This window comes from Camelus ferus, chromosome 14 (genome assembly GCF_009834535.1).
Source record: "Camelus ferus isolate YT-003-E chromosome 14, BCGSAC_Cfer_1.0, whole genome shotgun sequence".
NCBI classification, from domain to species: domain Eukaryota; kingdom Metazoa; phylum Chordata; class Mammalia; order Artiodactyla; family Camelidae; genus Camelus; species Camelus ferus.
Window position 1 is genome coordinate 53,305,236 of NC_045709.1, and position 288,358 is coordinate 53,593,593.

The 288,358-nt window shown below is 35.8% G+C and overlaps 4 protein-coding genes, 1 long non-coding RNA gene and 1 pseudogene across 11 annotated transcripts; 3 read left to right on the top strand and 3 right to left on the bottom strand.

Moving 5' to 3' along the window:
- Positions 1-1,905: 1,905 nt before the first annotated feature.
- Positions 1,906-172,804, bottom strand: PIBF1 (progesterone immunomodulatory binding factor 1). 5 transcript variants are annotated; one of them, XM_014566953.2, is made up of 18 exons: positions 172,563-172,804; positions 171,162-171,462; positions 165,784-165,884; positions 163,074-163,272; positions 160,573-160,692; positions 140,751-140,884; positions 135,425-135,533; positions 134,960-135,102; positions 133,543-133,668; positions 117,592-117,690; positions 80,307-80,472; positions 76,076-76,226; positions 68,536-68,626; positions 58,496-58,598; positions 38,914-39,044; positions 32,698-32,782; positions 14,836-15,009; positions 1,906-2,188 (listed from the first exon to the last, which is right to left on the bottom strand). In XM_014566953.2, exons 2-18 carry the CDS (start codon positions 171,411-171,413, stop codon positions 2,138-2,140), a joined length of 2,235 nt encoding a protein of 744 aa, XP_014422439.2. In that variant the 5' UTR covers positions 171,414-171,462; positions 172,563-172,804; the 3' UTR covers positions 1,906-2,137. The 5 variants fall into 5 exon arrangements, with proteins under 5 accessions (XP_014422439.2, XP_006193901.2, XP_032352772.1 ...); XM_006193839.3 differs by having other exon boundaries at positions 134,960-135,141; XM_032496881.1 differs by having other exon boundaries at positions 134,960-135,141; positions 171,162-171,469.
- On the top strand, positions 132,163-142,894 carry LOC116668722. Its single transcript, XR_004325963.1, has 3 exons — positions 132,163-132,172; positions 135,778-135,779; positions 142,805-142,894. It is a non-coding gene; the product is annotated as an uncharacterized LOC116668722 (long non-coding RNA).
- Positions 172,805-173,040: 236 nt separating the features above from the next.
- DIS3 (DIS3 homolog, exosome endoribonuclease and 3'-5' exoribonuclease) lies at positions 173,041-198,249 on the top strand. 2 transcript variants are annotated; one of them, XM_032496884.1, is made up of 22 exons: positions 173,155-173,324; positions 173,575-173,641; positions 173,898-174,055; positions 176,090-176,283; positions 176,692-176,765; positions 180,051-180,218; positions 180,950-181,114; positions 182,010-182,123; positions 182,251-182,388; positions 183,077-183,223; positions 183,582-183,698; positions 183,966-184,067; positions 185,283-185,347; positions 185,435-185,519; positions 186,950-187,077; positions 189,481-189,567; positions 191,479-191,635; positions 193,218-193,432; positions 193,547-193,715; positions 193,817-193,975; positions 194,681-194,803; positions 195,425-198,249. In XM_032496884.1, exons 4-22 carry the CDS (start codon positions 176,190-176,192, stop codon positions 195,506-195,508), a joined length of 2,391 nt encoding a protein of 796 aa, XP_032352775.1. In that variant the 5' UTR covers positions 173,155-173,324; positions 173,575-173,641; positions 173,898-174,055; positions 176,090-176,189; the 3' UTR covers positions 195,509-198,249. The 2 variants fall into 2 exon arrangements, with proteins under 2 accessions (XP_006193902.2, XP_032352775.1); XM_006193840.3 differs by lacking the exon at positions 173,575-173,641 and having other exon boundaries at positions 173,041-173,324.
- Positions 198,250-198,450: 201 nt separating this feature from the next.
- BORA (BORA aurora kinase A activator) lies at positions 198,451-220,165 on the bottom strand. 2 transcript variants are annotated; one of them, XM_032496885.1, is made up of 12 exons: positions 219,640-220,165; positions 218,030-218,197; positions 216,058-216,164; positions 213,116-213,161; positions 210,411-210,492; positions 207,714-207,779; positions 207,113-207,169; positions 206,458-206,684; positions 205,707-205,839; positions 202,991-203,592; positions 200,219-200,350; positions 198,451-198,807 (listed from the first exon to the last, which is right to left on the bottom strand). In XM_032496885.1, the coding sequence occupies exons 1-12, from the start codon at positions 219,775-219,777 to the stop codon at positions 198,742-198,744; spliced, it is 1,824 nt and encodes a 607-aa protein (XP_032352776.1). In that variant the 5' UTR covers positions 219,778-220,165; the 3' UTR covers positions 198,451-198,741. The 2 variants fall into 2 exon arrangements, with proteins under 2 accessions (XP_032352776.1, XP_006193905.2); XM_006193843.3 differs by lacking the exon at positions 219,640-220,165 and adding an exon at positions 219,123-219,252.
- On the top strand, positions 219,482-232,587 carry MZT1 (mitotic spindle organizing protein 1). Its single transcript, XM_032496886.1, has 3 exons — positions 219,482-219,613; positions 225,711-225,856; positions 230,743-232,587. The coding sequence occupies exons 1-3, from the start codon at positions 219,538-219,540 to the stop codon at positions 230,764-230,766; spliced, it is 246 nt and encodes an 81-aa protein (XP_032352777.1). The 5' UTR covers positions 219,482-219,537; the 3' UTR covers positions 230,767-232,587.
- Positions 232,588-233,034: 447 nt separating this feature from the next.
- LOC102513230 lies at positions 233,035-233,647 on the bottom strand (annotated as a pseudogene).
- Positions 233,648-288,358: the final 54,711 nt, after the last annotated feature.

The following is a 288,358-nucleotide window of genomic DNA, read 5'->3' on the forward strand; positions in this document are numbered from 1 at the left end:
GGAAACTTAGAGAAAAGGAAAGGTTTGAGATGATACTAATAAATGAGTTAGAACAGATTACATAATACTAAAAAGAAATTTCTAATTTTTAATACAATAAAAAAAGTGACATCATTGTATCTCATCTGTTCTCAAATTCATCAAAAAAAAATTATACCTTAAACTCAAGACACAGTGCTACATACTGAAGACCAAAAAAGGCATACAAAACAATTCTTGCCTTCAAGGAAATGGACAAGTAAACAGTTGTTATAAAATATGGTGAGCAGAATTAGAGATACAGAGTACAGAGTACATAATACAGATTATTATAGTAGATCAGATAGAACTTTCTGGAAGGTGTGGCATCTGAATTAGAAATTCACAAACGTCTTCTAAATAGCTTTCATGCCACAATCTAACCCTGAGCTTTATTAATGGTAGGAAATGATAGAGGAACTATTTTTTTTTAAAGTAATTCATATTCAGAAATGAAAGGGAGGGAAGAGGGGAAAAAAATTGGGATTTGGAGTCAGGAAGATTTCCTTCAGTTTTTTCATCACTGTATTTTCTACTTTTTTTTGTTGTTGGGGGAGGGTAATTAGGTTTATTAATTATTTTTTTAGAGGAGGTACCAAGGATTGTACCCAGGACCCTGTGCATTTTAGCATGCACTCTACCACTTGAGCTATACCCTCCCACCTCTATGTTTTCTATTCTTAAAATTAGCTCCAAATTTTCCTACTTCTGTGCCTTTGTCCACATCATTACTTTAACTTGGATAATCAATCAGTATTCCTTTATATTAAAATATGTACATGTAACAAACGGGGTTGACTCAACTAAATTATAAAATGCTTTTAGATGAATAATTAGAGTTGAAACTAAAACAGACGTTTTCTTCTAGTATTTTAGAAGGAAACAAATTATGTCTATAGGTTTACTTTTACTGAATTGTAATGGTCTCTCGATTTAAAATGCATGCCTGAGAAAGGCCATTTTCACAAACCTTTGTTGCAAAAAGTCATATATTCGATGTAGCTAAATGAAATAAAAAAGGGGGTAAGGTATAAGTTAGGGTTTTTAGGACAAAAGTAGATTTACAAGCATATATTATTATCAAGAGCTTTTTCTGTTCTCTCACACTCGACTAGCAGAAGCATTGATATATGCGTCAGTGGTTCTTCACTAGGTGGTTGCGGGGGGGTGTGCCACCCCACGGGACAAGTGACATTTCTGACTGTCACAACTGGGGAGGCACTGCTGTCATCTAGTGGCAGAGGTCAGAGATGCTAATGAACACCCTACAATGCAAAACACTGCCCCCTACTCCCACCCTGAACAAAGAATTATCCAGCCTCTAGGTCAACAGTGGTTGAGAAAACCTGCAATAGAAAAACGCATTTCTTTTCTTTTCTTTCTCTCCCATCCCTCTTCTTTCTTTTAAATTTTAACTCTTGAACAAGAAATGGAGCACATTTTATGACAAGAAAAAGAGAAAATGCTACCGAATCTTCCTCACTGACTAGAAATTTGGTCCATACCGCATCTGAATCAGCATTGCTTTGACCCATGTAACAGGACACTTTCCACCAAAATTTTACTTGACCTATGGAATAACAGACTTTCTACCAGACTTTATTGGTTTATGATAATATAAAATATATGAAAAAAGAGCCTAAAGAAAGAATTAGCAATTTATATCCTCTAACATGATATCTGACCACTATTATCTGGCATTTGAAGGGCCTTCTAGTAGATTTCCCAAATGGTTATTAATTTAAAAATTGTAAGGTGTCTTGGTATTTGTGTTAATGACATTTAAACTCAAAATTTATATAGTTAGAAAAATACTCACCAAAATAACTGAGCAAAATATTTATAAGCCACACATTAAACATGCCTTGAAGAATTATGAAAGCTCCAAAATTTAAATCATAAAGTATACAACATTTATTTTGGAACAAGATAGATAAAACCAAATATGTTCACTCTATATATTTTGATTATGATAAAATTTGTTAATTTAACACTCAGTTAAAAGAAACTTTAAATTAGCTAGTTAAAAAATGCCAAGTACATGATTAAGATAAACTTTTTGTCCATTGGAAAAAGAACTTCAGGAGTAAATGATGATGTAGCAAATCTGTCCAAAACACTAGGTCTTCATCTTTTGCTTCTTAGACCACTCAGGTGCTTCCTTTTTGGTCTGTAAAAAATTAAAAAAGAAAAGAAAATTAAGTAAGACATGTATAAGGAGGGTAAGAGAGACAATTCAGAGAACTAAGTTTCTCTACACATTGGGGCTTTCTTTGTAAAATTATAGTAAATAATTGCTTTTCTTAATTCAGAAGGCTACTACTTAAGGGCAAAGATTTTGTCTTTTGTCAGAAATAATCTCCCACCTGTATGTCTATTAAAAAAAGTTCACAGCTGTGTTTTCTGGCTTAAAGCCTGTATTTAATATATCCTACAGAGGTGAGTATTTTATGAATTGATTCTATTTTCAAAGAAAATTATAAAAAACCCAAGGACACAGCTTCTTTTTAGTTGTATTACCTATGTACATATAGATATACTCATTCACTCAATAGACATTTAGTGAAGAATTTCTAGATCCAAATCATGGTGCTTTGGGTATTCTGAATTGCTAAGTATTTACCAGATTACTTTTTGGGTTTACTGCTCAATCATTTCAGCCTCCAAAGAGCCTGGCTGTACAGAGTAGCAACAAAAAACAGCAGAGGAAGTGGGCTGTTACAGAATAAAGCCCGCAGAACTCCTTATATAAGGTACGGATTCCAATCAAAACATGTTACTTTATATAATATAATAAATCAAATATGCAGTTACTCCTTTCCCATCTATATTTTCTTAAGAACTATGAAGAACTACATTCCTAAATAAATATACATATATGTTTGTAGGCATATAAATAAGCATGATAACTTACACTTTTAAGCGTTTTTATATACTATAGCTGATACACAAAACGTTACAAGTGACAACAGTGATGAGCTCCTCCTGACCTCAGCCATGCCCTGGGCCAGCTTCAATTACACCACCAAACACACCAGTAGACCCTCCACTCCCCTCCTCCAACCCTAGCTGTATAACATAGCTCTAACTTGAGCTACAAATACTTTCATATGATGGTCCCCAAAGGCAACTAAAATTCCGTATGTCAAAATGAACTCCCCCAATCCGCCATATTCTCTGTCTCGGTGATTGGGGCCACAGGTTGCTCAGTCGTTTAAACCAGAAATGTTTTGGGGGAGGTATAGCTCAGTGGTAGAGCAAGTGCTTAGCGTGCACAAGGTCCTGGGGATTTAACCCCCTGTGCCTCCATTAAAGTAAGTAAGTAAATAAAACCCTAATTACCTTCCCACCCCCCAAAATAAATAACAACATAAACCAGAAATATTTGATCCCTCTTCATCTTAGATTTCTTCTTTTCACTTGCTACATCCATTCTAAGCAGTCCCTAACATTTGTTGAAATATCTTTTCAACTCCTTAGTCTGTTTCTATCTTGACCCCAATTGGATTGCCTCCGGCCCTCATCATCTCTGGCTTGATTCCTGCAAGAGTTTCCCACTTGCAATTTGGCTTTCTCTTCTGTTCTGTTCAATTCATCACCCACAGTCCTTCCAATCTTATCTTTCTGAAATGCAAATCTGCATTAAAACACTTCAGTGGTTTTTCTTTAAAAGAAAGTCCAAAGTCCTTAGTATGAAAAGTGAAAGAAACTTCCACATGAAAATAAGGAAATCATAGAGAACATCCAGGTGCTATCTTCCAAGACAATTCAAAGATGACAGAGGCTAACCAAATCCAAAAGACACCAAAGTACAGATGAGAATTCTAGTTTATCTGTCATAGAAGCGGTAAGTTCTGTTTTGAGAAACTGTGATTATCCCTAGGTCACAATGCAAAATGATTTTCTTAAGGGTGGCTCCTGGACAAAAAACTATGAGAGCAAGTTCTATGGACCAAGATCCTAAAGATCACAGAAGGAACAGAGCTTGTACCTCTGCATTTTCTTAATCAACTGATACTAAGTGTTGTTGTTATTGTTGTTGTTTTACTACCAAGTATGCATGGGGAGAAGGTAAAGAAAATTTTTTCAGTTAAAGAGTAATCTTAAGACTCAAAAAGGACAGAACAAGCATTTCAGGGCAGACTGTCCTTCCTGACTCCTGTCTGCTGCAGACCATCTGGTCTGGTCTGCTGCAGACCATCCCTTCTCCATTCCCTCCTCCCAATGCATCCTTTCTTCAGCTGTGTTAATGATGTAGCTTTGCCACAGTCAAGTGTACCTCTGTCTTGGGAATCAACTGCTTTTCCATTTTGTAAATGGACTTTCCAGTTCTTTGGTTACAACCATTTAAAATTAATTTCATAGCTTGCTCCCATAGGACTAATGTATGTTCCTTATTCCTAGGTAGTTTTGGCGGAACTTTCCTATCACTGTCATGTTCAAATTACCTTTAACTTAGAAAACAAGGCCCTTTAGCATGTGGCCCAGACTTACTTCTCTAATCCTCTCTCTTGAGACTGTACTACATGAACTAAATTATTTGTAGTTGAGACTAGTAATTTATTGAACACCTACTATATACCAGGTCCTTGTGTTAGGTTGTACAGATATAAAAATGAGTAAGATCCTAGGACAGAGTCTGCTGGTTGCCTAGACTGCAGCTACTTTCCTCTTCTTATTAAAAGAACTCTGATTTTACTATCAGAGTAATGGTCTTAACTACATTTATCAAAACTACATTTATCAGTTTCTCTTGCTGCTAGGTGTGGCCATGTGACTGAGTTCTGACCAATGGGATATAGAGGATGTTGGGTAGAACTTACAGAAAAATGCCTTTAGAAAAGGAGATGGTTATTTTCCTTCATTTCCTCTTGCTTCTTGCTTGGAATGCAGATGTGATGGCTTAGGCTACAGCGACCATTTTGTGATTCTGAGGACAGAAGCTACACACCAATGATGGTTGAAGAGAAAGGCAGAAGGAACCTAGGTCCCTGATGACTTCAAAGGGTCACAGACTAGGCCGGAAATGCTTATCTCCAGACTTTTATCTGAGAGACTTTTATCTGCTTAAGTCACTGAACTAGCAGTGGAACAAATTCCAAAAGGCTCTGACTCTTATCCTTAAGTAAGTTATAATGTTTATTTTGTTTCATGTTGTATTTTCCCCACACAGGAAAGTGTCTGGCACGCAGTAGGTACTCAATGCCATGCTTCCTTTGTTTTTTGTAGCTGGTGCACAGTATAGAACACTGGGTTAGAGCACAAGCTCTGGAATAAAAGGTCTCAGCCATTCATTTGTAAACTTGGGCACGAACTCTTAGTTACTACATACATAATATGCGGAGACTGAAAAATAACAGTGCTGGCTATCCCAGGTACCCTCAGATCTTCTCTCCATCCTTTCCCACCCTGCTCTGCACCCCAGGATGCTGTCAGTGGTGTCTTCTGGTTTCTGATTAGGTTCAGTTGCTGGGATGTACAGCAGGCTTCCAGGTGGGAGGACAAAAGGAGTTGGGATATTTATTCTCCAGCTCTGGCCATGGCTTGGTAGTGACTAAACTCCTCTACAGAAGACCAAAGTTCCCATAAGAAGGCTCCAATCCCTCTCCTGGCCCCTTGAGCTCTAGGAGTGGTTATAGCTTCCCACACTTACTAATCCTAGATGTTCATTATCACCTGCTGGTTTCCACATGCTTGTAAACAGTCCCTTCAGTGTGCGACATCTGTTTCCTAAATGGACCTTGACTGACATACAGTAATCAACAGCAGAGGGCTGTTGAGAGGATAAAATGAGACAAAGCATGGAAAAGCACCCAGCCCGTGATAACTGCTAACTATGAACAGTATTTTCTACCTGGTGTTCTCTCCTCCTAGCTGTTTTTCAGGACTCAGCGCAAAAGTCACCTCCCCTAGGAAATCTGCTCTGTACCTCATGGCTTCTTTTGGTGTTCTTTTCAAGAACCAAAGCCTTTAATACTTAATTTATTGTGTAATTGTTATACTTGCTTATTGAATCGGTCACCCAATAAATTAATGCTCAATAAACATTAGTTAAATGAATACATTTCTTTCTGTTGTCATTTTTGAATCTAGTGCTTTGTATATCAGTGTGAGTATTTTGTGGTTGATTCTCATTTTACTTTCAACAGTGACTACAACTGACATTAGATTTTGAATATTCAATTAATACTTCTTAGTCTAAACTTCAGTTGGCAAATGTAAAACAGATGTCCTAGAACTTTTTCTGACTGTATGTTTCAAAGTAAACTTCAATGGGTACATTTAAAAATCATTTTCTGGAGTGGTATTAACATTTTATCATAACGAATATTTGGAAGCATGTAATTTTCAAATCTTGTTCTACATAATCTCATTTTTCTTCTTGTATAACTATGCATAGCAATGAAGAGGCGTGTTTATAAGTAAGGTATGACTGCTCTCCTGGCTCCGGGCTCCCTCCTATGCCTCCTTCACTCAGCTGTCAGTGAACCAAGTATCATTCTGCCTCCCCTCCTTGTTTCCCCTGCAGGGGTGTTTCTCAGTCCCTCCCGTTTAACCCTATAGCTGCCTCTTCTCTCTCCTCCATCACTACCTTCGCTACCTTCTTAAGTTCTGTCTGAATTGATATGAAAGTCTGCTGCCTCTATCTATCCATTCCTCTCATTCATCTTTCACTGTTGCTGTCCAGGTCTGAGAGTACAAACGAGACCCTCACAGCATCCTGTACTTCCTCCCTATTTAGTATTTATCACATGGTATTGTATGATACACGGTGGTCATGATTAAACTGTGCGGCACTCTAGGGCAGGGGCCCTGGGCCTGGAATAAGGCTTGAATAAATGAATGCTTTCAAAAGAATGTGCCAGAGACTCAAAAGACGATTCCATAAGAGGTATTTCAAAGTGCCTGGAGACACAACATGGAGGACCCTTGAGGAAAATATGTTAGGTGATTTCTCATCTACATCAGTACCTATGTCTAAGTACTACCAAAATTCAAACAAATTCCATGGAGATAACAGTGATCCTGGAAAGCTGATTTCTGATTCTCATGAGACATACATTCTTTTTATTTTATTAAAAAAATTTTTAAAATTGAAGTACAGTTGATTAACAATGTAGTTTTAGTTTCTGGCATACAGCAAAATGATTCAGTTATTTATATACATATATTCTTTTTCAGACTATCTGCCATTATAGGTTATTATAAGACTATAATTCCCTGGCTATACAGTAGGACCTTGTTGTTTATCTATTTTATATACAGTAGTTTGTATCCACTAATCCTGAACTCCCAATTTATTCACCCCCACCTTTCTCCTCTGGTAACCCTAAGTTTGTTTCCTATGTTTGTGAGTCTATTTATGGTTTGTAAATAAGTTCATTTGTATCATTTTTTAGATTCCACATGTAAGTGATATATTTATCTTTCTCTGATTTGCTTCACTGAATATGATAATCTCCAGGTCCATCCATGTTGCTGCAAATGGCATTATTTCTTTTTTATGGCTGAGTAGTATTCCAGTGTGTGTGTGTGTGTGTGTGTGTGTGTGTGTGTGTGTGTGTGTGTGTGTGTGTGTGTGTTTGTATACATATACACATCACATCTTCTTTATCCATTCATCTGCCAATGGACATTTAGGTTGCTTCCATGTCTTGGCTATTGTAAATAGTGCTACTATGCACCTTGGAGTGCATCATGAGACATACATTCCTCAATTCTAGACATTTTGTCAGTAAGGTACTATCCATTAGTGACAGCCCAGTTCCAGGTACTGTAAGTTTCTAAGCCTTTATCCTTTACCAACTCCTGATTAGTACTGAGCAACTAGCATAAGACAGATCACAGACTGGCGAACTATGGTCCACGCTCTCTATCATTGTACGGACTGCCTGCTAAGAATGGATTTAACATTTTTAAAGAAAGGTAAAACCAAAAAAACCAGAATGTACAATAGCGATAGTATGTGCCTCACAAGCCTAGAATACTTACTGTCTTGCCTTTTAAAGAAAAATTGGCCAACTCCTAATAGATGGCTGTTAAATAAAGTGGGCACAAAAATTCAGATACACAATTAACTGCTTTTTATTTCGGCAATTCCATTTTTATCCTATTTAAACAGTAGTGTTTCTTCTATGTTACTATCTTAAAGTTATTTACCCTTCCTACTCATAAGATGGGGCTTTAGGTAGCAAAGTATGTTATGCCTCTTCAGTCATTAACAGAGTTCATCTTTTAGCTGAGGAGGGCCCTTATTTTCTATTTCACATTTCTATTTTTTTCTTTTTAAATTTAAGACTTACAGATTCCATGATATGAAATCCTTCTTATAATATATTTTATATAAACATACATATACTGGACATGATATTAGACATACAAATTGCTTAAAAGTAAACTTATATATTGGGAGCACTGCTTTAATTTTTATGTGCTGGTTTAGGTTAATTATATTTATAATTTTATAAGGAAACAGTACAAATTAATGAAAATCTCAAATTATTAGTGGTGTTAACAGATCCTAAAGTCAACAGTATTCCAGATTTAGGAAAGTGCTCAGAGGGCTGTGGTGAAAACAGATGGTAGGATTAACTGGAAACCTTCCAGAAGTAATTTACTGTTACAATGTGATTTAGGAGACAGATAACTGATAAGATAGGTACTTCGGTATCATCCAGAAGCTGCCAACTAAAACATTAATATATAACTTGGGGATTATAACATAGTGAGAAAGAATGCTGACTGATATACGCAGACATAATAAGCCTGGTGGATTATTCCCGGAATCTAGAAAAAGAGCTAGAAATTAAGAATCTGTTAGTGTTCAACCAGTGCCTGTTTCTAAAGAAAAGAAATACTATGTCTAATAGATATAATTACTTTGTTCTCTAAAAAAAAGATAACAGAAAGTTGAAGAAGTAAGTATTTATATGTCTTCATAGGCAGGGCTCAACTCTTTTTTTCCCCTCAGAGGATAAGTATTTATTCAAGTTACCCAGAAAGTCAGTGTTAGTGCCAGTTTAATCCATGAGTGTATATTACAAGCACAAGAGACTGATGGAGAGAAAATATCTGTAACATAGTTAATAAATGTTTAAGATCAGAATATAAGAGAGAGTTCATAAATCAACAGCAAAAAGAAAACAGAGAAAAATGAGCAAAAGAAATGAGCAGGTCATTCACACACACACAAAAATACAAACAATCAATAGAAAACAAAAAGACACTCAACATCACTAGTAATCAAAAATGCAAAATAAGATACTTGTTTTTCATCCATCAGATTCAGGAAAACTGAAATGATTGCTAAAATAAGGATTGAATGTGGATACATATGGATCTTGCACATTGTTGGAGGGAGTACCAATTGGCATCGCCATTTTCCAGGGAAATTTGGTGTTTTTAAAAAATATTTTATTTTATTTATTTATTTTAAAATTTTAAGGCAGAGGGCAACTCACACGTGTCTAGGATAGCTGACCCGGCTTTCCTACCAACAAAGGGACAAAGTGAGAAGCAGCCCCAGATCACTCAGACTTCATGGCTCTATTTCCATGCTCACTAGAAACTTCCTTATTTCTAATTTAGCTTACAGCTAAATTACATCAGGAAGATGCTGCAATTAGTATTCCTGAGACTCAAAATTGAAAAATTATTTTTAAAAATGTAAATGCACTAGATACCTTGAGGTGTGAGTGTGTCCCGGTGAGATAAATCTGGATTCAACATTAAAAAGTGAGACCAGAGCTTCCAAACCAATGTGATAACAAAGTGCTAGAGATACGATGAGCAGTTGGTCCCTTCTGCCTCCAGAGATGGCTGGAGCCCCTTCAATCTACCAGCAAAGTTCATTTACCCTGGTGTACTATACAAATATCACACTTTTTTATGTGTGTTATAACATGAAAAACGCCGGGTGGTACAGGGTTAGGACATGATTGTGTTAATGTCACCTCAGGGCAGCATCCTGTGTCACCTGTCTTAATACATCCAGTGAATTGTATTCATTATATTAGAGTATTACAAATAACTGCTAAATTCCATCTGGATGAAATTATAAAATTTCCCTCATGAATAATGAAAAAAAAACCTGTTTCTATAACCTATCTACTGAAATGTTAAAAAATTTTGGTAAAATATACATAATATAAAATTTACCGTCTTAACCATTTTTAAGTATACAGTTGGTCACACCACTGTGCTCCCCTCACCACCATCCGTCCACAGAAATCTCTGCATCTTGTATAATTGAAACTCTGCGCACATTAAACAGTGACTCCCCACTCTCCTTAGTCCCAGGTAACCACCATTCTAATTCCTGCCTCTTTGAATCTGACTATTCTAGTTATACCCTATCTACTTTTATTTTCCTTTTGTCCTAAAGGAAAGTGTTAAGTGGTAAAATGACTAAAGCCAGGCATAAGAAAGCAGTAAGAGAGGAATAAAGTCTAGATTGTTAAACACCCTATTTTTTAATAATGAAAAGGGGCACAAATTAGAAAATATTTTGTGAATGTTACACTCTCTGCTCTTGGAACTTCTCACTCTTTATCTCTTGTTGTCACCTGTCAAATCCTAGACATTCAAGGCCAACCTCAAATACCTTCTTTTTCTTGGAGCCCATCAACAACACATCATCTCTCCTTTCTTTGAGTTTCTGTGGTAGCTTGTATTTCCTTTAAAGCAGTCCCCCCAATTTCACCTTATACTATTTTTAGTGGCTTTCTTATCCTTGATCCTAGAGGAGAAGCATCCTTAGGGCTAACTCTGCATCTTAATGATCAGATTATTCTACCATATTCAGCACAGGTCCTTGCAAATAGTACACATTTTTTAACTTAATTTACATGAACATTTTTTGCCTTCCAGATGACCACATGTAGCCTTCTAAATCACTTCCAGAGAATTGTGTGGTCTCTATAATCATTTTTGTATAAATTACATAAACGTAATTTACCCATCCAACATACGCTAGCGAATGAGATAACCAATATAAACCAAGACCTGAATCCTATCATAAATTCACTGTAATGACACTTCACACACTATGTGCTGGCGCTGCACATCCTACTATGCTCCCTACTTAGAGACTAACGCCCCTTCTCTTTTTAATGCTTACCGTCCACGTGGAGAAAAGATTAACTGCCGGGCTGCTAACATGCATTTTTAAGAAAGTACTGACAAAATAGTGACAATGAATTACATCCTGATTAGAAACGGTATTTTGGAAAAGAATGGCAACAGAAAACTAGCAAAAGACAGTCCCGTGCTGCTCTGCAATGAGAGAGGAGAGTTATTTACTCCCAGGAGGATTAGAATAGCTCCAGTTTTTCTCTAGTTAAGGAGACTGGTGAGGCTGGGAAAAGTGGTTAGCACAGCTAAAAGCTACCTTGGGAGAGAAAAGAGACGATTAGTAGTTGCTCGTTACAGAAGCCGCACTAACCATGGTCTTGGGAGTTGCTCCTTTCACACTCCGCGTAGTTTATTTATTTAGTTCAACACTAAAATTCTCTACACAGTTTAAACAGCTAAGAAGATAACTAAATTGGGGAGAAGAATAACTGTTTTTTTTTTTTAATGCTACATTACCAAATATTTAGATTATCTGCTTTGATCATGTGCTGTGGGAACACAGCTTCTATCTTTTTTTTTCTTTTTTCTTTTTTTTAAAGCAGACGTTTTTATTGTAGTGTTTGTATCCCGAAGGCCAGGTAATTGGGGTTTCTCTTTGATTTCTGCTTGGAGCAGGTTCCGTGAATTGAACCCGGGACCTCTTGCGTGCTGAGTATGCGCTCTATCCCCCTACAGCTTCTATCCTTGAAGCACTTACATTCTGTAGTTCAGTTTAGTCTTTTTGGTGTATTCAATGCCTGAAAAACAACTCTCTCACGTCTGTGATTTCAATGGTCAGAACTTTTCTATAAAATACACCTTTTGGGGGTTGTCTTCATATATGAATATAACATGAGCACAGCAAAATGTGCATATGATTATAAAAGTATTCAGGAAAAATGTATCAAGCTCTCATTCCTCCTCCTCTATAACACAGCTCTACCTCCGCCCCACTGCCCAGTTAACAGCAGTTCTGTGTGTTTTCCTCATATTTTCAGTGCGTATATAAACATGCACGCACTCATCCATCCATCACTGAATTTATCAGGGAAAAATACCAACAACAAATAATTTCAGCCAAAGGATCTGAAAGCAAATTAGAAATGTTTCCATTTTAGCTATAAAACCGTAAGATTATGTAACGATTAAATCTTATTTTCAAATATTTGCATCATAAAGTCCTTATTAACAAGATGAGGGAAAATATAAGAAAAACATTCTTATGGGAAATTGAAAATATTTAAAATAATAACTGTAAAAATTCTGATGCCTTAAGAGAATCATAGTATGTTTGTATAAAAGAAGTCCAGACCTCATTTCATATAATATCCCTCCTAATTTTAAAGATAAGAACCAGCTCAGGGCATTTAGATGACTTGCCCCAGGTGACCCAGTTAATTCATATTCCTAATTCTGTGTTATTAGCACATAGTATCGATTTGAGTGATTTCCAGTATTTTTTAAAAATCTCATTTATTTATTATAGTATTATTTAGTTATTTTATTTTGGTAGGAGGGGTAATTAGGTTTGTTTATTTTTAGAGGAAGTACTGGGGATTGAACCCAGGACCTCATGCATGCTAAGCATGTGCTCTACGATTTGAGCTATACCCTCCGCTCAAGTGATTTCCAGTATTATCTCTCAGTTTTCATTAGGACCTCACACCTCTTTTGAAAAATTTCCTCTTGTACATAAAAGAAAGTTTATTGTAGAAAAAAATAATAATATATAGATAAGCATAAAGAAGGAAATAAAAACTACCCAATTAATACTTCATATTTCAAATTTCCTTAATTTTGTTCTCACAGCAGAACCTTAGCTTGAGATACTGGAGAAATCTTACTCCTACTGATTTACTGATTACAGTCAGGATTTCAGGATATCAGAATCAGGTTACTGAGCTAAAGTCAGAAGTACAGGAGGTCAGGATCAGAAGGACTAGTTCATTGCTTGGAACAGAGAAGGGTCAGAAAAGCAGATCACAGAATGTGACAGGCTTCCAGTATTTGGTTGTACCTTGTGGTTTTCAACCGACCCTATGTTTTCCACTAGCGTCTATGTATTCAGTCTGCTCTCCTCTTGCAGATTACAATAATAGACACATCATAGTGTCTGTCATGATCTCAGCCCACTTTCTGAGGAAAACTAGCCGAGCCATGGTCCTTCTGAACAAACAGCCCTAGGCAGCTTTCTTTGGTACCATGTGACCCTTGCTGACTAGTAAGGGCAGCCATCCAGTAGGCTGGCTAATAACCTTAACAAGTCTTGCCACAAAGGGGTAGCCCCCAACGAGAATGACCTGTGCCAATTAGAATCCTGCTTTTGGAAAATACAGGAAGAACTAGGTTCTAAGAGGGGAGACTGGGAAAAGGATGCATAGATACATGTCTCAAGACAAGGGGCTGTGATGAGGAAGTTGATGAGGAAGTGGATACTATGAGTAAGCAGAAAGTAGGAGAGAAACACAGAGAAGCTGATGTACCACTGGAGGAAAAGGTCCACGGACTCAGCTGTGGAAACGCATTCAGCTGCCTTGCACCCAGGCTGGTTGATCCAGATTTCCAGTTTTCTCCATCCTGTTAGCTCAGTCTCTATTGCCACATGGACCCTTACATAATTATCCCTTATTTCATTTAGACTGTAACTCTGTCATTTTTTTTTTAAAGGAGGTTAAACTATGTAATCACCAAGCAATCTCTCACATCTCACTGATCTTGAGTAGCATGTTCTGAATGCATAATGAAATAGCTTAGATCAGAGGTTCCCATACTTGACCGATTATTATAATTATCTAGGGAGTTAAAAAAATTAAGTTTCTGGGGACTCACTGAATCAGCATATCGTACAGAAAATCTTTCTGGTTGTGAGTCTCCACTCAGATGGTAAAAATCATGTTTCTTCTGAGAAATTAAGGCATGGAGGGGAAACCATGTTGAAGGAAAGTGAAATATTTAATAAGGTGACTCCTATTTTGAGTCTCTTGCCTTTTTCTTCTTAATCTTATTATTTGTTAAAACATCATTTTCAATATTTCCTAATTTATTTTCATTATTTAATGGAAGTTATTCCAATTTCTTGTTCTGCAACTACTTTCTGTTCAAATACATTTTTACCTAATAATCCATTTCAGTCTGTTAATATGATTGGTTTTATACTTTATAAGAAAACTCCTAGAGTAAAATACATTATTTTACAAATAAGAGGGGGCAAGCGATATTTTGTATCCCTTTTATTCTTATGTAAATTTAAAAATTATACAAACTGTCTTTCTGATTCATTTATAATTAGTCTCTGGAGATTGGAGGAAGTAGGTGTTAGATTAATACTAACTCCCGGGCAAGTCCAATATATTAACTAGAAATACAAAACTCAACTATCAACTGTTAAGATAGGTAATATACACATTCAGAAAAAGGCTTAATACAGATCTTCATGGAAATGTTAGCAGTCTTGATTTGTGGTGGTGATTTCATAGCTGTATACATCTATCAAAATTCATCAAATTGTATATCTGAAATATTTTACTGTACAGGAATTATACCACAATAAAGGTGTTAAAAAAATACAGATCTTTCAAGGCTTTTTCATAAAACTATTAAAATTGGTTTGAAACCAATATAAATGGGAGGAAAGAAATTTAAGGAAAATCTAGTTAGTGAAAATCAGAGATATTAAAATTCTAAGTTCATTTTTATTATACTTACAAAGAGTGTTGGTTTGGGTGTAAATATATTGTCTTCATGTTCTCTAGGCACATTCAAAGTCTTTGATTTCTGATTTTCGGTCACATTTTTGGATTCCATTTTAGTAAAAAGTAACTTGTCCTCAGAACGCTTATTCCGCATATTAGTGAGAATCTGTTTCATTGCTGCCAATTCCTGTTGATGTGTGAAAATAGAAGAAAATGGCAAAATATGATTTTAACAAGCAGAGTAATAATGATGGATGTCAAAACATTTTTCTTCTTAGAGAAAACATTTGAAGCAATTTGAGGAAAGGTGTGAAAATAACAACATATTAACATACAATAATGATGTACCTGAATTTTATAGTCATTAATTTTTTTAGTATGATAAACGATAAATATACCATTGCAAAGGGGCGAGGGGGGAGGGATAAATTAGGAGTATGGGATGGACAGATACAAACTACTATACATAAAATAGATCAGCAGCAAAGATTCACACTATAGCACAGAGAACTATATTCAATAGCTTGTAATAACCGACAATGGAAAATAATCTAAAAAATATAAAACTGAATCACTTTGTTGTACACTTGATACCAACACAATATTGCAAATCAGCTGTACTTCAATTAAAAAATATCATTTTGTGGTCCAGTGGTTCCCCAATTTTTCTGCACACTGGAATCACCTGTGGAACTTCAAAAACAACTAATGCCTATGTCCCACCCCCAGGGATTGTGAAATAATTGGGCTGGAGTGTGGCCTCGTCTTGGAAACTTTTTAAAGATCTCCAGGCGATTCTAACAGACAAATCTGGGAACCACTGGTTTAGCTGCTTTCCCCTGTAGCTTCTCTACACATGCTTATTAAGTAGATTATTTAAGCACTTAACTTCTTCTCTCCATGTCTTAAACTATCCCATTTCCTTTTGAAGTCTTATATGAAGATAGAAGGGAAAAAGAGTCCAAAAATATTTGTTTTGCCTATTAATCAGCAGTTCAAACAGTAAGTTTAATACAGCGTCAGGATTTCTTTAACCGTATTATTCCCTATTCTTTTACAAATGAAAACCAGAGTTAGCTTTATCAGTTGTCCTTTGAACTAAGAACTCATTATGCTGAACTTCTTAAAGAATGCAGATCAAAACTGTCATTCATTCCCTCCTGCAAGTTTATTTTCTTTTATTTTGCCCATAGTTAAACCTTCAGCAGCACCTCACACTAACTAGTGGATATTTATGATTACGTACTAAACTGATCCAATCAAATACAAGTATATGGAGAGAGGACAGATCAAACTCTCCTTTACCTTATTATCTGTAGAACAGTGGTAGGCTGTGCTGGAGGTAATTTTCTCCTATTATTTTATTTCACCGTCATGCCAAGACACAAAAATTACGGTGATAAAAAGATGTTCTGCGCCCTTCTACTAATCTGTTTATAGACATCAGCTCTGTGTCAGAGCAAGTTCCTACAGGCCTTTTTTTTTTTTTTTCTGGCTGTCATTAGTTCTATTTAGAACCATTTAGCTAGAGTGGGTATTTTAAAACAGAGCTGTTGAGTTTAAGCCACAGAGCCTTAATAAATCTCCGGGCCAAGAGAGGAGCTGGAAGAAACGGAGCCAGAATCCTTTCTCTTCTCTGCAGGACTGGGGTTGGCTTGGCCAGCGCACATGAACGTGACTACCTTCAGACACTGCCAGTCTGACAGACCATTATTTGAGCCCTTTGAGGACGCTTTTTGCTTTCAAGATCATGTTATTTCATTTACATGCTCCCCTATAGTGGAGACATCACTGATTTCATGTTGAACACGTCTGGTGTTACGGCTGATTCTAGCCCCTGTTCTACTTCCCCAGGACAGGAGAAGGGAAAGGGGAGGTGACAGTCTCAGCCGATCAAAAGAGCACTTTTTATCTGAAAGAACCTTTTTCCTCACTGTAACTTTTGTACTTTGGCATGAAGACAAAATAAAACAATAGGAAAAAAATTACCTCCAGCACAGCCTACCCCTATTCTACAGATAAATAAATAAGGTCAAGGGGGTCATACTTTCCAGGGGAAGGGGTGAGGCGGGGTAGGGATAAGGAGGGAGAAAAGGAAGGAGTTGTGGGGGGCCCTCGGCAGAGGGCTTTGGCTCCTAGGTGCCCAGGAGGAAGCTGTAATTTTGTTTCTCTTTGGCTTCCCTCTTCTGCTGGTACAGGAGCAATTATAGGAAACAGATCACCCCTGATGCTGGTCAGCAGACAGAAGGGAAATTCACAGGTTTTTGCTTTATTTAGACTAGCTGGTGTTGTCACAGTACTATTTTTGTTCATCTGATAGTATTAAACAACGTTATTAGCATGGTTTCTGAAGTCTAAGTAAAGAACTTGAAATGGAATTCTGTCAAATTCCTGTTAGGATGTTACACAGCTACAATGGATACCAAAATAACATGCAGAACAACTTTGTTCAGTTTTATTATGTTCTGTCATATAGATGATCTCTTTTACATCAATGCTAAATCTGAACAAAGAAAATTCCACTTTAACATCAAATAATATCCACCATCCCACCATATACTGAGCACACAGAAAGCCACCCATGTGTAGTGGAAATAGTTTAGTATGAGGCTGGACGTCAGAGACTATTCCTGACTCTTATTAGTTGTGTAAACTTAAACTGTTATTAGTTGTGTAAACTTAACCAATCTACTCTGGTTCGATGAGCCTTCTTTTACTAATTGATAAAATCTGTATCTGCATTACCTTTTTGGATTTCTGCCAGTCTGGTAAGTGTTTGGGTATACTTATTTTGCACTTCTTCCACTGTGATGGTGAGCAGCTTTTCAGATATTTAAGGGTATTTTCTTTCCTCTTGACATCCTTGGCCTGTTTTTATACTGGGTGATTGGTCATTTTCTTTCACATTTCGAAGAGCTCTTCATATGTTAGAGAACTTAGTCCTTTGTCTGTAATGAGAGTGGCAGGTTTTCTTTCCTGTTTATCTTTTATTTGACTTTGTTTATGCTTTTAATTTTTAATTATTGGTTATGCAGAACTTTCTGATTCTGATTGATGTAGCTGAATCTGGCGCTTCTTAATTTTATGGCCTTATGATGCTGTCTTCTTCCATTTTCCTCAAGTTACTTCTGTGGTTTCTTTTCTTTTTCAAATATTTAGATCTCTGATCTATTTGAAGTTTATCCTGGCTTAGGGTGAAAAGTGTAGATTCAACATCTCCCCCCGCCCTCCCAGGCTATTCTGTAATAACAACATTATGTACTGAAGAGACAATTTTTTCCTCTCTAATCTGAGATGCTATCTTTACCATATACTAGATTTCCATAAGTCTGTGATTTATTTCTGGACTTTTAAACCCTATTCCAGTGGTCTATCTATTCAGGCACCCATGTTACACTGCTTTAATGTTTAATGATTGAGGGTTTTTTTTTTTTTTTTTTTGTGGGGGGGAGCTATGTTCTTAGGGATAGGGGTGGGATGATGTTCAATTAAAAAAGAAACCAACTTAGAACTGACTTTTACAATGTTGAGTCTTCCTAACCATGAAAATATTTTAATATCTCTTTTACCTACATTTTTGGCATAAATTGTCCTGCCCTAGTTGGTGTTACTATTACACTGAAGTGGGTGTGATTCACAAACTCCCAATTCACAAATGGACAAAAAAATAAATAAATAAAGCAACATAATATACAAGAATTAGAAAAATCTGTCACTATAAAATGGGATCCTTTGGTAAGATAAAATAATCTTGAAATCTGGTCTGGTCCTAACCTGGGTTAGTTTTTACCATGTTCTCTTATCTGGCTCCTGACTGTTGGCTCCATCTTCTATTTAAGATTCTGTTCTTATTATTTGGACTTGACTTTTCCATTCACTTCCCTAGCTTTTGATTCTGCTTCCCTCTGTTCTGTAAAAGTCCTTTTCCAATTGGTCAGTATGGTTATTTGTACTTCTGTTTAATGATTTATGAATACTGTTCATAGCAGAGCAGAACATGATTAGATCCACAGAAAAGGAACTTCTGATCAAAGGAAAATGTTTCGAGTATCAAGTTCAACTGGATTCTTTTTCTTACATTGCATCTACTGCTCAAAATCATGCCATTTACTCAGGTTCCTATTGGATCTTGACGTTCTGATAGAGATTTTTCCCCTTCTTTTTTTGGGTTCCTCCTTTTTTATAGAAGTAATATATGCCTTTCCCCATATTATCTAAGATTATCTAGCTTCTTAATCCTATTGTTTGTTGGGATCAATTTTGTAGAGTGATTTTGAGACTGATACACAGTTGTTATATCGAAATTTCTTTTTACTGCAATCTTGGCAAGTTCCACTATTTCTTGCATCTTTCTTTTTGTCATTTGATGGCAAACAATCTGGTAATTTTGTAAGAGAGGTATTGTGATGAAGTATTGTGCTTTCTTTCAGAACTTGGATATTACTTTTCCGTCTTCTGAAATCAAATTTCTGAGATCTGTGATGCCAAGCTGATCCTTATTTCTTCGTAGGTACTTGCTTTCTTTCTGGGATGGTCAATATTGGTTAGCTTTTCCTGGTTAATTTCTGTCTTTTTACCTTTTTCTAAATTATAGGCAAGTTCATTGACTTTTCTTCACATCCTTCTACTGGCATTTTTACTTACTTAAAATAAATGTCATGATTTTGATTTTCACAATTTTTGAAAATATCAGAAATTCTTTCTGTTTACTGCTTACTTTTTTGGTAAATACTACTTTCTCAATCTTCCTGAAGAAACTAATTACAGTACTTTGTAAGTTCTTTCCTGTTACAGAAATTTTTGTTTTCTCTGGAAAATGGAGTAAATTTCTCTGTTTGTTTATTGTGATTTTTCCTCTTTGTGCTATTAGTTTTTTCCCAGTTTCTGACAGTCTTTGGTTGTGTGTTCCAATTTATGAATGAAGGAACAGAGTAAATGTTTTCTTTCTGCTGCTCAGGCCATTCATCTGAATGAGACATTGAGTACGATCTCTGGCTGTGTGGATTTTGAAAATCTGTCACACAGGCTTCATTCTAGGATCCTCAGGCGCAAAGCAGGCTCTCTTGTCCAAAATGACAAAATGAGGAGAGTCCTAATTGGGAGCCCCTTCATTTTGGCAGTTCTGATTCTATTCCTGGCAAATGCTCCATTAATTTAGAAAGCCATTTGTCAAAATATTTTTTAAACTTCCTGCTTTTTAAAATGAAAGATGCATTACTTGTTCATTGTAAAATTCAAATACTGCAAACTTGCCATTGCTCAATCCTTTTTTCCTTTCCCCACTTATTTGAGATCTTTAAACACTATTTTTCAACAGTCTGATTTATAATAATATTCTTTAATTCTGAGATGCATTATATTGCTTTTATTTGATTTTTTAAATTTCATCTTTACTATGCCATTTTATTAAATGTTTCAAAACAACAACGAACTAAGAATCAGATGTAAATCCTAGTGCTGGCTCTGCCACCATTTATGACTTCTGGCAAGTCATTTCCTCTCTGTGCTTTATTTATTTACTTATATCAAATACATTACAGTAACTTCAAGAATAAAGGCACCATTCATTAAAATTAACAAATGTAGAACTGCATCTGAAAATACAGTAGAAACTTAAGATAAACCAAAAATAAAACAAAACAATAAAAACTATATTGTAGCACGATACTCTTCAAAATAGAAAAGTTAAGGACAAGGATATTCTTATGAAACTTCCAGATGATGATGATGAAGATGATGATTGTTACTGTACAAACAATCTCTATAAAAGAGATAAATTGGTCTCTTGAATCCAAAAGCACATATCTTGGCCTTTTAATACAAGCTATTTGCACAGAGTGGTGGTGGCATATTTAAACAGCTCAACTGCAGAGCAGCTGCTTAATAGTATTGCATAGTTGATGCCAATAAATTGCTGAAAGTTGTAAACTCTGCAAAGATGTTGGCAAGGGGACACATAGATGGCATTTCTTGATGAAAATAGCTCTGACAAGTATAATGCAAACTGTGTGCCCCATGGGAGGTTAAAGTAAGTGCTTTTACAGAGGAGTAACAATGTATCTGACTAACAAGTCAGATAATTCTGTGCATCTTTCCTACCTGAGGTAACACAAGGCAGAAACCAACCTTGTTTTAAATCAAGTACATGTTTTGGATGTTTACACTTCATCTAAAAGTATTTAAGGGGGAGGGGATAGCTCAGTGGTAGAGCACATGCTTAGCATGCACAAGGTCCTGGGTTCAATCCCTGAACCTCATTTAAATAAATAAATAAACCTAATTACTACCCCCCACCCTCCCAAAATAAATAACCTTAAAAAGTTTATTTAAAGACAGTGGGAAAAATAGGACATAAAAATTATTTTTTAAAAAAAGAGTATTTAAACAACATTTTATTATGGAAATCTTCAGATATCAAGGGAAGAGAACATGGCATGGTTTTCAGCTTCTACTGCCCAACTTTAACAATTATCAGCATTTTGTCAACATTGGGGTTTTTTTGGGGGTAATTTTATTTATGTATTTATTTATTTAATGGCAGCATTGGGGATTGAACCTAGGATCTCATGCATGTTAAGCACGCACTCTTAACACCGAGCTGTACTCTCCCCGTCATATTGTTTTTTTCAAACAGCTTTACTGAGATATAATTCATATGCCATATAGTCATCCACTCAAATTATGTAATTTTAAAGCTTTTTTGTCACCTCAGAAAGAAACCCCGATTCCCTTAGGAACATTCCTCTATCCCATCTTGTCTCCAACTTCTCAGCCCTAAGCAACTACTAAACTGCTTTGTTTCTGCAGATTTCTCTGTTCTAGACAACTCAAATGAATGAAAGCATATAATACGTGGTCCTTTCAGAGTAGTTTCTTTTACTTAGCACAGGGTATTTAAGATTCATCTATGTTGTAAATATATCAGAACTTCGTTTCTTTTTATGATCGAATAATATTCCACTGTATGGCTATAACACATTTTGTTTATCCATTCATCAGCTAGTGGACATTTGTGTTGTTTATACCTTTTGGCTGTTGTGAATAATGCTGCTAACATCCAACATTCTTGTACAAGTTTTTGTGTGGACATGTTTTCATTTCTCTTAAGTAGAAACTTAGTTGGGCCATATGGTAACACTATGTTTAATCATCTGAGAAACTATGATAATGTTTTGTCAACATTGTTTTATCTACTTCCTTTCCAGTTATTTTGAAATATTTTAAAGTAGACCTCAGATCATTTCACTTGTAAATACTTCAGTAGAGATTTTTAACAGATAAAGATTTAAAACCAAAGTATCATTATCATATCTAACACAATAGTTTAAAAGAAAATGTAAACCTATTTCAAAGTCATCTATTCAGTATTCTGAGAGCGCAATAGGAATTTCACATTGTTATCAAAGCAAACATTTAGCACAGTTTAACGTATTATTTTTAAAGAAGTTAAAATATACCTTGATAGTGGAGGGTATAGCTCAGTGGTAGAGTTGCATGCATGAGGTCCTAGGTTCAATCCCCAGTATTTCAAATAGATCGATCGATCAATCAATCAATCCCCCACCCCCAAAATTGAAAAAATATATATCTTGAGTGCCAATGCCACCACACGCTAAACAACAGACAAAACAGGTTTTGTATGGCAAATTAACATTCACTGAGTATCTACTGTGTGCCAGGCTTTGCACTGAGTATTTTACATAAAAATTTAAATCCTCTCCTAAATACCAAAAGGTAGATATAACTTCAATTTTTAAGATAAGGAAACCGAGGTTTAGAAGATTTTAAGAAATATAGCCAAGTTCCTAAGCTACTGAGTCGAATGGGTTCAAAGCTGTCATTATTTACAAAATAATGCAGATGCCTTCCATTCAAGACTTTTGACAGCCACAATTTCAGGTTTGGAAGGGGCTTTCAAGTTATTTAACCTAGCTTCTATACAAAACAAAGCAAAACATGTCTTCTTACATGTCTACCTTTAGGTTTTAATTCCAGCCTTTGGAGAGACGTATTACAAGTCTATTTCTGCCTCGTTCACACGTCTGTTTTGAATTTCTTCTATCTCTCTAAGTCTTTTCTTCTCTAAACACCTCCAGTCCTTTCATCTCTCTTACGGCTGAATTCTTTCATCATCTTGATTATTTTCCTCTGATTATCTCCTAGTAGCCAAAATGTTGGGTCTAGAGCAGAATAAAGAAAGAAGTCCTGGCCAGTACACAGGGTCATAAAGCTTATCTACTCCTTATTCTAATGCATTTAAGATGACAAACATTTCTGGAGTCATACCTTATCTAGCACTGAAGCTTCGTGGGAGCTCAGGTGTTTACTGAATCACAGACAGCTGTGCTGTTATAGCCTAGGGGACATAACTAATCACCTCAAACATTCTTTCCTGAACTTGGATACAATCTTAAGGTCATCCTCAGCAGTGATGCACGTAGAAGCAGCGAGTACGAACGCACTGAGGTAGGCAGGTCCCTGAGGACGGAAATCCGCTGCCACAGACTTAAATCAGAAGTGCGGGCACCGTGATTCTGTTCTCGTCTGTCCGTGCATTACTGAACAGCATTTGCCTCTGGTATTCACGTCCTCTTGGTGCCTGGCTTTCCCTCCTGTTCTAGTATTCACCTAGCTGCTGTACTTCCGGGACTTCACTACTTTGGTACAATCTGACAGGTTTTGAAGGATACTCTTGTTAATTTCCATCATCAACTTCAGACTCCAGACGCTTCTCCATTTTCAGTCCTGGTTTCCAGAGCGTGACCCCATCCAGTGCCGATACTTCCTCCATGCGGCACTCCCAGCCTTCCGTCAGTGTTCACTCCTCAATATGTGACAGATTTGTTACGTTTAAACGAAAATACTGCCAATCAGATCACAATCATCTCCTATCATTGCTAATAGTCTCTCCGGGACGACACATTATTTCCAGAGACTTATTTTAATAGTTTTGCCTTTTGTTCCGTGTGTTTCCTTATATCCTTTTAATTGTTTGGTTTGTTATAAACTGCTGCTATTCTAAGAGTCATAAAAACACAGGGTTAGAAATGATAGCAATAGGTCATTTACTTGTTCCTCACTGATAAAAAAAAAAAGGTCAGAGATGTGTACTTACTATTTAAAAGAAAACACACCAGACTTCTAAAATGTAGTGGGAAAAATACACATTTCATTCTTTAAACAAACAAAAAAACCCCCCAGAAGATGACAGGTCTGTATGATACATAATAGATGTGAAAATCTGATGCGCAAAAAGTTAAAAGAAAAAAAAGTTAGAAAAGCATACATACACAGATAAAATATTTTTATGATGAGATAGAATGCTTCACACAAGACAGAATTTTACTCGCAGGATATGACAGAGATATTTGTAATTTTAAAGTTGATGATGAAAAGATTAAAAGGGAAGCCAAAAAACCTATGAAAATCAAAACAATCTGACTTAGTTCTACAAAGTTTTATACAAGTTCACATAAATATAGAGATCCACAGAGTATAATCTAAAAGAGATTTTAGTGTCTTTTATGCAATTCAAAATTGAGGAGAGTGAACATTCCATAGAATGGACAGCTGAAATTCAGTTGCTGCTTCTGTGAAATGGGTATAAGACCATCACAGAACTCTTGTGACACAAATGAAATAATATAAAAAGAACTGTAAGGTAATATAGAAATATTAAGCATTCTTAATGACTGAAGAGTGCCTTTTTGGCACCTCTCAAATTCTAGAAGGCATAAACAAAAGGCTACCTCTCTCAGTATGGAGGGATAATTTAAAACTTTTCCTTTTTCTGATTCCTTATTTCCAAATACACTTGGTTGAAAGTAATCTCAAGTATAGCCGTACACCATAATTGATCTGAAGAACTTTAAAACATTTTGGTGGGAAGAAGTTATAAAAACTCCAGACTTTATAATTACTTTTATACAGTAGGTTTAGTTTTGTCATACTTAGAGTATATTTAAATTCAACATTTGCAATGAGTGCTTTTTGCAAGATTTTACTCCCTGAATTTCCTCAGGCTTAAAATCACATACCCTTATGTGAAAAAAATAAACATTCTAAAACTTTACAGGAAAAATACGACTTATACTGTATGTGTTTTAGGTTTCTACTTTTAATGACTGTCTTTAAAATACTCACTTACATCCAGGAAATCAGAAACAAATTTTAACTTGAAGAGCACCACTACGATGAGAAAATGTATGAGTCTGAGAAATAATTACATCTTCATTTAAAGAAAGATTAACTCAGCCACACAGTATTTTTTTTAGTCATGCTGACTGTACTGACTGTAAAATTTAACTACATAGGTGTATAAGAAAAACATGTAAAAAGGCATTCTTAAGAAAATTTCAAAATAGTTAAGTATGAACCAAAAAGAATGACACACATATAGAAATATGTAATTTGTTTGAACCCTTTATGAAGTGGATTGCCTAAGGGGCACTTGTGATGCTGAAATGTCCCTGAAACTTTCCGAGAAGTCACAAAGAACATACGAGTTAGAGTCCTGGAACATAAACATACCATAAAAGAATGATAATTATACTGTGACTTCACTTTTAAGAAACCTGGCTAACTGCAGGGTTTGTTTTCTTTTTGTTAGGTGACATACACTGCAGTCAGAGGCAAGTTATCTGGAATAATAGGATTTCATCCAACATTCAGGCAAGTGTGAAGCCTTGCACATTCTAGGCTCTTAGTAAGAAGTGGTTGGTTAATTCTGGTTAAATACTAACTGAACTGCTTGTGGACCTTGAGAGGTATTACTGGCAGAAGCACTGAGTGAAAGGCTAGGAGAATCACAGGTGTTAGAAACAGAGAGCTTATATTCCACAAATAAGTATCATTCCTTAGAGGCTTGATACCCATGGAGGTTGCTGTGACTACCATCACCATGTCCTAAAACAGAGAAGCTCTAATCTAGATGAACTTTTCAGAGATAACTTCCCACCGGCTACTTTCAGATAGTTCTCCGAAACCTAAACTGTCCTTGGGTGTAGAAGAACCTCGGTACTAATACAACATCGTAAATCAACTGTACTTCAATTAAAAAAAATGACATTGGTTAGAGTGTATCTGAGGGGAGAGAATGTGGATATATTAAAGGCTAGTTTCTAAAGCGTTTTATTTGACTCTTCGATTTGACAGTTTCTAATGCAATTTTTATTGAAGGCTGGAAAAGATCGCCATTCATTTAAGAGACATTTAATTGAGTACTTACTATGTGTTAAATACTGTGCTAAAGGCTAACAAACAAAGAAAAACTAGGCACTCTATTGGCAAGACATTATTCACAATTATGATACATAATCATAGGAATATTAATACAAATATTTTTAAAGTTATGGGAAAGAAGTAGAAAAAAAAGGTTAAGTTTTTCTTTATCGAGTTATGGAAGGCTTCAAAGAATAGATAACATTTTAACTGACTCTTGAACCAGAAGGAAGAGAGGGAAGGGACCTCCATTCACTGAGTTACTGTCACATGCCAAGAATGTACTACGTTGTTTAATACTCAAACAACTGGGCAGAGTAGATATCACCTTTATTTACATACAAGAAAATGGAGTTTAAAGGGGTTAAATTACTGTCTCAAGCATCCATAGCTGTCAAGTAGCAGAGCCATCTTGTCTGTCTGACTGCTGGCTTTTTCCACAGTATTTCAAAATACAGATGTCATAAGGACTATAAAGGTAATTCCGGCTTTACAACTTAATAAGAGAGCTTAACAGGTACATATGTATCTACAGGAGAAGGCAGAAGGCAATTCTGGACCAGTCCAGCTGCCTATCTTCTCCAAGTTCCCACCCAGCATGCTGAGTGTAAGCAGAGGGGGAAGAATGACACAGAATGGTACTACTAGAGGTACAAGGCATTTCAACTTGGCGGTTCTTTTTTGTTTTTGTGATGTCCATCACTCATTTGATACACAGCTATTTCAAAATTCTATTTTCCTCAAAACTCTGATCCTATCATGTCTCTTGGCATCTGAGAACAGTCATGAAGGGGGAGGGGACAGCTCAGTGGTAGAGTAAGTGCTTAGCATGCATGAGGTCCTGGGTTCAATGCCCAGTCCCTCCCTTAAAAAATAAAATTAATAAGTAAGTAAGTAAATAAACAAACAAACAAACCTAATAACCTCCTTCTACCTAAAAAAAAAAGTGACCAAAAAAAAAAATAGAATCTAAGGAAAAAAAAAGATTGAAAACAGTCATTAGATGGGAACTCCCTAAATTCTTACCACCAAACCTACAAACTTACTTTGCACGTAATTTTGATTTCTCCTCTTCAGAATGGAAAAGGCACCACCTTCTGTCTCAAGTGAAATCTCGTTACTTCACTCTGGGTCTCCTCCTTTCCCAACATTTTTGCTCAGTCGATTATCCTCTCTCTTTTGTACTTTCAGTGTCTCTCTCTGTTTGGCACCTTCCTATCACCATTTAAGCTGGAAACTCTCCAACTTTGACAGGTAAAAGCCCTTGATCTCATGCTCCCTCCCTGATCATCTTATATTCTCTGATTTGAAGCCTTGTCTATTTTTCCTATTACTATTTTTCAGCTTCTGCCCATTCATCGGTTCACTGCAATATGGCTTTTCGCTCCACTGAAGCTGCCTTAGCATCTTGTTGAATCTCAGTGACACTTTCTTTTCCATCTTTGACCTAGCCCCTTGAAAGCCTCCGCCACTGCTGACAACTTCCACCCTTCTGAATGGTCTGGCTTCCCTGATGGACTCTTTTCCTGAGGCACCTGCCATCTCTCTGGTCACTCCTTACTCTTCTTTGTGTAAGTACTTTTTCCCTTGCCCATCCCTTAAATATTAGGGATTCTGTCCTCTGTCTTCTTCTGTTCTCACTCTATATACCCTTACTAGTTCATTTAGTCTACTTCCATGTAAAGCACTATCTTTATGCTGTGACTCTCAAATCTCTATCTCCAGATAAGTTCTCTTTCTTGGGTTCCAGAACCTACATGTTCAACTCTCTACTGAATATATCCATTTAGATACTGAGCTTTTCTTTCCCCCATCTGTTCCTCCAATGTTCTTGGTAGCATCACCACAAGCCCAGGACACAAGCCAAAATCCTGGGCATCAATTCTCATTCTCCCTGTCATCATCATTCCGTAAATCCAGTCAATCACCAAGCCCCATGATTTTGCTTTCAAAATAGTTTTCAAATTGGTCCGTTTTTGTTAGACACCATCATCACTGGTTTAGTTCAAGACACCACCTATTGCTCAATGAAATACTGAAATAACTTCCTAAGTGGGGCTCTTACCAGTGCCCTTAATACAGCTGCAAAAGAAACCAGAAATGGGCTTTTATATCAGCTTCCTAAAATTATGCTCAGTTTTCTATTAGATATTTGGCTGATTAAAGATACTTTTCCTACTCCTGCAAGCTTATATTCTAGGCACACATGATGAAATATATACAAAGAAAAACAATTAGAATGTCCAAAAGTGATTAAATATTATTTCATTAATGCAAATATGAGTGGATAAAAATGGATGAAAAACGATGACCATTAAAGAAGACTCCAGAGGTACACTCAACAAGAAGCCATTCAGAGAATCACATTTCTTATATTCAAAACCAAATGTTTAACTTGAAGTCCTGATACTGTTAACTAAGAGTGAGATTCTATCAGTTGATCTTTTCCTTAACCTTTTGAAAAACCTAATTATTTAAGATTGCTATTTTTCATATTTTTACACCTAAAAGGCCTTAGTATAAGTGAAGACAAATTTAAGGTAAAAAACATTACAGCCCAATTGAAAGACAAAGAAAAAGTTATTCTGAGGTATTAAAAGTGAAAGAGAGAGAGAGAGGAAAAATAGATTACAACACCTGGATAAGATGTTCAGCTCTGAGTTCTCTGGCAACTAAGGCAAAAAGGAAACACATTAAATTACATAGCTTTCACTTTCTGAAAAAAAGAAAGAAGGATATAACTTCAGCTACAGAAGCAGAAATTTTCCTGGGACTAGTGCAAGCAATAATTCATCATGAGACTTTTGTCTAAATAGGACTAAGGAGAAATATCATAAGCTTTTGTTTCAGGGAAAAAAAAGTCTTGACAGGAAGTATGCAATCCTGGTTGAGTTACTTAACTCTTATCAATATCAGCTTCATCTGTACAAGTAGGGACCATGATATTTATCTCAGTGGACAGCAGACTAAATTATGTAATATAAATGGAAGTACGCAGGAGACTGCCTTAAACAATTTCTCGGAACAAAAAGAAATGACACCAGATTTTGTTCTGCTCTAGAAGGGCAGAAGTCACGACAGGAAGCTGTGCCTTAATGGAAGGAATTTTGTGAGGAGGGGTATTTTGCTTCCTCCTCCACATTCTACTTTATGAAGGTTTCACTAAATTCAGGGACAGAACTTGGAGAATTTAGACTGGAGAAGTGTAGACAGGTATGCGATCTCCATTCAACATATGATTACATCTTCAGATAGTAATTCTGGTGCAGATCCTTTAACCTAGTATATTCACCCATTCCAACGGAGCTATGTTGTTTGAAACAGCAACCTAAAAAATGCTATTTTTCTCCGTACTTACTATCTCCTCACATTTTTTAAATTATTAGATTAATACATCTTCTCTAAAGAAAAGTTGAGAATAAAAACCATCTAACACACATTCCAAATACACACAACCATTTGAATGTATAAATGCTAAAAATTTACAGCCTAAGAGGCCAATATTGATCTTATCATTTCTAGAAATCCTTCAGGCCACAGCTGAACTCCTAACATGAGAGGTGTTTTAAGCTAACAATTTTGAGCTAACACCAATATGGAAAATAAGAACCTTCTGTGGCCACACCTCAAATATCCTAGGATTGTCAAACTAGAATTATCCCATCGATTTCTTTTTTCATTTAACTCATATTGATAACTGTGTGAAGGAGGCGGGGATCACATTTCATATGATATGTCCATATAGAGTCTTATCAGAACTGACATCGCTTAAACAGTTCAAGCTAGAGTTGTCCAGTGCAAAAAAGAAAATGAGATTTTCATTTTCATTTAAATGTGCATTTGGTCTGTTTATGCATCACTATTTCTTTTTTTGTTCATTTGGTTTCTTTATGAATCACTAATTGTTTTTCTTTAAGATAAGAGTTGAAATTTTATTGATGAATCACTAATTTATACTGAGAACACTGGGCTGATTAAAACAATGAGTCAATCATCTCAGATGATTTTCACAGGGTCCTGACCAGGGTGAGGAAAGCTCTCAGGGGCCACTGAGATGGGGAACCTCCTAGACTTTGTGCCTTTGGTGCCTTGCTGCCCTCACCTTAGTCTCAGCCTTGATTTGCACTTTCAAAAATTTTTATTTATCAGAGTTATTCTTATTCAATTGTTATCTATTGGCTCTTCTGGGCACTTCACCCTCAGAGCCATAAAATGAATACATCAATCTTGCAGACTGCTTCACCAGGTCAATGTTCCAGTGAAGGGTCAAGGATCTTGCTGGGTCACCGGATGTCATCTTTCCTTCTCCATAGAAGCAGTCTGTACTTGCTTCTGCGTCTGCGCATATCATGCAAGTTGGTACTGAACTGTTTCCTAGAAAAGCTTAAAGACTAGTATCAGATTTGGGCCACTGAACTTTAATTTTTACTTTGAAAATTTAATTTTCTTGCAGCTTTTTGGAAAACAAAGAAGTAATTGGTATGACTGAATGGACACCTGTCATTAGATCTCTTACATATTCGATTTTAAAAACATTTGTGAAGATCCACACCATGAATGAACCAGGCTTCCACAGTGAAGAAATGATTACTCGAAGGCAGAATCCTAGGACACAGGTGATAGTAGATAAGGCCTGGAATGTTGAAAGTCAGAAAAAAGAACAAATATCTTCAGAGATCTACTTATCTATCTCATCTCTAAAATCTAGCTCAGGGCATCTTATCCCTTTCAATCATCAGATAAAACACACCTTTAAGAGAACTCACTCCAACGGCCATTTCTAAGATAGAGACACTCCCCAATTCCCCTGACACCATTTTTAGGATATGCACCTTTGAACTGCTTCCAGTAATACTCCCTAATTCATCTCTTTCAATAACATCCTTCCAATAATTTCTTCCCAAATACTTGGTATGTATCTTTCCCAGACTAAGAAACAGTGTCTTCAGGATACTCGTAAACCAGTGATCTGTTTTGAGCATTTCTTTCTTCCATTAGGACAGCAAAAATGTTAAAAACAAAACTAAGACAAGGCAGTGACTGTACAGTGGAAAAAATTCGCTGGATTTAAAAAATGAGGCTTCACGACACCAACTGCTGGCAAGGACGTGGAGCACTCTCATTTACTGCTAATGGGGATGCAAAAGGTACAGTCACTTTGGCAGTTTCTTACAAAGTTAAACATATACTTTCCATATGACCCAGCAGTCCTGCTCTTAAGTATTTACCAAGAGAAATGGAAACTTATACTTACACAAAAACAGATACACAATTGTTTACAGCAGCTTTATTTATAGGTGCTCCCAACTGGAAACAACTCAAATGTCCATCAACTGGTGAATGGATTAACAAATGCTGGTACACCCATACAATGGAATGTTACTCAGCAACAAAAGGAACAAATTATTATTTGCAACAACATGGATGAATCTTTTTAATGATAAGTATAAAAACCAAGGCTGAAAAGACTGATAATTTTATGTATATGATATTCTGTGAAAGGCTAATTCCTTTTGTTGGAAAAGGCATAACTATAGGGAGACAAGACAGATCAGTGGTTGCTCAGACTGGAGTTGGGGAAAAAGGTCACTACAAAGAGGTCAAGAGGGAATTTTCTGGGGTGATGGAACTATTTTATATATTGATTGTGGTGATGGTTACACAACTGTGTGCATTAGTCAAAAATCATAGACATGTATTCTAGGAAGGGTGAATTTTACTGTATGTGTATTGTATCTCAATAAGTCTGACTTAAGAAAATGAGAAAAAAAGGAGTGGGTATAGTTCCATGGTAGAGGATATGGTTAGCACGCATGAGGTCCTGGGTTCAATCCTGGGTTCAATCCTGGGTTCAACCTCCATTAAAAAAAAAAAATCACATACAAAAAAAGAAAGAAAATGAGAAAAAGCAAACCTGGGGTTGTCTCTTAGTTATGACTGTCTCTGGGCAAGCCACTTAAAATTCACTTCTCCATTTATAAAACAGGGATTATATTAACTCTAAAAGAGTTTTGGTGAGAAACAAACAAAAAACTTTGATGAACTTTAAAGTTCAAAATAAATATTTACACTAGGTGCTGGCCATACAAGTGATGAATAAGACAGAGGCACACTAAAGAAATTTACTGTCCAGTGGGAAAAAGAGATAAAACAGGTAATTATTAAATTAGGTGGAAATTCAATGACAGGATATGAATAAGGTAATAAGGGGCCAATACAAAGGGGCATGCCAGGAATAAGAATTAACTCATAAAGGGGGGAGCGTATAGCTCAGTGGTGGAGTGAGCTGCTTGGCATGCATGAGGTCCTGGGTTCAATCCTCAGTACCTCCATCAAAATAAATAAATAAACCTAATTACCTTCCCCCTAAAAGTAAAACAGAAAAAGAAAAGAAAAAACAAACAAACAAAAAAAACTTAAGGGAAAAATTAAAGAGCTAAAAAATGTCTGTACCATCATAAAGAATAAAGTATAAATTAATTCACAAAGAATAAAGTGTACCTTTTATATTGACTATTAAAGGACCCAATTACAGTGAGAAGCAAACAAGAGAAGTCATGAATGAACATGGATAATTTGGATCCAATAATCTTAACCTAACATGATTTTGAAAAAGCCTAAAGTGGTAAAAATTACGACAAAAAGGAAAAAGTACCTCACGATGATTTAGAAGTTGTTCCAAATCTAATGCCATTTGATTCTTCATCTGCTGTAAAGCTGACTTTTCTTTATTTAAATTGCTGGGGGGAAAAACACACCAAGTTTTAAAGAGCTGTCATATTAGAGTAAATTTAATTAACAAGTAATAAATAGCAAAAGACTATAAAGACAAATCTGATGGTTTGAATTACAGAGAAATTAAATTTACAGTTCATAAAGATATCCGATCAGTGACTGCAACGTTTGATTTAACCAATGGCCTAGCTATTTTATAAGACTATTTTTTTTTTTAAAATAACCATTTAACAATGCAACTGAGATGCTTTCTAAGAATATTTTTCTGCCTACTAGGGGCATAAAATTAGTGTTTTAAATATGACTGGTTACTCCTGAAATGTAAAAAGAGGAAATAGGACTTACATAAAAGGTAAAAAAAAAGTATGTATGGGCACAATATTAACATTTGAGACACTGAAAGTCAAATTAAAACATTTATCCTTAAACTGAAAGTCTGGAGGGGAGGGTACAGCTCAGTGGTAGAGTGTGTGCTTAGCATACACGGAGTCCTGGGTTCAATCTCCTGTGACTCTGCTGAAAAAATAATAATAAAATAAATTTAAAAAAACCCAATTACCCCCTCCAAAAATAAACAAAAAAAAAAAAAAAAAAAAAAAGAATTAACAAAACCTGAAAGTAGTATTTCATGATTTACCGTATACTAAATTACCAGGTATATAGCTGAGTTAGATAAATGAATTGGATATTTAATCTATGGTAAACTTGGGAAAACAATTTTTGTCCTTAAATTCTTAGGTCAATCTTCGATTTCTAAGTCTACACTGTGAATTTCTCTTTGATAGGATCTATTTCCTGATAGGAAAGGGTGTAAGGGTGTATTAATATTTTAAAAGATAAACATTTGAGGCCTGTCTTATACTGCTTGGAGTTTTATTATTCAACATATAAACATTAATTAAAACCATTAAATGAAATATTCTCTGAAAGCCAACGGAATGAGTCTACTCAGCCAGCACTACAGTAAGGATTAAGAAAAGCAGCAATGAATTGAAGCAACATAATTCCTTAAATGTCAAAATAAAATCTGTGAAGGTAAAATTAATGAGAATTGTTTTGCCAAATAGGCAACACATTTTAAGTTATACTTTAAGAAAATGGAACGCCACCAGTTTTTAAAATATTAGGGAGAAGATTTTTTTTAAACTCAAGGAATAGCAGTAGAAGTCCTGGAAGACCTGGGAATTCCAAGGACTTAAGCAGAAAACTCACATTCTCCTCCTTCCTAGTAACTGAGAATTTCCCCAAGGAAGTACCATAGTTTGTCCTCTGAGAAGAAAGACTAGATGCAATTCTGACGTCTGATTCCAACTGGGCCACTGACTCAACTGTGTGGTATAAAGCACAACACACACCACCCCACTGAACCTCAGTTTTCACATCTGTAAAAGTGGAAAATAATACTCATAAATGTCAAAGGGGTATGTGAATTATCTAATGAATGACTCTATAAAGCACTGAACACATAAAACCCTACATAAAGGCTGTATAGTGTTACTAATTTAGATGAAAAACACTCATCAGAGGAAAACAGTAATTAAATGTCAATAAAGGTAAGCTGCTCAGCAGAAAAACAAATTGACTTTTGGAGTTAGGCGTCAGAGATCCTACTGAGCTGAGGAGTTGAAAAGAACTAGATAATACAAAGGAAGCTGAGTGCCACGTTCTGCTTCAGTCCCCCAGAGCATGGTAGAGATCAGGTTTTTCTGTAACTTTAAAAGTCTATCTTTAGCGAGAATCACATTGAAGACAAAATATTTTTCAAAATGAAAACAGATGTCCAGTAAATAGGAATAGGACTTTTTCAAGGAACAGGTAGGTGTTAATGTTCATATACATGTACAGACATACACACAGAATGTAAACATGCACTCACACGCAGTACACGAGTGAGTGAGTACACGCACACACACACACACACACACACATACACACACACACACACACACACACACACACACACACACAGAAGCTCTCAAATACCAGCAGGCACATTAAGTAAAGTGTAGAGTAACAGGAATGGAATGTTGATGTAATTAAAGGATTTTGACTGAATAATTCATTAGAAATGCTTTATATGTAATGTTTAATTTTTTTCAGAATAAACATTCCATATTTAAATAACAAAAATAACTGTATAACATGGAATAAAAGGTGGCCAGATGAACCCGGTTTACAAAGCACTCTATTCTATTTGCAAGACGTAGGCTCCACAGACAATACCTGGTATATATTTTTAAAGTCTCAGCCTTCCCTATGATAGATTCTTAAATCACAAAGGAAACCGCCTTCAACAAGTGGTCTCTAAAACTGAGTATGATTATTATTTTATGCTGTATTCTTCCAGTATGTATGAGATTACTCAATAGAAGTTTAGTCTCTCTAAGACATTTCATAACAGTGGAAATTTACCTTTAAAAATACAAAGCTTCTATGCATGACTCATAAAGCAACTACAAAACAAATCTCCTTATAAGCACATCTATCGTGAATGGTATATTACACCCATAATTGTTCAATTCAATGTTAATTATTACTCAGAAATTCATGTTTATGGCTCTGTTTCACCTGCTATATGAAAACATATTCCTGATATATTGTTCCTTAACTTCCTGGGTGAATATACTCTGGCTTAAGCCTTACAAGCTTAAGTAGTATTTTTTTCCTAAACTACGAGTTAACAATAAACGGAGAACTGACAAAGGAGAAAGAAAATTTCTGCTAATTATTCTCTTTCCATGCTTCCTTTAGTTCTGAACTATAGATTAAACTATATAACCCAGACTGTTTCTTGTGGATTGGTGCAGGAGAGTTAAAAGAACTATTTTTAGAACAGAGTATTACTTTAATGATATGGGAATTTAAATTGTTAATAGTGATATCTCAAATGTTAGCTTTTTACATGTTCATAACGATTTCATTTTAGTGCATATTTCCTCTAACCTTTCTAGGCGTTGAATATGCTGTATAAATAGCTAAACTGGCAAGTTGTGGGTGTGATACAGTGGTATTGTTTTATTTTGTAAGAAAATGATAAAATTATTCATTTCTTTAAGGAGCTTTAATTGTATAAGTTAGAGAAACATTTACAAATTAATCAGTTAATGTAAATATTCTTTACTATAAAAATCAATACCCAGCAAAAAGAAATAGGAATTTTCAAGGAACATAATCACTTAGTAATCTTTTTGGATGAGTCATCCAATGTTTAAATTTCAAATTAATGAAGGAAAGAGGAAGGGAGGTAACATTTACTGAGTTTCTCCCGTGTGCCAGAAGCTTTTTATTATATATGTTACATCATTTAATTTTCACAACTCTCCCTTGATGTTCACATTAATATCTATATTTTACAGACACATTTACCTTGAGAAAAGAAACCAGGCTGATGTGTATTCAAAGCTCAGGATAATTCCACTCTATTTGAAATGCCATTGGCTTAGAGTCAGCATAATGGCAGAAAGAAATGTGATCCCTCCTGCTGTATCTGATTTGTTGATTGGACTTTTTTATGGCATCACATCCTTTCATTTACGTCATCAGGGACATCTACAGCATCTCAAAAGCCATAATTAAAATACTGAAAGCACCTTAACTTTTTACTTTGGAAGGCAGTTGCTTCAATTAAGAGTAAGACTTCATATCCCATGAAATCTTGGTTCAAATCTACTACAGCTTTAAAGGTCTCAGATGTTTAGCACAAAATGCATATATATATACATATATTTGCAGTTAATTCCATAATTGGCATAGTTCTTGTCATTACTGTCGCTGTTAAGGGAGTCTCAATTTTTGTCAAAATTCAGTATATTTTGAGAAATGTTATTTCTCATTTTAAAGATAATTTTCAATATAAGGGTGTTAAATGTAAGATAGCATACATATATAGAGTATTTATAATGTGTAGGAATAGTGCTATATATATTACAAACATTGTATCATTTAATCCTCAGAATGACCATATGAATTAAGCACTGTTGGTGCCACTCCCATTTCACAGATGAGAAAACAGGCTGTAGAGTCCAACATCATAGCCATTGGCTAGCCACAAGTGGTGATTAAAATTAAAATTAACTTAAATAAAATAAAAATTTTGGTTTGGTTTCTCAGTAACACTAACTGCGTTTCAAATGCTCAATAGCCATATGTAGCTAGTGGTTACCATATTGGACAATGCAGTATGGAATATTTCTATTATTACAGAAAGTTGTATTGGACAATGAAAGTTTAGAGTTTAACTGACTTGCTCCAATTCAAAACTAAGGACTAAGCTGGATTTGAAACCATGCGGCCAATCTATGGAGCCTGCATTCCCCTTTAAAATTTGTTTTTTTGAAAGTGACTTTATTATGAAATATTTCAAGAGAGAAAATATATCAAGCCCCTATGTACCTGTCACCCAGCATCAAAAATTATCAACTCCTTAAAGCCCCACTTTTAACCCACCATTCTACACTATTTTTTTTTTTTTGCCTCTCTTCTTTAATTATATTAGCTAATGAAAAATTATCTCTTACTCAGATTAGAACATAGGGAGGCAGTATAACATAATGGTTAAGAGTATAGAATTAGAAAGCAGACAGATCTGGATTCAAATTTTGGCCCTATCACAAAACTGGATGCTCTGAGATTACAAGTTGCTTAATTTCTCTAGGGCTGTATTTGTCGTTCATCATTACAATTTTCTCCTATAGACGGTTATTATTTTTTTTTATATTAAACATTTTCAGCTATCCTAATTCTTAGTAAAATAAAACTTCAAATAAATCTAATTGAAGGTAACTGTATAAGAGGTCATTTTTTTCTACAGCCCTTTTATATATCCCCATTCCAAGATTACAAAGGTAAAACAAGACTTTATATAAAATTTCAAATATGACAAATATATAATACAGAAAAAATTCTTTTGAAGAAAAATTTAGGGTTCTTTCTTCAATTTCCCTAAGATAACCAAGTGTCCAGTGAATGATATTACATGATTTCTGTTGCTCACAACAGCTATTTATAGAACAACCGTTTAATTAATTCATTGAATTTATTAATGCTTGTTATGAATATTCTAAACATAATTTTAACTTTAAAATTAATCTAGAAATAAACTGTTATATATGTTGACATTTAAAACATAGATGTTATTTTAAATTATTTTATCACATCAGAAAATGATGATCAGGAATACAGTTTTGGAGTAATTATTTTGGTGGGGTAGAAATGAAAGAGGATTGTTATTCTCATTCATCAAAAAGAACACTCACACTTTGAAGTTAATTACCAGTAGTTTTATATTTTTGGTTATGTATCTTAGGAAATCTGAATTTAATAGCTATCTTCTTCAATTGTATTTTCCAATAAACCACCTTTTCCAATTCCTTAATTTAACAATTTTCATTCCCATCTAATTCACTGCTTCTGCATTTACGAATTAGTTAATGATTTATCTAATAATTTATTCTAAATAATCTTAAAAACTAGTAACAACTAAACCAACTACTCAAGCATCCATGAGTTAAAATCTCTTTCATTATGCAGCATCATTCTTTTACTGTAATTTAAAAAGACTAAAACGATTGTATAGATGAACAGATAAGGAATTTGAATGATTATTAAGTGGAGCAAGTGTTCTGGATAAAGCGTCATGAAAAAAACAATTTCAACGTAAGAAAGTGAAAGGAATTTATTTACATTTAGGTAATTCATGGTTTACTTCACGTAAAGGGTCAGGCGAAGAAAAGCCTTAAAAATTCCTTGGCGAAGTCAACATGAATCTAAGTCAATGTGTACATTTTATCTGTTTAAAAAGCCATTCTGACTCCACAAGTGGCCCATCCCACCAAAGAATTCTAGGGGAACAAGGACAGGTTAGGATAGCTGTTGTGTGCCCTGGGGTGGGTGGAGTGCTTTGTCAATCAGTGTAGCATTGCTATTTCCAGGCTAAGACTTCTGATTTATCAGGCGGGATGTGAACATCTTAATCTGATGTGACTGTTTTTCTAAGAGAAATAAAATACTCATTACATTTAAGACCACCTTTGTTATTTCAGTTTTTTCTTCACAATTTACAGGCTGATTTCATCCACAGCAGTATTATGCTCACAATGCCTTTATTACTCAAATAAAAGATCTGTAGATGGTTTACCTGACATCCTTCTCAAGTTGTGTAATACACTCCTTCAGTGAATCAATCTTAGAATCTCTCTGACGCACTGATTCAATGAGATACCTGTAAGGTTGCTGAGTCTGGTTTAACAGAGAATTGGCCCTGTCAAGCTAAAGAAAAACAGATTTCATTAAAATCTGGACAATTTTACCAGGAACTAAAATTGTTCAAAATGCTCTAGCACAGATACAGTACATCGACTATCCCTTACATGAATTACTCTGAAAAGCTCCTTCTGTGTAAATTTGAAGGTTTCAAAAATTATTAATCAATGTATTCTTTTAATAATGATAATAATAATAAAGAATATGTAATCAGAAAAAAAAATAAATAAAATATTAATTGTTACTAATTTTGTGGTGGGTCATATACCCCCATTTATTGGTTTGTGACATAAAATTTATCTTCTTTTAATGAATACACATTAGCTAAACATGAAAATCCTTATTTGAGCTTTATTTCTACTCAAATAATATAATCACATTACAATTTAGTAATTTTCATGTTTTCATATTCACGCCCATCTTTATGTACCTCAATCACTATGTATAATTTAGGTACCTCAATAACTCTGCATAATTTATTTTAAAAATTTATGTTTAAAACATAAATAACATACAACTTACCATTTTAACCCCATTTTACAGTGTACAATTCAGTAGCACTAAGTATATTCATGATGTGTAATCATCATTAGTATCTATTTCCAGAACATTTCATCAACCCAAACAGAAACATATTAACTAAAAAAATACCCCATACTGCCCAGTTCCCAGAAACCTCTATTCTATCTGTCTCTATGAATTTACCCAGTCTAGATACCTTATGTAAGAGGAATCATAACGTATTTGTCATTGTGTGTCTGCTTAATTCACTTAATATGAAGTTTTCAAGGTCATCCATGTGGTACCATGTATCAGAAGTTCATTCTTTTTTCTGGCTAAATAATATTCCATTGTATGTTTATAGCATATTTTGTTTATTCATTCATCTGTTCTGTAGATGGATAGTTGGGTTGTTTCTACTTTTTGGCTATTGTGACTAATGCTGTGGTGTATAAATATCTGTTTGACTCCCTGTTTTCAATTCCTTTGGGTATTTGCCTAGGAGTGGAGTGGAATTGCTGGGTCATATGGTAATTCTATATTTAACTTTTTGAAGGGCTGCCAACTGTTTTTCACAGTGGCTGTATCATTTTACATTCCTACCAGCAATGCACTTGGTTCCAATTTCTCCACATTCTTGCCAACACAGTTATTCCATGTGCCTATCGGCCATTTGTATATCCTCTTTGGAGAAATGTCTATTCAGGTCTTTTGCCCATATTTTATTTAGGTTGTCCATTTTTTTTTGCTGTTGAATTGTAAGAGTTCTCTCTATATTCTGGATATTAAACCCTTATTAGATATACGATTTGCAAATCTTTTCTCCCATTCTGTAGTTTGTCTTTTCACTCTCTTGATACTGCCCTTTGATCACAAAAGTGTTTAATTTTGATGAAATCCAACTTACCTATTTTTCTTTTGTTGCCCATACTTTCAGTGTCATTTTTAAGAAACTACTGCCAAATCCAAGGTCATAAAGATTTTCTCCTATGTTTTCTTCTATGAGTTTTATATCTTTATTTCTGAAATTTAGGTCATTGATCCATTTTGAGTTAATTTTTGTTTTCAGTATAAGATATGGACCCAATTTCAATCTTTTACACATAGATATCCAGTTTTACCACCACCATTTGTTGATAAGACTGTCTTTTCTACACTGAATGGTCTTGGCAAACTTGTTCGAAAAACCATTAACTATATATGTGAGATTTATTTCCGGGCTGTCTATTCTATTCCATTAGTCTGATATGTCTATCCTTATGCCAATACAACACTGTTTTGATTACTGTAACTTTTAAAATAATTAAGTTTTAAAATCTAAAAGTACAAGTCTTCCAACTTTTATTTTTCCTTTTCAAGATTCTTTTTGGCCATTCAGAGTCTAAAAATAGAACTACCATATGATCCAACAATTCTACTCCTGGGTATATATCTAATATAAAAGACACTAATTTGAAAGGATACATGCACAGCAATGGTCATAGCAGCATTATTTACAATAGCCAAGATATGGAAGCAGCCTAAATGTCCATCAACAGATAAATGGATAAAGAAGATGTAGTATATATATATACACACACACACACACACACACACACACACACACACACATACACAATGGATTTACTATTCAGCCATAAAAAGCAATGAGACATTGCCATTTGCAACAACATGGATGGACCTGGAATGTATTCTGTTTGGTGAAATAAGTCAGACAGAGAAAGACAAATTCCATATGTTAACACTTATCTGTGGAATCTAAAAAATAAAACAAACTAGTGAATATAACAAGAAAGAAACAGACTCACAGATATAGAAAACAAACCAGTGGTTACCAGTGGGGAGAGGGAAGGGTGAGAGAGGCAGGATAGGGGTAGGGGATTATAAGAGGTACAAACTATTATGTATAAAATAAATAAGCTACAAGGATATATGTACAGTGTAGGGAATATAGTCAATATTTTATAATAACTATAAATGGAGTATAATCTTTAAAAGTTGTGAATCACTATGTTGTACACCTGAAACTTATATAATGTTGGTAAATAAACTTTACCTCAACTTAAAAAATCAAAAAAAAAAAAACAAAACAACCCAAACAACAAAAAGAAACAATATTAAATCTTCTAATCCATGAACATGGGACATCTTTCCATTTTTAGGTCTTCTTTAATTTCTTTCAGGAATGTTTTATAGTTTTCAGTGTATAAGTCTTTCTCCTCTTTCATAAAATTTATTCCTAAGTATTTTATAAATGAAATGGTTTTCTTAATTTCTTTTTGGATTGCTCAATGCTAGTATACTATGTACAATTTTATATTATTCTTTTTCACTTTACCTTACATCATAGTCATTCTTCCTGGTTGCTGAAGTACCTTAATTTACATTTTAATATTTTCAATGGTTACAAAACTGTCTAGTAAGCCAATGCACCACAATTTAATTACATTGCTTATAGTAATAAACATTTAAGATGCTATAAAATTTTGACTAGTATAAATAATGCTATATTGTTTATAGTAGTAAACATTTAGGATGTTATCAACTTTTGACTATTACAAATGATGTTCAAATGAACTTTTGTTGTATTGTAGTTTTTTTTCTTAAATTAATATTTTGTTTGTTAAATTTTTTGAGAACAGAAGATGAACTAAGGATAAAGGGGTGTAACTATGTAATTCTCTTGACACATAAGACCAAGGTTCTTTCTAAAGGATTTCATCAATTTATATACCCAATTAACCTTAGGGTTTTTTTTTTATTTTTTTTTTAATTTGTATTTACTCTTTTTTCCTAACAGTAAAATGTAGGCTAGAACAGGATGAAATACAGCACTGTCTATATCAGCAGGTCCCTACTTTGGTACTTAATAAGTTCTCAGAAAAGGTTCTCTAAATTGGATATGCAAAAACTGAACAATCACAACAAAAGTGGTGGATATCTACTATTATAAGGATGAGGGGGTGGGGGAGTATTTTATCATGCAGAACAAAAAAATTATAAAATTCCTACTTTATGACCTTAAACTGTTCTTTGATAATAAAAATTCTAGCTTTCTAAAAAATTTTATTTTTTATTGAAGTGTAGTTGATTTACAACATTAGTTTCAGGTGTACAGCAAAGCAATTCAGTTATACATATACATACATATATGTTTTCTTTTCAGAAAATTCTAGTTTTTTATATGAAAAATTTTTTCCTCTTTCCTTCATAATCCCTAACAAGTTTAATGGAGGCTAAAGATTTGCTGTTTTTTTAAAACAAGGAATGACTTACATTTCTTTCTTAAATAAACTACTATACTTTTTTTTTTTCAAATTAAGATCTAAATATAGCATTTATTTTAGCACTGCAGTTTTTTGGTTTTCTTCCATTGAAAAAAAAAATGAGTGACTAGCAGCCTCGAAGCTGCAGGTGTGGAGAACAGCAGGATGGGTATAGTGGAAGATGGACAGGAAGGTAGAAAGAGTCAAGGGCAGAAACATTCATTGTGAAAATGGTCGACCATGAGCTCAAGGTGGATGAGGAGGAAAGTGAAGCCAAGAGGTGGGTGACCAACTGTTGGAGGATACCCGTTTACAGTTTGAGGACTACTTTATAAAAGTTATTGAAACTATTCATCTAAATTATATGAGAAAACTTCCTTATGGTTATAGTAAGTATAGCCCAGGAAAAAAAGAATTCCTCAACAAAAGGAAAAGAATAGTGAAAGAAAAGATTTCTTTTTTTTTGGACACAAGTTATTACAGTGAAAGCAGAACCATAAAGAAAAAAAAATACCATGAATATTTTCTATAGTTTGGGTTTTAGTGTCCTTTTTCTTTGCTTTCGTAATCATTCTTTAAAATCTATTCCAATGTCACTGGAATCTTATTACTCTACCAAGTTACTTTATGAACATTCAAATATGCAGCTGGACAAAAATAAAACTGAGTCCTACTTACCTGTATAACCAGTTTCACTAGTCAATTAAATCAAACAATTGCCTTGACTTTGTTTTCACAGAACTGACCCTAACTGAATAAACTGAACTGACAAGTTGTTTTGTGTTTCGAACTGCAGAATAGTCCGGGGGTGGGGGTGGGGCAGGGTGGGGGAAGAACTAAGGGCATTTACAAATTGTAGTCAGTTGCAGTCTCGAATGAGCCATGTTTAAAACGTATCAAATCTAACTTCAGTTGCATAAAAAACGTAACAGTAGTCATTAGTCTTAACTGCTTTAGTTTGTTTTTTCCTCATTACTGCAATTGCATATATTAGGTTTCAGTATTAAAAACAAAATTAAGGGTCAAAAGCCTTACTTTTAAAATGTGTCTCTAATATACACCTACAAACTTCTCCCTCTCTGGATAATAAAACTACTATAATGCTGTCAACTTTAAGAATATACTTCTTTATAAACTTATGAGCTGCTAAATCCCCCAAATTTAATTTAATTCTTTAGGGGAAAGAATGTGTTTTTCAATGAAAAGTGATGCTAGTGTCTATTTCTGAAATCAATGTAATTTAGCAGAATTTATTTCCTCCAATATGGTTTTAAAAAGTCTTTTCTAGAACTATAATCATTAGTATTCAAAAAGTTGCACAATCACTCACTTTGCCTATTGTTGTTAGTAATCTTTTCCTAATAGGAAAGCCTTAGTAATTAGTGACTCAGGGATCATATACATAACGAATGACTCAAGACTAAACTCATGATACAATGTTTTATAGAATGGCTATTTCTCTTTTGTTTCAATAAACTGTGTATATGATTTAGAGAAAAGCAACAGCTGATTAAAACATAATTATATAGTTGCTCTTAAAATTTAAAAAACAGATGAAGGGGACTACAGTTTGTTATGTTTCTCCTAAATGTGGGATTTTTTTCTCGTGGAGTTTATTTTCAAAGTTCCATTTCCTAGAAATGGAACTCTTTCTTACCAGGGAGAAAATGCATTCTACTAAATAGAATTTAACGTAGAATTGCCTTCTGTGTGTAAAATATATACAAGTGATACTTTCTAGTCGTGCTAATCAGTTTGCTCTGAAAAATCCACATATCCTGTTCCCTGATCTTTCTTATTGCGCCATGGAATGTAAAAGGACTATTTGAGGTCTAATACTGAGCAATACTTTGGTACTACTTCTCTGTGTTCTCAATCTAAACCAGTAGTTCTCAAATCTAGCTAAATCATCAGCATTACTGGGGGAAATTAAAAAACTGGTTTCTGGGCCCTGCCCCAGCCCTAATGAATCAAAATTTCTCAGAGTTGGGCCATAGATTCTGCGGGTCAGTCAAATTTGGAAAGCACAGCCCTCATGATCTTAGACTTGCTATAGGCCACTCCATCCAACTATTTTAGTAGGTTTAACGGTACTGCACATAAACCATCTTATATACTGAATTTACCACCCCCCCCCCCTTTAACACTGACTTCTCCTGTGACATCGCCATCTTCGACAGGGGCAATAATTAATGGAGACCATTTAACCAATGAGGATGCCAGCCTTCATATTGGGGCAGGATCCTGGGGAAACTGTGTGGTTCCAGGTGTTAATTTTTTGTCGCTGGAGGGTGGGGAGACCTAGATCTCAGGATGACAGGATTGTAGTGGTGGAGTGACACTTGTGGGCTTAGGGCAATAGCTGTTGACAAGTGTGTCTGCAAATATTTTATTACTTTAATAACCAAAAGCAAGTGCCTTCCTGTTGATTTTCAGCCCTGCTCTGGTCCTGAGGTTCTCAAAATATAGTCCAGATACTATGGGGAAATTCATGAAAGTAGGATGTTAAAATATTTGAAAGTAATCAGCATGGAAGTGACGGCTGAGGTCGCCGGAGTAGACAGGACTGTAGAGCATTCTTTTTTCAAGGTGTGGCTCTGCATCACTTTTACAACAGTCACAAGGAGAGTCTGTTAAAAGTGTAGATTCCTGGGCATCATTCTAGACCTACTTAATCACAGTCTCTGAGGGCAGGATCTAGAAATCAACATTTTAAACAAACATCTTAGATTGCTCTTATACTAACATCTGAAAATCACTACTGAGGTGTAAGAATAGAGCAAAGGGCAGACACATGGGGGGCACCTATGCTTCAGGGCTTGAAGAAGATGATGACATCAGCTAAGAAGACTACAGAGCTACATGAGGGGGGAAAGCATCCCAAAACAAAGACCGATTTTCTAGAATATCTATAGTGTCATGCCACAGATAAAGCAGGGGACTGAGACGTGAATACTGACAACTAGGAAGTCACTGGTACTCACTGAAGATGGACAAAGGTGAAGGAAGGGGGAAGAGAACAGAAGGAATTAAGAATAGAGGGTTTGGGGGAGGGTACAGCTCAGTGGCAGAGTGCATGCCTAGCATGCACAAAGGCATGGGTTCGAACTCCAGTATGCCAGTTAAATAAAACATGACAATAATAAATAAATAAACCTAATTACCTCTCCTCCCCAAAACAAACCAAAACAAAACAAAAGAATAGAGGGGTTAAGTTTTACAAGTATGTGGGTCAACATACACATAGACACACAAATTGTGCACACATGCTCATTTTTTTTGAAGCAGGATCAAAAGGGGAAAAAATCTAAGTGAAGATACTAGAAAATCCTTGAATGAAAAAGACTCAAGATTAATACATTTAGATGATTTAATGGTAATAAGGAAAGTACACAGATGATGGAACTGATAGTTTGAGGGAGTGAGTGACCAGCAATAAAGATAATGGGAAACTGGATAGATACAGAAAAATGAAAACACTGGGCAACAGGAAGGAGGGCCTTAGTGATGTTCAACAACATGAATCTGTAATAATCCCAAGCAGCCAAAGTAACAGATTTCCACAAGAAATTTTCAGCACGTTAACACAAAATCAAAGAATCTCCCGTTGTCTCCTCTCTTTCGCTAATGTTGATAGTTACTACCCAAGTGTAAGCCACTAGCCTAAAGCTGGGCAATGTCAGGAGAAGCCTGATGGATGAATCTGGCAACAGAGCGCTTGAGAGAGCAGGCTAGTGCTCAGATGGTTGACACAGTCCAAGGCTGGGTTCGGAGGCAGAGTGGAGCCAGGAGGGGCTTGACAATTGGAAATACGAAGAGTTTATGAGTCTGAGACTCTTAAGAAGTCCAAATAAAGCACAGATTTAGTGGGAATGAAATGACTGGGAGAGCTGGAAGGACCGGAGATTAGTGTCAGAGAATGGAATTTTAGAGTTCAAGTGTTTTAAATTTCTTTCCCTCTCAAAGCTACCCCTGAGAAAGTCACTTTAATGTGGTTCACTTGTACAACAACGTGCTGGGGGAGGCGGTACTTACAGTGGGATTTATTTGTAATAGCTCTTAAAAGAAAACAAAAACTATAGTCATTTATGAATTATCAAGGCACAGCAGTAAGGGAAAATGCTGAAACAGTTACCTTATTTGTTTGATGTGTAAACAGGATGATAATTTACAAGCAAGTCATTGTTTCCTTCCTGCAGTGGTGGCTGGCATTTGGTGTGCACACACTTACACACACATACACACACATTCATATGACCTGGTGTGTGAACTTTTAAAAAGATGGCTTAAAGAATTAATTCTAGAATATTGCCCTGGATCCATGTAATTGAATTTTTCCCAGAATAAACCATAACAAAGACTTCTTGGTTTAAGCATTTTGCAAAGTTAGACACAAAGCTGTTGCTATGATTAAGGTTAATGTTTTGTTTATGTAACGAGTCAGCCATTCATAAAGTAGAAAAATATATGTTCAACATTATTAAAATAAATGTTAATTTTTATATAATTCTACATAAGAACTTCAAAACATAAGGGACAGATTGACAATACTTAAGAATAATTTATACACATTAAAGGCAATTTCTGGCATCATGTTTTGGTCAGGTCACATATTACCTATGAATACTGTGTTCCAACAGCCTCTTCACTTTAAGTATTAATGAAATTTTATCCACGTATCAACAATTTAATTATTCCTCACGTCCAGTTATATGTTGTGCAGCCACAAAATAGATCACACTACCTTTACAAGGGGTGAAGCATCACTTTAAATACACACAGACAAAAGAGAAAACAAAATCTCTCCCCAATTCTTCAGCATCACAAAAAAGTAAATTCTGTTACTTAAGTCAAGAAGTTAATTTTGGTGGGGGAGGGGATAGCTCAGTGGTAGAGTGCATTCGATCCCCAGCACCTCTGTTAAAATAAAAAGAAAAATAAATAAATCAACCTAATTATCTACCCCCTCCCCCCCAAAAGAGGTTACTTTTTCTTTAGACAAAGTTACTTTCCAGGGGGTACTTTCCTGCTACCAACAAAAACAGCTTCAAGGACTGCCAGATCTCACAAGTGACAAAAGGTGTCCACAGAAAGGGAGCCACTGACATCTTCCCAACTCTTTCCTTTTCTTCTATCTTTTCTCTGTGGTTCTCAGATTTCATTTTTTTCACTTTTTTTTTTTAAGATTTTGCTAGAGGAGTTTTAGGTTCACAGCAAAACTGGGCAAAAGTACAGAGTCCCATATATTCTCTGCCTCCCCCCACCCCTACAATCTTCCCCACCATCACTATTTGTTATGAACCTACATTGATACACATTATCACTCCAAGTCCATAGTTCACATTACGATTCACTTTTGGTGTTGTATATTCTATGGGTTTTGGCAAATGTACACTTGTCCCTCAGTATCCACAGGAGATTGGCTCCAGGAGCCACTATGAATACCAAAATCTGAGGATGCTCAAGTCCCTTGTATAAGATGGTGTAGTATTTGCATATAATCCACACATATCCTCCTGTAAACTTTAAATTATCTCTAGATTACTTATAATACTTAATACAATATAAATAGTTGCTGGTGTAAGGCAAATTTAAATCTTGCTTTTTGGAACTTTCTGGAATTTTCTTTCCTAATATTTTTGATCCACAGTTGGTTGAATCCGTGAATGCGGAACCTGTGGATATGGAGGGCCAACTGTGTAATCCCATGTATCCACTGTTAACAGCATCATAAAGAATAGTCTCACTGCCCTAAAAATCCTCTGTGCTCCATCTACTCATTCCTCCTAATCCCTGGCAACCACTGTTCATTTTACTGTCTCTACAAGTTTCGCCTTTTCCAGAAAGTCATACAGTTGGAATCATACAGTATATAGTCTTTTCAGACTGTCTCTGTCTGTTTCTAAAAGGTATTTTCCCCTTCTGCCTTGCTTTTCTGTTTTTTTTCACCCATATTAAATGTTACAAAACATAATCTATCTTAAAAACTAAAAGCAATTCACTCATTTGATGATTAGATATTTCAATAAAACATTTTATTTGGAACTTAACATTTCACAAATGAGGACACAGAGGCACAGATGGGTTATACAACATATCTAACTTTATATAGCTAGTAAAGCAGCAAAAACCCCCCAAAAAACAAAAAAAACCACGAATTTTTTTTAACCCAGTGAGTCTGCCTCCAGCATCAGGTGCTTTGGCAATACTCAGTTCTGCTAACAATAACAAAAGAGAGCAATATTATCTAAGACTAGGTAAGAACTCCTTTCCCTTAGTATGCAAAAAATAAGAATGTAGACTAAAGCATGCATGTATATACATACATACAAACAGTAAAGAAATGTGACTAATTTACCACAAAGAAATGTGTTTCACAGCCATTCTTCTATGCCAAAAATATCTGATTGCTTCACTGGGCACTCATGGGGGACTCTATACCACTTTATGCCACTCTCCTTGCTGCTCTGGTCACTTTCAGAAAGTATGTAAGGACCAGGGCACTCATTCTGTTCCTCTTGCGTGCCCATTTGGCTGAGAACTACAGGCAGTAAGAATTAGTCTGTATCCCCTTCCCTGCTGTACTTTCCTTCATACCATTTAAGATCTAACTGAATATTTATTTCACTTGGGAAAAATCTTTGTTTCTCCCTCCAATAGAATATAAGCTCCAAAGGGCAGGAATTTTTGTCTATCTTATCCAGTGATTATTCCCAGAGCTTAGAACAATGCCTGGCACATAGTAGGTGTTCAATGAATATTTGCTAGAAGACTGAATTTCCTATCAGTACTTGCAAAGGGTACTTACTGAAAGATTTTATTTCTTATGTTGAGTTAAATGACATGGAACAGACTAAACCATTTTACAATACCATTACCTTTATAAATTATCCTTATGTGGTCCTTCCTGTATTAAAGAGCCATAAGGAAACAAATTTATTGGGGGGGGAAGTAACATGGTTTCTCTAATGAGAAATCTTGTTATTTACTGGAGTTCCTCAATATGCCTGCAAGGGGGTGGTACATAGCTCAGTGGTAGAGCATGCACAAGGTCCTGGGTTCAATCCCCAGAACCTCCACTAAAAAATAAAATAAAATGAAACATTAATTAAAAATACATAAAGAAATTTGATTACCTCCTCCCAAAAAACAAAAACAAAAGAATATGCTTGCAACTTACTGATAAAAATGTTAAGACATGGATATGAATCCTTCAAAATAAAATCCAGTGAAGTTTAAAACAAGATTTATTTTAAGAAAGGAATCACGATGGAATTAGAGGGATACCTTTCTGTGAATATGAAGTCTAAACATTTACCTCGATAAAGAAGGAAAACAGTGGGGTTCTCTGAGTTGTTGTCATATACTATGTATTATAAATAATTTGAAGGATCAAAGTTACAGACTAAAATTATTCGTATCTGTAAATGGTACTAATTCCAACCAATGGGAGAAACCACAGGGCACTGAATAATGCATGTATGTAAAGAAACTTCTAGAAACTAAGACAGAACCACTGAAAAGAACAGAGGAACAATCTCTGAAGATCGCACAGAACAGGAATAGTACCTATTCCCACCAGCCAAAGTAAGAAACCGAATCATTCATAGGACATGGGGTAGAGCAATCAAAAGACTTTGGTCTCAGTGGTGGGGGAAAAATTAGCCTTAAGATGAACACTTCTTTTCTTATACAAGCTTAAAAGCAAGACTTGAAAGGGTCAAACATTTTCCAAGAAACTTAACCATGTTTGAGAAAAAAAGCTTACAAAAACTATAGAAATCGCAGAATATTTAGCTCTAAGGTAAAATTCACAATGTCCGGCATCCAGTAAAAGATTCGTAGGTATGCAAAGAAGCAGGACAATATGATAAACAATGGAATAAATCAATTTAACTGAAACCAATCAAGAAATGACACAAGAGCAGAATTAATAGATAAGGATATCACAACAGTTACTGCAACTGTATCTCATATGCTCAAGAAAATAAAATTTGAAAAAGTTAATTAGAAACCTGGAAGACACAAAAAAGATCCAAATTGAACTTAATGAAAACTATAATACCTAATATGAAAAACACAGTAGACTGGACTAATAGCAGATTATACACTGGAGAAGAAAAGAATAGTGGACTTGAAGATTGAGTAAGAGAAATTATGCAAAAGGAAAGGCAAAAAAAAAAAAAGACTGAAAAAAAGGAACAGAACATTTGTTCTGTTGTAGGACAACTTCAAGCAGCCTAATATATGTCTCATGGGTCTCCAAAGGAAAGAGAGACAGAAGGATAGAAAAAAATATTTGAAGAAATGATAAATGAAAAAATTTCAGATTTGATAGTCTTATACGTACAAGAAGTTTGACAAAACCCAAGCATGAGGAACATGAAGAAAACAATAGCAAACTACATCATAATCAAGTTGCTTTAAAGCTAGTGAAAAAAAGAAAATCTTAAAAGCAGCTAGAAAAATAAGACATATTACCTAGAAAGGAACAAAGATAAACATGATAGCATATTTCTTGGCAAAAAGAATACAAACTACAAGAGAGTGGAGAAACATCTTTCAAGTACTGAAAGAGACAGAGAGAAAAAAAGTCAACCTCGAATTCTTTACCTAGGGAAAATATCCTTCGAAACCAAAAAGGAACCCAGCAATTTTACTCTAAGGTGTATGCTCAAAAAAAATTAAAATAGGTAGTTAAACATATGATGCTTGTCCTCAAATGTTCACAGCAGCACTATTCACAGCCAAGAGGAAAATGACCCAAATAGCCATCAGTGGATGAAAGGATAAACAAAACGTGATACATCTAGAAATTTGCTGAGAGAGTAGATTTCAGGTGCTCTCACTACACACATACACACAAAAGGTAAATATGTGAGGAGATGGATATATTAATTAGCTTGACTATAGTAACTGTTTCACTATGTTTATAAATCTATCATGTTATACACCTTAAATATATATAATTTTTATTAAGAAATAATTAAAAGTTAAATGAAAAAACAAAAATAAACATTCAAGCTGCAAAATAAACAGATTCCCAAAAGGGAAGCACAAGAAACATAAGAAAAAACAGATAACTTAAACTTCATCAAAATTAAAAACTCTTGTGATCGAAGGATCCAACAAGAAAGCAAAAGCCAACCATAGCAAAATAAAAGAATGGGAGAAAAAATTTGCAAATCATTTAGCTAACAGGGCTTAATATCCAGAATACAGAAAGAAATCTTATGACTCAACAACAAAAAGACAAACAACCCAATTTAAAAACAGGCAAAGAACTTCAGCAGACATTTATCCAAAGAAGATATACAAATGGCCAAAAAGCACACAAAATAATGCTTAAAATAATTAGTTACAAGGTTAATGCAAATCAAAATCACAATGAGATACCACTTCACACCCTACTAAGAATGGTTACAATTAAAAAAAAAAAAACCCAAAACAAAAAATAAGCATTGTTGAGGATGTGAGAAATTAGAACCCTGGACACTGTTGATGGGAATGTAAAATGGTGTAGCTGCTGTGAAAAACAGTTTTGTGGCTCCTTAAAAAGTTAAACACAGAATCACCATATGACCCGGCAATTTCACCCCTTAGGCATTTATGTACTCTTAAGAACTGAAAATGGGTGTTCAAACAAACAAAAATAACTGCACATGAATGCTCACAGCAGCATGATTCACAATAGCCAAATGATGGAAAGAAACTACATGTCCATCAACTAATGAATGGATAAACAAAATGTGACTTGTTTGTACAATGGAATATTATTCAGTCACAAAAAGGCATTAAGTACTGAGAGATGGTTCAACATGAAAGAACCCTGAAAACATTACACTAAATGAAAGCAGCAGACACAAAAGGTCACATGTTCCATGATTCCATTTATATGAAATATGTGACACAGAAAGCACGAGTGGTTTCCAGGTGCTGGAGGTGGGGAGACTGGGGAGTGACTGCTTAATAAGGCTACAGGGTTTCCTTCTGGGTGATGAAAATGTTCTGTAACTAAATAGGATGATGGTCGTACATTACAAACAGACCAAAAGTCACTTAACTGTACAATTTAAAATGGTTTAAATGGCACATTTTATGTTACGTGAATTTTACTGCAATAAAAAAGGAAAGAGTGAATGCTCAAATGCATACTTTCTGTTTCTCTGGCCTTAGTAACATAACTGAGAAATATGTTGTAATCTTTACTTTTGTTAATAGTCAGAAATGTAAAAACAAAACAAACAAACCAAAAGAAGGTATAATAACTTTTGTAACATACAGAAGCGAAAAGAGTTCACCATCAGCAGACCCGCTCTTGAATGGTTAAAAGAAGTACCTCAACCAGAAGCAATATGATGCCCAATGGAAGTTTGGATCTACACAAAGGAGTGAAGAACACCAGGCATGGTAACTCCTTGGTTAAATGTAATACCTTTTCTTCCTATTATTAAATTTCTTTAAAAGATTATCAACTGTTTAAAAATAATAGCAATCTTGTTTGAGGCTTATACATGTATGAGTAAAATATATGACCACATGAGCACAAAGGCTGGGCAGGGACACACGGAAGTATTTTATTTTAAGGTTTTCATACTATACGTGAGACAGTAAAATATCACATGAAACTGGACGGTGTAAGTTAAAGATACATATACTAAAATCTCAAGGAATCACTGTAATAACAAATAGTTATGGCCAATAAGCCAACAGTGAGACAAAACGGAATAGTAAAAAATATTCAATTAATCCAAAATGAAGCAAGTAAGAAAAAAAAGAGGAAAAAAGGATAGGTAGGAAAAAAAAAAAACAAATAGCAAGATAACAGACTTAAAAATAACCATATCCATAAACAAATTAGATGTAAATGTTCTGAGAAAGCCAATTAAAAGCCGTATTTTGTCAGACTGGATAAAAAAGCTGGATATAACTGTCTATGTCGCCTATAAGACAACTATAACAGAATAACAGGATAAAAGTTAAAGGACGGAAAAACATATACCCTGTTAACTCTAGTCAAAAGATGTGAAACTTTTAAAGTAAAAACTAAAAAATAACACCACTAAGATACACTGGGTTCATGATCAGAATATTCATATTATTAAAATGTCAATTCTCCTCTTTTCACCCATAGATTCAATGTAATCCCAATCAAAATCACAGATAGCTTTTTTTTTCTTGGTACAGATCACCATAGAATTCATATGAAAATGAAAAGGACAGGGAATAGCCAAAATCTCTGAACCTAAACAGAGTTGAAGGACCAATACCATCCAATTTCAAGACATTATAAAGCTATAGTAATCAAAAAGGTGTGGTACTGACATACAGACAAAGAGGTAAGTGGAATGGGGAGGAGGGTACAGTTCAGTGGTTAGAGTGCATGTTTAGCATGCACGAGGTCCTGGGTTCAATCCCCAGAACGTCCATTAAAATAACTAACTAAATAAATAAACTTAATTACCTACCCTCCCCCCCCAAAACAGTGGTAACTGGAACAGAACAGAGTCCAGAAACAGACTCACACATAGAGGATTCATTGATTTTCAAGAGTCTTTTCAGTAAATGATATTAGAACAATTTGGTTTCAATATGCAAATAAGTGAATTTCAATCTATATCTTTTTTTCTAAAAAAATTATCATTATTATTTTTTAATGGAGGTACTGGGGATTGAACCCAGGTCCTCGTGCATGCTAAACACACACTCTACCACTGAGCTATACCCTCCCGTTGCTTTATATCTTACACACTATACAAACATTAAAAATGGATCACAGACTTAAAACTATGAAAGATCCATAGAAAAAAATGACAAAAACACTGTGACACTGGGTTAGGCAAAGCTATTTCAGATATAACACCCAAAACACAGTCCATAAAATAGACAGGATAAAAACTGCTCTTCAAAAAATACTGTTTAAATATGGAAAGATAGAGCGTGGAGCAGGAGAAAATATTTGCAAATCATATAGCTCATAAGAGAATTGCATCTAGAATATATAAAAAATGCTCGAAACTCAATAACAAGAAAACAACCTGATGTAGTGGGCAAAAAATTTGAACAGACACTACTCCCAGTAAGAAAAACAAAGGGCAAGGAAGCACATGAAAAGATGCTTAACATCGTGAATCATTAGGGAAATGAGATACCACGACATACCCAATTAGGTGGCTAAAATGAAAAAGACTGACCAGATCAAGTTTTTGCAAGGATGTAGAGGAACTAGAACTTTCATATGCTGATGGTGGAAATAGTTAAGTGGTACGAACGTTTGGAAAACAGTTAAAGGACTGTTTCTTAAAACATCAGACATCTACTGTATGATCCAGCTATTCCACTTCCAGGTACTTACTCCAGAGTAACCAAAGCATATGTTGCTACAAAGACTTGTATATGGATGTGCATATAGGATTTATTTATAATAAGTAAAGACTGGAAATAACGCAAACGGCTATCAACAGTTGAATGGATGAAAAAGTGTGGTGTATTCATACAACGGAATGTCACTCAGACTTGAAAGGAAATGAACTACGGATGAATCTTGAAATAATTACACAGAATGAAAGAGGACAGATAAAAAAAGTAGTGTGTGTGTGTGTGTGTGTGTGTGTGTGTGTATAATGCATATAGTGATTCTATTTATATAAAAGTTTAGGAAATGCAAACTAATCTACAGTGACAATGCAAATTAGTGCTTGCTTGGGGAAAAGGATGGGATGGGAAGGGTTGGGAGAGACTGTAAAGGGACACAAGGAAACTTCTGCAGCAATGCATGTGCTCATTATCTTCATTTTGGTGATAGTTTCACGGGTAAATATGTGTCAAAAGTTATACTGTACACCTTAAATATGTGCAGTTTAGTGTATGTCCATGATGCCTCGATAAAACTGCTATAAATGGAATATTTACTTTCACTTTGAATACTTTTTAGCACTTACATTCTGGTAATTCATTTATGTGTAATCTCAGACATGTTTTGAATAGCATATAATGTAATGTTAATTCTAATATTAGTCATTTGAGTTTCATCTCTGTATTATTCTCAAAAATCCAAGCTGGTTTAAATATTTAACCTGCTCCAAAGAATACAGGTCCTTAGAGACTTTCCTCTGTTTTTTCACCATCTATCTGAGATAGAAGCTATCTAATACTATCATCTTTCAGCTAATTGGTTTATGTAATAAATTTTCAATTTAAGCAATATAATTTTTGTGAGGCAGAAAAAAAGTAAAATCTATGGGCTATTTTAAATGATAATACTTCTTTTTTCGATCTTAAAGGGAAACTATATACTACAGTCAGAATAAACTTTTTAATGGTTACTGATTCTCCATATGCCTAATGAAAAATTTCAAACATACACAAAAGTACAGAACTGAACAATGAACATATATGTACCTGTCACCAAGCTTCAAACATTATCAACATTTTGAGACTCTAGTTTTATCTATGAGCCCTCCCCTCCAACTTCTTAAGGAATATTTTAAAGCAAATTCCAGGTATCATACTATTTCACATCATAGATATTTCAATATTTACAACTTCTAATATAAGTCAACAGCTTTTTAAAAAATTGCTTCATACAAAGTTAATTATACTCACTACAAGAGCACTTAATTTCTTACATTTCTCTCCTACAATTTGTATAGGAGTGTGTAACCATTTAGAAATTCCTATTTCAATTAACTGAAGTGCTTAGGAAGATGGTTTTTCAAGAAAGTAATGGAAAGACATACATACAAACTTACATACATTTGTAAAGTTTTACAAATTTTAGTATTTTTTAGGAAATAGTTTTGATAGGTTATTCTGAAATTAAAACAAACATGAGTGATCTATAACATATGAACAAGCAGAGGTTCATTTGTTTCTTTAGTCATTCACTTATTTATATATCCTTCCATGGTTCCACACCCAGTGATGTGCTGGGGCGGGCTTGTAGCAGTTTGTGAGAGATGGCTGGTAAAGTTTTAGTTTTGTGAGCTGGTTGTTAAACATCACTATTATTAAGAATTATTGAGGGGAGGGCATAGCTCAAGTGGTAGAGCACATGCTTAGTATGCACGAGGTCCTGGGTTCAGTCACCAGTACCTCCATTAAAAAACCAATAAATAAATAAACCTAATTACCTCCCCCTCACCAAAAAAAGAATTTAAAAAAATTTAAAAAATTATTTAAGATTTATAATAAAATGCATCTTATTAAAAAAAAATCAAAATAATAGAAAAACTCAATAAATTTCTTTTTTTAATGGTGATGCTTAGGATTGAACCCAGGACCTTGTGCATGCTAAGCATGTGTTCTACCTCTGAGCTATATCCACCTCCACAAAAAAAAACTCAACAATTTTAAGTAATCTATTCTCTTCAGTTTACATGTCTACTGACATTATTTTTTGAATTTTTTTTGGTGGGGGGGGAGGTAATTGGTTTGTTTGTACGTATGTATGTATGTATGTATTTATTTAATGGAGATACTAGGGATTGAACCCAGGACCTTGTGAATACTAAGCAGGTGCTCTATCCCTGAGCTATATCTCCCCCTACATGGCTATTTTATGTGTGGTGGAAGTATCATGTGTGCTACTGAGCATCTTTACTCTCTGTTCAGCAATGCTATGCTGGAGGCCTGAAGTTAATCATGGTGGGAATATTTATGCCGTCGATATAAGCAAGTATTACAAATTAGGGCCATCCCTCCCACCCCTGCCTGGAGAGCCAGTTGTTAACACTTGCCAGCACAACACTGCTTGCTTCCATCCTGAGCATTAACTAACTCTGAGTCAGGTACTGTAGTAACATGAAATATTTCTTGTCTTTTGAAATTTGAGCATCAAGATGCTAATGTTACAGCATTAAAAGCACATTAAATAGAGGACACTATAAAGACCAATATGAACAGGTCCGTAGGAAAACAAACACAGAATACATGGTATGTATTCATAATTTTTAATACACGTTCTTAAAAATTTCTTTATTATAAGATCCAAAATATTAACACAGAAAAACTTGTTATGTTGAAACTCAGGAGATAAAAGGAACACTAGGGAGGAGGCATCTTTGGTTTGAATTGTTTTATCACTTGAATTTCAGAAGTACAGAAAAATGTAATTAGATGTGCACTTTAATAATAAGAAGACTGAAAATACTATGTAAAACATATATATATATATATATTCTTTAAATGACACAATGCTAAGAAAATTAAGAAATATGAATCTGATTTTTTAAAAAATACATAGTTTAGGAACTATCATCTACCAAAGCATGTGAGGGCTTAAGTGTAGACCCAGTTAAATGTGTTTAATAGATAAGTGATTTTTCATCAAAGAAGTCAAAAAGCAAATCTATTTTGAAAACGAGGTTTTAGTTAAAAACTTTAAATGACACCAAAATTTGCCAAACTTGTTTTGCCAGTTGATATTCTCTGAAATCAAAGCTTTGTCTGTCTAGTCTGCATTTATATTTAGTCTGGGCATTTAATCTTTCTTTTGATCTCAGTTTTGCCATACACTGTAAGTTGTTTTCTAAGGCTTTAACGTTAAGTTAGTTTCAGAGATTGTAAAGTCATTTTGTACCAGCAAACAGCTTACTTGAAAACTGTTCAGAAAATACACAAAGGAGTGACAAGGAATTAAAATGAACACTGTGATTCTTTATATGTGTTCCTTTTGTTGAGCTTACTTACCTCTTGTGAAAGCTGTGTTACTTGGTTCTTTTGATGTTCCAGGTCCTTTAAAACCAACGAGTTTTGTTTTTCTAACTGGAGCACTCTTCTTGCCAAGTGGACACTAGGTGAATGAAATAAGAAAGTTAATGCTTACAAAGGAGGAATTCTATCTAAAATAACTCCAGTGTGTCTGTGTGCTTGAAAACCGACTTATCATTTCCTAAAAATACTTCAATGTTAACAGGAAAAATATGGAGTCGAATGACATTTTCAGGTGTCAACAGTGGAAGACCAATATCCCAACAACTCAGAATTTTGAAAGTAACATTCAAAATCTGCATAATAATGAAACTGGGCTATGTTGATTACCACAGTAATAGTTTCTAGCCCTTGCTATAAAACTGGAGAGTTACATTATGATACTTGCTTGAAAAGACCACAGGAAAGCAATTTACAGTGTTTCTCCATTTTTATAAAAATTTCCCATTTACAAACAAATAAGGCAATTAGTGGAAACACTAATAAGGTTGCACTCTGAAAAGCATCAGTGTTTACCTCAGACAACATAATGCATTTTCTAATATAAAACACAACTGAACAGATTTTCTATTGAAAACAGAGGTGAAAAAGATGTATCAAAAATGGAGACATGTCTAATAGTAAAGGTAAAAATTCTGTACTAAAAGAAATCACTAAAAGATTATTTGTGGATGATCACAACTTATTGTACTGAGTATACCCTTTAGTATTTAAAAATCACATTAAATGTAAAATGTCTCAAGTTCCACTTTTAAGACACAATTTTTAAAAAGGGGTCAGCTATAAAATCATTCCTTGTAATCACTGGGAGATAATTCTGTAAAAAACTGCTAATAATGCTGAGAAGGTCTGTTGCTCCAAAGCCCCTCTCTGTAATTCCAAAAACCTTGAAATTTATTATTTATCACATTCATGTTCTATGAGTTAACATATTATTCTCTGAACTGCAAAATCTGTAGAATCCAAGAAGATGGAATGTTTTCCAATGATAAGAAGTAAAATATTTTCATTATTTCAATGGAAATAATTCCGCTGTATTTTAAGTATTTCCTAACATCAGATAGAGGAACACAGAAAAAATCTGAAAAAAATGCTCACTATTACCCTCTAAATCTATTTCTAAGAACTTGTTACTCCAAGTGAAAAAGATGAGTTCATTTTTTATACAGTGAATTGGGTAGCTTATTTAGACATGCTCCATATCTAAATTTCTGTCCTTTCAACCGGCGTAAGATTTTTACCTTAGTAATCAGTTGAAGTTAGAGATAGAAAAGACACAGTTCCCATTTTTGACAATCTTTTTTTTTTAAAACTAAAAAAACAGCTTTACTGATATAAAATTTTCTTGATATTTAATTTACAATACCATGAAGCCCACTAATTTAAAATGTACAATTCAATGGTCTTTATTATATTTAGAGTTGTGGAAGTATGACTATAACCTAATTTTGGAATATTTTCATTACCCCAAAAAGAAAGTTTGTTAGCATTAGTATCACTCCCCACTCTCTCTGTTCAGCCCCAGGGAACCACTCATCTACTCCCTTCCTTCATAGATTTTTAAGGTGTTTGCGGTTTATGGCTATGCATTTCCCACTTCCCAATCTGAAATATGCTAAGTTCTCTAAAATTTGACCATAAAATAAGAGAGATCTTCAACTAAAATGTCTTAATGCTAATTTTATACTACATTAACATTTTTAATCTGTTGACTTGTATGCTTGCAAACATCAGTATTTTATATCATTAGCTCTGTTTTTTATTAGGTTAATTTAAAAACCATTTGTAATTTTCTTTCTCATCTCTGATACATGCTAAAATAAGTCTTTTGATCTTTTTGTCTTCCATAGAACTCAGCATTAGGGTCTTTCTGTACATGGCAATTTCTCAATAAATGTATGTTTGTGTAATGCTCAGTATAGGACAAAGAACCCATCAAATTCTGTTACACAGAAACAGTTACGGATGAGATGCAGTGGAAGGCAAAGGATGCATGAAAATGAGATGCAAACGTCACCTATTACCAACATTTTGAAGGAGATAATAACTTGAAGATATCAAGTTTAATAATATTAAATAGCTTATTTGGTTTGGGAACTGCATAATGCTCTTATGCAGATATGGTGTGAAACCACTTATCAATGGAAGATAACACATGACACAAAACACTGAATTCAACAAATTCTTAGTATGCTGGTGCTTAAGCCCTAACACCACAAATACCTCCTTCTATTAAGAATTTCCCTGATTTTGGTTGGGGGAATTCTGAGTGAGAAAAATCAACTCTAAACAGAAGGATGGTATCTAATGATTTCTTGAAATTGCCCATAAATGTGTTCTACAAGGTTCTGATCACTAGCTTACGGCACTATTTTACTGAAAAAAACTTTCTAGGAACTGATGCTGATGGGAACGACTGTGACTATTACTATGAACGTTGATATCATTCATGATGCAAAGTGGTTAGAAAGTGAAAGACACTGTGGTACAACTGGTCTCCAACTGACACACGGATCTGTTTTAAAAGTTCATTTCTAACTCAGTTGTAAGGATAGTGGAATATATCTCCTCATAGATATATCAGAAATGGTATTAGAGTTTTCAAGTTGCCTTTAACAACCCATTTAGTCCATGTTCTAGAAAACAAGAAAAGAAAAAGAAGAAAGAAAGAATACAAGAAGAAAAAATAATATTGTGAAATCTTTTTCTTTAAAAAATGAATTATCTGAGCACACAGAACACTCAGGAAAAACAATAAATATAATTTTTTATCATTATAATATTTGCAATTAAAAATGATAAAGAGAAAATTAGCATTTTTTTCTCCTGGAGCATGAGTATCAATGACTGCAAAAAAGCAGGTTGAATTCGAAGAAACATATTCATTAATTAATTCAATAAAATATTCATGAACACTTTCTTTTATCAAACTTTATTAAAAGCTTGTAATCTACATTAGGCACTGGGAATATACAATTTCCTCCTGGAGGATCTAACAGTCTACTGAGGAAGATTAGGCAAGGAAAGAACTTACTGTAGTATGCTAAATGATATGAAAGGCCACACTGAGGAATGAAAACTAATTCTAACTAATGTGGTGAAGAAGCAGAGAAACAGCATCCTGGGTAGAGGAAAAAGCGTAAGTGAGGCATGCCTGCTGGAGAACACTGTAAGCAGCATGGTGTGGATGGATAAAACAAACAGCCCATGATAAGGGTGAACCTAGAGAGATCTAGGCAGGGATATATGATGAAGGCTCTGTATGACAAACTGAGTTTGAATTTCATCCCTAAGTTGGCTAGGCATGACATGAACAGATATGCACTTGAGAGAGTCCTCTGTCAGCACCGTGGACAATGACTTGGAGGAGGAAGATTTGATCCAATTAGAAGGTTAAGGTCACAATGTAGGCCAGAGGTCTCCAAAATTAGTTATGTGCAAAATAATCCACCAAAGCATGGGACATTTTATTTATATTTATTTTAGTATTATGTATCTTTAGGTTTTATTTTTCAGTGTAGGTTTTATGATATAATGTATATAATATACTATTCATATGATAGTTTGTGAATATCATCTATAAATAAATATATACATATCAACATTGGTGAGTGTATGCTAAATTTTTTTTCCCAATAGGGATTCACATCAAGAAGTTTGGAGACCACTGGTCTAGGCCAGTTTTGTTCAACAGAATATAATGCAAGCCATGCATGTAATTTAAATTTTCTAGTAGCCACATTAAAAATTGTACAAAGCCCTTCCACCTCACGTGATATCAAAAAGTTAACTCAAAGTGGATCAAAAACTTAAATATAAGAGCTAAAATGATGAATTCTTAGAATAAAACACAAAAGTAACACTTCATGAACTTGGATTTGGAAATGGCACCAAAAGCATAAACAACAACAACAAAAATTAGATAAACTTGTCTGCATCAAAATTTTGTGCTTCAAAAGACACTACCAGGAAAGTGACAAGAGAACCCAAAGAAAGGGAGAGAAAGTTTCAAAATACATATCTGGTAAGGTACTCTTATAAGAATATAAAGAACTCATACAACTGAATAACAAGACAATCCAATTAGAGCATTTACAACAGTGCCTTGTCTGTCAAAAGTTCTAAATGACTGCATACACACATTTTTGCACTTCTTATATGGTGATTTCCTTAGAAAATGTAATGACTGGGTCAAAACACATGTGCATTATAAATTTTCAGATATTCCTCTTGAAAGGTTGTACAAATTTAATTTTTATGAACTAGAATAAAAGTTCTCCAGGGATAGAAATTTTTAAAAATTTTGTTCTCTACTGCATTCTGAGTGCCTGGAAAAATACCTGATGTGATAATAACCTGTTTTGTAATAAACTGTTGAATGAATGAGCTTTTACACAAGACCTCCTGCTTCTTTCTATCCTAGCCAACACGGGGCAGTATCAATCTTTAAAAGTTTTGCTAACCTTATATATAAACAATAGAAGCGCATTTTTAAATTAAATTTGTGAGGTTAAACATCTTACATGTTTGTCAGACATTTGTATTTCTTATTTAATGAACTGACGTTTATGTCTTTTCCCTACCCACTTCAGATCTTACCTACAAGATTAACTCTATTCTACGTCTAAATTATCTAGGTCTTCTATAATCTCAACTGAACCAACCTTATTTTTCCTTAATATCTACTCTGCTTAATGTCCCCCAATATGTTCTGCGTATTCGTTCTACTGCACCTCCGTTGGTCCTCCAGTCTGGAAAAGATGGGTTATTCCGCTGATTGGCAGCCTAGCTTTTTCTGGAAGGCTCCCTTCAAGTGCCACTTCCTCCACTTGCGACCACGCCAACTTTCACTGATCTCTATTCCTCTGACTGACATAGTCCAGCACACAATACAGCACTAAATTGTATGTTTTTGGTAGTTTCTTGATAGTCTTTCATGTGTGTTCATTTTTTCTCCTCCAACAGATATAACTTAAATGAAGACAGGAGTCTTATACTCTGTGGTGTGCGCTGAATACCGTGGGCACTTAATAAATCCTTCCTGATTGATTCTGTTTTAAATGAATTTTGCCCAAAGCCAGAATTTTGCTCAGATAGCCAGAAACCATACTCAAGGTTTCAGAGTCTCAGTATTAAAGCACAACTAACGCTCAACATCTAAGCACTGAACTAGTTAATAAGAAAGGGTATAAAGTTAATAAGGGAAGACAGCAAATGTCACAGGTTCCAATTCTCCTCTTCCATATTCCAATCTCGTAAATCTTTAAATGTGGTATATGGTTGTGGTAAGTTGGTGTTACGGGTGGATTCTGTTTAGAAATCTGGGATATTAGAAGTCAGAAGAAAGGAGGGGAGTTTAGTTTAACTGAAATCCAAGGCAAGGCAAATGAAGAATTAATTGCTTAATTCTAGCTGAGTTTATGTCTCCTTAACTACAATACATATACAATAAAAACAAGTCTTCATAATGAGTAGCCATGGATACAATCAGGGAAAATGACTTCTGCTAAAGTGCGGTTGGCTAGTTGTTTAGTAGGTTCATTTCTTTCTCTCTCTCTCTCTCTCTTTTTCTTTCCCTTTCTTTCCTTCCTTCCCCTTCCTCCCTCCTTCCTTCCTTCCTTCTTTCCTTCCTTCCTTCCTTTCTTTCCTGCCTTCCTTCTTTCCTTCCTTCTTCTCTCTCTCTCTCTCCCTCTCTCTCTTTCTCCCTTTCATACTGTCTCCTCAAGAAAGCGCTGCTTTTACAGGCTATCTGCTGAGACACTAAAGTAGGCACAGCATACAACTCTTCTTTGTAATTATATTAACTGCCATGTGATTTTTACCTGTACCAAGATCAAGTCTGACATCAACTAGAAACTAATACCACAGGAGTAGTTTTGTATTTAAATTTTAAACTAAAATTTCACCTATTACTGGTAAAATTATTTCCCCAAATTACCTCTTAGCTCTCTCAGTACCTCTTGACTCCAAATAAGTTATTCTCTTGCATCTGTCAATGGCAGTCAGTACTTCTGATTATCACATACAATTTCATGATAGCATCGTCCCGCCAATGTGAATATGGCCAACTTCCATTTATATCTGAGATGTTTTTAGCACAATGGAGGACTGATTGATGCTCTGTCCTGAGTCCTTCAATATTGGTATGGTTCTCTCAGTATTGCCAAAACTCTAAATAAATAAGTGTATGTACTTAGCTAATTAGTTACTTGGTCTGAAATAACATTTGGCTTTTTGATCTTTTTCAGTTTTAGCAGGTCAGAGTTCTGTCTCTATTAGCATGGCATGGAAAATGGGTTCAAAAAAAGGGCACATGGGCCAGAATGATTTCAGCTTCAGAAAGCATCAGGTTGGTCGCTGCACTGCCTGCTTTCTTGGTAGTTACTGAGGACTAAACAGTGGTGTCATTCTGATTGTCTATAGTTATATGAGCCTTTTTCTAGTTTTTCTATAGGTTTTCACTTTCAAGTTGATCATGAATAGATTAGTAGTAACTTTTCAAAGGATGATTCCTAAAACTTTCAAGTTGATCATGAATAGATTAGTAGTAACTTTTCAAAGGATGATTCCTAAAACCAACCCAAACGAAATAAGCATAACTCTCCCTAAGGACAAAGATGAGAACACATATATGTGTCAATAAAGGAGAGGAAAACAGAATTTCATTATGAGCAAAAGTTTGTTAGAGGCAATAAAAGCTTCTGTTGCTTTAAATTTTCCTTTATTATAAAGCTTAGTCTACTGTGAAAGTTTCAACTTACAGCTCTTTGTAAAACTAGACAGAAACTAAAACAAAAGGTCAATAGTATGCAGTAAATCTTGCAATTTCTAAGGTTTAAAAACCTTCAGAGAAGTCTCCATGTTCAGATCTGCCAAAACAAACTGAGGAGCACACACTGAGACCACGTCGGTGCCTGGGTCTTACCCATTTACTGTCACAGGTTAAAGAGCATCACCAACACACGTAACCAGAAAATCCTGTTTGCTATTTTCAAAACAATCACGACCGAAACAAAAACATTACTTCAGATTTTCAAGTTTAGTCAAGTCAAGAAGAGTCTATTTTATTTTAATCTACTTTAATTGTATAAACCCTTTTAACTTTCTACAACTTTGTACATCAGGAAGTTTAATAGAATATGTAGTGATCGTTCATATCTCTATTGAAAATCCAAAATGTGAGTAATCTTATTTAATAATTACAGTATGTTTAAGATACACTGGGAGATATTTTTCAAACTAGGTTTGAAATACTGATTTTGCTACTTCTTTATAGGAAACTGGCATTATAATCCACATCTTAAGAAACTGATTAATATCAAAGAAAGTGAATCTCAAAACTTTGTGTCCAAGGGCTGTCTCTACTAATTATTTCAAGAGTTTTCATTAAAGTTCTAAAACAAAACTGTTTTTTAATACTTTTATTTTTATTATTTCATTATTTTAATGGAGGTACTAAGGAATGAACCCAGGACCTCGTGCATGCTAAGCATGTGCTCTACCATTGAATATATTTTCCTCCCCTCAAAACAAAATTGTTTTTAATGAAAACTCAAATTGTACCTTGTTAACATTTTAGGAACACTGGCTTTACCTCTAAGATCAACTATGCAATCAATCTACTTTAAGAAACATCAATTGAAGTAACAAACTAATATTTACTGAACACCTACTCTATGCCAGGCACTGTGTGCTGAACTCTGAATCTATTTTTTCATTTTAGTTTCATAATATGCCTTGGGGAGCCACAGGCAGCTAATGAAAATTTTCAGTGGCTACCTAATTTATTAACAGCCATATGTCACTCAAAAATTGAAGGTCTAAAACTGAAAGTTTTGGATAACCATAAACATTATCTTTTTGAAGAATATTCAATGACATAAGAAAATGTTCAGGGTGAAATTTTTAATTTCAAATGTGAAGAATTAAATATAGATTCTCTCTCGAAGGTTATACTGCTTTCATGGAGATCTTCTGTGCCATTGGTCAATTTTGTGCATACAGTAGGCACTCAAAAGTTTTTGAATGAATGGGCGAAGGAATGCTTGTCCTCTTTGGATATCTAGACTTACTTTCTCTTCACTCAGTTTAGGTGACCTGAGAAGCACTTCCTCAAAATAACCCTCTGGTTCATCATGAGAAGAATGCCTGGCACCAGCTGGTAGGAGATATTAATAGCGTGCCCATTAGGCACTTGTTCAAGGCACACAGATAGCTCAGTGATAAAATCTTTAGAAATATTTGGACAGTTAAGATTATTCAGAATATGAATCAGTTGTGGGTCCTTAAATCTTCACTCTAAATATTAAGAAGTTAACATCTGTTTTGGAAATTCTGAAAAAAAAATTGTAAGGTGGCAGCAATAATTGTTTTAAATTTTAGAGGAATGCAGCTTTGGGGAATAAGGAAAGAAAGCTTACAACAGAAAATTTTTTTTTTTCTTGTGATAAAGATTCTTTTGAAGAAATCAGATGCTAAAATGGAGAACAGAATGGACTTTTTCCTTCAAATTTCAATTTTTAGTATTTTACTGATCATTTGCCACTGATAAAGAAGTCGCTTGCCCACCAAACTACATTTCTGTTCCTCCTTTGGCAACATAACGCTCAAAAACAGAGATACGCTGAAAATGACAAAATATCACCCTTAGTGACCTTTGGAGGGATTTAGGGGAGAATGAGAATGGAAATGGAATGCGACTATAACTGGTTTTTCAAATAATACATAATTTAGAATTACTTGCATCTTCACTAAACAGAATTAACCATTCCAGCTACAAACTGATACTTGGTAGTCATCTATCCCTGACCTAATTTTTCCCCCCAGATATTTAGTATAACCAGTAAGAAACAGAAATTCTAAGCATCCTTTTGTTACTTCTCATGAAATATCTCTGTATCTTACACCACTTTAGATAGCCAGAGACGTGTTATTCTCTGAGCCATTACTTCCAAGTTTCTACAAAAGTATTAGAATTAAGATACAGTATTTTTCTTAGTGTTTAATGCCTCTAAATGTTTAAATCAACTCATATAAAAATAAAAGATAAACAAGCAGCTTATCAGATACTCAGATGAAGAGACAATTCTACTAGGTATCTTACACCATCCTAGGTAGAGACCATGGAGAACAAACAAGAATAAGATCTCGTTCCTGACCTTGAGGAACTTCCCATCTAGCTGGGGAAACAATATGGAAGGCAAGAGCTAATGAGATAAGACCAATGTTCTACTGGGTGGCATGTGGAAAATAGATGTTTATAAGCAGAGAGACATACCACTCTCATTCTGAGCAGAGAGGCAAGTAAGGCTGGAGAGGTAGGGCCCAATGTAAGGGCTTAGAAGTCTGACAAAACATTTGGATTTTTATGGTAGCAAACGGAGCTGTTTTTGCAAAGCAGACTGAATTTAGGTGGGAGAAAGGAGTTAGGAGTTACATCAACTAGAAAAACCAAATAACATAGGTACAACTTTCTCTTAGTATGTACTCTAAATAGGAGCTTACAAAATAACTAGTGGATCTTCTAAAAATTTTCTTGGTCTTCACAAAGACTTTTTATACTTTCAATCATATCTATATGTTCTCTCTCTCTCTCCCAATCTCTCTCTTTCAAGTATATGCCATGGAAGTTAGGCAGGTGAATAAAAAAAACAAAAGAAAAAAAAAAAAAAAAGGAAGCACAATTCATTAAATCTAACCTGAAAATGGTTGGTACAAAAACATCTCTAACTCACTTGAAATTGAGGTGAAAATAAATTTAAAATGGTGTCATTATCACTGAATGCAATTCTAGGAAAATTCTAATATACACTTACATTCTTCCGAACATTAAACTCACTTAAAAATACATGAAATGCAAGATTATTACTTACTGTGTTTTATTTTGTGAGCAATTTAATATTTATGCAGACTAAGAATAAAGTAACTTTTTGTCACTCTGCTCAGTATGTTGTCAAAAAGCATAATGTAATTACATTGAGCTTGAATAGATAAGTAAAACAAATGTATATTGATTTTACCTTTGTTTTAGTCGTCTTCTGGCTGTTGTGGGAACATTAGCACCATAGCCATAGGAAAAAAGAACCCTTTCAGCCTCATCTTCATTTTCAACTGGAAAACATTAAAGTGTACGATGTGAAATATGTTTCTTCTTAAAAAGCAAGGCAGAAGTGAAAATAAAAGAGGTCATAAGAATGAATTAGGGAGCATAAGAATACAAAAAAGGCTAATGCATAATCTCAAACAGGCCACTTGTAAGTACCAACATATTTCTTAAAGAATATGCTTACTTGGATTTGTTCCATTTGTTTTTAAAAGGTGTAAGGAATTGTACCCTATGACATGTTAATTTCTTGTTATAAGGCATAATAATACAGTTGTGTTATTCTGAAGATTCAAAGGCTTTTTGCACGAAATGTATGTTCTGTAATTATGAAAAAATTATGATAACATCAATTTCATTACTTCCCTTCTTGATAAAAGAAATGACTATTTTTATTCAGGAAAGACGTTCATTATTTTATCAGAATAACACCTTTACCCCAACTTGCAATAATAAAATCCTGCACTGAAGTAGGCTATGCTGTAAAGAAAATGTACAGTCCGAAGAAAGTATTGATGGCCTTTTAAAAAAAATTACAAAAAATTCAGCAACACCATTCACTTATAAATTTTGCTTTTTTGCATTCCCCAAAAGAAATTTTAACTAACAGGTTAACATCTGGATAAAAGTTTAAATGCAATGTCAATTTTACTGTAAGTTGGGATTAAAAAATACTTAATCACAGGCAGTAAAATCTAAAGGTTTACTAGCTCAGTTTAAAGCAGTGACATATAACAATTTTTATAACATTATTCATCAATAACCATTATTTTAATGCCACAAAGAGAAACCTACTTTCAGAAGTGCTTCAGGTTTAAAACAAAGTCACACATTTTACATTTCTAAGTGAAGCTAACTATTTGAAGGCCTATCACTATAATAAGCACTTATCCATTGTCCGATCCTTCTGTAGTACAGGAAACATTTTAGAAATATTCGTTAAGTGTTTTCCTTCAATTTTGGCCCTATTTTTTACAGTGACTCAAGAGAGGTAGGATTATCAGTTATGAGGGATATGTGGAACCAAGAGATGCTATATACCATTGCCAATAGTGTTACCAGCTATCATGGCTCCAATCCAAGTTGAGTTCTCCAGTTCAGCTCTATCAGAACTAAGAGCTGGCAGTTAGACACCTATCTGACTCTTGTCTCTCTCAGATAGTTCTGAGTTCAGAGGAGAGAGGGGTAAATTTGGTTCACATCTCAATAACCCATCAGATATTGGTGAACAACTTAAATTTGAGTTTAATACTGGATTAATAACTCATGGGTAAACTATTCTAGTGGTGATTTAATTACGGAAACAATACATTATACAACATGGTAAAAGGTACTAAAGAGATAGGAACGTGTTTTAGAAGACAGAGCAACTCTATCTGAGTACCACGATTTTTCCCATGCTAGAGGCATTAGGCAGGTTTGGGGAGACTGAAATTCATAGACAAGGTGCAGGAAAGAACTGCAGTGTGTAAAGGCACAGAGCTGTGAAGTTTCAGTAATTATGAGACAAATGGCTAAAGTTAGTCTGGAGAATAATGGTAGTAAAAAGGCCGGCTGTGGGGAGTGCATAGCTCAGTGGTAAGAGCATGTGTTTAGCATGCATGAGGTCCTAGGTTCAATCCCCAGTGCCTCCATTAAACAAACAAACAAACCTAATTACCCCACCAAATAAAAAAATTAATAAAACAGTTGATAAAAAAAAAATCTTCCTGAAAAATTTTTTTTAAAAAAAGGCCAGCTAAATTCCAACTATGAATGGGACTAAAGTCCTGTTTGCTAGGCTAAGGAGTTGGAATTTTATTCTATAGTCAACAAGACGTCAAGAGAGATGAATACAGGTAGGTGACATGAACAATAGGTTTTGATGTTGATGCTGATATTATAGGAAAAAAATTCCAGTAATGGGAAAAGGATGGCCTAGATTGGTAGCACAGAGAATTCCTTACAGGTTATAGTAAGAATCCAATTGAGACATGGTCTATAACAACAATGGAGGATGGGGAAAAGAACTTGGATTCTAGACAAGTGAACAGGTGTGGAGGTGAGACAAGACACTAGATAGGATGAGGGAGGAATCGAGGTTGACAAAAGCTAATTGGGTAATTAGACAGACTTTAACCTTATTAACAGAATTCAAGAAAATTACTAAGTTTTAGGGAAGGAAGAGAAAATGTAAACAATGTTACATGTTCAATGACTACAGGAACTCCACACAGACCTGTGGAATCACTAGCCTATGGACAGTAACCGGAATTGAGGAAGCAGATAAGCTTATCCAGAAAGTAGGTAAGTAAGAATTGAAGAGGACAGGGAGAAAATAATCCCCTGGGAACCAGAAAGAGTTAGTTAAAAGAAGACACAACAAAAGCAATGGAGAAGAAACACTCAAAGGCAGGTGATTTAAGAAGCAAGGGAAGAGTTTTGAGACATGTGAGAAATCCTAGCAGAGGTCACTAGTAGGGTAAGGATGGATACCAGCTCTCTGAATTTGACAATTAGAAATCTGATTTTCTTTTTGTATTTAAATTTATTTAGCTTCTAGACCATACCTCTGAAAACTAAACTCAGATATACAAATAATATACTTATTTGATTACAAAAAGCAATTTGAGAGTAAACAGGATACTGTAATTTGCCATGGCTACAACTTAATAAATGAAGTCTAACCATATTCATGTCTGCTGAAATTAGCTGAATTAGATGATAATCCTTTGAATATTGTGCACACTATGTACTGAAAAAGAACGTTCTGTACCTACATCTTTAAAACTTCATTTAATCAGTAACTATTTTGCTGCCTTTATTAAAAATCAAGTATTCATTAAACAAGGATAGGAATATTCCAATTTCCAATGTGAGTGGACAGAAAAGAACCTAGTTTCTTGATCTTTCAAGTATAAGTAAATATATTCTCCTCTAAGATATTTTTGAGATGGTTTATACAATATCATAGCAAAAATTAATTTCTATATTTTTCCTAAATATTTTAAGAAAATATTTACACATCTGGAAAACTTGAAAGAAGTGTACACTGATATACTCAACATCTGGATTCTAAATTAAACATTGTACTATATTTATTTAAATACATCTATCCATTCCTATATCCACTCAGAAACCTTTTTTATGCATTTCAAAATAAGTCACAGACACCTGCCTTCGAACAGTTTAACATGTAAATCATCAACTATAGTTCAATATTACTGATAGTTCTTTTTTTAAAAATAAAATTTGCATATAGTGAAAGGTACAAATCTTGAATCTATCACTCATTGTATTTTGAAAAATATACACAGTTGACCCTTGAAAACATGGGTTTGAACTGCATGGGTCTACTTATATGTGAATATTTTTCAATAAATATATTGGAAATTATTTTTTGAGATCTGTAACAATATGAAAAAACTTGCAGATAAATCATGTAGCCTTGAAATATCGAGAAAATTAAGAAAAAGGTATATCATGAATGCATAAAATATATACAGATGCTAGTTTGTCCTTATATAGGCATAAGGTGAGTAATATTTAATACAAAATTCATAATGTATTAGTTTACTGTTCTATAACTTGGCTTTCAAAGAATTACATTACCCTGTAAGTCTCTCTTTCTCATAACTTGAGAAGCTGTGTATCATCCTGTCATCACAAGTAAGTGTTTTTTTTTTAATGTAACAATATTTCCAATACTATATTATGAATATGACTGTAATAATGTATGCCATAACAATTTTATAATGATTCATTTATTAGTGTAGTGGCTGGGCTACCATGAAACAATCAGATAGATTACATTAGGCTACCAAGGAGCAACCATATTGATACTTCGTTATCCACTAAATAAAATTATTAAAATTGTGAATTTCTTCTTCATATTATCTTTTCATTTCTAGTGTTAGCAATAAACATAACATCTACAGTGTTTTGTATTATATAAGACAATACTAATAGGTAATGACAGACAATTCATCTTGTAAACAGATGATATAAATTTACACTATTGAGAAATACAGCACAGTACTGTAAATATATTTTCTCTTCCTTATGATTTTCTTAATAACATTTTCTATGCATCTTCAAATCGTCTCTCCGACCGACTTCTGCTTTCATCATCACATCACCTTCTTTCTTATAAGGACCCTTGAGATGGGCCCACCTGGGTAATATTACATCAAGACTTTGATGAATATTTTCCCCAAGGTGTTTTCTTAATTTGGATACAATTCATTTGTCAAATGTAAAATGGGATTACTTTCTCTTACTCTGTAGCTTGGCTCTTCATTTCTTAAAGATGGTTTTTAAAAGAGTAGAAGTTTTTAATTTTGATGAAGTCTACCTTGTAAATTTTCCTTTTACGGTAGTTGCTTTTAGGATCCTGTCTAGGAAACTTTAAGCTACCCTAGGTTGCACAAATACCTATGTTTTCCACTAACGGTTATAGTTTTAGCTATTGCTTGCAAGTCTCATCTCAAATTAATATTGGTGTATGGTGTGAAATAAGGTTGAGGTTCATTTTCAAAACGATGTCCAATTTTTTAGCACCATTTATTGAACAGACTTTCCTTTCTCTAGTTGAATGGTTTTGCTGCCTTTATTAAAAATCAAATAATCACACAAGTGTGGGTTTCTTTCTTAGTTCCTATTCTATTTTGTTATTGTATTTGTCTTTATGCCAGTAGTATACTAGCTTGATACTGTAGCTTTATATTATGTCTTGAAGTCAGACAGTGTAAGTCTTCCAACTTTGTTCTCTTATTTTTTTCAAAATTATTTTGCTTATTCTAGTGTGCATATGCTTTCTTTGCTTTTGGGCAAATAAACTGCTGGATCACTGGATAGGTTGTTTGGTATTATAAGAAAAGTGCCAGCTGTTCCACATTCTCACCAACATTTAGTATAGTATTCAGTCATTCTGATAGGTGTGTAGTGGTATTAATAAAAGCAGATCTTTTAATAGGTCCTTTGCATTTCCATATAAATGGAATACAAAAATGTTTAAAAAGGGATTATGATTGGGACATTGAACAGAATTCGTGATATGTCTCTTGGCATTTTAGTGGTTCTTCTTTAATGTCTCTTAACAATAGTTTGTATTTTGTGTTGTTAAATTTATTCCTAAATATTTTGTGTTTTTTGATACTACTGTAAATGAAATTGCTTTTTTTTCCTGGATGAGACAAGCCATTCTTGTTTTACTTTATCTTTACATAAATTGTCGACTTCATATACACATATATCTATTTATTCTGAAATTGCTTTTTAAATTTTTTTCCAATTATTTGCTTCTAGTATATTTTTGTGTAATTATTATTATAGTCCATTAAATTTACTTATCAGTGTTAGTGATTGTTTTGTAATCTGAAAATACAGTCTTCCTCTTCCTTTCTGACCTTTATACTTTTTTTTTCTTTCTTTCTTGCCTTGTTTTACTGCTAGGATACCAAATACAATGTTTAATATAAGTTATGAAAGTAGAAATCCTTGCCTGGTTCTCTTCCTTAAAGGGAAATAATTTAATATTTCATTATTAAGTATGACATTGGCTGTAGTTTTCTGGAGATATCTTTTATGAGACTGAGGAAGTTCTCTTCTGCACCTAACTGTTTATTTAGACAGAGGGACATCTGCAAAATTATAGAGATAAGATAGAGTATGGAACTTTCAAAATAACATGATATGACAGGGAATTGCAAGGTATGAAAAGTAGAAAGATAAATGAGTCTAACCATAAAAAAAGACATGCTAAGGAATTGGACTTTAGTCTATTTTAAGTTGATAAGGGCATTAAAGCAGGTGTATGATATGATTAAATATGTATTTATAAAGATTATTCAGACTCCACTGAAGAAACTGAAGATAAATTTGGAAACTATTGCAGTTATCAGACACTGACCCTGGAAATTTTAAAAAAAGGGGCAATGATAGGAATGAAATAAAAGTTTTTCTTACACTGGGCTATTGATACAATATAGTCATTACAAGAAAAGGTGCCTCAAACAGAGTCAACCTCAACTTCAGTTGAAGTTTAAACCCACTTTTATAAGAGTGACATTTTATTTCTGACCTTTGAACAAAAATAATATACTGTAGCAAACATCACAGTCAACGGTGAAATGTTAATTTAAAATATTCCCTTGGCATCCAGAAGAACACAGGAAGATGGTAAATAAGAAGAAAAAAAAAGAGGTAGAAATTAAATATCAAAGTCTATAACACAGTGTGTTCAATGAATTTCTATCTGGCCTTCAAGACTCATTCAAATATCATCTTCCCTCTTAGGCATTCCTCACCTCCAACAAGAAACTAACTCATGACCTCTTCTGTACTTCCACTAAGAACTGCCCATCACTTGCTAATAGTACTTTAATTATCTGTTAAAGGTTGTCTCTCCTAGTAGACTAGACTTGGAACAGCTATATGCACAATATTGAATGAACTCCATATCCCCAAATCCTGGCACAAGTACGTACGTAATCACTTCATAATTGTTGAATGAATGAACTAAATAAATGAAAAGATAAAATCTACTATTGTTAACCCTTTTTATTGGGATCCCAACTACTGGAATTAAGATGAACTAGTTTTTATGATAAATGTTGGAGAGAGTGTGCAGAAAAGGGAATCCTCCTACATTGCTGATGGGAATGTAGTTTGGTGCAGCCTGTGGAAAATAGTATGGAGATTCCTCAAAAGACTAAAAATAGACTTACCATATGACCCAGTAATCCCACTCTTGGGCCTATATTCAGAAGGAACCCTAGTTCAAAAAGACACCAGCACCCCAAAGTTCATAGCAGCACTATTTACAATAGCCAAGATATGGAAACAACCTAAATGTCCATCAACAGATGACTGGATAAAGAAGTTGTGGTATATTTATACAATGGAGTACTATTCAGACATAAAAAAACAACATAATGCCATTTAGAGCAACATGGATGTACCTGAGAATATCATTCGAAGTGAAATAAAAAAAAAAAGAAAGAAGAAGAAGACAAATGAACTCAAATATAAAACAGAAACAGACTCACAGACATAGAATACAAACTTGTGATTGCCAGAGGGGAGGGGGGTGGGAAGGGACAGACTGGGAGTTCGAGATTTGTAGGCACTGACAGGTATATATAGAATAAACAAGTTTATACTGTATAGCACAGGGAATATATACAAGATCTTGTAGTAGCTCATAGTGAAAAAGAATATGAAAATGAATATATGTACATTCATGTATGACTGAAAAATTGTGCTGTACACCAGAAATTGACACAACATTGTAAACTGACTATAATTCAACAAAATTAAAAAAAAGATGAATTAATTTTTAAAATATAAAATATTCTTTCAAATAAAAGTCACAAATTATATTTTAAGGAAATATACCAAAGCAGTTTTAGAAACAGTATCAGGTTCCTTGTGCTACCAGAAAAAACGCGGTGTGTGTGGGGAGGTCAGAGACTTACTTTCTGCAGTTTGCATTATTATTTCATCAAGCTCTTTTTCCAGTTTCTCATAAACGTCTAGCCTTGCCTGATGTTCAGAGTTCTGTGCTTGAAGTTCAGTAATGCGTTTTTCAGAAGAGGCTTGGAGACTATAAAATTCTTTAGTTAAAACCTAATAGTGAAAGAAAAAAAATTGCAATAGTAGAACTAAACATGTTAACAGTTACGACAAAAACATGATACAAAAATATTTTTTCAATGATTTAGATATGAAGAGAAAGTAGCTCAATTAAGATGACTGAGGAGGTAAAAAATTTATTTCTGAGGAAAATAATTTGTTTTTAACTGAAAATTAGGAAGCACTTTATTACATAAATTGAAAAAAAAAAAAGAAAACTTAAAGGCTTACAAAGCTTTTAAAAATTATATATTTGCAGTATGTCCTTCACTTTTCAACCAGAGCTTATTTCATTTACCCTTATCATGGTTTTAGTAAGATTTTTGGCTTGCTGAATGTTCAAAATTCAAAGCAGCAAATCAAAATGTAAAGTTCTATATGGGGCAGTATCAGAAAATGCCTTTGTATAGAAAGAAAGAATTAAAAAGTTATTAAAAAGAGATTAAAAAGGTATGGAAATTGAAGTTATTCTGTGTAAGAACAAAAAAGCTTTTATTTTCCTACAGTAACTCATTGAAGGCATCACGATGCTGACAATAATGAATTCACTAAAAAGGAGGCATTTCGGCATTTCTAGTGACAAAGAAATGTTTTAATGCTTAAATTAAATTCCAATTATCTAGAAAGTTTACTTACTAGTACAGACTAAATTATGGGGTGGTATTACACTTACCTCCTAACACGTGAGTAATGCAGCATTTCCTGAGAAGCAATAGAATATTATGGTAAGAATATGGTTTGGAGCCAGAAAGATTTGGATTTCCTGGCTTTGACACTTACTTGTTGTGATCGTAGGTAATTATTCTTTCTAGGCCTATCTCAGAATATTGTTGGGATGATCAGATAAGGGGATAAATTCACAGTGCTTAGCAGAGCGCCTAGAACATGGTGAGTGTTGGAAAACAGTATTACTACTGTGGGAAATAAAATTATGAGAACTTCGTATTAAATGGCTAATAGAAATGAGGTACACTGATTTACTTATCCTGAATTCTCTATTATTAAACAGTTCTGAAGAAAACTTACTTTCTCTAATGACACAAAGTTTACCTTAACAAATGTATGTGACTGTGTGCTTCCTGTGATGTGGAGAAGGAAGATGTGGACGATCTATTACAAGTTCTAACTGGCAAAGCTTTCAATTTACTTTTCTTTAATCTATTCCATCTCATTTTCTTCAGTTATTTCCACCCCCTCCACCAATAAATTAAACATAATCCCCCAACCTTCCAAAGACATTCCTTTGAGGGTGAAGAAAGAATAATGTAGGAATAATATTTACAGGATGATTTCTGGTGTCCCTGATTGGGTCAGAAAAGGAACATTTATGTTTTAGCATTATTTATTCTTGATGGCTCGGAATGTGTTTTTTAGAGACTTAATTTATTATAATGAAATCACTGCACAGTGAACCAATTTGGGGCTTTCATAGAGTTCATTATATTGGGATGTAATTCATTAAGAATCTGGTGGCCAATGACACTTATTAATTCCATTGTCAGAAGAGGAGTATGGATAGAGTTAAATGGTAATTCCTACAGCACCTTTGATACTGTCCATCTGTAACTCACTTTCCCCAACAAAAATACCACAAACAGAAAAACTATGGAAATGGATATCTGAAGATATAAAGAATCAAAATGTTAACGATGAGGTATTTCATAAAATACTACTTTAAGAAGCGATTTAAAAGTAATATTAAATTGAGAGATACAATTTAAAATTCTTGTTTAGAACATAGAGAAGAGATCACCAGAAACTTCTGATTTGGGGTATCTTCCAACACCTCGGTACCCCATGGTGGCGAATTCTCTTTGACTCTGGATTTGTCTAAGTGGCTGCTGTGAATAACTTTATTACGGTTTCTGAAAAGCCTCAGAAGAACTTGATTACTGGATCTATGGAAGGCTACTATATTAAAGGCTCTTTAGGAAAAACCAGTATATGAAGATTTAAGTCTAAACGTGAATGCATAAAATAGGTCAGCTGCTTTTAATAATCCATTAAACAACAAGCTTTCACAGTGGATATTTCTTTCCTTTAAATAACAGAATGATAATACAAAATTACCTGAAATTATATAAATAAAATATATATATCAAAGGAATGATCATACCAAACTATAGGTCAAAAATTGCTTTAAAAAGAGAGAAAAATAAAAAGCCAATGTTTTGGAAGCTTTTGGAAATGGATAATTAAGAAAACATAAACTGTCCCTAAGTTATAAATCAATGAGAATATGGGATAAAAGCCATAGAAAAGTATATAATTTTAACAATCATTATCCTTCACAAAATTATTTCTCTCTAAATTCGTTATAAATAATGATTGTCTAAGATACTTTCCATTCCTTCAGAAAAATGGATTCAAACAATGGTACTATATTAGCAGTCATCAAACAATTCATTCATTCATTCTATAGTTACCGAGCACCCACCATGAGTGAGGCACTGTGAGAGGCACTGGTGACACAGTAACAAATGAATAGTCCCTGTCCTCTCAAGAATCCTAGTTTAACAGAGGAGGAAATGCAAAGAAATTCCCGAAAGCCTCAGTTTTATGAACCAGAGTTTTTAGAATCATAACAGTTTTTACAAGAATGTTTCTCCATATAAGACCTTTACACAAGGGAACATAATAATTACTAGTTATTTACATCCACAGACCAAGTGGGTGGGTCTATGGGAGAGTGGTTTTTATACTGCAAGTTACAACCTTTAGGAGGACATGAAATCAATTTAGATTGCAACCAACTCAAATAACACAGTAGAATAGCTTAGAAAACATCAGTACTGTATGTTGGAAAGTATTGGTTAGTGACAGGTTTGTTTCAGAAGCACAGAGAGAGGGGAAGTGCTTCTCTACCTTCCTAAATAGAACCCTCCCACTCCTGACCCAAAACACATCCTTAAGTACAGCCATCCAACGTGATAAGAAAAATAAATTGCTGGGAACTACAAAATTTAAATCATGAGGGTGGGTATGCTCAGTGGTACAGCATATGCTTAGCAAGCACGAGGTCCTGGGTTCAATCCCCAGTATCTCCACTAAAATATAAAATTAAAAAAACTTTAAAGCATGAAAAATTTGCAAAAGACAAAGACCAAATCAGAGCTAATCGAATCGAAAAATGTGTGGGAGAATTAGCTGTAGCAGATTATGATTGTAGCAGTTTCCCAAAGAAGGTATTGGAAAAAGTTTTAAATGCCGAACACTACATTTGCTTAGAAGTAGGCACCATCTACAATTTTTACTTATGCTTCTTTAAATATGTATTATTTAATATTGTTTTTATGGCCCTCCCTAAGGCTTTGTTTTCTGTGAGACTCTTTATATTGTTAATCTTAGTTTTATTTATCAGAGTACTTTTCAGAATTGTAATCTCTGAAAGGTAATTTTAATGAATACTTACATCACTAGATAATTAATCATATTAATGGTATTACTCTATCTTTCATTCAATGTTTTTAATAAGCATTTCCCCAATTCTAAAATATTCAAGAACATGACTGTATGTATGTAACCATACAATGCATAAATATAGCAAAATATGTAATTTTTAATATACTAATTGAGAATTGTTTATTTATTGTTGGACATTTAAGATACTTCCAGTTTTTACTATAATAAATAATTCTGTGATGCATACAATGAATATAAACTTTTATAAGCATTTCTTATTATTTCTTTAGGTAAAGTTCCTTTAATTAAAATTACTGGATCATTTTTAAGGACTTTAATACAGCTTAACATATCGTCCTCCAGAAGGGATGTTCCATTTTCTAACTGCATGAGATTTCTCACTTAAAGGTACTCTTGCTAGCACTTAAAAACAAACAAACCAGCCTATAGCAATTTGCATTTCTTTTTTTAGAAATGGTCCATTCCTTCTTTCCACCTATTTATCTAAAAGACGAAGCTATGTCCTCTTGATAACAGATCTTAAAAAATTAAGGACACAGGCTCTTTCTCATCCATAATACAAATTTTGTTTATAAAGCTCAATGATACAGACATTGTGCTTACGGTGCTTACATTCTATGCTAATTTTAGAAGAAAACCTTATCTATGTACCTCCAGTTTTTTTTGGTATTTTTCACATTCCAACTGACACTGTGTGAGATTTCTTGCAGTTTCCTCTTGTAGAAGTTGAGCACGCTCACTTTCAAAAGATTTCAATTTACTTTGGTGGAGAAATTCTGCTACTTTGCTTTCTGTGCTAAGTTGTAGTTCTCTGTACCTGAAAGAAGCAAAATTGTTACGAAATGCTAAATAAATCTTGATTTATATACGCATAAACATTACTTCTACTTTTTCCACATCCTGATATTATTATGCAGTTAATAACTTTTATTTATTCAGCAAAGATTTTGTAGATAATTTAGATAGGCATATATATGGAAATATGCTAAGTCCAGAGAACAGAATATACCAATTAAAGTTCCTCTACTGCTCCCTTATTTTCATTCCTCCCATCCAAATAATTATTGCCTATCTATTATTATTATTATTATTTTGTAAGACACTTAAAATAAAAAATGGTAAGAGCAAGTGTCAGTTATATTGCTTAAAATGACTTAATTTCCATATATTTCACAGGTCTTCTTAAATCTATAGCATTGCTTCCAAACTTGCTATTTCATTCGAAGTCTAAATAATGTCAGATGGAGCAGAATGGCATGAAATACGCACATTAAACTACAAATTCTTGAGATAGTTGCAAAATAAATTTTTAAGTTAGTAAATGCATAAATTCAAATATTACAAAAAAACAAAATGAACACATTACAAAGACAAACATGTAACTATAAGCAGTCTATTACAACACAGATAAGAAACATTCTCTTCATTCCATAGGTATAACTAGTAATAAAAACATTTCCATTTAACATATAAAACACCACATATTATAAATTTGAAAATGCTTCAAGCTGACTATGTTCTAATGGAAAACAAAACAAAGACACATTAAACTTTCTCCAGGAGCTATTAGGAGCCCAGTATAATGCTAGATATGTTACTAAAGTTCATTTTTTTCAAATATTTATTGAGCTATTCACCATGCTGGGTAAATATGCATCCAATGGTAGACGAAATATGTCTTTCCTTCTCTTTAAAGAACTTAATTTTCTGGGGAAGACAGGAAAATAAACATGAAAAATTCAATAGAAGATGTTAAGTGCTTCAATAAAGTAATCCCTAGGTTTATGATGGGAACATACAAAAAGAAGACCTAACCCAGTTTGTGTAGGTGTGTGTTGTCGTGTACGCAGCAGAAGGAGGTAGAAGGTGGGAAGTGATTTAAGGTGTAGAAACGAGAGGATGTTCAGGGCAGGGAGCAGAGAGCACAGACTCTTTTATTCATAGTATCTCATTTAATCCTTACAACAACTTTATTAGATATTTTGCAGATGAGGAAGCAGAGGCTCAGAGATGTAAAATAATTTCTTTAACAGGAAGAAGCTGCTGGTAAATTTCAGTGGGGTCTCAAATCCAGCTACATTTCACGCTTCAGTAATGATATTTCCACTATCACATAATATTCTTAACTGACATTTCTGAGGTCAGATAAACCTTCAAATGTGTCTTAAAGGTCATTTCACTCTTGTAAGTGACAATGACAAAGTATAATCAGAGAAGACAGGCATTAGATATTTGCTATAGGCTACGTCACTCTTGGTTTTCTTATCTTTGGTAAATGCATCTCACATTCAGAATGATGGAAGTTCCAGTCAATGTATATTGGAACATGTTACTTAATATATACCAATGCTTTAAGGTGAGTGTCAGCTTGTGTGTTTAACTTTTTGAAAGTCCAGGCATTAATTACATTTATATATATTTTATATATGTATAAAACTTCTTTCATTTAAAAAATACCTTTTGGGAGTGGGAAAGGATAAATCGGTAGTTCAAAATTTGCACCTCTTGGGGAGTGATGGAAATATTAGCTATCTTGATTGTGATGGTGGTTTCATAGGTGTATATATATCTATCAAAATTCATCAAATTGTACATCTGAAATATGCGTAGTTTACTGTACAGGAATTATACCACAACAAAGGTGTTAAAAAATTTTAAAAAAACTTTTGAGGGGGTGAGTATTATAGCTGAATGGTAGAGTGCATGCTTAGCATGCATGAGGTCCTGGGTTCAATCTCTAGTATCTCTATTAAGACCCTCAGTCATTCAGGGCCCTCTTCATTCTCCTCTGATGTCTTTCTCGTTATTAAGATCAGTTATCTGTCCAGCAAAGGTTTCTTCTGATTCTCTCCTCTCTGCCTTAAAACCTCTTTATACCCTTTTGATATGAACAAGCAAACTAATAATTTTTGTTGAGACATAATACACAGTCCACAAAGTTTGCCCTTTCAAAGCACACAGTTCACTTCTTATAGCTTGTAGTACTTTCACAAAGTTGTGAAACACTACTACCTAACAGCAAGACATTTCCATCATCCAAAAAAGAAACTCAGTATCCACGTAGCAGTCATTTTCTATTCCCTTATTTTTTCAGGCCCTGGCTACCACTAATCTACTTTTTGCCTCTATGGGTTTGCTCACTCTTGACATTTCATATAAACGGAATCATAATATGTGCTTTTTTTTTTTCATATGTTTTTCAAGGTTCATCCTTGTTGGAGAATGAATCAGTACTTCATTCCTTTTTATGGCTGAATAATATTCCATTGTTTGGATATACTACATTTTGTTCATCTATTCATTCATCAGTTGATGGACACTTTGATTGTTTTCACTTTGTGTTTACTATGGAGACTGCTGCTGTGAACATTTGGGTAGAAGCTTTTGTGTAAATGTTTTCATTCTCTTAGCCATATACCTCGGGAAAGAATAGCTAGGTCATATGGTCACTCTAGTTTCGGCTTTTTGAGGAACTGTCAAGCTGCTTTCCAATATGACTGCACTATCTGACAGTCTCACCAGCAATTATGAGGGGAAACTTCCTTACAACCTTATCAAAACGTATCATTGTCTCTTTGATTATAGTCCTCTTCATGAGTGTGAAGTAGTAAAAAATTATTTTACTCAAAAATCTATTAATTTAGTAATTTACTGACATGAAACTGTCCCTGTGTTCCCTAAGGTAAGTCATTTTATAAACATAAGTGTATAAAACATATGTGAAACCCACACCTATTTTGTGTGCTAAACTATGGGACACACTGGATCTCATTACTGAAATAAATTCTTCATAAGTCATTTGGAATGTGACATTTATCTTTAAAATAATTTGTTTTGAAAAGATTAAACTGCAATGTTTGCCTTTTTATGGATTCATGAATTACTGTGGGTAATTCTGAGCTCAATGCCAACTCCAAACAGGGAATTAAAGACTTAGCTTTCAGATTCCACCTGCTCTTCTTATTCATTATATGGCATTTGAAAGTTACTTTTAGCACTATTATTCTTCCCTTATATTAAAAAGTTAAGTAACAATAGTTACCTCCTAGAAATTTGAAGATGCTGAGTTTAATAAATTGACACTTGTATGAACCAAATGACAGTTCTAAAGGATTAATCTATTCTCATTTTGTTTAGACAGTAAAGGAAAATCTGCCTCAAATCATTATGCCTTCGTAACAATAGTTATTATTCAAATTTGTTAAGTTGAACTGTGAAAATGCTGAAGAAACAGAGCTGCAAACACAGGTCCTGAATGAGGAATAGATGATGACAAGAGCACAGCCTGACAGTTTCAGGTAACTTCCTCTTACTTGTTTTGCTAACATAACCTGTCACATTTTACTCTGTTGACTCAGACTTCTCATCTTATCCTCCTAATGTGAACATCTTATGTGCACTAAGTCAATATTATTCACATTAAACAAGTTTATGTTTGACATTCTTGTTCAGCATAGTAACCTTAAGAGGTTAAATTTCCTATAAAGTATAATCAGAATCTCTAACTACCCTCATCCCAGGCCCCTGATTTGACTAGATTAGATCTCTTGCTAACTAGGGTTTTAATTTTCGTAAGACTCACTCATAAATCACATACTACTTTAAAAATAGTAAGATAAAGTCCTAGAATGAACTGCTTGCAGTGAAGGAATATTTGTCACAACAGATTTTGGGGCTAGACTTCCAAGGAGAATTTCACCTGTTAAAAGGTGAAAATCAGCGATTAGCTAGGGAACTACAAAGACGCTAACCCATAAGATATGCTCTCTGGCCACAGGGATTTCAACTCCAAGCAGCATGGCATGTTCTGCAATGCTGGAATAACCGCAGGAGAGACATCAACATGGAATTCTGTTCTCAGAAATGGGAGAACTCGTTTGAACAAAAGCACTAGAGAAAACACTAAATAACAACAGATTTTCATAACAACATTTACATCAGCAGTCTTACATACATATTGTGGTGAGAGCTTTGGCATTATACTCTGATGTGTTAAGCCAAGCAATGTATGTTTATTCTCATCTCCATCAACAAGGTTGTCATTGAGTAAGAAAGTCAAAGACCTCTATTAGCCTTTTATTTATCTTAGTTTTTCATTCCAATGAGATTCAGCAATGGATCTTTGAAGTTCATCCACAAAATGCTCATGGCTCCCCCAATATTAAAACTGGATATTTATTCTGAATCCAATTATCTAACCTCATTTCATAGATAGACATTCTCAGGCAAAATACCCCAGAAGTATTGTATTGAGTGGTAAGGTTCCTGTAATCATCCGGACTGAGAAGTGCTCCTTCCATTAAGAACTTGTGAGAGCTGGTTCAGTTTAGATGTAAGGCAGCGAGGCAGTGGAGGCAAGGCCTCTGTGTGCAGGAGGACAACTATCCGTAGATAAAGAGCACCGGAAGTAAACCCCCCACAAGGAAGACTGGTAAAAGAAGCTAAGGAAAGTAACAGGATTTCCAGTTACTGGCGAAGGTTCAGGGAAGGATTTTTAGTAATTAGGCATCAGGTAGATTAATGCGTAGAAAGTTCTCAAAGGTACATGGGAGCAGGCAGTCATGGCTGGTCCACTTCGTGTGAGGAGGATAATTTAATTTCTAAATTACACAAGCAAATGGGGCATAGGCGGCTGATAAACTTTCTACACATTAAAAAAAAAAAAAAAAAAAGATGGCTTTGAAACTGAGTTGGGCCCAGGACTCCAGATAGGGATATCCCTGTGGGAGACTGGAGTTGACAAGGGCAGAAATTGACATCTCTGATCAACTGAGAATCAGTCTTGCTGACAGAGGTGAGGTACCAATGGCATTTCACCTTGGTGTTTCAAATTCCTCCTTTTCCTTACTCTTTTAGTAAGGTCTCCCTGAGCTCATGTTCAACTCCCTTTGACTTACTCCTTTGGTTGAGCTGATAACTAATCACACCTTAACTATTCTTGTGCCTGCTATTTCTAATTCTCAGGAGATAAAACTCATTTTCATTCTTTTACAGAGAATTTTGGTTATGTTTCTAGACCTGTATCACGTGTATTACTGGCCCTGTACCACATGTCGAAAATACCTCTGGATGAGTCACTGAATGATAGTTAACCAACCCCTAAGAGCCACTTACTCCAAATAAGAATCGAGGGGAAAAAATCCCAAACCTGTTTGTTTGGATTTTCTGCTTCTACGACTGAGGAAATGCTAATCATCTTAGGTCAAAAATACTAAACCACTGATTTTTCAATTATCTCTAAAGATATTTTTCTTGCTCTCGACAGTTTATATGTATCTGTACATCTATATTTATAGATCTATTTCTAATAGTATATTAACTAGTATTCTGCCAATTACATAATTAAAGTATAATGACTATAAAGCACAAGGTACTTAATACTTTCTACAAAAGTATGTTTTGTATTCTCTTTAAAATTTGTTATTTTATATAGAACTAACTTTTCATTAACCACAATATTTATTCCTCAACATCTAATTCATATAAAAATATTTCTTGTGCACCTAAGTGTGCTACGTACTATTACATACCAGTGAGCCACAGGACAGAATCACTGCTCTTCAAGGAGCTCACAATGTAATGATGGCAGAAAGGCAAACAAGCCTAAGGTGATATGCTAATAAGTTCCAATAATAATAACAATAATAAAGCAGAGTGAGGGAATAGAGAATGACAGAGATCTTAGTGGTGGTGTTATTTTATAGAGGTTGAGCAGGGAAGGCATCTCTCTATTAAGCTGGTATCTGAGCAAAGACAGGTACACCAGGGTTTAGTAAAACCTGTATTTCAGAACTAAACTAAGTGATTATTAAAAAAAAATTTATTGGCCGTGTACTATATTCCAGATTTATATAATAAAGTCTTTTGGATTTTAAAGAAGAGATACAATATCAAACATATGAAGGCAATAGAAGTCCTGCATACTGATTTGAAAATTGGTGCCTTAAACCAGTAGTTAAAATTACATACCCAACTATACTAATGGATTTACTAGAGAGTCTAATCTGCATGAATTGTAACTAGAAGAAAGAGGACTGAATTTTTAACAAATGCCTTGGTGATATCAAGATAAGTGCTACTATTTCACAGGACTGGGAAATAGATACTTACTTGAACAAACAATTCTGTCATTGTTTAAGAAATACTTTGAATTCATTTTTATTCTGAGGTAATTCATTTAAGTCACATGAAATGTCCTTTCATCATTTATAGGGTGTGTCTTTTTGAAAGTGGCTTTAAAATATTGTGTTGATTATACAAATAATATCTATTTATTATAGAATTTTAGAAAATACAGAAAATAGAAAACATCAATCATGATCATCATAAATGATCATGATAAATATCATAAGCTCATCATGATAATTGCTGTCTATATTTTCATATATTTCCTTCTGCACAAGTAAATATTTTCAAATTTTTATTTTTAATTCTGTAATTTATCAAATCCATTCTTAGGGTAAAACTTCAAATATTACAGGTAAAGATTAAGACCTTTCAATTTCATTTCTCCTTTCAGAGATAACCACTGCTATGTTTTCTGTGTATCTTCATAAAGGTTTTTCTTTTCTTTTCTTTTCTTTTTAAACAATAAATATGTATTATACACAGAAGGCTATATCAATCCCTTTTTCTTTTTTTAGAAAACGGCGTCATGTCAGATACTCTGTAATATACTTTAATGTAAGAATATGTTTTGGTATCTTTTCACGTCTGTACACTTCATTCTTTCCATTTGCTACACACTAGATCACGATGTGGACATAATCATTTAATTAATTCCAAAATTCATTTATTTCATTCCAGACTGATGAACATTTGATTGTTTCCAATTTTTATTATACACGGTGCTTCAAAGACCATCCTAAACAATGCCTCTGGTTCACGAGTGAATGCTTCTCTAAGAAAGATCATCATGAAGTGGAATTGTTGAAGTCAAAGGATTTTAAAATTTAAGAGATACTCCCAGCTTCCCTCTCAAGTGGCAATATCAATTAACAATGATGCCAGAAGTGTATGAAATACGGTTCCTTCACATCCTCACCAGTATTTGATATTATCAAATATAGAAATAATAAAAATAAAATCATATGAGGATATTTACAGATATATAAAAAGAAAAGAAAAACACCCTGAAATGATATTACTGCAGGTAAAGCTATCTGAGAGATGGAGGGGTTGGAAAAAAAGTTATTTATATTACAAGGTTTGACATAAAAGTAATTTTAATACAGGCAACTCAAAATTTTTTGATATGGACAGTTTAAAACATGAAAACTTACATACTTTCCATTTAAATGAAATATTTTACTTCTCACAAAAAAGTGTTCATTTATTAGCCATGTAAGGGATGAAGCACTTATCACTACATCGTCAATGTCTAGTAAAGTAAGTCTCATTGGTTAGTTTTTTAATATCCTGAAAACACTTGAAAGCTCTCTGAATCCAGAAATAAGCGTTTCTGTTCAACCATACCCAATCTACAATTTCTGATATGTTACTTTAAAAAAGCAAGCAAACAAACCAACAATCCCCGCCAAACCCAAAACAAAACCCCATAAGTTTTATGTAGTTTTATATATTTCAGAAAATATCAAATTAATGCACATTTATATGCACATGTATTTATATAAATTAATATCATAACTTAGAATTGAATTTTGAAAGGCAGATTTGTGAAAGTATCTACAAGTATTTCTTTAAAAATAACTTTTCACATCATTACACCTTTAATATTTAAATATGATAGTTATATTCCTGAATTAGAACAATTTATGTATCAGTTGGAAAGGGGGGTAGATTAGAATCTCCCGTTATTCAGATTACACACCAACTTGCTATATTGTATGTAGTCTGCCCTCCTAGTAGGAAGTGTTTGTTTTCTAACGAAGAATTACTGTATGTAATGAGAGAAATTTACTGATAGCACTGTGTTTCCTGCATGAAAGTTGTGAAGGTAGAAAACAAATTTAGAACAATGAATATACATTAGAGAATAGATCTAAAATTGCTTTCTTTTCATTGACATTAAAATAGAAAATGGTATTTCAGAGACCTTACTTTTGTGCGTTATTGCTGCCTATTGTTCCCCCAACTGTTCTCTTACTTTTTTGTCATCTCAGTATTACAAAAATTTTAAATATATACCTAGATCCTGAATCAAAACTATTTTCAATGAAAATTAGATGAGCAATGACTGCAGTTTCAAGGTATACATACAAACCCATAGAGAAATAGAATTCTAGTAACTCTTATCTTCCCCTTTCAAGTGTGAAATTTTCTAAACTAAAAAGAAAGCAAGTAGAGAAAACTTAGAGACCAACCATCGGTGTCCCAACGATTACTACAGGACATGAGAAAGGAATTTAAAGGGCGTTTGGGTATTTGTCCAAATGTTTCTGCCATTTAGCTGATTTCGTCAACATGTCCACTTCTCAGCTGCAAGACTACATCTGTCATTTTTGGCTTACAAGCTAATTCTTAGATGAATGTGAGAGATCTTTTTTTTGCTGAGTTAAAAACGCTGAGTATGTTTAACAACTGTACCATGGATTTATAAGAATTTCAAGCATGCATTTAGAGTAATTCAATGCATCTATCATATCACGATCAAATAAAATATGTAATGTCATTAATAAACAATATGTAGTAATGTTTGGCCATTTATGAAGGCAAAAATGGGTACTGCAGGTATGTGAAGATGAAAGTACGTACTTAAGTGAAACAAACACAATGAAAGGAATGTTGTCTTAAAATAAATCAAAGCATGCATGAGATAAAATTAGAGTAAAATATTTTATAACAGTGTTTGAATGGGTAGCTGTTTTCTCTTTTGTGGCAACATGACAACAAACATTTAAAATTCACCTTGAATCATCCTCTGAACCAAGAGTATTTATTTTATCAGTGTATCACAGAACTCAAAACTATTTCATGCTGCTTTTAATAAAGGCTTCAAAGTGTTAGGCTACATTAAAGAAAAAAAGTTCAGAATATTATAAAACTGAATCAAAAAAAGTCATACATTTGCTGTATGTAATCTCCTCTCCATTTTGTTGTGCCTGTAAAAATGCTCTGAAGAAGTCTTAAAAGAAGTCTTTAAAAAAGGCACTTTGGGGGGATGTTTTTATGAAGAATAGCGTCAAGTATGAACTGTGACAGGATGGAGGGATAATTATGGTTTTGTCCCATTTTTCCATAAGGTACAGTTAAAAGAAAGAAAATCAACTTACTACAGCTAACACATAAAGTACTGTCTAAGGCAAAAAGGGATCTACAAGTCATTTATTTAGATCAACTTCCTATTAACAGGTAAAAACTATAAATCTTAACTTCTATAAACGTGTTTTGAAAATGGGCTAAAGGATTCCATGAGAACTCTAGGAAAATTCCTGAACAGGGATCTAGAATCCAGAGCCCTGGGTCTTCAAAACCATAGTTTTGTAGTAGACCATTAGCAAGACTTTTTGCTTCCCTAAGGGCAAGGATGACTCCGAAGCTTGATTGCATCTAGCCCAATCAGGGATGACCATCAGAACCACTTGGGGAACTTGTAAGAATTCTAGATGCATGGCTCCACCTTAGACCTCCTGAATCAAGATCTCTAGACTTGGAAATGCTGAGTTCTAGGTGGTTAGATGGGCAAATCTAAGTCAAATGTTCACAACAGTGTCCTGAACAATAAAAATACAGGTTATTCAAGTGCAAAAATCTTTTTTAATGTATCTATGGATTCCTAGGATCTAATCCTATCACCCGATATATTCAAGCTCTTAATGAATCTTTATTGAATGAATAAATGGAGTCATATTAACCATTTTGGTATTACAAAATTGAAATTACTAAATAGGCTCAAGCCAGGATAGAAAGCACTAAAACATCACAGACTAATCTGATGTGGGACAGTCTTTTCTGAAGTATGACAAAACTAGTGAATTAAGACGATTTATTTCCAGGTTTAAGTGTCAGTGTAAGATAAAAACAAATTACAGGGAGTGAGGGAAAAAGAAACCAAAATGATTATAGGATAGGTATGAATGAGCTACAAGAAAGATTAAAGTGTCTAAAAATATAGTTTACCTAATGACTAAGGTGGTAGATGGAGACGTGACAGCATTCTAAAGACATTTTAAAAACAGAAACGCAAACAAGGAGCAAAGTTGGTGTGATATGATAATGTGATGTATCAAAGTTCTGTAATGAGTTAAAGCTGCTGCAAAATGTACACACAATTTCAAAAATGTAAGTGCAACTCACTAGCCTACCCACAAGGATGTCTATCATGGGGGCATGTAAAACAGAAATGAATTAGAAAAGCATAACATAATAATGAGAAGAACTAAATCACTCTGTTAGGTCTGCTTCCTTGTGGCTAAATTTCTCTCATTAGACTTAATGGACTAAATAACTACTTACTAGTTTTTCTATACAATATTACCTTGGGATTTTCAAACAGGTAGATATATAATGTAATATTATGCAAGCTAGCACACTCAACATATCATGTTATGAGCGTATTTTTATTTTCTACAGCTGTTGATCAAAAGAGAAAGCTTATAAAATTTCAGAAAATGGCTATATACCTAGGGATTTATTTAACCATCTATTTATGGCTATAAACACATCAGGATAAAGATGAGATAAGAAAGTACCTAACATAATCAAAGGAAAGAATTATTAATTGAATGAAAAAAATTTAACATTGTTAACATCTCACATAAGTACTCTGCAGAAGTGCCTTCTCTTCTTAAGTATTTTCTGGAACCTCTCATCTCTTCCAGCACTTTTCCTCTGCCCTTCCATCCCAGGAACTGTTTGTCGCCCTCCACCCTGCCCCACCTGCCACAGATGCAGGGAAAGTTGGCGCTTTTATTTTGGCTGCTGCCTCTTCCTTTTATCTCACTTGCTATTGTAATGGAGACTCAAAGCAGTGGGTTGTGAAGATGCTTGTGATCACAAGTGAGGATGGCTAACATTTGTAAATCTCAAATTCCCAAACTTATCCCTTCCCACTCTCTTTCCCCGATAACCATGATTGTTTACTATGTCTGCGAGTCTGTTTCTGTTTTGTAGATGAGTTCATAGTGTTGTTTTTTTTTTAGATTCAAGATTTACAAATGTTAGCCACTATATATAAGAATAGATTTTTTAAAAAAGTTTCTTCTGTATCACACAAGGAACTATGTTCAATATCTTGTAATAACCTTTAATGAAAAAATATGAAAACGAATATATGTACGTATATGCATGACTGGGACATTGTGCTGCGTACCAGAGATTGACACATTGTAACTGACTACTTCAATTAAAAAAAAAGTGAGAGATGAACTCTAAAGGATTTTACTGTTAGGAAACTTGAATTGGCATGGCTCCTGTCAGCATGCAAACAAAGGAAAGGAGGCAGACATTTTAGTGTCTTCTTTGCTGTCCATGTATGCATATATATATATTTTTTTTTTCACTTAATCACCTCTAAAACTCTAACACAGCGTTAAGGATTATTCTCCGTTTAGAGATTAAGAAACTGAGACTTAGAAAAGTTAGTAACTTGCCCAGTTAGTAACTCTCCCAAGTAAGCTGGAATTTGCACTCAGGCCTGCCTCAAATTTCTGGGCCCATGCACTAGAACATCCTATATCCAAGAGAGAAAAAAACTTTTTTAAATAAAAATACAGTATGTACAAAAAGATATACATAATCGCCAGCAACCCCCTGTTGGCAGGTAAGTACAGACAGACACAACTCAAGGAGGAAGACAGCAGACAAACATGACTGAAAGGCGACAGAAGAAGACAGAAACCAGCAGGGCTGTCCAGAAAAAGAAGAAAGCACATAGAGGCTCTCCTCAGGCCAAGTAAATCTGGGTTTAGGTCTGGGGTTTAAGGAGGTTCAGATCATTAAAGGTGTTATGGATGCCCTAGAAGAAAGTTTAGAGAGAAAAGTTATTTCCGTTGCTTTGGACAAAGTTGGCTCTGAGGCTTACCAATACCTATGATACGGGTGTAAATATAGATAAGGCCTTTCCATCAAAATTATCCTTGGGCAAAAAGGGTGTCATTTTTTATTTGAGTTTTTACAAAATTCTTCCCATGGCGTATTCTCTCAATAACTTTATTTTGAAATGTAAAATATTGTTCAGGGAAGACACATCGGCTTGCAAAGACCATCATCAATGCAAATTTTGATGCTGATACAGTTCTCTTGAAGGAATCAATAAATATGGAAGCAAAGTCATTTAACACACATAATTATTTCTGGGATGCAGCCTCACAACTACATTGACAATAGGGATTAAAGATTATCATAAAAAACATAATCAAGCATATTGTGAAGATCAAGAAACACACACCAAAAGCAAAAATGGGAAAAAAAATTTTTTTTTGAATGGATACTTGTGGCTAAAGATAAAAATTCAGCAACAGGACCATTTAGGGATTCCAACAGTGAAAAAAGTGCCTCAAGGGATATTGAAGGTTCCTGTGATGAAACTGAAATACCCTTTTACATAATGTAATTTAAAATATTTACATACAATTAAATTAAGCAAGGATTCTGAAACCAGACTGTGTGGATCCACACCTGCGCCTTACTACCCGTGTGTCTCAGTTTGTATTCATAAAATGTAAATAATAGTAATCTCATCATGTTATGAGGATTAAATGAGTTAATATTAGTAAAATGCTTAAAATTCTCCTGGTACAATAAACACAAAGTATTTGTTGAATGAAATAATGAAATTAAATACTCAAGATTGCCAGAACTTTTTTCTTAAAAAAAAAAAAAAGGCCTGTCATGGGTAAAATGGTAGGTAACCTTGACCTACATGCTTTCCTGGCCAAGCAGTTCCATTTTCCACTCTGTCCTACATGTCTTATGTTCCATAGGAACCATAAGATGTGTTCTAATTACTTGAAATATAGGAATTTTGGAAGCATAGAGCTTGATTTTCTTTCCAGTTAGTAGAATGTAAATATCTTACCCTTACCAAGAAACAGAACTATGTGTTCAAAGTCAAATAATTGTTCATTTGCCCAGCTACAGAGATGCACTGGGCAGAGCATGCTGGTATCCAGGAAGCAATCTACAAATGGCACCCACCTCCTCAGACCTAGGAATGGTTGTGGAGGATATGGATAATGACCGCTGCTGCTTACGGGAGCTACTGAAAAGCTGGCAAAAATGCTTTAGATGCAGAGTCAGCAAACCTCTTCTGTAAAGGTTCAGGAGCAAAAATTTTAGGCTTTGTGGGCCATAAATTCTCAGTTACAACAACTCAACTGTGCAGTAGGAGTATGAAAGGAGGCACAGAGGGTGCATGAGCAAATGAGTGGAGCTGTGTTCCAATAACACTTTATTATGGGCACTATTATTTGACTTTCATATAATTTTCATATGTCATGACATATTCTTTTGATTTTTTCTAATAATTAAAGAATATAAAAGCTATTTTTAGCTTGCAGGCTGTACTAAAACAGATGGCGGGCTAGATTTGGTCTGCCTCTGATTTGAGTTGTCAACCTTTGATTTGAATTAAGAGAAGCTCTGGAACACGAGTGACAACATGCTAACCAAGTCCATGAACTGCTCTTACTGCTGCTTGGAATAAATGTATTCATATCTCTAAGACTATTATTTTTTCTACAGTGGTTGTTCCAAAAATTGCTGTCTTTTATTAAGACCCTCAGTCATTCAAGGCCCTCTTCATTCTCCTCTGATGTCTTTCTCATTACTAAGATCAGTTATCTTTTCAGTAAGTGTTTCTTCTGATTCCCTCCTGTCTACATTAAAACTGCTCTATACCCTCATTTTCTTTCTTTTCCTACATTCTTATCTCTGAAAATGTTCCTTTCTGGTTCGAAGGATTATAGTTCTCCACTTGACATCTTGATACCAAAACACTCTGACTTCCTCAATTATCACTTCTTGATTACATTCTCAAACTTTCCCCTTCATAGTGCCTCTCCTCTGCACACAAACATGCTTATCAGCTCTCCTGGGTCCTAGAAAAAGAAAAAAAGCTCAACTGTCACCTAACTCTGCCAGCCCCTTAAGCGAATGACCTTTCTTCCTATCCCATTTGTTTACGGTTGCTGCTTTTGCATCTTCACAATCTAACCTCTTGTAAGTTAGTCTTCACTCTCACAAGTCATCTGAAAATAGAGATCTTAAACTTTCAGTGATTTTTTTTGTCTGAACCTCTCATCTCTGCCATAAAACTACAGAAAGAGATTTGAATATTGACCACCCATTGGCTATATCTTTTTTAGTCACTTAAAAAAACAAAAAGACCAACTTTATTGGATATAATTCACATACACAAAATTCACCAATTTTAAAAGTACAGTAAGTCTATGAGTTTTGAAAAATGCTTATAGCCATGACCACAATCATAATACAGGACATTTCCATCAACCCTCACAAATTCTCTGTGCTACTTTGAAGTCAATGCCTTCATCCTACCTCTGGCTCTAGGCAACCAATGATCTGTGTCATTAGTTTTGCCTTCTTTAGAATGTCATATAAATGAAATCAAACAGTATGTAGCCTGTTGTATCTGCCTTCTTTCCCTCTACATAATTCTTTTTAAAAGATTCATTCCCCCAAGTTGTTGAGTACTTGGTTCCTTCTCCTTGCTGAGTAGTTTTTCATAGTATGACTATACCAAAATTTTTTATTCATCCACTGATGTATATTTGGGATGTTTTCAGTTTTGGACCAGTATGAATAAAGCTGCTATAAAATTTACATAAAGTTCTGAGTGGACACATATCTATTTCTCCTGGGTAAATAACCAGAAGTAGGATCGCTGAATCATATAGTAAGTGCATTTTTAACTTTATAAGAAACCACCAAACTGTTTTCCAAAGTGACTGTACCATTCTGCATTCATACCAGCGATATATAGACAATCCGGTTGATCCACAATCTTGCCCACATCTGTTGATGTCAGTGTTTTAAAATCTAGCCATTCTAGATTGCAGAATTCTGGTTGTAGTGGTACCTAATTGTGGTTTTAGTTTTCATTTTCCTGATGACTGATGAGGTTGAGCATCTCTTCCTCTGCTCATTGGTCCTTCGCATTCCTTCTTTCATGAAATGTCTATTCAAATTCTTGGCCTTCCCATCCCCCCAAATCGGCAAGTTTGTCTTCTTCTTAAATTGTAAGAAGAGTTCTGGACATAAGTCCTTTAAGAGATATATTTTTGGTAAATATCTTCTTGTCTTTCCCTTTCCCATCAGAAGAACAAAAATTTCTTATTCTGATAAAGTTCAGTTTAACAATTTTTTCTGTATGGTTCATGCCCTTTGTGTCCTCTTTATATACTCTTTGATTAACCAAGGTTAATAAGATTCTTCTCCTATTTTTTCCTAGTCTTCATTCTTCCATGAATGAATTTATATTTTGCGTGAAGTAAAGATTGAGGTCCAGTTTTTTCGCATGTGGATATCAAAATGTTCCAGCATGTTGCTGAAAAGACTATACTTCCTAACTGAATTATCCTGACACTTTCATTATTTTCTTAAAAATTGTTCTGGATATTCTGGGTCCTGTAAATGTCCATGTGAATTTTAGGTTAGCTGCTAATTTTCTACAAAACACTTGCTGAGTTCTTCATCATGATTGCACTAAACCTAATAATCACTTTGGGGACAATTTATACTTTAGCAACATTCAGTGTTCCAATCTATGAACATGATGTGTTTCTCCACTTATTTAGGTTTGTCTTATTTTTTCTCAGAAATGTTTACTAGTTTTTAATGTACAGGTCTTGTACTTGCTTGATTCTGTTAATTTTATCCCTAAGTACTTATCATTTTTGATGCTATTACAAATAGTATTTTAAAAACTTTTAATTTCCAATTTTCAACTGCTTATTGCTAGTATATAGAAATACAATTGAATTTTTTCATAATGATCCTGTATTCTGCAATTTTGCTAAAATCACTTATCAGTTTAATGGCTTGTTTGTTGATTTCAGCTATGACATTTAAAGAAAACAACCTCCTTCAGCTTTAATTTCCTCACTTAAAAAAACCAGAAGTTGTGAGAAATAATAAAAATTAATTAAAGGAAAAAAAACCTCTCAAAAATATCTGGCACAGTATCTGACCCAGAGCAAGTATTTAGCACTTATTAAATCTCTTCCCACATTTCAGAGTCCTTAACTACATACAGGTTTCAACAATGTTAACATGTCCCAAATCTTTATCTTGTAGGCCTGATCTTTCTCCCAGGCTTGAGATCCTAATTCCCATTTATTTACCATATTTCTACATGTCAACGGTGCTCTAGAACTTCAAGAAAAAGTTCTAAATCAAAATCATAATCTTCATTCACCCATGAATCACTTCTGCACACTACTGCCATGTTAATTCTCTAAAGCGATTTTCATCATGTTACCCCTCATTGTTCACTGACGTGAATATAAGCTCTTTATTCTGACATTTCAGGCCTTCCAGAACAGGAAACTCTCTCTCCTACCTGCTTGTACACTCCAAATCAGTTGCCTGAATGATCTGTTGTTTCTTGACAATCCTTTAATTTTTTTTCCTCCTATATTTAGGAAGGTTAGTAAAGTTTTTGGAATGCCCTTCTCTCAGATCTGCGTATCAAAATTCATACTTCAAAGGCTTGTTTCATATACCACCTCCTCTACGAGGCCATTCCCCAGACTTGTTTAAAAGAGGGAGGGACATTCAGAGACCAGTACAGACTCCTTAAGATACAGAACATTTTGTTCTAAAACACAAATATGTATACACATTTATTCTTTCAGCTCTTTGGAAACAGAAATCATGTTTTAAATTTTTTTTCTTCTATATTATGAACAAAGGTTCAATGAATATTGAGTCAAATAATTTCTAGCCCACCAAAGGAAAAATTAGGAGGGAGATTTTAGCTCGTTATTATCATAGTCCACACTCCACCAAAGAGAAATCTGAGCACAACATACATATTTTTCTCCACATTCTCCTCTGAAACCATGGGGAGAGCTATGTTTCTCTTTTGCTTTTTGATGTTCACAGTCAAGTGCAGAGTTCATGATGTTGGCTCCCATTTAAAATAAAAGGAAATAAGGCAAGAAATGTTAAATATCTGGAATTGAAACTTTTAGGTCCATCCACATACTATTAAAGAATTGAGGGAAGCAGAGAACATTTCATAGAATTGTACAATGGAGACTCAATTCCCATAGGGAAGAGGCAGTCATGGCAACCAATTTTCATTAGGTTTGGTTATAAAATGGTAAAGAAGATGAATTTAGCTATATGGAATTTTACTTTATATACAATTACATAGGTACAAATTTACACCATGGATCTGATGGTATCTGTAATTAAAAATTCCTAAAAGTGTCTATAAAATTAAATGATAATTTTTACACATAAAATTTCTAAAAAGAAATTCATAGTTTTATTTAAATGAACCCCAAGTATTACTATTGCTATAATTTTTATTGAAAACTTTTTAATTCAATACTGCTCTAGTGCTGCTATCATCAAAGTTTTATATCTAGTTTAGGGAGGTTTAAACTTTAGCTATACCTTAGTACACTTTAATTTGGAAATGTAGTACTGCTTCAAATTTGTGGGATGAAAACTGGTACATAAGCCTGCAGAAAGGCTATTAGAGCTTACAATTTCTTATAAGCATAGTGCTTACTATTTAAAGGGACGATCAACAGTGATGGGCAAGGGGTAGTTTCTACAATGAAAGGGATTCTTGGCTACAGTGGATAACACATATAACTGTAGAGCAGCTGGCAACATGAAAATTGGCTAGCACATTGTTTTCCTCTAGAAGCATTCAGTTCACAGTTTGAATTTTCAAAAACTAAGAGACCAGCGCTTTCGTTAAAGAACCCAATTTATATTTTACAAGTGCTGCTACTTTGGGCACCAAACAACCCCCTATGTTTACTCTATACAAATGATTGAATTTCACAACACATATTTCTCATGTAAACATCTGTTGACTTATTTCTGGATCAAATGCACAGTTTAACCCATGGCAAAAGATGAGAAATGAATAAGAATAGACATGTCTTGTGGAACCAACATACAGAACATTCCATTCTCATAAATGACAGGCTATTAACCATATCTTGATTTTCCTGTAAACTACTTTAAAAAACTATTTCAAAGCTAACATTTCATTGACATTTACAGGTACACGAGTTCCTTTACAGGTTCACATATGGACAGTCTATTTGACTAGAGTGATCTGGGTGCACTCTTGCCTGGAGGCTGGGAGATGTATTCTTTTGGGTATTTTCCATCTCTGTAATTTTGAACAAAAAGAATTTTAGAAATGATAGGCATCATTACATTTGGAGTATCTATGCATATTCTAGCTAACAGAAATTCACATTTGGGGTCCCAGCAAATTAAAAGAAAACATCTGAATTCTAATGATATGTGGATGTTAGTTAAATTTTGCTGTGTAATGATGCATTAACTCATTTTCTACTTTTAACAAATATAATAGACTGTTCATTTGTAAAATGAAAACACATTGTCTTTAAGTTAAAAAAAAACACATCCATTTAAAAAACACATGGATATATTTTTCAAAACTCACAAAGATGCAAGGGAAATCCCAATAGTATTAACTACTAATAATTAAAAAAAAAATAGCAAGTTGAGGAAAGGGACCACCTCCTTCCAAGAGCTTTGTCAAAGTTATCCATCTGCATGAAACAGTTTTACCAGATCTAGTCAGAGACTGCTCCTAACCCTTTATCTTTGTTATGCTGAGAAGAGAACACAGACACATTTGACTTTTAAAAGTCAACTAACTGGATGATGAGAATAAATAATAATAGTTAACATTTACTGAGAACTTAAAATTGTATAATAAATATTTAATATCTATGAAGCATAGAATTATATAATATATTGCGTATGCTTCTTCATTTACAGTAAAATGGATAAAAGGGAATTGAGACTATCTTCACATCTGGTTACAATGATTTCTGGAATTTCTTCATATCTAGTAACAATGATTTCAACAGAAGGAGAAACTAAATGATCACATATCTGGCATATACCATCGAAATAAACAGGTCACATACACATTTATTGAAACCAGGAAGGGCTAAAAGTTTGCTGAATGAAAAAAGCAAGTAGAACAAAAATAAAACATGAAAAAGTCATCATGTTATTATGCATTCAAGATCTTATTATTGAATCTTAAATACAGTAAAGCAAAATTTAATTGCTATATAGAAAAAAGACAAATGGTCTAAAGTTAATATGGCTTAGCTTAAAGCTAGACTTTTACATTGTGTCTGTTAAAAATGTCCAACTGTTTCATTAACCCTTAATGTCACAGCCATGATGTTCTTTAAAAAAGTCATTAAAAGTCAAGTAAAATGACTTTCAATTCATAATAAATATATATCATACCTCATATGGTACTCAGCCTAGAATCTCTAAGGTGCCATTTGTTCAAGAGCTAGTAATTTGCTGTCACGCTAGTAGGTTGAAACAATAATTCAACTTTATAGAATTTTAATAACTCCTAAAATTCACTGATACCTTAAAAAGTTCTGGTTGGATAATTTAAAAATAAAATGTCACTTCTATTGGAGGATTTGAATAAAATTAATTTAATTGACTTAAAAGGCATATGTAGCGGGTTGACTGGTGGCCCCTCCCCAAAATGTATGTCCGTTTTCTAATACCTAGGACCTGCAAATATTACCTTATATGGAAAAAGGGGTTTTGCAGATGTGATTAAGTTAAATATCTCGAGAAGAGCCTGTTCTGGGTTACTTGGGTGGGTCCTAAATGCAATCACATGATCGTTATAAAAGACATACAGAGGAGAAGGTGATGTGAAGACAGAGGCAGAGCCTGGAGTGAGGTAGCCATAAGCCAAGGAAGGTACGGAACACGTGGAGACCCAGAAGATGGAAGAAGCAAGGAAAGGATTGCTCCCAGAGCTGGTGGAGGGTGTACGGCCCTGAAGATACCTTGGTTTCAGACTTCCGGCCACCAGACTGTGAGAGAGTAAATTTCTGTTCTTTTAAGAGTTTGTTCTTCACCAAATGTGTGGTGATTTATAATGGCAACCACAGGAAACTGATACAGTATCATTGTGAATTTTGGTGTTGTTTAAAGGACAAGTCATATAACCTCTTTAGGTTTTTTTCCTCATTTGCTAACTGAACGAATGTTTTCAATGATCTCTAAGTTTTTCCCAACTCTAAATTTTTGGGAATCTTTAAAGTGTTAAAAATAATAAGGCACAGTGTAAACATCATTATCCTAAAAATTAAGAATATTAAAATACTAACAATGGACAGGTTGGTCAACTGAAATCTGGCAGACGATTCATCGGATTCAAAGGATCACACAGATTTACATATGGTGATTATTAAATACCTATCAAGGGTTGGCAATGTCAAATTCTCCATAAAGTCATTAGTTTTTACAAACATTCATGTAGCACCAGTCATATGCCCAGAAATGTGTCAGGCTCCATACATTATAAATGGTTTATAGAAACTACTACCTATTATGTGGGCATAAAAAAGTTAATACATAGAAAAACACTTAAATAGTGCTAGGCATAAGAGATCAATAAATGGTAACATTTTTTTATCAGGAATAAATCTTATTTTTTCTTCTTTTAAGTATCTTCTATCAATAAAAAGGATCCTCAAACTACAACTCTTTTAGGTAATATTAAGAGAGTTTATGCAGTAACTAATTTTTTAAAAGCTTAACTATCTGATTTTTATTCAATGGCGACCTTTTTTTCATTCCTCTAAAACATACACTTCCAATCAATCCTGTTTCCTTCTTACTGAAAGAACTTTTCATAATGACTGCAGTACTGAAGTATAATTTAGAAGCAGTCTCTAAAACTGGAAGTAACGTTCATCTAAATATGCCTGCCAAGTTTAAAAATGTATTAGGAGTTAAATTGAAACATGTTGAAAATGACTCATTGTGGACCAGAATATACACTGTAGGAAATAAGAGCTCATTTACAAGTGGGAGAAATACACTCACACTTCATCTGTGGTAATTCTCTGGACTTTCCTTCCAGTAAACATCATATTTTAAAATAATTGTGGAAAATATCTTACTTTCAACTGAAGTTTTTATGAGTTGATTTAGTCAGCTGACGTTCCAATTTTTTACACATCTTTTTTTGGATGTGGATATATTTACCAAATGTAAATCTATGAAAATTTCCCCCCAAGCAACAGAGCAGCAGCCAATAAAGAAAGCTATACAAACACACTCTCTCTCTCTCTCTCTCTGATTCAGTTCATATGCATATTGACTGACCAATTATGATTCTGGATTTCTAAAAAAGCATCTTAAAAAATGTGCAGATTTATAATAATGTGCTTTCTTTCTTTAACAAACACAATATTATTGATTGGTCACCAGGAGGGGATGTTTTCTAGTAATACTTATATTTGTACTGATTCTCTCTACTCTCTCCACTTGTGCCCCCAAATGACGCATTTGTAAGGCAGCCAGCTAGGACTTCGAAAAGATCATTGAACCTACTCATTCCCCTTCCACCCACTGCCCTGCAAAGATTAAAAAAATAAGGTCTACAAGATCAATGAACCTGAAACCTTGGTCTCACTACTGCCATATCTTCTCTAAGCTAATTAATGAGCCACATACCTAACTATATCTTTGGTTGTAACTTTAATGTGGCCTTAGGATGAATTCAGTGAAAAAGTGCTTATGAATTAATAACATGATTCCAGTTTGTTTAAGTTCATCTATTATTTACTGATCAGGAACTGCTGTAAACAATTAATTATAGTATCTGTTGGCACCTTTTTATCTAGGAATTTTATCTAGAAACTATCTCTACCTTCAAACCGTGTTTAAGTCATCTCTGGCAACAATTGAGCAGTCTGGGTGTGGGCTGTAAACCAACGTGGGACATTAAGTACTTTCGCTGTAGCAAATGTGATGCATAAACGTTCTTAGGCATCTCTTCATGGTGTATATGTTGTCATTACAGAGGGATTCTCAGGATCTTCAAGTATTATTTTAAAATAATTTTTAATAAACTATTATAGAATAGTTTTAGGTCCCGCATGATTTTTCACTTTTTATCTTTTTCATCTTTAAATATCTGGAGTCACTTATTATTGTGAGAAGAATATAGTTTTACTTTTGACCCAAATTGTATTTCTTTTCCTATATAGTGGCAAGTTCATCATATTAACACCTGTTGTCAGAAAAGATATATTCAGTCTTCTGTCATCTTAAGAATTTAAATTTTTTGGTTTTCGCTTCTTTGCTGCTTGCTTTGTTATCTACCTTTTGTCACAGGGTCTGTGCTTTCTTTGTTTTTCCCTTCTCCTCTGGTAATATGCAAAGTATATCGTCAGTTTTCAGTTTAATTAATGTTTTCTTTCATGACTAAAGTAATATGCTTAAACATACATTTCTTGATGAAACTATTGATTCTTATGAAGTTTGAGAAAATTATAATTATACAATATTATATATATTATATACACACTACTTCTTCTTACCATCAATTCTCTAATTTTAGTTGCAGGTTGCTATTTTTGCCTCTACTTAGGTTAAATTATTATTTTTATGTTCTAATTTCCCCTTAACAATTATGATTACAAGGTGTTTTGAAACCAGAATGACAGTAGTTATTAAGATTTAACTTTACATTAAATGTTCACTGCCAGTTCTTTTATATCTTGACATCTCAATTCATGAGTTCTTTGATTTTTTGACTGGTGACCTTACAATTTCAAGTAGGTTCTTCAGGAAGGCCACGTGGGTAAGGCTTCCTGAGTCCTCACGTGCCCGGTGACTTTTCATCACTCAGGATGCAAAAAAATGTCATTCCTCACACGGTCTCATTTCCCTAAATCACACTCTGTTTTATCTCATTCATATAATTGTTACGTTCTAAAATTATCTTCTTTATCTTATTTATTGTATATTTTCTGATTAACACCGTAGGAAAGTAAATTCCATTGAGACAGATTCCATTCATTAAATCTTCAATTCTAGTGTCAAGAAAGTGCTTGCTTAAAGCAGGTGGTTAATAAATATTGCTAAATGAATAAATAAATAAAGTATAAAGTCAAGGAGGAGAGACTTAAGCTCAACCTGTATTTTTCTTTCCTTAGCAAATGGCTTACTTATCCAGTCTGGATGCCTGTAATCCTGTTTCCTTAACGCGCATGTTCAATAACTTCACTTGGATTTATTTCCCTGCTGTTTCCCATCCTCTCCACACCACCCAGCATGTCGTGAGTTCCGTTAAACTGCAGATTCCTTACAGGAAAAGTTTTCTTCTAAATATCTCTAAATATTTTCCCTCTCCCATTCTGTTTTCTTCCCTTGACACACTAATGTTCTGAATACGGATATATGTTGTCTGCTGTCCATGTCTAATACCTCTTCTCTACTTGTTTGCATCACTTTCCTGTACTTTTTTTTTGGAGGAGGGGTTGTTTCTGCTTTATAAACCTCTCCCCTCAAATTACCAATTCAGTTTTCTGGCTCTCCCTCCCCTGCTTCCTGCTTTTCCCTTTAATTCCTTTTTAAGTTTTGTACATCATTTTTCTAGGTAATTTTTCTCTTTAACTTCACTAGTTTCCATCTTATTCTATTTTAATATCTTTGGTTTCAACGAGTTTGTACTTTCTTAAATTTTTTTAGAATAAATACATTTAGTTGTGAATAACTTATAATCTAAAATTTTTTATATTCCTAGGTCTTTTAAAATGCTGCCTTTATCTTCTGTAGCTTTCATAGCACTCTGCTGCCTCCTTCCACTTAAAAAAATAATTACATGTCCCATACTTGGCTTCTTTGACCGCCCACCACCCTCCCTATCACTTATTAATCTCTGAATGAAGACAGTTTTAGCCAGGCCTTCATTTTGCGCCTTTCCTGTCTAACAAGACATCATTTGGATTGTTCTATTATCCAACAAACTAGAGGACTAGGAAAATATTGGTCAGCAACTTCTTTGCTTAAAGGAGTGAAGGAGCTGAGATGGCAAGAAGTTAGATTGGAAGTCTTTCTTGGTGTTTTCTCTAAATTTCTTTACCCATGGTCAAGTTTGTGGGATTGGAAGTTTATACTTCTAGTCTTGTCTCTCATGTTTTGGATTTGTTTCCCTCTTTCCGGGAGAGTTAGTCACACTGGTAAAAAGTCTGATTAGACTAAAAACTTCATCCACTGGGCTCACTGTGAAATCTAGGTTTAACCAATCTGATTTAATCAATGACTGGCTAAAAATTAAATAAAAAAGCCTGAAAATATTTGATCAGGCCTTCCAGGTTGATCTACTAATGAACATTCTTTGAAATTGATATTTAAACTGCTTTCATCATTTATAGTGTTATTAATTTCATATTTCCCATATGTCTATAAAGATATTCTTTTTTAAACTGAAGTATACTTAATTTACAATGTTGTGCTAGTTTCAGGTGTACAGCAATGTAATTCAGTTATACATACATACATTATGTTTATTCTTTTTCAGATCCTTTTCCATTATAGATTATTACAAGATATTGAATATAGTTCCCCCCTGTGCTATACAGTAAGACCTTGTTGTTCATTTTATATATAGTACCGTGTATCTGTTAACCCCAAACTCCTAATTTATCCCTTCTCCCAAAGATATTATTAATCTTAATAAAATGCTTTATGAAATCAGAATACTTTCTATCACTGACATTCTTCTCTAGATGTTCTAGTAAATACTTACAGTAAAAGAAATAAAAGTAGTTTGTCAAGACTTAATAGCTAACTAATGGTGACTTCTGCTTTTCACCATTTCCATTTCTAAATGCTCATTATCTGTTTAATAATCTGATTTAAAATGTTCATGATGGGCTACATTCAAGTTTACTGATGTAAACTGGAATCTTCCCTCTTCAGTCTTTCAGAGAATAAGGATATTTGCTTATTTCTAGTCTTCTGGTACTTGGTTTGGTAACAATGTTTGAGTAAGATAACCAACACTTACTCAAGTTCTTTCAAACCTTAGGGTACTTAGGACATTTAGCCTTAAAGAAGAAGCTTACATTTTCTTTAAGATTACTGGTTAAGGCACCAAGAGAGGCCTAGTGATAGACAGTAATAACTAGCATTTCTTTAGTACTTACAGCTTACAAATGTTTTCAAAAGCTGTTGTAGTGCTTCCCAAACACATATTTGAGGAATGGATAGCTCAGGATTATTTAGGGAACTCTGTAGGAAGTGCAATTCCTCGGACCCCTCTATCAAAATACTTCTTAGGAGTAGAGGGAGGCAAAAAAAAAAAAAAAAAAAAAAGTCTTCAAAAAGAAAGAACTCCAGGTGGCTGAAATTCATCTAGATCTGGGAACCACTGACACAGTAGAATGAGGACGAGTCCTGGGCACTCTTCAGCATTCAAACTGCTTTCACAATGGAAAATTGTAAGTCAAAACGAACATGGTAAGCTCTAACCAATTGGAACTAATACATATTTGCTGAGAATTACTTCTATCAAATACATTTAGTAGAGGCCTTATTACAGAAGCAAAATGGGAAAGAGAAAATCTCTGACCTCAAAAAACCCCCAATACTTCAGAGGGAAAGACTCATAACTAAATACACAACTATAACATAATGCTAGAAAACAGAAAAGACTTCAATACTTCTGATAGGAAGTTAAGTTTGCACAGAAGGCATGATTGTGGATTTCGGTCTTACCAAATGAATGGGCATCTATCTAACAGACGAATGGTAAGAAACATGAACAAAGGAAGAGAAAAGGTCATTCCTAGCAAAGAACACATATAAAAGGGTGAGACAGAAAGCAGCACACACTTACAGAACTGTCAGAGACCAATCTGTCTTGAGTACATGAGGGAGAATCAGAAGAAAGACCTGGGACTGGGAAGACAGGCAGGGAGTCTGTGAATGACCTTAAACGCTAACCTGCATGCAGTCTGGACGCCATTCTGCTGAATGACATGATTAGAATTCTCAGTTTTAGAACAATTACCCCGGAAGAATGAGTGATGAAAATAGGACTAAGCTGAAAGCAGCGAGAGAGTTTAGAGACTATTATAAATAGTTCAGGCAAGAGAAAATCAAGACTTGACTAAAGCAGCGGCACCTGGGATTAAGAGGAGGGAAATGATTAGATATATTTAGAAATTAGAAATAACATGACATTTGCTTAAGTGGAAGGGTTCTGAGAGGCCTTGCTGGACTATCCTATCATGATACACTCTGCCCGAGCTATTATTCTTCCTCACACAATCTAGTTCATAGCAATCATCACAGCACATAATTATAATGTAATGATTATGTATCTGTTTGCTGATTTTCTGTCTCCCTTAATTGCCTCTCAGTGCGGACAGTCTAGTATACATTTATTTACTAATGTATACTAACATCTAGCACAGCAACTGGCCCATGGCAGTCATCAGTAAATACTTGCTGGTTGAACAAGTGGGAAGGGGAATGAGAGGGGAAAAAATATGTTGTGAACTACCAGCTTTCCTGTTCAAGTGGACGGGCAGATGATGATGTTAGTCAGAATGCAAAACCAGAGAGGAAGAACAGGTCCAGGCAAGAGGATTAACTGAGTGGGGAGAGGCGGGGCAACCAATGAAGAGGTTACTGTGCACAATTACAACATGACACCGTCAAGAAATAATGAGATGCTGATCCAGGATGATGGCAACAGGAGTGAAGAGGATTTTAGAAATATTATAGGGGTGGAATCTACAAAATCAGACACGTGATCACACATGTACACACATGTACATACTCAAGGGGAAAGGATTACCATTCTGAAAGTTCAAACAGAAATGACTTAAAAATGGCGGTGTAGTTTATCAACGTGCAGTCAGCTGAAAGCAACGTTCTGTTTTGGGAAGGGTGAATGCAGGAGGAAGCTGAGTTTAAACTCAGACATACTGAGCTTAAAGTTCCAGAAAAATACTGAGGTAAAAATATCAATCAGGTAGCTGGAAATATAAAGTTATAAGAGACAAGAAAAGGTATGGTTTGAGTTCAAAAACACTGTTGGTCATTTCCTAAAGAGACAGTTAAAGGCGAGCAGGAGAGGAGACCCCAGAAGGAAGAGATATATATATATCATATAGATACATGCAAACAATCCAACATAAAAAGGACCAAGTGTCATGAAAACAAAATAGAAAAGAAAAGAACTGATTCAGATTAAAGGAGACTAAAGAGGCATGATAACTAAAAGTATAACATAATTCTAGATGTTATAAAAGATGTCATTGGGACAACTGACAAAAATGGGTAAAAGTATTATTGTCAATGTTGTCTGGAAATTGATAAGTGTACTGTTATGTAAGAGAACATTCTTATTTCTGGAAAAGAAACTGTGAGGAGGTAAAAGTATATGATAGATTCAATTTATTAAACTATTCAGATAAAAATAATGTGTGCTGGGGGGTGGGAGAGAAAGAGAAAGAATGAATAAGAATGATAAAACAAATGTTAGTAAAACATTAAAAAGGGGTGAATCTAGGTAAAAGATACTCAGGTGTTCTTTGCACCATCAGTGTAGCTTTTGTGCACAAAGGAAATTTGAAATAAGAAGCTGAAAAAGAATAAGGACCAAGATAGAATGCTGGAGCACAGCCTTAATTTTATAAGGTCAACAGTGAATTGATCCCCTACGACTGACGGCCATTCAGAGTCATTCAGGATCGATCGAGAGAAGAGGTTTATGTCAGTAGGTATAGAAACAGCTTTCTCTATAGCAACTGTTCCACTTATGCAACAAAATATGCTGATAACTCTAGTCCATTACTGGATACAGACGTTCTGTTGCACAGATTTTCAGGTTAACAATATTGGCATCTATCATTAATTCTCCTGATGTATAGTAAATATCCTTTTTTTTTCTTTGCCACAGAAGCCACCCAGTCCTTCTTGGAAAAAAAAAAAAGACTGACAGAAAACAGTAACAAATTGCTTTGTGTGTGTGTGTGTGTGTGTGTGTGTGTGTGTGTGTGTGTGTTCTGACATGCTGCACAGAAGTGTTCAAGATGTATTCTTTTGAAGTGGAGGAGAAAAGATGTATCACTTTACAATCAGTAGTACTATTTAAGCCCAGTTACAAGCAATAACTTATCCATGAATGGTTAAAGGACTGCCTGGGCCATTGTTTCTGGTGGGACAAGGAATTTCAGCTCAGAACAACATCTAATAAAGAAAAATGAAGATAGATGAGAGGTGGTATAAAAATAAAATCCAAACATTGTGATCTGAATATGAGAGTTTCTTATCAGTTCCTTTCCAAGTCTTCTGTCTAGATTGAAAAGGAATAAATTCAGGAACAGGTGTTTCACCTCAGCAATAAATTTCTTAATGCTTTCATGTACACTACATTATGTACTACTAAGTCCAAAGCCTTTACAGGGAAAGGAATGGAATCACTTGTGGGTAGCTTAGGATGTAAAGAGTCCAGCTTGAGAGATCCTATTCAAGTGGACAAATACATACCAAATGGAACTGCAGCTTAAAAGCCAAGAGAAAATTTGAGAAAATGGAGCTACATTATTTCAATATAAACGAAGCAAACCAGTGGGCAAATAGAACATTTCAAGGAATAAGAAAAATCAAGTAATAAAAGATAAGTTTTTTTGGGGAGGCTAGAGCTCAGTGGTAGAGCACGTGATTAGCATGCACGAGGTCCTGGGTTCAATCCCCAGTACCTTCATTAAAATAAATAATAAACAAATAAAAAACTAATTATCTCTCCCCCAAAATTAAAAAAAAAGATAATTTTATAAACTCTGCAAAATCATTAGAGTGGCTTATAATAATGACAGCATTTTGCAAATTATCAAAGAAAAAAATTCAAACACTAAAAAATTATTTAAGAAGCTCGAATTTATTGTGTATCTTTTCTTTCACAGAGAAGGTCAAAAGAATAACTTAATATAGGATTGAGAATTAAGAACTTCTGCATTCAACTAACAATTATGATGTGCATTACTTTATGTAACCATGAAAACTAAGAACATGAATAAAATTATCACAGAATTAAGTAAACAAAGGTTAAGTGCAACACTATAGCTTTTATTTCAAATCTCATTATAGCTTTTATTTCAAATCTCATGTCCTCTATCCCACTAGGTTTATACTGCAAATGACACAAACATTTACTTGCCTGCTGAGGAAGCTGGCAGCATGTTAAAAAATAGATAAACACAGAAAAAACAATGTAAGAATATGACAAGAGGCAGAATAAAGGCACGTCAAACTGTTCCACTCTTAGGGATAAAGCACTGAATGGAAATTTAGGACAGCTGGCTTCTACATCAAGTTTTAAACTGACCCAATGTTACATAAAAATCACTTACTCTGCTCACTTGATCTCCAATTCCCTCTTACTTTTGTCTTCTATGAGTAAAAAATGAGGCCAAAATTCTCCTATTACCAGAGAAGTTGTAGGGATTGAAAGCATAATTTCAAGTAATATTCATTAAAAAATTCTGACACAGTGAAAACCATTCCAAATATACTGAAACATAGTTTCAAAAACAATGAAAATAGCTATAACTAAAAAAAAAAATTAAAATTAATTCTGGATTGCAAGCTTACACTTTAGATTCAAATATATGCCCCATCAGCAGGATCCCCAGGTGTAACGGTGTATTCAAATTTATTCTAGTCACACTGATTGAATTTAATTTCCCCTTTGTGGCAGAAAGGATTGTCAGAGTGCTTACAGAAATTCAAAGCAACAGAATAAGAGGTAATAACTGTTCGTGCTCATGAAAGCTGGGTGTTTGTTACTTATTATTAGATAAATTGTTAAACTTGAACTGGGACATACACAGGTCTTTTATGTGCCTGAGAAAAAACCATTCTTCTGCAGAAAATTAAAGTCCGTGCGCAAAAAGCCCTTTTCATTTATGTTTGGAAGTGGCTTACTACTTCCTTACATTTCTTTTTATAATAACACAGGCTGTTTAGTTATGAAATGGAGCATTTGGTAAAGCAAAACTTCCAACATAAATGAAAAAGTTGAGATTAATTATACCTGACTAGAAAACTGTGTGTAGACATGTCCTAGGCTTTTCTTAAGCACGATTCAGGGAAATCACAATGCATGTAAAGACTGAAACACATTTGTTTATTCCGATTTTGACACAAAGGAAGCCAGAATTGCGTACTTGAGTATTAAAAACCCAACCTCTGAAAAATAAAACAAAAAATATTTTTCCTTGGGTTTCACTATACACACACACACAAAAAATATAGGATATTTCTCAAATATTGTAAGCAATCTATACTCAGAAGAATTCCCGTGGATATTAAAAAAAAATACATAGTGTTTTTTAAAAAATGAAAGTCCTATACACTAGGTTTTTATTTTGAAAAAAAAAAAGAGGAAAAGTGAACTGCAGAGCTTTAGAAAATACTCTCAAAAATAGCTTGGATTCACCATTCCTTTCTCGTGGTAACTGTACCAGTGGATTAACTCTTTTGAGCTGTTAACAGATAATTCCAGGATCAAAAGGGACTTCAAACTCATCAACCTACCTACTTGATGCTTCAGTCCTCACAAACACAATCCTACTGAATGCTTGGTTTATCTTTATTTTTGTCCATAATGTTTACCCAGTGGTCTCAGTTCTGCTACTTGAGGTCTTATCATGTGAGAAAAGCAGCTCATTCGTCTAAGAATGCTTCGGATATATTTGTAGGAAGTTAAAATCTAGCACTCAGAGGACATTTAAAAAATCTTTTGAACAGTTTTGGTCATTTTCCTCTTAAGACCTTTGGGTTTAGAGCTTGGGTGCCCAGACTCAGCATGAGTCTATAAATAAAATAATCACCGACCACATTCTAGATATAACTTCTACTGCTGTAGAGAAGTATCTCCATATCGAAATCTTCCAAGTTGTTTTCACATTTCAATTCTAAGCCTATACAGACATACCTCATTTTACGGTGCTTTGCTTACTGAGTTTTGCAGATACTGCATTTTTTACAAACGGAAGATCTATGGCAGCCCCACACCGAGCAAGCCTATCAGTGCCAGTTTTCCAACAGCATTTGCCCTCTCAGTATCTGCGTCACTTTTTGGTAATCTTCACAATATTTCAAACTTTTACATTATTATTATATTTGTTACAGTGATCTGGGATCCCTGATCTTTGATGTTACTATTGTGTGATTGTTTTGGGGTGCTATAAACCGTGCCATAGAAGGCAGAGAACTATTTATGATATATTCTCTCAACTGTTCCCCGACTATCAATTTAGTCCTATTTTTATCACTCACTCTTCTAAGGTAACTGTTCTAAAACTGAGAGCTCTAATCATGTCATTCAACAGAATGGCGCCCAGACTGTATGGCTTAGCACTTAAGGTCATTCACAGACTCCCTGCCTGTCTCCCCATCTCTCTCCCTCTCCTAGGGCGTCCCTATTCCGTGAGACACAACAGTACTAAAATTAGGCCAATTAGTATCCCTACAATGTCCCCTAAGTGCAAGTGAAAGGAAGAGTCGTATGTCTCTCACTTTAAATCAAAAGCTAAAAATGATTAAGCTTAGTGAGAAAGGTACATCAAAAGTCAAGTCAGGCAGAAAAGTAGGCCTCTTGTGCCTAACAGCCAAATCGTGGATGCAAAGGAAAAGCTCTTAAAGGAAATTAAATTACTCCAGTGAAAACAGGAATGATAAGAAAGCAAAACAGCCTTTCTTTCTTAGACAACCGATGCTAACCTCTAATAGCAATCCTAAAACCACTGCTTACTGAGCATAATCTAAACCATGTACTTTTAGTATGTTATCATATCTAAGCCTGAAAAAACACTCTGAAAGGTTAGAATCATCGTCCCTACCTGACAATGAAAAATTAATTTTCAAAAAAATTAAGTAACTTGCTTAAAGTTTATATAAAATTACATCAACTCATTATACCAAAGTATGTTACAAATTATCAAAATATGATGTATCAGATCTACTAGTCTCTTCGTAATAGTTGCAAGAATCTACTACCATCTCCCCATTTATGAAAACAAGATGATATTTATTTACTACTTTTATTCACTCCCAGCGAGGGAGTTAACAGTCCAACAGGGGTATTCAGGGATATACCTCAATATTTCTCAGTAATTAAGACTTGATATATATTCACATATGAGTACTCATAGTAATCATTCTTTGTTTACATTTAATTAAAAACATTGAAAAATAAGGAACATATTGGCAAGTTTCAATATTTAAGAAGTGAAAAAGAACAGAACTGTTGACCCTTGAACAATGCAGGTTTGAACTCCGAGGGGCCACTTATACATGGGTTATTTCTCAATAGTAAATACGACAGCACTACAAGGTCCGCAGGTGGTTACACCCGAGGATGTGGGGGAACCGCAGATATGGAGGGCCAACTATAAATTATATGCAGTGTAACCCCCGCATGCTCAAGGGTCAACTGTATTGTAAAATATCTATATCCACCATCTGTCCCCCACCTGCTCAAATTCCTGCTTCACAAGTAATAAGTGCTTGTATATACATAAGCAAATACACACAAACATAAAATACACATGTATGTCATGTTTTGCTCTTTAATTTGTATACAAAAGACAGCATTATATATAAAGCCTGTGTGAAAAAAAAACTGTTGCATATATACACTGGGACTGTCATATGTATATATATGTATATGGTTCTGCACTTTACTTTTTTTCACTCGACAACGTATCTCAAAGAATTCTCCTTGTCAGAACAGAGAGCTGCTTCATTCCTTTTTCATTCCTTTCATAGGGCTACATGTTTTATTCTATAACTGTATCCATGTACTATAACTTATTGTAACTACTTCCTAAATGTTAGGGGACATCTGGGGTCCTTCCAATCTTTTGTGATTGCAACCTATGCTATAAAGAGTAAGTTGGTATAAACATGTCATTTTGTCCCTAGCATGGATACTTGTAGGATAACGTACCAGAAGTGAAATTCCTGAGTCAAGAACAATGTGCATTTGTTCTTCTGATTGGTGTTATTAAACTACTCTCACAGAGGCTGCACCAATTTAAAATCCCACTAACAATGTATAAGACTGCCTGTTTTTCCAATCTTGCAAACACAGCAGTATCATCAATCTTTCAGTTTTTGAAGGAAAATTAATACAGTGTTAATTTGAATCTAATGTTCACTAATTATTGATTTGTAGGAAGGTCTTCCTATGGGGAGATTAGTCACATGACTGTGATGGGAGTTACAAATATTTTTTCCCAGATTGCATGCATCTTTTGATGTTTATGGTAGTAACACCAGTACTAACAATTTTCATGTACAGGTAGTCAAGATTCTGAACTCTAATTTTTACATCTTCTGAGTTCCAAAAGCCTTCTATGATCCAAGATTATGAAAACATTCTTCTATGGTTTCTCTAGTACTTTAATAGTTTTCATTTAAATATCTGATCTACACGGAATTTACCCTGGTACAAGTGTAAGGTATGGATCCAAAGTTCCATTTTTTCACCTGGCTGGATACCTGAGTAACCTGGTACAATTTTTTTGTTCTTATTCAGAAACTCACTTATTTAGTTTTTACATATAAACCATAGATTTGATGTCTCATTAAAAAAATCTTGCTGTAAAATGAATAGTCTGAGGATCTAATGTATATGATAGTGACTATAGTTGACAACACTGTATTGCATAATTGAAATTTGCTTAAAAAAATTCGCTAAGAGAGTAGAACTTTAATGTTCCCACCCAAACGTAAATATAGATAGATGGAAAAAAAATCAACTTGATGAGGGGAGAATCCTTTCACAATGCATATGTATATCAAATCATCACATTATACTCAATATCTTACAATTTTATTTGTCAATTATACCTCAGTGAAGCTGGGAGAAAACACCATGAAGATTTGGGAACCCACCACATCAGTAAAAAGTTTAAGTACCCACTGGTTTGAATACTGCCAGGTCATCCCCTCCAAAATAAAGGCTAAATTACTGCTTCATGCATCTCCCTCCATGAATAAAAAAAGCCAAGAAGCCCTGTTTCCAGTAATGGTCCCTGAGACACAGTCCTATCTCTCATAACCCATGGGTAACCTATGTTGCACGGTGGGTCATAAGAGTATTCCTGGAAGCCACTGCTACTCAGAAATGGCTAGCAATAATTTAACTATGAACAGGAGTGACTGCAAACCACTTAATCCCAATGCAACCCTAACTCATTTTCCCTTCCCAGGATCCCAAAGGGCCTGTGCTCTTCTCACACCATCCAACATGAGAGGAAGTTAGAGTGTAGAATGAACAAAAAAAAATTGCTTGTATTTTTATTTGGATCCCATTATAGCTACATGTTAACTTAAGGAAACTGGTATTTTTGTGAACAAAATAAAATATATTTTATATCTACAGCATACCCCAAAATGGATACTGGGTGGATGAAAGGTATTAACGTGAAAAATGTAGCCATAACAATTCGTAGGAAGAGTAAAGCTACAAGAATAGTCACAAGAATGGCCACAGATATAAAAAAAAATTTACAGTCAGTTTGTCAAGTTTCACTACAAGCCTTTTGAAACTTTTGACATCAATTGTAGTGAATTTACAGATTAATTAAAGAAGAATTAAATCACAGGGGACACCCAGCATCCTACGTTTTTGAAATCATTGAGCAGCACTAAGCATGAGGGTTTTCCCCTTTACTTGTTGATATTATAGCGCAAAAATCAGATAAGAACCTTTAGCTGCTTCAAGCATTTTATTAAAGTCCAAGCTTATTCTGAGTTTTAGATTCCAGATATTACTCATTCCTTTGTTCAATAAATCCTTGGTCCTGAAATATCCTTTAAAGTTCTGAGCACTACACCAAAAATGTTTTACTGTGTCTAGAAACATTTTCTTTTTTTCCTTCTTTGTCTTGATTTTAAAACTCATAATTTTTTTAAGGTTGGCTGAAAATTAGCCTCTCAATAAGCAAAGTTTTATGATTACTTCAAGGAATTAAGAAAAAATAAACCTCATTTCATGTGGCAATTTAAAAATAAGCTGTTCCAATGTATTTAATAGGTAGTGGAAAATGATTTGGAAAGATATGATCAACTTTTGAATAGCAAAAATTCAATTAGTAAAGCCTAATAACAGGATTATTTGAACAAAATTTTCTGTAATAATAGTACCAAACATTTCTATAGTACTATTGTGTGCAACACACTGTTCTAACTTGCTTTACATTATTGAATTCTCAGTAATTCAGAAGATACTTTTAGTACTAAAGTATCCCATGGCTTTTAGGATAAATACCAGTTTCTAGTGTACAGACAAGTAGGATAGGAAGCATTTTAGATGTCAGAGTTTAGGACATTACAAAGCTTAGTATAAATAGAAAGTAGCCAATTTTAAGGTCAAATTTATTATTCTCTTCTCTCAAAACTCACAAAAACATACCAAAGCTAGGAAGTTATGAGATTCTATCTGAATACAAGTTCTGGTTCACCAGCTAAAATCTTACACTTTCTTTTAAAGCTTGTTAATTTGTCTATAAATATTATTCTAGAGCCATTACTAAATATATCACATTCAAAAACAGTATCAACAAAAAGCCAAGTAACTCTTTAGTGGATATCACAGAGAGTTACACATGGAAGGATTATACATAATAAAAGTAATTTTAAAATAGGTTGCACCAGCACTCTGATTTATAAATTTTTTGTTTTATATTAGGATCTCTGTAATCAGCATGGAAAAGATTTCTTCATTATTACATTTATTAAAATTCCTCCATAGGTCAAGTTGATAAGGTTGATGTGAAAGCAGAAGTATAACAATTTGAGCCATTCTCAAAGAGTTTGACATTCTTGAGGATTAACAATAGGTTAATTCTATGAAAACCTGGCCTGAATTTTTAGTTTCGCGTATTGCTTAAACCACAAATTAGTCTGCAATCCTCATTTAACAATGAAAAGACTCATTGAGATTAGTTACAAAGTTTATTTTCAAGTTTACTAGTGTGTCTAAGGTATGTGAAAACTTTCTGTACTATTTTAGCAACTTTTCTGTCTGAAATTACTTCAAAATGAGAAGTTAAAAAAAAAAAAGGTAACCACTGTTTACTCTGCATGTTGTCGAAACACTAAAATACATTGTTTACGTTAATACTTATGAGTGATTTTCCTTCTAACTAGGCTATTTAAATAACTTATCTGTTGATAAATTAAAGACAAATCATTCTCTCACTTCCCCTCTCTCCAACATACATGAAGCAGAACATATAGGTTTCTAAAGAATGAAATGGGGAGCATAAAATGGTACAACCACTTTGGAGATGTTTGGCAGGTTCTTTTAAAGTAAAACACCTACCTATCTGATGATTATCAATTTCACTCCTAGGTATTTATCCAAGAGAAATAAAAACATATGCCCACAAAAAGACTCATATTACAATGTTCATAGCACCAAACTGGAAACAAAGTAAATGTCCACTGACAGGTGAATGAATAAACCAATTGTGGTATATTGATGCTCAGCAACAGTAAGATATGAATCACTGATCAACATAAGATATGAATCACTGATGCAACATACAATGGGTGAAACATGTAACGTTGAGTGAAAGAAGTTAGGGACACAAAAGGGTACCTAGCGTATGATTCATTTATTTTTAGTCCAAGAAGAACAAAACTAAACTATGGTGACAGAAATTACAAAATGTTTGCCTCTTGATGGGTGGTGGTTGAGACTGACACAAAAGGTAGAGGGGAACTCCCTCAGGTGATGGAGCTGTTCTCCACCTTGTTTCAATCTATGCAATTATTACACATGTAAATTATCACATTTCAAATTATACTTCAACTGAAACAAAAATTAAGCTTGTATTAAAAAGATATATTCTAAAAGAAAGACTAAAAGAAACAAAAATCAGAGTTTTAACATTTCCATTTTCCAGGTGCTTACCTGTCTAAGAGCTGATCATGTTTTTCTAGAGCATCCTTTTCAGCTGTCACTGCTCGGTCCTTTTCTGCCATGGCATTATCCCGCGCTTCTCGGAGGTTTCTAAAATTTAGACACATGTTTCAGGTATTCCAAATACATAAATACCCACCTTTTAAAGACTCATAAATGGGCTTGCTTGGAGTTGGACTGACTGATAACCTTAGGGACACATTAGGGGTTGGTAAGCCAAAGTGTATATTACATGAACGTGCCTGGCTTGGTGAGTTTCTCTAGCAGCACACAGCAGGGTCGGTACAAACATGGTCTAATCTCTAAATGTCATGTTACCTTTCTCCACAATTCTTCTCCACACAGGTCAAAGGTAGGCTAAACTGTATATACAGCAACTCATTTAATCCTTACCATAATCTAATTAGGTAGGTATAATTACCAACACATTTTCCACAAGAAGGCTGAGGTTTTGAGAAGTTAATAAGTGATCTATAAAATATTACAGTGAGAGATACAATATAGAGATCACAATAACCCAGATGGGGCTGATGCTTGGGATATGAGCAAGAGAACAGCAGAACTGATGGGCTTTGGGATTTCACTCGTAGAGAAAAGAAAGAGATGGGAACACAGAAGGACTGAGATTAGGAGACAGTGGAAGGGACAAAGGACTTGAAGTCCTGGTAAGATGACAAACATTAAGAAGTGGTTGTACAAGTAAAATGGAAGACTAGAGACTGCTGTCAGGGAATGGTGATTCAGAGGTAGAGTAGTGCTTTCAGCTCCAGAATTTTAGTTCTTAAGATCCAGGGTGTAACCATCAGAGTAGCTAAATGAAGCAGAGTTGAGATGAAGGTCAATGTTCATGTAGGGCTCAAGGAAGAATGAGGCCAGAGTATTAGTCGTCGACTTAAAATGCTGACGACGGCAGGGACTGAAATTGACAGAAAGATACATTAAGGGACAGTTAAGGGGAATGTCCAAAAGGTGGGAGGTAACAACAGTGAGTAATCAGGAGTGTTACAGCCAGGTATGGGCCTTTAAAGATCAAATCCTGTTTGTTTTTTGCTCACAGCGAAAAAAAAAAATGTGACAATGAATGTATGTTCATGTATAACTGAAAAACTGTGCTCCACACTGGAATTTGACAACATTGTAAAATGACAATAACTCAATAAAAAAAGTTTAAAAAATCCTGTTATTTTTAATCAAAGTGGAAGTTTAGATTAAGAAAAATACCAACAGTAATCTTTTGGAGAGTCACAATTTTTTTTTTAAATCTTCTTCTCTAACAGTTATAACATAAATTTGGACTAAATGATTATGTTCACTAACCCCTACAAATTTTTGATGTTGTACTTTCTAACCTACTTTACAGCTGGGTAAACTGAAGTTTAGAGGGCTTAAGTCCCCAGGCCCAAGTCACTCAGCCTAAGTGGTAAAGCCATAATTTGAGCCCAGCTATGTCTTACTCCAAAGTGAGTGTTTTTCACATTGTATCACCCTATCTCCCATGAAGAACTGGACTGGATATTAGAATTTGGTTTTCATTATTCATAGAGAATGCTAGTAGGGAGTCATGAAAACCCAGTTTGAAAAAACCTACCTAATAACTATTAGATAGAAATGCTTAGTGGTCACACTTGCTGTGTCAGTATTCAATGTCGTCTTTTGCACAGTGATGCTAACAACAAATTTAAAATTTAAAACATGTCAACCAACAAAGATTTATCAGTAAAACAGCTTATGAGCCAGAAATAAAATAATTAAAAAAAACTGGAGTACAGATAACTTTTATTAAAAAGACAGTAACTTTTGTATAAGATTATCTAAGAGGAGGTCCATTTTAAAGTAGATATTACAAAATGGCATGTCATTATTTTCTGATATCATTCTGGTTGCAATGACCTTCAAAAAATATTCTACTATTATCAAATTAACTGAAACACGAAATTTAATTTTATAGACAGAATACAATTCAAAAAGTATATTAAATATTTATATGTTTTTCAGCCCTGGATAAACTATGGTTGCAATTTTCATTTATCAATTACTGTAGCGTTACAATTCTGTAAGTTATTTCAATAGCAAAAGTCCAAGGAGATATATTTACACTACTAATTAATCATGAAATGCTTAGATGCATAGTTACAGAAGTTTTGGTCCCTAACTGTATTTCCTTTAACTGCAACAATGGGCATTAGAAATAAAAGCAAATATGGTAATTAGACTTATTATGGTGAACATTTTGAAATGTATAGAAATATGGTATCACTATGTTATGTACCAGGAACTAACACAGTGTTGTAGGTCATTATATTTCAAAAACAAACTCATAGAAAAAAAGGTCAGATCTGTGGCTACCAGAGGCAGGGGAGGGGGAATTGGATGAAGGCAGTCAAAAGGAACAAGCTTCTAGTCATAAGATAAATAAATACTAGGGATGTCATGTACAACATGATAAACACAATTAACATTGCTGCAGCTCATATATGAAAGTTGTTAAGACAGTAAATCCTAAGAGTTCTCATCAAAAGGAAATAACATTTTCCTTTTTTTTAAAATTTTGCATCTGTATGAGATGATGCATGGTCACTAAACTTCTTGTGGTAATCATTTCATGCACAGAAGTCAAATCATCATGCTGCATACCTTAAGCTTATACAGTGCTGTGTGTCAGTGATACTTCAATAAAACTGGAAGAAGAAAGAAAGTAGGGAAAAGAAAGAAGAAAAGCAAGTCACAGGGTATGAAATAAAACCCACAATGGAGGGAAGGGTATAGCTCAGAGGTAGAGTGTGTGCTTAGCATGCACGAGGTCCTGGATTCAATCCCCAGTACCAATGGCGGTAAATAATGAATAAACACTAAATAAACAAACCTAATTACTCCCCCATGAAAACCAAAAACAAACAACAAAAAACCCCACAATAAACTAACATTAGAGCTTATAAGAAGAGGTGTGATTAGAGGGTTCTTGTATTCACTATGCCACAATCTCCATCATTCAGCTAGCCATCATTAGTGCTATATTAAGGCATAAACAGAAATCTGTGCACATAAAGAAGAGGAGGAGTTGATTATTTTTAACTGAAGGAACAGATGAGTGAATGAAGGGAAGATGTATAAGTTGGACCTTGAAGGACAAATAAAGGTAATTCACACGACATTGTAAATCAACTATAATATAAATAAAAAATAAACCAAAAAAATTTTAAAAAGTTAATTTAAAAAGAGAAAACTGAGATGAATGGGAGAAAGTGCTAGAATCTGAGGTTTCTACCAACAGGTCCTCTCATAGGTGTTTGTTGTTAAGATTTCCGTGTAAACCCATTTTCCTAATCAGGTAACCATGTCTTCTATGTCCCGCCCACACCCTGCACACTTTAACAAGAAGCAGCACAACTCCTTTTCACATAAAGACAGAGATACATCCAACCAGCTTAGTTACCAGCTTAGTCTGAGAGAGAGAAACTGAGCTATTCTTCCACCAACAGTAACAGTAATAGCAAACATAGAGTGCTTACCCTGTGCTAGGAGCTTTTCTAGGCATTTCACATTTAACAACTTATTTAATCTTCACAACAACTCCACAAAGTGTAGTGTGCCTCATTACCTCCATTTTACAAAGGAGAAGACTGAAACACACACAAGTTAAGCATTTGCCTACAGAGGTCACACAGCAAGTAAACCATGGAGCTCAAATGCAGAAACCTGTGTGGTCCAGGAGTCCATGCTCTTCTTACTAAGCTGTAATAGTTCCCCTTTTTCACAGATATCTTCTCCTTGGGAAATTCTGTCATTCTGAGGTTTCTATTACCCGATTATTTCCTAGCCCAAATACATGTTGAATCAAAAATTTGGGAGTTTGAGATTTGCAAATGTTAACCATTATATATAAAAATAGATAAAAATCAAATTTCTTCTGTATACCACATGGAACTATATTCATTATCTTGTAATAACCTTTAGTGAAAAAGAATATGAAAACTAATATATGTATATATATATATATATATACATATATATATATATATATATATATATATATATGTATATATATATATATATATACATATACACATATATATATATGCATGACTGGGACATTATGCTGTATACCAGAAAATGACACATTGTAACTGAATATCCTTCAATTAAAAAAAAAAAACGCCTTGGAAGCACTGTGAATATATTATATACTTGTTTTCATCCATGCTCTTTCAAATTCAGATTGGTTTGATAAAACACCAGATGGATTTATTCCTGCCACATATAAAACCGTAACTGTCACATAACTAATAAACTATACATTTGCAAATGTCAAATGCATTAAAAAATGTAACAGAAATACAATTACAGGACAAATAGCAGGAATTCAAATATTCTTCAAGAGACAAACCTGAAAAACTGATAGCATGTACAAGCTAATGGAGCTAAAGCTTTAAAAGTGCAAACTGAATATATTATGAAATGTAATTATAACAGAGAAAGATGTTGGGAGTTGGCCAATATTATAACAAACGTTTTACAATATAAAAATTCAAATATTTCATCCTTAGAAATGCTTTTTAGAAAGTGAACATTTGATTGCCAAGATGTTCTGCATAATTCTTTCATCTTGTTTCCTACTAACTCCATCCCCCATGTACACACATTTCTCTCTCCCCACCCATCCTGTATTTGTGTGTGGGAGGTGGATTGAGAGGAAACAGGGCAGAAAAAAGCTTATCAATCCTACGTAAAATGCAAAAGAACAGTGAGTATCCTAGTATTATCAATAGTGTCTAGATGATGTATTTTTCAACTTAGGTGCTTTTTAGAGTAAAAGAGGGTGCTATTAATAATTATGCCAGAGAAATAGGCATACACAAGGACTTTTGTAGACAAACAGCTGAGAGAATCAATCACTTAAATTATAGCATTCAAACAAGAAACTTAAAGAGTTAAATTCTTTATCTTTTTTTTAATGTGTTCTAAAGAAGCTGCATTTTATTTTTATTTTGTTATTATTATTATTATTTATTTATTTGGAGAGGTTTATTTATTTTTAGAGGAGGTACTGGGGATTGAACCCAGGACCTTGTGCATGCTAAGCATGCACTCTACCAGTTGAGCTATGCCCTCTCCCTAAAGAGTTAAATTCTTCACTATTTCTCCAAATAAAAGGATTTCAACATTACAATAAAATAGATATACTTCATATGCAAACTAGTATATTTGTGCACAGATGACTGACTTCATTCATGTTAGTTTATCCAAAAGTATCTTGCGCCTGAAACCTGAAAACCTCAGGACATAACACAGAATAACATCAGGCTTCCGTACAGGAAGGAATATATTTTCTTACCACGAGAAGATCAGTTTCATGGTACCAATAGGCTAAATCGAAATTTATCCTTGAACAGTGGTGAGGAAAATGTTGGAAGAACGAGAAAAATTTAGGAACCTATGAAATTCTAATAGGAACAAATCAGAATCTGGCAATGCCAAGAACACTGTGATAGCTTGAATAAACATCACTAATGCCTTGGAACTTGAAATCTACAAAGGATAAACAGTTAAAAAACCATGGTTGTCAGAAGAGCTCAGCAGGCACAACTAAGCAACCCCTTCTCCTTCTGCCTCCATGTGAAAATATTTTTGGTTAATAAAAGTGGACATATTTTTTCCAGTTGGAACAAACAAGGACTGAAACAGGCTGTTTACATAACAAGCATATTTATAGGGAAAGCATCTGAATTAATGTCTTCTACCTTCAGACACTTCTTACTGGACAAAACATAAAACTGCCCATTTGCATTTGTTTTTTTAAGATGGCATGAAATAGAAAAATTCCAAAGTAGATTATCTGCTATTAAATAATCAACTGATAATTTTCCTTTGATTAATACAGATAGTTGAAAAGTAAATGAACAGGACATGAAAAAAAGAGCAAAGTAGAAGTTTTATGTAACATAATTTCTTGGGGAAAGCTAAGCATTTTAAGAGTAGAAACTTCTTGAGACACTGCTGAATGACACGCTCCACTTTCCTATCCTTCTCTTTTAGTTGGTGCTCAAGCAGATTTTTTTTTTCATTTTATAGATGTGACAACTTTAGCCAAAAGTAGATAAGTCATTGAAAAATTATTAAAGATTTAAGCACCAAAATGCAAACCACTTGTTTAAAATCTATTAATGTGTTGAGATTTAAGAAGTAGCTGATAGAACAAGATGTCATATATTAAAATGAAACTAGATGAATTTGGTGGATGGGTTAAGTGTCAGTCGCCATGCTGGCCCTGATCAAATCCATCTCATTATACATCTTTGTGTAGGTTTTCATCTAAGCTAATACTCTGATTTCTCAAAAGTAGGACCAATTCATTCTTTCATTCAACAGATATTTACTGAGCACTTACTATAGATCAGACATTAGTACCTGGGAATCCAACACTGACCAGTTGATGGAAATCCCTACTCACATGGAGGTTACACCCAGTAGGAAAGAAAACAAATGTGCATCAGTAGGTCCTAAGTGCTTTGAAGAAACATAAAGCAAAGAAGGCGCGAATGGGCAGCAGGTGTGGCAGGGTGGTCAGGACAGATGTTAGAGTAGGCGCATCTAAAGATGTGGGGAAAGTGAGGAGGTAGGGCTCTCGGGTACCTGTGAATGCTGGGTTAAGCAGAGGGAACTGTAAATATAAAGGACCTGAGGTGGGAAACAAGCCTGTTAACGGAACAGGTGATTAAGCAAGTGAGAACAGAGTAGTAAAATGAGGGTGGGGACACTAGGCACAGATCATGTAGTGTCACAGGCCATTTTAATCATTTAAACTTTGAGTGAGATGGAGTGCCTTTTTATCTGAGCAGAAGAGTGATCCAATTTGACCTAATGTTTAACAGAAACAGAAGGAAGCTGGGGGATCACTTAAGAGATTCTTGCAGAAATTATGGCAAGAGATAATGGTAGCTTGGGCCAATGGAGTATCTGTAAAATGATAAGAGATCATAAATTTTGAAGACACAACCAAAAGGATCTGCTAATGGATAAAATATGGAATTTGAAAAAGAGAAGAGGTTGAAGATGACCTCAAGGTTTTTGGTCTGAGCCAGAAGACTAGAGTTGTCTTTAATTGCACTGGGTCAGACTGATGGCAGAGCAAAGTTGGAGAGACAGAGTTTGCTTCTGGTCATGTTAAATTTAAGATGCTTATTAGATAACTAGGTGGAAATTCATGGAGGCAGCTGCAAAAGGTGTCAAGGAGATGGAGAGAACCAGGAAAGAGAGTGAGGAGGTACAGCCAGTGAGGAATGGGAAAAGTCAAAGTGTGGTACCCTGGAAGCCAGTTAAAGAATGTGTTTCCAGGAGTAGGGAGTGATCAACTGTATCAAATATTGCTGAGGTCATGTAAGAGGAGAACCTGAGAACCTGACCATTAGATTTTTGGCAACATGAAGATCTCTGGGGGCTTTGATAAGAACAGCTTTGTTGGACTGGTATGAGGGGGCAAAGCTTGGTAGTAGATTTTTAAAAATGGGAGTCAAGAATGAGTATATAAACTCTGTGTAGGAATCTGGTCACAAAGGGGAGCTTAAAATGGGGCAGTGGCTACAGGGGGATGTGGAGATAAAAGAGGCTTTTTAAAGATGGAAGAAATAATATGTTTATACATGGTTGGGAATTATCTGGTAGAAAGGGGAAAACTGCCAACATAGAGACAAAGGGGAGAAGTGATGGAGTTGAGTCCCTGCACAGCAGAGAAGGGACGGGCTCCAGTTACAACTCCAGTTAGGAGAGTAGAGTCGAGAAGTAGACTTTGTCAAAAAATTACACCATTTTATAAAAAAACAAAACACTCTTTCCTAATTTTCAAAATTTCGAATGTTTTTGTAAAGTTCTAATGATCAACACTCAACCCTTAAGTGTGAAGTGGGGTTTGCAAACTCTCTTAAAAGACTGAGTTTCTTTTCTAAATAAATTCCCACCAAAATTAGAGTTTCAGTAAGAAATCTTTTGTCAATTTGTCTAGTCTTTGGGGGAGGGTATAGCTGAAGTGGTAGAGTGCACACTTAGCATTCATGAGGTCCTGGGTTCAATTCCCAATACCTCCTCTAAAAATAAATAAATCTAATTACCTCCCCTCTAAACAAAAAATAAAAGACAAAATTAAAAAAATTTGCATAGTCTTGATCAGTAAGATGGGAGTCTGCACAACATTGTAGAGTCAGAAGTATCTAGTTTCACCAGTTAAACAGTCTGTAATCATGGGCAAATCATAACCTCTCAGTATCTGTTTCCACATTTGTAAAACAGGGATACCAATACCTACAACCTCATTAAATGTCCCACTTAATTATCTCTACAATGTATGGGATACATCTATTTATGCATATCCAATGTAGCTTTTGTTATTATGTTATGTAAATATGAAAATCTAGGTGAGGAGTCAGACAGTGGTAGGGGATTAAAAGACAGGTAGTATATATAAAATAAGTAAGCAACAAGGATATATTGTACAGCACAGGGAAATATACCCATGATTTTATAATAACCTTAAATGGAGTATACTCTATAAAAATATTGAATCACTATGCTGCACACCTGAAAACTAATATAATATTATAAACCAACTATATTTCAATGCAAAAAAAAATTTAAATACGAAAATCTAAATGAAAACTATGAAGATATTCATTTAGAGAACAATAATTAGGGCAATGCTTCCCAAGACTTTTTGTTGAATAAAAAGAAAATGATAATATTTGTAGGAGTACCCTGGGGAAAACAGAAAACTGCTGGAGAAGCTTCAACAGCTTAAGGCCCCTTCTTGCCTTAGGGCCTTACCAGAGGGCTGAAGGGAGTTATATCTTGGGCACAGGAGAGAAAAACTTTGGCTTATAAACTATATGATCTCATTGTTGAAAGAAACTGAAAAAGACAAATAAATGGAAAGCTGTTGCATGCTCGAGGATTCAAAGAATTAACACTGTCAAAATGTCCTTATTACTTAAAGTAACCTACAGATTCAATGCCATCTCTAACAAAATCTCAAAAGGTATTTTTCACAGAAGTAGAATAAAATTTCCTAAAATTTATATGGAACCACAAAAGGCCTCAAGCAGTCAAAGCAATCCTGAGAAAAAGGAACAAAGCTGCAGGTATCACACGCTCTGGTTTCAAACTATACTACAAAGCCACAGTAATCAAAACAGCATGGTACTGGCAGAAAAACAGACACGTAGATCAATGGAACAGAACAGAGAGCCCAGAAGTAAGCCCACACATATATGGACAGTTAATTTATAACAAAGGAGCAAAGGACAACATACAATGAATGGAGAAAGGACAGCCTCTTCATTAAATGGTGTTGAGGAAACTGGACAGCCACATGCAAAAAAATGACAGTAGACCACTATCTCATACCATACATAAAAATTAACTTAAATGGATTAAAGACTTGAATATAAGATCTGAAACCATAAAACTCTTAGAAGAAAACATAAGCAGTAAGCTCTTCAACACCAGTCTTAGCAATATTTTTCCAGATATGTCTCCTCAGGCAAGGGAAACAAAGGCAAAAATAAACAATGGGATTACATCAAACTAAAAAACTTCCGTACAGCAAAGGAAACTATGAATAACACAACAAGGACCCTACTGAATGAGAAGACGTTTGCAAATGATATATGCAATAAGGGGTTAATATCCAAGACATATAAAAAACTCATGTAACTCAACAACAAAAAAACAACCTGATTAAAAAATGGGGAGAGGAGCTGAACAGACATTTTAATTTTTCTAAAGAAAATATACAGACAGCAATAGGCACATGAAAAGATGTTCAAAATCATCAATTACTAGGGACATGCAAACCAAAACCACAATGAGATATCACCTTAGACCTGTCAGAATGGCTATTACCAAAAAGGCAAGAAATAACAAATGTTGAAGAGGCTGTGGAAAAAAGGGAACCCTCATACACTGTTGGTGGCAATGCATCTTGGTGCGCCACTACGGAAGACAGTACAGAGATTCCTTAAAAAATTAAGAATAGAACTACCATATGATTCAACAATCCCACTTCTGGGTATTTATTCCAAGAACAAGAAGACACTAATCTGAAAAGACATCTGCACCTCCATGTTTACTGTGGCATTATTTACAAGAGTCAAGATATGGACATAACCTAAGCCCATCAACAGACGACTGAATCAAGAAGGTGTGGAACACATATGAAATGGAATGGAATATAATGGAGTATTACCAAGCAATAAAAAAAAGATAAAAATCTTGTCATTTTTGACAACATGGATGGACCTTGAGGGTCTTATGCTAAGCGAATGAAATAAGTCAAATTGAGAAAGCAAAGATCATTCGATTTAACTCATAGGTGGAATATAAAAAACTAATAAATATACAAAAAACAAAATAAATGAACAAACCAAACCAAACAAAAACAAACATGTAGATAGATACAGATAACAGAGCAGTGGGTTACCAGAGGCGATGGCGGAGGGGAAGGCAAAATGAATGGGTAAAGGTGATCAAAAAAACACATTTTTGCTGGTGAGCATGTTGTAGGGTGTACAGAGGTAGAAATATAACGCTGCACATATGAAATGTATATACTCTTATAAATCAATGTTACTTCAATAACAATGATAAAATAAGTAATAATAAAATAAAATTTTCTTAAGGAACAATAAACAAACAAACAATGTGATCTTAGATAAGTACTCTGGGGCCTGGTCAGAGCTGCCCTACCTGTAAAACAAAAAATCAGGAATTAATTGTTACCTTCCTTCTCAATCTTATTTGCAGCCTTCAGTTAACCAGGGTCACGCCTGATCATCCATCTCTCCAAAACCAATAAAGTAAAAGAGCTGGAGTAATTCCTGTCCACTGTCAATCACTAGGTCTTGCCAATTCTACTACCTATATACTTTTTAAATTCAGCTCTTATTCACTCTTTCCATTTCTCATCTTCACTTAAATTATGCAATTGTCTCCTAACCAGTCTTCCTGCTCCCATGCCCTTTTCAACCATAATCCATCACCCACTTGCAACCACAGTTACAGAAAGTGAATATATCATGCTACTCTTTTACTATAAAACCTCCAAAAATTCCTTGACAACAGGACCTTCTAAAATCTGACCTTACCCTTTACCAGCCCCCCTCACCACCCTATGAACTATATAGGGCAGGAAAATCTAAGTTCTTGCATAACCCAAAACTAACTCACCTTGCTTCATACCTGGAACACCCTATATACCTTGAAATTCTTAAATATCATTAATTAAGCAGTGAATGCATGTAGTAATCACCTACAGGCAGAAAGAAGGTAGTTGGCCAATAAAAGATAGCTAACAATAAAATTTCATTTACAATTATTTGAGAAGTTAAGATACTGAAAGAGTTATCTGTAAAGCCATGTACTCTCAGCACAGTCTAACTGAAAAGACAAAGTAGAGTATTAAGTTTTTTCATTAAAAAACTTTAAAAATTATACAGACATCTGGTAAGACATGAATGAAAGAAGTCTGTTTAAGCTAACGAGCACATACACTTCCTAAATCATGAACGGAACGTCTGTACACCACTTCCAATTCACCAATTGTACTGCATTATGTATACCCAACTAAGCTTTGTGAATAAATTTAGATTCAAGATTCAAAGGTGTTTCACAGCACACTAAGATTCTACACAAATTTTAAGTTTATGTCATTGAAGTTTCTTCTTGAGTACTTTTGCAAGATGATAAATTGTGGTCGAGATGGTTTTTACTGATACGGTGGGCAAATAAAATCACTAAAGCAATACTAATTGTTACATTTAAAAGTGTATTTTTGATCTTCTTTTCCTTCCTCCTTTCAAACAATTGTAGAGCAATTTGAATTTCCATATTCTGTGCCATATCAAGAGCATCCTGAATATCTCTAACAAATTCATCCTTATCCTGTTTACAGTATTACTAAGAGGTGAGTTCTTTCTTTGTTTATAATAATAAGCCTATCTTAGATAAAGGTAGTTTTACTCTCTGGAAAAACTTAAATAATCAGCTTAATTTATTTCCCCTTACTTCATTACCTCACAGCATTAATTAGGAACAAGTAAGGCAGCCGTTTTATGCAGAAATTTAGATCAAAACAAATGGCATACAGATCCTCTCTGTTTATATTGTGTCATTTAACAAAAACGGTTAAATGCCATGGAGATAATACTTCATAATTATATGTTTTGTAATACTGCCTTTTAATGATGATAAACAATTCTATAATGTGATCAGTTCACTTTTAATATGATGCTCATTTTATTTAAATTGTCAGCACAATGGATAAAAGAATTTTTAAAAGCATTTCTCATAGGCAAAAGGTATCTAAATAACAACCATTTATATACTGCTTTATAATTTATAATGTTCTTTTTACATATATTATCTCATATATATAGATCTTACAGATCACCCTATGAAACAGTACTATTAGCTCATTTTATAAAAGAGAAAATTAAACTTCAGTGATACTAAGTGTCATATTCACTCAGCTATTAAGTGGCAGAGCCAGAGTTTAAGCTGAGTCTTTTGTTCCAAATCTCCTTCATAATATACTTCCTGTTCAGGAAATAATGCTTTTCTCCCAGATGTGTAAGAGGGTGCAGGCATGTCAGTCACATGAAACCTATTAAGCAGGAAGTTATTTGCATAGTAAATCTCATCACCAGATCTCATTCATTATTTCCCACAGCTCCAAAACAGCATCTTAAAGTAACTATAAAGCACAGAAAAACTCAAGAAATCTAACTCACAGGTTGAGCCAAGGCATATATACACATCAACCCCAATCACAGTATTTTGGATGAACTCAAATACCCAAGTTCTTTCTTTGCTCAGCTCTGCCCTTTCTTGGGTCTTTATCTCTTCTCTCTTCCTCTTCCCTCTCAACCACGGAATTTCACAAACTACCGGTATGACTGACTGCAGGGGCAGATATCAAGAACAGAGGTATGAGTTCCATCTTTCTTTCCCACATCTAAGATGACAAAATAAAAGGCACTCTCTCTGTAACCCCCCAAGGTATAAAAAGCAAACCAAAGGCAAAGCATATTTCTCTAGCTTTATCATTCAACTTTCTTCTAAAAATGCTTATTGGCTGAAAGGCAAGGAGATTAAGTACCAATATGCAAGTGTAGGTACTTTAATATCCATTTAAACTCACACTGTAACAGAACACTTTGATAAAATAAAAGTAATTGACACAAACATCTAAGTCCAAAGCAGGCAATTACTTTGCTCAGACACAAAAACATCTACATGCGTAAACTTGTGTTTTCCAAATGTCATGTTTTATAATTAGGAATACTAAAATCCTTTCCTTAATTATTTAAATTTGTAAGATTTACAAATAATTTTCTCCTTGTAAAAGACTCATGGGAGGTAAGCTCTAACTACAGTTAAATCCTGCCAGAATGAGGAAACTGTGATTCAAAGAGATTCAGCCACATAAAACACAGGGTTGTGTTATTGTGAGGTTAATAAAATGATAAAATGATAAAGAAAGGTGAGCATATACCACTGGCTGGCTAGGAGTTCTGTGCAATTCAAATCTCTCTAGGCCTGGGATGCACTATAGCACCACCTGGTGGCAACTGTCCACTCTAGTGTCAATATCCATGGGGTCATCTTGGGTCCTGTGGCTGGCTGGGACTTCCAGTAGCCTCAATCCCAGGAATCCTTTGATTAGGTGGTATCATTTTGATGTGGCTATGAAGTCAGAGCAACACAGGGGAAAAGGAAGCTTGTTTTTGGCTTCCCTGCTTCCAGAAATGGTTTTGTCATGTTTCCCAATGAGGCTCTACAAACGATCTTAGAGAAAGGGCTAATTTTTATAAATTTATGTTACCATGGTATGCATTTTAAAGGCTTTAAAAAACAAAAAAACAAGAACAGCAACAACAAAAACTAAAAGAAAAAAATTTTAATAAATTCATATTGTGACAGCACACTTTGATAAAATAAAAGTAACTAACATAATTAAACATCTAGTCTAGCACATTCTCCAACTGATTCCATACCAATGTTTATGTGGCTGCGTGGATGGTTTGGAAGTAATTGTGTATGTCATCAGAGAAATAATCCCATAAATTTTAAGGTTACTAAGTCATCCAATAAAATTCATAAAAGTACTCATTTGCGGAAGAGAAACAGTATCATCACCTATGCCCGAGGTGGAGCTCAAGTCCACATCTTTCTCCTGAGATTCAGACCTTGGTCACTTTTTGAAATAGTCAACTATTCTATTTGCACATGTCACAGATACTTCAAATGAAACTAAATGTATCATATTTCCCAATTAATGCCTTGTCTTTTTCTACTGTTTTAAAAACTGCATCACCATCCACGCAGCTGCCCAGTCAAGAAACCTGGTGATATCCTTAACTTCTTCTCACTCCCCAATGCAGTCTAGTCACTGAATCCTGTTAGTTCTGCCTCTTGAGCATTTTCCCATCTGGCCCATTTTCCTCCTTCTCTACTACTACTAGTCCAGTTCCACCATCACTTCTCATCTTGATAAAGGAAACAGCCCCTAAAAGTGGCCTCTTTGCCTGTAGCCTTATACTGCTCCAGTCTACCCTTCACATCACAGAGTGGTCTTTTTGTATAAAATCAGATCGTATCACATATATCCCTAAAATTTTTTCATTGTTCATGGTCTTAGACAATGGTCTAAATGTATGATTTGGACTCGTTTCCCTCTTCTGTTTCATTTCTTACAACTCCCTGCTTCTTGGTCTATGATTTAGCCATACTGCATTCATTTCAGTTTGTTCAAAAAACTTCATTTTGTCTTGCCTCTGGGGTGTACATTAATTCCTCGAATTCCCTTCCCTCCCATAACTGACAGTCTGACTCTCAGTCATCATGCAGGTGTTAGCATGGGTATTTCTCCCTCCTTGTAGTCTCCCCTGAGTCCTCCCAGGGCTGAGCTAGATACACCCTGAGTCTATGCGGTGTCATCCTGGATATCCTGACATTTTCTCCATTGTCATCACACTTATGATCACTGTTTCTCCGTTTGTCTTTACTCTCTATTAGACTACCAGCTTTGTGAAGGCAGAGGCCACCTCTGTACCTATAGCGTCTAACATGTACCAAGTATATAGTAAGCTTCAATAGAAATTTGCTAAATAAGTGAATTTATTGCTCTGAGAGCTCAAATGTAAACTAACTCTACTATCATCCTTAATCTGATTTCAAGTCTTGCTTATTGGCAAAGGTCAAAGTATCATATACTCAAATCAGTTCTGATAAACTAGTATGACAATTATATCAATTTCAAAATAAGGTTCCCTCTAAAATATAAACTCTGAAAAGCCATATGAACCATAATGATGGTATATAAAAATAACTGCTATTGAAATAAGCAGCATTTATTTTCCCCTTAATACTGCCAATTTGCTAACTAAGGAAACTTAATACATGCTGATCTAAAAGTAGCATGAATAAAAATGATCCTTCTTAAAGATCATCTAAATGATGTCTTTCAGGGCCAGCAGCTAAATGAGGCATAAGCTATATTTCATATTATTATTCTGGTTTTAAAAAATTTCCTGGAGAAATTACTGGCATGTTACAGGAAGAAATACTGGTATCTCTTAGTACTCTCTAATTTCCTTTTCATTCCTGTCCTTAATCTGAACTAAAGCAAAGGCAAAAGGACAAGTTAACATGATAATAAAAAGATAATGAAAATAGCAAAGAAAAGAGGCTGAAGGTCTGATAAAACTTGTTCTAAGCTTGTTATCAAAGATCTTAGAACTTTAATATTCCATTATACTTAGATTTAGATTTATGACAAATTTTAATGTATTCAAAAAGACATTATGTCATAAACTAAAGTTTAATATCAATAAAACTACAAGCTTCAAAGAGGAATAAAATACCATACAAATTTATTTATTCTATTTATTTTTTTACCTGTTTTCCCGCTCATACATTTCCCTAGAAGCGCTTCGAAGCTGATCAATTTCTTGATTAGTTTTCAATCTGATTTGTTCCAATTCATCACGTAGTTTATTTTCATATTCTGTTTTATAATGGTCTCTGCAAGGAGTCAAAAGGAATCTCCATGATTGTTTTTGTAAAATAAAGTTATTGCCATTTATGTAAAATTTTAATATTTTATATTACATATGCTTTATATTTGACAATGTTACTTAAAAACATAGTATTAGATATAAAGTTTTACAATTCCTAAAAGTACTGTTTCAATCTGGTTCCATCTAAGATTTCCTTTTAAACATACTAACCTAAAGGCTTAATTATTACATAAAAAGTTAGTTCATGTTGAATAAGTATTCATCTTCAAAAATATTTTACTAATAGCTTTTAATGCATATGGCTAGAGACTTGAAAACTAATGCATTATGGAATGTCCTTCATTTAGATAATAATCTGGTGTGGTGCATTTTGGGAGACAAATAATCTTTAAAAAAAAAAAAAAAGACCCTAATAGACTCTTTACAAAGCCTTTCCTTCTAAGCACAATGATCACAGCCACTGTGACCTCCCAGCAAAGTCACAAAGCCTTACACAGGGCAGCAGACGCACAAACTGATCAAAAATACCAAAGCTGGGGAAAAAGGTACGAACATGTGAAATCTTAAAGGATAAAGTTTAGAATTTGTTTTGGTTTTTGAAATGCTGATAAAAATAAAACCACTCGAGGATTATAAGGGCTATTGGTATAAAGGAACTGTAACAGCTTATGCATCCAGTTGAAGAGAGAAGACAGGACTGAAAGGCAGGAGTCTTATTCTAGAGCCTGTGTCTTAACCCAGTAAGCAATGCGGTCTCCTTGTTCTTTTGTTTCACACAGTCAGGAAAAAGTCAGCTTATGTCAGGCTTCACACGACCACATTAACTTCAAAAGATACTACTATAGAGATATTTATATACTTTCATAAAACACTTATACAGAGGTCTTAGTCACTAGGAAGTAAAAAAGGTTGTATCATAAGAAAAAATAAGAATAGTTATAGTATGTGTATATATATATATATATATATATATATATATATACACACACATACACACACACACACACACACCCACACACACCCACACCCACACATACACACACACATATCCCTACCTAAAAGCAAAAGGCTTTTGGTTGTTGGAAAAAAACACAATGTCTTAAAGAAAAATAAATTAAAATGTGAGTATCTTATGAGGAAACAAAATGAACCATTATCTTATCATCACTGTATAGACACTAAAAGAAAACAAAAAAACAAAAAAACCCCCACTATTCTTCCCCAAAGCCAAGAGTTCCCTCAAAAATGCTGGTGTTCATTTGTATCTATTTTATGGAAAATGATGTAAATCTTGCCTTGATGTTACATATTTTTCATACATCTCTTCTCTAGCCTTTTTGGTTTCTTCAAGTTGAGCGTGAAGTCTTTCAAGACGATCTTCTTCATGGGCAAAACGAACGCTGAGCTCCATGTTTTGCCGGTTGAGATACTCTTTATCCTTTTGCAGTAAAGTAACAGTCTGCTGTAAGGTGGTTACCTACACACACACACACACACACACAGAGGCAGTGTCCACAGTAATGTCATCTTACTTTGCAAGGCTTACTGTATCATTTTCTTTCATTTGTGCTTTTTCTTACCACAGAAAGAAGGCTAATTCTTAACCTGGAAATTTTTCATCCAAACAGAGCTACGAAAAATCCCTTCTTTCTGGCAACTACATCAAAAAGGGGGAAAAAAAATGTCCCTCCCACAATTTCTGCCCTGGGCTACATCCCCAACCACTGTACAACAAAACACAAGAGATTCTATCAGCTTACCTCTTTTGATAATTCACTTCTTTCTTTGGCTTGAGCTATGTGAGTGGCTTCAAGTATTTCATATTTTCTCCGTAAGTCAGTTACTTCCTGTTCAAGTGCATCACGCTCACTAAAAAATTCAAGTCCATTTACTTATTTATTTTTACTAAAATAAAAATTTATTTTTATTTTATTTATTTATTACTAAAATTCAAATACATATGTAAATTTTACAACTCTTTTTACAATGAACATTTAAAAAGGGTTGATTGTGTTTCAGGAAACTGAGCAGAGACATTAGCAGTGGGACTTCAGTTTTGTTCTACGAACAATAAAGTATCTGCTTTTCAAATTTAGAAGGAACTCTGTTGAAGACGTTCAGATACATAAATATGAATTATCTTTAAAAAATAAATAAGTAAACTGCACTAACCAACAAAGTAAATAATAAAACTTGTTAAGGTACACTCTGGTATCTTTACACTAATCATCTTCAAACTATCTTTATTTTTTTAAGTTGAAGCACAGTCAGTTACAATGTGTCAATTTCTGGTGTACAGCACAATGTCCCAGTCATGCATATACATACATATATTAGTTTTCATACTCTTTTTCGTTAAAGTTCAACCTAATCTTGAAGCCAAAACTTTTAAAGAATTTATACATGGCTTTAGGCTTTCAGTTCAGTTAAGATAAAAAACCCTTACCTCATCACTCAGATTGCATAGCAGATACACAAGCAGGCATTCTTGTGACTATTTCATTCACAAATTGTTAATGACTACTCAGAGATCATAATTCCCATTTTCAGATCAGCTTTTTCCCTGACACAGTAAAACCAAGAATTGTACCAAACCTACAAACAAGCATCTTAAAAATGAGCAGAAAAATAGAATCACTAATTCTTTTTTTAATTTTTTTTGATTTACTAATTCTTAACTTTCCCTCTCCAGCCAGAATCAGTTCATTTGCGCTTTATTTCATCTACTCACCTGGTGTGTCCATGGATAGAGCTATTCAGAACTGTTTTTCTTTTCAATAGATTCAATAACTCATTTAGAAAGACTTTTTTTTTCTTCTGCTTAACAAATATTCTGCTTATACTTGAGCAAGCACAAGTTAAAAAAACAACTATTACCCATAAACCCGTAACTAAAGATGACTATCAGTATTAATATTTTGGTACATATTAAGTATTTTCTGCTTTTACATGTAAATATTATTCTCACAAGGTAATGATCATGCTCCCTTTGCTACGATGTTTTTTATGTACAAAATGATTATGAAGCATGACAGAGCAAAACACCCATGAACTTCCTATCCACAGTTGACAACAGCTAACATTTGTCTATATTTGCATTAAAGTTTTGTTCTGTTTTTTAAAAAGATAGGACACTGTGAGTGAACCTCAAGTTCCCTTTATTTTCCTCCCTGTTCCCATATTATCCCCTAGATACAAAGATGAATTTAGTGTTTCCATATCATATTTTTTAACACACTTTTACTCTCCAATTGTTAGCATTCTGTCATATTTACTTTGTAATATTTACTAAATATTACCTGGTCATATCTATTGTCTCCCTCTCTGTTGTTCATATATGTAAACATATATACACATAAATACAGGTATGACACTACGTGCGCGCGCACACACACACACACACACACACTCTCCTACATGTGCATTTTTCCCCTCTCAACTATTTAAGTTACATGCTGACATTAGGTCCCTATATCCCCAAATAATTTGGTGTGAATTTCCTAAGATTAAAGACATTCTCTCATATAATCAGAATTATCAAATTCAGGAGACTTAGCCCTAATACAATATCTAATATATAATCCTTTTTCAAATTTTGTCAATTGTTCTCAAAACGTCCATTATGGCAAGTTTCTCCCTGGCCCAGGAGTCAGTGCATCACCATGCACTGCATTTGGATGTCACATGTCTTTAGTCTTCCTTAACCCTGAACAGTTCCTAAGCCTTTCTGTGTCTTTCACAGTATTGACTTTTTGTAGAGCACAGGCCAACTGTTTTATGGAATGTTGCTCAACTGTCATTTGTCTGATGTTTTCCTATGACTAGCTTCAGATTGAGCACCTTGGACAGGAATACTGCAGAAGTGATAATGTGTCCTCAGTACATCAAATAAAGAGGCACGTGATGTCACTTTACCCCATGATCGGTGGTAATAACTTTGATTATTTGCTTAAGGTGGTATCTGCCAAAATTCTCAACTGTAAAGGTAACTTTTTGCCCTTTGCAATTAATAAGTAATCTGTGGGACATATTTTAACGCTCTGTTCTAACATACTTTTACTCAATGGCTTTAACTTCCAATGATTCTGAATCAAACAGCATTATGAGGTTACAAAATGGTAATTCTAACATGCATATATATTTACTGGCTGGCATTCTACTGTGAAGACCCTCTTTATTTCTTGGTACATACTCCAGGATTCTTATTCTATTCAATGGATTAATAACAATAACTCATCACTGTTAATATTCATCCTGATATTCAAGTTGTACCATATTTGGCCAGTTGGCACCCCCCCCCCAACTCGCTATTGTGGTGTTGAACTGGACTTAGAGGTATCAGTATGATCTTATCTATAGTGTGTTAAGCCATCTTCCCACTCTCCTCTCCAGGGCCTCTGCCTTCTGGAAGGGCCTAGAAACAATGATCTTTGTAGCAATCACCAGCACCCAAATCTTAATTTCTCAATAGCATTCTCCACTAAAAGGAACCAAGACTCCTTTGAGAAAGGGCTGAGACACTGAAATTACAAAATAAACTTGAGAATTTTATATTATGCCAGAAAGTAAAGAAATGTTTTTTTCTTTTGGGGATGGTGGAAGGAAAGATGGCCACAAGCATTCTGCTTTTTAAAATTTAATGTGTTTGACTTATCCATAGAGATACATTCAGGTCTAATTTAATGATTTTAATTGTTACATAGAATTACATCATAAAAATAAATCATAATCTATTCTCCACGTTACTGTTGAAAAGCATCTGAAGTCTTTCTAATAATGACGCAGTTAATATTCATACACCGGTTTTCTGTTTGCACATTTCTGAGAATTTATCAAGGACATAAAATGATTTTTTTTTCCCCAGTTTATCTTATATGTTTGTGACCAGACCATTTAAAAAAAATCTGTTTTTCCTATTGAGTGAACCAAAGGACTCACAGTTTGAGGCACCCTTGATTATTTGGTTTTCTGTTTCATTTCTAGTATATGAGGATGCTTATTATGCTTTTGATCAGGGCTATGTTTTTATTTCCTAGGTTTTCATTATAGAAAATAAAATATATATAAATAGAGATGATAAAATGATACCTCCCCCAATCCGTTTTCATCACCCAGCTTCAGTATCAACTCATGTCTCATCTTGGTTCATTTACCCTTCATTCATGGCCACTCTAGAATTCTCTGCATTTTAGTTTTCTTTTTTCATATTTTACCTGTTACTGTCATAGACTAATAGTGGTAGAGAGGACATCAAAATACCAACTCAAAGTATCTACCAACACAATCTACTTCATTTTGAAATAAGTCTTTTAAAATCTAGCTTTATTCAAAAGCCCTATGGTATAGCTCTCATGGATTTCAAGCTCCAATAATCACTAGATTTTGACATAGCAAGACACACATAATAATACATATTGCATGTCAGTCATGCTGGGAGTAGAAGCACCAACATCATAGCCCAAATCCTTATAAATTTACTTAATGGTGTTATACAATTTTTAAAGCATTCATTCATTTAACAAAAACTCACCGAAGGACTACGATAGTTCAAGAATTATTTCAGATGCAGGTAGATTCAGCAGTGTACTATTAGGATAATCTCTCCCTCTCTCCCTCTCTCTCTCTCTCTATATATATATATATGCACACACACACAAATATAATATAAAGACTTCAGAAATATTACTTTATTTGATCTTAATTTATATGTACAGTTATTTGTATTAGCCCCATCTCTGGCTTAGAATAAGAGATTTACCTAGGGACATGCAGCTAAGTAGTGGTTCATTAATGTACAAACAACAGAAAGTATGTTCCAGCAAAAGGAAAATTATTTGTTATAGCTACTCAGTAACAACACAGTGGGAAACTTATCTTCAGAAAGTGTTATTTTATGAAAGTATGTGTGCTTTTTGTCAAAAAGGAATAGCTGAAAAAACTTCAGATAAAATTGTGAAGTATTTAATTTAGTCCATAAAATAAAAATAATCAAGTAAGATTTAAAAAAAAATCTACACTGAGTTCCTATCTTATAAGGTATTACATTTGAAAGGACAAAAACAACTTCTAAATAAGATGAAAACAATCGATATAAAAATACAGTCTAAATCCAACAAACTGCCAAAACTGCATGCTTTTGTCAATGAAGAATAAGGATATGTCAAGAGAATAAAAAGACAAGCCACAGACTGGGAGAAAATATTTGCCAAATACATATCTGATAAAGGACTGTGATCCAAAACATACAAAGAACTCTTAAAACTCAACAGTAAGAAAACAAATAAACCAATTAAAAAATGAGCCAAAGACCTTAACAGATACCTCACGAAAGCAGAGACACAGATGGCAACTAAGTACGTGAAAAGATGTTTCATATCATGTCATCAGAGAAGTGCAAATTAAAACGAGATACTACTAGACACCTATTAGACTGGTCAAAGTCCAGAACAGTGATAACAAATACTGGCAAGAATGTGGAGCAACAGGAACTCTCATTCGTTGCTGTTGGAAATGCAAAATGGTACAGACACTTTGGGGCAGACAGTTTAATGGTTTCCTACAAAACTAACCATACTCTTACCATACAAGTATACTCATGCTCCTTGGTATTTACCCAAAGGAATCAAAAACTTATGTCCATACAAAAACCAGCATGTGTATGATGATAGCAGCCTTATTCCTAATTGCCAAAGCTTGGAAATAACCAAGATGTCCTTCAGTAGGTAAGTGGATAAATAAACTGCAGTACATCTTGACAATGGGATATCATTCATTATTCAATGAAATATTATTATTCAATAAATATTATTCAATGACATATTACTCATTTTTCAAATAAGCTATCAAGCCATGAAAAGACATGGAAGAAACTCAAATGTACATTACTAAGTCAAAGAAGCCAATCTGAAAAGGTTCCATACGGCATGATTCCAACTATATGATATTCCAGAAAAGATAAAACTATGGAGACAGGGAAAAAAAAAAAAAGATACAACATAGAACTACAAATGTTGATGGTAAGAATTCAAGAGACTCAGATGCAAGCTATAAATGAGAACCACTGCTGGAGCCATCTTAACCACTTACCTCTTGACTTTGTCATAGTTCTCTTGACGGTAGTCACCTTGCTTAATTAACTGTTTTGTGTCTGCTAATTCTAAGGCCAAACGCTGACATCTGATTTGAAGCTCAGAGTAGTTTCTGTGATCTTCCTCATAAGTCTATAAGCCAAAATAGTCATAAAATATTTCAAACTAAACATACTCAACCAAATTCTGTACCAAATTCTTCTGTTAAGCTCTGAGTGTTTTTGTAATTTAAAAAAAAACCCTCCATTTTTCTATTAGTAATTTTTTCCTACTCAAAGAGGGGTAATCAATTCACAGACGAGTTTATAATTTCATTTGTTTATAACTTGAGCTCTGTTTTCCACAGTAAAAAATAGGACAGCTATGCTTTAATAGAATAATACATAAAATGACTACCAATGTTAAATGATGTTTTCAACATTTACTGAGTTACTAAAGGCACAGAAATGAATGACACACAGCCCCTATTCTTGAGTTCCCAATTTAGAGAGGAAGAGACACATGAATATCAAACATCTACAAAGAAAAACAGTTAACTGAAGAGATTAACCCATGCAGTTTCGGTTGTTGTGTTCAGCAAAATAGGAAATTCTGTGGCACTTGGGGCATATTCCTAGATTGATCTTCCTTGGACTCACCAGACTAGTAGAAAGCAGTTGTAGAGAGACAGGGGAGGGGGCAGAAGTGAAAATCTTAAAAGCATACCTTAACCTGCTTACTACAAGCCTCATTTCTCACCATTTCTCACATTTACACTTCACCTCAAGCCTCCTAAAGATCTGAAGTTCTCTGAATGCACTGTGCTTTCTCTAACCTCTCCTCCTCACCTGAAGAGCTGAATATTTGCCTCCTTTAGAGTAGGGTTCTCACTGTATCATCAAAGTAGTTTTTCATGTACCTCATCAGAGTGTAAACATCTTAAGGGCAGGGACTTGGTCTTTTTCGCCACTGGATCTTCATTACTTTACACAGTACTTGGTATACAGTAAGAATGAAATACTTTTCAATAAGTTAATGAAGAAATAAATGAACATGGAAATGGAGAGGAGAAGCAAGACGTGGGGATGGAGTTCCTACTTATTCTTCCTCTTTGAACTCATTCGATCTTGCCAGCAGTCATCAACTCCACCCCCAGAACCTGTCACATTAAATACAGCCTGTCACAAGTCATTCTTTTTTAACGAGCTAGCCAGCTCAGTTTGGTCACATTCAGTCCACAAATACTGACTGAACTAGTTCTAAGTGACTGGTCCTGGGCGAGACACTGTAGATACAAAGATGACTAAGACAGTGTTTTGTCCTTTTTAACTATTAGACATGAGTAAAATGTTAGCTCCCAAATTTCTGTCTAGGGCTGTCTGAAAAATGGTAATTATGGAAAAACTATATTGGGTGTGTTTTGCTTCGGTATAGTATTATGTTCTTCTACACTGATGTTCTCCATAAGAATGGAATGGTACTAGATGGTATTTATTACAGGATCAGAGCTGAGGATGCTCTAAACCTCCCTGAAGAATCATCGTATACATCTTTTCAGATCTAAGTCCCAGAAGATGCTTTAGTTCCCTTGAAGAATACTTTTACCCTTCTAAACACTACTAATCATGTAACTGTTTTGGGAGAGTGAATAATGTTATAGTTAGGATGGACAGCTCCAGAATTCAACTGTCTAGAATTGAATAACCTACAGTAAGACTTTGGGCAGGCTGACCTCTCTGTACTTCAGTGTCTTCATCTACTTCAGAGAGTTGCTGTGAAGACTGTAACAAGTAATACATACATAGTACTTGTGAAAATGCCTAAATGATCATTAACTGTCAATTAATATCATCACACTGCTTCTTCTTTGCTTTGGCTACCAGAGAGATTATAGCCAAATTGATAGCTTTACCTTCATCACAGCACAAAGACCAAGACAGAATCCTGAGGAATATAAACATTTAAAGGGTGAAGGAAGGGCAAAAAGTCCAGGGTATCCGAGGGAATATTCACAGAAACAGAGGGGAGCCTGGGGTGTGTCACAGACAAATGCCAAAGAGCTGCTCTGAGGAGACGAAGCTGTCGGTGGTACTAATTACTACTGAGAAAAAACAACAAACCAACCCATTAAGTATTCAGGGATAGGGATGGAAGGTAGACTGCCAGGGACAAAAGCAAATTTATCTGAACATGCAATACATCCTTTCTGGTGCTATTTTACATGCGTTCTCTCACTGAATACTTAACTTTATGACTGGGCATAAGTATTATCCTCATTTTTAGAGATGAGGAAACTGAGGCTTGAAGAGAAAAAATGTCTCAGACCTCATGAACATACAGGGAGGACTCCAATCTAAATTTGTCAAACATCAAGACTGCAGGCAACTCTCCTTAGTTTAAGAATACAGTGGAGAAAGTGAAGTAACTAGAGAAGAAAATAGGGATAAGTGAAGGTTTTTAAAAGATGAGACGAGCTTGAAAATGTTCAAATATGGATGGGAAAGAACAGCAAAAGAGGGACTGATACTGGAGAAAAATGGATGTGGTGAAGGGCACAGGGGATGGGCTCCCTCTTCACTGTGAAGACTGGTCTTAGACCAGCGGCCACGCCCACCATGGCAGGCTTTTCTCCAGCCCATATGGAGTACTACCAGAAACTGACACGCTGTAACTGACTGTACTTCCATAAACAAACAAACCTGATTTTAAATTTGGATGTCCTCTGGTCGCTCTTATCAGTTCTCTACAAGTCACAGAACTACTCCGTACCCTTCACAATATTTTGTATTACCCACTTGGTTACTAAAGGCACGTGATTTTTCGACCCCTTGAGAGTAAGCCTCTTCACATTATAAACAGTAAGAACCAACCAACCAACCAAACAGAATGAGGGCAGATTAAATATGTTTGTGGCAAGAAATTGTGGGAGTTCTCCTTTAAGGATTTCCATTTTCCATTTTCTCATCTGCTGAGAGGGAGAAGGAAAGAGGGAAAATGGAGATGTGAGGAGAGACGTCAATGCCTAAAACAACCTCTGAGAAAAATGAGAGAACTAGAAAAAACAGAATTACAGCACAATTGGGTGGGCCCATTTGAAATCGGTAACAATAAACTTAAAAGCGCTTGCTGGTGCCTCTGTGATTTCCTAGAAAGGGTTGAGAGGCAGGTTTGATAAAAAGACAGTTGGGAGGAATTAAATAACATTGACAAGAGAAAAGTTTAAGACTGATAACATGATGAAGAGGGAAGAAAACATATTTAGGAGGAGATGGATAAAAAAATAAATTACACGGATTGGAAATCCTGTTAAAAAGAGGGTGGAAGCCAATGACTGGGAAACATGGAAACAGAGGAAGTAGTATGTTTAGTGATCAACCTGAATTGATCACTTTAAAAGTAAATCAGTTCTGGGTGACAAGGAACAGAATGCGGGCCATGAACCCGAGTGCTTAAGTGGAGAAGAGGTGCTCATTCAAGGTGAGATTAATTAAGTGCAAGGTCAAGGTTGTGGAGGATGAATCACAAGAAGCAACCCAGGCAGCAACGAAGCAGGAAAGAAGATTAAATCTAGAGCATGGGTTCCACTAAACAACACACCACGTCCCAGTGGTCTGCCAGTGAGGCAGGTTACAAGGTGACATGAATGTTCCAAAAAACAGGGGTCTATGTAAGGTGGGGGAGTGCCAAGATCTAAAAGTAGAAAGATCTAGAGAGGATGTCAGTACCTGGCCCTGAAATACATGAGATATAAACTCCCGGTGCAGAGTCATGGGACATATGGATATGTGTGTGCACATATTTTATACATACATGTATATGTAATGTATATATATGCATGTACATATATATTTTTCTTTAAATACCATATGACCAAATATAAGCAGAAGTTCAGTACAGGAATGTATATATCCTACCAACTCTTTTCCTCAGGACTTTTCAAGTGAAAAACTTCCCCCTTAAATAAAACTATTACTTTTATTTTTTGAAATAAAATCTGCCTCACTTACTATCAGCAAATAAAATAAAGGCATAACTTTGGGAAAAAAGAAAAGAGAAAAAACCTAAACGCATGACTGGGTAGAATTTTAAGGTGAGGGCTAAAGAGAGCAGAAAAGACTACGTTGTATTATTCCTACACACTCCTCCTGTCTTGAACTCAGTATCGACTTCTGTGGGAAAACTCCAAGTCCCCAATCTGCGTGAGAAGTCTGCCTTATATTTTCCCACAGCACCTGGTTCTCGCCTCTGTCAGAAAACATATCACAGGTGCTGTGAGCGGCCATTATTTGCCTCTCACATCTTAGGGGAAAATTTAAGTAAGTTTTCTATAATCCTAGCATCTAGCACTCTGCCTCTTACATGGAATAAGGTTTACAATTAATGTCTATGGAAAAGGAATGAGCAGAAGAGGATGTTAATAGTCCAAAACTAAAGAAGTGAAAATCTTAAACCTTTTCAAACATACAGACACACATGAAACTTCCAGTCACCAGCCCTCTCTAATAGAAACTTTCTAAATAGATAGTAAATAGGTTTGGGTAACAGCAAGTCTCAATTTCCTTTTGTAATCAAGGGGAAAAAAAACTGCAGAGGAAAATAAAGACAACTCAAGTCACTGAGAAGATTTCAAATGTTTGCCAGTTTTCTGTATACCTAGAATGGAGCTGATTTTGATTGCCAGGGTTAATGCCATCTTTTCCGTCTCCTAAATTATTCATCTGAGGAAATAACAGAAGGCTATCTCTAGCCTGAAAAAAGTAAATCTGTTATGGTAATTGCATGTTTTCTTGTCTTGCCTATAAACCCTCGCCTTCCCCCACACCCACTTAAGACCCTGGAGCTCCTTGAAGACCTGCCATTTCTCTGCACACCTAACAACCCTCCCATAGTAGTTACACTGGAAACGTTTGGAGACTCAACTAATGTTGAAATATAAATGGACTATGCAGCACTAGCATTTAGAAAAACTAGCTCAGGATGTAGAAACAGTGGCTTTAAAACTTAAAGTGTTAACTCATCGGGGGCGGGAAGCCATAGCTCAGTGGGAGAGAGTGTGCTTAGGATGCAGGAAGTCCTGGGTTCAATCCCCAGGACTAAAATAAATAAATAAATCTAATCACCTTCCCCACAAAAACAAAGAAAAGAAACAAGAATTCATCAGTTTTCCAACTGAAATCAAAGAATATTATCATAAATCTGCAAATAAAATGCCCCATTTGAAACAATGATATCTATGCAACACACAAGCAGAATTTTCTCAAGGATTTTGAGAAAGACACCATGAAAGGGGCTTCTCTTTCTTGATCTGGGTGGTTGTTAAATGCATGTGTTCACTTTGTGAAAAGTCAGTTAAGATTTCTTTATTATACAGACATTTAAAAAAAGTGAAACAAGAGGCTTCAACCAGGAAAATGTTAACTGGGGAAAAGTTCTGCGAGGATGCTTGCCTTAGGAATGGAAGAGGCGACAAGTGAGAGTCATGCGGAAGGGGAGAAGGGCTGAGCAGGATGGAAGGGCGTAGTGAAGAGACATGCATTTTACTCCATATATTTCTCTGCTGTTTGTTTGATATAAGAAACTGAAAAACATGTATTACACAGTGTTTTGGCAAAGTTATCAACTATTAGACCTTTTATATTTATATTGAGATGCCTTCCCCCACTCTCCCCGCCCGCAAGCCTCTTGTTCCCAAATAACAGAAGCTGAGCATTTTGCAATTACAAAATCTCAGAGATGGAAAGATACACTGGACATAATCTACTACTATCTTATTCCCAAGATAAGAACTTTAAGGCCTCGAGTGGTTAAATGATTTGTCCCGGATTCCAGAGCTAGCAGAGATAGAGCTAGAATCCAGGTGCTTGAATTCATATGTAGTTCATTCTTTTAATTTCAAGCTCCTGTTTTTTTAAAATAATCTGTTCTGTGGAATCTATAAAACCACTGATTGGAAGTTAATATTATTTACTGCTCAAATCCAGGGTGGTAAAAGACTTCAAATGTAAGTTTTATGGGTTCAAATATGGCACAGGCATAAATCATAGTTAATTTTGGACTCCCTTTTTAAAACAATTATCACAATTATTTCTTAAATATATCTAGAAAAAAATCATTGGACAAACTAACATGAATCTAAATGTTTCTACAAAGAGTAAAAATGTATTCAAAGATGCAATTAAATAGGCACATTTTCAACAGTCGGCAGCTGTAAACCAAAAAGCAATTACTTTAGATATGATGAATTTCCAAGCATCATTTAAATCTTTTGTTTTTCACACCATGTAAACTAAGTAGAAAGCGGTAACCTATGTGTCAAAATAATTCTTTAATAAATGAAGTGATCTGCCCGGGGGTAGATAGTGCAGCTAAGAAAATTAGAAATGGGATATAGTGCCATTTACCTTATGGTCAATGGTTCAAAGCAGAAGCAGTTTACATTGGATAGCAGTTTAGTGAATGAGAAGCAATGTCTTGGTTAGCTATTCTGGGAAAGTGAGAATTCACTCCTCAGAATTCTTACAAGTTTCACATTGCCTGTAATCTACTTACTCCAAGCAACTAACTACTGAAAAGAACAAGAAACCTAATTAACCTTTTGACTGTTAAGAAACAAGTCTGTTTCGCTGCCAGAGTCTACTTTTTTGTTAAGATCTTCAAGAAACATATTATTTTAAAAGATGTTTGCACTTAAGTCTTAAAAAAAAAAAGAGAGACAAAACTGAAATATTACAAGTCCACTGTGGGTGAAAAAGAAAACATGAAAATTTCAATATTTTGTATTACATGATAATTCTAAGTATCTTTCCAATAAATGTGAATTCAGACATAACAGTTTAAGCTTTTCTAAAAGGAATTTTTTTTTTTTTAATTATGAAGGAAGAGATGAGAGATGAAGAAAGGTAACTTGCACCAAGTTGTGGACATTAAATTAAGATAGAGACGTGGGCTCAAATCTGTCTCTGCTAAGTGCTCTAGCAAGTCAGTTTCTCTGAATCTTAACTGCTGCTTCTGCAAAGTGAGAACCCTAACTGATTCACTGGCTTATTTATTTTTATGTGCCCACTATTGTACTAAACATTATATTACTATTATTCATAACTAGCTCAAGGATCTAGAACCCTCCACTGTTAAATGTTATGCTGATGTGTTGAGAGGCAGTTTTATTGCCAACATTTTATTCAGCAAACTATTAAAACAAATTTGAAATATTGGTATTTCAATACATATTGACTCAAATATGACTGAACCAAAAACATTTAAATCTTAACATTTTAAAAGAGACTGAGTGACTAAATTATCTTTAAAATCTCCCTTATGATTCAAAGAATTTAAGTACATCAATGCAAAAAAGTGTGGTTTCCCATGACTTTCCAGTGATTTAGACAAGCATTAAAAGTATTAACAAATGTGGATAGGAAGAATTAAGAAACTAAGTTGATTCACCAATTTATAGTGAAGTTCAAATAATTTTTTTTAGTTCTTGAAGCAAATGAGAATATATGATGCAAAAACAGGTGACTTATTCAAGGCAAAAGAAAGTCATTTTTGTTTCACCAGTAAATAACTATAATTTTAATTTTATTTTAAACACTTTAACAGCTTAAACATACACTAACAACTTTATATAAATAATTGCAAAGATATGTATAGTGGAATTATCACACATACTGATAGTTTAAGAGCAGGATTTTTATATTTTTTGATCTCTTTCTTCCCTCTCTTCCCCAGATAACTCATGTTAAATAACATGCATTTTCCTTATTTTCTCTATGTTTATATACTTAGGTACACATGGAATACAGATGGGAGGAGGATGGTCATTTTTATCCCCAACCAAAAAAGAAAAAGGGAAAAAAAAAAGGAAAAGAAAAAAAAGCAAAGGAATCATTATGTTGAGTCTTCTGCATCTGTATTTTCTCACTTAGCAATTTCTTCTGTAAATCCTAATTAATGATATCCTCCAATTCATTCTTGTCAATGACTGCACAATATTCCACAGTGTAGACTGCACCATGGTTGTTGCAATCACTTCCCTGTTGCTGCAGTCAGAGGCATTTACTGTGTTTTCAGCCCCTTCTCCCCTCCTTGAATGCCGGCTGTGGTAAATTAAACCTCCTTGTATATGTATCCTTTGTGCTAGTATTCTACTCCATGGGGCAGAGTCCTAGCAGTGGGTTGATGTGTTGAGGAACGCTTACTTTCCATTTTAACGGATGTTGCTAGATGTTTGTTCCAAAAGGCTGCAGTAGTTCACTCTTTCACCAGCAACATGTGTATCTTTTTCCTTATCTACGTAAGTGTTAGACCTTTTTCATTTTTGCCAACCTAAGATCTCACTGTTACTTTAATTGTATTTCCCAAGATGCTAGCTAGTTTGAGTACCTGGCCATTTGGATTGGTACTTTTTGTGAAATGCCTACTTACAGTCTTTGCCTATTCTTCTCAAGTGTAAACTGTTAATTTCTAAGAGCTTTAAATAGTGCTGATATTGAATCTGATAATCTGATTACAATTTTTTCCCCCAAATGTGTACTTTAAATATTAAACTTCGCCTGTGGTGTCTTGTCTCCTTTAAAGCTTTTCGTTTCCCTGTCTTGGCTAAGATTACCCCAACGTCTAGAACAACACTGTCCAACAGAGCTTTCTGCCATGATGAAAATGTTCTGTAACTGCATCATCCAATATGGTAGTCCACTAACCACCTGTGGCTAGTAAGACTGAGGAACTGAATCTTAATTTATATTTAAACAGCCACATATGGTTGTGACCACTGTATTGGATGGTTCAGTTTCAGAACTTAGCTACTGGCAGCGCAGTCCGTGAACCAGCACATGCCAGGGGCACCAATACCATCTGGAAGGCACGCTAACAATCGATAGTCTCAGGCCTTATCCAAGAACCACCATGTCAGTTTTCATTTTAACAGTATCCCAAGTGATTCACATTTACATTAAAGTTTGAGAAGCACTGTTAATAATCATCTGAGTTAGGGATTCTTAAAACTTTTTCATGCCACAGACCCCATTGGCAATCCCCATTGGCAATCTGGTGATACTTGTGAACCCCTTCTGAAACTAATGTTTCTAAGAGCAAATATTAAAATACACGAAACTGCAAAGGAAACAAATTACAGCTGAACAACATGGGTTTGAACTGCGGGTCCACTTACACGCAGATTTTTTCAATGATAAATACTACAGTACTACACGATCTGTGGTTGGCTGAATTCACCGGAAGCAGCGCAGCGGATAGGGAGGGCTGACTGTAAGTTACATGTGGATTTCCCACTGCGTGGAGGGACAGCACCCCAGTTGTTCAAAGGGCAACTGTATACTGCAATAAAGCTATCAAAATGTTTTAGAAAATTACATATGTAGTTTTTCACTTGATGTATTAAAGATACGATCTAGTAAGGGGCCTAATAACTACAGAAATGTGGAAGTAGTGACGAGCACAATCTCTGTCTAAAGATATTTGCACTAACTATACTGTGATATGAAAATACCTCATTTCTAATGTTGACACTCATAGTGACAATCCTACTGTGGTTTCTACTTGTATTTATAATCAAAGGAAATGCTAGATTTCAGGAAGAAATGAAAATAACTCATTTCCCATAACACCTGGAGGCCTATGGGCCCTAAATTAAGGATCTGGGTGATTGCTGAAGTAACGGCCCAGATTTTCTTCTAAATGTTTTAATCCAACTGGAATTAATATGTGTATATGTTATAAAATGTGAGGACTTTTTTTTAGCAGATGAATATACAGTTGTGCTAGGACACTTATACTAAAAAAAATTATTTTCAACTGAATTGAACTACCTTCATTGCGGCAGATAAATAGATCTATCTCTATATTCTGTTCTACTGATGGTTGTTTCTATGCCAATATGACATTAGTTGATCATATTGGTTTTCAAGTATACAATGAGTTCTTGGTAGGACCAGCACCTTCACTTCCCCCCACCCTTCAAATTTTTCCCTCACACTTTTCTCGGCAATTTTGGAACATTTATTTTTTCACATAGACTAAAATCATTTATCCAATCCCAATCCTTATACAGCACTTCTCTCCACTGAAAAACCAAACACAGAAATAAGAAAAATATTGCAATATAAAATAATTGCATTTAATTAATATATTAATAGTGAAAACACTGCTATTTTTTATGATTTTGTGTCCTTTCTAAGATATGGTGCTTCCAGGTACAACAGTAAGATTTAATAGTTTTCTGTATAGATACCCATTTTTTTTCTTATGCATTATTTCCCCCCAGCAAGTCCATCTCTAGCAGTTATTTCTCTAAACCTAAAGAAATGCTATTGATCGACTATACATTTATCCTGTATTCAGTTACAGTATCAAACTTCTGCATTAGTTTTAGCTGCTTTTTAAACAGAAAGAAATTTAAAATCTCCTTTTGAATTTTTATATGAAGTTTTTTTTTCTTCTTAGTGCACCTGCTAGAGCCCTCCCTCCAAGACCATGTGAGATAATAGTGAGCAACCCAGTCTGTGTCTGGTTCCTGATTTTAACAGTAGTTTTGTTTTGCTGTTCAGGATAAAATTTTTTACTAATTTTTTTTTGTAATATTTAAGTCTCTTTATTAGGAATGGTCACTAAATTTTATTTTATCATCTTTTATTGTCATACAATCATTGGCCTTTAGCTTTAACTTGCTGATATAATGGATTATCCTTTCTGTTTCAGAATAGTTTTAACATTTAATCATGAAGTATTATTCTTTTGATACATTTAGAATTTTTGCATCTGTAGTAATAAGTAAAACTGGCCTGTAGCTTTGTTTTGTTTTGTACTATCTTTCTCAGAGCATGCCATCTTTTTCAATACTAGTTTGGTACTGTTTAATTAACCAGAATCAGCCGTCCTCATAGAGATCAGCTGTGAGCTCATCAGGCTTCTCCAGCTGTGAACCTGGTAACCCCCGCAGCAGCAGCACACCTGCACCTAATTTGTGATGCCTCCATGGGACCTGTTCTAATCAGGTTCTCCATCTTTGTTGAGTCTTAGTAACCCTTGCTTTGTTGGGACATTTCTTTCAGTTTTCAAGCCTGTCACCATAGAGCTGCATGCAATATTAATGGCTAATAACTCCTTAGTTTTACTATTCTTTTTTCTTTCTAAAGATGACTCCTACATGTCTTCATTTTTCATCTTTCTCTTTAATAATAAAGACATTTTATGGCTACAGATTTTCCTCTGGTGCAACTTTAAATGTGCCGAAAAGATTTTGATATAAAATGTTCTCATTTTCATTGCTTTCTTGTTTTTACTTCCTCTTTGATCTAAAAGATATTTCTCTTGTTTTCCTTTCCTTTGACCTAAAAAATGTTTCTTAATTTCCAAGTTTATTTCTCCTCACCTTTTCATTATTGCTACTAAATTATGATAAAAGTAGGAACTATAAAATCTGTACTTAAAATATTATTATTTTACTATGTGGTCAAGAATATACATGATAGTTTTGTAAACCTCCTACTGATATTAAAAATTTTATTTTCTAGTCGAGGAATGTTAAGATCTATTTATGCCAACAAATCAAAATTATTGACTGAATTATTTTCTATCTCTGACTTATTTTATGGCTATTAAATCTATCCAATTCTGAAGGAAGTACATTATATACTTTCCCACCATTATTACATTTTCATTAACTTCTCTTTGTTTTTCTAAAGCCTTTTTTTCTTTATAGTTACTATGTTATTTAATATGTAGTTTATGACTATAAAATCTTTTACTATTGTTTTTGTTGCCCTGTTTTGTGGTTTTTAATCTTAAATTCCACCTTATCTTATATTAATATTACATTCTTGTTCATTTTTCATCACTGTAAGCCCATCCTTTAATTTTCAATCTTTATCAATATGCATTAAGCATATTTCTTATAAACAAAACTGAGAGTAGTTTCAAGGTCAATATAAAAGTCTCTTTCAATGGAATATTTTATTCCTCAGCTTTCTGGAGGCAAAGGAGATTTAATCCCTTTATTTGGAGGTGGGTGTTGGGCAGTCAATAGATTTTTACAGGCTAAGCTCTGCCAACAATCTGTTCCGACCTTGCTTAGGGCTTTCTCATACTGTGTCCAGGTTTTCACTCGGGCCAGGGGAGAAAAACCCCAAACTGTGGCAGCCTATCTCTAAGATGGCCTTCGTCAATTTCTTTCCTTGTATATGGCAAGATATTCCCAGACTGCAAAGTGGAGACCATTCCTCTTAACGATCTGTTTGACCAAGAGAATATGTTAGATGTGATGCTCTGGGACTTCAAAGTTATGTCCTAAGAAGACTTTCAGCTTTGGCCTGGGCTTCTTTACGCTTGAATGCTCACTCTGCAGGGGACCAGCTGTCAGGTCCTGAGACTGCCATGTTGCAAGACACCCAACTAGTTACATGGAGAAGCCAACGACTTCCAACGACTCCAGTCTCAGACAGGTAAGAAATATCCAGCTGAACCTGTCAGTCTTCAGAACTGTGATAAAAATTGTTTTAAGTCACTAAGTTTTTAGCATGTTTGTTACATAGCAACCCATAACTGGAACACTAGTTTTCCTAAAGCCCAAAACTTCAATCAGGTCTAGCTGCTTGCTAGCCCGAGTGGCAGCTTGGCTAAGAGGCAGATCACTGGAACTGGGGCAAAAAAAAGAAAAACGCAAAAGGAAATGCATTTAAGTTGACATCTCTTTTAAATAAGCCTGAACAGCAAAGCTTATTCTTTCAGTAGTTTATGTCGACTATATTATTTGACTTAACCTGTTAGAAGAAGGGTTTATTTAGTTTTGAGTTTGGAATGGCTGTACCAAGTAGTATGATGACTCAATTTTGACACTATTTCTCTCCATTTGAACTGTGAAACTTTAGTCATATAGTGACCCATGGTAGCATCTGGCCATTATTTGGCTGAAATGCATATTTTACACATTAAGTTGATAGCTGTTTTTAAAATAATCTTGCAGTGCTAATGCCACGACAAAATATTCTTAGATTTTATAATTACATTAAAATATGTTAATTATGTTGAAGACAAGTAATGGCATTAATAACACACAATATTTAAAATATGAAATTTAATTATGAATATAAAGTGTTTTTTACCTCCATCAATGAGATTTGTGTTCATGGTCTGTGAATCTGCCATATTACAATCCTAGATTGTTTATTAAAACTAAGATTCTTAGTTTCATCTCAGACCAAAATCAGAACCTATGGAAGTATCTAGGAATCAAAGTTTTAAGCAATGTTTATTTTATTTAACTTAAATGTAGTATAGAGGCAAAACTATTATTGTTTACTAATGAATCTGTCAGAACTCTAAAATAATTATAACTGATGAGTATCTTCAAAAACATGTAACTTTTAAAGGAATTTTAAATTCATCAGTTGGGCAGGATAAAAAAGAAACTTCAGAAAACAAATAGTGAATATTCCCTGAAATAAAAAAACCCGAATAACAAGTACGTGTCATTAATGAAATACTTCATTTTCATTCAAATAAAATTAACTGGATTACTCACATATGCATCCCTAAGATGAGCCTCAAGGTAATCTTGCAGAATTTTTCTCAATAAACGTAACTATGTTTCTTAAACAAGGAAGTTCCCTTGAACAAAACAGTCTTCTTGCTTCCTAGTTACCAAAGTTCTCATAAGAGAAAAATATTTCACCATTTCCTCATGAAACTTAATAGCTTTTTAAAGTACAGATTCACTAAAGTCCTACATGGTATTGGTAATATTTCTTTCTTTTGAAATGGGAGAAGCATGCTGAAATAACTCTACAATAGCATAACAGCTGCACACAGCTAAGCTACATGTACTGGACCAAAATTCTGACCTTTCATAAATAGGAAATAAAAGTACAGCACTTATGAAAACACTAAGTACCATACCCAAGCTCATGTATGTAATACAGCTCAAGATATGTTATAATTATAGACTTACTGCCACTTATAAATAAACTCTAAACTTGAAGAAAAAGATGAGCCCTATTTTCCAGTGTTAGTATCTAGACATTATTTCCAAAAAACTAAAGACATGGGAAAAAAAATCCACTAAAACTGGCACTTCTGGAAGAGTGACTTCCTTTTTAAAGGTCAAAAATCACATTCTATTACATTTCTTTCTTTTTAAAAAAATTGAAGTATAGTCAGTTTACAATGTTGTGTCAATTTCTGGTGTACATTCTATTACATTTCTAAATCAGTTTTCCCCTCATATCTGCCATGAACCAGCAGATTACATGAACAAAGGCAGAATTAACTGTGTGCTCGTGGGGCTTTAACGTCTCTGAATGTTTTTGTTAGGTGTAATTATGAAATCAGTGTAATAACTGAGACATCTTTGATCTGAAGACTACATGTTTTGCCAGAAAAGTTTCAGTTTTCAAAAATTCTACCTCCCAGTTATAGATCTATTGAATTTTATTAGAACATAGTATTTGATTGGTTTAAGGCAATTGATAGGAAATAAGGAATATAAATGAAAATAAGGTAACAATGTAACACTTTGGCCTCTGGGTCAAAAATGACAAGATTTTCCGAGTACCTCAACACTAGTTAAAGAAATATATGGATATATGCTGCCACCATGTGGTTAAAAAAAAGAAAATCAAGACCATCTTGGAAAAGACAGAACAATCCAGTAGTGTCAGTAAAATGGAAAGTTTGTTTTCCTAACTCAGTCTCAAAACTCAGAGATGTTAAAAAGAAAAAAAAGAAAAGAAAAAACCAACAAAACCTCAGAGATGTAACTAACAAATATCTTAGTTTCTCTTAGTGAACCACACAGAGTTGTCATGATCCTGTCACTTTGGAGGCATTTAAATTTGTCAGTTGTTGCTCCTTTTTAAAGTTTCTATTAATTTACTCCTTGTTCTATGAAACAGTAGTAACTTCTTGTATTTGTCCTGAGTTTTTCCTCTTGTGGATCAATCCTCACCTTCTGTGATTTTATGATTTGGTGATTTTTATGAACTTCAACCACATTTTTCCCTAGCTGCTGATGTTCATCTGACACATCCTAATCTTTATATGTCCTCAGATAGTAAACTTGGTTCCTCAAATACCAGATTTTAGTTTCTAAACCCAGAACTTTATGGTTATATCAGGAATTCAATAATCATTAATAGGTAAGAAGTGTAAATAACCAAAGTTACAATGTTCAAAACTGTACATTTTGTTCAAGGTCTAGTGTTGTGTTTTATTTTGCTTCTAACATTTTTCTTAATGATGCCTAAAACACCTCATCATCCATGTCAGTACAAAGTTAATACACATTGAGAAAAAGTTTCTCCAACGAAGCTACGGTGCTTTTTAGGGAAAACGGGATTTCAGAGTCAAATATTCTACATGCACAGACTGGATTTTCTCTTTCTTCACTTGTGCTTGAAACAAAATTGTAAGGTGGTTCCACTTCTGGTAATGGCTCTTTAAGTCCCCATCTGACCAACCCTACCGCAGAAGTAACCTTAAATTCTGGACAAAATATAGAACAACTACCTGAAGGCACAGGAAAGTGGCCCAAATCAGGCAGATTCTGGAGAGGAGTCCATCTCCCAGAGGAAGAAGGGAACAGCATTTGGTGAACTTCTGGTCTTTTTTTTTTTTTTTTTTTTAAATAGCTTTTAGCCTGAGAGTAGGTCTACGGTGTGCCAAGTTGGATGACAAGGGTGCAATAAAAAGTTCTGCGTCCTTCTAGCTTAAAGGACAAGAAAGTAGAGTTTGGGGCAACCCAGTTGTTCTAAGGTGAGGAGGGAATTCCAGAGACAGCCAGAAAAGGGGAACTCTGAGTTCCGTGGATAATCTCTGCTGAATCTCTGGTTGACCTCTGAACAACACACATGTAGGGCAAAACCAAGCAGTCCTACTAAGGCCAAAAAAACTTGAGCTGCTGCCCAAGAGACAGAGTATGCAGCCTGAGTACAAAAAAGTTAATTTCCTGCTAAAACAAAAACATCAGCACTATCAGAATGCAGTCTCCACAAAAAGTTATAATGTTAAGATCTAAATTTACTCTAAGATTTTAGAAAACAATGTAAAGTTATTCAGCATTTGAGGAAACAGGAAAATGTGACCTATTCTTAAAAGACAATCAACAGGCATAAACTCAGAGGAGACCCAGACTTTGGAATTAGCAATGATTTTAAAGCGGGGATTTTAACTATTCTCAATGGTGTAAGGGAAAATACGCTCATAATGAATAAACAAATAGCAGAGAAATAAAAACCATAATAAACAACCAAATAGCAATCTAGAAGTGAAGAATCCCACTCTTAAATTTTACCCTAGAAAAACAAAAACGTATGTGCACACAAAAGTCAACGTTCAAATGTTTATAGCAGCTTCATTTATAATGTCTGCATAGTGGAGATAACTCAAATGCCCATCAACTGGAGAATGAATGAAATATTACCTAACAATAAAAAGGAACAAACTACTGATATATTTAAGAAAATAGTCTGACAATTTCTCATAAGTTAAATGACTGGTGGATGAATAGATGGATAGATATGTGATTAAGACAAGTACAGTAATGTGCTAATGGCAGAAATAAGTGATGGATATACTGATGTTCATTGTAAAATCCTTTCTAGTTACCTATGCGTGAAAATTTTACAATAAAATAGAACAGAATTATACTTTCTAGAGCTGGTGACTAATTCTGAACAGGCTAATTTCGGGAACATGAGCTGAGAGGTTATAAAAAAGAAAACATATTGGTTATAATCAGCCTACTTATTTTCCGAGAGCTTCCTCTGATTTGCCTTACTAGTTTAGTATTTACTCGGTAAAACTTCTCTATTTGCAAACTCGAGATTTTACTTTGTGTTTCTTCTCCAATATTATGTTTAAAAATATTAAATACTGAATAAGATTGGACTTTGTTATCTCTGGGAAATATTTCATTAAGTTCCTTTTCATTTCCAACTTTTTGGCTCTCATCTTTCAACTACTAAAGAAAAAAGCAATTCCCTAAGGACTCATAACAGTTCTTAAGAAGTCTGTCAAATTTTTTTAAAACTAAAATTTAGAAGCCTGTCAATGCCTTTTTCAAAGTCTGCATATTTCATTCTGTGCTTCTACTTATACACATGTAGAGTCACTGCCCAAGTGCAATATTACAATATGTTCACTTATAATATAATTTTTTGTTGACCCCCTTCCATAGGTTTATATTTGCCTAAGTAGTCAGTGATCCCAACCCTCACCCATCCTACAAGCTAAGTGAGGACAGAAGTGTGCTTTATCAGTGTGTAGTTCTTGGTGTCCTCAGTTTCTGGGCCACAGGCAGGCAAGATTATACGCTTGCTATAGTTTCAAGTTCATCCTTGACGTCCTTTAAAATTCTTGGGTGAATATCATCCAGTCATGTCATTTTTTAAAGTTTATATTTTATTCAACTTTAAATTTATACAACTTCATTTATAAGACCCGTGTCACTTGCCTTAAAATATCCAACCCTAAATATACATAAACTAAAGACTGAAATATTTGCTGAGTTACTGCATGAGGTCATTCAAGTAATATAATATGAAAATTTGGATCACGTCTTACTAAAAATCAGTACGTTAACAGTGACTGCAGTCATTAAAATCATGACCTTGTCCCAAGCCTTTTATCTTACTGATTATTAAACAAAGTAGTATTTCCTTTTATTTGTCAAATTTTGGAGAGCTTAGAATCAATGGACAATATCTTTCACTGGATGCATTTTCAATTTGTTCACTACGAGATAAAATATTTATTCTCCTTAGGAAGAAATCCAAATTTTCTCTCAGAATTGTTCAAAGGAAAATTTACTTTTTGGGGGGGGTGGGTCTAGAGACTTAAAATTAATGATATCACTACAAAAATAAAAATTTTTTGCTACTCCATTTGTATATAATGGGCATTTTTGTGTTTCTTATTATCTGCCTCTGGCCATCAATATTAAATAGTCTATATACAGCACACATTCTGAAGAGAAAAGAAGTATGAGATGCCACTGGAAGCATAATAGAAATCTCCAACTGAAAAATTACTAATTTCATTTAGTACTTTGAATAAACTGCTTTTCCTCACCTGCTAATTTAATAATCTTTTTGATCACCTTCCTTTCTATAAACGTTCCTCTGAAGATCATAATCTTCTCTATCTTCCTTACCTGGTGATAATCACACTTTTCAGTTTCTTTGTTTTTAAAGTGAGCCCCATCTTTTGGTGAAAAGATCATATATAGTTAAAACTCTTGCCATTAAGATAAATGATCTCACTTTACTAATAAAATTATTATTTTAAACACCATTATGTAGGATGTAAAGAAAGTTCAGAGTCCGTGCTGGTTTGACTTTTAATTTAAAAATATTCAGCCTATTTTTTCCTCAGTGTTGGGCAAGTTGACCTGACTTTAAGAGTGGTTTGATAGAAACAAGGATAAAGTGCTCCTCCAGGCCTCCCTCTTAAAAAAAAAAGAAGTCTTTAAGGAAGGCTGAGGTACCATAAGGTGCTACAGAACCAAATCTGAAAACTCATCTGCCTTGTCCCCAACAAACCCTGTGCCACCGTCACCGCTGCCACCAGCACCAGCACCAGCACCACTGGCACTGGCACCAGCACCAGCAGTTATCACCACCAGCACCACCGGCACCAGCATTACCAGCACCACTACCAGCACCAGCACCATTACCATCCTGGGCATTTTACGGAGACAACTGAGATAAAATGATTTGCCCAAGGCTGCAAAATTAGTAGCCACACTGGGACCTTCTAACTTTGTCCTTTATTATTTGACTATAGATGCAACATTTTTAAAAATTAGGAGCTATCTTTCAAAACGTGCAAAACAGTTTACATGCACAATGCAGCAAGTTAGCAGCAGAAAATAAACAAACACAACAGAACCTAAGGTAGCTGGGTTCATATCAGCACATCTGCCTCTCTGGCATTGCTCCTGCTGACTTCAGTGCTCCTATGAGGAGAAGGAAGAAAGCTGAGCCTTCATCTTGCCCAGAATATTGGCTCTGTATTAATGATGTAAGCAGATTCTGTCCAGCACTAATAGTGCAGCAAATTAGAGCATCAAAATATAAATTAAATTATAAATATTTATTTCTGGATAATAGATCTTTGGTAACAGCTTTGGTAACAGGAAATAGAACATAAAATAAGTTATTCACATGAGACTTGGCTAAAAATCACATTTGTACTTTGAAACAGAAACGTGGGCAATTCAATGAAATGAATGGACAAATAGTACTATTTTCTCCATTTGACAGAGCAGAAAACGTTGAATGACTTGTTTAAGGTCACACACACAAAAAGTGTCAAGATATCAAGTAAGGTTCCAACCCTAACCTACTAGAACACGAACCCTGGGAAGGGCAGACACTGTCTCTCGTGTTCACTGCTGCCAGCGCCAAGCACAGCACCAGGCATCTCTGGGATTGATGTTTTTAGTGCACGTGCTCTGAACAGGTATTAGGAGCGCTAACTGTATTTGATGAAAAAGCAAAAATGACTGATAAATGGACAGGAGTCCCCTTTCATACCACCAAGGCGAATCTAATGAAGACCCGAGAAGGAAATGAGTTATAACAACGAAATGCTCACACATTTGACCTGGTGGATTACAGGTCAATATCACGAATGTACCCTGTCAATCTCTAAGATGGCTATTTCCAATTTAACCTTCTTCCTACTACTTATGAAGAATCACAGCAGACAGCATCCCTGAGTCTCATTTTTTTTTTTATCATTGACTTTTATATTCCTTACCACACAACTTGAGGAAATGTGTATAGAAAAACTCGGAGCCTCTTCCCACCAGGGATCAGAATCACACAAACCTCTGTCAGTTGCTTCAGTTGAACTTTGTTCTCACTTAATTCTTCTGACAGGTCATTCTTTTTCACTTGGAGTTCAGCAATTTCTTTTCTTAATGGATTCACTAGTTCATAGAACCGAATCTTAAAAAAAAAATCGAATTAATAAATAGTCCTGAAACCCAAATTACAATTAAAGTTTGCTAATTAATAATACTCTCAATTATCAGTAGTATCAGGAAAGTATTAAGGTAAAGAAGGAAAGAAATGCCAGGGACTTTCAGATTACACGCCTGTATACTAAAGTTTTGTTGTACAAAACTGAAACAACAGTTAATTGTTTCTGACCACTAATACTTTAGTAAGTCTTAATGTTCAATGAAGTCCCCTCAAGGCCTGGATTATCTATGACTCCCCACCCTGACACAGTCTCTCTTTCCTCTGTTCCATCAATACTCCATTTTCTCCTCTCTCATCTTCTACTACTGTTCACACTATCAGCTAGTTATCTCCGGAACACATAGAGTTCAAGAGTTTTGCTCTTACTGTTTCCTCTGTTAGAAAGCTCTTCCACGTATAAATGTCTGGCTTATGCTTTCACTCCCTTTAAGTCTCTGATTAAACATCACCGTATTAGTAAAACCCTCCCTGATTCCCCTAACTTGATTTAAGTTAGCATCCCCTACCCCCGATGGCAGTTCCTACCCTTCATCCCTGCTCTTTTCCCCAGTGTTTATGACAGAAATTCTACACATTTCACTTTAAATTTATTGTGTGCTGGTCCACTGGAGTGTAAGCTCCACGAGGACAGGAATTTTCGTCTGGTTGTCTGGTATGTGCACTGCTTTAGCTCTGGTGCCTAAATATATGAAAAGCCTATTCCCTTGGCTCTTGGTGAAACTCTACACACTACCACTGCCATGGAAGGGATAGTCAGGATGAATCAGGAGGTATTTTTCATGTCACTATTCCTTCCAGTAACCTCTCCTCCCACCCGTAATTCTCTCAGGGGAATTTGCTGGCCCTAACTTTAAAGTGTTCCATCTGATGAATTCCTATAAAACTAAGCTATCGGCAAATTAGCAGATGGTAATTAGGGACTATTTATTGTATAGACATACAATCCAAAACTCCTTAACATATTGCTGTATTGCACGGGTACCATATCTGGTAAGAGGTAAGTCCTAAGGTCAGTACTTAACACAATGAATCTGCATATCATTAACTAGTTAGGACTACTGTCTGAAAACAAAAGATATGACGTGGAACATTAACAAACCAGAGAGCAGAAACACGTATCACTGCCACTAATGGGACACTTTCTGTCTGCTATGGGTGAGGCCGCAATGACAGCACTTGAGATATTTAATTGGTTTTGGACAGTTCTTTGGGTAGAAAAATTGTATCGGAGCTGTTTAAATGAAAAGCTGAACAAGAAGACAGTACTCCGTTTTATAGGAAATCATTACTCTGGAAGCCAATCCAAGTGAGAACCAAGAGTAGCAACCACCACTCCAGCAAAAATAGTAGGTAATATTTATTATGTGTTTCCTCTGTTCTAAGCATAGTTTAAGCATTTTACATACATACTCAGTTAATCTTCACAATGACCTCAACAGAAAGGTGCTGTTATTATTATTATTAATCCTCTTACAGATGAAAAAATTCAAGCCTCTTAGGGTAAAATGACATCTATAAATTACAGACTCGTAGTCCTCAATGTGTGAATGTGTGCTCTTGGGACCGAGGCCCCACCCTGCCACACTGAAGCCCTTTTAGAAAATCTATATGATCAAAACTATTTTCCTAGCAACACTAAGATTTTCTGCCTGTTTTGCTCTTATTCTCTTATGCCTGACAAGTGGCCTTTGCCAGTAGCTACTTGATGTGTGATGGTATCAATGCCATTAAGGCTAATGAAATGTATGCTTCTGTATTCCTGTTTTTAGACAATATCTCAGCTTTAATTTCTAACATGGTAAATATGAATAGATATAGTCCATATAAAAAGAAGCTCTTTGGGGTCCTCAATAATTTTTAGAATGTAAAATAGACACTGACACCAAAAAAATTTGAGCCTACTGACATAGACCAATTCCATGTATAGATTTGTGTAACCAACACAGCAGTCAAATCCATAAAGATCTCCCCCCAGCACCCCCTTTCCATCACGCCCACCCCCGCTCCTCTGCTATCCCTAAGCCCTGGCAACCACTCATCTGGTCTCTCTACAATTTTTCATTTTGACAATGTTACAAACCACCTCAGTTTATGATAAAATAATTCATTTCTCTGGATTACCCAGCCATAACTTCAGAGCCCTATTTACCGCTGGATTTTGGAGACTGATGGTTGAGACCCTTTAAAATCTGGTGATCTGAATACCATTCACCATCTTCAGATTGGGGCCATAAAATAACTTACCCATTAGGTACCTCAAAAGTTACGGCTACTATGTAAATGACAAACTTCAGTTTGAAAATACATGCAGCTTTTTTTTTTTTAATACGATACAAGACACTTACAGATACATATTCAGGAATGGAAAGCTGATCTTCGGGAAACCCTTTTAGTTTCATATATTGCTCTTCTGTCAACTCAAAGTCACGCAGGTTTCGACGAATATCTCCAGCTTTCTCTCTCAGCTGAAGATTCGTCTCTTCTAGCTGTTTCTGTCTCAATAAAATAGTTTCCATTTCTTGTTTCATTAGCTCTTGATATTTTCTACATTAGGAGAGAAAGCATAGCAAGCTTAACAAAATCTTTGAGATTTGATTTTCTCAGTTACTTTTTTATAGTAACATAAACTTAAGAAATGAGATGCTTAATAGTATTTTTGGCTCCAGCTAAATGCTTATTTACTTAACTAGTTAAACATGAAATGACAGTGCTATACTAATTACTAAATGGGCAGCTACATAAATCATTAAATAAAAAACTGATATTCTTAAAAAAATAACTTTTAAAAATCAAATTATAAAATTACACATTTCTTCTGCTTAAGGTTTAAATCCTATATACCTGTTTTGGACCCTACTCATTAAAGTCAATTTCCATTTGTCTTTATCCAGGTACATCAAGGTATACCTCTTTAAGGCAGCAACACTGAATCACCATAATGTATTCATTCAATGAATGAGGTAATAAAAACAGTAATCCACATATAATCATTTTTCTCGAGGAATACATGTAGTAGACAGTTGTTGCCTACCCAAAGATTTTGAGCAGAAAGGCACCATCTGATTTTCCCTTCTCCCTGCTTCACTCCCATCAGCATACAAACATGCTGTTATTTGTTCTATCTTAAAACAAGTGAACCCCAAAAAAAAAAAAAAAAAAAAAAAACCCCCACAATTTTTGACTCCACGTCACTGCCCCTTGTTTCTCAAAAGTTGTCTATACACACGCTTTCCAATGCTTTTCCTCTTAAACCCAGGCTCATCAGGTCCCCACCCTCCTACTGAAATCTCAGGGTCATCAATAATATCCAGATTGCTGATGATCAATTATCAGCTCTCTGCAATCCCTAATGATAGCACTTGGGACGTCTGGTCTCTCCACCCTTACACACTTTTAACACCATATTTTCCCCTCTTCATTTTCCTCCTTTTTTATTCATGGCATTTTCTGTCTTTCTATCTAGTTTGTCTTAATGTTGGCGTACTCAGTCTTCTCCTCTGTCTGTGTTCACTCCCTTGGGGAATTCATCCAGTCTTGTGACCTAAATACCATCTATATCCTAATGACTCCCAGATTTAAATCTCTAAACCAGTCTTCCCACATATCTCCACATGGATTCCTAATACGACAACTGTAATTTAACATGTTCCAAATTAAACTGCTCTTCACTCACAAACCTATTCCACTGTGGTTTCACCATCTTAGTTGACAGCAACTCTATCCTTTTATTTATTCAGGCCAAAAATGTTGGTACAATCCTCCATTCCTCTTTTTCTCTTAAAACACACATCTAATCCATTAAGACATACTATCAGCTCTAATCTTCAAAATATATTCAGAATCCAATCATTTTTTACCACTACCAGTTATCAAGAGGATTATTGCAATGCCTTCTAACTGCTCTCTCTACTTTAATTTGATCAATGTCTAAAGAGTTAGAGTAGAAGCCCTATTATCCAATGCAGTGGTTTGCAGTGTTATCCCTGAGCCAGTAGCAATGTTAGCATCACCTGGAGACTTGGTAGAAATGCAAATTCTCAGGACTCAACTCAAGTCAGAATCTGAGGGTGGGATCCTAACATTCTTTCTTAACAAGACTTCCACATGGTTCTGATGCAGGCTAAAATTTGAGAATCACTGATCTAATGTGAAAGTGCCTTATAATTGGTCAGATAATTTTTTAAAATATCAGTTAAACAGTGAAAACTTATAAAGGGAAAAGATACATACTTTGCACATTTACCTCTAATTAAAATATAGAAATAAACATTTATTTGTAAAACTTTCTACATATGATTTAGTTTTTTTTTAACATGGAGGTATGCTTTGTTTTTGTATAAATCATTTTTCATGTTTTCCAGTTCAATTTCTTTACAACAGCAGGAGGCCTTAAAAAGACACTTGGGAAGAAATTTGAGGATACTTTTTATAGATTTGATTTTTGTCCCTAATCTCTAAACATCCCTTGCTTACACTTAATTTGATAATCTTTTTAGTCACTCACTATTATTAAATCTTTCCAAATAATTCATTACAGTTTGCAGAGAAATGACATATCTTTTTGATACTCATTTTTAAATACAATTATAATTAAGTGATATAAGCATGTTAAGTAGAGTTGGCATATGCATCTTTGAGAGTAAACACATCAGACTCTTGATAAACACATAGCTGAGCTGGAGAACATATGTAGGCAAACAGAAGGTACCTTAACCCAAGAGAATTCAATGTGCCATAAAAATGTATCTGTATGTTTTATAGGCCAAATGAAGAAGGGTTAATCCAGACAGCCAGTTAAGTGGTAGTGAGTTTAGAGAGCTTCCACTGTCATTAATGGTCACTTACATCAGCAGTGTTTGTTGAATGAATGTTGAATTCTGGCTTTTTGTATTTTGTGTACTGCAACAGGTCGTTTTTTGTTGGTCTGGATGTAAAAATTATTACCATCTTTAATTTAAAATGTCTCCCTTTTAGCTAACAAAATCACATGCATGAATAGGTAATGATGTTACTTGTAACTGCTAAATAGGTATGCTTGTTTTTTAAAATTTTTACCTGGCATCCTTTTGTTGAAAAGTCAACTGGTTGTCTAATCTCAACGTTAGTAGCTGCTTCTGGTGAAGTGCATCATTAAGCTTTTCCTCCAATTCTTCAATCTTCATAAAGAGAAAAAGGTAAATTATATGGTCAATTTTCAAATTTATCATTAAAAAAACCCTTCTGTTTGAAAAATACTAAATATTAAAAAAGCAGTTGAAAGAAACAGGTAAAAATGGATAGAAGTTTTGTGTAATGGTTGTGTCTATTACATACTACAAGGTCTGCCCATACAAATGGTTGTCAAACTATGCTTTGAAACTGCTGCCTTTAAATGGTTTTTTGTCAGGCTGTCACTAAAATTATTTTTTCCCCTTACCCCAATCTCACTGAGAAACTCCCTGACAACTGGCATTTTATGCTGCTGCCTCACCCAGGTAATTATTTCCAGGCCAGACCCTGCCTAGAACATACACTCAAATAAGTATTTCTATTATACACCTTCAGCTGATGACCACGTGGGTGATATATAAATGTCCTCCAAAGCGGAACAAGTCATTAACCTCAATCTTATACTCCTTGCATCTCCCTAGTCAACAAAGCAAAGAAACCTGAGTCATGTTTGATATAACTAGTTCTCCCTCATTGCTTGTTCCGAACAGACATCATTGTTTTTTGTTGTTGATTTACTGCATAAAAGCTGTCAAAGCTGTCAAAGCTGTACCATCCTCTTTAATACCTGCTGACAAGTCTTCAGTTAGATCCCTATCATCTCTCACCTGGATTATTATAATGGTTTCCTCACTGGTCTCCCTGCCTTCAATTTTGTCAATTTCCAAGCCTATCTTCCTTTATTTTATCTTTTAAAAATGCTATCAAAAGTGTATTTCTCCAGGAAAAGGGAAATAGCTCAGTGATAGAGCCCGTGCCTAGCACGCACGAGGTCCTGGGTTCAATCCCCAGCACTCGTATTAAAAAAAAAAAAAAACACCTGAAGTGATTTAAAAAAACAAACCAACAAAAAATTTATTTCCCCCATTTTAAATCCTTCAGAGGATCCTGACTGTCTTCATAATAAATTCCAAACTACATGACAGACTATACCTTTCCTTCTTGATCTGGCCCTTGCCAACCACATCTCTTGTCATTAGCTTAAAAGAAAACTCTGTTCCAGCCAAAATAAGTGCTTGTCATCCTCCAAATATGTTGTGTTCTCTCGCTTAAGCCTTCATGCACCTGATTCCACTCTTAGCCTGTTTAAAAAATTCTTTACTCTCACCCTTTCAACCCAGGCAATTCCTGTTCACCCTGTAAAATACGCAGATTAATTTAACAGTCAATCCTTAAGACATTCATGTGAATTCCTCTTGCTTCATCAAATTCTCCTTCTCTACTGGACCATTCCTATTGTTAAACAAACATATTTTGTCTCCCATTAAAAAAAAAAAACAACACAACAATAACAAACCACACTCCCTTGATCACACCTGTTCCTCTGTTATAGTACCATTTTCTCTGTTCACCATCAAAGCAAAACTTTTATATGGTTTTTGTCCCACACTATACCCAAAACAGTTCTTGTTAAAGTTATCAATCACCTCCATAGTACCCAATCCAGTGGCTCTTTCTGTAGACTCATCTTACTTGACAGCATGATTTGGCAGAGCTGACCACTTCATCCCCTTCTGGCTGACATGATACTCTTCCTGGTTTTCCTTGTAACTCACTGGATCCTCTTAAGTTTCTCAGCTTCCTTTGCTGGATTTTCTTCCCCAATTTTAAATGTTTGATTATCACTGGACTTGATTTGGGGCCCTCTACTCTCCCCAGGTAACACAATCTAAACTCATACATACTCATGCCGATGTATATCACACACACACACACCCACCCACTTCACTCCTCTGGTCACGAACTCTCCTCCAAAGTCTAAGTGACAATCTCACTTAGGAGTCTAATGGGCATATAAAGTTTAACGTGTTCAAAACAGAACTTGTATTTTACCTCCCACATCAGTTTTCTCCCAGTCTTCTATTTCTCAATAAATGGCTCCAGGAGATGAAGCTTAAACAAACTTGAGTCTTATATAAGGCAACAGCCTAGAAACTATCTTCCGCTTCTACCTTAGCCGCCCTTAGTCTATTACTTCAGTGCCACTTTACATACAAAAATCAGGACATGTAATTCTAATTGCCTAAAATTTGTGAATGGCTTCTCTGACTACTTAATCTAAAGCAAGGGTTACTATACAATGGTAATGGACTGAAGCCAGCCCACGTCCCATTCCTGTATAGCCCACAATCTAAGAATAGGTTTTACATTTATAAAGTTGTGATAAAAAAAAAAAGAAGAAAGAATATGTACCAGACTATATGTGGCCCGCAAAGCATAAAATATTTACTGTCTGGCCCAGGTCTTTACAGAGAAAGTTTGCTAACTTCCTATCCAAAGCAGAAATTATGTTTCTCACTTGAATGCGATCTCCATAAAAAAAGGACTGTCATATTCATTGCTATATTCCTGGCAACATGTCTCAATAAAGTCTTAAATCAACAAACGGTAACCACATTCCTCATAATTACTATTTCACAAATCAAGAAAACTGTTACCACAAGGAGAGAAACTTCTGCTTTTTTCAGGGTCAGAACTTTTACAATTTTGACTATTAGATTAAGTCCCTCAACTCAGAGACACTCAAGCTAGAAGAGTCACACTTCCATTTCCTAAGCAGTAAAGAACCTACAGATCTCTAATGAGAGAGAAACAAAAGAGATTTGAGCATTCAAAAACTGACAGGCAGGAAGAGTGAAGAGGAAAGGAAGGAGAAAGTAAGTGGAGAAAGGACGGAAATGCAGGCAGCAACAAGTGGGGATAAAAGTGCAAAGCTAACAGTCCTCTAGTATCAGGAAGTTCAGCCTAAGTGTCTCCCCTTCTAAGTCTCAGTCAGCAAGCAGCTGAGGAAGTGGGAATCAATGCTTTTATGTTTCCTGGGACCACTATGCTTGTTTTCAGACATGGAGAAATCAAATAAACACGGGTCAAGACGTTCACAGTGATAAACTGAACCATTAGGAAAAAGCTGTAATAAATATAAACATTGTATTGCTGCTATACTGGTGGGAAGAGATGTTAGATTATGTAGATTTACCTATTTCCTAACTGAAAAAGACCGTGATCTGTTGAAAAAACCATCACTTATCTCCCAACATCAAGTCTTCCCCTCTTTCTCAGGTAACTGATTTTCATTAGTGACAACAATATTTCCAGTTAAAAACTTACATGTCCCAGCTGAGCTCTCCTTGACCAGGATGCTATGTAGTCCTAGTCAACTGAGGTCACAGGCTTGAGCTTCTGGGAAAGCTTCTGGGACAGACTCACTGGCAAAGGCCCCATTTTCCCTTCACCCTTCTCCTTATTTCTACCTATAGCATTGACACAAAAGTGTCAGCAAATCAGTCATCTGTGATTTTGAGGTGAAAAACATAAGCAAGAAGCAGACACGTAGAAGACTAAAAGGAGCCTGGGTTCCTAATGATATCAAGGAGTAACCATACCAGGTCTAAATTACCTATTTTCAGATTCCTGTTATACCAGAGAAATAAAATCCTTATCTTGCTTATGCTACAGGTTCCATATTTCTGTTACTGGCTGCCACCGTGTTCCAAGTTTCTGGTCCTAACAGCTGAATTTAATCTCTGAAGCACTGGACAGCTGGTTCAATCTTTTTCCACAGAAGAAATACCAATAATATTCACGACACTTGACCATTCAGGACTAGTTGAATGCATCCAATGACAGAAAGCTCAGTAACTTAAAATCGTACCATTTAAATGCTAATAACAAGAACAGTTTTAAGCTCAGCAGAAAACTGCCTTTCCAGTGACTCCCAACCATTTCATGGAGCTGCTGAAGGAAATTTATTGTTTGCAATGCTGGAATGTGACATTTTCATCTCTGTATCCCTGATGGTCAATCAATCAGTAAGCTCTGGACAATGAATGAATGGCTAAAAATACAGTTCCTCCATTAATTCCAGACTCACACGTTTTCACATTTTTCACCTCTGAAGATGGAATGCATCTTACAATCCACAGCACATAACAGTTTCACTTGGTAGTTTTTGACCGCACAGATACATGTAATGGTCCATCTTATAATCAAGATGCCTTAGATTTGACGAATTATGGAGGATTAATTCTTCTACCATATTTCTTCCCATATTTGACAGCAAACAGACCCTAAGGGGTTTTTAAGCAGGATTTTGCTCATAGACAAAAACCCCAGAAAGGTAGAGTAGGGGACTACTCTGGAAAGCAATTTGGAAGTATACATATACCCTGTGAGCCAGAAACTCTACTCCTGAGTATATGTCAAAGAAATGGTGGCACAGCTCTATAAGAGAACATCTAAAGGTGGAACCCACCTGGGTACCCATCACCATGGGGGTGGGTGGACAGAATGGTAGATGCATGCCAGAATTACGTACAAGTGGAAAGCAAAGGACCAGATGGACACCCAGTAACATGAATGATTCTAAAAACAGCACTGAGTTGAGACGAAAAACTACGTAAGAAATGAAATCTACAACAAAACATGCAATTCACATTAATGTAAAGGGAAAAAATAAGAAAAATACCCATTTTCAAGAATAAATGTTTATAATAACTATAAATGGAATATAACCTTTAAAAATTGTGAATCACTATGTCTTGCACTTGAAACTTAATGGAGTACTGTAAATCAAAACATACCTCAATAAAAACTTTTTTAAAAAGGAACAAATGTTAAAAGAAAAAGAGAGAGAGGGAGAAAGGGAAATGAACTACAGAGTTAAAAAGAATAAACATATAAGAAGTGATCTTACAAAGATCAATGATGATTATGTGTCATAAACTCAGGAATATGGCTAACTTAACCTACATTTTCAGCCCAACCAGAAAACTACAACAATGAAAAACTATACATAAGCACCATGGGATACATAAATAATGATATAAGTGCTGCATAAGTGTAAATACTTCTGTTACTTATTTTTAAGTAGTATTATAAGGCATCTAAGAGCTTAAGTGCATTGATTAATTTAATCCTCCCAACAACTCCATGACGTAAATACAATGATTATTCTTATAGTTGAGCCTTCAAAAGCAATTCATCCTTGCCCCACCTTTAAGTCATTCTTTCTTTCAAGATGTTTTATTTGGTACACAAATAGTATTCACTCCCCCTTTACTTTTAAAAATAGCTTTTTTAAACTACGCAAAAAATGTAATTATTTTCTTGAAATTTTAAATGCATCATTTCAAGTTCAGATTACATTTACATAAACTTAATTCTTAATTACCTGCAGTTTGAAAACAATCAAGCACATAGAGAACAACATTTATACACGATCTTACCTTTGTAAGATAATCAACTTTCAAATTGTCGATCATCATGTTTTTCTGTGATAGTTCTATTTTCAGTAACTGAATATTATGAAGTAGTTCTTTCCGTTCAATTAGCTGCCTGGTGATTTTGATTTTATTGTCTCGCTCTTCTGATGAGGAAATATCATCTGTCGGAACTGTTGTTTCTAAACTAATATCTTCGGATTCCAGAGAGCTAGAGACGTTCAGTTTTTTTGATGCCTTGGCAACTTTTCGAGACATTTTTAATTATTACGGGTCACTTTTCTTCTCCAATTCCACTTCCGATTTTCTGTAGGTTAAAGAATATTGATTGAAACATACTCAAATTCTCTGTGGAATGCATAAAGTATATCAAAGTGTACTGTGGATTCCTAAGTAATTGTTGGCAAACTGGAGAACCTCAAATCCAGGACAGATTGGTAAATTACTGCTCAAATCAAACGTATTAAATCAAACTTATTAAATCCTATTATTAACTCATATCTTTGATGAATAAAAAACTCAGTTTCTGGGGAGGACTCTTACTTAAACAAAGAAGTGTATGAGATAAAGGATAAAGTCCTAAATCACTAGTACTCAGGAATGCTACTAATAAAAACAGTACATTTTCAAGATAGAGAAGTTACTTCTGAGTTGGTCAGGGGAAGGTTACACAGAGGTAAGACTTAGAATCTTAAAGGATTTGGACAGAAATAATAAAAAGGAAAATAATGCAGGTATTAAGGTCGTACAGAAGTGGTGAAAGTGTAAAACAACAGAAGGGGATAGTGGTAGTCAGGCTGGACCAAGTCTGTGTGAATTTGAGTGGTGATTCCCCCCCCCCCCCCAACACACACACACATAAGGGCTGTTCCTCATACATAATCAAGACTGTGGACGGCCTTAGATGTTTCAATATGTTCCAAATTTATTCTACCGGCAATGAGGCATCACTGAAGACGTTTTAAAAAGGGAAATAGTGAGATAAAGCACTTTTATAGACTTGTAGATTGTAAAATGAAAACAAGAGAGTAAAAGAACAATTCATCAATCTAAATCAAACTGCTTATCCCTTCACAAAAATTTCAGCAACTCTCCTGTATTAATACTATATGACATAATAAATTACTACGGTATTGTAGACACCAGCTTTTCTAAACCGAAGGATTAGACAAAAACAAAGGTGTGTGGAGGGAAAACGGCAAGACCTTTGGTTGGATCGTCTTCCTTCGTTTTTAAAGGGACGAGGGTAAGAAAAGGTGAACTCAAAGACAGGCAACATCACCTGGATTACACAAGGTCAGGGAATGGGGCTGCCCACACGTGCGGTGTGAAAAATAAAACGCGAATGTGGCAGCATCAGAGGATTCCCTGCCCCACGGGGAGAAGGAAGGGGTAACCGCGAGGTACCTGGAAAGGTTCAATCACTCCACATAGAAGGCTGAAGCGGTCGCCACCGCCCTCACTTAGAAGAGCCGAAGGTGTCCCCAGACAGCAGCTCAGGTTGCAGCCCCTCAGCAAGGAACCTCAGGCCCGGGACCGTTAGGACTCGTAACCAAGACAACCACCTCCGCGCCGGGAGGACAGGGGAAGCTGCAGCTGCATAAGTCCACGCCGGAACCCCGTCCTCCCCGGTGCACCCAGGCGCGGGAAGCAACGCACTCTGGGAGTTGGAGTCCCGCGGCGGGACCCGCCCAATTCGCGGGCGGAAATGGCTCCGGGCTCCGCCCATCTGTCTGCTTTCGCCCAATCCTCGCAGCCCTCAGAGAGCCAACCAATGTCAGTCTCTAAGTTTTCCCGCGAGAGGCGGGGAGGTTTACTAATACCCTGGAGCGGGAAGGGGCGAACCTCCGGGTGAGGTGTAGTTGTGCGACAGGGCTCCTAGCTTGACAATTTCCGCCGGAAGAGCGCTGTCGGGGTCCGGATTCCGCGCGGAGAGGCAAGATGCTCAAGTCCAAGACTTTCTTGAAAAAGACTCGGGCGGGCGGCGTAATGAAGATCGTGCGCGAGCACTACCTGCGGGACGACATCGGCTGCGGTGCATCTGGGTGCGCGGCGTGCGGCGGTGCTCACGAGGGGCCGGTCCTCGAGCCGCAGCCCCTGGACCCGGCCAGCAGTCTTTGCCCGCAGCCGCACTACTTGCTGCCTGACACCAACGTGCTGCTGCACCAGGTGCGTCGGCAGGCGGGCTAACCCCGCGGCCCCAACCAGGAGAAAGGAGTGTGACAGATAAACTGAGGGCCAGGGAGGAGCGTCTTGGGCAAAGTCACATACTTAGGGAGAGGTAAACCCCATCGGGGCGCAAGCCTCCTACCCGCCAGACCGAGGTCCTTTCCATGTACTTACAATTTTTTGAGTTTTTGGAGTTGTAAGCATTTTAGATACGTTAATTTTCTAACTCCTGGTGTCTCTTCTGCCTTAGATTTTTATGTTTGGAGGCCGGGGACCTGGGCTTCTGTGGCCTCCAGCCTGCGACCCCCAGGCAGCTTGTAAGTGCCTACGAACGAAAGCTATGTGGGCCAACGTATTTCTTTATTAGTAGAGTTAATTCTACAGTTTTGTAGTTTTCTTTACATGTGTTCATCTCTCGTCGACCTGAAGGATTTTCTATTGCAAAATAGCTCCTTAGTTTAATGTGCATTTAGTGTTTTTTTTTTAAACCAGCAGGAGTTTATGTTCAACAGAAACAATTTATGAGTGAAAATAGGAAAAATTAACTCTTCTTTTCTTTTGTTTATTTTAAAGATTGATGTCCTTGAGGACCCTGCCATCAGAAATGTCATTGTGCTACAAACAGTTCTCCAAGAAGTTAGAAATCGGAGTGCTCCCGTGTATAAACGAATCCGAGATGTGACTAATAACCAGGAGAAGCATTTTTATACGTTTACTAATGAGCACCATAGGTAGGGGGAAAATTATGTCAATTATCGGAAAACTGTAGAATTAACTAAATTGGGGGGAGAGTTTCTGGTGGTAATTTGTGACATTATCAGAAGATACCCCATAGGCTTCATACTTCTCAGAGTATTATTTGGTTCTTACACAGTTTACAGATGATAATGCCAAGTGGACCTTGCTAAAGTTACATAGGCATTGATTGGATCAAACCCAGAACCAAGGTCTCCTGACTCCTAGGCTGTTGTAGGTACTTTTATTTCCAGATTTTGAACTGGTTTTAGTATGAGTTGAGCAATAGGATTTTGGAAGTGAGATTTGCTTAGGTTCCCGGAATTCCATACTATGTGAATAACCAACATAGATTAATAAGATATAAGAGTTTATGAAGGAAAGCTTTAAAAATATAAAGCAGATATATTCTTAATGGGCTTTTAAAAGTTAAGCTAATACCTTCTAACTGATCACATTGAAGACGGTAAGGTTAGGAGGTAGAAGTTCTTATGTTTCAGATTCAAGACCTTTGAACGTGATCTTAGAAAATAAGATATTGCTTATTCCTTACGTTAAATAATAATTTGTAATGAGTCCTAGTATACTTTTATTAGATCAGGGTTTCTTACTGTTGGCACCACTGACATATTGGACTGGATAATTTTTTGTTTTGCGAAGGCTGTCTTGTACATTGTGGGATGTTTAGCAGCATCCCTGGCCTCTACCCACTAGATGCCAGTACCAAACCTCCCCACCCCTTCCCTCCCCTACTGAGTTGTAACAATGCAGAAGGTCTCCAGACCTTGTGAAATGTTCCCTGAGGGCCAAAATCACCTGGTAGAGAACTGCTAGTTAGACAGTTGACCTGATAATGAAATCCCACTGGAATATGCAAATTAAAAATATTTAGTTTCTCAAATTTCTCTTCTTTATTCTTATATCCCAAACTTAAATATTGTTATTATAAAGAACATCAGTAAAGCGCTCGTAGACTTCTTATTCCTATCTCCTCCTTCAAACCCAGTAACAGAAACTTTGCTGTGTTTCCATGCAGAAAGACCTAGTGTTTGTGGCACATGATCATCGGATTTTTAATCCAGCATTAACAGTTTTGTTAGCTTCAGTGCAGTGAATAGAGCTTAGCAATACTGGGGTTGACAGGAAGAATTAGGGCACTTGGGCAGATCTCATCTAAAATTGTTGCTCAGTCATGCTAAAACCAGTTCAGAACTTTATGACAGTGTCTTTGAGAAGCTTAAAAGCATTAGGAGGTGTATTAGTGGTGAGAAATAAAGTAATTCTGAAAGCAATATAAGTAAGTAAAATTCTAAAATTAAGCTCTTATCCTTAAGGTGAAAGTTATTGTACTGAATTTTGTTACTGTATTTAAATTTGGCTTTGAAGAACAGATTTAAAGAAATAAGTATGCTGATGTGTTTGGGAGCTTAGAGTGGATGGACTTAGAAGGAATATGTAATCAAATCTATATCTGGTCTTTCAGTCTGTAGATAGCTTGTCATTTAGTGTTTTACCATGGATAATTTAGGTGCATATGTTTTTAATAACTATGGATGAATTATATGATCATAAATCATCTAATCATACAATTGGTAGCTTTTAGGAATTCCTGTTAATCTACAGTTTGGATGAGTCTCATTGTCAGACCTGCAAAGTTTTAGTATAGTTTTTAAACAAAGCATTACTTATTTAATATCCCGATCTAAAATATAAATTCTGATGTTGAATTTTTTCTTTTGGTGAAATAAATTTGTTTTAGCCTTTTTATCGTTCTATCAATAATATGACTTTCTTTTTTTCCAAGCAAATTGTTGTCTTAAAAACTTCACTATAAAGATCCTATATATTTCTTCTCTGAGGTATAAATATGAATACATTCAAGAGAAGATGTACCATGGACTTTTTTCCCTACCATTGACTTTTAAGTTTAGTGGTTAATAAGCATTTATGTCCTAAGGCTTTTTACATATGCTTGATTCTATTGATTTCCATTTCTTTCTTTCTTTTTTTTTCCTTTCCTTTACATTTAGAGAAACTTACGTAGAGCAAGAACAGGGAGAAAATTCTAATGACAGGAATGACAGAGCCATTCGAGTAGCAGCAAAATGGTACAATGAACATTTGAAGAAAATGTCAGCAGAGAATCAGCTGCAAGTTATCTTCATAACAAATGACAGGAAAAACAAAGAGAAAGCCATAGAGGAGGGGATACCAGCTTTCACTTGTAAGTCTTCACGTAGACAAAGCTGTTAGTTTATGTTCTCAAATGTGTACAAAAATTATCACGAGGCCCACGGTTAGGTGTTCACTCCAGTATTTGATATGTTCATAGTCTTGTATAACAATGTGGTATTTTTGTACTTTTTAAAGTTCTCAGCATTTCTAAGCTGAGTTGTGCCACCAGTGGCTGTTAATTTCCCTGTCAGCATTTGGAATTGGCTTAGTAACAGAAGCTCATAGATACTCTTGACCCACTGCCTCTTGGGCATGACCACCTCAGTGCCCCACCCCCCCAAAAAAAGGAAAGAAAAAATTGACATAGCTTCTGTCACAAACAAGATAAAATCCATGTTTTTCCATATCTAGGGAAAAGAATTTTGAATTTATCAAGAACAAAAAACTTATTTTTCAGGTGAAGAATATATAAAAAGCCTAACTGCTAACCCCGAGCTCATAGATCGTCTTGCGTGTTTGTCTGAAGAAGGGGTATGTTTGAGTTTGTTTTATTTTATTTTGGGAAAGTGAAATGATTAACGTAGCCACTTGGGAATACTAGGCTTATAATTACCAAATTGAAGAATTGGAGTATCGGTGGATAAGCTGGAGCTGAAATAGGAGTTGGGTTCTAAACAACCAGAGTGGCTGTCATTGTCTCTTTAACAAAATGCCGCTCATGAGGCTTGACTTTCTAAAATAGCACCAATCGCTGATGTATCCTCAGCACCCTGCGTGGGGCCTGGCACAAAGTGGCGCTATTTGTCTGCTTAATAAGTGAAGGAATTCAGGGCTGGTTTGCAAATGAGGAGTAGGTATTTGATTAAGAAGTGGTGGGCACTGCAGAGAGAGCACACGGCTGTAGCATCAACCCCAGAGGATGGGGAGTCAGGAGAGGTAGAGCAGGAAGGGTGGGGGCCAGATGATGAGGACTTACAGTTTATTCTGTTAGTAAGTTTGAAACTGTCTTATGAAGGTCTCCCTCCAGGGCTGCTGTGAAGAGAAGTTGGTGGATAGGATTGTAGGCTCCCTACCTAATAATGGCAGGCTAAAGGAAATTAGAGATGAGTGAGAGTGTGTCTAGGAGGAATGGAGGAGAGTGGCCAGAAATGTTACTTATTTGGAAGACCACTCTAATTTCAGTTTCTCAGATGATTCTTTGTCTCCAGGGCAGGATTAGAGGCAGAGGGAGGATTAGGGGATCACCACAGTAGAGAGCATGAGAGGGAATCACTGAATTTTGTGGGCTCTCCTTTCCATCCATGTAAAGTGTGTTTAGCAATAGTGACCTCATAGTGTCATGAGGATCGAATGAGGTGATAACAGTAGTAGTAGTATTAATAAAACTCTTATCTCAGTGCCTGGCACATAACAATGGTAAATGTAAGTGGTAGATATTATAGTTATAAATATAGGCTTTATGTAATAGAACATGATACATACATCTAGTCTTTACAACATTTTCTCCACCCCTGCTTGTCTTCAACCAGCTACTTTACAAAATGAAATGGAAGTGAGCAGATCAAAGCTGGGCTTGATGTTTGGAATACAGATTTAGGGTTGTGTCTGATATGTAGCCACTAGTTGCATGTGGCTGTTTAAATTTCATTCAGATTAAATATTCAGTTTCTCAGTTACTCTATTCATCTTTCAAGCATTCAAGCGCCACTTGTGCCTGGTGGCTACCATATTGGAAATCACAAAAGGAATATTCCCTCATCACAAAGTAGTTTTGAATAGCACTAGCCTAGAAGAAGAAACAAGAAGTAATCCAGCACTAGTAACACAGTATTTGATCAATTAGTACAGTAGAGTAAGTGTAGGATGTCATGAAATTACATATACAGTCAGTTCTGCTATAATCCATTGCGTGTTCCTCAGTCACTGTGCCATGCAAAATTATATAATAAAAACCACAGAGCTTAAGGGAAAATGTGGTCAGGGACACACTCCAAAACTTCATGAAGTGGTAGAAAGAGGGTTATCTAAATTTGAACAGAAGGGTGTTACACCAGATGAAAGATGGTGTGGCTCATAAAACATGGTGATCTCAGGTAACTGATTGGTGTTTGAGAGAGGGGTGTGTGTATGTATGTGTGTGTTTGATTCCTACACCAACTTGGTTCAGCTAGGCGCAGTTTTCTGCATTCACCAAGTATTTTTTAGTATGTCAGTTGCATTGGAACATATTTGTGTTTTCAAAACAAGAAGTATAGGAGAACTGACTGTACTTAGCAAGGTCATCTAACCCAGATTTGGGGTGTCAAGGCTTCCTGATGAAAGTGATGTCTAAGCTGAGATGTGAAGGATGTTCACGAAGCAAATTTACTTGGAGAAAGGGATTTTTATGCTTAATTATTTAAGAGAATTAAACATGTTAATAACTAGGGGGAGAGCATTTTATGCAGAGGAAACAGCAAGTTCAAAGGCTCTGAGGTTAGAAAAAGTTGGCAAGATCAAGAAACAGCTATAAGTGTAGCTGGGATGCAGTGAGCAAGGGAGAAAATGTTAGGAATGAAGTCAGAAATGTAGGCAGGGACCAGATGATGTTGGGTGTAATGAGTCATGGGAAGAAAATGGGATTTTAGTCCATGAGTGCTGACAGCTGTTGAGCAGAAGAGTGATAATATCCACCTGGCTGCTCTAAGGAGCATAGGTTAGAAGCAAGATCCAGTTAGGATGATACTTTAATATCCTTGGGAGACAAGACAGAAAATTGGACCATGATAGTAGCAGATAAGGTAGTGAGAAATAGTCAGATATTGGGTATATTTTGTTCATATACCTATTTTGTTGATTTTAGGACTTGGTAATCCATTGTATAGGGCAGTGAGGGAATAGTTCGTTAATCAGTGGTTATTTTAATAGGCCATATCATTAACTTATTTAATAAGTCATAATATTTAATAGGTCCATATTGATTTTTCTATTAGTTTATGTGATGGTGAGGATGTCAGAGTAGAGGAGGGGGAAATTTGATTCCAGAGAGAGGGGGAAATTTGATTCTAGAGAGAGAAGGGAATTAGAGGACAGAGTTCCTGTGTGGAGGAGAAGAGCTGGTAGGTAGATGCAAGTAGGTGGGCAATTCTGTGGTGGGAAGACGTGGGTCTCTGGTGACTGCTTCTGATTCTCAGTATAAGATTGTGGTCACTCATCCAAGAACCAGGGAGAATGGTAAGGAACTTGGAGAGTTAAGCAGTAAAGGGATCTCCTTAGAAGATGGAAAATGTAGGAAAAGAAGACATAAACGAAGGAGCGGAGCAGTCAGGGTGGTGGGCGTTGAAGTCTCTGAGAGCCCTGGAAGGTGTTGCGGTGGATCTAAAACAGTTCACACTCTCCCTCTATCTAAATCAGCCTTCGCTGTTTAAATTAATCAAAGCAAAAACAGCTTTTCTTTTGCTTTCAGTAACCAGAGTCTTTCCGTGTAATTAAGGCTTCGCATTACCCTTTACATTCCTGCCTGCTCACTTGCTCATCTACCTGCACACCTTCATTCGGGGGCCTGGGTAGCATTGGAGGGGGTACACAGAATTTCTTAGTGTTCTCCATCTGTAGTTGACACTTAAATGTAATGAAATGGAAATACTTGTGTGACGTGCCCTAAGAGTAGAAAGCCTTTTTTTTCTTACTGTGCTATATTCTTTTAAATTCATTGAGTTGCCTGCACCATAATGTTGATGGTGGTTTTAAAAAATACCTGATAGCAGTAATAGTTGTATATTGAGCATCTAAAAGACAGACTTACTAACAACATCTCTTGATTTGCTTGTTTCACAGAATGAAATAGAGAGTGGAAAAATAATATTTTCAGAGCATCTTCCGTTAAGTAAGCTACAACAAGGCATAAAATCGGGTACATACCTTCAAGGAACATTTAGAGCCAGCAGGGAAAATTACTTAGAAGCCACAGTGTGGGTTCATGGAGACACTGAAGAAAATAAAGAGGCAAGTGTGTACATAAATTCCTTGTACACTAAAATACTTTCTGTTCATTTTTTCTTTCCTGTCGTAAACGTTTAAGACTTTGTACAAGAATTCAAATTTGTTTTCTCCTCCCAGTTTATCAGCTTGAAGGCAGTTATGTGAGAGGTCAAAGATGCTAGTAAAATTAATCACTTTTTTAGAAAACTGCTTGTTGAAGAAGAAAACTTTTTTATTACCTACTTTTAAGAGAAAAACAATCTAATCAATCAAATAAAAACTAGGGTGCCTCTATTACCTGAATACAACCTGTTCATACTATTTACATAATGTTTAGCTGTGTCACACACTTTAAGGCAAAGAGCAGTTGTTTTGAGGGTGTTCATTGTTTGCCTGGTCCTGGTCTCATTGCTTTGAAGGCTGCATTTCATTTAATCTTCAACTCTTCTCGTGAAGATACTTTTTGTTTGTTTTACCAATCAGGACCCTGAGATTTAGACAGATTAAGACAATTTGGTACTACTGTAAGAATTATGGTAGAGCCATGAACACAACCCTTAGTTTCTGACCATGTTTTTTCTACTTGATGTTGAGAAATTAAGAGGGCAGAGTCAAGGGACACTATAAAGGAAGAAAAATTAGAAAGGAGGGGAATTAGAGACATTTAGAATATATCTAAACTTCTTTTAGGTAACCTTCCATTATTTATTGCCTTTGGTAACATCTGGGCATATGCCATTTGCTATTTTGCACAGATAATCCTACAAGGACTTAAAAATTTAAACCGAGCAATTCATGAAGATATTGTGGCTGTGGAACTTCTTCCCAAGAGTCAGTGGGTAGCACCATCCTCTGTGGTTTTACATGATGAAGGCCAAAATGAAGATGATATGGAGAAAGAAGAGGAGAGAGAACGCATTGTATGAAACCAAGCAGGTTTTATTTTTTGTGCAGCTTTGGGTAATTAGTTAACATGCCAGCTTCAGAGAAAATTAAACAAGTTCACTGCATTCAGATTTATTGAATACAATACAGTTCTGTAGGTTTAATACATGTAATACAGTTAATTTCTTTTCCTCTAAGTAATCTTCTTTTAAATTAATGTCTTATTTTACTCAAATAAATAGATTTAAATACAAAAGGACTTAACTTGAGTATGAAATGTGAATTCTGACATTCAGCTACATGATTTGTCTGAATGAGGTTTAAGTAAATACAAATTGTAAATTTTCTGAAATGCTTTTATGTATTGTTAAAATTCCCTCAGCATCATAGATGTACTTCTGGGCCCTTAAAAAATGGGTCTGTTTAATAATTCCTTTTCTATTACCATATCTTTGATGAAGAGAATGTTTTCCTTTGTTTCTTATGACCTAAAGTCTACCTGATAAGACCTATTTATTTTCCTATTTTAGAATTACAAGAATAATACAAGTATTTGGAATTCACCCAACATTAGTAGTTTGTCTCTTTATATTAATTATATTCACTGCTCTGGAGTCTTTACTGTGATATTATCTTTGCAGAGTCCAGGCCGTAGGGGGATGACATATTTATTCAGTTACTTTTCTTTTTTTCTTTTTTAAACTGTCCATTTTGCAATGCTTAATTATTATGGAACTATCTTTATGGTTGGGTTTGGCATGCTCTTGCCTAGAATTTTGAAGCATCAAGATTCTGTAGTTTTATGTCATAATTTACTGCCCGAGAAAGTGTTAGTATCCATATTCATGTTCTAATTTTGAAGGAAAATTGTCTCATCATCCTGACAGAAAAGATAACTGAAGATTTCTTCCTTTTATATTTGAATCTCAGCTGAAGTCTGCTGTAAGTGAGAAAATGTTAAAGCCTACAGGTAGAATTGTCGGAATAATAAAAAGGAACTGGAGACCATATTGTGGCATGCTTTCCAAGTCTGACATTAAGGAGGTGAGTGAAGAGCATGTTGCTGTGTAAGACAGAATGGTACACACTTAACAGAACTGAGAGCCCTCGCCTTGCCCCCGTCTCCAGCCTTTTGTGTGTGTGTCAAATCTTTTTTCCTGACTTTCTCTAGTCAAGAAGACATCTCTTTACACCTGCGGATAAGAGAATCCCTAGAATTCGGATAGAAACCAGACAGGCTTCCACATTAGAAGGACAGAGAATTATTGTTGCTGTTGATGGTTGGCCCAGAAGTTCCAGATATCCAAACGTAAGCTTGAATTAGTCATTTTATTTTAGAATATTTAAAAATTTGGGGATGAAATTGCTTCTTTGACTGAAAATAGAATCTGCTTTTGTATAAAATACATACCGAAATTTAGGAATAGTTTAGTTACCTAATAAATAGTGCCTCCAATTTGAAAATTAATCTTAGGAAACTCCAGTGTAAATCACTTGGTTACTTTTACTCGAATTTCCTAACAAATAACTTTTATTGATAGCATTCCAAAAATGGTGTTTGAGACCTAAGTAGATTCTAATAAACAAATTATGACGCTACTAAATTGAAACACATTTTAAGCTTGAAAGATAATAGGAAATAGACATTTTGTTATATGAGAGGTGGGCCCTTAAAAATGGGTCTGTTTAATAATTCCTTTTCTGTTACCATATTTATGATGAAGAGAATGCTTTCTGTTGTTTCTTAAGACCTCTAGTCTACCTGATAGGACCTATTTATTTTCCTGTTTTAGAATGAGAGGTCTGCATCATAAACTTGAGAAGGCTTGTCATTTTTAGCTTTAATTTACCAGGGGGTCATTTTTTAAGAAGTGTGGGGAACATTTAGAAATAACTAAGGTGATACATAAATGTTCCAGGATTTAATGTGATAAACTATAATGTACCAAACGTAAAGCTGTAAAATATGCCTTTGTAATAATACCTTTTGGTTTTAGGGACACTTTGTAAAAAATTTAGGTGAAGTTGGAGACAAAGAGACTGAAACAGAAGTTTTGTTACTTGAGCACGATGTTCCCCATCAGCCTTTTTCACAGGCCGTTCTCGGCTTTCTACCAAAGATGCCGTGGAGCATTACTGAGCAGGTGTGTTGAAGAGAATTTGTAGTGACTTTATGAATTATTGTATCTGAGCTAAGTGTGTTTGGTTTCTGTATGTGTTTTTAAATATATGGAAACCATAGTCCCCACCTCCCCTCCGTTTAGTTAGATACTAAACTCTTAGTATCACGCTTTACTGAAAGATAGACTTTTTAGGGGACAGACACTAGCTTATGTCAAATATTTCAAAGGCAAGAGTTCACAAGTTATAAATCATAATGTGTGGTTCTCATTAAGAAAGAAAGCTAAGTTTTTAAAATATCAATATTGTTGTTGTTAAAAGAGCTGTGCTACATCTGTGCTATCAGAACAGTATTTTATTTGTTAATGTGGCATCTTTCAGGACATGGAAAACCGAGAAGACCTGAGACATCTGTGTGTTTGTAGTGTGGACCCCCCAGGATGCACTGATATAGATGATGCTCTGCATTGTAGAGAACTGAAAAATGGAAATTTGGAGGTATTCGTACTTCTAGTGATGTCCTAGCCAAATGTGGTTCTGGTCTCGAGTTAATTTTCTTTTGACCCATTGGAGAATTTGTTTGTGAATTATTCATGTCAGGTAGAGTCAGCTGTAGCTGCAGAGACTGATGGGCATGTGAAAAACTGAAATGGTAACTGTGACTGAGTCCTTTTTCAATTTAGCTGAATTTCTTCTCATCAGAACTCCATTAGTACATTTACCCAGTTAAGCATGTTGGCATCCTTTTATTTTTATCTTTTTAAGGTTGGTGTTCATATTGCTGATGTTAGCCATTTTATTAGGCCAGGAAATGCTTTGGATCAAGAATCAGCCAGAAGGGGAACTACTGTGTATCTTTGTGAAAAGGTAAACGTGTTCAATTTAAAATGGAATTTTGATACATGCTTGTATCTTACCCATCATCTGTTTTATTCTTTGTGTGTGTGCATGTGTGTGTGTTTATTTTAATTAAAGTATAGTTAATTTACAGTGTGTTAGTTTCTGGTGTATAGCACAGTGATTCAGTCATACATATATGTATTTTTTTCATAGTCTTTTTCATTATAGATTACAGTAACACATTGAATGTAGTTCCCTGTGCTACAGTTGTTGTTTATCTATTTTATGTATAGGAGTTTGTAACTGTTAATCCCAAACTCCTAATTTATCCCCTCCCCCTTCCCCTTTGGTAATCAGCTTTATTCTTAGCAATAAAATCATCTGAGGTGTTTTCCTGAGGAAAAGACAGCCTCAGTATTTAGTGAAATATGAATAATTAGTTTGTTAATTGTGCAGTTTGTCAAGATCATGGGTACTTTTGGATTCTTGAATAGTTTGGAATAGTACATGAATTAACTAAAAGACAAACAATAGAATAAGGTGACCTTAAATTCAGTGAAAATAGTGAAATGCTTTTTGTTGTTGAGTGGCTCAAATAATAAGATGTAGTTAATGTAGATTGTTGTGTAGCATTTAACTCATTATCTGCAGGTAACTGATATATTTCCTGTTTTTTATAGTTAAATCATGAGTCTATTCTGTTACAATTTACTATTTATTCTTCATTAAATTTGCTCCCACAAACTTAGAAAAGTTGTGAAAGTAGAAAGAAAAGTTAAGCTTAGTCTGTTATGAATTCATTGTCAAAGTTCTTCTATGTAGATTTTTTTCCATAAAAACTTAGTGTTTCTCTTTTCTTAGAATGTTTAAAATAATGTGTAGTTTGTGTGAAGCATTGGAGGAAGCGCCAGTCATAGAGCTGTCAGGGCTTGTGTCTCATCTAGTAGAGACGTGTTACACACACCGGAGCTCTTACACTTGCAGAGCACAGCTAGATGGTTAGTGTGGAGAGCTTGAACTTAGATCCACTGACATGAAATCCAGTTTTCTTTTATCGCTTCCCTCTTGTAACAATTGCGTGTAACTGCTTTTCTAGAAAATAGACTTTTTACTTCACGTTTTCTCAATTCTGTTCAGAGGCCTCTTTCCCCCACTTATAACATCAGTGCTATTTGCGAATAGAACTTGAAATAAACGTACGATATAGCTCAGTAATCTGTGCTCTGTTTTATCTGTTCCCAGAGGATTGACATGGTTCCAGAGCTGCTTAGCTCTAACTTATGTTCCCTGAGATCTAACGTTGACAGGTATTTATGCATGTTTCTTCATGAAAGCGTAATATTTACTACTTAAACTGATTCCCATTAACAAATGCTGTCTATTTTTCCCCCTAGATTGGCATTTTCATGTATTTGGGAAATGAATGACAATGCCGAAATCTTAAAAACGAGGTTTACCAAAAGTGTCATTAATTCAAAGGTTGGTTTCATGGTTAATACTTCATGGTTAAATGTTTGGTACTTTTAACTGTGTTCTAGGCTTTTTTGAAAAAGTTAGGCTTATTAAGTTAAGAAGTTTATTCCCCCAGTGTTGCAGGAAAATCTGGTTGTTTTCAGTCATCTGTGTAATTTTTTATGTTATTTAGAAATGAATTTGTGTGGCAGTTGTCCTGTATTCAGAAACTTACAAAGGCTATATACTTGAGAAGACCAAATATATTTTTTTGGCCCTAACTCAGAAACTCCAGTATTTGAAATTGTCCCAAATTATAGCTGGTTAGTATTTTAAAAGATGGCATGTACACTGTCTTCTTGTTTCTCACATTTTCTCACTGAAATGATGTTATAAATCATAGTTGGATTCCAGTAGAACTAGTCTGAGATTGATGTTCAAAGAGAATGAAGCCAGATTGTCTTTCTCATTGTTTAACTTTTTTAATACTTTCCCCCTAATTCTCTTGTGTTCTCATTTTGCCCTGACTCTTCCTCTGATATTTGCCAAATCCCTTTTCTTCCAGTGATCTATTTTCCAAGTTTACCTGCTTTTTCTCTCCCTTTATCATCATTCTTTTCTGATCAACTAGTGTTGGAGAGAGAGAAGAGTTTGACAAACAGTGTTGTGCGAATGATTTAAATTTTCCTAGATTTGTAGTTATAAGAAAAAGTTTAGTAAAAATATAACAGAAAACATTTTTAGACAGGGAACACTTAGCCCCTAGTAGATAAGTTGGCTCTCCCAAGAATCTGGTCTGCATTGTCTGTCTTCTGCTATTCCTGATTTTTACTTGTGAAGCTACTTTTTTTTAAAGAAACCAAAAAGTTAAAAACTAAAAAATGGTATTTTCCATGAAGAGAGAAATAGGAACAGAAGCATTATTTGTATGCTTGGATTGTCATTGCAAATTAATCTTTTCCAGCATGATTTCTCTGATTTTTAGATTAGATAGTTAATTTGGGGTATCTAGTAGATTTCCTGTAAAATGTGATATCTAGACTATTACAATTTTATTAACTATTTGCAGTGAGTAATGAAGAAAGTAATGATCATCTGGAGAGGATTTCACTTGATATTCATTATCAGAGAATAATGTGACCTTCCTTATATTGTATTTTAGCATTACTTAAGTATTTATTCAGTAACTGAACTATGAAAGTAATTAGAGTTTAAACAACTGATTTACTAACAATTCTAGCATTTTATTTATTTCTACATAAGTTTGCTTATGTTGTATAATACATCGGATGAGAGTTACTGAACCAGAAATCATAGGTGGGGAGTATAAATATTTTAGCTAGGAATTGCGATTAATTTTAGGTTTTCTGAAATCATGGATTTTATGTAGTGGAAATATGAGAACATAGCAAACCTGTTTTTATAAGCATTATAGTAACATACGGTTTCTTTTTTAGGCTTCCCTTACATATGCTGAAGCTCAGATGAGAATTGATTCAGCAACCATGAATGATAATATTACTACTAGTCTCCGTGGACTGAATAAACTCGCTAAAATTTTGAAAAAAAGAAGAATTGAAAAAGGGTACATTTCCCCAAAAACACCTACCAAGATTTGTCTAAATTCGTTCATCCTGGTATTAAGATAACGTGAACTCTTCAAAGTGTTTTGTCATGGACAGTGATGAATTATTTAATAGGCTGAATGGGACTCTTAAATAGAAACATTCTCTCTTCTAGCCACCTTTTTAAATATTAGCAGCTTGTTTCTGGACTGCTGTTTCTTCAGGAGTTCGGTTGCGTTAAAGATCTTGATATGTTTGAGTTAAAGATCTTGAGGAAATTCTAGGGAGGCAAGGTCTTAAGATTTTTCTATGGATTTTTCCTGATTTAAATAGAAATGAGTTTCATGAGCATACTTTGATTTTCAGATGTTTAATTAAATACAGGTGAAGTCCTTCTTGCACTTGGAATTGGAAGAGATTTTAGAGATTGTTTAATCCAACACCTTTATTTTTTAAATGATCAAACGTTACATATACGCAGTTTTCCCAAAGATCTGACAGCTTGTGGCAGATTCACGTCTTTTAGCTATTATATCATAGCATTTACCTAACTGCAAAGGAGTTTTAAGGCGTATTCGTGTACCCAGACTTGTTGAAGTAAGTAGAAGAAATTTGATTCTTGAAAGACATCATCAACTATGAGAGTAAAGCAAATACCTGAGCCTTTTGTGTGTTGGTCTCTGGGTTCCATGACTATTCAGGGTAGGGTCACAAGGGGTTACCAAAAGTGTTTTTGCTGGGGCGTGCAAACTCTAGATCTGTGCTCTTTTATAACGTGCCTATTTAAATTAGAATTCATTAAAAGAAAATTAAAAATTCACTTCCCAAGTCACACTAGCCACATTTCGAGTACTCAGTAGCCACATGTGGCTACCATATTTCCATCCCTGCAGAAAGTTCCATTGGACAGTGTTGTTCTAGGTGGCTATGCTGAGCCTCTGCTATCTACTCTCACTTCATTTTTCTGGGAATCCGCTTAATGATCCTAAATTTGAAACTTGAAACTGTATAAGAATAATTTGGATGCACTAAAACCGAATAAAACAATTGCTTTGTCATTAAGAAGTATATAAGAGGAGTTTACAGTATGCCAGGCATCAGAAGAAAGTCTGTTGTAAAAGCAAAGTGAATAAAACAAATTGAAACTGTATTTATTTTGATAGTTTTAAAGTAAGATGTAAATTTGCATTTGTGACATACTTCTGCTAATTAGGACAGGGAAAATATTTTTTAACTTGAAAAACAATCTGTACTTTTAGTTTTGTAAGTAGATAGTCATTTCTAGGTAAAACATATCATTAAATCTTCTCAGGCTTAGGGAGAACTGAGAAAACAATCAGTAAAAAAGTTGGTGTCTTTCACCGTCTCAAAGGACATGTTATGTCTTAAATTACATCTATCATATGTCTGTCTTGAAGGATAAATGTTATGTCGTGCATAGGCATAACGTTTTAGATGTTCCGTGAAGAAAAAAATGATCAAAATGTGATTAGTCTACCTTGCTCTCTAGGTCAAGATGTATTAATCACACAGATTAATTGTGGTTTGAAACTTGTAAATCCTGCGTGGTAAGGGAGAAATATTTGTTGAGATTCCCTGTCTAGTATTCCTTCTGTAGTTCTTTTATTAAAGGTGAAGAGTCAAGGGAAAAAAAGAACATGGAATCCCACTTGCCCCAGCTCATCTTATTGTTTTCCCTTTTCTGATTGTCTCAGGTTACCCAGCCTCATTAAAGTTCTTAGTTTTAGGTTGATTTGGAGCTGACCAGATGAAAATACCATCAAAGTGTGAAGAAACATTATACTTACCTTGCCTTGTGGGAAATTAACTTTTCAAAGGAGAACTTGCCAAACCATGAAATGAACCATGCACGTGAAGCACTTAGCCTAGTGCATTATCTGACACATAGCACTCAGATATTAGGAGCCGTCAGTCTTTGTAACGTTAGTTGTAGTTTATTAACTTCGTCTCTGTTGGTTGAGTGTATGTGGAAGATACTTTTGAACTGATGTCACTGATCTACCCAGGGCAGCTTCCCTTTGGCCTCTCTCCACCACCCTTTACCCTAATAACGTTGTTTTCTGTCGTAAATAAAATACTGCTGGTTACCTTCTTTATTTATAAAACTGATTACGAGCCCGAGTAGCTCAGTAAAAACTCAGTTTGGGTACAGAAGATATTCAAATCCTCAGAAACACAAGGATGCATTTTGTTGTGTTGCTGTTGCTTTTTAACTGCATTTTAGAATTGTAAACTATGAGGCTATTCGTGAAAACAACATGAAACTCAGCAGAGGGTCATAAAGCTTTCAGAAGAAAATCTGTTGTGCACTTGCTATAGTCATTTTCTATTTGAAAAGAGTCGCTTCCGGAATCACGTCTGTTACTGCTCACGTGACTGACTCACGTCATTGTTTTATTTAGGGCTTTGACTCTTTCTTCGCCAGAAGTTCGATTCCACATGGACAGTGAAACTCATGATCCTATAGATCTGCAGACCAAGGAACTTAGGTATGTAATTTTTTGATGGGTAGTAGATAAGATTTTGATTTTAAGTGTAGTATCTGCTATATATATTAATAAACAAAACATTTATACCTCAAGCATCTATTTTTAGTAGGATTATGATTGCTGTAGAGTTTTTTTAAGTTAAGAAGTATAGAGGAAAAATAAATATGATTTCACGTGCTAGTCTTTTTTTATATAAAACTTACTTATCTTACTTATAAGGTAAGTATTATAAAAGGAAAATGGCCAGTTTGGTTGGTTGTAATGTGTGGTATATTAGAACTTGACTGGTAACAGTAATGGTAAATAAAAGAAGATTGCCTTCATTATTTTTAAGTATTTAGTGTAAGCTGTACTGTGGTAGGATAGAATAGTGGCCAAAACCATGGGCTTTGAAGCCACGCTGCCTAGATTTGAATCCCACTTCTGCCAGTACCTCCAAACAAGTTATTTGACCTCTCTATGCCTCGATTTATGTCAGTGCAATAGGATTGGTAATGGTACCTACCTCGTCGGGTGTTGTGAAGAATACTCAAAAGTTAGGTATTGCTGTTACTGTTTTATTGATTTGCTTAAGATTTACGAAGCAAGGCTGGTTTTGATTACATCAAAGTCGGGCCCCTCTTCCATGCCTCTTGTTAAGGTGATTCTGAAATTAACATGCATTTACACTTTTCTAGTAGATAACCAAGGGTTTAAAATGGGAATATACTCAAGTTTGTTAATTAGGACCAGTATGTGCTTTATAGCATTAGAGCTAAAATTAAAAAATATTTTTGGGCAAACTTCTGTGCAAATAAGTTTTAATAGGAACAGTGAAACCAGTTCCTAGAGCTTTTTAGAGGAAAATCTTGAATCTCATTTTGCCAAAGTAGGACATCACCCATTCTTACCAAGAAGAAAAACCACATTTCTTGTCCCTATAGTTCTAAAGATATGATTTGAAGTCTTCCTAATATTAAAAAAAAAAGAATACACTTTAGGTATCTTGCCAAGAGGTTATAAGATGTTAAAAATGGAAACATGAATGAAAGATTAATAATGCTTGTTCAGTAACTTGGAGAAAGAAAGCACTGTTAAACAATGCAGATCGTTTACTAAACTGAATTTTAAATGGACAATAGATTGATTATATAAAATGAAAAACAATATCAAATTAAGTATTTTGAAGTCATTGTGGGCTCAGATTCTGTTACTACTGATAATCCTGACCTTGAGCAAGAGAACAGTGTTACACGTCTTTAGTTTTCTCGTCTGCAAAACAAGGCTAGTTATCCATGTATATATGTATAGTTTGTATATAGGTGCATATGTATATTGAGACATCACAATATTTATAGCACTTATAACACAACGCCTAGACCATAATAAGCACCCCCAAAAGCTATTGTAAATATCTCTTCATTTTAGGTGATTTATTGGTGAAAGTTTTCATTTTTCTAAGCCAAAATTGATATGACCTAAATAGCTTTTGATTCTTAGTAAACTTTATTTTTATGGATTTATAATTAAATAAAAATCTCTTTGGACCCAGTTGGTCAAGTCTCCATTCGGATGGGATTTACTCATGCAGTAGATGCATAGTAAGAGTTTGTTAGTATAGTAGCTGAGAAGTGGAGGGGATGTTAAGTTATTAAAAATACACATGTAAGAAATTGATACAACATTGTAAACTGACTATACTTCAATAAAAATATACATATACAAAAAATATAAATACCAGTATGTTTTGATTATTGTTTTAATTTCTACAAATAAAATACATGAAATAATTGAAAAAATACACACGTGCACAGACATATGAATGTTTACATAGAAATTTTCATTATCTTGTTGGAAAAGGTAACAACCTGTGAATGCTATATCGAAGTCTCATTTTTTTTTCCCCTTATTTAATGATTTTTCCATTGGCAGAGAAACAAATTCCATGGTGGAAGAATTTATGTTACTTGCCAATATCTCTGTTGCAAAAAAAATTCATGAAGAATTTTCTGAGCATGCTCTGCTTCGAAAACATCCCGCTCCTCCTCCATCAAATTACGAAATTCTTGTTAAGGCAGCTAAGTCTAAGGTAAGGTCCCACAGTTTGAAAAATCATCTCTATTTGTGTTGTGATCTATCCATTGCCCTGAGTAACCTACATTCACATCTCTGTAAAAGTTTTGTTGTTTCTTGATGCAAAAACATGCTGGTAGTTCTTCTGATTGAAAAAAAAGAAAAATCATCTTTCTTTGGTCGAGTTATCTCTTCCCACGTTGAAAACATTTGCTTAATAAAATCCTTTAATGCCTTTAAAGAGTGCCCTCTACTAAAGCCAGATGTTCCAGACTAAGTTATTTGTAATATCCTGAATATTTTAAGCTTTTCCATGTCTGTGACTTTGCACTGTTCTTTTTTAAAATTTTTATTTTATCCTTATTTTTTATTGAAGTGTAGTCAATTTACAACGTTTAGATGTACAGCAAAGCGATTCAGTTATACATATATATACATATGTATATTTTCAGTTTCTTTTCCATTATGGCTCATTACCAGAAATTGAATATAGTCCCCTGTGCTATACAGTAGGTCCTTGTTGTTTATCTATTTTATATCTAGTAAAGTGTATCTATTAATCCCAAACTCGTAATCTATCCCCCACCCCGCCCTTTTCCCCACCGATAGCCAATTTGTTTTCTTTGACCGTTTGCACTGTTCTTTATGCCTGTGTTACTTCATGCCTCCTCTGAACTGCCTACCTTCAGAAATTTACAAGTAGGTTTTTTATTTTCCTCGTTATCTTCAGCTCAGTTAAGTCCTCTTTATATCATGTCTGTAAGAAGTCCATTTTTGCATACGTGAAAACAAGGAAAAACACAGAAAGGACACCATTTCCGCAGCCCCATTTACCCCCTGCCCCCAGTTAGTAGGCTTTTATTTAGCCATAATTACCCTTACCCTTGGGGCGACTGTGGCTTACATTGGTTTTCTTTGGGTCACTTGCTCAGGCCCCATCTTTCTGTCCAAAAGAGAGCTGGGAGGAGTAGCAATGGATCTTGGGGTATTATTCTAACAAGATGACATTGGTTTCTGATTTTTCAGATCTTTATGATGGGCCTGCTCCTATCATATCCATCAGAACAGAATCAGCTTCTCTGCTCGAAGGCTTACACTGTAAATTGGAGAATTGTCTTTTATTGTCTTATTTCTCTGACCTGCGTAGAGGAGGGAGGATATAAGGATTTTTGCCTCATCTCCCAAAGCAGAACAGCAGCTAAGTTTGCTGTATAAGTGCACTGAGCCCTAGTAACCCCTACAGTTTGATTTGGCCTCTGGCCTTTACTTCTACTTTGAATGGAGGGAAATTGGACTTTGGGAGACAGCATTACTGCCCCCACTATTCTTTCCCTCTTGAAACATCTTCAGAATGTTGATACTGCAGTCCCTTTAAATGTAGTCAGAAGGTTTTAAAATTTAATGTTGTAGAAAACAATCATTACTCTTTATAAATGTATTTTTCGTTCTCCTCGGTTAAGGATAAAAGGCATGAACAATTATTATGTGGTCAGAAGCACTATATTTGTCCAGCCTGATGGGTTATATTTTGAAGACATGATGGTACTGATTTTAAAGTGTTGACTATGATGCTTTCTTTCCCTCCTCTTTATTCACAGAATTTGGAAATTAAAACCGATACAGCCAAATCTTTGGCTGATTCTTTGGACCGGGCGGATTCACCTATTTTCCCATATCTAAACACTCTGTTAAGAATATTAGCTACTCGCTGTATGATGCAAGCTGTGTACTTCTGCTCTGGAATGGATAATGATTTTCATCACTATGGCTTGGCATCCCCAATATACACACATTTTACTTCACCCATCCGAAGGTACTTTTTTCTTTTTTTTATGAAATTAGAGCTAGAAAATAGTTATTGCTGAATTTTAAAAGGACATTTTAATGCTAACATGGCATGACTCTTACTTCTCCCTCATCTTTCTAGATATGCAGACATCATTGTTCATCGGTTGTTGGCTGTGGCTATTGGGGCTGACTGCACTTACCCAGAGCTGACAGACAAACACAAGCTTGCTGATTTATGTAAAAATCTCAATTTCCGGCACAAAATGGCACAATACGCTCAGCGTGCATCAGTGGCTTTTCATACCCAGGTATTTGCCTTCTGTCACTGACAGTTCACTTTTAAGACCTTTTTTTGTTACCTTCAGAATATTTTAAGACATCCTTCATAAGGTCATATGCTTTTTTACAGCTATTTTTCAAAAGCAAAGGAATAGTAAGTGAAGAAGCTTATATTCTGTTTGTAAAAAAGAATGCTATTGTGGTGTTAATTCCAAAGTATGGTTTAGAAGGTACAGTGTTTTTTGAAGAAAAGGACAAACCAAAGCCACGGCTTATTTATGACGATGAGGTACAGTATTTCTAATGTTTTTATTCTGGATTTTTTTTGAAGGGGGGACACTTTCTGTTTGATAGGTTTCAAGTGGTACCCATAAAGGGTAGAATTATTTTCTGTACCTACAGAATTTTATGCCAACTAAGCTGATCATTTTACTCACAATTTCTCACCTCGGTGAATCTTCCCACATACAAATGTTGTCCCTGATTTCTTTCTTTTATACCATGTAACATTCCCCCTCCAAGAAAAACTTGAATTATGCTTTGTCCCTGGTGGGCAGATGGATTAAAGGAATAAATGGCTGCTAATAGCTCAGAGAAGGGAATTTTTAAAACCACTTCCCAGTGTTTAATCTGACAGATTCCCTACTTCCCTAACCTGAGTAGAATTACAGAACAATGAATTCTTCCCACAGTACTGTTGTGCTCCAGTACAAGACCAACAATTTGCTAATTAAAGGGTGAGAATCCTGAGATTAATGAACATGTACTGGGAGCACCTTAATGGAAGGGTGAATGTATGCAAATAAGGTCATGTTGTATGCAAGGCTGTTAGATGAGTAGTTTTTGTTATGTTGAACATTTTGATGCTTATTAAGTATTGAATTTTTTTTAATTTGAAACTTTTAAGTTAATATGGCAGATAAATTATAAATAATTAGAACCAAGCCTCAAGTGTAAGACAGCAGTTAAAAATAGTCTAATGTGTTTTGTTTAGGTACCATCACTTAAAATAGAAGATACAGTGTTTCATATATTTGATAAAGTAAAAGTGAAAATCATGTTAGACTCATCAAATCTTCAGCATCAGAAAATCCGAATGTCCCTGGTGGAGCCACAGGTAAGACAAAACTGATACCGTCCATGTTGTGATGGAATAAATAGTACATATTTTGTGAAAGAGAGTGATACAGTCATAACTTACTTCTGTTTAATGATAGAACCCTGTAAGTAGTGTGGAGGACAAATATTTGCATAGGAAATCCTTTTTCCTCACTGATTTCCCTAGGCCATGGGAACGCAGGCATCTGGGCTGCTTCCAAGGCCCTTGGTACCAAAAGCAGATCTTTGAGATCTGCCTAGTTATTTTTCACTTTAATCAGCTTTGAAATCTGCACTTTTGAAGGAAGTGTTTCCTCTAAGACACTGGTTCTTAACCTTGTTCTGCCCCAACACACCTGACGCTGACAGCCCCAGTGGGTCCGCTAGAATAAACTGAACGTGTTATAAACACACACTTCCCAAGTGACATGCTTCTACCTGTTGAGGTCTTGTGTACCTTGACACTTCTGCACCGCTCTTGCTGTGTGAAATATGGACATTGTGTCAAAAATCTACTACTTGCTCCCTCCCCATCTTTTTGAACGTAGAAGTGTCTGTGGGGAAGGGGAAGTTGAGACTGGGATGTATTCCTAATTTCATGCTTTTACTCGTCCTCTTTTTCCCATTTGCATTACTTTAGATACCAGGGATAAGTGTTCCTCCTGACACTTCAAACACGGACATGAATGAACCAGAGAGAAAGAAGAAGAAGCTTCAAAAATAGCTCCAGTCAACAGAAAACCTTCAAAGATTGGTTTCCTTTTGTAAAAAAACAAAACAAACAAAAAAACTTGAGAGAGCACTTCTCAACTTAAGAAGTGTGTGATACAGTTTGTTACTTTTAAGTACGTTTTAATAATTTTAAAAATTTGCATTTTTATTGAACTGTTGGCTGTATCTGTCCCATCACACTACTTCATTTCTGGATCGAACAGAACTGTCTATGCAGAGAAATTCAATTGAATATCCATAACTTACATAGTGACAGGATAGCACCTTGAGGGGTCTGTAAAGATTGCTTAAAGGCAGCACTCCTCTGCTCATTGAAGGGCAGGTGAATTTTGCATAAGTAATTTAATTATTTACTATTGATAGAAAAAATTATCATTTTCTTATGGAGCAAAAATTAGAACATTTTTAGAAGCAAGGAACAAGCTATTCTTCCCGAATCTTGAAAGCTGTCAGTGTGTGGTATGACAGTTTTTAGATTCAAGACAATGAAGTCAAGAGCTGTCAGGGAACTCAGTCGTTCATCTCCTGTGCCATCTTTAATTTACCTTGTATTAAGCATCCCCTTACTGTTAAAAAGCCTCCTGCATTTTATTAGGGGTCCTTGAACAGCTCTGCTTGCTTGGGAATTGGATGTCTGGGGAAGGTGAAGTAGCATATTGTGATGGGACTGGAAAAATAGTTTTTCGAAATACCAGATAATAAGTGTGGTCATCATCCTTGACCTTCAGCTCAAGTATCTCCCCAAAAATAAGGCACTAGGGTTCAAAGAAAGACTAGAGATGGCACTATGAATGTTACATCATGTTACTTATAAAAATAGATAATCAGTGACTTAAATTGCATATATATCAGATCATGTAGGAAAGGAGGGGTTGTTAAGGACACTAAAGGCAACAGATTGCAGTACTGCGTTTGATGCACCAGAGTGACTACTTCCCTTGTTAACCACGAAGGTTAGTGATGATTAAATTGGTGTTTTCAAGACGCATTGAGACAGAAATACCTTAGTATTTTCCTTTGCTTATTCAATTTCTAGAAGTACCTACATTGTACCAGGTGCATCACCAGTTGAGTAGACCATCTCTGCCTTGAGGGAGCTTGTGGTCCAGGGACAAGACTGGCAGGTCCCACCAGCGTGTGTAGAATGTGGGGGTGGCTACAGTGTGTATCATCACTTAGGCGCACAATAGTTATTAAAATGATTGTTACTGAGGAAAACATCCATCCACTGAGGCAGAACTCGTCTCAGTCGGAGGAAGATGGCCTTGAGTGGACTGTCACCGAGAGCAGTCAGCAAGCCACTGCTGTCAAGGCCAGACACATTCAACTCTGGTAGCCGGAGAGTTTCTGTTACAACCATCACGCTCCATCCACTCCTGCTTACAGTGCGGAAGCAGTCAGAGACAGTGGGTGAACAGACGAGCGTGGCTGTGTTCCAATAAAACCTTATTTATGGACGGGGACATTTAAATTTCGTAATTTTCATGTGTTTAACAAAATACTACTCAATTTGATTTCCATACTGCACCCCTCTCTGCAACCACTGAAAAATCCTTTGTCCATGGGCCATAGTTTACCTGAAGCACAGGAAAAGGAAGGCTTCTTCATAGAACAAGGCTTTAGTGACCTCATGCCTATCTTTCCAAGTTTGTTTTCTTGTGCCTTATTTATGAGGAAAGCCTAATTCAGCTCTATCGCCTATTGTCTAGTTCAAGATGACCAGAAACCGTATTTTCACCCTAAAGCCTCTTCTTTGGTAATGCTTCTAGTACCGTTTCTTACGCTAAGCAGCTTACATGAAACGTTTCATTTAAAAGCCCTGTTAAGGACTACTGTCCCCATTTAACAGATGGGTGATGGATGGAGGTTCCTGACCTGGTGCAGGTAGTAAGTGGCAGAGGGGAGATCTGAGTCCAAGTTATCATCACTACTTTATTCTCTGTTTCTTGATTTGTGCTATTAAAAGCACAGCCAAGGAAGCCCCTACCCCAAGGATCAAAAAGTCCTCTTAAGAATGGCAACTGTTTTTTAGGTTTATATTGATTCTAAAGCCATGATTAAGGACTCCATTTCCTAATGCACCGTCTTTAGCAATGGACCTCGTGGCTCATGGCTTTAATGGTTGGTGTACTGGCGGGGAGTATGAGCCAGAAACACAGCAAGAAGTTTTGCAGGTTGGCAGTAAGTTTACAAGGTGCACAAAAGGAAGGAAGGAGGTGACATGATGATAGTATGTCCTTATTTCCTAGGGCTACATATGAATTAGTGTTCCCTTTTGAAAGACAGTTTTAAAAGGTGATTTGTAAAATATGAGTATACATTCTCCAAAGTAAAAAAAACAGTTCCCCTCAAAATCATATACCCATTCTACTCCCAATGTTAATGTAAGTATTTTAGTTTATTTTTAAGTAATAAAAAAAAAATTAGTCATGTGTCTGCCCAACCATCGCTTCATAAGCCTAAAGCCCTACAGAAACTTGTCTCTTGGTTTTCCTGTGTTCTTACTCCTCTGCTGGACCAAACTTGAGCTGGAAAGGATGTTGCTACCCTTGGATGGAGACGCATTCTGGGCATCCCTCATTTACCCGACTAATAATACATGAGAGAAAGATGCTGTTAGTACTAGCTTTCTAGTATTTATATTTTTCAGACCAATTATTATTAGAACTAAGGATTTCTACACAGAAATGAACAAACAGTTTTGAGAATAAAAAATTCTGGAAACCTGCTTAACCTCCTTTCTACCTCTGTTTTTTTCTTCCGAAATCATTTCTTTCACAAAGGTTATAAACAAATTCATCTGTATATTCACGTTTTTATGTAAAATAAACATAGCACCTTCACAGTTGTACACTATCCAAGAACTTTTGCTAAATTCAGTGGTGTCATGCTCACTAGTAAGCAGCTCATTGACCCTGTAGGACAGGAGCAAAGTCATCACTCTCAGGTTTTTTATTAAACACATCACTCAAGGTCAGTACAAAAATATTTTATTAAAAAATGAATTTGGTCTTCAGTAACTTGCTGAAAGTTCCAGGACTTTTTCTGTTGTTCCTGTGTCACTAAATTAAGCCCTTGATTTTTCACATTAAGGAGGGAATGAAAAAAAGCTCAGCATGTAAGTTGAAGCAGTTTTTTCCCAATCACAATCACATTATCGATCCCGTGCGTAATAAAATATGTGAGGAGCTGTCCAGAGACAGCTCTGGCTCGGAGAGAGGTATTCTACGGACTGCTGCACTGAGGAGGATTTGCTGTTTTCATCCAGTACCTTTGTGTTGGGTGGTCTTGCTGTGAAAGAAAGGAAATTCCTTGTTTTCAGTTTAAATAGGACCACTCAAGGATGCAACAATTACGTGAGCTGTTTTTAAAACGAATGCAAATTTCCCTATGCGCTCTAACGGGACAATGTAGATACGTTTTGTTACAAATTAATGTTCTGTATCAAAAAGAGTACTTCCTGTATCTCAATGCTTGCTGACTTTTTACATGAACAACTACTGTCCTGCCTCCTGACAAAATGGAGCAAAGGGAAAAGAAAGTGGCCTCAATAGTAAATCTTAATATTCATTTGGAGAGTTGTATTCAGCTGCACACTTGTTTATTAATAAATTGGCATAAAAAAATAAAAGATTCTCCTGATAAGTGCCATAAATTATGATGGGTTTCTTCAAATACAAATACAGTTGTCTCTCAGCATCCAAGGGGGATTGATTCCAGGACCTCCCGTGGATAACAAAATCCACGTGTGGATGCTTGTATGAAATGGCATAGTATTTGCATATGCACAACATCCTGCACATTTTAAATCATCTCTAGACTCCTTAAGTAATAACACCTAATACAATATAAATACTATGTAAATAGTGGCAAATACAACATAAATGCTATGTAAATAGTTCCTGGCACATGGCAAACCCAAGTTTTGCTTTTTGGAACTTTCTGGATGATTTTTCCCCCCTGAATGTTTCTGATCTGAGGTTGGTTGAATCCATGGATGTGGCACCTATGGATATACGAAGGGCCAACTGTGTATGGTTAGAACCATCCTATCCAGAAAATTCAGTGATGTCCTCATCAACAGTACACTTTTGTATATAAGATATGTCCTCGACACAAGGGTTTGGGAAAAAAAAGAAAAAAGGAAAAAAAATTTTTATTTTTAAAAAAAGAAATATGCAAGATTATATGAGATAAATATTTAGTATAGAAGACACATATGTGCTACCTCTGAAGGCTTTGATTTTAATAAATAAGCCCTTTGGGTGTTCTTAACTGATGGGTAATCTCTCAATTATACTATTTCCCTCTCTAATAATCAAAATTCTTTTTTATGTTTAGCTTTCAGACAATATTAGAGGCAAAAACGTCCGCCCCCCTCCTTCTGGCGCCCTCCCCTGTTACCCTTGACTGTAAAGGAACGGATCTGCTCTCAAGCCCTGTTTCTAAAGTGGGGCTAGCTCTCCTTCCCTCTTCATCTCTTACACTCCTCCCTCAGGGCAGGAGATTAGGAAAATAAAGTGTTTTGATTTAAAAACCACTTTCTCCTGCTATTAAATGAACTGAAGACAGGCTGAGACATAAACAGATGATAACAAAATTTTAAGCAAAATGGAGGGAAAAAAAATTGGCCAAAAACAGTCACGTTTAGTAAATACTTATGCACTACCACCATACCAAGCTTTCTCTGTGTTTTCCATACCTTTGTATTAAAAACTTGCGATTTAGTCTCGACTTCCAAGGTCTGTGCGTCATTTTCTTTGTCATAACTTTCCGCTCCAACCGTATCCATGATATTGCTTCCACAATTCTGTGTATTATAGCCACTGTCCATCTGGCAGGGATGAGAGGGAAAACCACCAAGGATAACACTGCAAACTGTGATTTACTTACCCACAAAGTTTATTCCGATGAACTTTTACGTTTAAATAAACTTACTTAAAAATATTTAAACAAAATACATGCTTTTTATATATTTATGTAAGATATAGTTTAAATAATTGTATATAAAGACAATATTTTAAACATTTAAGTGAATCACTATATATTGTCATTCACACCTGAACAACACAATGTAATATTTAATACTTATCATATTTAATGAATTTTAAAATATATAAACATAAAATGTATTCTACATAGAACTGGTTGTTCTTCAAAGTAGTCAGTACAATTCCTTCTGATAAAATATATCTTGTAATTTTCTTTAAAAATCAGTGAACAAGCCACTAAGAACATGCTTCCTTCCCTGTGACTCTGTGATCACACACCCAGTAGATGAATGAAGATTACAATCAACTTCATCTTCCAACTCATTTACCAAGCCTGTCTGTAAATACAATTTACTTAAAAGGCATGCTACCTTTAAGAATATTCATTTTTTTAAAGGTGGCTTACATTATACTTACACCCACTGTTGAAATAAAAAAATCTCCCCTTCATAATAGCACAATAAAAAATGGTACTGCACACACTGCATTTCCCTGCACAGTGCTCAGCACCAAACAACCCACAAGGGAAGCACCTCCACTTACGCCCTTTCATGCAAATTACGATCAGTGAAGGGAAGACTACTTTTGCCCCCATCACAAACATTAGGATAGCCTACAAAGTGCATTCTATCATCACCTTATGAAAAAAAGTTTCCAGTTCTCAGGGATGGATGCTTATTTGTTCGCTACTGGGAGTCATGTCCCACTTGAACAAAACCCTTGTGATGTAGGGAGTGAATACAACTGTGTACAATGCTTGGCGACCAACCCGTCACAACAGAGCAAGTCGAAAGGCCCTGGGAAAATGTGGCTGCATTCAATGTTCGAAGCTACCTCTGTGGTAGGAAAATAAAAATGTATGAAAACATTTTTAAACTACAAAACGCTCTGCAAGCAGTACAGATTATTATGCTATGGCCCAAAGGGTAAAACTGGAACTGACTGGTAGATGCCACAGACAGGACCATACTGTAATTCGTTAAGGAAGAAGCTTGTAAGAAAAGTCCTCTAAAATGGACTGGAATACCCCTGCAGGTACTCGGGCATAGAGTGGATGATAATTTAACAGTGATAAGGGCTTCCAATGGGTAGCTGCATTGGATGTTTACTATGTATTTCAATGAAAGTATTTTATAACACTTGTATAAACGCTGTGAAAAAAAGAGGTAGTGAGAAAAAAGGAGAGAGAAAAGGAAGTTGACAATACATTTAAGGCTCAGTTTGACTGTATGTGCTTCTTCATTTAGGAACCAAATTTAGAAGCTGAAATATGTACAAGTGATTCTAGTCTATTTTTTCGAGCAACGATCCTCAAAGTCAGGCTAGATAATACAGGCATAAAATATGAGCCAAAAGATTATATTCAATTTTGGAGCATTTAAAATCCCTCCATGAAATTTAAACATCAGCATGTCAAAATGGACAGCACTAAAGCATTACTGAGTTGTTGCGAGAATTAAATGAAATGATATATATAAAGTGGTCAGAAGAGTGTCTGGTACACTGGGACTCTGTGTATTAACTGTTAACTATTACTACTGGTCAGTATAAACTTGGAAAAGAACATGGACTCTAAAGCCAGACCGCCGGGATTTGAGCCTTGGCTCCACCACTTACTAGCTATATAGGCAATATATTGAACCTCTCTGACCCTCAGTTTCCTCATATGTAAAATGGGGATGAGTACATCTATTTCAGAGGATTGTTGTGAAGATTAAACAAATTAACACATATAAAGTATTTGGCATATTGTAAGAGCTATGTGTGAGATATTGTTACTATGAAATGGCAGGCAAAACTGACTTTCTATTTGAAAGTTCTTTCAAAATCCTCAACTCAAAGGATATGGCAATTAATGGAACAAATGTCTTTCTGAAAGTAAGTGCTGGCTATGAAGTGTATCTGTCAAATGAATCATGCTTTCCTATTGCCAGATATTGCCAAATTGAAGGTGTATGATTACCTGAAAAATAGTGGGTTTTTTATTTTAAAAAATCATATTTTTTTAAACAAAAAGTACAAATATATGTATATACATATATATATATGTTCTAAACTCTGTTTTTTCTCCCTAAATCATACAGAGGAAAAGCCAAAACTACTGTATTTTTAGAATACAAATACTATACAGGAAACTGAATTCCTCTGGAACCAGCTCCACATGAAACAGAGGTGAACCCTGAGAGGTTGCCTGACTCTAACAGTTTGTAGAAACAGAATAAAAGCTTGATTTCTTTTCTGTTCTCATGTCTTTCAACCCCAAATAAGTATCAGTTAATGTGACTATTAAATATGTATCACTGGTCCAAATGAAAAGAAATGAACCCTCTTGATATCACCCAGTATTGATTGAAAAAAATATATTATCCTACAGATCTCTCACGTAACCCATTTTCTTTCTTACTGTAATCCTAGAAAAGACAGGATAAAGAACACCAAGCAAGGGAGCAAGTGAAGGACTGCAGATTATTCAAATACCTTACCTGAATGTTACTGCTTTCACAGGGGATGACGCTGCTTTCTGCAAGAGGTGACATGCACATGTGGGAGTTCTCAATACTGAAGGCGATCCCACTCACAAACTCGGTCATGGCCGGGCTCCCATTATCACCCGGCTCCTTAATCCAAGCGGTCTCCTCTGCTATCTCTACGGGATCCACCATATCCACCGTGACATTCTCCTTCCCGCTGTCCCCCTCCTGCAGCAGAGCCAGCTCCCTCTCGGCAGCGCCGGGCTGGCTATGGGTGATGGACAGGGCGGTCACCACCAGGCGCGGGCCGCGCGGGGAGGCGGCGCCATCCAGCTGCGGCAGGTGGCCTCCCGCGCTCAGAGGGGGCACGTCTGCGGAAGGAACGTCCGCCCCGTCGTCTTCATCTCCTTTTGGAGCCTCCAGAGTAAAAGGGATCCGGATCAGGGAGGTCCGGTACTGAGCGCCCCCTCCGCACACCTCGAGTCTCATCGGAGACCAGTTTTTAATTGGTGAGCAGCCATCGATGTAAGGACTTCGGATACACTGATTGGCAATTCCGTTAGCATGTGTTCCAGACGAAGCATCGGGAGAATGGGAAGTAAACTTCCTCTGTTCTAAAAGATGGGGAGGGGAAAAAAATCACATCATAAAAACACGGAAATGGGAAAGCCAGTACTAAACGGTCATCATGTTTCATGCCAGAATAACTGGACTTCTATTAACAATTGTTATTGTTTACTGAAGTGAAATCCTGGTGTCAAAAATAATAGCACAAAGGGTGGCGGAGTTAGAGGCGGAAGGTACAGCTCAGTGGTAGAGCACATGCTTTGCACGCACAAGGTCCTAGGTTCAATCCCCAGGACAGGACCTCCATTAAAAAAAAGAAAAATAATAGCACAAACAAATGTGTATGTTCAAGTAGGGTGAAGATCTTCAAATATAATTCCTCTGGCACGTCCCTCTCCTTTCTTTTTTTTTTTTTTTTTTTGAGGGGGGAGGTAATTAGGTTTGTGTATGTATATATGTATGTATGTATGTTATTTATGTATTTATTTAAATGGAGGTACTGGGGATTGAACCCAGGACTTCGTGCATGCAAGCAGGTGCACTACCATTGAGCTGTACCCTACCCTCCTAGCACTTTCCCTTTTTTAATTAAACAAAGCATTTTATTCCTTGAGAATTATTTCCTCACAAGCATATTACTACTACAGCGCTGTCCACATACAAGGTGGAGAACAAATGAGCTGACAGCTGCAAATTAACAGCTGTACCTGGTAAATGAAATACATAATCATCTATTTGTGTTTACATAAAATACTATCAGCAACATTAAACAGCAAACAAAAAACTGTAAAATAATACTTGCAATAATAAAGAGCTTAATGATGATAATCAAAACGACCAAAATGCCTTAAACCTTAATAGTTTTTATAATTTCCTTAGTTTAATATAAACAAACATTTAAAAAAATGGGCAAAAGCAGGTAAACAATCCTCCCAATGGTAAATGAATATATGAAGTGTTCAGCCACATAAGTAATAAAAAGCATGGAAGTGAAAGCAGTAAGACCATTTGTTTAACAAAAACACTGAAGTATGAACTAATAATAACTCTCCCAAACATGACCAATAAACATTCGAAGAGTTCACCATCGTAAGAATCAAAGACACAAAAATTCAAGCAGTAAGAGACCTTTTTGTGATGTACCAAATTAATAAACAGCAAACAGAGTGGTAAGACCAGGTCTGCTAGAATGGGGGAAAACTGGCTTTCTCACACACTATTAATGAAAATTTCAACTGGTACAACCTCTTATGAAGAAAATTTGACAAAATTCCTCAAGATCCTTAAAAACATTCATCTCTTTTTTATCAAATAGTTCCACTTCTAAAAATTTAACCTAAGGAAATAAATACAATGTATATACAAGGAAAATTTAGAAATAATTTAAATGTTTATTAATGATTGAAAACAAAAGATACAATCATAAAATGCAATATTGTACAGTGACTCAAAAATCATGATTTCAGACCATAAAGGACTTGAATGACCTATGAAAATACTCATAATAAAATGCTCTGTGAAAAAAGCACGATATAGAACTATGTGTGTGCATGTGTGTGCTCACATATGTGTGGAGATATATACATACATATAAACACATGCACATATATAAAGGGAAGACTATCAAAAATTGTTTTCAGTTTTCCAATTGTGTTTACTATGAGTAGGTTCTTTAAATGGGGAATAATTTTCAAAAAGTGCTATAATTCTTTTCAAAGAAAAACTGACATATTACAAAGAGAAATACGTAAATTTCCGCATACAATATTTTCCTAAAAACCTTAATCAAACAAATGTATCTTTAGAAAATATGAATATCCAATCACCAAAGTCTGAATCTATCGTGGAAGGTCTAGTGGGAAGGTCTACCACAGCCAGCTTATCTCTACAACTGCTATCTTTCTTGATTCTGTTTGTAAGCATGCTTGATATCAATGCTGCTGGTCAAATTCCCTGTATCTGACACTACAGGAGAACTCTTGAGAATTGCAGTCTTTGAAAGAAAATTGTTCTTCTGGTAAACAAATCCAAGTTTCTCAATTTTGGAAAGTTCAGGGGTCATTTAGATCTCTAGAGTTAGAAGCAGCTAAAGAAGAGCCTCTGTCGTAACAAATACTGACAATATAACTCTTTTAATTATGTATTTAATTATGAAACGTACCTGAGAGTGGTGTCTTTCCTATTTGAAATGCAATTGGTGAGAAAGTGGGTGAAGAAATAGGTGAAGGACTGGTTATACTTCCCAAACTGTATTTTTTTGCACTTCCTTGAATAGGGCTAGACGAAAACTGCCCCTATGACAAAATTAAATAAATAAAATCATACGGTTCTCTTCCTCAACTCTGTTATACCACATGCTATTTATCTTTATTTTCAAAACACATTTATAAACTAGGTTGTATAACTTCAATCACTCGCCAAAAAACAAGATGCTGCCTTTGCTTTGTGGGACAAAGCAAGACACCAAAAGGCAAGACATCTTGTAACAAGGGTAGTTAAGAAGACTTCCAAAAATTCTGACATAGAATATATTAGACAAGATAAAATATAAATGCACTGTGTTGGCACAAACCATTATTTTTCATGCTAAGTAGCTGTTTATGAAAAATTATAAATTAAGTTACTCCATCAATACAAATTTAGTTATGTTATACTGAAAATCTTTTGTAATTCAGTAAGTAACTTACATGGACATTCCTTGAGACTCATGATTAATCTGGTCGCCTCATTTACCTCTAAATACAATATTGTGGGGAGTCTGACCAAAAACATTCCAGTGCCTAACAACAAAAATGTGAGCCAGCATGAAATATAAAGCCCACAAGACAATCATGCCCCTTGAGTGCAACAGGAACACCTAGGTCCAAAACCCCCAGAGCAAACCAACCAGCCACCGTCAGTACACTTCTTACCGAACTTGGTGTCTGCGCAGGGCTTCGACACTGCACAGGAGATAAGTCTATCGAATAAAAAACCTCAAGTGATGCTTGAGCACCATGACAAGGACTTCTGGGAGAAGCTGGAGGTAAGGAGTCGGAGATACTTCCGTTGCCATCTAAAAACAGCTTTCTCCTGAGGGATGAAGAACTGAGGTTCCCAGGAGACTGATCTGCAAATTCATCGGCTCTAAAATAGTCACCTATATTTATTGTTAACAGGATAAAAGGCAGAGCCAGTCATTCTGAAGAGCAATTATATTTCAGTTATCTGATTTTTTAAAAAATCAGTACATATTAGATGTTTGAATTTCTTTTTCAAAAAAGAGGGCAAAGTTTAACTGCCTATGTGATGTCTGATGTCTGAAATGATTCCTTCTTGTTTGAGTGCTTCATTATTAGCATAGGTAGGACCAATAAGATGTGTCCATGAATAGTTTATGTCTATACCTAAGTTCATTATGATAAAATGATGGCAAATTCAGCCATATTAAAAAAAAAGAGAAATTTCAGGATGGTTTCCCCATCTCTTGGGGAAAGAGGCATTGCCACAGATTCCCATTTACAAAAAGCCATTAAAACGAAACCTTTTATTTAAGTTATTAAAGGCTTAAACAAATAGAATACCTACCTAATACCTTTTCTAAATTAAAATCCACAGGAAGAGACAGCAATGTCTGGCAAGCAGCTGGAAGCAGGTAGATAAATAAATACAAACATGGATAAATCAATGCAAGCCTGTTACATGCAATTTAGCATGTGCTTCCCAATCAACCACCTCCCCGTGATGTTCCAGCCAAACTGAATTATTTCATTTACGCATTCCACTACATAACATGTCACCTTCCTATAGACGGTTTCCCACACTTTCCAGCACTCATGTAAACCTGTTAATGGTAAAAGTTAACTCTTGGTTGTGCTGCTGAAACATGAATGAAGAAGAAGCAAGCCTATATTTGGGGATCAATTTTCCAATATTAACACATTTTCCAAAGAATGCCTTCCAAAACCAAAATTCGATTCACATCCTTTGAGCCACAAAACACACTATCACCATTTTTAAGACATGGCTGGATATATCTGCTGTTTCTAAAGGTCAGCTCTCCTAAAGCTTGTTCATAAAAAGAGAGCAATTTCAACTCCAGAGTGAAGTGTTATCCCATTAACTGAATTTAAAATCAAATGTCGCTTAATACGAAACAGACTTCTATTCCGATTATATCCATGCTTACCGTTGCTTTTCTCAGAATGGATGGTCAGTTTTCTTTCAGTTGGCGAGTCATTATTTATGCTAATACCTGTAAAATATTTTAAGTGAAAAACCTTACATTTTTATATTCTTCATTTATTTTTGGGCTACTTTTTCCAGAGCTTAGAAAAAGAAATGGGGAAACTTTTATTTCACATTGAAAAAATAAATGTCTGCCCATGTGAGTTATGTAATTTGGCATGTTTCTGTTAAGTTTATTTACTTATTTATTTTCAGCTTTGAGGGAGCACACGGATAAAATTTAAGGATTACCGGAGCGAGTCAGGGTACACCAAGGAAAGCAGGGCTGCTCTCTGTGATGTCAACCTTTAAAGGTTGAGGATGCATGTTAGCCAACTTCTATGTCTTCTGTCGCCTGATGCTTTTCCAAAATGGGTTTAAATGTCTGAACTGAAATGCCAAGCCATTCTGACTGAAACTGAAATTTGATCAATAAAACCGTGCTCAGGTTTTTGTTTTTGTTTTTTTCCAAGACGGGTCAAAAATATGGATGCAAATAATTTTGTAAAAAATCCAAAGTTAACAACTACATGTTAAGCTTCTTAACTTGAAAAATCATCAGATAATAAATAAATGGATGAGTGAGTGGGGGTGGAGGGCAGTAAATGGGTTAAAGTCTCCTATTAAACACTATCAGAATGGATTAAAATGAAATAAAATAAAAAATAAAATAATTAAAATAAACGAATAAAATAAATAAAATTAAAAGTAAGTAAAGTAAAATAAAACAAAATTAAGTTAAAATAAAATAAAAAAGGCAAATGTAATTAAGTCACCCTGTTGCAAAAATCTTGTAATGTCCTTGGACTTCGGGCTGGAGTCCAAACACCTTAATGATGTAAACAAATCCGTTCCCATTTGTCTCTGTCTCTAGCACAACTGTTCTCCAACCAAACATTATTTGAATACCTTAAAAAACAAACAGGTTTCCTCTCTCACTTCTAGGTATTTCTAATACTCTTTCCTCTCTGATTTTTCTCCCCCATACCCCAAGTCTGGCTAACTCAAGTGTCGGCTCAAACTGTGTCTTCTACCAGCATGCCTTCCTCCTCAGGTCAGACAGGAGCACTAGCACATCACTTTTCAACTCTATTGCAAGTGTTAACTTGTAACTTTAAGACCATAATCTAATGAGGAAAAATGGATGGATCTGATTACACCAAAAAGCTATCCGGAACAAAACCTGGCTGTGCCACTCCTCCTGAGATGTGTAGAAATGCGAGACCCATGAAGAACGGACCTGTTTCCTGACACCATATTGGACAGAAAGGCTCTGGAACAGCCCCCCCCCCCCCGCCCCCATTAACCACTGCACTCTGGCATCATGGGTTTGATGAGTGTGTCAAAGAGGCTGGATGTAGTATTTTTAGCATCTTCCAGATCTGCATCACTTTGACTAAAATAGGATACTTCAAGTATAAAATGATGTTATGAAAAAGATCACATAAGAAGGTTGACTCATCTGTTCAAAGATCCAACATTTAAGAATTTGGAGGGAAAATCTGGTATCTGGAAATGTTACTTTGGATATAGAATTTTAGAGCTGGGAGGGATGTTAATACACAACCATCTAATTTAACCCCTTTGTTTTACAAATAAAAAGACTGAGTCCTAAAGAGATTGAAGAAGTTGATCAAGGTCACCCCTTCTGGTTTATAACAGCAGATGGTCTACAAGCCAGATCTCCACCCATGACTGCATGCCACCTTTAGTTTGTAGTGGCTCAGTGTACAGCATCTGAATGAGCCTCGTTGTTCTACGAGGTTCCAGGTTCTACCAACTTATCATCTCTGTAACCCTGGAAAGTGCTCCACTCTTTCTAAAACTAGGTTTTCTTACTTATAAAATGAGACCAATGATAGCACCTACCTCATCTGAGCTGTTGTAAGGAACAGTGAAAGCACTTAGCACTGTCTGGACACATGGAAAGTGCTCAACTCCTTTTTTTTTTCCTGTATTGTTGTGCTTTTGATAAAGAATGCAACAAATATTCCTCTTATGCTGAAAGCATAATTAATGTATGCTACATAGAAAAGAGGGCAATTCCACTGAAATGACAGATGCATATATACAATTAATATTTGAGTACTACTCACAACCCAAAGGATGGTGAGAGCAAATTCAAAATAACCATTTCCTGGAGGAAGAAAAATAATTGAAAGGTTACTGGTTTGCCCTTCAATTTCCTCACTAATTTTGCAAATCATCAGCTGTATTACACTGTCCCAGAGCTCACATAAATGTTCACCCTTCCTCTACCATTAGAAGAAACCAGCAAATTAGCAGAAAGCAATTTAAGGATTTCATTAAAAAAATTAACCTTCACAATCACTGCAAACATCATGACCAGCTCAGCTCTATATTCAATACCAACTATTTCTGTATCTATGGATCCTCCATAACCAGCATTATAACTGATATTCACAACAGTTATGAAGAAAAAGTTCAACTCAGAATAGAATGACCAGAAAAAAGAATTTAGCACATTTAAGTCAAGTTCTGAATCCTGTTAAATAGTAAAACCCTCTGGAATCCAGAAATTTAATTTACAGCAAGCTTCCTACCAAAGCAGGTACACTGGCACTTGGCTATATGTTGCTTGGCACTCACTGCGTTTTATTTTTATGATTTTTATTCATATGATTTTTCATACACTCACATTTACTGGAATGATACTCTGAAAGCTGCTTCCCTTCGTGATCAGTCCAAGGAGAGGGTACGATGACATCCTTAGTGAAAAACTAGGAAAATTAAAGTCACACAGTTAGGCATAAACTACCCCCCAAATAGGAAAAAGTAGCTGTGTTAGAAAATATTTTTAATTTCTCCCTCAGTTTTTTTGTGGGGGAGGGAGAGGCTGGCCAAAGAGAGGATGAAGATGGATGGAATACATGGAGATAGCTCTATATGAGTAGCTATATATGAGATAACTGTATATGATGAATGGTGGACTCGAGTTGACCTGCACTGACTCTCAAGACCTAATTATTAAATTTTCAGGAAGTCTGCATATCAGTTGTTAAACAAAGCCAATATTAAAATTAGAATTATGTAAACTTAAATGAATTATATTAAAAACAAAGGGAATAAATACTCAAAAATCATCACTTGCTAATTATTTTATATTTACCGTTACCTATGTTTTTGAGGTTAATTATGCGTTTTGTACCTGGTAGAACGCCTACATACAAGGCTGTACCACTACATTTCTTTTCCCATTAAGTAACATCACATCACAACTTGAAACTGGCCACAGGTTGGAGTATTTACACTATGGATAGCAGCAATCACTAAAGCACATACTCTTCCCACAGTCAGAAGGCCAGCTGTTAGACATTTACCAGCACACCACTGGCCAGGATACTCAAATGGAGCATTTGGATAAATGTCTTTCCTCTTTCATTCCAGATACAAAATTAATTAAGCCTAATACAGTAATATAGCATTTTCCCTCCCCTCTCTACGTTTTGGGGGTAACTCAAAACATTTTCTTTGTATTTTGCTATACCCATGACAAGAAGAACTAACTTCTTTGTCTACACTACCTATGAATACACGAAGAAAAGATGTTGGAAAAAAAAAAAGAGGGGAGGCAGAGATTATGGTATAGGTAATTCCCAGAAAAAAAAATCAAAGACCCATAAACTCATGAAGCAATGCATAGGTTCACTCAAAATGAAAGAAATACAAATCCAACAAGATGAAAATTTTAAAGTAATAAGAGTAGCACAAATTAAGAAGTTTGATAGTAGCCAGTACTGCAGATTTGAGAAAACAGGCAGTATCATAAGGTGGCCAGGAAATAAACTGGTACAACCTTTTGGGAGGGCAAAATCTACCAAAACAGAAAATACAAAGCCTAGCAACTTCACAAGTGTGTTTACTGCAGGGATAGAAAAACGCTGAGCACAACCTGCATATCTGTCAATAGCAGCTGGATCAGCTTATAGGACTTTCCTACAATGAAATACTATGCTATTACTAAAAATCAGTATGTGCTGATAATCAAAAAAGCATAAAAAGGAAGGCACAAAACAGTTACAGGAATGATGATTCTATCTGTGGAAATACTTAAAGGACATGTGCTATTACATACGTAGAACGAATCTGAAAGTATACTCAAGAAATGTTATAGCAGTTACTCTTAAAGCGTGAGACAGGAGAACAAGAGGCTCTTCATTTTCAATTTAAATTCTTTCTTTGCAATTTGAATTTTTTAATTATGTGCATGTATTCATTGTATTTCATATATACACATATATACGTATGAATTTAATTTGTTGCTGACACATTAACTTCTGATATATTAGCCCTAATCTTCATTCTGAATTCATTTTCTTAAGTTTTCTCCTGAATTCCCCTTTAAAATGAAGCTGAGGATTCAAAAGAGAAAGCGTATTTCCTCAAATGTTGGGAAATGGGAGAGAGTCTGAGAATATTCAACTGGGGAGGAATCAAGTGACCAGATTAGAATGAAATCTTGAAGCTATTAGATAGATTAAGAAGTAGATAATGTTTGGCAGGAGTAAAGCACATGAAACCTTCTGAAAAACAGGCTCCATCTGAAATATGGGAACCCGCATATCACTGATCTCTGAACATGCCTCAGCTGAAGTCTCCTGGGGTACAGAAGAAGCAAGCATAGCTAAGGAATAGAGGTGGGCGGAGAGGGCTGGTGAGGGAAAAAGGAAAAAATAAAAAATGCTGCCGTGCCTTGAAGACTTTGAGGAAATAACTAGATAGAGAACCCTTACACTCGAAGAGGAGGAGTTCAGCAAACAAAGAAAACGTAAAGTGAAAAACTGAGTTTGTTAGTTTTATTAAAAAAAGTTTTACATCTGTAATATAAAATACTTTTTCTATTGAGCAGTATGTTTTATGTGATGAAATATAGTCTATGTCTTAAAAATTCAAAGAATTAATGATCACAGAAGATAAAACCATTACTGATGCCAGTCTAGATTTTCAAGGCTTGAAAATATTCACCTTCCTCTACATAAACTCCAACTTGAAACTTTCAACAGTTTGTGCTAATCCAAGGCACGAGGAAGACACATCGTGCTAGGTTGTGAGAATGAAGAGATGCATGAAGCACAACACTGGCCAAAAGAAGAACTCAGTAGGAGGGAGAAAAGAAATACCGATCAGTACGAGAGCATGTGAGGATGACAGAGGTGCTGGAACAGCTGAAACACACTGGTCTGACACGAGCACTGAGGGGTCCTGGGGACGGGGACTGGGCGCGGGTGGCCGGTAGGGAGGGGCACAGAAGACGATGTGAAGGAAGTCTTCCTCTTTTAGAGGTGATGGATGTGCAGAATCGATGCTTAACTGGCTTCACGATCAGTAACAGTTTTAAGTTACCTCTTCAATGGCTTTTTGTCTTTTGTCTTCCACATCTTTATCTATTCTATACAGAGATAAAGGAGAAAAATAACCAGGCCATTACTTCAACAGATTGAACATTTAAAATCATAACCTTTCAAAGAAATCATTTTTTCCCGTGGAGAACTGGCAAATGTTAAGCTCATTTTAAAAGAAAAACTGGAATCTTGCACACTGTGAAAATGACAGTATTTAGAAATTCAGCCTTGTACTGTTAAGCTTACCTCCCCCTTCTCCATTCACAGTTTGAATGGAATAGTACTTCCTTTTAAAAGGCTTATGTTGATACAACTTTAAAATTACTATTAATAACATAAAGCTAATTTGAATAAAATTTGCCCTTTAATCATCACCAAATTAAGAAGTATTTTACTCCACAGAAATCTAAAAATTGTCCTAATTCTTTTTCTTCAATGGTAGCAAGTTTATCAGACTTGTAATTTTAGAATCAACTCTTACTTTGATAAAAGAAACTGTCATCTTTATAGTTCCAAATAAAGAGGCAAAATGATTCATTATGAAATATCAGTATAAAATTTGAAATATGAAATATAAAATTTTGTCCAAATTCTTTTTTTTCCACTTTGATAAAACAGATGATTTCAGCACCACAAATTTATCAGCTTTAAGATTTAATACAAAATGTCAGGTCTCAAGCACAAGGCATATACTTGCCAAGACTCAGCAGTGAGCCTCATAGGACCACTTCTTTAATCTGTTCCTAGAAGGAATATTTGCTTAAATCAATAAGCTGGTAAGACATTATTTTCTTGGAAAAATTTTTCACATACAATTTGCAGCATAACAAAGCTTCTAATAATGGACATGTTTCAAAGGTTAAAATCAAGTGGATTTCTCAAAAAGGGGACCTGTGAGAAAACAGACCACAATGCTGATGCCCAGGTCTCTGCTTGAACAGCCATCTTGAGAATAAAACTCCGTTCTCTTCACCTTATCATGGACAGAACCAGGTCACAGTGACAGTAATAACAGCACACAGCATCAGTAAGCGCTGATCTAGCCAACACCTCATTCAGAAACCTTTCACTGCTTCACCAGAGGACTAACAACCTGAAATACTTAGGTGATCACCAGAAGCAGTGAAAATCGGTGTGGCCAAATATTGTAGGGTCAGATCATAGAAGGTTCCCAGAAGTCACATAGGGCAGAGTGTCCTGACCAGTATATCAAGAACACCAGCATGATGCAAAGAGGTTGCAGTATTACAGGAGCCCCCTGAATGGACCCTTGGCAGGCAAGGAGGTGGTGGCGGTGGTGGTGAGGGAGTGTTTCAGGATTGATCACCTCCTGTATATGGAGAGACTCAGACTCATTTGTTTACACAGTATACCTTACAGTTACCATTTCTCATGTGTGGCACAGTATGAAAAAAAAGAAAAGGTAAAAAGGTGAGAAGCACTGAGACAGAGAAGTTGGATTAGACAGGAAGAGACACTGGAAGTCTTTGCTTCTAAGAACAAATCAACATGTTTTTAAAGTATACTCACTATTCTCGGTAGAAGCCATAACCATTCATTGAACTATATTAGTAAGCTACATTAAAATTAGAGTCCTCCCCCTCTCATATGTTACAAGTCTATCTACCGAAATACAACAAAATTCTCTTCATAAACCTGCTCAGACAATACATCATTTACTAGTAAGTAGAGAAATGCTGTGGCACAACTTGGTTGACGCTACAGGGCAGGAATAATCTCCTGGACCGCTTCAGGGTTTCTCAGGGCTCAATATCTCTTGACTGTTCACAGTTCAACAGAGCAAAGAGAGGAGGCAAAATGAGAAATACAGTTTGTGTGAAACAAAAAATCAGCCTCCTTTGTGACACATTTGCTTTTAGACGTTCTTTTCGCCTTCTCTTTCAAAGGTACGATTTAGATTTAAGTTAAAATCCTTTTACGCTCTGTCCCTATTCTAGGCCCATCCACAGCACTTGGGATGAGCGATGAGTCAGCATGAGGGGATGGTCAACAAGTTACCAAGCCAAGACAGGAAGGAGTAGAAAAGCCAAATACTCGCAAAAGCATCTCAACATGGGTACATCTTGTGTAATTAGATCCTAAAGTCAAAGGGAAAAGAATTATTCATAACACATGCACCTAAGGGCCAAAAACTAAAAGCTGATCATACCAGTATCCGATTTTTTTCAAATATTAAAAAAAAAAAAATCAAATGATGAAACTGACACCGAGTCCCTCAAGCTATTCACGAATACTGCTCTCTGTAATTTGTAATTATGGATTACCGCAACTCAAAAACTATGTCTGTTCCCCCAGAGAAGTGGTCTCAGTATATTAGGCACCAATAACCAGCACGAGTCTAAGAAACACTAGTACTTGGAAACCTACATGATACAGCAACAAATCAGTTAGAGCTGCTCTGGTTACTGGGCTGAATTCAAGATAATGTAATTCAGATCCCCAAGTGTCAAGGTTGGATGATGTCTAGGAAAACTGTCTTGATAATGGATGCCCTTCTATTAAATGTGTCTTAACTTGGTAAGGGGATTTTAGGCTTCCCTAAATGTAGATGGCAATGAAACAGCACTTCGCTTGATCTTAGACCACCAAAAAAGGAAACAAAACAAAATTCAATGGCCGAAGTCACAGTCATGTACAAAGGTATAAATTTCAAAGTGCCCTTCCCTCTACTAGGTGGTGCTAGCAGAGGGAGAAAGTTATCTCTAAAAGAAAAGGACTCCTACCCAGATACGGAACTGTTAGCCCAGGAATCTTTCTGAATGTAGCTCTTTGAGCTTATTCTTCATTTGGACAGGATAAATCTGTATCATAATTTTTCCTCCCTGATTTCTTTACAAGGGAAAATATTCAACCTTGGAAATTCCTGTATCTCTTCACTTGAGAGCATGTTATCACACTTAAGTGAAAGAAAGGAAAACTTACCGAGACCGACTCAAGTATAAAGCTTGACGATGAATGTCTTCTGGGTCAATTTCGACAGGATTTATTACAGCTAGTTGATCAATAGACCACCTAAATTCCCCTGGAGTCTTAACAAAAGAAAGTGATCTTATGAGTAAAGGCATACTAAAATAGTTCATCAAAATGCTAACTTCAAATGTCAGCTTCAAAAATAATGTGAATGGTTATAATATAAAAATATCTTACAGTTCATATTGTAAAATTTGACTTTACCACTAAATCAAAAGGCAAATGGTAATCAAATCACACTAAATCAACTGACTTGACTGTACCTCTTTAAAATATTCAAATTTTCCCTCTGGTTGATTTTTAAAATTACATAATAGAAAAATCACAGAGTATTAAAGGTATAGAAATTCCACAATTAACACTCATCAGTGATGCAACACACCTAAGTAAAACGAAAAATCTCTTAGGAGTTATCAAAGGTATTTACTTTCACTAAGAATGAGTTGAAATTAAACAAAGTGCTCGCAAAAGCTCATAAAAAAGGCAATCCTTAAACTGATTATGAGTGATAACCAGTCCTGCTTTTATGTATTCAACTATCCAACACATCAAAAACTTATCCAAATCCTATTCTGTAATTCAGAATATATTTTTGACAAAATAAGGCTTAAAAGCCCAAGATGCCATGCCTCCTTGCTTTGAGGATTGAGGTCACTCCATATGTTTATTAAGACTAACAGATAACTCAAACTTAATACTATTCAATTTAAAATCATGAGGTCAGCTCTGTGCTTCTCATCGTTGGATGAGAAGTCTACATCCAGGTACATTTGTGCTCGGAAGAACTTGGGAACCACTTTCCTAATGTGCTAGGTTCTCAAATAGAGGAGGAAGCAGAAATGTGATGGGGGAAAAATTCAATACATCTTTCAGATATCTTAATCAAACATATTTAGAGGTGAAAAAAATAAAATCATGAGGTCAGATAAACGACTCAATATAAACTGCATAACAGAAAAACTCCTCTAGTGCTCAGCTAGCATCAAGCTGATGTAAAGTGTAGCAAGCATCAACAGCCACCCAGTTTGCAATATTTAGATAATTAACTAAGTTAAAAGAGCAGACTTCAAAAGAACTTCTTCACTGTAACCAGTAACAGAAAAATAAGCTGAACAGATGAAGATTCCTCTAATCTCCTAAAGAGCACGTTCCTCTCCATATCAGCCTTGTGTTTAAACCACTAGTCATGGCACGTGTCATATTCCCTTGAAATTGCTAGTTAGTTGTGTCTAATAACCCATTACAGTAGAGGCTGACTTGTTTTCAAACAATCTGCAAGCTAAGAATGGTTGACAAAAATCCAGAAGGGTATTAGTATTTCATAACATGTGAAAATTACATGAAATTCAAATTTCAGTGTCCATAAAAAAAGCTTTCCTGAAACACAACCGCATTTACTACTGACGGCTGTTTCTCTAATACAAGGCAGAGGTGAGTAGTTTCAACAGCCACCAGATGAGCTGCAAAGCCTAAAATATTTAACCATCTGGCCCTTGACAGGAAAAGTTTGCTGACCCCTGGATTAGAGTATAAGCTCTTTGACAGTTTGTGTTTTATAACCCTGACTTGTTCAAGGTGTAACCCCTATAGCTTAGCTCTGTATCCGACACACAGCCTTCAGATAATGTTTGCTGATTATACGAGAATAGATAGACGACATAGCTTCTTCTCTATTATGATGTATCATCAACCATAGTACATAGCTGCACCCACGGCTGCAGGAAGTTAACATGCTACCTGCTGAATAAAATAAAAAGAAAATCTGGCTAGCTTATTTTTAGCCGAACCACCACATTATAATGAATATTATAATTAAAAAGCACATTGCAGATATATACATTCCATGGTAAGTTTCCCACTTCTCCTGTAAAGAAAGATATTTACATTTAAAGTTATTTGTAAACACTAGTCAAGAATAACTTACTGGTAATTTTGTCGATTTAAAAACAGAAGGACTAGAGACAGTCTGTTCATGGAGATTAGAATAATCACCAGGACTTTCAAAAGGATTTAAAACAGGTATTCTTCCTGGAGTTTCAGGTGTTATTTGCATTTTTGATTCTTTGACATCTCCCATAGCACAGAGAGAAAACTAAAAAGAAATCACAAGAATGTATAATTTTTAAAAAGTACAAAGTTCCAAAGACATTCATTTTGACAATTAAAATGTATTCAACAAACATACATTTCACAAAAAGAATCAACTGAAAACCTAACGCTCTTGAGGTTTTTTATAGTTTACACAAGAGCATCACATACATTTTCTCAAGTGTGATTCTCTAAATAACCTTGAAAGCTAGAGGGGTAAGGTGTTGGTGATAAGATTTTGCAGAAGTATTAACAAGCTCAGAGAAGTTAAGTGGCTTTTAAGCAGCAGTCAATCGAATATGAATGAGTTCAGGTCCGCCTTCGAGGCAGCTAAATGTTACAATGAGCACAAAACTTTTCCCAACTAAATAATTTATACCCACAGTTTTTCATTTATTATCTCCAGTCTCGAAACACTTTGAACATAATTTGGATAGCCCAGCAATCCCCTAACAAACAGCAGTTACTAAACAATTATTTACAGCAAGCAAGCAAGAGATGAGGAAGCCTGTGTATGGGCGCCTTCCCCGTACATTAGTCCCTGTGAGAAACGTATGACTGATGAGGGCTAGGAAGTTAAATGCTTTGGGTTGCCTCTTCTCAAACACCCTCCTTTGGCTAAGACAACCCAGAATAGAAGGCGAGACTGTATTATTGCCCGTCAAAACGAGCTACAACTAGAGAAAAAGAATCCACTCCTTGGAAGGCTGACGTGCTGCGGCTTCCACGGGCGAAGAGCAGACCAGGACACTCAAGCCGGTGTCATCCCCAAGCCCACTCGATCACTCCTTCTCGGCGCCCCTCCTCCGCACGTCCTCCCCGGCTGCTCCCATTCTCCCGGGGCGAGCCGGCAAGGCCGGTCCGGGGCTGGGAAAAGTGAGCTCTCCATTCGAAACAGGCGGAAAGGCCAGGAACTACAAAGAACGTACCTAGTGGTGTGTACAAAAAGGAAGCCCCCCAAATCGACTCCAGGGCGCTCCCGAGGGTGCCGGGCCAGCTCCCACGACAGGCTCAGACTCTTTAACTCCCCGCTTCCGCGCTGTCTTAGGCCAACCAGGGCACGGGCCTTGTGGGCGACTGGCCAATCGCGTCGCACGGCTGTCCGCGAACCGGCCAATCGCGTCGAGGCCGCGTAGTAAATTCGAATGGCAACTCCTCGCTTCACCTTCCCCGCTGAGTAACGAGGCTCCAAATTCAAATAAACGCTGCCTCTCGCCGGCGACGAGCGCGAGGGGCGGGGCCTGCCCGGCGTGAGCGGGGGACGCGCCGTGTGATTGCCCAGGAGAGAGGAAGGCGCTCCAGTTCCGGGTCAGGCCCTTCGCCCCGCCTCGCCAGGCCTCCGCCATGGCGGGTAGCAGCGGCGCCGGGGCGGCGGCGGCGGCGGCAGCGAATCTGAATGCGGTGAGGGAGACCATGGACGGTGAGTGCCCGTTTCGCCCCCTTTACCTTGCCTCGGCTCCCCAGCGCCAGGACCCTCAGGCGGGGGTGTGCCCACGAGGACTTCAGGTCCACTCCCTGCCCCGATCGGCATCCTTGGAGATGCTCCCAAGAGTCCCACCAGGGCCGCTGGGCTGAGGGCCCCATCCTTTGATAGTCGTCTTTTTGCTCCGGCGTAGTTTGTCGCGCGCGTGGCGTTCCGGCCCCACGTCAGCCCAGTGCGCGCGCCGTCCCTCCTGCGCGCTCGTCCCGCGCCCCTCCCCGCGCTGCGCCCCTCTCCCAAGCGGGGTCCGGACGTTCCTCCTCCCGCTCTGGGTCCCCGCGTTCCTCCTCCCGCGCCCCCTCCCCGCGCCACGCCCCTCTCCAGCGCCACGCCCACCCTGCGCGCCAGGCCCGGTGCCCGGGCTCCTCCGAAGCCCCCCAGAGTAAGCCCGATGCGGACCGTGGCCTTGCGTGTATGGTCACCGCTACATCCTTTGTCCCTCGCACTTCAGCAGGCGCATTTGAAATATCTGGTGAATGAACAAGTTGCCGCTTTTATCAGCATTGCCCCAGTTTCGTCTTGGAGTGGGTAATGTCGGCGTCGGGAGTCTGTGGGTGTATTTATCCGTTTTTGAGTTCCGAGCACGGGTTAAAGCTTTCCTGCAAGTAGTTTTTTGTCTTTTTTTAAAGCGTTATCCTCTTTCTCCTCTTTGATGCTGGCTCTGCCACTTTATACTCCTGGCAGTGGGCTTGGGTAAGCTACTTAATTAGACATCTTTGAGCCTGCGTCTTTTTTTTTTTTTTTTCTGTAAAGGGAGGTTACTACGTTCTACGGTTATTGTGAGTATTTAAATGAGAGAACCTGAAAATCGTCTCAAAGGTGACCATTAGAAGATAGTTACAATGCTATTTTTGTGTATAAGACGTCATCCCACTTGCAGACTCCTTTCATTGTCCTCAATTTATTTGCATCCACCTGTATGTGAGTGTTTGATAGATGATGAACACTGCTTTTTTGCATTTTCCAGGGGATACCCGCATCAGCCTCTGTCTCTGTCAAAACATGGAATTCTCACTAAGCAGTGTCAGCCTCCATGCGGTGTCTCTGTCTCCTTCACTACGGGCTCCACTTCCTGTTGGAGCCCCTCCTTATGAGGACTTTTGTTCTTAACACCATATTCAGCCTAATTTTCTATCCTTGATGTATCACAGCTTATTAGCTTCACTTTGTGAGTGGATCTGTGTACATAGAAACTGTATGTGTTATTGTCTTGTATCTTTGCTTGGAGGCCAGTCTGGATTTTGAATAGAATGGAGAGTATATGAGGCCTGACTTCGAGTCAAGTTATCTTATGTTAGCTGTTCCTTAATTATATGGCCACAGGATCCCATTTGAATAGAAAACTCGCATGCTAGTACTAAGATGGACCTGAAAGGTGGGATGGTGTGGTAGGCGAGGAAGAGAAAAGGCAGAGGAAAACAGCACCAGCACAGGCACGAAGTCCAGAAGGAACAGAGCATTTCTAGATGGGGGTCTGCCATGCAGAGAACACTTGAGAGAGAGAATTGACAAAGACCTGGGGAGGTGAGATCAAGTTGGAGAGATGGAATAGGGTCATAATGCGTGTTCTAGTTACCCCAAACTGGGAGCCCTGAAACCACAGTACTGACCTCTCCCAGCTGAGGGTGTGGCCCAGGCTCATCTAGATGATTCTCCTTGAGGGTATCTCACACAGTGCAGTAGACAGTGCTGAGTCGGGGGCATCTCAGGGCTTCCGCACTCACATACTTGCTGGGTGAAGCTGGCTGTTAGCTGGGCCCCCAGCAGGGGCAGGTGTCTGGAACATGTGGATTTCCTTACACTTGGAGGCTGGATTCCAAGGGAGAGCATCTCAAGAGAGTCAGGAGATAGCTATATTGTCTTTTTCACATAGCCTCAGAAGTCATGCAGTGTCACTGTTGGGAGATGCCGTATTCCATGAGCCCTGAGCTCTGTATGCCAAGAACACAAGGCCTTGGCTGCTTTTTACTCCTGTTGTTTCTCAGGGTTGTGTTTACAGTGAGCAGCAGTGAGGGATGAGGTCACATCTACCTCCAGATAAAAATCAGGCTTGCTAATGGCTTATTATCAAAGTAAGGATTTCTCAAGCTCAGTGTTCTTCAGCTGTGAATATGGTGGGTCAACATAACGTATTACCTCACCAGGTCAGAGGAGAAAAGCTCCTTGGTGGTTTCAGTGGTTGATGAAAAGTTACTGCTAAGACTCAGGGTTTTTTTTCCTGATTTTAAAGTCTTTGCCAAAGAAAACTCTACATTTTTAGCATGCCAAAAGATAGCTGAATGAAACCAACCTCATCCTTAACATTAATGTTAAAGATGTTCTAAATGAAACTGAAAATACCTGCTTTTACTGTTTTTTAAAAATATTGATATGAAATGTTTAGCAAATAGCACAGGATAGAGGAAAAAGACTATCAGAAAGGACAGGAAACTGTTACTTGTAAGTGAAATGATGATTTGGGTAGAAAACAAGAGAGTCAACTGAAAAACTATTAGAAGCTGTGATAGAATTTATGAAGGTGGTTGACTGCAAAATGCAAATAAGTAATATCCTGGAGTATTTGCACTGAGCACTCAGAACATGCAAAAGTGTGGTTGAAATCCATTTAGGAAAACAGTCAAGACTTGAAATTAAACATAGTGATGATTCACTATCAAAACTGATCATGCTTGAGCACTTGCTGAAACTTTTCTGCCCCAAGCATATAAAAATGACAGGAAATAATGTTGAAATACCATTACCAGCATAGCCCTATTCAAAAATGAGAAAAGGACTTCTCCATTGGTTAGAAAGAGAGAAGTTCTCCCAGAGAAGGGAGCAATGAGGTCCACAGCAGGGGGTAGGGAACAAAACCTGGGGAAGCTGCCCTGCCTGAGCCAGGCCGGTGGCCAGAATGGTGCCATCTGCCGTGGCCAGGGATTGAGAATCACCATCCTTGTGTCCCTTGTGGTTCTGGAGCCAGGATGCTCTCACAAGCCCCTGATCCAGAGGGCTGAGACCACCCAAGCAAGACACACTAGGGTCCACCAGTGTGAGGACGTCCAAGAGAAATCCCCTATGGAAGATGAGCTTTTAGCCCCAAATCACAGAGCACCTAAAGTAGATAAAAATATAAACAAACAACTAATATGGGAAGCAAAAAAAAAGGGAGAAATAAAGTAGTAGTAACAGCTAACCTTTTTTATTGAGCACCACCATATGCCCAACACCATTCTATGTGTATCCTTTAATCCTGACAACCATCCTGTAAAATAAATAGAACTATTATCCCCATTTTACAGAGTGATGAAAGAAAGATCCAGAGTGGTGACCTTGCCTTGTGAGTAATGAAAGTGGAATCTTCACCCAGGTCGTCTGCCCCTAGAGAGCACATTTAATTCTCTTTCACTGCTTGATTCTATGAAAAAACAGAAAACAAAGTCTCAAAAATGGCTAAAGATAAGAACACAGCCTCCAATAGATAAAGGCAGAAACAGCCACCAAATAAGAAGTGGTTATAAATAAGCATTTAGCTGTGAAACCAGAACAAGTGATTATTTGGGGTAGGGAACAGAAATCTTAAAATAGTTATTGAAATAAATTCAGCAGATACCATGAATAACAGCCTGAATACAGCTGAAAAACAAAGTATTAGAATGCTGGAATATCAAAACCGAAGACACGAAAACGGAAAAAGAGCTGTCAGCTTCTAGCCAAGCTGGAGTAACAGGCACTGGATTTACCCTCCTCCCTGAACCAACCAGCAGAACCCGGGCAAAACATCCAAAACAGTGGCTTTCAAGACACTGGGCAACAGGCAGTGAAGGACAGTGATCCCTGAGGGGCAGGAGACACATGAGCCAGACAGTTGCCCCAGCTTCCTGCCTTCAGAGTTTCCAGGCCACAATGCAGTGGGGGGAGGGGGAGGAACTCAGGCAGAACCCAGCGGACACCCCGAATTGAGCAGAAGCAGCTTTGAGTCCAGGGAGACCAAGGAAAGTAGAATTTGCAGGGTGCCTGAGGGGAAAGAGCTGCACCCAGAGAGTTCTGCAGATCTGCAGTATCCAGCAGAGCATTGATGTGTGCAAGGAAGGTACCGAAAGAGTTGGGAAGCAGCCACTCGAAAGCATTAAAGGAAACAGTACACCAAGCTCACACAGGACTGGGAGTAGTGCCTGTATCCACCAGCCAGAGTGGAAAACTTCGTAACTCACAAGACATTGTGTGAGTAATAATTAGCACTATGCTCAATGGGGCTCTGGTCCCGACTGATGAGTCTTAAAAGACCCAAAAGGATCAAACTGCTTCCCAACAACTGTCTCAGTACAAAGCTCAAGAGTATGTGTAGAAATACAGAAATACCCAGCACCTAACAAGGGAGAATTTAGTGTTTGGCATCTAGTCAGAAATTATTAGGTATGCAAAATAGAAAAATATGACCCATGGGAAGGAGAAAATTTTAATCAGTTGGAACAGACCCACAACTGACACAAATGTTAGGATTAGCAGATGGATACATTAGAACTGGATACATTAGAACGATACTCCGATACTCCGTGTGTTCAAAAAGTTAAGTAGAGAAATGGAAGATAAATGTTTCTTAAAAGAGTAACGTTAACCTTCTGGAGATGAAAATGAATGTCAGATATGAAAAAGTGGAGGGGCCCATATCGTGAACGTCATGAATACTATAAAAGTTTTCAGAAGGACTTAGACTTAAATTAATAGATGACTGAATATTAACTTGTTTATCCATCCTCAAGTAATGTGTAGTTTTCATGCAATTCAAATCAGAATCCAAATGGAATTTGTTCCTGGATCTATTTTTAAGTTCACCAAGGGGATAAAAGCGTTTATGATAAAGAACGGTAACAGAGGTATCTTTAACCTACTACATGCAATGTGAAGGTAGTAATTACAATTGTCACTTTGACAAAAGACAAACATGCAACAAATTCATAGCCATATGGGAATTTTCCTATGTGATAAAGATGGCATCTTACTTGAGTGATCAAAGGATAGATCCTTCAATATATAGTATTGGGGCAACTAACTTCATTCTGGAAGGAAAAGTTAGAGATTCTGTCTTCTACCCAGACTCCAGAGAGTTATGTTTTTATGTTCATGGGGGCGAGGATGGGGTTGGGAATAAACTTTCAGGAGCTGGAAGGGAATACTGGTGAATAATTACATAATCTTGGCATGGGGAATAACTTTCTAAGCATAATGCCAAGGGAGAGTGATACAGGAAACAACAGATAACACGTTGACCATACATTTAAAAACTTTTAAACACGCTCTGGGAAACAGCCATCATAAAACAAAGTTTAATGGAGCCAGTGTATTTACATCCTGTGGTTCTGCATGCTGGTGCTTCTCATATCAAGGGCAGATACTTTTATAAACTGCAATAAAATGAAGTACTACAAAAATGAAGTTAAAAAGTATAAGCTTATATTTTATAAAAATATAAGTAAACATGATTGCTCTGTCACATTATAATTTTTTTGAAATATTTTTAAAGCCTTAGTTATGTATATTACTAATTGAGCCATTTCACTTCTAGGAATTTATTCTGATAAAATTAAGATAGTATATACAGATGTTTATCGCAGTGTTATTTTAATGGGGGAAACATGAGACCCACCTAACAAAATAGCAGAGTGGTTGAGTAATGTGTAATGCTATACATAAAATATTCCATAAAATGGAATATTACATGACTAATTAAATTACACAGTAAAAGAATACTAAAAAGTGAGGAAGTGCTCAGAATCATCTTGATGATGAGGTGTAAAGTTTAGGTAGATATTAAATGAGTGGCAGAATACAAACCAAGATGTAAAAAGCAGTTATGTGGACAGAGGTTGGTACATTTATTTTTAAGTTCCTAGAGCTAAGTAAGGGCAGGGCAGTATTGCACACCAGTTTCCAAATCCAGGGATGCTTTGCTGGCTCTTCGGTATTACGCAGTATTACACGAATTAAAAACAGAAGTATTATGTGCACGTTTTAAAATGTAAGATTTCGTTTTTTAAATATTCTGTCTTTTTCCCAGTTCTGCTTGAGATTTCAAGAATTCTGAATACTGGATTAGATATGGAAACCCTGTCTATATGTGTCCGGCTTTGTGAACAAGGAATTAACCCAGAAGCTTTATCGTCAGTTATTAAGGAACTTCGCAAGGCCACTGAAGCATTAAAGGTAGAGATTCGTATTTTAACTCATTCTAAATAAAGGTGCTTTTGTTTAGGAAATGATTAATGATGAAGTAATGTGAAAGCTTCTAAACATGATTAAACTAGCGTCTGTCATCATCAGGAGAAATTCTGAACACCAGTCTGAGGACCTGGAGCTTAGTAGCATATGTTCAGATCCCCAAGTTTGCTACTATTATGAATCATGGACCACTTTTCTTAGAATTCTCCAATTGTGTTAAGAATTTTCCTTGTATTGTGGGCAAAATTGAGTCTGACCCCCAAAAGATATGCTCATGTCTGGTATTTGTGAATATGACCTTATTTGGAGATAGTGTATCTGTAGGTATAATCAAAGTAAGATGAGATCATGATGGATTTATGACCAATGTCTTAGAAGACAAGGGAAATTTGGACACAGATGCACAAAGAGAACTCCATGGGAAGACACGGACACAGAGGAGAGAAAGCTGTGTGATGAGAGAGGCAGAGACTGGAGTAATGGAGTCTACAAACCAAAGAAGACTTGTTGGCAGTGGCCAGAAGCTGGAAAGAGCCAAGGAGGGCTCCTGTGCTGGGGCCTTCAGAGAGAGGGTGGCCCTGCTGACACCCTGACTTTGGACCTCTGCCTCCCATGAGAGAATAAATTTCTGTTGTTGTAAGCTACCCTGTTGGTGGTACTTTGCTATGGCAGCCTGAGGAATTTAGTACAGATTTACTACTGGGAAGTAGAGTGCTGCTGTAAGAAATACCTGAAAGTGTGGACTTGACCTTGGAAGTGGGTAATGGATAGAGATTGGGAAGTTTTAAGGTGCCTGATAGAGAAAATCTAGATTGCACTTTTTTTTTAAATTTTTTAAAATTGAAGTATAGTTGATTTACAATGTTGTGTTAATTTCCAGTGGCCAGCATATTCCTTTTCATACTCTTTTTCACTATAGTAGGTTGCCATGAAGAGACTCTTGGTAGAGCTGTAGATGTTAAAGGTGATTCTGGTGAGAGCTCAGAAAGAAGAGAGAGCACCAGTCATCTTAGCAAGTACCTACATCATTACAAACAGAATCTTGCTAGAAATACGAATGTTAAAGGTGCTTCTGGTGAGCTCTTAGAGGGAAATGACGAATGGGTTGCTGGACACTGAAGGAAAGGCTGTCCTTGCTGTAAAGAGCATTTGGCTAAATTATGTTCTATTGGAAGGAAAATAAAACCTATAAGTAATGACTTGGATATTTAGCTGAGGAAATTTCCAGAAAAAGTATGGAAAGTGCAGCCTGATTTCTCCTTGCTGCTTGTGGTAAAATGTAAGAGAATGAGAAATTGAGGAAGGAACTGGTCAGTAAAAAGGAACCAGCACTTGCTTTGGGAAATTCTCAGCCTACTCAGATAACATGCTCTGGAAAGAAGTCGAAGAGTGTGGCTGGGCAGCCTTTTGGTGTAGAGATTAGGTTGTGTGTCTCAGATGCGGTCGCCATCTCAGCACAAAACCTTGCCAGCTTGGACTGAAAGGGACCAGTCCAGGACAAAGTGAAGGAAACACTGTCAGACTTCTGGGATTCCGTCTGCCAGAAACTAGCTGATAGAGCTACCCGGCTGTGAACATGTGTTCCTTCCTCAAGAAAAGGGAGGGAGTAGCTCAGAGGCCAGGGCACTGCCAAGGCCACTTGGGCTGCACTGCCAACGTGGACCCAGAGGACCACCTTTTTTCAAATTCAAATTCACCATCTTTTAATTGCTGAGATTGGGAACAGGAAGAGTGTTCCCTCTCTTGTTTGTATACACTCTGATTGAAAATCCGGGGTGATTTTATTTCCAGGTTTATATACCCTTTCATCAGTAAATTTCTGCAGTTGTAGTGCAAGAGGAGTTATTTGATACACATCTTCCACAACCGTAAGAATTTTTGTTCAACTCTCGGAGTTTGAAAGAGAATAGAGAGGCAGACTCGGAAGAGATTTTTGTATGGAATGCAGTTTGAGTGCTATGAAGGAACCAGAGGCAAATGACCTAGCTGGGAAGGTGCAAGAGAGATGACAGAAGTGTTTTGGCAGACCATTTTCTTAGAATAAAGCCCAAGGTTATAGGAGAGGAGATTGAGACATACCTGTTTAAAATAGCTTTTTCAGTTTTCAGATCCTGGTTATTCCACATCCAGTGGATCGTAGTGAGCTGTGAAGGCAAAGGCAGAGTTGAACAAAAATCAGAAAATGTTGCCCATTTGAATGGAAAATCAGTCTCACACACACACACAAAGCATCTTAAAATGCATTTTTCCCATTAACTTAACACTAGGTGGGGAGAAGATCCTGAAGAGCTGCCAGCAAAGAAGAAATGTTAATTAGAACTTCTCCTTGCTTTCTTTAAATGAATTTTTGAAATCTGTATAATTTTTATAAAAATACATGCTCATAGTTTTAAAATACTTCAATTAGAAAATACAAAGGAGGAGACAAAAATATCATTCAAGATCACCCAAGAGATGTCCGCTGATAATGTGTGGTGAACACCATTCTGGATAGCCTCATGCTACTTTGAAAACAGAAACGTTATCCTTTAATTTTCATTGAATTAAAAAAGAGTAACCTTTCTCAGGTTGCCTCTCTCTCTAACAAAGTCTGTTCTCTCTTAACTGCTGCTGTTGGGTCGGGCTGGGGGCCTGTTGGTTCAGAGCTGCACTGAGCCACACCTGCCTTTCCTTAACCGCCCCCTCCCCTCGCAGATTTTATACACATAAGGTCGTTCTCTCTTTTTTGTGTGGTTGCTGCTCATGAATTTTTTCTCATACTTTTTGTTTATTTGGGTATGAAAAGTAGGGTAAAGAGAAACTCTTCTTGCTGCATTCTACTGTCTTTACCTGGAAATCCTAGTAGTTAGAATTTAATTGTATGGTACTGGTCTCTGTTTTAGACTGGACGGTACAAACTGAGGACATGATGAAACACTGAAAGGAATTGTTGGTCTGAAACATGCAGTTTTTTCTTTTGTTCTTTAACTATGCAGACTATAACAATTTTGTTTGTTACTTTGTCTTTCACAGGTTTACATATTTATATTTAAATCATTTATAGTAAACGTAGCTAGTCGTGTGTTGGCCAGTTAGATAAATTTCTTAACAGCAATAGATAGGTCGCCTTATGTGCATCTTTCACAGCATAAATAGGATTAATTGGGTGCATTTAAAAAAAATAGACTTCTTTTCTATGAATGATACTTTTATCAACATTATATTTTTGTATGGTCTTCTCAATGCTAGTATTTATATTTAAACAGTCGTTTACATCTTGTGATTTCAGAAATTCTGCACAGAACCTAGTTTCCTGTATTTTCTACTTTCATGCTGTGGTACCTTGAGTTACACTATTGTTGATGTATTCCTTGCCCCTTCTTTTGTGGCTGGCCGGCACCATCACTGATACCTTAGAATGGGTAATGTGCCTTCTCACTGTGTATGAAGGTTCCCTGCAGCACGAGGATGTTGAAGCTGTAGAATTTGTAGTTGGCAGAGACATGAGGGATGAAATCAGTCTCATGTCCCCACCCATCCACCCAAAGGAGGAAATAAACGTGCACAGAAAAGGAAAGCATGGAAGAGAAGACTGCTAATGTTGGTTTCTCCCAGAGCTGATGCTTACACATTTCTGGTGTCTTTAAGGCTGACCAGTCACTGTGGAGATCTCCAGGATGCCACTGCTGTCCTTTCACTTGGAAAGTAGTTCTGCACCCATGTAACATTGATGGCAGGTTGATGGCTTACTTAAAGTGAAAACACTTGTTGCATTGTATCTTGGAGGGGAACATCTAAAATTAGTATGAAGATGGAATGGGACAAGACAAATTAAAACTGCATTATAAGTTAAAGTATTTTAATTTTTAAAAAAATCCTATAGTTATGTTTAGTAGTTCATCTTTGCAGTGGAGGATACTGAGAAAGGGGTTAGGAAGAAGACAGTGCTTCCAGAGTGTGTGACTAGAGCTAACATAGGAACCCATAAGGATCAAAAGAAGGAAGAAACCTTTTTGAACAAGGGAGATTTTTTCAAACTAGGTTCTTATTCTCATGAATAGTAAGCCCAAAGAAGGGAAAGGCTAATTTAGAATAGCCAGCCATATAGGAAAACAAGAGAGAGTGTGTTGACAAGACTGTTTCTGATTTAGTTACCTACAATTTTCCCAGTATCTCACTGGGATTTTTTTGAAAGACCTCTGAACTTAAACTGAACTTTAAAAAGCAAGTTTTAATTAGGACGTTGAAATGTAAATGAATGAAAAGTTTACGATGTATTTCTAAAATTAAACTTACTTAAACTCAACATTTCCATATGTGGCATTAAGAAATTGCTTGTTTAAATCCTTACCTTTTAGAAATACATACCAAATCACAAACCGATGAATGATAATGGTGTCTGGGAATTTCTACAGAATAATTAGGGAAAGTAAACAGTTGGGCTGGTGGTTTAGGTGATGCAGAATTAGCCATGTGTTTATTGTTACTCTTTTGCCCTTTTTTCTTCACCTTACAACATCACAGAAAGGTCTTTTTCATTCTTAAACTCCTTTTCACACTGTAATGAAACATACGGAAACAAACTAATAAAGACCACCATGTGGATAAGATCTTCTGTAAGTTAAATTTTTCCAGTAGCAGTATGTTTTTACATTAACTATCATTTAAGATTATGTACGAGTTTTCTGCTGTTAGCCTAGCAGTCAGTTCAAATGGTAGTTCTAATAATGGACTGCAAAAAGTGAAAACCACTGCATTATTCTGATAAGAGTGGTTTAGTATACATGGGGGAGGAATTGTCTGTTAATGACAGTGCAGTATTGACAAATTTATTTCCACATTGTCTCTCTTTCCATGGTTTTGTTATAATGAATCTTACTTTCTTGTTCTAGGCCGCTGAAAATATGACAAGCTGACTTTCTGAAGAAATCCTGATGAGGTTTGTCAGGCTCTGCCAGACGACTGAAGATCACGTTGCAGTCAAGAACGTACAATGAAATTGCTGCATGCAGCCGTGTAGAAACATTTTCCTTTTTAAAAGAATTACCAAACCATAGCTTTATGAATCAGTGGAAAGTGGCTTCCAGAGAGAACTATCAGTTGTGTTTACACCACATCTTACCTTCCTTTAACAGCTCTAATGCTTTGGCATTGCTGTGTTCATATTTATGTATTCCTTATTTATAGCTCTGATAGCTTTAATTTTCTGAGCAGTCTGTCTGTCATGTGCGCACATCTGTTGTGCCTGGTGGAAATATCATAGACCCTGTCAGTGGTAATGTTGTAGTTAGGACTGGTTGACATTTCCATTATAAACTTTAATTTTGAATTGTTTATGCAAAATAACTGTGGATTTATGTCGTATAAAGCTGAAAGTTGACAGAATTTCAGCTACCATTTGTGGATTTTGATTTAGATTCATTAGGTATATAAGAATCTTGTTTTTAGATTCATTAGGTATATAAGAATCTTGTTTTTTATAAGAAAACATGTATTGTAATCTGCTCTGTAACAAAGAATATTTAGTTTTTTAAAGTTTGGCAGTTAATAGTATGAAGCAGATCATCTTTGAGTTGATTGAAAAATACAGCTTTTAGAAACTCAGATTTTAAAAGTAAGGACATTGTTTAGCTTAGTATTATTTGATTTGAATCATTTAAATTTAGTGAGAGTATTAACAGAATGTTTTTCTTTCTAAGTTTTACACTCTTTAAATCACGGCCTCAAAAAAATAATGCATAGTGAAACATTTGCAACATGAAAATTTCTTTTTACTTTTGTTATATAAAAATAATTTGAGTGCTTACCTAATGTATCTTGTGTGGTTATCTGGTAAATCACTAAGTAGGTGGTGTCATTCAACAAATACGTTATTTTCTGAAGGAATAAAGATTTCTAGTCATTAAACAAAAACTAAATAATCAAATGTTCTTTATCAGGAATTCTAAATATGCCTTTCTGATATCATCTTTGTGTGTCATTATTTTTACCCTGAAAGTTTTAACTAATTGAAGTGATGGTTCAAAATAAATTTTAGGAAACTTAGGATAGCATTGATTCTGTTCCTGTAGCAGAATCTCAATAGAATATTTTCCCCAAGACTCATATGAATTTAATCTGCTTTTTTTAGACGTTGTTAGCCTCCATTTAAATTGACAGTACAAGCATATACTCTTCGGTAGCATTTTTTGTTCTTCGTACAAACTGAAGTGACTTTAATAAGGCTTAGTCATATTAAATGGTCACCTTCTGCTCTGTTTTAAAAATCTAGTTTTTTGACCATTTTGACTTTTTAAATGCATGGCATCTTTACCCAGTGCACTGAAGGTCTATTATATTGGGAGAACTGTTAGGGAGACAATGAAACTTGTGATTGTAAGTCACCTATTTGATTAAAAAACATTGCAAATAATGCGTGTTGTTATTTATATAAAATCATAAAGAGAAAACTTGTCAAGCTCGAAAATTTGTACATACTCTTAGGTCATAAGAGTTAACAGTTTTATTTATGGTTTTGTAGATTATGTTATTTATGTACAAAACAAAGCAGGAAAATATATTGAGAAGGAGTTGTGTTTACAGAGGACTTTTTAATGTCTTACGTTTCTTAAATGTAAACATATATTTTTAATGCATACTCAAGAAATATTTAAGGAAACCAAACAAATGATACAATTGCATTGCTGTGCATGTTGTCGGTGACAGAAATAAAACCATTTTGGTGCTGTCGGCATGTACTTCTGATTTAGAATATCCTCCTGTGTACGTTAATATTATATCTGTGTAGGATCTTCCCCCAGGTAACTGCAAAATAAAATACAGTGATGCAACACACACACACACTCACACACACACACCCACACACGAAATGGAGAGAGGAGGAAGTAAATTTAAAAAACACTATTTTCCAAATTTAAGAATTAAAATGCATTTTAATCAAAAAATAAAAAAGATAAAATATGTTTCTGTGAATTCAACTTGTGTTCTGTAAGTCTCAGTTTCGTTATCTATAAGATGAGACTAATAACATATAGTTCACAGTGGGGTTTTTGGTCATGTTTTCTTACTTTATTAAATTGTATTCTTTAAGGGACAAACACAGATGAGTAAGCCACAGTGAAGAAATCTTTTCATAAGAGAGTTAAGTCATTAAAAGATACTTCCAGGTATTATCTTCAGAGATGCTTTTTTTTTTTTCCTTTGGTTGCCAAATAACCCTTTATTACATCATTTTCCTTTGTAGTTCTTAACTCACTGGGCATTCCACCGTGCCACTGTTGATGTCCTCTATGATGTCATGAGGGTGGCCATCAACATTGCAGCCCACAGACTGGGCAGTCCCCAGGATCTCTTTAATGGTTCCGGAGAGCTCTCTAGCTAGAGATCAGTGCTACATCTGTCAGGCAATGTTGACAATCTCATCAAAAGCGATGTTTCCACTGTGCTTAATGCTTTTCTGCTTCTTTCTGTCCCTTGGTGGTTCCTTGAGGGCTTTGATGATCAAGGCAAAGCAGAAGGTACCACCTCAGTCCGGGCCTGTCTGTTCTGAATGGTCAGTTTCACTGTAATCCTCAGACATTTCCAATCACCAGTTGCCTTGGTGATGTCATCACCAACCTTTTTTTGGAGACAGACCCAGGGGACCGATCTTGGGGGCAAAGGCAGATGTGGCACTGACTTCTCCACTGGTCCACCTCAGGTATACGACTTTGATCTCACTGGGGTCAAACTTAGGTGGCATGGTGGAGGTGGCTGGTGTTGGATGAACCCAGATTCAGGACCGAAGTTGCACCTTGGCCTCCTCTGGGCCAAAAGCAGAAAGTTCAGTGATGCTTCTCTTTTCCAGGACTCTGGGAAATATTCAGCCCCTGCAGCTACCACAAATGCAGCAAATCCCCATTTGAATCCTTTTAATACTGCACCGACAAGAGAAGCATCATTTGCAAAGCCACCCATGTCTCTCCAAGCTTCACTGCCGCCCCATGGATCCCTTAGGCCTGGTGCAGCCAGCTTCTTCTGGGCAGCTTCTAATGCTGAACCTCCTGTCTTCCACTGTTTATATTCTGGAAGTTCCCTTTTACTATGACCATGTTCATGTCCCTGTCCATGGGCTATGTCTGCTTTCTTCAGATGATTCTTTTAAAATGCAGCATTACTGTTTTTAATCTGTATGGATCACATGAACTTTTTCTGACAGTAATCTGACCTCTCAGGACACTTAATCTAGTTCACAGAGTTACAAAGATTAAGTGGAGATATTTAAAATCCACGGCATACTGCATAGTGCATGGTAGGAGCTTCACAGATATTAATCTTTACTTTATATTTTACATGAATTGGACTTATCTAGCAAAATTTCAGGAGTGGTCCAATGGTTCTGAATCCACAAATTCGAAATGCACTTTTTCTCTCACCAGTGGGATCAGACCGTGGGTTTACGTAAACTGCTTTCGTAAACTCTTTTTGGAAACAGAGACAAAATATATTTAAATGTAAGCATCTACTGTGCTTGTTTGAATAGTGAGGAGGATCAACTCATCCTACCAATAAAACCAAAAGATTAACATGTGGCTAGATTTTAGCGTAAAGACTTGCATGGCTAATTAGTGAAAGGAACCCATGAGGGTGAGAATGTGTTGGGGGAAGGAGTCAGGATTATGAGTAATGTTCAAATCTCTATTTTCAACATAAAAAGAACTCATCATTCAGTTGCATCTAATAAACCCAATGGGGATATCAGTGAACTTTGTTCCCACTGAGCACTGAAAACCATCATGTAAAATAAGGGCAAATAGCTGGCTAACCAGGTGCTTCCTTGGAAGTTTACTAATAGAAAATCGTGAGGGAGAAGGGGCAGCCCAGGAGAGGAGGGTCTGGAAGGTCTCATTTCAGCCCTGGATAAACACAATTCCTGCTTTCACCCATCTTTACCTAATAGAAATGGAAAGGGCCAAATTCAGAGGGAAAGACAGAGTGAAAAGCATTGTGTGTGGGACAAAGACAGAAGTGCTTCAATTTCACGAATATGGAGCTCTGCATCCTGAACTGTTCTTACGTGGAAATGCGACTGTGCAAGGACCGTGGGGGCCCTGCGGTCTTAGGAAAAACTGGTGTGGACTTGACCTTTCAAGGTAGCAGTCACCAGCATGACTTAGAAAGGAAGAGCGCTGTCGTGATGGATTATTATGACTCCCGCGCTGTCACTTTCATCAGTTCGGAAAGGTTTTAGAATCTATGTTGGGATTCAGCAGTAAATCTGGTTAACAAGGGAGCCCCTAGGGAAAACAACGTGTAGAAGAGAGAAGATGCTTTCTCAGCTGGGATTTCTCAAATCTTTTCTGTGCTCCTTTTCAGCGTTTTGTGCCAAGATTTCTTGTTTTTCCTCTTAAACTCAGTTCAGAGCAAAGGAATCCAAACTAGGATGTTACTAACAATACACCTCCCCTCTCTGGGGAAAGCCAAGTCCTGGGAGTACCATACAGCTTCAAGGAATGCAGCCAGCTAGCAGCACAGGGCAGTAGGGGAGGGGATGAGATTGGCGGGTGGGGAGTTTTTAAGGTCCTTCAAATCATTTGACTGCTGGATTCAACACACCCTGAAGCCATCCAATGTAAGACCAATTCAGCATCAGCCGCAGCCCATCTCATGATCCATGAGTAATAGAAACTAAAGATGGGGTGCTGCTCCCTTTGGCTTTGCTTGCATACCCTTGTCCTCAGCCTCTCATTTCAAATGTAATTCATTTCTCCTCCTGCTTAGCCCCCATCCCTCAGTTGTCAAACGGCATGTGCCATTTCTCACAATCTAGCCCCTTAGGTAGATTCTTGACAAATATCCAGTCTGAACTGCATGGGAAACAAGATAGGAAAGAAGTACTATTACCATTGTTCTTCCAGAAAAACCAGCTGGAGATGCTTTTTCGTATACTATTTGAATGCATCAAACAGGCTTAACATAGTGGTTCACTTATCAAGACCCACTCCATCCCCAAATAGGGATGGTCTTTATAACTATTTTTTCTTTCAAAAGAATTATTATTTTCTTACTATTAAATATTTCAGGCATAATTATGGTCTATAATATGACAAATAAGTGTTTACCCTTTCCATAGATAAAGACAGAAATTTTAACAACTCCCTTTCTCCTTATTCAATTTCTAATTTGAGATTGTCCAATCAATCAATAATCTGACCATCCTGACACTGACTATCTTATACACAGTGCCTCCAAGATTCCCACACTTCTCTCTACATCTATATATAAATGAACGATGAACATTGACACCAACTTGTGAAACATCAATCCCTTCTATCTTGGGGGTGATCCCTCACCCTCAATGGAATTCCTGCTTTTGGTGCTGAAATTCTAGCACCTATTACTAAATGAATGTTTAGTAACGAATGATCAATAAATATCTATCAACTGAATGATTTAACAATCACATGGTGTGTTCACATGAAATCTTCCTGCTGTGATTATTAGTATTCTTCTTTCAGCTGTGGCATATATTGACAATGGAGTAATACTCAGCCATAAAAATGAATGCAGTAATGCCATTTGCAGCAACGTGGATGGACCTAGAGATGATCATGCTAAGTGAAATAAGTCAGACAAAGACAAATATCATATATCACTGATATGTGGAATCTAAAAAAAAAAAAAAAAAAGAAACAAATGAACTTATTTACAAAACCAAAATAGACTCACAGACATAGAAAACAAACTTAAGGTTATCAAAAGGGAAAGGGTCAGGGAGGAATAAATTAGGAGTTTGGGATTAGCAGATACAAACTACTATATTTAAAATAGATAAACAGCAAGGTCCTACTGTATATCACAGGGAGCTATATTCAATAGCGTATAATAACCTATAATGAAAAAGAATAGGAAAAAGAATCTATATGTGTATAACTGAATCACTATGCTGTACATCAGAAATTAACACAACATTGTAAATCAACTATAGTACAATTAAAAGAAAATTAGTATCCTTTCTTCAACATGATCCTGAAAAGGCATGCTGTTGACGGGTATAAGCCATCACTGAATGTTGACATTTCTCTGTTCTTATTTTAGATTTATATTCCTCCTCTGTCTCAATAATGCCCTGGCTTCCTGGTCAGACGGCATTGCTGTAAAACTTGGGAGATATATCTTCAAGTTTACTTGACAGAAGCAAGATAATTCTATTTTCTTCTATTTTCCCTGTGAAGCAGACTGTAAGCTTTAAGAGGACAGGCATGGTGTCTAGCCTGGTGCCTGAAACATAATAGATGCTCAATAAAAAAATTTGTGAACTGACTGGTGAAAGGCCTTTCTTTGTCCCTTTCTTCACTGTCAGTGCACACTGTAGAATCTCAACCTATGCATTCTGGGGAAAAAGGAAAAGAACTAAGTATGTCACCTGCTGTGCGTCAGGCACCAGGCTAGATGCCATACATAACAGTACCTCCTGCAGTTTTTACAACAATCTTGCAAAGTAGGTGTTATTTCTATTATACAGTTAAAGTAACTGAGGCCCAGAGAGGTCTACCATGAAGTAAATATGTGCACATGAAATTCCTCTTTCTCCTAGAATATTCGTTCTTTTCCCATTGCTTGATCAATCACATCCAACTTTCAAGAACCAAATTTAGACTGTTGAAAGAATGTTCTCCATGGGTTTCTTGTGTTTCTGTCCATCTTCTGAGGAAAGGCATTGACAGCTTTTGTTCTGGGCCATGTCTTCAAAGAGGTTTGCTGTACAAACACAAAGGTAGGATCTCCTCTGGGATAGAAGAGATTTGTTTTCTGACCAGGATGATAGGGACAATGTCTCCCTCCAGGACAAAGATTCAACAGGCTTGCTAGCAGCCCCTTTAGAGGATTGGTGTTTCCTTAGCTCAGGGATCCTCAGCTGTGATGCAAACCCAAAGAGTGTACAGTCTCCCCCTTTATTACCTCTCTGGGCCTTGGAAGACAAAGGGAACCAATGTGGATGTAAATTCCCTGTTGCCTTCTGTGTTCAGAGCAACAGAGTCCATTGCCTCTGACCCAAGAGTTTCATGGTCATTGCGAGTATCTACGAAAATGTGGCAGATTAACTTTTCAGCTTGTAAATGGCATAAAATCCTCAGACTTTTCACAGTTCTTGACAAAGACCTTCTTCCTTTGGGAAGTCTGTCTAATGGCTCCAGCTGACAGTGGTATCTCTACGACACATTTGGCAGGAAACCAGCCTGCTGAGTAATGTGTTTGTGAACATTTTTATTACCTCACACTTGATTATGTTCTTCTAGAGGACAGAAATGGCACTTGTACCTCTTGATAAGTGTTTAGCGTTTTTCCTGCACATAGAAATTGGCTCTCTTTTCATTAATTGTAATTTATTAAAGTGTACTGAATGTCTATTAAGTGTAGGGCATGATGGTGAGAATATTTAGGTAATTATTTCCCTAACTGGTGCATAAGTTCCTTGAAGAGGGACATATCATCTAATACTTTTTTTTAAATCCATTATAATTCTTCGTGTCTCTCATTCTCTCATTCGACACGTATTTATTGCCCATCTGCTATGTGCAGGTGGTAGCTTAGCTGCTGAGTATACAAATGAATGAGAGACTCCTTACTTTCAAGGATCTCATGGAAACAGACATGTAGAATACAAGGAGGAAGTCCAGTGACGGAAGAAAATACAGATCATTCTGGAAACATTGTGAAGGGCCATCCTACAAGGAGTTGATAGCTGGCGTTTCCACTTTCTGGTATTCTCAGCCACATAGAGTGCCTGGTAGATACCAAGAAATTGTCAGGTGGGTGGGCTGATAATTCAAGCTAGACAGCTTGGTCAAATTCCAGCTATGAAACTTAAAAAAGCCCATCTAAGAGGTGTCTGGACTACACTAAACATCATTGTTAGCTGTCTCCAGTTCCTATTTGAAAAGATACATGTAACAAGTATGTTCAAGTAAACTGAACTACTTTCTCAACATCTAGAATCACACTAGGGACTAGATGGATACACAAGGCATGTTCCCTGACCTCAAGATGTTCCCAATCAAGTGAAATAGACCCAGAAATGTTCTCTAAAACCGGCACAATGGCACAAGCATTGAATAGTTACTGAAGTTAATATGAAACTGTGGGAGTTCAGTCTGCTGGGGACCAAGGGAGTTTTTTGCAGGGGCCAGGGTTTGAGTTGGTGTTTAAAGGGTGAAAAGGGTTACCATAGGCAGAAAGCAGAAAGTAAGGCAGCCCAGGAAGAAGCTTGAGCAGATGTACATTATTTAAAATAAGCAAAAAAAACAAAAACAAAAACAAAAACGAAAAAAAACAAATGAACTGATAAAGGAGAGTACAGGGAACGGTTAGTAGAAGGGCAGCTGGAATGCAGGGCACACACAGGACTGAAGGTCGAAAAGCCCATCACAGACATTTAGTAAGCACTGCTGGGGCAACTATGGTTCGTTCAAAAAGAGACAAAGATACAGTCCTAGTTCAGAGTCTGATTAAGAGTGATAATCTCATCTAAGCTATTAAATGCCAACAAAGCACTAAGCAGGGAGGGTCTTGAAAGCCACCCTAAGTTTTGTGGGCATTGTTCACTAGTCAAAGGATGTGGTGGATGATGTCATCTGACCTGTGAGGAGGAGGGTGAGTCTCGGCAGCTGTGTGAAGGCTGGATCAGAGGATTGAGAGATGGAGTCAGGGAAAGCAGTGTGGAAACTTCTGCAGTCATCCAGGGAGAAACAGGGAAGGGTCTAAGTCAGACGAACAAAGATATGAGACACAATGTGATGAGAGAATCCACAGAATTTGATGACTGATTCGATGAAGAGAGGTGGTTATAAAGATGGATGCAAGCCTTCTATTCTGGGCAACAGAGAGGATGATGCTAATAACTTGTACTAGTGAACATTCATCACAAAAATACCTCTAAATGAGAAGATCTCAAAGGTCTTTGTACTAATTAACCAATCTCTATCATATCTTTTTTTCATTTAACTTTTAATTTTGTCATTTTTTTCAGACATAGTATATATTTTTAAAGCAAGGAAAGTAAACACCTAGGAATTCTCAGGAAACTCTTACCAGTGATTTTCAACCTTCAGGACCATTAGCAGATCATGAAATCAATTTAAAATGTTAGAAAATAATACCAAAAAAGTGAAACAGAATAAAGCAGAACAAAATGTGAAATATCATAGTGATCACTCATGTAAAGGTTATTACTTGTGAAACTGTGTCTTCTGTTTCATGTACCCACACCGAGGTGCAATGTCAAATATGTCTTAGTGTGACTTGCAGTTTAAAAAGTTTGAAAGTCACTGACCTAGACAGTGCTTAACAAACCATCTCTCTAGTCTAAACCCTCTTCACCAGTTTACTGGATTAGAGCAATGAGACAGGAACAGAAAGGCATGGAGGACACTGAGACATCGTTCATCACTTTGACAATGAACGGCGATCCAATCACGTAAAACTGTGGATGTCAGTCTCTTGTTTGGAGTGGATGGCTTCTGTGATTTTTATGGGAGGCCCGAAGCACCTTCTACATTTTCTGCTTGTAGTCCCTTTGGCAACATGGAAAATGCTCAGGATTACCCACATTTGCTCAGGATCACCCACATCAGGTCAAATCAGAAACAGGGAGCAAAACACATTATTGTGTTTTCTTTTCTTGATATGTCAAATTAGCCATTGTTAAATAATTTGAGACAATAGAATTAAAAATGTAAATCGTGAATCCTCATAGATTTCCTTTTTCCACTAGATGGCAGAAAAAGCACTTGTAATGGAGATTACAGTGTCATCTATTTATTAAGTTCCGTAGGCTTTTTTCAAATAAAGGGAGGTATATTTCATTTGAGTTTGAACAGTAAAGTATGATTAGAAGACAGCTGATTATTCTACAACTAATTTAATCACATTAAACTTAAAATTAGAGAGAAAACTTTAAATTAGTTGTGTTTGTGTATGTACACATATGTCCACCCATCTCAATTAAGATATACATGATGAAACTTCATCGGCTTTAGAGTACTGCCATGCTCTCTTTTAAAACAAATTTAAAAATAAAAGAAAAAAATTTAATTTTCTTGTAAGTTTATACAGAAAATTTTAAAATGTTTCACAGGGATATAATTAGGGGTACAATTGAGCTACACCTAATTATGATATATTGAAGATAATGATAATACTATAAGCTAAAGGACTGATGATTCCTCAATGGTTATAAACTCAAAATACTTTTTTTTTAATAAAGAAAGAGAATAAAAACTATGCCTGGTCTTGTTCTGAGTTTGGGTGGGTAAACAACTTTCTGCGAATAAACAACTCACATGGTGAAGTAAGGTAATTTCTAAGACAATGTAACTTCAGAGCAAATTGTCTCCCCTGGTTCCCTGAGTGGGACTATTTTATGTATGTTTCTTTCTAAAGGCAACTGTGGGTTAACAACAAAATACATTTTAAAATAAAAGGATATCAGATTTGGGTACTTGTTTTTATCATTTTTAAGTGTACAGTTCAGTGGGTTAACTGAATTCCCATTGTTATGCAACAGATCTCGAGAACTTTTTCATCTTGCAAAACTGAAACGCTGTACCCATTCAATACCTCCCCACTTCTGGCTCCCCGCAGGCCCTGGCAACCACCCTTTTACTTTCTGTTTCTATGAGTCTGACTGCTTTAAATACCTCATATACATGGTATCATACAGTAATTGCCCTTTTGTGTCTGGCTTATTTCATTTAGCATAATGTCCTCAAGAGTCTTCTACACTTTAACATTTGGCCAGAAAAAAACAACAACAACTCTTTTTCTCTTTTTTTAGAGATTTGAATCACTATTTTAATAGTATAGTATATTATTATATATATAAATTTCAGTACTTATTTAAACAGTATTGTATTGTTGCAGCTTAGTTTGCTTCTAGTTATTTCTCCCCATTCTAAACAATGCAGCCCACAGACATATTTTTACAAAAATGCAAATTTGTTTATTTGCTTAGGAAACATTTATAAAATGTGAAATTTTTAGATCTAAGAACATGACTTTTTAAAAAAGATATTTTACAGATCACTGCCTTTACTTGGGGTCTTTGTATTTTAATGAAGAAAACTTCCAATGGATTTGCAAGAGCATTCCCTTACAGAACCGCATTTTAACAAGTCCCACTGGTCCAAATCCAGGCACCTTGGGTCCAGCCACCCGTTGCATGTGGGGTCCTGCTCAGTCACTGTACATCTCTGGGACCTAGTTTTTTAAATTATATATCATCCTGAGTTAGACTTCCAACTCTAACACTCTCTGCATGAGAAGATAGAGACTGTGACAGCTCACTGTTTAATTGAAACAAACCAAAAAGAACTCCGGTCCAAGGTCCCAATACGAACCTCCCCATCCCAGCTTTTTAGGTGTTCACCTCCCCCTCCTGCTCTCCAGTTAAAGAAATAGAGCTCTGGGCTTTCTCTATAAACTCTTTCTCATGTTCTGCCCTTCCTAGTGGTGTCACTGAAAATGCCTTTAAAAATCTACAACCCGAGCCATAGCGTAACTTCTTTAGGGCTCAATGAATGGCCCTGTCTTGCCAACCCCGGCTCTCAGGAGACTCTGTCCCCCAAAACATTGAGTGGTTTCCGTTTTCCGGCTGAAACCCAGGAAGATCGTGTAGCTGGAGCCCTCAGAGCACATGACCCCATAGGTCTACACTCAGCACACCTCTAATGGGCTCAGCGCAGTGACAGCTGTGACGAACACCATGGCAATTTCCCAGAAAGATTGTATCCGAGCAGGGACTCCATTTCCTTCAGAGTTGCAGAGGCCATTATTATTCTTTGGAGAGGAATTCTGAGGAGGAAATAGCTGATTTAAATGCCTGCTGTCAGTTGCCAAAAAAATTGTTACAAAATACTGCTATAATGATGTGGAAAACTGCCCATTGCGTTGAATTCCACGTTTTCTGCGCTCCGTCCCATTCATCATTGGAGATTTCCCTCTTAGCCAACCGGGTGTGTGAAGACTGGTGCGCTCCCAAAGCCTCATAACTGGGAGTCTGCCTTCTGGGTTTTTGGCATTTCATGTTATGGTCGCTCAACCATGTTCATGACCTCTCATGCTCTCGTGAGGTCTTCTAAGAAAATGTGTAGCCCAGAAGCACCCACCCAGCTTGCTTGTATATATAAAATTCATGTATTCAACGAATACTTATAACCGCTCATGATTTTTCCACACATGAGAAGGCAGCATAAGGTAGTCGTTCCAAGCAGTTTCCAGAGTCAAGCTGCCTAGATGCTAATCCTGGCTCCCCTTGGAATACTAGTTGTGTGACCTTGCTGTGTGACAGTTGTGTGACCTAAGACAAGTTACCTTAGTTTCCACATCTGTATAAAAAGCCCAAGGGTCGTACCTAGCTCATAGGCTTGAAATGAGTATTAAATGAATTCATATTTGTGAGGCGCTAAAAATAATAATAGCTCATAGTAAGTGTTCATTAATATGTTCATTACATCCATAAAGAAGATAACATATCACCATTAGGGAATTTACAGTCTAAGGTCAAAGAGATGACATGTACCAGAATAATGTAAAACAAGATACAGTTCGTCCTAGAATGACCCACAAATACCCTGAACAAAAAAAAAAAGCTTGAAGCAAAGCAAGAAAAAGTAAAGGTTGACACGTTTGACAATATAAAATTCAAACTTTCAGACACACACAAAAATACCATAAAAATCAAGAGGCAACAAAGTGGAGGAAGAAAATACTTGCTGCACCTTTGTTTGACAAAGGATTGATATCCTGCATCTAGGCAACTGGGAGGGAGATGCCGACAGGTGAAAACTTAGGAGAGGAATTTCAGAGTCTCAGAGGAGGATGCTGATTGCAAGCTAAAGTGTTTGAATTCGATCTGATGAAAAAGAAATAGTCATCAAAATTTTCTAGAAACAGAATTGTTTCTAAGGAAGATTAATCTGGCAGCAGCCTGTTGGGTTGTTTGGAGAGTGAAGACCTGTTAGGATGCTGACAAGATCAGGTGGGTGGTGGTGTCATCTTCTATTGGGAACTCGAAGGAGAGGATGACCATGAACGTTCACTTGGGTCAATAAATGCTGATGATGCCTGAAGTTTTCTGAGTTTTCAGAGCCACATAATTGGAAAAATGGTGCTTAGTAAAGTTAAGGAAGATGGGAGCAGAAACAGTTTTCGGGGCAAGATTATGGGTTTGTTTCTGAAACTCCATGAGTGTAAGATATTATTTGTCAAATCTTGACTTACCCACTTTGTGATTAGATAATTTGAAGGTCTGATTCCAAGGGGTTTTGTTTTTTTTTTTTTTTTTTTTTTTTTGATACGTAGTTTGATGACTGCTATAGTTGAGATAACTCAGAGATACTAGTTCCTACCTGCAGGAGTGCAGTGCTAATGAAAAATCATGTAATACATTTTAAAATCCAATTCAAAAATGACAGAGGTTTTCATTGAAATTTAGCAAGAAATCTCTATCTTTTCTGCTGTCAATACATTGTTTTTGCAAATGTTGTTCTCACTGGACTAAAATCAAGGTACTGGCAGAGTCGCACCCCTTCTGGAAGCTCTGGGAGAGAATCTTCGATGTGTCCCTGCCTTTTCAAGCTTCTAGAGGCCACTTGTATTCCTAAACTTGTGGCCTCTCCATCTTCAAAAGGCATCACTCTAATCTGCTTCTATTGTCACATCCTCTTTTCTCTGATACTGGCTCCTCCTGTGTATCTCTTACAAGGAATTGTGAGTACATGGGGCCCATGTGGATAATCTAGAAGAACTTTTCCGTCTCAAGAACTTGAACTTCACACCTGCAGAGTCCTTTTTGTCATGTAAGGTGACAAAGTCACGGGTTCGAAGGATAAAGATGTGGATGTATTTCAGGGGGCTGTTATTCTGATCAGCACAGTGGCTCAGGTAGACTTGAGAGTGTAGCTTGTGCTGTGACGGACCCTTGTCAATGCTCCTCCCCTCTTCTTATTACAGGACATCTTAAATTACAGTCATGGCACGTGAAATCTCACATATGGACTGAGAAGTGTGCTTCTGTCAAGCCATGCATTAAATACTGGTAAAGATACATATTGATACATATTTTTTAGATAAAAACAAGTATAAAAAGAAGTTCTGTTTTTTATTCCCACACACCATTTGATTGTCTAGAGCATCTCCTGGAATACAGTCATCCCACTACAGTGATCAGTGAGTGTGATGGTTAATTTTATGTGTCAACTTGGTTTGGTTAATGGTACCCAGCTATTTGGTCAAAGATCAGTCTAGATATTGCTGCAAAGATTTTTTAGTTGTGATTAATATTTGAATCAGTGGACGTTGACTAAGGCAGATGACCCTCTGTAGTGTAAATGGGTCTCATCCAATCAGTTGAAGGCCTTAAGAGAAAAGACTGGGGTCCCCTGAAAAGGAAAGAATTCTACCTTCATATTTCCTTTGGACTCAAGGCTCCAACATCAACTCCTACTGGAATTTCCAGCCTGCTGACCTGCCCTGAGGAGTTCAGACTTCCCAACCTCCCCGATCGTGCAAACCAATTCCTTAAAATACATCTCTCCCTCCCTCTCTCCGCATATAAATCTCTCTCTCTGCATATGTATATGTGTATATGTGTGTGTGTGTGTATGTGTGTGTATATATATATTCCATAGAAACTATATATATACACATTCTAGAGGTGTTGCTTCTCTGGAGAACCCTGAATAATACAACAAGAAGCACTTGCAACCAGTGGGAGGGCATGATTCGAGGTGTTCTAATAAAACTTAGGTTCAAGGGTAATATTAATAGATTTAGAATTCCAAAGTAAAATAAAATCTAAGCTCACTTATGCTTGCTCTAAATGGGTTCTACCTTTTATCAAGTGAACCTGAAATATGGATTCAACAGTAAATGTTACTAGAGGGGCCTCAGTTCTGGCCAAAATGACCTAAAATATCATCGGTATTGGGGATGAGAGAAACTTAGGAGGTTTTCTAATTTCTCTCTCTTAATGATCTTACTGACTTTAAGTATAATAAAACCAGTTGATATCAATGTTATAAATACCATATTGTCTTTCATACAATTACTTTATAATGATTAGTTAATTAAAACTCTTAAAGCCCTGATATTAAGAAAAGAGAAACCCATGGCTCACTGATTTGTGGAACTGAATTAGACATTCATAGTAACATCACATTGTTTCAGGGAAGAAAGCAAGAAGAATGACATTTGAAATCATGGGAGGAGTACGAACAGGTATAATATAATTGCTTGGCTTGGAATTTTGCCAAAAGATGAGTGCTAATTTTTGCCATAAAAAGTGCCAAGGATGCTCCACTATTGTGAATGTCTGGGTCCCCTTCCCGTCGGAAAGTGACATTGCTAGCAAAAAGAATCCACTTATATTTGAATATTTGTGAAATACTGACTCATATGTGGTTTTCTGGATCCCTGCAGTCAGTGGAAATCTGGGCAGAAGTATTCTTGAATCTCTTCAAATGAAAGATGAGGAAAATATATGTAAAATAGACCCTTTGGGATTTTTCTAAAGCAGTTTGCTCTCTTTGGACCAGCACATACATTGGCTGTTATCTTCCCTGCGCTTCGCAGAGGTGAGAACTGGGGTGGGAGGATAAAAGAGGAGATGTGGGTATGGGGATTGAGCATAAGAAAGAAGAAGGCTTGGGTCACAGAGATGATGTCCTTCCCTTAAGTACTTTGAAGGCCCTCAGCTTTCCTATTCATTGTCTGAGTTTCCCTTCCTTTGCCTTTTTAAATCCTTTAGCCTACAATCCTCAGAATTTGGCACCATATATCCTGTGTTCAATTTCCTCTTCTACCTCTTCAGATAGGCAGTGTTGAGTAAGCAGTGAGTGCTCCTGTGTTGGTACCTGGTAGACATGGGTTCGAGTCCCACCTCTACAACTTACCATCAAAAGTATCTCAGTAATGCTGCACAATCAGCTGGGGCTGCTGTAACAAAACCCTCACATTTCTAGAGTCTGGGAAGGCCCAGATCAGTCAGCTCCCAGTAAAGGCCCTTTTCCCTGTTTGCAGATAGATGCCTATTTACTGTATCCTCACATGGCAGAGAGAGAGAGGTCATCTTTCTCGTGTCTCTTCTGATAAAGCCACTAATGCCATTTATGGGGGCTTCACCCTTACGACCTATTGACCTCCTAAAGGCCCCATCTCCAAATGCCAACTCACTGGGAATTAGATTTCAACATATGAATTTAGAGTGGGAGGCACACATTCAGTCCATAACAACAAAATAGCCCAAACTTAGTGGCATAAGACAGCAACTCATTTGCTTGCTCACAGGTCTGCAAGTCAGTAGCTCGGCTAGTTTCTGGGCTGCAGGCTACAGGTTTAACTCAGACTTAACACTGTATGTGTCTTGATACTTCTGGGATGAACAGCTTCCTAGAGCAGGGGTTCTGCCCTGTGTGTTTCATTACATGGCCCAGGCTGAAGGGCAGCCTCCACCCGGAGCATGTTTTCTCATGGTGAATGGCCAGACTGCAAGAGGCAAGCCAAACCGATGAAGCACATTTAGGACCTCTGTTCACATTGTGTCTGTTAGCATTTCATGGACCCAGCAAGTCCAATATCAGGATATGGCCAAGGCCAACGTCAGAAAGGCAGGGAAGTCTACTCTTCACAGAATGGGAAGGAGAGAGATTATTACCTTAGTTGTTTGGAACAATAATCTAAAGACCTGTAGTTGAATAAATAGCTTAATCTCAATCAGTCCCAGTGTTCTCATGTCTTACGTAGAGATGATGTTGATAAGGTTATTGGGAAAAAGATACGGTCTATAAAGAGAGTGGCACAGTTTTCTAGAACATACAGAGCATTCAACAAATGTTAGCTCTTATTAATTTCTTTTGAATGTGTATAAGGAAGTAAGAAAGTGGAAAAAGCAAGATGACGAGGACTAAAAATCAAATTAAGGCTTGACATCAAAGGTAGTAAGAGTAATTTAAATTCTACATTCATATAGAAGGGTACAGGAGTTTGTGTTTACCTAAATCGTGTTTATCTAAATGGTCAATTCACAGTTATGGTCACCTATGCTATTGTTAGTTGTTGGACATTTGCTTCTACAGTTATGCTATGTGTGAGAACAATATGTCCATCGTGTTACATTAAAAAATAGATAAAATGTAGCCAAAACCAAACATCTTGCTTATGAGGCAATTTGGCAAATGTGATAAAACTACACACTTGAAGAAAAATACATAACATGGGAAAATGTCAGTAATTAAAACAAAACCATGAACCACAATGAATATGTTTAAGTAAACAGTCATTTCTAGAATGTGCCTGTGGTTTACAGGAATCCTACATCTTAAATAACTTTTCAATATTTGAGAGAAGATTTGGCCATTTTAACTAACTTGTGTTTCCTTATGAAGTTTTTTTTTCTGATGCATTGTTATTATTATTGTTATTTTAATTGAAATATAGTCAGTTACAATGTGTCAATTTCTGGTGTACAGCATAATGTCCCAATCATGCATACACATATATTTGTCTTCATATTCTTTTTCACTAAAGGTTATTACAAGATAGTGAATATAGTTTCCTGTGCTATATAGAAGAAATTTGTTTTTTATCTATTTTTATATATAGTGGTTGACATTTGCAAATCTCAAACTCCCAAATTTATCCCTTCCTACCCCTTTTCCCCCGGTAACCATAAGACTGTTTACTATGTCTGCAAGTCTGTTTTTGTTTTGTAGAGGTTCATTAGTGTCCTTTTTTTTTTTTTTTAAGATTCCATGTATGAGTAATATTATGGGGTATTTTTCTTTCTTTTTCTGACTTACTTCACTTAGAATGACAATCTCCAGGTCCATCCATTTTGCTGCAAATGGTATTATTTTATTCTTTTTTTTATCACTGAATAGTATTCCATTGTATAAATATACCACAACTTCTTTATCCAGTCATCTGTTGATGGACATTTAGTTTGCTTCCATGTTTTGGCTATTGTGTATAGTGCTGCTTTGAACATTGGGGTGCGTGTATCTTTTCCTTATGAAGTTTTAAAGAAAGATCAGAGACTCTCAATTTAAAATGATAACCAAAGTCACAGGATTGCTGCAGGGCTGATGGGTTATTTCTAACAGAGTTAGATCACATCACCGTTGACATGGTTGATCACTGCACCGCTTCATCATGGAGACAACAAAGTATATTGGGTTCCACTATTCACTCCACTTTGGCTGATGTGATTGCTGTATGTAGATATAGGTTTAGTCTGGACATTTAATCTCCCAATTCTCCACTAGTACTTCCTTCCATCTGATAAACTTGAGTTTAAAAGCTCAGAATGCCTTAGTTCTATCGAGCTAGGAAATTGTCTCTTTGAGTGGCATTTAACTTCTCAGCTCTGATTTCCATAATTGGAATATTGTGGTATTTGCTTATCTCTAACTTTGAGATCAGCTCCTTCCATTAATATGCTAAATGACCTAAAGCTATTTTAGTGGTAATAACAAGAGTAACTTGCATATTTCCACAAGCAGCTCTCACTAATGGCCCACCTGGCAGATGAGGAGAGGGCTTATCCAGAAAGCCCAGCTTTGTTTCTGTAGTTAGTCTCTCTCCTTCCTTCGTCCCAGTGCACACATAACCTAGTGTGTCGGTAGAGGACAGATCTGCCCTCTGTAGAAGTGAGTTTTGAGTGTCCACTGTTGGGGTTTTCATCCTTCTCTTTGATCAATATCTGTGCATCTGCCTGGTTCTAAGCTTGCGTTCCTTAAAGACACTGAAGGCATAGGTTACTGTAACTGAATCTGTCCCAGGTAAGGGTTTTGATCTGTCACTTCCGATTTCTTGCTCAGAACAACTTGCCTAGGTAGCATGGAAACCACAGTCCTCTCTTTATCCCTCCTCTTTATAGCTCGGACCAGAACTGGCCCTCAGCCACCAGTTTCTTGCATGCTTTTTCTCTGGACATCCTAACAGTTTCACTTTATTCTACAGGGGAAAGAATCTGGGTGCACTCAGTTCCAACTCAAAACAAAACAAAGAGAACAAAAAAGGACTGAAGAATTATCTTTCCATCTTCCTGAAACCCCTGATGTGTCTGTGACACCCACATTTCCTACCATACTTTGTAACTTGCTCCCCGGAACTTAGAGGGGCTCAGAGAGTGCAGGGGTGGAAAGCACTGTACACGCTCAAGCGCATCATTGGTGAAAGGGACATTTCTGGGTCTCCCTGGATTCCTGTTCTCCACTTGCAGTACTATTTATTTGAGGCAATGCAGTCTAATTTGTACACAAACTTTTGGAAAACTGCTGTACTCTTAAGTTAAATCTGCTTATGTTAACCTTCCCAGATGTAAAGAATAATTGTACTCATAATGTCTGACAAATATGAAAGGACTACTATGTGTAAGGTCTTATTCTAAGAGTTTTAGGTGTGTTAAATCATTTAATTCTTATGAAAATCTTTTGAGGATATAATACTATTATTATAATCACTCCCATGTTATGAATGAGAATACTGAGGCAGAAAAGTAAAATAATTTACTGAAGGTAATTGTCTGGGCTGGGACTGGATCCCAGGATCAGAATCCACGCTCTTAAGCACCACACTGGACCTCCTTTCCAAAAAAGCCATTAAAGACAATTTTAAAGAACAGTGTCTTGATAAAAAGTTATATTGATAAAAACACCACATAAAAAGAATAACCTCCAATAGGCACAGGGAGGATTACATATTAAATGTTTCTAAATTCCTAGAAAGATGAAAACTTCTGTTTATGTGTTCCTATGGCCCTAATAACAATCACTAATAATCTTGTAAATTTCTTGCTGGAGTTAAAATGATTAAAGAGTCTCTCCTGAATTGATTTATGCATACATATCACTCATTACTTACCAGATGTTCATTCATCTCAATTTGCCCTGGAATCATGGAAACTGCTTACTAAAAATATTATCAATCTAACTATTTGGAAATTAGACAAAATATTTGCATAAGATAAAGTTCAACTGCTAGAGAATTTTAAAAACTCCTGTATAAAGTATACAAGAATAGTTGCCCATCATTTTCTTTTCCAATATACATGATGGAATGTGTAACTATGCTTGCTACTTCATCTGTACAGTGGAGTTAATAATGACTACCCCATCATGAGGGTTACATGGTAGTGTGAGCATGGAAGTGCTTTATAAACCATAAAGCATCATAAGATGATAGCTTCTCTTAGTCCCAGGTTTGAAAAAATAGTCTTTTTTTTTGATATTTGAAAATAATCATCTCCCTCACACTCAACTGAAATGAAAATATATTCATAATTTTCAATACCTGACAATATCTAAAACTTTTGCATTAGTTAGACTTCCCTACAAATGTAAGCAACAGAGTCGTGCTTAAGTAACTCCAGATTTTAGTCTCTTGTAAAGATACGTGGAGAAGTAGGAAACAGCCCCATGGATGTTGAAATGTCCTCCTGGACCCAGCAGTGGTCCTGATCACCCAGCAGCAAGCCCTGGTGACTCCATCACCCATCTACCTGGTGGCTGTTCCCTGGGCAATGAGTTCTTGCTTCTTCCTCTAGGGTTCAACAGGAGGCAGCAACACTCTGCCTCACTTTTGCAATGATGGATTAATCAGCTGGCTGGCTCTTCTCTCCATCTCATGGTTTCTTATACATAGTGGGTACCGTCTCATACTTCGGCTTGCTGCCTTTTCTCTGTATCTCTCTGCACATCCCTGCTCTCAAACATTGAGAACTGGCTAGGTAGTGAGCTTATATTTACACAATTAGTTGATACCACCAATTCTACTTTAACCCAGACTATTATTAAGGCAAAGTTCTGTGACTTTTCCTACCCCTTAGAATTCCTTCTGAAGATTTCCTTTCCTATTCAGGCTTGTAGTATTGTTAAGTGTTGGAAAGATCAAGAAATGAAGAAAAAGAAAAAAAAATTTACCCATTCATTCTTCCCAAAACCTCATATCTTCAAATTTAAAAAGAAGCCTTGTAAGATTCAGTTGCAATGCCTAATTAATTACATAAATGGTGTCAATGCAGGAACTGCTAAAGTCAGAGTGATTTGAACATCTCTGTTTGATACAGAAAGATGTTTGTAAAACTTTTCAGAACAAAAATTTACAAAATAAAGGTAAAAAAATTCAAATTGATAATTTATTACATATTTATGTGTTCAATAATCTTCTTTCAGAGTCCTTGTAAGTTAATAAACAACATATCCATGATCATTTTTTAATTGTTTGGAATATAATTTTATATTTTAAATTATTATAATAGGTCATGCTTATTGCTATGATTCTAATGAAATTTGATCATATTTATAATTTATTCATCAAAGTTCTGTGGAACAAATATATAACCCTGTCTGCTGCCCTAAACACAATTACAATGAAGATATCAAATATGTCCTGCTACATGAACTATATTTAGGAATGCATTTTCTAAGGATACACAGCTTTGGAAAATATTACTTTTATTGAATATAATTTGGTATTTCCTTGGAAAACCGGGACATTGCTTCAATCATTGCTGCTTTTGAGTTTTTGTCTTTATTTCCCATTTGACTTTTCTTCTTCCTCATTGTTAGAAGTTGCTATTTTCAGCATCTAAAATGATTAATTTCATTAAATAGTTATAAATTTCACCCCTTCACAAAAACCATTATGGGCTTATGGAAGAAAAAGGAAAAAAGCAAAAGAAAAAATAAGACACTATGGAAAATCAATAATGCTCACCCTTGAAAGTAAACTTTGGTGACATTTTTTACATCTTTCTTGATCAATGCCCACACGGATACATGTATGTATATATATAGACACACAGACACACAGACACACAGGCACACACACACACACACACACACACACACACACACACACACATTCCTTTCTTATTTATAAAAAGAAAGATCTTACTTTGTACCTTGCTTTTCCCCCTTAAATATATGATTGGCATACTACTAAGTTTCTTCTGCATTGTGCAAATGTCTCTTTTTAAAAAAATTGCTTATGTACATGCTTACTGTAAAAACCCAAATAGTATTGAAATATGTATCATAGAAAGTAAATATTATATTCTCTTGTGCCTTCACTGTAATCCTATTCCCCAGAATAAATTGTTTATATTTTGCTAAAAAATGTCTAATCAAGATTTCAGATTTAGCTTCCAGTTACAGAAAATATAGGGGAGAGACAGTTATATAGCAAGTTAAACGATCCAGAGCTGGGGCATGCTCAGTGACAAGTGGCACAAGTCTCCTCAGCCAGTGTCATGGAAACAAGGGGAACTGCTCTGGATGAAAGGAAATTGAACCCACATAATCATAATGCCAATTCCCAGAGATGACCATAGATACTAGATTGGTGTATAGTCTTCCAGGCCCTTCTATGCACATGTAACTCTTCTCCTACTTCATTTTTTATAAAACCATAATTTTGATCATGGTGTATATATTGTTCTCTAACCTGTTTCTCCCTTAGTCCTCAGTAAACAATAGACTTTGGAGATGTCTTTATTTATGCTTCTTAACTCTTTTAATGACTGCATATTATTTCAGTGTATATATTGTGAGTTTTCTTTTTTACCCACCTAGTTGTTTCTCATTTCTCTATATTTCAAATTAATGGCAATGGACATCTGACTGTACCTTATGAAACATTTTTTATAGGGTTAAGTTATTAAAACTAGATCTACTAGGTCAAAGAGGAGTCATAGTTTTAGAACTTTGTAACCATATTTATTTCTTCTAAGATGTGTTTATTCTTGCTTCACTTATTTTGTCTTTCATATAGCTTGCAAACATTTCTCCCAGATTGTAATTTTGTAATTATCTTACAAATTTGTTGAGGATGTCTTTTGCCAAATAACATTTTATGTTTTTGTGCAGTTAAACTAGTTATTTTTTCTCTTATGGCTTCTGGGTCTTAGGTTAATTGTATTTCCTTATAATAGGAAAACTTTATCTGTGATTATAGGTCTTTTTTTTATGTTTGACATTGCACCTGTTTTTCCCATCTTTTTCATGATTAGATTTGTTAAAGGTTTGTCTATTTTATCTATCTTTTTCAAATATCACCTTGAAGATGAAGTTATTAATCCAAAGTTTTTTCCATTTATTAATTTCTAAACTTAGGTCCATTAATTCCATTTTACATTTTAAAAGGTAGTTTTGCTTTTCCTCTAACTTCTTTAGCTGAGTGCTCATTTAATTTATGTTCATTTTTTTCTTTCTCGGATAATATAAACATCCAGGAGTATGACTTTCTTTTGAAGATCTGCTTTGAAGATGTCTCATGAGTTTTGACTCATGATGTTGTCATTATAATTTCTTAACTTGAGGCAGGATTTACTTAGGGAGTGCTTTAGAATTTCCTACTTATTGAGTATTTATGTAAATGTTGTTAGTCATTTCTAATTCTTTATTATATTTTTACCAGGTAATATATATGAACATTTTTCTGCTTTTATGACTTTATAGAGATTTACTTCATTGTCTAATTCATGAATAATTTTTGTAAAGTGCAGGAGAAATGGAAAAATTTATTTTCTATTTTTAGAGTATAAATACTGATATATAGTAACTTTTTTATTGAAGATCATTGACATATCATATTTTATTGATTATATAATAACTCACTACTTAACATTATTTAAATCCTAGATTCATTTTTAATTTTTTTATATCATAGAAGGCTTTGAATGAATAGGAAATAAAAACACTTTGAATAAATATAAACATTAGCATTCTGTATAATAGAAAATGACAAAAGCAACTTCTTCCTCATTATATTTTAGTGAAAAATACACACTATGGAAATGCAGTTTATAAATAAAGCTCAACCAGCTTACAATTATATACTTTTCAGGACTCTGAAATCTATGAATTTAAGAATTGTTTTGCTGTCTTTACAGATTTCTAAGTGAGAATGTTTCTAAGCCAATTCAAAAAGTATCCTATGTGACTAAGTCAAAATTCATCTTTTCTTATATCTGCTTACAATCCTGATTGTCCTCTATTGTTTTCCTTACATTTCACTACATTCAGCATGTCCTGGATATTTAGCGGGTTAAAGAAAGAAGTGAATTTGTAAAGTCTGCATAATGATGTGGTTACTCACAGTAGAGTATTCTAAAAGGACAGATTGACTTTCTTTTCATTTTTTTCTCTGATTTTTTTTTTCTATCATCACTCAGTATCTCAGACAGAATGGGATTTAAAGTGGTTTGTACTTTAAAATGTTAGTTGATGTCACTGAGCACTGAATCTCCGTGAAAGGCTATCATCTTTCATGATTAACGAAATTGAAACAATAAATGTGAAGATGCATTATTAAGGACCAGTATTTATTTCAAAATGAGCATTATTCTGGAAATTGTATAACTCAAAATTGAAGAAACCAATACATTTACAAGGGTTAGTATCTGATGCCTTTCTCTGGAACTTCCTTGGCATACTGAAGTTTCTTAAATGCTTCTGCATAGTTAACTTAGGGTCTTAAATAAAAAGGAAATCACCAATCTAAACAATAATTTAAAACTGGGGCTATGTAGACTTTGTAATGGAAACAGCACTAAAACTCAATTTGTTTTTTCTGGATTTTTTCCCAGTTTTATTTTGTGTAAGAGGAAATAACATGTTCTTAATACTAACAAAACCGTTTTTTTTTTAACTAACAAAAATAATTATAAATAAATGTCAGAACAGTTTGTTGATTTATAAATCTTAGTGGATAGGAAACATGTGGATTCTTATAAAGCTCACTTTGTATCTCAGATACATTTATATCCTTAAAATTTTTTTGCCAATGAACTCTTCCAGAGAGTTCATATATTACAATATTTCAGCTTTTAAAAATAATTTCACTTCAGTGCTATTATATTAAACTTTTATTTCAAAATTTTGATTTGTTTCTTGAAGTGGAAATGGAAAAAGAAAAGTCCTTGTGTTTGTCTCCCCCAGTAAAAATAGTGCTTGTAAATTACGGAAACATCTTAGTCTCCTGATTTTTTTTTTCCCTAAAATATCTCATTTGGAAATAATAAGAGAAAAATCAGAAATTAATCCAGATTAAAAATCATCCCTGCACAAGGAAACAGAACAAAAATAACCCCCACCCCAAACTACCTCATCATTCAGTCAACATTCCAAATTAAACTAAGTATGTTATGTGAAAAAAAAAGTGGGAAAATGTGGCTAGAAAACAAATGAAACGATACTGAAAAGTTTAAAGATGAAGTCTGTTTTTAACTGTTGATTTTGTTTCTGAATGTTGTAAATAAGGAGTTATATAACTGTTTCTCTAGCCCTGTCTCCCTTCCTCTGATCTTTGAAGTGTGTCACTCTTTCATTTTGCCATTCAAAAGTCTGACATGCAAAAGCTTTGTTCAGATGTTTTAATTTAATCACTGCCACTGGTTCAACAAGATGATAAAATCCCCTCTGCTGTACAACAGCCAACATCCAGCTCACTGTTATCTGATACTGTTTGAAGCTTCTCTCATGAATGCATGCCGATAACACAAGAACGCCAAACATGTCATAAACAATATATTAATGCCCCAGTTGGAATTCCATTAGAATAAGAAGTATATGAAGTTTAGGCCATTCAAGTGGGCCAGTGTAATAAAATGTAATTTGGACTAATCTTCCCAAAGAATGTCCTGTGTTTGAAGCTGACAGTCTCCTATCACATGCAAAAGTAATTGCTTGTTGACTGAACTGCAGACTTTTGAATCATGGCCTTTGTACTTCAAGCACCTTCCAGGTGTCTCAGCTAGAAGACAATCTGTCTCTTTGTTTAAATGGAGAGACATCCAAACTATAAATAATAAAACAAGCACTGGGTATTTTAATGAATATTGCTCATCAAGATTGGAATGTGTGGAAATCTGAGACAGGCGTCGTTTAAAGTCAAAACGCAACAAGACACTTATTCTTTGAACTGCTAGTTTCAGTGAGCACATCCTTAAGTTTTACTAATTTAAAATATGAGAAAATACCACAGATATTTATGTATGGAAGGCTTCCTCAATTTGGAAAATGCAAAACTGTTGGAGGAAAGATGAAACTATAGTTTTGCAATTTAATAAAGCACCTATGAAATGGGTTTCTTCTTTTAGTATTCAAAATATTGAAACATATGTATAGCACTCACTATGTCCAGGCAATGTTCTAAGTGGCTCATTTATTCCAACTCTTAAAGCCCACAACAACCCTTTAAAATTTTTTTTATTTATGTATTTAATTATTTATTTATTTTTACAGATGAGGGCAAGAGAGGCTGAGTGGTTTGGACAAGATCTTAGAACTGTTGGTGGAAATGGGTTTTAAATGCAGACAGTATGTTCCACAGTCTGTGCTCTAAACAATTATGCTTCTATTGCACTTAAGAAGGGTCAGGTTTATGACAACATAGAAAACAAACTATTTTAAAATTTTATTTTGGTAAACATTGAAAGTTGGAGCTGGTTGATCCATACTGTTGCAAGTGTGATCTAATATGCAAATATAGTCATGTTAATTTCATATGTAAATCTCTTCCGTGGTTCCCCACTTGTGAGCACTCTTCCCACGACATGGACCTTCTACAACTCGAATTTTACCTTCTGCATTTATCCTGCTTGCTCTTAACACTCCAATGACATTGATCATTTGCAGTCATTAGAATGCCTGTTTTTTTCCTTATTGTGATGAACTTTTCATTTATTAGAGGAAAAAAAGTGAACATTTATTATGTAATAGGCACTGTGTCTAAGGATACATCGATTAAGAGAACAAAGATCTCTACCCTCACAGAGCTTGCATTCTAGTGCAGAAAGCATCATGGATAAGTAAAGTATAGCATGTTAGAAGGTGATAAGTATTATGGGGAAAAGGTTAGAGCAGGGTAAGGGGAACTGAGAAGGTGGTAGTTTAGGGGGAAGGGTGAGATGCAATTTCACATAGAGTACTTTGGGTAGGTGACATTTGAGTAAGACTTGCAGAAGGTAAGGTAATTAGCCACATGGAGATCTGGAAGAAAAGGGTTCCAGCAGAGGGAACAGCCAGCACAGAAACTCTAATATGGAAATTTGCCTGTTCTGTTCTAGAAGCAGCAATGAGACCAGTGAAATTGGAAAAGAGTGATTAGGAGCAAGGAGCTGGAGAGAGAATGGAGCTAGGGAAGTGAGAGAGAGCTATTGAGGGGCTAAATTGTGAAGGCCCTTTAGACCACTGTAGGTCTATCTTTCACTCTGAATGAAGTGGGAGGCCATGGTAGGGGGCTACCATGAGCTGACTTTCATGTAAAATGCTAGTGCTGGATGCTATGTTGAGAATGGACCATAGAGTATGGCAAAATTGGGAGCAGCAAGTCTATTGCACATGAGAGATGATAGGAACTTGGAACAGCAGAGGTGGTGAAAAGTTGGCAGATTGTGGATATTATTTTGAAAGTAGGGACAACAGCTTTTCCTGATGGGTTACATCAAGGTATGAGAGGCATGAAAAGAGTTAAGATGCCTTTCCAAGAGTTTGGATGATGGTTAGGAAATAACCAGGGAGCATCAGGCTTAGATTAATTTTCTTAAGTTATTGTTTGTATTTTCTCCTGCGAAGCAGTTACTGCAAGTTTCACTGCTGTACCGTGCAAATCCAAGTTTTTAGTTCACTGAATTCTCATAATGGATAAAGAGCAAAATTCAATTGGATGGAAAATAGTTCTTACTTGCTGTCTATTTTTCCTTGAATCTAAGACTTCGCTTGGCTACCTCAGTATTCAGTTATTCTTGTCTCTTACTAGTGTCCCTTGAGTGCAAGAAAACAAATTTAGTGTTACTAATTTCAAAATTTTGAGTAATAAAATTAATACTGTTACCTATAAAGTCATTATAATGCCAGTGTTTCACATAATTTTAACTTCCTTGGACTTTATTGGCAACACCATTATTCTGTTACATCTTAGTGAACAAAACAAACTATGTAATACATGTGGCTTTGGTCTTCTGAAATTCATAGCAAATCAACAGCTATAAAAACACCTTTTGGGAAAGAATTCCAAGAGATTGATTGTTTCACTTTCTCTCTTAGGAGAGTGACCAAAAAAAAAAAAAAAATCAATCACAATTGTTTTATAAATATGCCTACTATGCCCAAATTCTCACTTCCTCTTTTAACAAAATTTATCCATCCATTAAGGCATAGACAAGTAAACAAACATTTGTGTTATTTTATTAGTGTCATATGAGATTATGGCATATTATTGACTTCTTCAAGAGTATTTTACTCAAGGAGGAACAGTTTAACATGTACAAATCAAGATCAATATTGGATATGCATTAATTTTTCCAAAAATGCTGCAAAGCAATTTTTCTCTGCAAATCTCCTACTGTTATTTCTAGTTCTATACTAAATCATCATTGTGGCCAAGGGATAGTTTAGTTAAGCCTTAATTATAAAAAATAGATTGTTATTTGCATTGCTACTTTACATCCCAGATGCATTTACCCACCACTTAATTCATTTTCTCATTCATTCCCAAAATAAGCCTGGAGAGTTTGAAGCATTTGTGCTGACTCAATTTATTTGGTTATCATCAAAAATTTTTTTCATTAGGGATCTTTAGAAGTTTAAGGGTTGTTAATTTTTACCTTCAGTGGATATGTGACATTCATTGATAACATTCTGAAAGCCGGCTCCTTGTGTGATAGGAACAATCATTGCTAGCTCTTAGGTTATTTAAATAATTTGTAGAGAGTTGTACTTTAAATATAAAGATCCTGACATTCCCAAATCATATTTTGGGTTTAATGATTCTACACAACTCAGTGTTCAATTCATTAATTAGTTCCTATGTCACAGATATCAAGTACTCTCATGAGAGTAGGTGTTCACGATCCTGTTTTTGCTGTTAATGATGAAAATATGAGGACACGTTAACTCAAGCTAATGTAGCACTTACATTCTTTAAAATTCCTTTGTGAGTCTTATCATCTGGCTCAAGTAACCATTTTCTCCTTAAGGGGCCTCCTCTCATCCTTATCTCAAATGTGTTCTTTAATTCTGCTTGGATGATAAAATTTAAAGTTTCTGAATCTTATTTAAAGGCCTCTCACATTTCTAATTATAAACACATTTTACTGAGGTAGAGTTGACATACATTATATTAGTTTCAGGTGTACAACATAATGATTTGATATTGTATATATTGCAAAATGATCACCACAATGAGCCTAGTTAACATTCATCATCATACATAGTTACAGAATTGTTTTTCTTGTGATGAGAACTTCTAAGATTACTACTCTCTTAGTAACTTTCAAATATGCAATACAGTATTATTAACTATAGTCACCATGCTGTGACATTAAAAACCCCATGACTTGTTTATTCTATAGCTGGAAATTTGTAAGTTTCAACTACCTTCACTCATTTTTCCCATCCCCCAACCCCTAACCTAGCAACCACCAATCTATTCTCTGTATCTATGAGCTTGGTTTAGCACATTCTTTCCTCAATTACGTAAGAAGTTCCCCAATGGCAGAGACCAATTTTTATTCTAATTTTTAAAAAAACACTTTATTAAGGTATGATTGACATACAAAAAGCAGTACATATTTAATGTATAAGCTTGATGAGTTTGGAGGTATGTATACGTACATGAAACCATCACCATAATCAATGCCATAAACATATCCATCACCTCCAATAGTTTCTTCCTGCCATCTTTATTTAAGAACGCTTAACATAATATCAACCCTCTAAGCAAATATTTTAAGTTTACAATGCAGTGTTAACCCTCGACACTATGGCGCACGTAGACCTTTAGAACATCCTCACTTCCCATACCTGAAACTTGTACCTTTTGACCAACACCTCCCTGTTCCTTCCTACTTCCCCAGCCCCTGGTAACCACCATTCTACTGTCTGCTTTTATGAGTTTGTCACATTCAGATGTCGCATATAAGTGGAATCGTAGTATTGGTCCTGTGTTTGGCTTATTCACTAAGCATAATGTCCTCCAGATTCATCTGTTTCTGAAAATGACAAGATTTCCTTCTGTCATTATAGTATAATGTTCCATTATGTGTACATGTTAATATTCCATTATATGTAAATACCATAGTTTTCTTTATCTATTCATTTTCCAATGAACATTTAGCTTGCTTGCATGTCTTGGCTATTGTAAATAATGCTGCAGTGAATATGGCAATGCTCATGTTATATATCTCCAAGATCCTGATTTCAATTCCTTTGGCTTTATACCCAGAAGCGAGATCTGTGGATCATAAATGGTGGTTGTCTTTTCAACTTTTTGAGGAATGTCCATACTGTTTTCTATAGTAGCTGAATTAATTTACATTTCTACCAACAGTGTGTAAAGGGTTCCCTTTTCTTCACATCCTCCCCAACATTTGTTGTTTCTTGCCTTTTTGATAACAGGCATTCTGACAAGTGTGAAGTGATTTCTTAAAAAATATTTTTTTCCTTTTATATGTGAAGTGATATCTTATTGTTGTTTTGATTTGCATTTCTCTCATGATTATTAATACTGAGCAGCTTTTTAATGTACTTATTGGCCATTTGTATGTCTTTGGAGAAGTAGCTATTCAAGTTCTTTGTCTTTTTAAAATCAGTTTATTATTACTATTATTATTTTGTTTTTGAGTTGTAGAAGGTCCTTATATATTTTGGATATTAACTCTTCACCAAATACATGGTTTGCAAATATTTTCCCTCATTCTGTAGATTGCTTTTGTACTTTTTTGATTGTTTCCTTTGCTGTGCAGAAGCTTTTCAGTTTGACATCCCATTTGTCTACTTTTGTTTTTGTTGCCTATACTTTTCAAGAAATTTTAGCTAAGACCAACTTCAAGATATGAAAACATTTTATCTATGCTTTCTTCCAGGTGCTTAATAGTTTCAGATCTTACATTTAAATATTTTATTAATTTTGAATTGATTTTTGAGTATGATATCAGAGATTTCATTCTTTTGTATGCAGATATTCAGTTTTCTCAACACCATTTAGCAAAGAGACTATCCTTTTCTCATTGTTTATTCTTGGTACTCTTGTTGAGAATCAGTTGACCATATATGTGAGTTTATTTCTGGCTCTATTGGTCTATTTGTCTGTTTTTATACCATGACCATATTGTTTTGATTGCTGTAGCTTTGTAATATAGTTTGAAATCAGGAAGTGTGATGCCTCCAGCTTTTCTCTTCTTGCTCAAAACTGCTTTGGCTGTTTGGCATCTTTTGTGGTTCTATATGAATTTTAGATTTTTTTTCTATTTCTATAAAACATTCTATTAGAATTTGATAAGGATTGCACTAAATTTGTAGATTGCTTTGTGAAGTATGGACATTTGAACAATTATTTATTCTTCCAATTCATGAACATGAGATGTTTTTCCATTGAATTGTGTCTTTTAAAATTTCTTTTATTACTATTTTATAGTTTTCAGTGTACAAGTCTTTCACATCTTTGGTAAAAGCCAGAAAAAACACCATAATAAAAGCCAATATCCCTGATGAGCATAGATGCAAAAATCCTTAACAAAATATTAGCAAACAGAATTCAACAGTGCATTGAAACATCATGCACCATGGCTGAGTGGAATTTATCCCTAGGATACATGGATGGTTCAACACACAAAAATCAATCAATGTGATATATCACATTAGTAGAATGAAGAATAAGAAACACATGATCATAAATAACTAAATAACTGGCTCTGCTATGACATATCTCACTTAACTTGATTTTGTTGAGTAGAAAATCTCTCGAAATTCACCAATTACTTCTTTAATTATATTTAGAGTGACCACATGTCCTGGTTTGCAGGGCAGTCCCAGATTATGTCTTCTCCTTGCATCCCACTGGTCAGCACCTCATTTGCCTCTCATATTAATTGTAATTCTCACAGATGTTTTTGTAACATTTGACACTCCTGCCCAAACTTTCTATCCTCTTGTTTTCCATAACTCTGCTCTCCCCAGGGTGATCTTCTCTTCACATCTTGTGGTTCCAAACCACTCCTGCTTTCTGAAAGCTTGTTTGGAGGTTCTAGCAGGGAACTGCAGCTACTGGTATACCTTTGACTGAGAAGAATGGTCCTCTTCTATCGGGGATGGTCTCCTCTTCTACCGAGCATGCAGCTTTGGGAGGAATGCACATGGAGTGATGAGGGGGGAAGGGTACATCCACCTAGCCAGCCAGATCAGCTGAATCAACCCTGGCGATCAATGGGATTACAGATGTCGCAGCCAGATCGCCCTCAAATCCCACTGCTTCTTTCTGAATGATTGAGAAATGCATACATCCAAGTGCCAACTCTTCTGAACTCTAGTTCTGTTCATTAGGCATCTCTCCTAGACAATCCCTACCCTGCAGAGTGGAACATGTTCAGATGTGAATGTCATCCTTCCCCTTGAGATTCATTCTGCTGTTATGTTTTCCACTTTGTATAAAGCCATCAATAGTCCCAACATCAGTAAGAGGTCAAACCTTGAGTATTCTCTCCTAAAACAGTGAGAGTTATGAGTCCTATAGCTTCTATTTCTATACAGTCTTCTGAATTTGTCCCTTCATCTTGTTCCTCTTAAGTCTTTATTAGCCATCAATTTGATGTATTGTAATAGCCTCAAAATGTCTAGGCTTAGGTTTCTCCTTTCTATTAGACACTTCTGCCAGAAAATATCTTCTGGAGACCTTCACTGACTTCTCAGATTCTGAAGGATTCTATTCTACACTTTGGCTTGTTACTCAAGACCCTATATGATGGGTTTCAAAGAACATCTCTTGTTTTTCAGTCTTCCTCATCACACACTCTCTATTCTCCAGCCCATCAGAGCTGCTCTGTTTCCTAGATCTGCCTCATATTTCTCTCCTCCACCCTTTGGTTCTTGGCCAGATATTTGCATTTCCTCGATTATCACTTGTTGAAATTCTTCTCCTACTTCAAGTTCAAATGCAAATTCTACTTGTTCCACAAAGTAGAAATGCTGTCTCCCTCTTCTAGTTTCATTTAGCTATTACCTGTATCTCTTTTACAGTATGTGCATTTTTATGTCTTGCATTCTGGCTGTTTATTTCTCCTCCTGGAATATGAGGTCTTTGAAGACAAGATCAGAGGCAGTACTTATACATCTGTGATCAGTGAACTGCGGTAGTTTTAAGTGATCAACAAAATAATGAAATTAATCATGAGGTCTTTGTCCTTCTGAACCTCTCTCTATAATCTCTATCAAGTCTAATGGTTAGTGAAAGGCTTAAGCAAAATGAATATTGAGGCAAGAGTAAGAAAGAAATCACTTTATAAATCTAACTTTTAACACCCAGACTAGAGGATGAGGTAGTGCATTAAGAATACTACACTTTGCCAAGGCATCATAGGGATACGCAATTAGGGTAAAATGCCATGCGTGAGAACTTCTTATCTCCCTGTAATATACTTATAGCCCCAATATAGGTTACTTTCATTCATCTCTTTCTTATTATTTTGTTTGGAAGTATAGGTGCTAACATGTAAACCATCATCTCCTTCAAAATTCTCTGATAGAAGCTGACTTCGAGTTTTAATGCAGTCTTCATATTTTGTTTTCAGTAGCTGTGTGACCTTCAATAAGTTACTTAATCTCAAAGGGCCTCAGTTTCCTCATCTGTCAAATGGGGCTAATACTAACATCAACCTCAAAGGGTTGACATGAGGAATACAAGAGCTACTTCATGTAAAACACAAAAACAGAGATTGTCACATATAATGAGATTAATAGTTTTTAACCATTATTATCCTTTTCTCAGGTGACTTGTGACTCCTTTGGAAATCTACAAGAGAAAAAGGAAAAATTGGAAACATCACATTTGAAAATGAAGTTTGAACTCTGAAAATTTTAGGTTTTGAAATAAAAAGTTGAGGTGTAAATATGACTTTCACTTTCATTGTGGAACTTTAATTTTCTGTAATATATATCTGCTCATACATATATGAGAGAAATAAACAATGAATTAAGAAATATAATATGAATGGGATCACATAACTCCCAAATTGAATCTTTCATTAGGAAGTTATTAAGAAGGGACAAAATGTCCCTCCTTTGAAAAGAAAAAGTTAATAACTCGGGGGACCAAATTTTTAAGCATGGTAAAATGTGAATGACAAAACTGACATCATTCATTCATTTTCTCAAAGACATTTCTTGAGCACTTACTGCATGCCAGACACTTAGTTAGGTGCTGGGGTTAGAGACTAAGAGTATTGGTCCTCAACAAACTCTTTGGGAGTGAGACTGAAGGTGGGGTGGAGGGAGAGAGAGAGAGAGAGAGAGAGAGAGAGAGGGAAACTAGTTAACAGTTAGGGCATGGGATGGTCCACGCTACAGTAGAGATGAGAGAAGAGAGGATGCGAGGGCTGATGTGAACACAAGAAGGAGTGAACTGGACAAATGCAATGAAGAATCATCATTCAAGATGAGGAAATGAGCAGACTGACAGACAGTAAGTAATCTTATGGTTACTAGCAGGGAAAGGTGATGGGAAAGGATAAATTGGGAGTTCGAGATTTGAAAATATTAACTAGCATATATAAAATAGATAAACAACAGTTTTCTTCTGTATAGCACAGGGAACTATATTCAAAATCTTATAGTAACCCATAATGAAGGACAATATGAAAATGAATACACGTATGTAAATGTATGACTGAAATATTATGCTGTACACCAGAAATGGACACATTGTAACTGGCTATATTGCAATAAAAGAAAATAAAAAGAGAAAAAAACATGAAGGAATGATGTGCTAAGCCTGCATTTGCCTGACAAAGCTAGGTTATTTGGTATATGTGGACAAGGTAGGAACAGAAGTGAGAGGTTAAGGCCGGGTGTGGATGGAGGGATTTTTAACTTGAATGGGGATCAAGAGGCCACGTGGTGAAGTGTACAGACCTGGAACCCAACAGTCCAACTGTGACAAGTTCTTATGCTGGTCCTATCCCTTATTGGCGGTAGATAGATGTGGGCTGGCTACCTAACCCAAGACTTAATTTCCTCCTCTATAAAAAGGACACCATACTAATAGCTACCTCTTAGGTGTTTTGTGAGAACTGAATGAAGCAATCTATGTAGAAAGTGCTTAAGTGTGTGTGACAAAAAAGGATTTCTCCATAAATATTAGTTATTATTATTATTTTGCAGGAGGTTGTTTTGTTTTCTTGTTTTTTTGGGGAGAGGGAGGTAATTAGTTTTATTTATACTTTTATTTTGGGGGGTAGGTAATTAGGCTATTTATTTACTTATTTGCTTATTTATTTATAGGGAAGTACTGGGGATTGAACCCAGGACCTCATGCATGCTAAGCATGAACTCTACCTCTGAGCTATTCCCTCCCCTTCTTAGCTATTACTATTCTAGGAGAAAGATTTCCAGAGCACAAGCAAAAGGCATGATTCATTCTGCCAGTTTTGTGCCAATGAGTGATTCTCATAGGAGTTCACCAAAGGAGGGAAAGGAAAGGAGGGATGGACCATCAAGTCAGAGGGAGCAAAAGATACTCAGCAGTGAGGTGTGAAAAGTTTGGAATCTTCAAGGGAAGATTCTCAGTTTTCTATGGTGAGCCCAAAGGAGGAGTTGTAAGAAATGAGAAGGTAAGGTGTGGAATGCTTTCAAGCAGGAACATGGCCTGGATAATTTTGAGCTTTAGAAAGATAACCTAGTTGGCACTGGGGAGGATTGATGTTTAGGGTTGTAGAGATCTGGAGACAGGAGATCAATTAGCAGGCTCTTCTAATGGTCTAAGATTAAGACAGGGTCTGGCTAAACAGGGACTCTGGGGAGAATGAGTTGTTATTCATCATTTTGGACACCACTTAAGCATTTTCTGCTCTGGGAAGCCTTACCTGATTCACTGGAAAGTATGATCTCTCCTTTTGTGCTGCCGCTGTACCAACTTCTGTCACTGCACCAAGTCTCACTGTGTTCAAATGATTTTTTCTGTTTTTTTTTCTGTTCTGTCCACAAAAAATATAAGCTTATATCTTATTTATCATTGTATTCTTGATGTATATAGAAACATAGCAGAATTTAGTAGAGAGCAATAGAACTGTAGTTATAGAGGCTAAATACATGTACAGACTGACTTGATGTGCTGAGGAGGGAAGAGGGAGAAACTGAGGATGGCTTTGAGTCATCTGGCTTACAAGACAGAGTGCTCTCAAGATAGGCTTGACTTTGCTGCAGTAACAAATAAATCCTGAGATACTAGTGACTGAACACACAACAAGTTTATTTCTTCCTCTTGCAAATTATAAAGCAGGGCAGGTGATGCTCCAGAAAAGCTCCTTTCCACGAAGTGACCCATGGATGTAGGGTCCTTCCATTCTGTTGATGCAGGGATGCAGGATTCTTCCATTCAGTACCCCTGCCATCTCAACTGTGGCTTCAAAAGTCACTGCTCATAGGGGATAACAGCTTGGAGGTCCCACACCTTCTTGTACTGCCGCCAGGTGGAAGTAATGCCTGTCTCTTAATTCTGTCAAAATCATACTCATAATTTTCAAATCGAGTGACACAACTAGCAGGAGACCTAGAAAAATGTCCTAAAAATGAAAATATGTAATATCAACTGAAAAATTAAAATGTGATTTTTTAGAAAATATTACCTCTTTGGAAAGTTAATTTTTCCAAAGGTTAGCTTTGTTTGTACTTTCTTAACTTACTCTTTCTCCTTTCTAAATTAGCAATGTTTGAAAGTCCTAAAGATGTCTTTGATATTGATAAAACTTATAATGGCTTTTTTCCCCTCCCCCATGCTCACTCAGATTTCTATCCCTATACCTCAGAAGCTTCTCTCCCTTTGGACAGATTTCTCATGGTTTTTTGAATATCGGGCAGGATTTTTGCTTGTTAGCTCTTGGCTTTAGTGGACTAAGTATCTTGAATTTTGTATTGTTCCTCTCTAGGGTAATAGATAAGTAAGTAATATTCAAAGATCAGAAAGTACAGAAATCATTTGGCAATTTAGTAGAAGCTTATTAATTTAGAATACATGAGAGAAAAGCAAATCTGTCTTAATGAATATTCTTCACACAAAATATTCTAGCTGAAATGCAGTTTTAGTGTCTTACAGACACAGTACATATAATAAACTAACTGCAAATGGATAATACATGAATCACAGAAGTTAAAGAAAAATTACAATTCACAATACATCTTTAATGTACTATATAGTAATATATCAAAAATATGTCTTTCAATAATTTCTAAAGTACGCTAAAATTACTGTAAAATTTGTGAGCCTTTGGTTTAAAATATGTATTGCTGAGATGTACAGAGAAAGAAGTTGTTTTATAATTTTTGCTAAATTAGAATCACATGTTTCTAATTAGAAACAGCACAGATTACAATGAAACAGACTTTTTTTTTTAAGCTATATTTGATCATTCTTTTGGTTACAGTCAAGATATTAAGTTATGACTCTTTTGGAGAAATCTGATGTCTAGTCCCTCTCATATTAAAATAATTTTGAAATAAGAAAGATTTTTTTTTGTTAAAACAAACAAATGAATCATGAATATCGTATATGACACAGGTATTTTATTTCAGCCTTTTGGAACGTACAATTGGTGGTTCCCAATGCAGCTCAAGTATGTGTGGAAAGGTAATTCAACACCATAGTTTTTTCATTCTCTGCCATAAACACAAGCATTTTTGTAAGCAATTTTCACAGCAGAGTATCAGCAGATGGAAACTGGAACTTTGTTTGATTCCTCTAGGAAATTAACCAACAAAACCAGTGTCTACATGTACAAAATAATGCGTAGTATTGAGGCACTATGCAAGATAGTTTAAGCTGAGTATATCACTCTGAAGTCTAACCCGAATGACTCAGATCGGCTTCGTAGATATTGATCTGACCCATCACATATTGCTCTTTTCTCCTCTTAATAACAAACCACCATTGTGGCTTTTAAAACATCCAGATTTTTAGATATTCTTGGAAATTGAAGGTTTCAATGTTTAAGTTACAAAAATAGCAACTTTTGATGGTTGACTCCAAAAATTAGATACTAACAAAAAATAGTGAATTTGTCTTCTGTACTGGATTCAGTTCAGCACCTTGACTCAAAATTCCCAAAAGGTAGAGCCAAAGTGAATTTCGATGCATTATTTTAATGGGACAGACATATTACTGGTAGGTCAAGACAACATGGCAGTTAGAACAGTAAATGGCCTACGACATCAAGAAGACAAGGATTAAGGTAATCATCCCTCACACTGCATATTTACTAGTGATCTGGGCGCCATCTCCAACATTCACGGTGAACTTGGGGAGACTTTCAAAAGCCAGTGAGTGTTAGTAGGGGGCGGGGAGGGTCCTAGAGCAAACCTCTCCTGGCCGGTGGGAGCTCATCTAGAAAGTGAGCCGAGGCAGTTCCAGCCTGATTCCTTTTAATGTCACAGTTCATTTGCAGAACCATAACTGGAATCAAGAATTAAAAAGCCTTGTATAAAAGTCAGTAACATTAAACCTTTAAGACTCATGTTTCATGTGTCATAAAAAGTCTATGAAAGGATTTTATATTCTGTACAGTGTTTTAGCACTTTCAATCACTTTTTTTTTCCAGCATAACTTTTGTGAACACTTTTATAGCCTCTAAATGAAAAACTAAACTATGTGTCATTCAAAAAAACGTTTTATGGATCACAGAATTTAATAAAAGTTCTGCACCATAACAAGCGCCTGATAAACCTTTATTAAAATTCATTTAAAATATTGAAAAATATTTTAACAGAAATTAGACCTCACATTTTGTAAACATGACAAATCGCTCCTCAAGAAATCTACTTGTTTATCACAAGTGCAGATTCTTTCGTGGTGAAATAATGAATTTTAGGAACAAATAATCTGCTATTTCCCATTAGGAAAATATTTTATTGTTTATGGTAGGTATAATCCTCTTAGCTCCCTGCCTCTGAAAATCTTCAGTAATTGTAATACATGTAAGACTTTACTATATGCAAATAAAAATAAAAACAATGGAAAATATTTCTGAAAATATATAATATATAACCTGGTATATTGCCTTATATTATAACCACATTGGGGAGTTTTCCTGTTTGTAGTTGTCAGAGGTCAGAGAGCAGACAAGACAGGCTTTTCTAACACATTTAGGAATTCACACTGTTACATACATTTTCATTATATTATTTTGGGGGTTTTTATACCAATTTTATAATGGCTGCATAATATTTCATACAGTTCTATAGTTGCCTCTGTATCCATTTTGTAAATAATACTGCAAAGAAAATATTCATGTCTCTGTTTTTCTTATATTTTATTTTTGCCTGAGGATACTCCTATGAATAATTTTACTGAGTCAAATTGCATGAACTTTTTTTTAATCTTATAAAATACAGTGCCAAATTACTTTTCATGAGGGTTGAACACATTTAAATTGCCCCCTCAGTGTATCAGATACAAGATTAGAGATTTTCACTTAAATATTTGTTGATGTAGCACGTGAAACAATACCTTGTTTTTCTAAAAACAATTTTTATTGAGGGGGGAGGTAATTAGGTTTATTTTTTTTTTAATGGAGGTACTGGGGGTTGAAACCAAGACCTTGTGCATCCTAAGCATGTGTTCTACCACTGAGCTACACCCTTACCCCCTAAAAACAATTTTGACATATGAAAAGCTCTGTCTATTTAATGTATATCATTGATGAGTTTGGGGATAAGTACGCTCTGATAAAGCCATCACTGTCTATGCCATAAACTTAAGTATCGTCTCTGAAAATTTCCTCCCTTTTTCTTATTTATTACTATTCTTTTCTCTGATAAGAAATACTATTTTTTTGTGAAATTTTTTTATTGAGTTATAGTCAGTTTACAGTGTTGTGTCAATTTCTGGTGTACAGCACAATTTTTCAGTCATTCATGAATATACATATATTCAATTTCATACTCTTTTTCACCATGAGCTACTACAAGATCTTGAATATATTTCCCTGTGCTATACAGTAAGATATACCATTTTTTAATTTCTATAGGATCATGTGTAAAGGCTCAAATACATCAATGTGCATGATTTTATTTTATATATCTATATATTTATATATCTATACGTAGGGATATATAAAATAAAATACTCAAGAATCTAGAAATCATATAGATAAATACACATATCTATACATATATCTACATACATATAGAGCCACAGATATAGATACACACACACACACACACACACACACAAGAAAACATCAAAGTTCTGGGGGGAGGGCTATTTGTTATTTTGGAGTGTTGACGTTTTCCAGGTGTGTAAATGTGTTTCTGTAATTTGAAAACTGAGTGATATTACAGCTCATCTATTCCAGCTCCTCAAAATTATCATGAATTTCCACTGCAACACCCCAAATAAAGTAGCCACACACCCTCTATTTGTACATAGTCCCTTGTTGTTGATCTCAGTTTATTATCATTCCAGGCAAAAACATGTCTGGTAAAACTTGCCAGGACTAAGATTGTACCCACGTGTCTCTTCTCGAAGCAGTGTTCTTGAACGCTCACGTTGAAGTTTTGGTCTCTACTTTGAAGTCTCACAGCACACTGGTGATGGGGGAATGGCTTGCTGAACCTCATTATTAGGCTAACTTGAGAGGACCATGTGTAAGTGAAAGCAGGGGTGTCTCTGCATCTCAGAATATGAAAGAAAATACACAGCTGTGATTTTACTTAGCAGATGGTGGTTGAAACATTTTTTAGATGTTGGTTAAGTTTCCTTGAACTTTGCACAAGATTAAAGATTTCTGTTAGTGCATATATTCATAACTTTGTTGGTTTTTTATGACATCTACTTTATACTAATATCTTTTTCAGTGGCCTTTCATACATTCTCATAACACCTTTTAATATTGGTGTGGCATGTATTAAGCAAAAAAAAAAAAAAAAAAACCAAACACCTGGAAAAGAAGCAATATAGGGCGATGATTCACCTAGTTTCCTCGTTTTAAAAAAATGTCATAACTTTTGGGTGGATTATTTGTAGAGAAAACTCTCAAGGTTCACAGTGATTTCAGGTAGCATAAACCTAACCTATTTCTGTATTATGTTCTAACTTTCAGTGTTAATGTCTGTTGTCCTGACAGCAGTCATAATTTATGCTTTTAATTATGCTCTTTTCAGCTGTAAACTCATATTGTTTCTTTACAGTAATGAAGTCACTGTGCAGCAATGTCATTCTCATAAAGTGATGGGACATAATGAGATCATGATTGGAAAAAAGATCATGGGTGGAGAATGATAGCGGATTTAAAGGTGAATAGGAAAAATTCTATAGGTAAATAAAAACAATGTAAGAAGATGTGAAGATAGCATGCGTGTATGACTAAAACCTGACAAATACTATATATTATGTCTATACACTAAAGTGTCTGCTTTTTGGTTTTCTGTTGAAATCATAGCATCAAAAGGATGGGCCAACTTCTGACCAAGTCCACGCCTTCACCTACCAAACAGATGGCTCCATCTCATTTGTATTTTTATTTTTAAAATTGAAATATAGTCAATTTACAATGTTGTGTTAATTTCTAGTGTACAGCATAGTGATATGTGTATGTGTATATATATATACACACACACACACCTTTTGATCTTCTTTTTCATTATAGGCCATTACAAGATATTAACTATAGTTCCCTGTGCTATACAGTAGGACCTTGGTGTTTCTCTATTTTATATATAGTAGTTAATATCTACAAATTCTGAACTCCTAATTTATCTCTCCCTATCTCCTTTTCCACCCTGGTAATCATAAGTTTGTTTTCTATGTCTGTGAGTTTGTCTCTGTTTTGTAAATAAGTTCATTTGTGTCTTTTTTTTTTTTTTTTAGATTCCACATATAGATGATATCATATGGTATTTTTCTTTCTCTTTCTGGCTTACTTCACTTAGTATGATGATCTCCAGGTCCATCCATGTTGCTGCAAATGGCATTATTTTTCTTTTTTATGGCTGAATAGTATTCAATTGTGTATGTCTACCACAACTTATTTATCTAATCATCTGTTGATGGACATTTAGGTTGTTTCCATGTCTTGGCTACTGTAAATAGTACTGCTATGAACATTGGGGTGCGTGTATCTTTTCAAATTAGAGTTTCCTTCAAGTATATGCCCAGGCGTGGGATTACTGGATCATATGGTAAGTCTAATTTCAGTTTTTCAAGGCATACCCTCTCCAGCATTTATTGTTTGCTCCACCTCATTTTTAAAGACTTCCAGAAAAAGAGATTGTGTGATCTTTCTTGGTAAACCGCTTATAAACCATATTTGTCAGAAATTCTCTCTTGAGCCTAAAGTACTCACACTGCATTTTCTCTTACTCAGCTTTCTGTTTTCTTTTTCTTAAATTGCCCAAAAAGTCCTGCCAATTTTACCTCCCAAATATCTCTCCAATCTACCACCTCCTTTCTCTTCTGTTTTTTCAAAATTCCAACCCATTTTGTTCCTCACACTGTTACAAGAGAAGTCTCTAAAATGTAACCCATACCATTTATTACTTTGCTTAAAATTCTCTGAAGTTTCACCTTGCCTTTAAATAACATTTGAACATCTCAGTATGACATGCAGGCTTTTCATAAGCTGGCCCCTATATGCTTGGTTACTTAATATTATGTTTTCTGGGAAGTTAAATTTTTGTTTTTATTTTTCTGGATATCAGTAATAATAGCTGACATTTACCGACCACTGACAATGGGCCAGGCATACTGCTAAGCAATTTTACATCTTCCTGGGCTTCCCTGTGGCATCACAAGCTGTTACTGATCGCCAAAATAAAAAGGAAACAGAGCTGACTTTTTTTCTTAGCAATATATCTCATCTGCTGACTCTCTTTCAAGCACCAGGGATAAAAGAGTGAACAACAGAAACAAAATTCCTGCCTCAATAGAGCTTACATTCTGTTTTTGCTTCCAATCATACAAATTAGGTCATTATTGATCTGCAAATGAATGCAGAGATTTTCTCCAGTGAGAGGATATGGAAGATGAATAAGGAAGATGAATTTGCACTGAAAGGACAGGGGGAGTAACGGGTGGAAGGAAATGGAAGGAAGAATCATTGTGGTTCAGTGACTCAACCTGAAAAAAGTCTCAATCTGAAAAAGTTAATGGAGTCAGAGAAACCATGATTCCCCCTCGACCTTCACCCCTAATATTTTCCATGCTCAAGTTACACAGAATTACATACAATTGCCCAAACTCCAAAGATCTCTGGAGCCTTGCTGCTCTCTGTCCATCAAAACAAGCAGCATAGAGTACCTCACCAAAGTCTCCTCAGCCTAAGCACGTGAACCCTACTTAGGTGACAGTAGCGTTAAATCATCTCTAAATCCCCAGCAACCCACATGCGGGCTCAGCACAGAAGATTCTGTGGGTACCTCTGACATCCATTTATGTGCAGTGTCCGCCCATCTAGCCTCATCCATGCCTGTTGCTCCCAAATTCTTTTCATACTCATTTGGAGTCCTACCGCACCATTTGGAGATGCAGAGTACTATTCCCTGGACCTCCCCAATCTGTAAAACCTGAGGATGTAAAAGTGATGAAGAGGGTCCTTAGAGCCTTCATCACATGGAAACTGAAGCCCTACCCCACTCTCGTCACACGACTTCCTGTTCACCACAGCAGCTTGGCTGGACCTCTTGTGGGTCACAGAATATCTTATGAAGCCAAATCTTTCTGCTTTTACCTGCAGCATGGGATCTGGAATAAGATATTAGGCTCCTTGCTGTCCCACCCACAATTCCCCTTGACCAAGCTTCCTTGCCCCGCCAAGCTAAACCATAAAGCCACTCCCCCAGGCTGGTTGTCCACCCACTGACCACTCAAGCTTGGATGTGTCCAGATCCCTGTTTAGAGTCAAGGCATCTCTACAACAATTTCTGTTGGCTTGTCTGTTTCTCTTGAGAGATTGGAAACTCCTTGAGGAATGTGAAGTGTGTGCTCCTCTCCAGAATTCCCATGTCCTACTGTAGCTATCCTGCTGTCCACTCTCCTTTCTATTCTTTCCCTTCTCATTCATTTACTCAGATGTGATGGTTAATTTTAGGTATCAACTTGGTTAGGCCATGGTACTTAAATATTTGGTCAAACACCAGTCAAGATATTGCTGTGAAGGTATTTTTTAGATGAGATTAACATTTATTTTTAAAAAATTTTTAATTTTGTAATTGATGAGATTGACATTTAAATCAATCAATTATGAGTAAAACAGATTACCCTCCATAATGTGGGTGGGCCTCACCCAATCAGTTGAAGACCTTAAGAGAAGAAAGGTGGAGGTCCTCCAAGAAAGAAGGAATTCTGCCTCCAGACTCCAGCTGCAACATCACCTCTTCCCTGGGCATCCAACCTGCTGGTTTCCCTGTAGAATTCAGCTTTGTCAGTTCCCACAATTATGTGAGCCAATTCTTTAAGATAAATCTCTCTCTACACACACATTCTGTTGGTTCTGTTTCTCTGGACAACCAGACTCCTTTCCATGCCCTACCTTTTAAATACAGTTGAGACTATGAAAAATCCACCCCCCACCCCATATCTATTTCTTCTTTCCTCTCTCTCACCCACCTCTTTCCCCTGTCATCCTCCGCAAAAGTTTTTGGACTTCAAGTATTAACTTAAGACAACTAATTTTCCCCGTGAGCAAAGTACATTTTCCTTGTAAGAAGACAGTACAAGAATTAAATAGTCACAAGGAGGCAGCACAGTACAGGACTTAGAGTACAGACCCTGGTTCCATACTACTTGGATTTGAATCCTAGCTCCTAGGTAAAAATGTGTGACCTGGGTGAATTATCTTTCTTTGTTTTTCAGTTTCCTCATCTGTGAAAGGGGATACTAAAAATTCCTATCTCATAGAATTATTATAAGGCTTGGGAGTTAATAGCTGCAAAGCACTTAGAGCAGTGCCTGAAACATAGTAAGTGTGAACAACAAACGCTGGTGATAGAAATAGTAATTTTATAGCCCCCATTATAAGCTATTTAACTATGGCCAAGAGCCAGACTGGATCTGATCATAACCTTCCATCATTTTATAGTATATTCTCATGACAATAGAAAAGCACAAAATTGTCTTTTTTTTCCCTGACTATAACCATCATATACTTTTATTTGTAGAGAAGATAGAAATACAGACACATAAAGAAGAAATTAAAACAACTCTGACTGACTCTGTAGATCAAGGACTAGCAAATGTTTTCTGTCAGTGGTCAGATGGTCGATATTTTAGGTTTGTAAGCCTTGTGGTATCTGTGGTGACAACTCAGCTCTGTTGCCAGATTGCAAAAGCTGCTACGTGAATGGACGTGGCTGTGCTCCAATAAAACTTTAAAAAAACAAGCTTTGGGTCAGATTTGGCATCTTGGACTTTATGACTATTGCTGACACATTAATGAATTTGTTTTTTGTCTCTTTTTTCTATGCATGTATATGTTTACATCATTGTAAATATAAGTTGCAATCCTGTCTTTCGCTGACTATTTCTATTGCAAATAGTTGGTGAATAACTTTAAGCATATATTTAGTTTTGATTTCTGCTTAATTCCCTAGAATAAAGAAAGAGTACCAATGTGTGTTCTCTCAGAGGAAAAATCAGAGCCAGGATGGAAAGGGGAGAAGCAGGGTGAGTGCTTATGGGGATCACATGGTGGGCTGCCTCCCCCACTCTCCATACAGCTTACAAGGAGCTAGCCTTGTCTTGCTGTTCATTCCAGCACGAGGCCCAGCTGCTGGTCAGCACTAAAGACAGCTCCCCAGGGCATGGCATCCTGGGAACAGGGGGCTTGCATCACTGGCCAAGATGGTGAGTTCTCCAGTACAGGGATTTTCAGGCCACTTGGTCCAACAGCAGAGACCATGCTGGGAGGTGGACTTTCCTGCGCCATTGTGACTGGCATAAACCAATCTGATGGCATGGAGCTTGGTCTAGGTAGGATTCTGAGCTCAACCATGGCTGGGGCTCCCCCTCAGGAAACCCCCTCTTCTTCTTGCTCTTTGCTCAAACACCACCTTCTCAGGGAAGCTTCCCTTGACCACTCTACTTAAAATAACCACACTCCTCTGTTCCCCACCCTGCAAATTAAAACAATTTCTCCATCACTCTTACCAACATCCGACCTGCTGGCTATTTAATCACTTGCTTGCTTACTGTCTGTCTCCCCCACCCGCCCATCAGATTATCAGCTCCAGGAAAGCAGGGATTTTTGTCCAGGCACAAACTAAGCACTCAATAAACGTTTACTGAATAAAAGAAGGGATGGGTCATACTGCCAAAGTGTTGACCAAATTCTTACTTTCTGGAATTATTTTTCAGGAAGTTAAAGAAATTTACACTCCCCCCCCGCAGAGCATGAGCACATACTGTTTACACCACCTTCGCCTTATGTGTTAATGGTCTAAACTTTTATTTTGGTCAATTTACTTAAAATTGATTTTCTCTGGTTACTGTGCATTTATTTTCTTTAAATTGTTGCTTTATGTCCTTTGCCTATTTTGAACAAGTTAATGTAAACCCTGAGAGTTTCTTTCTAGACCTCCTTCCTCCCCTCAGTTTTTCTTGTGAGCTCTACACTGGATTTGTTGGGAGCAAGAACACAGCTGTTCAGATGCTTGTGGGGCAGAGATCATTCTTCCCAGCCTAAAAAGTTCATTTTAGATCTGGCCATAAAGGTTATGAGTATTTTGATTAACTTTATGTGTATGTATTAAAAAGGGTGGGATTTGGGCAATTTTCCAAAACTTTCAAATACTAAAACTACACTGGCTTCCTTTTTTTTTTTTTTTTAACCCATGGGGTGCCTCTTGATGTTCTAGACAAAATTTCTGCTTCACTTTTTGACCATTGACTGATGCCATATGTACATGTGAGCAGGATCATTAAAAAATATGTTGGAAAAAATAAAAGTGGTTGTTTAGGTGATTACAGTCTTTCTATAAGTGTATTCAAATTTAAAATGCAAATCCTATTTAAATTTAAATTGATAAGCCATTCAATTATTTCTCAAATATGGTCTCAATTTCTATCTGAAAACTCATTGCCAAATCGGGGGTTTTATATTGAATAACCACTTCCAACATATATTTTTAAGGGCATCCCTTCAGGAGAATTACAGCTACTTATCAGAGGCTTATCTGGAGTCACACTAGAAATTCTAAAGGTGAACACTTCTGTTTATACATTCATTTCACTGTATCTTAAGTTAATAAAATACACCTTTTAGGAACAGGGATGAGATGGGGTGGGGACTAGAGCAGATATTTACATGGGCTTGCATTTTCAAAAATCTCTGTAATCTGCTTTTTTTTTTGCAAGCAAATCTCTTTTTATTCCTTGCCAGTAAATATGCTCCAATAATAAGATTTGTAACTGAAGCTTGCAAATAGCATTATAAAAGAACTAAAGATTTTAATTTTAATAGCAACTATCAAATTTCTGTAACTCAGTAGCTATACATTTTGGTAATAGACCACTCACTCATCCATACTTAAATTTCCATGCTTGTTGAATTTTTCCTTAAAGATAATCAAATAAGGCTCATTGCCTACAAATTATACATTTATCCTGTAACTAATTAAAATGATTTTGTCATATATCCTAGAATGTTAGTTCTTTCTTTCTCCTCATTCTTTTTCCAGTTTAGGAGATGATTTCAGTCAAGCACTAATGTGTTTTTCTTCGTTTAACCACAAAATATTCGTTTGGAAAGCTATTTCTAACCTGAGCATTACTTTTAAAGTGACTTGTACACATGCCAGTTTTTCTGCATGTTTTGACAAATGACACATTTCCTTTGGTGCTTCCTTGTGGGTAACAGTGTGTGAGGATGTGGTGGTGGAAAAATTTATTACAGTTATTTTGTAGTTGATATTAAAGAATGTGATGTATTATACCAGGTGTCTGACCTTTAAAGATCTTAGGACCTAATTCATTACAACATAAAATTTACATATTATTCAACTTTGCTGCAGATCTTTTATGAACAAGTCATGGTGTGTATGTATATCAGGACAGAGAGGAAAAAGTCAAAGCTCATGCCAGGAAATGAGGGCTGAACCCCAAGCTTGGTCTGTTTGTGGTGAGTCTGTGGATTTACATGAAGAGTGAGGTAACCACCTAATGGTCTAAATTAAATCAGGGAGGAAAAGGCATGGAGTACAAAATGGAAAATTTGTGAATTAGTGAAGTACATCTTTTAATATTCCTAACCTGATCTGCCCTAATCTGTGGTGCAATGAAAACATCTGAGAGGCTGAGGAAAGACAGCCCTAGAAAAGTATCTTTAAGTAGCTGTCTGTTATACAGCCAACAAAATGATATTTACACAACGATTTTCCATGTCTGATATAAAAATACAAAACAAGAGGTTAAGATGAAAAATTATTATGAAATCCCTTAGTGAGAGAACAAATGCATTTGAAATAGTGTATATATAATCATTTTTAAAAGGACAAAAATTTCCTGCACATTGTAGCAAATCAGATCTGATGAATCTTAAAAGATTATGTGTTTTTGGAAATCAGACATTGCCATTTTAATTCTTTTAAAGATAGTCAATATTTCCTTTTTCAACCCTTTCAATAACTGCTAGAATAACCTTATTCTCATCATTTACTTTTATCTTTTTTGAATTTTAGATCAAATAAATATCCGTTAACTTAGAAAGTCCCACTTTTAAATAATGCATATATCTACACAATGGCAGTGGGAATATTCATTTGTAAGGTCCTGTTTCACGATGGTTTCATATCACTCAAAGATCCACAAAGCTCTGACTGATCATAATATCTTTCCCTGAGGAGACCACGATCGTATGACAGAAAAATAAGTCTAAGTCCATCTTTTTATAGAGACTGTAAAATAATTTGAGTTAATGTTCATTGGTTATTAATATCAATATAATCCAAATACTATTTAAAAAGATTCCGTTTGCCGTCAAAGATAATGTTCCCTTATTCTGCAGTTTAATTAGCAAGGAGGAAGCATTTGATCTGAAATACTGATTTTCTAAATTAGTTTGCTGGAAGGTATGGAAATACGCTTGAAGTTAAAAAAATTTTTTTTTCCTAATTTGAAATAAATGTGGGGAGGCGATGGAAACAGGACAAAATTTAAAAAGCTATAATTATCCTAAGGGAGAGGATGCTTCTAACAAATGCAAACCAATCACTCAGACTAATGGCACACGGAGAGGAAGTGCTGCATATTCACAGTAGAGGGCGCTGTCTTCTAGGTCTACCTCTTGCTAGAAGAGAAGGTCACTCAGTCTATTGATAAATCACACTGCCGTGATTCCTAACTGACAGCTCAAACTAACATCAAGCTGGATGAGGGAGAACAAAAGGCCATCAAGCAGCCATTTTCTTGACACTTTTATTCAATCACCAGCAGATTGCTTACGACAGCAATAGCAGCTGTTTTGTCTTCATCTTTCCACATTTGATAAAAGGTGTCAACTCAAATTTTTGTAAATAATTCACTTACCCCTACTGCACACACCAGCACTGTTCAGCATATGTATTTTGTGTGAGCAGATCACTGAGTCAGGTCAGAGCTCGGTGACATCCGCTGAAGGTCATCTGTGAGCTAAAAGGAAGCCTCGAGAAAGCTCTACGTTCCCTCAAGGTCAGAGATAAGAACTACGTGTAGATATTCGTGATGGGGACAAAAGGTTAAACAATAGGGAGAAAAAGTATGACAATGCTTCCTTTAACATGCGAGTGCTTTTCTTTGTTTAAAGAAACTTCATTCATAGCTCCTTGGTCAATTATCAATGGAGAGTGTTTGTAAACCCACCTAAGAGATTAAACATCTGAATTGTTTCTTCAAAAGTTTGAAAAAAAAATTATTTGTAGCACGCTATTCATCATGACTGTACGGCAGCCAGCACTGCAATTCGTTTCTATGTTCTTTTAAAAAGAATCATAAAAAGAGTGTCAAAAATTAATACAGTTAGATAGAATTTCATTTATCTAGTTCATTTAAAATTCTACCCTGAAATGCATTTAGGCTTGAGAGCTGAGGAAAAAAAAATAGAGAAAGAAGGTGTTTTATATCATAAGAGCTTCATTTGCTTTAAGGGCTTAGAGAAACTAATAGAGAAATCCTTGAATTATTGCAATAAGATACTCTATCTGGTGTTGGCAGTAGCTAAAAGTGCTGAGATTAAAAATGATACATCCTTCAATGCTGGGTTGTTTTTTCAGTTACATTACTCACAAAATAAATCTAAACAACAAATAGTCACTATTTGGTTTATATTTTCTAATAGGAAAAGTCCATGTGCTTTTGAGATCCTGTCTTAGCTCCAGCTGCAGGGGGATTTATTACCTGTAATTGATGTGTACAGAGATCAGAGAGCAGCTTCCTTACATTTTCTCCTATTCTTTCTCCCTCAGAAATCGGGGGGCAATAACTCTTGCAATTTCCTTGGAATAGGTATGAAGAAATGAAACGAACTTGAGGAAAGTACTGCCACCGTGATACAGGGCATTCAAAACATTTTAAAAAACCCAAATGGGTCATCCAGTTTCTCATGGAAAGTTAATTCCCTTAAGAAGGATGAATATTATTCACGTTAATGAAAGAAGAGACAAACTAAGATTTGGAATAATATTTTAATCTTTGGAATTTAAAAGCGCAATGAAACCTCATGTTCTTTCTAGGTTAGTATACAGCTGCACCTTCTGTCACTGAGCATATGCCATTTTATATTAGAACTTGTCTTACACACATTTTTTTGTCTTCTCAACTGGATTGTGGGAAGGTAAGGGCAAGAACCATCTCTTAACAATTGCACAACATTGATAATTTTATATTTTCCTAAAGCATGCAAAGTACTTGCTTATCTTACTTGATTCTCATAATAATCTTGTGAGGTGGTCAGAGCAGGGTTCATCATCTCCATATTGTAGATGAGGAAACTCAGGTTCGGAAATGCACAAGATGATCCTACACGTATGTTAGCAGAGGCAGTACTTGGCTTCTAGTCTTCTGTGTGTGCCCCAGTGTTCATTCACATAATCTCAATATAGACGTAGAAACAAAGAGATTCCTAGCAAGGGGTCCCAAGACTGTAGCCCAGTGCTGGCACCTGGCAGACATTCAATATACTGTTAAATAAATGAGAACCGTATGTATTTAGCCCAGAGATATGTACAAGGCACTCAGAAGTGTTTGCTGTTTTTATTGATAACAGTGATTTGGGCAGTAGATCAATTCCAGAGTAAATATGTCTTGTGGGCAAGAAAACTAAAAGAAGTGAAATGTCTTTGGTCTGAAGGAGCTTTCATACTAGGTAGGGATTGGATGTGTTTTCATGATGAAGAGTTAATTGCCTTGACGGCTAAGTGTGAATAATAATAATAATAATAATAACAACAACAACAACAACAACAACAATAATAACAATAACAGTTTTGTCATGTCATCAGATTGCTGTGAGGATCAAGAGAGACTGAATGTGGAATCTTTTTGTGAGCTGGGAGGTGCGATATATACACGTGAACTGCTTTCCTGTGACTGAGGCAGTGCACGATGACTGCCAGGTGAGGGCGATATTGAGTTCAGAGGTGAGAGGAGGCTCTCTCTCCGGAGGAGTGTGGGAAATTGTGAAAGCCTGATAGAAAAAGGCATTTGAAGAACGCAGGGAGATGTAAACCCAAAGCCAGAGGCAGAAAAGAATAAGATGTGTTTAAAGGAGAATGATAGGAGTGTTTACAGAAGGGAGCAGAAAGATTTATGTTTGGAAATATAGGTTAGGGTGTATGCGAGGGCCCTTTGCAGTGTTGGTACCAGCCGAGGGCATCTGATCTCAGATGGAAACATGCGGCTTATTGTGAGAATGGTGATTGCTTTCCATTTGGCTAATTGCATATGAGGAAATCAGAGAAGACTTTAAGGGAGCTAACCAAATTCTTCAAAAGAAAAATGACTCCCATGCACACAGGGAAGGTGTAATTATTGCAAGAGAAGAGGTTCTCCAGATACTGTCCAGTAATAACAATGGCTTACCGTACGGGGTGCAGGCTATGTCTCATGTTATTCTAAATAAATTATTTACATTAGCTCATTTAATCTTCAAACTCGGAGACACTGTTCCCATTTAACAGGCAAGGTAACTGTGACCTTGAGAGGTTAAATAGCTTATCCCAGGTCACCTCACTAGGAAACTGCAGAACAGAACTCAACCTCAGGAAATCTGGCCTCCGAGCGTGGCTCCGACACTGCCGTGGTCCTGATGCATTAAGTCCAAAAGCTACATCAAAAGTAGCTAGACCAGCTGTGTTCACTTTGTGAAAGTTCATTGATTAATACAATTTTTGGTATGGATGTTATACTTTAATAATGAGTTAAGTTAATCCTATAATGAAAAAAAAGTGTACCTATAGAAGGAAAGAGGTGGAAAGATATATACAAAATGTTAATCTGATTACCTTCGGTTATGAGGAATAGGAATAATTTAAATTTTCTTCATTTTAGTTGTCCCTATTTTCTAGATTTTTGGCAATTATCATGTAAAACTTTCATAATAAGAAATACTGTTTTGGGGGCCAGGGTATAGCTCAAGTGGTGGAGCACGTGCTTGGCCTGCACGAGGTGCTGGGTTCAATCCCCAGTACCACCTCTAAAGATAAATATAGAAATAAAATAAATTAAAAAAAAGAAACATTGTTTTAGGCAAACAAAGAAAATTTTTGGTGAGGAAGAAATGAAACTAACATTGATTTAACAATAGCCGTGCATAGTATCATATTTATTATTTATTGAATTCTCAAAATAACCATTTGAAGGGTTTTGTACTGCTTGCTGCTGTTTAAGCATAAAAGGAATTTCAGAGAGGTAAATAACAGCCCGTGTCACACACTGCACTCAGCATGTAACTAAAAGAGATAGGATTTCAATCCAGGATGGATTCTAAAACCCAGGAAAAATAAAGGAGAGAATTTAGGGATACAGAAAAGGAAGTCTAGAAGGTAGGTTCTAATTTGCTATAGTAAGACAATTAAGAGTCAGAAACAGTCATGTTGAAAAATTGCTACGTAGAAAGAAAACAAAAAATAAAGATTTTCTATTACACAAAAGCCAGTAATCTGCAGCCTATGAGTTCTTTAACATAGCTTATAGGGAAGAGGTGTTAGCTTAATTTTTTGACCCATCATTAGATGTCGTCCCCAGACAACCTGAATAAATCATCAGATTTTGTGCAGGACCCTGGGAAGTCTGATTCAAAGATATTATTTATTCTGTATAAAGATTTTTTGGTGTGATTTTACTTTCATTCTTTGTTTTACCTGTTATTCCCACAAAGTCTCCCCCTTTTTTTCTAACAATGATACTCCACTTTTTTTTTTTTTTTGACATTTTACAGTAACTAATTATATTGGACATGAAGTAATTGTGTAACCACCCAATTTGGAAGAACTAAAATGACTAAAGCAGTTAAAGATTTTAGGTGTTTGCTGCAAAACTGGGCAGAGAAGTGAAGAAAGAGACAATGAATTCTGGTGAGTACAATAAGAAGGCGAAACCATTAAGTTTTCCAGTTTTAAAATAGACAAACCCAGAAACTCTTGACAAAAGTGACCTTGGCCAAAGTACTTGAACTCATTGTTCCTCTGTGAACCAAGTGTAAAATGGCTTAAAAAGACAACCACTAGACCACAGAGATGCTATATTTGACTTGAGGCGCTTTTGATAAATAAATTATGTCTTTATTAGTTCAGGCTGAGACAAAAAGGTGAAATACAGTTCTCTGCAAAAGATGTTTTAAAGGCTCATTCTGTCTTTTTCTCTCACAATATTTCTCTTCTACCCAGGTGGCCACTTCAGTTTATTGTTGAGTTCTTAGGAGCTTGAATACTTGGCTATGATGATGATGATGATGATGATGATGATGATAATAATAATGATAATAATAATAATAATAATAATAATAATAATAATAATAATAATAATAATAATATGGATATTTTTCTTTCAGCAGATAAGGACACAGAAGGGAAAAACCTATTTTATAAAAAGCAATTTTTGTGATATTTTTCCATGTTGGAAAACAAGTAGCTGAAAGGATGTATCATTGCATTTTCTATTTTTATATAAGCCAATGTTTGTTGTTTTCTTATGGATATTTCTGAAATTACTGATTCTGGGAAAACACAGCAAATTCAAGAAAGTACAACTTACAAGGTTGATGCTAATGCCTAGAAAGTTCCAGAATGTATGGTTAAACAAAGGTTTTTTGAGTACTCTAAAAGCAAATGGTTTTTTGGTAATTCTTAGAACTCAACAGGACCAGCGAAGAGTTGGTTCAAACAAATGTTGTTTTAACAAAATATATGCGTGTCTCCCAAGATATTCAAACATCCCCTTCATAATGAGCCTTTATTGATCACCCTACTTAGAATTGTAACCTTTGTCAACATTTTGTGATCTTTCACAAAGATCATGCTTCTCCTTAGCACTTTCTGTCATCTGATGTACTATTTTATTACTCATTTCCTGCTTTCCTCTAGCATGTAAGCTCTACAAAGAAAGGTTCTCCCCCATCCTTGCCACCCTGCCACCCATGGTACATACTAGGTGCAGAAGGTAAACGTGTCTCTGTGAAGATCCTGAGGTGCAGACTGAATGATAATACTGTCATTTGGATTGAATGACCAGTCGCGTGAAGACAACTTCAAGGAAGGTCTCAGGAGCACTAAGTGCTTTATACCTCTGACTGTTCTCACCAAAGCCTGGTTGAAAATATAAAAGGCAGGCTTAAGGAAGTTTTTGATAAACCTCAGCAAGGAGGAATAGCTACACAGTGACAAGACCAACTTTAACTTGATTTCCAGGGGCTAACGTGCTGAACTCAAGCAAGAAAGATGAAACATAGTAGAAAAAATATAGAATCTTATTTATTTAAATGAGAGAGCTGTAGAGCAGTGAATAACTTATTTAACTTTCCAAGACCACTGTTTTTTCTCTTCTGTATTAGATGGACTGGACTTGACGTTGTCTCTTGTAGGTGCTGGTATTACTTGATCTCCTGAAGCTAAGGACTGGGAGGTAAAACTGGCAGACAAGTGGAAGTCACGGCAGGTTAAGAGTGAAGGGAAGGGGGACAGAGGTGGTAGTTATGGGAGCTGAAGGGACAGCGGCCACATAAGACAAGGGCCACCAATAGTGATGGAAGGGATGGTCGAGATGGGGATGTGGGTGGAGGAAGTAGAAAAGGAAGAGGAGGAGAAGCCCATGGAGATGTCCCTTGTCCTCCTCTCTGTGCTCTTGAAACTGTCCCTCTCCTCTCTCATTTCTGCTTTGATAGGAACACTCATTATCTTTGGGGAGTAAAGCAAAACAAAACAAAACAAAACAGTCCCCTCTCAGAGACTCGAACAAAGGCGGGAATAGGGTTCCACTAGCAAATGGAGATGGTTACCATCAGGAAACTTTCATGTCAGTACTTCAAAATTTAGGTACATGCTCAAAAAAAGCACATTCTCAAGTGAGCTGGCATTTCTATAAATGCTAGAGAACTGACTCTTGGATGGAACATGCCTGATTTTATTGGGATAGCTATAGTACTGGTTGTGTGGACCAGTGGTTCTCAAACCTTCATGTGTCGCCAAATCACCTGAAGGCTTGTTAAGCGCAGAGTATTCTGGGACCTCCTCTCAGGGCTCTGATCCAGTAAGTATGGAATCGGCCCCAAGAATATGCATTTCTAACTCATTGTTCTCAGTTGATGTTGATGCTGTGAGTCTGGAGACCACACTTTGGGAACCATGTGTAGGCTGCATTCTGCACTAGGGCGCCTGGCCGTGGGGTTGAGTGTGGATGAAATCCACGGGTTGGCTTGGTTGGAAGACACACAAAGAAGCCCCCTGCTGCCCAGTTCTGAGGGTTTAAGACTCTTATGTTTCAGTATGGAAAACGCTATTAAACCCACTACTCTTTTTCAAATGAGGCAAGTAGGCTCCATGAGGAAAGCACATGGGGTGAAACAGGCTTTGGTTGAAATTCTCTTTGGTGACTCTGCTGACATTTCTCAGTGAAGAGACAGGGGAAAATCTCGTTGGCCCTCAAGTTGAGAGACTTAGATTCGAGACCCTGCATTGGCCTTAACCAGTTGTGCAGTCTCAGACAACTCACTTAATCTCCTGAATCCTGCCTTCTCATCTGTAAAATGAGAATGTCAGGCTGTGTGATGTTTAAGATCTCTTCCTGCTCTAAAATCCATTTTGTACGATTCTAAGTCAGAGGAGGCATTTAAATCACAGTGGCAATTGACCAGCTTACCTTTGTGGCAACTGGATGGCTTTGGAGGGTTGTTCTGTATTAATGAAGACATATCTTAGTGATCCAAATTTTCTCTGAAATTGAATGCAAAGTCTCTAAAAGTCCCTAACACACAGTATTTAATACTATTCTAACCTTTCCCTTTCTTTTCTTTACTCCTAATGTTAATGATTCTTAGACAAAATTTAAGCAATTTGTTTTCAGTTCAGATTTAGAAAATCTGTTTTTTTTTGGGAAATGTGGTAAAAATTTAGACCCATTCTTTGGTACTTATAATCCCAGCTCTTGCTCTGGTTGTTTATGTGTTTTGCCACCAGATAGCAGAATTACTCTTGTTATAATCTTTTACTTCTTGGATGGGTTTCCTTTTTGGAGATTTTTTGATAGAGAAATGTAGGAGAGGAAGTCCTGTTTGCTTTGTTATCTGAGGATCATTGACAGTGGAGAAAAAAGCCTTCTGGAAGTGAATCTACTTGAAAATGCTGGCCAAAATGTAATCAGGGAAAAAAAAGGCTTGAATGGGCTTTATCTTGCAAAATAAAACTGAGAGTTATAAAAATATGTTCAATCGTGCTTATATTTTAACAAAATTTAGATTTTATTTTTAACTGTGAACCAAGTTTTTTTTTTTTGTTTTTTTGGCAGAATCCAGCTTGTGTTCTGTTGGTCCAGCTCTGTTTCCTGGAGGAAGAGTTGCTGTCTTGGCTTATTTGCATAGTATGAAAGAAATGAAAGAAATGATTTTTGTAAAATTATTTAAAGACTTTATCAGTGTTTACATAGGCATCCCTTAATTCTTTGACATGTGAGTCAATCTCTGTGGAATCACACTGTGTTGTCATACTTGTCGAAATTTCTCTCCTTCGGTTGTTGACTGAGTTAACTCTTTCTGATTGCTTTGGTCCTTGGCTTTGCAGGTGCTATAAACAGTCTTATGACAGCCTTTTCCTTGTCTTCATGGAATCCTGGATTTTTTGTAAGATATGCAATTTTTATTGGTTGCTTACAAAAGCATGTTAACCTGAAATATGGGGATAGACATTAGGGTTTAGCCGAAAAGGATTGATTTTCTAGGAGAAGCTTTACTTATGTTGTATTTAAACAATCAGCCTAAAATCAGTTTGTGTATATGTGTGTGTGTGTGTGTGTGTGTATACTACATAAGAA

Bases quoted from the DNA above. Each gene is read 5' to 3' on its own strand.
- PIBF1 (XM_006193839.3), bottom strand. From the start codon at position 171,413: ATGTCTCGAAAAGTTGCCAAGGCATCAAAAAAACTGAACGTCTCTAGC. The intron at 160,693-163,073 runs GTAAGTGTCTTG...TTTTTTTTTAAG, and splicing joins CCATTCCTGAATATGTATCT to ATTCGGTTCTATGAACTAGT. The intron at 140,885-160,572 runs GTTTGTGTGATT...TTTGGCTTATAG, and splicing joins AACTGAAGCAACTGACAGAG to ACTTATGAGGAAGATCACAG.
- DIS3 (XM_006193840.3), top strand. From the start codon at position 173,097: ATGCTCAAGTCCAAGACTTTCTTGAAAAAGACTCGGGCGGGCGGCGTA. The intron at 193,433-193,546 runs GTACTTTTTTCT...TCATCTTTCTAG, and splicing joins TTTACTTCACCCATCCGAAG to ATATGCAGACATCATTGTTC. The intron at 193,716-193,816 runs GTATTTGCCTTC...GCTTTTTTACAG, and splicing joins CAGTGGCTTTTCATACCCAG to CTATTTTTCAAAAGCAAAGG.
- MZT1 (XM_032496886.1), top strand. From the start codon at position 219,538: ATGGCGGGTAGCAGCGGCGCCGGGGCGGCGGCGGCGGCGGCAGCGAAT. The intron at 219,614-225,710 runs GTGAGTGCCCGT...TCTTTTTCCCAG, and splicing joins GGTGAGGGAGACCATGGACG to TTCTGCTTGAGATTTCAAGA. The intron at 225,857-230,742 runs GTAGAGATTCGT...TTCTTGTTCTAG, and splicing joins AGGCCACTGAAGCATTAAAG to GCCGCTGAAAATATGACAAG.
- BORA (XM_032496885.1), bottom strand. From the start codon at position 219,777: ATGGGGCCCTCAGCCCAGCGGCCCTGGTGGGACTCTTGGGAGCATCTC. The intron at 216,165-218,029 runs GTAAGTTATTCT...TCTTTTGTTAAG, and splicing joins TTAAATCGACAAAATTACCA to ACTCCAGGGGAATTTAGGTG. The intron at 205,840-206,457 runs GTAAGAAGTGTA...ATTTTGTCATAG, and splicing joins CTGCGCAGACACCAAGTTCG to GGGCAGTTTTCGTCTAGCCC.